The 288,358-nt window shown below is 41.8% G+C and overlaps 2 protein-coding genes across 2 annotated transcripts; one reads left to right on the forward strand and one right to left on the reverse strand.

Moving 5' to 3' along the window:
- Nucleotides 1-89,867: 89,867 nt before the first annotated feature.
- Nucleotides 89,868-236,104, forward strand: LOC139750367 (uncharacterized). The gene is made up of 7 exons (XM_071665086.1): nt 89,868-90,001; nt 141,887-141,994; nt 144,277-144,423; nt 170,855-170,963; nt 195,664-195,770; nt 208,532-208,657; nt 232,990-236,104. Exons 2-7 carry the CDS (start codon nt 141,896-141,898, stop codon nt 235,543-235,545), a joined length of 3,144 nt encoding a protein of 1,047 aa, XP_071521187.1. The 5' UTR covers nt 89,868-90,001; nt 141,887-141,895; the 3' UTR covers nt 235,546-236,104.
- A 17,379-nt stretch (nt 236,105-253,483) lies between these two features.
- Nucleotides 253,484-272,646, reverse strand: LOC139750368 (cystinosin homolog). Its single transcript, XM_071665087.1, has 2 exons — nt 271,503-272,646; nt 253,484-258,490 (listed from the first exon to the last, which is right to left on the reverse strand). The coding sequence occupies exons 1-2, from the start codon at nt 272,517-272,519 to the stop codon at nt 258,158-258,160; spliced, it is 1,350 nt and encodes a 449-aa protein (XP_071521188.1). The 5' UTR covers nt 272,520-272,646; the 3' UTR covers nt 253,484-258,157.
- Nucleotides 272,647-288,358: the final 15,712 nt, after the last annotated feature.

Genomic DNA, 288,358 nt, shown 5'->3' on the forward strand with positions numbered 1-288,358 from the left:
ACGTTCTGGGACGATAACATCAACTTTCTGGGACAACATCAACGCTCTGGGACGACAACACTAACGTTCTGGGACGACAACATCAACGTTCTGGGACGACAACATCAACGTTCTGGGACGACAACATCAACGTTCTGGGACGACAACACTAACGTTCTGGGACGACAACACCAACGTTCTGGGACGACAACATCAACGTTCTGGGACGACAACATCAACGTTCTGGGACTACAACATCAACGTTCTGGGACGACCACACCAACGTTCTGGGACGACCACACCAACGTTTTGGGACGACCACACCAACATTCTGAGACAACACCAACATTCTGGGACAACAACGTTCTGGGACGACAACACCTACGTTCTGGGACTACAACATCAACGTTCTGGGACGACAACACTAACGTTCTGGGACGACAGCACAAACGTTCTGTGACGACAACATCAACGCTCTGGGACGACAACACCAACGTTCTGGGACGACAACATCAACGTTCTGGGACGACAACATCAACGTTCTGGGACGACAACACCAACGTTCTGGGACGACAACACCAACGTTCTGGGACGACAATACCAACATTCTGAAACAACACCAACGTTCTGGGACGACAAGATCAGCGTTCTGGGACGACAACACCAACATTCTGGGATGACAACATCAACGTTCTGGGACGACAACACAAAAGTTCTCGGACGAGAACATCAACGCTTTGGGGCGACAACACCAACTTTCTAGGACAACACCAACGTTCTCGGACGACAATATCAACGTTCTGGGACATCATCAACGTTCTTGGACGACAACACCAACAGTCTAGGACGACAACATCAACGTTCTGGGACGACAACACCATCGTTCTGGGACGACAACATCAACGTTCTGGAACGACAATACTAACGTTCTGGGACGACAACACCAACGTTCTGGGACGACAACATCAACGTTCTGGGACGACAACACCAACGTTCTGGGACGACAACATCAACGTTCTGAGACGACAACACAAACGTTCTGGGTCGTCAACATCAACGTTCTGGACAACAACAACAACGTTCTGGGACAACAAGATCAACGTTCCGGGACAACAACACCAACGTTCTTGGACGACAACATCAACGTTTTGGGACAACACCAGCGTTCAGGGACGACAAAACCAACGTTCTGGGAGGTCAACACAAACGTTCTCTGTCGACACAACCATCGTTCTGGGACGACGCAACGAACGTTCTGGGACGACACCACCAACGTTCTGGGACAAGATCAACGTTCCGGGACAACAACACCAATGTTCTTGGACGACAACTTCAACGTTTTGGGACAACACCAGCGTTCAAGGACGACAAAACCAACGTTCTGGGAGGTCAACACAAACGTTCTGGGACGACACAACCAAAGTTCTGGGACGACACCACCAACGTTCTGGGAGGTCAACACCAACGTTCTGGGACGACGAAACCGGCGTTCTGGGAGGTCAACACCAACGTTCTGGGACGACAATACCAACGTTCTGGGACGACAACACAAACGCTCTCGGACGGCAACATCAATGTTTTGGAACGACATCAACGTTCTGGGACGACAACAACGTTCTGGGGCGACAACACCAACGTTCTGGGAAGAAACACCAAGGTCCTGGGACGACAACACCAACGTTCTGGAACGACAACATAAATGTTCTGGGACGACATCACCAACGTTCTGGGACGACAACATCAGCGTTCTGGAACGACAACACCAACATCCTGGGACGACAACACCAACGTTCTGGGACGACAATACCAACGTTCTGGGACGACAACACAAACGTTCTCGGACGGCAACATCAATGTTTTGGAACGACAACATCAACGTTCTGGGACGACAACATCAACTTTCTGGGACGACATCACCAACGTTCTGGGAGGTCAACACAAACGTTCTGGGACGACAACATCTACGTTCTGGGACGACAATACCATCGTTCAGGAACGACAAAACCAAAGTTCCGGGAGGACAACACCAATGTTCAGGGACGACAACACCAACGTTCTGGGACGACAACAACATCGGTTCTGGGACGACAACGCAAACGTTCTGAGACGACAACACTAACGTTCTGGGAAGAGAATTTCAACGTTTTGGGACAACACTAACGTTCTGGGACAACACCAACGTTCTGGGACGACAACGTTAACGTTCTGGGACGACAACATCAACGCTCTGGAACGACAACACCAACGTTCTGGGACGACAACGTTAACGTTCTGGGACGACAACACAAACGTTCTGGGACGACAACATCAAAGTTCTGGGACGACAACATCAAAGTTCTGGGACGACAACATCAGCGTTTTGGGACATCAACATTCTGGGACGACAACACCAACGTTCTGGGACAGCAACTTCAACGTTCTGGGACAACAATCACAAACGTTCTGGGACACAACACCAACGTTCTGGGACAGCAACATCAACATTCTGGGACGACAACATCAACGTTCTGGGACAACAACACCAAGGTTTTGGGACGACATCAACGTTCTGGGACGAGAACACACACGATCTGGGACAACACCAACGTTCTGGGAGAACCCCAACGTTCTGGGACGACAACATCAACGTTCTGGGACAACATCAACGTTCTGGGACGACAATACCAACGTTCTAGGACGACAACATCAACGTTCTGGGACGACAACATCAACGTTCTGGGAAGACAACATCAACGTTCTGGGACGACAACGTCAACGTTCTAGGACGACAACATCAACGTTCTGGGACGACAACATCAACGTTCTAGGACGACAACATCAACGTTCTGGGACGACAACATCAACGTTCTGGGACGACAACACCAACGTTCTGGGACGACAACACCAACGTTCTGGGACGACAACACCAACGTTCTAGGACGACAACATCAACGTTCGGGGACAACACCAACGTTCTGGGACGACAACACCAACGTTCTGGGACGACAATACCAACGTTCTGGGACGACAATACCAACGTTCTGGGACGACAACACCAACGTTCTGGGACGACAACACCAACGTTCTGGGACGACAATACCAACGTTCTGGGACGACAACACCAACGTTCTAGGACGACAGCATCAACGTTCGGGGACAACACCAACTTTCTGGGACGACAACACCAACGTTCTGGGACAACAACACCAACGTTCTGGGACGACAACATCAACGTTCTGGGACGACAACACCAACGTTCTGGGACGACAGCATGAACGTTCCGAGAACTCAACACAAACGTTTCATGGGAAAGCTCATAAGAACGTTCCAGGAACGTCAACACGCATGGTTTGAGAAAGTCATTATGAACGTTTTGGGATTATCAGTAGAGTTTTGGGAGCGTCACTGGAGCGTCAACACGAACGTTTTGGCAATGTTCAATACGAACGTTCTGGGAACGTTAACGAGACGTTGTGAGTATTGACGTCATGTACGAGATATCCAGACAATATATATCATCTGTATTGATCATAGATGAAACATGAGACGACATCAGCTGATGATGACACACACACACACACACACATACACACATACACACACACACACACACACACACACATACACACACACACACACACACACACACATACACACACACACACACACACACACACACTCAGCCGATGAAGAGAGAGAGAGAGAGAGAGAGAGAGAGAGAGAGAGAGAGAGAGAGAGAGAGAGAGAGAGAGAGAGAGAGAGAGAGAGAGAGAGAGAGAGAGAGAGAGAGAGAAAGTGAGAGCCTGTGAAGATAACCTCAGTAATTACTGTTATCACACCCGGCAAGGAGACGGTGTGAGGAGATGATTAATGAGAGACTATATACTTAATGATATAGCTAATGGTATAGAGTTCTGTGTCTCTTTATATAGTTATTGACAACATCATAGTGTCTGTGATCTGCCTGCGCTGTGCCTCACACCCGCGGCACAGCGTCTGTAGCCTGGGTTGGCTGTGGCTCACACCCGCAGCACAGTGTCTGTAGCCTGGGTTGGCTGTGGCAGAGACCCGCAGCACAGTGTCTGTAGCCTGGGTTGGCTGTGCCTCACACCCGCAGCACAGCGTCTGTAGCCTGGGTTGGCTGTGCCTCACACCCGCAGCACAGCGTCTGTAGCCTGGGTTGGCTGTGCCTCACACCCGCAGTACAGTGTCTGTAGCCTGGGTTGTCTGTGCCTCACACCCGCAGCACAGCGTCTGTAGCCTGGGTTGGCTGTGCCTCACACCCGCAGCACAGCGTCTGTAGCCAGGGTTGGCTGTGCCTCACACCCGCAGCACAGCGTCTGTAGCCTGGGTTGTCTGTGCTTCAGGTGAGGTGGCACAGTAGAGACCAGTCATGGACGTTCCCTGCTGACCCAGCCACCGGCCCTCATGTTGCCCCTGAATTATGGTGTATCTTATCTCGCATCTCATCAGGAGACGTTTATCATGTGTCTCGTGAGGCGGGCGCTCAGGTGGGGCGAGGTGGGGCGGGATGGGTCATGGCAGTGGGGCGGCGTGGGGCGGGACGGGTCATGGCAGTGGGGCGGCGTGGGGCGGCGTGGGGCGGGACGGGTACATGGCAGGAGCGGGGCGGGGGAGTGTGTTGCTGCTACTGAGTCATCCTGCCAAATATTGCAACTATCCGGAACATACAGACAGTGATCATGATGAGGAAGAGCCAGGGTGACACAGCAAGCTGGGAAACTCACACTTCTCGGAGATACTTCAGTACTGATAACTGGGGAGGGAGGAGGGAGGGAATCTTGTTTATGATAGATAAACTGGAGGAGTCTGGATCCTCACGGTGGTCGGGAGTCATGGAGACACAAGACCTTAGAGTGTATACGAGGAAACTGGCCTTCCCCAACACCACAGTGAACACACGAGGATGAGAGCGAGTGATACACCATCATTGATGGATCTCATCTTCACACACGAATATTGAGAATATTATGTCACACGAATATTGAGAATATCAGACATGATGATCTATCTGGAAGAAGAGGTCTTGTGATGCTCAAGTGTGAGTATGTGCTGACGAGGACGTTGTAAGGGGGGCAGAGGTAAAGCATATCTTACAGAGCAGATATAATCGTAGGCACTTAACACAACCTTCAACAATATCTATGGTAATATAGGTTTGCAAGTGGTGTTCAGCAGCCAGGAAGCAGGGCTTTGTGGTGTACGGTGCCTGTGAAACTTACAAAAGAAGAGGGACGAAGTACCTACAGCCTTGAATTTACAAATAATGCTAAGAAAAAAGATAAAAATTATTTGATAGAAGATGTCAAAAATCAAAGGAACTTCACGCTATGCTGTCGAGAAGGTAGTGACAATGCTCCAGTCAGCCAGCATTTGTAGAGTATTAGACAACAAGGAATGGTTATAAGCAGAGTAAGAATGTACGAAGAAATAAACTTTGAAAAGCAGGAAAAATACTGAAACTTTCCCCTACGTTCATCAGGAGTTAGTTCTCAGTTGCAGAACAGCTCATCAGGCATAAATGGATCCAGAGGATCGAGTTGTAAAGGTGGATGTAATGTTACGTGAGGAACTGAATAACAAAATCAAGACTGTTTTTTTGCGCTGGAAATCACCATAGCCCCTAGACCAGTGAGATGGACTGAGGACGAGGAGGTTGAGGAAATGATCGAGATGTCTATAGATAGAAAGATAAAGTCAACGAAACCGAATCAACTTGACCCACACAAGGCTCACGCACCTGATGAAAGTTTCACTGTACGTGCCGAAGATGTGAGCAGATACGCTAAATTGACCACCTGAAATCCTGTTGAAGATGTCATTGGAAGAGTAGTCAGGAAATGAAAAGGCGAACGTCATATCTGTTTATGAGAGAGGCCACCGGGTGTGGTGCGTCAGGTTCTGGTAAAGATTAGTGGAATGTAAGTGGATGACGAGAATTCCACGAGAGAGTGAGCTCAGTATCAGACGACAGGGAAGGCTGGGTTGATTGTTCTTATCTGGAATGCCACAAAGCATTTGACACTGTACCACAAAGGAGGCTGACGAATAAGCTGGATCACCAGGCAGGAATAAGGAGACGCCTTCGGTGGATGGAGGAATGTCTCAGTGGGAGGGAACGAGGGACGCAGGCTAGATGGGTCCAGGTGACCAGCAGAGTGTCAGAGGTTCTTGTTCTGGGATCATTAGTCTACTTAATCTATATAAATAATTTGCCTGTAGGTATGGACTCCTGCCTGAATATGTTTGTAGATGATGCAGAGGTCATGAGGGGAGTGACGAGTGAGGAGGAGGACTGCATCAACGTACAAGGGGACCTAAACAGACTCCAAAGTTGGTCTGATACATGGCTGATGAGATTCCACCCGAGCTAACGTAAGGTAATGAAGATGTGACACAGTGAAAGAAGTTCTCAATATAATTACTATGTAGCAGGATATAAACTTCTGTATGTGAGGAGGACTTGTGAGTCAACATTGTCCCTAAACCTGTGGCCAGAGTCCCACATTAGGAGAATAGTGAAGGAGACCAAACTGTCTGACAGTAGAGGATGGTTGAGAGAGATGGTTCTTACCTACCACTGTAAGACTCAGTCCCCGTACACTACTAACTACAACTCCCTCCCTGTACACTACAACAAATAACTACAACTCCCTCCCCGTACACTAAAAACAAATAACTACAACTCCCTCCCCGTACACTACAAACAAATAACTACAACTTCCTCCCCGTACACTACAAACAAATAACTACAACTTCCTCCCCGTACACTACAACAAATAACTACAACTCCCTCCCCGTACACTACAAACAAATAACTACAACTTCCTCCCCGTACACTACAAACAAATAACTACAACTCCCTCCCCGTACACTACAAACAAATAACTACAACTTCCTCCCCGTACACTAAACAAATAACTACAACTCCCTCCCCGTACACTAAAAATGAATAACCACAAACAACTAAGACAGGATGATTATATTTACAACACAAAGCAGAAACAAACATGATGACGTATTGCCACGAAAACAAAACTACATTCAAAACTGACATAAAACTGACTTTAAAGATGCTAAAGTTAACGATTTCCAAACCATTTGTTATTGTATAGAACTTATTACACATGATTCATAGACCTTATTACATATAATTCATAGATCTTATTACACATAATTCATGGAACTTATTACACATAATTCATAGACCTTATTGCACATGATTCATAGACCTTATTACACATAATTCATAGAACATATTACACATAATTCATAGACCTTATTGCACATGATTCATAGACCTTATTACACATAATTCATGGAACTTATTACACATAATTCATAGAACTCATTACATATAATTCATAGACCTTATTACACATGATTCATAGACCTTATTACACATAATTCATTAAACTTATTATATATAATTCATAGAACTTATTACACATAATTCATAGACCTTATCACACATAATTCATAGAACTTATTACACATGATTCATACACCTTATTACACATAATTCATAGAACTTATTACATATAATTCAAAGATCTTATTACACATGATTCATAGACCTTATTACACATAATTCATAAAACTTACTATACATAATTCATAGAACTTATTACACATAATTTATAGACCTTATTACACATAATTCATAGAACTTATTACACATAATTCATAGACCTTATTACACATAATTCATAGACCTTATTACACATAATTCATAAAACTTATTACACAAAATTCATAGAACTTATTACACATAATTCATAGACCTTATTATACATGATTCATAGACCTTATTACACATGATTCATAAAACTTATTATACATAATTCATAGAACTTATTATACATAATTCATAGACCTTATTACACATAATTCATAAAACTTATTATAAATAATTCATAGAACTTATTACACATAATTCTTAGACCTTATTACACATAATTCATGGGACTTATTACACATAATTCATAGACCTTATTACACATAATTCATAAAACTTATCATACATAATTCATAGAACTTATTATACATAATTCTTAGACCTTATTACACATAATTCATAGACTTATTACACATAATTCATAGACCTTATTACACATAATTCATAAAACTTATTACATAATTCATAGAACTTATTACACATAATTCTTAGAACTTATTATATATAGTTCATAAAACTTATTATACAGATTTCAAAAAACTTATTACACATAATTCATAGAACTTATTAAACATAATTCATAGAACTTCTTTTCTTTCTTTTATACTTTGTCGCTGTCTCCCGCGTTTGCGAGGTAGCGCAAGGAAACAGACGAAAGAAATGGCCCAACCCCCCCCCATACACATGTACATACACACGTCCACACACGCAAATATACATACCTACACAGCTTTCCATGGTTTACCCCAGACGCTTCACATGCCTTGATTCACTCCACTGACAGCACGTCAACCCCTGTATACCACATCGCTCCAATTCACTCTATTCCTTGCCCTCCTTACACCCTCCTGCATGTTCAGGCCCCGATCACACAAAATCTTTTTCACTCCATCTTTCCACCTCCAATTTGGTCTCCCTCTTCTCCTCGTTCCCTCCACCTCCGACACATATATCCTCTTGGTCAATCTTTCCTCACTCATTCTCTCCATGTGACCAAACCATTTCAAAACTCCTTCTTCTGCTCTCTCAACCACGCTCTTTTTATTTCCACACATCTCTCTTACCCTTACGTTACTTACTCGATCAAACCACCTCACACCACACATTGTCCTCAAACATCTCATTTCCAGCACATCCATCCTCCTGCGCACAACTCTATCCATAGCCCACGCCTCGCAACCATACAACATTGTTGGAACCACTATTCCTTCAAACATACCCATTTTTGCTTTCCGAGATACTGTTCTCGACTTCCACACATTTTTCAAGGCTCCCAAAATTTTCGCCCCCTCCCCCACCCTATGATCCACTTCCGCTTCCATGGTTCCATCCGCTGACAGATCCACTCCCAGATATCTAAAACACTTCACTTCCTCCAGTTTTTCTCCATTCAAACTCACCTCCCAATTGACTTGACCCTCAACCCTACTGTACCTCATAACCTTGCTCTTATTCACATTTACTCTTAACTTTCTTCTTCCACACACTTTACCAAACTCAGTCACCAGCTTCTGCAGTTTCTCACATGAATCAGCCACCAGCGCTGTATCATCAGCGAACAACAACTGACTCACTTCCCAAGCTCTCTCATCCCCAACAGACTTCATACTTGCCCCTCTTTCCAGGACTCTTGCATTTACCTCCCTAACAACTCCATCCATAAACAAATTAAACAACCATGGAGACATCACACACCCCTGCCGCAAACCTACATTCACTGAGAACCAATCACTTTCCTCTCTTCCTACACGTACACATGCCTTACGCATAATTCATAGAACTTATTACATATAATTCTTTACACATACAACTCATTACACATAATTCATAGAACTTATTACACATAATTCATAAAACTTATCACGCATAATTCATAGAACATATTACGCATAATTCCTAGAACTCATTACACATAATTCATAGAACTTATTACATATAATTTACAAAACATACTACACATAATTCATAGAACTTATTACACATAATTCATAAAACTTATTACGCATAATTCATAGAACTTAATACGCATAATTCCTAGAACTCATTACACATAATTCATAGAACTTATTACATATAATTTACAAAACATACTACACATAATTCATAGAATTTATTACACATAATTCATAAAACTTATTAATCATAGTTCATAAACTTACACAGATTTCAAAGAAATTATTACACATAATTCTTAGAACTCATTACACAAAGTCATAGAATTTATTACACATAATTCATACAACATACTACACATAATTCATAGAACTTATTACACATAATCTATAAAACTTATTACACATAATTCATAGAATATACTACACATAATTCATAGTTTATTACACATAATTCATACAACTTATTACACATAATTCATAAAACGTATTACACATAATTCATACAACTTATTACACATATCTTATAGAACGTATTACACATAATTCACAAAACTTATTACACATAATTCATAAAACTTATTACACATAATTCATAGAACTTATTACATATAATTCTTAGAACCTATCACATAATTCATGGAACGTATTACACATAGAACTTCTTACATATAATTCATAGTATTCATATACATACTTTATGGAACTCATTACATATAATTCACAGAACTTATCACAATAATTCTTGGAAATTACTACATAATCCATAGCACTTATATACATAATTCACAGAACTTATTAAACGAAATTCATAGAACTTACATAATTCACAGAAGTTATTACAAATTATTCATAGAAATTATTACACATAATTCATAGCACTTACATACATAATTCACAGGACATATTACACATGATTCATAGCGCTTATATACATTCATAGAACGTATTACACATAATTGGCGCTTATATACATATTTTGTAGAACTTATTACACATGATTCATAGCACTTATATACATAATTAACAGAACATATTACACATAATTCATAGAACTTATTACACATAATTCATAGAACTTATTACACATAATTCATACAACTTATTACACATAATTCCATTGGTTTTCACGGTTCAAGTTGGGATGACATCTGTTGTCTAGATCTATGTCAAAAACACTGTTTTGAACAACTGACAATGAACGACCCTTGACCTGACCAGCGTGACCCCTCTCCCCTTGACCTGACCAGCGTGACCACACTTCACCTGAGGGTCAATTCCTCCTCTACAATGAAGTGTGTTCGGTGCAACAATCGTTACGATACTCCAAGAGCGCGTATGTGTTGCGACCGCTAATTACTCCATCCACTGTAACAAGGCAGTACCCCAGTTGATGGTTGAGTAATCACGAGGGGTCACGTGTCGTTTGTGTTGACCTTCTATCTCTCTGAGGGGTGGGCAGAATAATTTTTGGTGTAAGATATGTCGGCAAAATAACAGTGATGTTAACATAACGGCAGAATAACAGTAGTGTTAACATGTCGGCCGGATAACGATGGGCACTGTCTTAACATGTCAGCAGGATAACAGTGAGTACAGTCTTAACATGTTGGCAGGATAACAGTGGGTACTGTCTTAACATGTCGGCAGGATAACAGTGGGTACTGTTTTAACATGTCGGCAGGATGACAGTGGGTCCTGTCTTAACATGTTGGCAGGATAACAGTGGGTAGTGTTTTAACATGTCGGTAGGATAACAGTGGGTACTGTCTTAACTAGTTGGCAGGATAAGAGTGGGTAATGTCTTAACATGTCGGCAGGATTACAGTGCGTACTATGTTAACATGCCGATAGGATAACAGAGAGTACTATCTGAAGTTGTAGGCAGGATAACAGTGGGTAAAGTGTTAACAAGTACTGTCTTGACATGGCAGGATAAACAGTGGGTACTGTCTTCACATATTAGCAGGATAACAGTGGATACTGTTTTAACATATTGGCAGGATGAAACTTGGTACTGTCTTAACATGTCAGCAAGATAATAGTGGGTACTGTCTTAACAAGTCAGCAGAATAACGGTGGGTACTGTCTTAACATAGCAGGATAACAGTGGGTACTGTCTTAACATGTCGGCAGGACAACAATGGGTACTGTCTAAACATGGCAAGATAATAGTGGGTACTGTCTTAACATGTCGGCAAGATAACGGTGGGTACTGTCTTAGCATTTCGGCAGGATAACAGTGGTGTTAATATATTAGCAGGATAGCAGTGGGGACTGTCTTAACATGGCAGGATAACAGTGGGTACTGACTTAGCATGTCAGCAGGATAACGTTGGGTACTGTCTTAACATGGCAGGATAAGTGGGTATTGTCTTGACATGGCAGGATAACAGTGCTGTTAACATATCGGCAACACAGCAGTGGGTACTGTCTTAACATGTCGGCAGGGTAACAGTGGGTACTGTCTTAACATGTCGGCAGGGTAACAGCGGGTACTGTCTTAACATATCGGCAAGATAACAGTGGGTATTGTCTTACACGAAGGCAGGATAACGGTGGGTACTGTCTTAATATGTCGGCAGGATAACAGTGGGTACTGTCTTAACATGACGGCAGGATAACAGTGGTATCAACATATCAGCAGCATAACAGTGGGTACTGTCTTAACAAGTCGGCAGGATAACACTGGATAATGTATTAACGTCGACAGGATAACAGTGGTGTTAACATGTAGGCAGGATATTAGTGGGTGCTGTCTTAACATGTCGACAGGATAACAGGAAGTAGTCTTAACATGTCGGCAGGATAGCAGGGAGTAGTGTCTTAACATGTCGGCAGGACAACAGGCGTATTGAAATGTCGTCAGGATATCAGAGTACTTTCTTAACATGTCAACAGGATGACGGTGGGTACTGTCTTAACATGGCAGGATAACAGCGGTGCTAACATGTCGGCAGAGTAACTGTGGGTAGTTTCTTAATATGTCGACAGGATCACAGTGGGTACTGTCTTAACATATCGGCAGGATAACAGTGGATACTGTCTTAACATGTCGGCAGGAAAACAGTGGTGTTAACATGTCGGTAGGATAACAATCGGTACTGTCTTAACATGTTGGCAGGACAACAGTGGTGTTAACATATCGGCAGGATAACTGTGGGTACTTTCTTAACATGTCGACAGGATTACAGTGAGTACTGTCTTAACATATCAGCAGGAAAACAGTCGTTACTGTCTTAACATGTCGGCAGGATAACAGTGGGTACAGTCTTAACTTGTCGGCAGGATAACCGTGGTGTTAATATGTCAGCAGGATAACAGTCGATACTGTCTTAAAATGTTGGCAGGATAACAGTGGACACTGTCTTAACATATTGGCAGGATAACAGTATGTGGTCTGAACATGTCGGCAGGATAACGGTGGGTATGTCTTAACATGTCGGCAGGATGATGGTGGGTACTGTCTTAACATATCGGAAGGATAACGGTGGGTACTGTCTTAATATGTCTGCAGGATAACAGTGGGTACTGTCTCAACATGTCGACAGGATAACAGTGTGTACTGTCTTAATATGTCGACAGGATAACAGGGTGTACTGTCTTAACATATCGGTAGGATAACAGTGGGTACTCTTTTAACTTGTCAGCAGGACGACATTGGTGTTAACATGTCGGCAGGATAATGGTAGGCACTGACTTAACATGTCGATAGGGTAATGGTTGGTACTGTCTTAACATGTCGGCAGAATAACGGTGGGTACTGTCTTAACTCGGCATGATAACAGTGGTGTTAACATGTCTGCAGGATAACAGTGGGTACTGTCTTAACATTTTGGCAGGATAACAGTGGCTACTGTCTTACCATGCCGGCAGGATAATGGTGGGTACTGTTTTAACATGTCGGCAGGATAACAGTGGATATTGTCTTAACATGTCGGCAGGATAACAGTGGGTAGTGTCTTAACATGTCGGTAGGATAACAGAGGGTAGTGTCTTAACATGTCGGCAGGATAACAGTGGGTACTATCTTACCTTCCGGCAGGATAACAGTGGATACTGTCTTAACATGTCGACAGGATAACTTTGGGCACTGTCTTAACATGTCGGCAGGATAACAGTTGGTACTGTCTTAACATGTCGACAGTATAACAGCGGTGTAATATGTCAGCAGGATAACAGTCGATACCGTCTTAAAATGTTAGCAGAATAAAAGTGGATACTGTCTTAACATGTTGGCAGGATAACAGTGGGCACTGTCTTAATATGTCGATAGGATAACAGGGTGTACTGTCTTAACATATCGGTAGAATTACATTGGGTACTTTTTTAACTTGTAGGCAAGATGACAGTGGTGTTAACATGTCGGCAGGATAGCGATGAGAACTGACTTAACATGTCGATAGGATAATGGTTGGTACTGTCTTAACATGTCGACAGGATAACGGTGGGTACTATCTTACCTCAGAAGGATAACAGTGGTGTTAACATGTCGGCAGGATAACAGTGGGTACTGTCATAACATTTTGGCAGGATAACAGTGGGTACTGTCTTAACATGTCGGCAGGATAACAGTGGGTATTGCCTTACCTTTCGGCAGGATAACACTGAATATTTTCTTAACAAGTCGGAAGGATAACAGAGGTGTTAGCATGTCGGCAGGATATCAGTCGGTGCTGTCTTAACACCTCGGCAGGATAATTGTGAGTACTGTCTTAAGAGCCGGCAGGATAATAGAGGTGTTAACATGTCGGCAGGATATCAGTTGGTGCTGTCTTAACTTGTCGGCAGGATAACAGAGGGTACTGTCTTAACATGTCGACAGGATAACAGTGGGTACTGTCTTAACATGTCGGCAGGATAACAGTGGGTAGTGTCTTAACATGTAGGCAGGATAACAGTGGTGTTAGTATGTCGGCAGAATATCAGTGGGTACTGTCTTAACATGTCACCAGGATAACAGTGGGTATCGTCTTAACATGGCAGGATAACAGTTGGTACTGTGTTAACATGGCAGGATAACAGCGGTGTTAACATGTCGGCAGGATAACAGTGGGTACTGTCTTAACGTGTCGGCAGGGTAACATTGAGTCCTGTCTTAACATGTCGGCAAGATAACAGTGAGTGCTGTCTTAACATGTCGGCAGAATAACGGTTGGTACTGTTCTAACTTGTAGTCAGGATAACAATGGGTACTCTCTTCACTTGTCGGCAGGATAACTGTGGGTACTGTCTTAACATTTCGGCAGGATAACAGTGGTAACATGTCGGCAGAATAACAGTGGAGTTAAGTCGGCAGATAAGAGTGGTGTTAACATGTCGGCAGGATAACAGTGGTCTTAACATGTCGGCAGGATAACAGGGTTGTTAACATGTCGGCAGGATAACGGCGGGTAATGTCTTAACTTATCGGCTGGATAACAGTGGATACTGTCTTCAATTGTCGGCAGGATAACAGTGGGTACTGTCTTAACATTTCGGCAGGATAACAGTGGTGTTAACATGTCGGCAGGATAACAGTGGGTAATGTTTTAGTGTGTCGGCAGGATAACAGTGGGTACTGTCTTAGCATGTCGGCAGGATAACAGTGAGTACTGTCTTCACATGTTGGCAGGGTAACAGTGGGTAGTGTCTTAACATGTCGGCAGAATAACGGTGGGTACTCTCTTCACTTGTGGGCATGATAACAGTGGGTACTGTCTTAACATGTCGGCAGGATAACAGTGGGTACTGTCTTAACATGTCGGCAGGATAACAGTGGTTACTGTCTTAACTTGTCGGCAGAATAACAAAGGTGCTAACATGTCGGCAGGATAACAGTGGTGTTAACATGTCGGCAGGATAACAGTGGTGTTAGTATGTTGGCAGGATAAGAGTGGTGTTAACATGTCGGCAGGATAACAGCGGTATTAACATGTCGGCGGTATTAACATGTCGGCAGGGTAACGGTGGATACTGTCTTAACATGTCGGGAGGATAACAGTGGGTACTGTCTTCATTTGTCTGCAGGATAACAGTGGGTACTGTCGGCAGGATAACAGTGATATTAACATATCGGCAGGATAACAGTGGGGTTAACATGTCAGCAGGATAACAGTGGTGTTAACATGTCGGCAGGATAACAGTGGTGTTAACATATCGGCAGGATAACGGTGGGGTTAACATGTCGGCAGAATAACAGTGGTGCTAACATGTTGGCAGGATAACAGTGGTGTTAACATATCGGCAGGATAACGGTGGGGTTAACAAGTCGGCAGAATAACAGTGGTGCTAGCATGTCAGCAGGATAGCAGTGGTGTTAACATGACAGCAGGATAACAGTGGTGTTAACATATCGGCAGGATAACAGTGGTGTTGACATGTGGGCAGGATAACAGTGGGTACTGTCTTAACATGTCTGATAACGTTATTGGAATTTCTTATCATATTATAACTATGTTATCAACACTTCTGCAGCTCATTGTCTCATATTTGTTATCATCTACCAGTCTCTCTACAACCTCCTCCTCCCTAACCTCTACAACTTCATCCTCCCTAACCTCTCTAACCTCCTCCTCCCTAGCCTCTACAAGCTCCTCCTCCCTAACCTCTAAAACCTCTTCTTTAACCTCTTCAACTTCATCCTCCCTAACATCTACAACCTCCTCCTCCTCCCTAACCTCTACAACCTCTTCCCTAACCTGTACAACCTCCTCCTTCCTAACCTCTACAACCTCCTCCTCCTTCCTAACTTCTAAAACCTCCTCCTCCGTAACCTTTACAGCCTCCTCCCCAACCTCTACCACCTCCTCCTTAACCTTCCCAACCTCCTCCTCCTTAACCTTTACAACTTACTCCTCCCTAATCTTTAAACCTCCTCCCTAACCTTTACAACCTCCTCCTTATCCTCTACAACCTCCTCCCTAACCTCTACAACCTACTCCTCCCTAAACTTTTACATCTTCCTCTTCCTTAACCTTTACAACCTCCTCCCTAACCTTTACAACCTCCTCCTATGTAACCTTTACAATTTTCTCCCTAACCTCTACAACCTCTTCCCTAACCTCTACAACCACCTCCCTAACCTCTACAACCTCCTCCTACCTAACCTCCACATTTTCCTCCACAACCTTTACAACCTCTTCCCAAACCTCTATAACTTTCTCCTCCCTAACCTTTACAGCCTCCTCCCTAACCTATACAAAGATCTCCCTAACCTCAAAAACCTCTTCCTCCCTAACCTATACAACATCCTCCCTAACCTCTAAAACCTTCTCCTCCCTCACCTCTACAACCTCCTCCCTAACCCCGAACTTAACCTCTACAACCTCCTCCCTAACCTCTAACCTAACTTTTACAAACTCCTCCCTAACCTTGACAACCTCCTCCCTAACCTCTACAACCTCCTCCCTAACCTCTAACCTAACTTTTACAAACTCCTCCCTAACCTTGACAACCTCCTCCCTAACCTCTACAACCTCCTCCCTAACCTCTACAACTTCCTCCTCTGCCTAATTCACAGGTCGGTGTACACAACCTTGTGGTGCCGCACCATTCTAACCATAACATACAACATTACCTTACCTGTCGTCACAACCGTAATCCACTGGAAACTCCCTTGGCTTGTTGAACTTCTCTCACAACCTCACCACAGACAGCCCCTGTCCACATGAAACTTATCATCTTTCAAAGCTTTACAGGGAATTTCTACAACATGTCTATAACTCGTGCATGATATACAACCGGCCATACAACTGTGGACAGAAGATAACGGAGGCAGAGCTGAGGGTAAGGTCAGATAAGAGGTCAGATAACGGCTTGTAACTAAGTTATTACACGACCGCGTCACACACAGGCCACCAGCAACACTGAGGACCATGAGTTACCTGAACAACCAGAGGAGGGGCGGGCTGATGACCCCCCCACTCACACAGGTGCCCTTACAATCAAACGAGCAGACAGACGACCAGTTAAATAGATTGTTACTCTCCCGCCGCCGACAGCTAGACCTTACGTTTTCTTCATCTCACCTCCTACACTGCCTCAATAAGGTTAAGAATGGGGTACATATTCATACTTGTTTGCCTTCATCCAATTCCGACTCTACCCCGCCCCTCCGGGAAACAGCATCACAACCTCCTGCGTGTTGTAGAAGGCGACTAAAACTTGCTAGGGGGGGTGTGTCCTAGACCCTTCCTCTATTTCAGATAATGAGAAACAGGAGTCAAGTGTGTAGTGCTCCACCTCGAAGGCTCAGAATGAGGTTGTTTGGATGTGTGTGTGTGTGGTTGTAACCAAAATGAGAAAGAAAACGAGAGATAGGTATACCCTGTTCACTCAGATCTGATAGCTGAAGCCTAAGAACGTTTGAATTAAGAGTGCTGATTGGTCAATGCATCTCTCAGGATCGTGGGAAATCTAAGGTTCTTATTTTAACACATATATATTTGTAAATTGTTTACAATGTAAACAGCCAGTTTAAATATGGATTAATTTTCGTAGTTAAAGAGGTAAAAAAAAAAAAAATAGCGTAAAATGCTTTCCTTTATCAAGGAAAATCTAAATTGATTATAAAGTTTTATAAAACGATGAGTAATGTTTGAAGTAAATAAGGTCATGTAGGTGTTTTCAATCAACAAGGTGACGTGTTTTGTATCAAAAGGCAATTGTGCCAACTGTATGGACTCGTATGAAAGTATTGGTTAACTGCCAGTGTTCATTATTCTGTAGATAACTACTATTTGCTAGTTTACGTGATTTTTTGTACATCATTTGTGTCTGGCTTTATTTACAAGACTCAAAAAAAAGGCAAATTCGACATTAGGAGTTCAAAGGGCTTACATCTGGCACCAGCGCATTACATGCGCTTTCAGATCGTCAGTTTAATATTTTCATATTTATTCTCCACATTGCGTCCTGCACTAGTCACTATATTTCGGGAGATACAAGATCAATCAAATACTATTCCTGAATTGTTATATCACCTCATATTTCGGGTTATTTCTGGCTGAGGAAATAGTTGATAATGAAGAAATGGCGGGAAAGTAAAGTGACGCATACCAATGTCTGCCGACACAGCAACTTACTCCCCCGTTATCTACAGGTTTGTGATTGTTTATTTCACATCTTCTTACTCAAATGTAATGATTCTGAATACCTGGCTTAAATACCTAGTGATTCTGAATACCTGGCTTAAAAATAACTAGTGATTGTGAATACCTGGCTTAAAAATAACTAGTGATTGTGAATACCTGACTTAAAAATAACTAGTGATTGTGAATACCTGGCTTAAAAATAACTAGTGATTGTGAATACCTGGCTTGAAAATAACTAGTGATTGTGAAGACCTGGCTTAAAAATAACTAGTGATTGTGAATACCTGGCTTAAAAATAACTAGTGATTGTGAAGACCTGGCTTGAAAATAACTAGTGATTGTGAAGACCTGGCTTAAAAATAACTAGTGATTGTGAATACCTGGCTTAAAAATAACTAGTGATTGTGAATACCTGGCTTAAAAATAACTAGTGATTGTGAATACCTGGCTTAAAAATAACTAGTGATTGTGAATACCTGGCTTAAAAATAACTAGTGATTGTGAATACCTGGCTTAAAAATAACTAGTGATTGTGAATACCTGGCTTAAAAATAACTAGTGATTGTGAATACCTGGCTTAAAAATAACTAGTGATTGTGAAGACCTGGCTTGAAAATAACTAGTGATTGTGAAGACCTGGCTTAAAAATAACTAGTGATTGTGAATACCTGGCTTAAAAATAACTAGTGATTGTGAATACCTGGCTTAAAAATAACTAGTGATTGTGAATACCTGGCTTAAAAATAACTAGTGATTGTGAAGACCTGGCTTGAAAATAACTAGTGATTGTGAAGACCTGGCTTAAAAATAACTAGTGATTGTGAATACCTGGCTTAAAAATAACTAGTGATTGTGAAGACCTGGCTTAAAAATAACTAGTGATTGTGAATACCTGGCTTAAAAATAACTAGTGATTGTGAAGACCTGGCTTAAAAATAACTAGTGATTGTGAATACCTGGCTTAGAAATAACTAGTGATTGTGAATACCTGGCTTAAAAATAACTAGTGATTGTGAATACCTGGCTTAGAAATAACTAGTGATTGTGAATACCTGGCTTAAAAAAAAAAAAAAAGAGGGCCAAAGGACATACCTGAGTCTAGGTGAACAGGTAGGGAAGTTGATAAGGACGCATCATGGGATTACGTATTAGGTGATAGGCGTGTACGAAAAGAGACTTTGATGTGAACGTGTTGAGAGGGGCAGCTGGTGGGATGCCATGGTGGAGATGAGGATCATACCTGATCATGAGAGAGAGAGAGAGAGAGAGAGAGAGAGAGAGAGAGAGAGAGAGATGAGAATGTATATATGTGTAACATTATAAACGCTAAACCTGTGGTGAAGTGAAGTATGTCAAGTACGTGAGTTCTGTTCACGCTTTACGAAAGCACTCACGAGAATATGTGATTCCACGCACTCAACGCACTCACCATACGAGATGAAACGTACTCATCATACAAGAGACAAAACGCACTCATCATACAAGAGACGAAACGTACTCATACAAGATACGATACGCACTCATCACACAAGAGACGAAACGCACTCATCATACAAGAGACGAAACGTACTCATCATACAAGAGACGAAACGCACTCATCACACAAGAGACGAAACGTACTCATCATACAAGAGACGAAACGCACTCATCATACAAGAGACGCAACGCACTCATCATACAAAAGACGAAACGCACTCATCATACAAGAGACGAAACGCATTCATCATACAAGAGACGCAACGCACTCATCATACAAAAGACGAAACGCACTCATCATACAAGAGACGAAACGCACTCATCATACAAGAGACGCAACGCACTCATCATACAAAAGACGAAACGCACTCATCATACAAGAGACGAAACGCATTCATCATACAAGAGACGCAACGCAATCATACAAAAGACGAAACGCACTCATCATACAAGAGACGAAACGCACTCATCATACAAGAGACGAAACGCATTCATCATACAAGAGACGAAACGCACTCATCATACAAGAGACGAAACGCACTCACCATACAAGAGACGAAACGAAACGCATTCATCATACAAGAGACGAAACGCACTCATCATACAAGAGACGCAACGCACTCATCATACAAGAGACGAAACGCACTAATCAAACTCAGGATCCTGCAAGGCAAGTCGATGCATTTAAGAATTACGCGAAAATTAATTGGTCTTCGAGGACGATGTGAAGTTTAATGAACTCGTAAAACGTTAAAAAGGATTATATATAAATTCCAATCTGCATACAAAGGTGGTTTTCCCAACTACATTATACAACTCTTCGGCCGGGAAGATTGTCCATAATTTTCACTTTCTGGGCTGTTAATGTCCACTCCCTCTCTCTCCCCCGACGCCTATAACAATAAATTCCAGACTTTTCAAAGTGGCAGTGAAGACAAACGCGCGTCCGTCCTGGCGCAGCCAAATATCGGACCAGTTCGGTAAAGCCGTTGTACAGTGACACATGTGGTCATAGGTGAGCAACAGGTTCGAACCCTATTTGTATTTGCAGTTAAGACGACCATAGGAAGATCCAGCAGGCCTGCCTGTGTGTTGTGACCATAGGAAGATCCAGCAGGCCTGCCTGTGTGTTGTGACCATAGGAAGATCCAGCAGGCCTGCCTGTGTGTTGTGACCATAGGAAGATCCAGCAGGTCTGCCTGTGTGTTGTGACCATAGGAAGATCCAGCAGGTCTGCCTGTGTGTTGTGACCATAGGAAGATCCAGCAGGCCTGTCTGTATGTTGTGACCATAGGAAGATCCAGCAGGCCTGCCTGTGTGTTGTGACCATAGGAAGATCCAGCAGGTCTGCCTGTGTGTTGTGACCATAGGAAGATCCAGCAGGTCTGCCTGTATGTTGTGACCATAGGAAGATCCAGCAGGTCTGCCTGTGTGTTGTGACCATAGGAAGATCCAGCAGGTCTGCTTGTATGTTGTGACCATAGGAAGATCCAGCAGGTCTGCCTGTATGTTGTGACCATAGGAAGATCCAGCAGGTCTGCTTGTATGTTGTGACCATAGGAAGATCCAGCAGGTCTGCCTGTATGTTGTGACCATAGGAAGATCCAGCAGGCCTGCCTGTGTGTTATGACCATAGGAAGATCCAGCAGGTCTGCCTGTATGTTGTGACCATAGGAAGATCCAGCAGGTCTGCCTGTATGTTGTGACCATAGGAAGATCCAGCAGGTCTGCCTGTATGTTGTGACCATAGGAAGATCCAGCAGGTCTGCCTGTATGTTGTGACCATAGGAAGATCCAGCAGGTCTGCCTGTGTGTTGTGACCATAGGAAGATCCAGCAGGCCTGCCTGTGTGTTATGACCATAGGAAGATCCAGCAGGTCTGCCTGTATGTTGTGACCATAGGAAGATCCAGCAGGTCTGCCTGTATGTTGTGACCATAGGAAGATCCAGCAGGCCTGCCTGTGTGTTATGACCATAGGAAGATCCAGCAGGTCTGCCTGTATGTTGTGACCATAGGAAGATCCAGCAGGTCTGCCTGTATGTTGTGACCATAGGAAGATCCAGCAGGTCTGCTTGTGTGTTGTGACCATAGGAAGATCCAGCAGGTCTGCCTGTGTGTTGTGACCATAGGAAGATCCAGCAGGCCTGCCTGTGTGTTGTGACCATAGGAAGATCCAGCAGGTCTGCTTGTGTGTTGTGACCATAGGAAGATCCAGCAGGTCTGCCTGTGTGTTGTGACCATAGGAAGATCCAGCAGGTCTGCCTGTGTGTTGTGACCATAGGAAGATCCAGCAGGTCTGCCTGTATGTTGTGACCATAGGAAGATCCAGCAGGTCTGCCTGTATGTTGTGACCATAGGAAGATCCAGCAGGTCTGCCTGTATGTTGTGACCATAGGAAGATCCAGCAGGTCTGCCTGTATGTTGTGACCATAGGAAGATCCAGCAGGTCTGCCTGTATGTTGTGACCATAGGAAGATCCAGCAGGTCTGCCTGTATGTTGTGACCATAGGAAGATCCAGCAGGTCTGCCTGTATGTTGTGACCATAGGAAGATCCAGCAGGTCTGCCTGTATGTTGTGACGGTGCATCATGACAAAGCCACTGAGGGAGAGGCGTTCGGGAGGTGAGTGTGTGGGTGTTGAGGGATCGGACGGAGAGAGAGAGAGAGAGAGAGAGAGAGAGAGAGAGAGAGAGAGAGAGAGAGAGAGAGAGAGAGAGAGAGAGAGAGACAGACAGACAGACAGAGATGATCTATCAACTTGTTAGGGTCATTCAGGCCGTCGACGACCCTCAGGATCATCCTTGTGACCCTCAGGATCATCCTTGTGACCCTCAGGATCATCCTTGTGACCCTCAGGATCATCCTTGTGACCCACCAGTCCAATTATTTTAAACATGACCTTCAGGTGTGCAGAGTTATTCCTCAGGTGTTCAAGGTTATTCCTTGGGTGTTCAAGGTTATTCCTCAGGTGTTCAAGGTTATTCCTCAGGTGTTCAAGGTTATTCCTCAGGTGTTCAAGGTTATTCCTTGGGTGTTCAAGGTTATTCCTCAGGTGTTCAAGGTTATTCCTCAGGTGTTCAAGGTTATTCCTCAGGTGTTCAAGGTTATTCCTCAGGTGTTCAAGGTTATTCCTTGGGTGTTCAAGGTTATTCCTCAGGTGTTCAAGGTTATTCCTCAGGTGTTCAAGGTTATTCCTCAGGTGTTCAAGGTTATTCCTTGGGTGTTCAAGGTTATTCCTTGGGTGTTCAAGGTTATTCCTCAGGTGTTCAAGGTTATTCCTCAGGTGTTCAAGGTTATTCCTCAGGTGTTCAAGGTTATTCCTCAGGTGTTCAAGGTTATTCCTCAGGTGTTCAAGGTTATTCCTTGGGTGTTCAAGGTTATTCCTCAGGTGTTCAAGGTTATTCCTCAGGTGTTCAAGGTTATTCCTCAGGTGTTCAAGGTTATTCCTTGGGTGTTCAAGGTTATTCCTCAGGTGTTCAAGGTTATTCCTCAGGTGTTCAAGGTTATTCCTCAGGTGTTCAAGGTTATTCCTCAGGTGTTCAAGGTTATTCCTCAGGTGTTCAAGGTTATTCCTCAGGTGTTCAAGGTTATTCCTCAGATGTTCAAGGTTATTCCTCAGGTGTTCAAGGTTATTCCTCAGGTGTTCAAGGTTATTCCTCAGGTGTTCAAGGTTATTCCTTGGGTGTTCAAGGTTATTCCTCAGGTGTTCAAGGTTATTCCTTGGGTGTTCAAGGTTATTCCTCAGGTGTTCAAGGTTATTCCTCAGGTGTTCAAGGTTATTCCTTGGGTGTTCAAGGTTATTCCTTGGGTGTTCAAGGTTATTCCTCAGGTGTTCAAGGTTATTCCTCAGGTGTTCAAGGTTATTCCTCAGGTGTTCAAGGTTATTCTTCAGGTGTTCAAGGTTATTCCTCAGGTGTTCAAGGTTATTCTTCAGGTGTTCAAGGTTATTCCTTGGGTGTTCAAGGTTATTCCTCAGGTGTTCAAGGTTATTCCTCAGGTGTTCAAGGTTATTCCTTGGGTGTTCAAGGTTATTCCTTGGGTGTTCAAGGTTATTCCTCAGGTGTTCAAGGTTATTCCTCAGGTGTTCAAGGTTATTCCTCAGGTGTTCAAGGTTATTCCTCAGGTGTTCAAGGTTATTCCTCAGGTGTTCAAGGTTATTCCCCAGGTGTTCAAGGTTATTCTTCAGGTGTTCAAGGTTATTCCTCAGGTGTTCAAGGTTATTCTTCAGGTGTTCAAGGTTATTCCTTGGGTGTTCAAGGTTATTCCTCAGGTGTTCAAGGTTATTCTTCAGGTGTTCAAGGTTATTCCTTGGGTGTTCAAGGTTATTCCTCAGGTGTTCAAGGTTATTCCTCAGGTGTTCAAGGTTATTCCTCAGGTGTTCAAGGTTATTCCTCAGGTGTTCAAGGTTATTCCCCAGGTGTTCAAGGTTATTCTTCAGGTGTTCAAGGTTATTCCTCAGGTGTTCAAGGTTATTCTTCAGGTGTTCAAGGTTATTCCTTGGGTGTTCAAGGTTATTCCTCAGGTGTTCAAGGTTATTCTTCAGGTGTTCAAGGTTATTCCTTGGGTGTTCAAGGTTATTCCTCAGGTGTTCAAGGTTATTCTTCAGGTGTTCAAGGTTATTCCTTGGGTGTTCAAGGTTATTCCTCAGGTGTTCAAGGTTATTCTTCAGATGTTCAAGGTTATTCCTCAGGTGTTCAAGGTTATTCCTCAGGTGTTCAAGGTTATTCTTCAGGTGTTCAAGGTTATTCCTCAGGTGTTCAAGGTTATTCCTTGGGTGTTCAAGGTTATTCCTCAGGTGTTCAAGGTTATTCCTCAGGTGTTCAAGGTTATTCCTTGGGTGTTCAAGGTTATTCTTCAGGTGTTCAAGGTTATTCCTCAGATGTTCAAGGTTATTCCTTGGGTGTTCAAGGTTATTCCTCAGGTGTTCAAGGTTATTCTTCAGGTGTTCAAGGTTATTCCTCAGGTGTTCAAGGTTATTCCTTGGGTGTTCAAGGTTATTCCTCAGGTGTTCAAGGTTATTCCTTGGGTGTTCAAGGTTATTCCTCAGGTGTTCAAGGTTATTCCTCAGGTGTTCAAGGTTATTCCTTGGGTGTTCAAGGTTATTCTTCAGGTGTTCAAGGTTATTCCTCAGGTGTTCAAGGTTATTCCTTGGGTGTTCAAGGTTATTCTTCAGGTGTTCAAGGTTATTCCTCAGGTGTTCAAGGTTATTCCTTGGGTGTTCAAGGTTATTCTTCAGGTGTTCAAGGTTAATGCTCAGATGTTCAAGCTTATTCCAAAGATGTTCAAGGTTATTCGTCAGGTGTTTAAGGTCAGGTTTTCAAGGCTATTCCTCAGATGTTCAAGGTCATTCCTCAGATGTTCAAGGTTATTCATCAAGTGTTCAAAGTAATTGCTCAGATGCTCAAGATTATTCTTCAGGTGTTCAAGATCATTCCTCAGATGTTAAAGATTATTCCTCAGGTGTCCAAGGTCATTCCTCAAATTTTCAAGGTTATTCTTCAGGTGTTCAAGGTAATTTCTCGGATGTTCAAGGTTATTGATCAGGTGTTCAAGCTCATTCGTCACACGTTCAAGGTTATTCCTCAGATGTTAAAGGTTATTCCTCAAGTGTTCAAGGTCATTTCTCAGTTTAATGGTTATTCGTCAGGTGTTCAAAGTAATTCCTCAGGTGTTCAAGATTATTCCTCAGGTGTTCATGGTCATTCCTCACATATTCAAGGTTATTCATCAAATGTTCAAGGTCATTCCTCACATATTCAAGGTTATTCATCAAATGTTCAAGGTCATTCCTCATACGTTCAAGGTTATTTCTCAGGTGTTCAAGGTTATTCCTCAGATGTTCAAAGTTATTCATCAGGTGTTCAAGGTCATTCCTCAGATGTTCAAGGTTATTCCTCAGGTGTTCAAGGTCATCCTTTAGATGTTCAAGGTCATTGACAAAATGTTCAAGGTCATTCCACAGATCTTCAAGGTCATTCCTCATATGTTCAAGGTTATTCCTCAGACGTTCAAGGTTATTTCTCAGAAGTTCAGTGTTATTCCTCATGTGTTTAAGATCATTCCTCAGATGTTCAAGATCATTATTCAGATGCAAAGGTTATTCCTCAGGTGTTCCACGCCATTCTTCAGATGTTCAAGGTTATTCTTCAGGCGTTCAAGGTAATTCCTCAGATGTTCAGTGTTATTCCTCATGTGTTTAAGATCATTCCTCAGATGTTCAAGGTTATTGATCAGGTGTTCAAGCTTCATTACTCAGATGTTCAAGACAAGTCCTCAAATGTTCAAGGTCATTCCTCAGATGTTCAAGGTTATTCCTCAGATGTTCACGGTTATTCCTCAGGTGTTCAAGGTCATTATTCAGATGTTCAAGTTAATTCCTCAGTTGGTCAAGGTTTTTTCAGGTGTTCAAGGTAATTCCTTAGATTTTCAAGGTTATTCATCAAAAGTTCAAGATTATTCCTCAGATGTTCAAAGTTATTGATCAGGTATTCAAGGTCATTTCTCAGACGTTCAAGGTTATTTCTCAGATGTCTAAGGTTATTCCTCAGATGTTCAAGGTTCTTCTTCAGGTGTTCAAGATGATTCCTCAGATGTTAGAGGTTACTCCACAGGTACTGAAGGTCATTCCTCAGATGTTTAATGTTATTGATCAGGTGTTCAAGGTCATTACTCAAAGGTTCAAGATTATTCCTCAGGTGTTCAAGGTCATTCCTCAGATGTTCAAGGTTATTCCTCAGGTGTTCAGAGTTATTCCTCAGATGTTCAAGGCCATTATTCAGATGTTCAAGTAAATTCCTCATGTGGTCAAGGTCATTCCTCAGATGTTCAAGGTTTTTCTTCAGGTATTATAGGTAATTCCTCAGGTGTTCAAGGTTATCACTAAGGTGTTCAAGGTAACTCCTTAGCTGTTCAAAGTTATTGATCAGATGTATAAGGTCATTCCTGAGACGCTCAAGGTTATTCCCCAGATGTTCAAGGCTATTCATTAGATGTTCAAGGTTATTCCTCAGATGTTCAAGGTTATTTCTTAGGTTTTCAAGGCCATTCCTCAGATGTTCAAGGTTATTCCTCAGGTGTTCAAGGTCATTCCTCAGATGTTCAAGGTTATTGAGTAGGTGTTCAACGTCAATACTCAGATGTTCAATATTATTCCCAGATGTTCAAGGTTATTCCTCAGAAGTTCCAGGTCATTCCTCAGATGTTCATGGCTATTCCTCCGGTGTTCAAGGTCATTCCTCAGATGTTCAAGGTTATTCTTCAAGTGTTCAAGGTTATTCCTCAGGTTTTCAGTTATTACTTATGTGTTCAAGGTTGTTTCTCTGATGTTCAAATTTATTATGCAGGTGTTTAAGGTCATTCCTCAGATGTTCTGGTGTTCAAGGTCATTCCTCACATGTTCAAGGTTATTGATCAGGTGTTCAAAGTAATTCATTTGATGTTAAAGGTTATTGATCAGGTGTTCAAGTTCATTACTCAGATGTTGAAAATTATTCCTCAGGTGTTTAAGGTAATTCCTCAGATGTTGAAAATTATTCCTCAGGTGTTCAAGGTCATGCCACAGATGTTCAAGATTATTGCTCAGGTGCTGAAGGTAATTCCTTAGATGTTCAAGGTTATTCCTCAGGTGTTTAAGGTCATTCCTCATATGTTCAGAGTTATTGATCAGGTGTTCAAGGTTGTTCCCAGATGTTCAAGATTATTGCTCAGGTGTTCAAGGTTATTCCTCAAATGTTCAAGGTTATTCTTCAGGTGTTCCTGGATATTCCTCAGGTGTCAAGGTTTTTCCTCGGGTGTTCAAGGTTATTCTTCAGGTGCTCAAGATAATTCCTCAGATGTTCAAAGTTATTGATCAGGTGTTCAAGGTCATTCCTCAGACGTTGAAGGTTATTCCTGATGTTCAAGGTTATTCCTCAGATGTTCAAGGTTATTCCTCAGATGTTAAAGGTCATTTCTCAGATGTTAAAGGTCATTTCTCAGATGTTCAAGGTTATTCTTCATGTGTTCAAGATTATTCCTCAGATGTTAAAGGTTATTCCTCAGGTGTTCAAGGTCATTCCTCAGATGTTCAAGTTCATTATTCAGATGTTCATTGTTACTGATCAGGGGTTTAAGGTCATTACTCAGACGCTCAAGGTTATTCCTCAGATGTTCAAGGTTATCCCTCAGATGTTCAAGGTTATCCCTCAGATGTTCAAGGTTATTCTTCAGGTTTTCAAGGGTATTTTTTGGGTGTTCAAGGTTATTCTTCAGGTGTTCAAGGTAATTCCTCAGATGTTCAAGGTTATTCCTCAGGTGGTCAAGGTCTTTCCTCAGATATTCAAGGTTACTGATCAGATGTTCGAGGTCAGTACTTAGATGTTCAAGATTATTCCTCAGGTGTTCAAGGTTATTCCTCAGATGTTCAAGATTATTCCTCAGGTGTTCAAGGTTATTCCTCAGATGTTCAAGGCTATTTCTCAGGTGTTCAAGGTCATTCCTCAGACGTTCAAGGTTATTCCTCAGATGTTCAAGGTTATTCCTCAGGTGTTCAAGGTCATTCCTCAAATGTTCAAGGTTATTCCTCAGATGTTCAAGTTTATTTCTCAGGTGTTCAAGGTCATTCCTCAAACGTTCAAGGTTATTCCTCAAGTGTTCAAGGTCATTCCTCAGATGTTCATGATCATTCCCCAGGTGTTCAAGGTTATTTCTCAGATGTTCAAGGTTATTCCTCAGGTGTTCAAGGTTATTCCCAGATGTTCAAGTTTATTTCTCAGGTGTTCCAGGTCATTCCTCAGATGTTCAAGGTTATTCCTCAGATGTTCAAGTCTATTTCTCAGATGTTCAAGGTTATTCCCCAGATGTTCAAGATTATTCCTCAGGTGTTCAAGGTTATTTCCCAGATGTTCAAGTTTATATCTCAGGTGTTCAAGGTCATTCCTCAGATGTTCAAGGGTATTCCTCAGGTGTTTAAGGTCATTCCTCAGATGTTCAAGATTATTCCTCAGGTGTTCAAAGTTATTTCCCAGATGTTCAAGTTTATATCTCAGGTGTTCAAGGTCATTCCTCAGATGTTCAAGGTTATTCCTCAGGTGTTCAAGGTTATTCCTCAAATGTTCGAGGTTATTCCTCAGATGTTTAAGATTATTCCTCAAATGTTTAACGCTGTTCCTCAGATGTTCAAGGTTAATCCTCAGATGTTCAATTCTATTCCTCAGTTGTTCAAGGTTATTCCTCGGGTGTTTAAGGCTTTTCCTCAGATGTTCAAGATTATTCCTCAGATGTTCTAGGTTATTCAGCAAATGTTCAAGGTTATTCCTCAGATATTCAAGGTTATTACTCAAGTGTTCAAGGTTATTCCTTAAGTGTTCAAGGTTATTCCTCAGGTGTTCAAGGTTATTCCTCAGATGTTCAGGGTTATTCCCCAGGTGTTCAAGGCTATTCCTTGGGTGTTTAAAGCTTTTCCTCAGATGTTCAGGGTTATTCCTCAGGTGTTTAAGGCTTTTCCTCAGGTGTTCAAGGTTATTCTTCATGTGTTCAAGGTTACTCCTCAGGTGTTCAGTTATTCCTCAGGTGTTCAAGATTATTCCTCAGATGTTCAGTTATTCCTCAGGTGTTCAAGGTTATTCCTCAGATGTTCAAGGTTATTCCCCAGGTGTTCAAGGTTATCCCTCAGATGTTCAAGGATATTCCTCAGATGTTCAAGGTTATTCCTCAGGTGTTCAAAGTTATCCCTCAAATGTTCAAGATTACTCCTCAGATGTTCAAGATTATTCCTCGGCTGTTCAAAGCTGTTCCTCAGGTGTTTAAGAAAGTTTCATCATTATAAATGTTCGTTAGGAGATAATGGGTCAAAACATCGCAGGTTTCGTCACAACATTCCTCTGTTTCCTCCCTTTAACAGCCAAAATCTTCCTGACCACCGCCATAGATTTCAAGCTATTATTCCATTCTATTCTATTAAATTTTATTGATACAAATTCCTGACTCCTGTGGTTATTCCCGGCCCGCTAGCCTCTCTACCGATGTTCCTACACACACACACACACACACACACACACACACAAGCTACGTTCGCTGGTACAGTAGGGCAACTACCCAAGGGCAATCCCAGGACTGAAGCACAGCGGCAGTGTCCATCTACTAACTGCAGTCCTCTGCTTCCTTCGGGCGGCAGTACTGTGCGACCAAAGCCGGAGCGTCCACCCTTGTCACGGGTATTTCGCTTGGTGGTACCCGTCACGCATAACCCATTCCTCGGAATAGCGTGCCAGCCACTGTTGGTATGTCGGGTACCAGCTACAGTCATGAGGGAGCGGCCGACGACCGTTCACCCACTTGCCCACATTGTGGGAAGACCTTTGCTAGCTTTCGGGGCCGTAGGGTCCATGATAGGCAGGCACATGCCAACTCCTTCCACCAGGAGTTGGCAACACGACACGTTCTGTCCAAGGCTCGATGGTCTGACGAGGAGGTGGAGCTCCTCGCCAGGGCTGAGGCCAAGATGGCAGCTGGTCCCTCACTGGTTGCCGGACAAGGCTTGAACCAGCGGTTGCGGGAGATTGTTCCATCTAGGATGGTCGAAGTGATCAAAGGCCTCCGACGCAAAGGCGTCGTATAAGACTAGGGTTCAGGAACTGACCTCGGACATCAACCTCCTCCAGGAAACTGGTGAATGCGAGGTGATGGATGGTGTGTCGAGTGAGAGGCGTGTCCCATCCACATCAGGAAGCAACACGCGGAGTGGCACCTCGGAGGAAGCGTCACGTGCGGGAATGCACGTGCGTGCCGACTCCAGTGGAGAGGGTCCTGCAGGTGCTGATGGGGAGGATACTACCCTCGAAGGAGAGAGGCCCACCGCCTCTGGCCTGCTGGGGGCTGCTCCCACGGTTTTATCTGTCCCAGCTGCTCCGCGGGTCCCCCAATCCCAGTCAACTGCTTCCTTTGTGGCGGAGACTGTCACGTACCTCGACACATTAGGACCTGGCCCCACAACTCCATCGTGGGGTGAGGACATCCTAAATGTTGCCCTGAACCACTTGCGTCAGGGTGGCAGCCTCGCCGCGATCAGGGTAGCCGCAGAGCACGCCATACATATGACAAGCTCCTGTGGCTCACCCGAAGACCGACGGAATCGTGGTGGAGATGGACCTAGGCAGTCGACGAACTCTGGCCGCGCACGCCGCGCCGAGGAGGTTCCGTTGCGTGGAAATCGCCTTAGACGGGAACAATACCACAAAGTACAGAGGCTTTATCGACAGAATAAGCCTTTGGCCGCTGGACTGGTTCTTAAAGGCGACTGGGATGTATCGCCAACTTCGGTTGGGCCGGAACGCCTCAACCCCTTTTGGGGGAGCTCTCTTCTCTCGACCATCTGAGCCGGACGGACGTGCCATTACCGATTGTGACCAAGAAAATGGACAACTAGCAGAGGTTGTCACCGTAAGCGAGATAGCACATCACCTCAAAGCCACTCGAACATCTGCCCTGGTCCTGACGGGATGTCGACTCGATTGCTGAAGTCCATTCCTCCGAGAGTCCTAGCCAAAATGTTCAACCTGTGGCTAGCTACGTCTGCATTGCCAGAACCACTAAAGGCAAATCGTACGGTGGTGATACCAAAAGTACCTAACCCAACTGAACCCAAGGACTACAGGCCAATTACCGTCTCTGGTGCCGTAGTCCGTCTGCTCCACAAAGTCTTGAGCAGCCGCATCTCGAGCCTCGTCCAGATCGATGAAGCTCAAAAGGCATTCGTCCCTGTGGACGGATGCCTTGAGAACCTCACGATCTTGGATGCGATCGTCGGTCGTGCGCGGGCACACGCCCACGGTGTGCACCTGGCATTCCTCGACATGGCCAAAGCATTCGATAGTGTTAATCATAGCACTGTCGAGCGGGCCATGTCGCGGAAGGGCATTCCAGCCCTCGTCAGGGAAGATGTCAGGTCGACGTATGACCGAGCCTTCACACACATCGAAGGCAGCGACGAGATGTCGGGAAGGATAAACATGACTCGTGGGGTCAAGCAGGGTGACCCACTATCACCTATTCTCTTTAACCTTGTGATTGACGAGGGAATCGCAAGGGTAAAGGAGACTGGTGTAGGGGTTGGGTTAGGCATTTGCCGATGATTTGGTCCTGGTTGCGCAGACGCCCACTGGCTAGCAACAGGCAATTGACGTGATGGCCAGGACCCTCGAGGGGGTTGGGCTTCAAGTTAACCATGGGAAATGTCGTACCCTCAGCATGGAGGTCGACGGCAAACGCAAGACTTGGTACGTCAGTAAGAACAGGACGTTCCAAGTCTTGGGTAGCGACGTCAGATCCATGAATGCTGAGGACGATTATAAGTACCTCGGCATCCTTGTCGGAGCAGGAGGCCGGCGAAAGTCCTACGGTGCCCTGCTAGAAGAGGGGCTCCATAACATCACCAGAGCCCCTCTAAAACCTCAACAACGGATTGCGTTACTTGTGGGACATCTGGTGCCTAAGCTCATGCATCGCTTTGTGCTGGGGGAAGTTTATAAGACGCAATTAGCACGCATGGACAGACAGGTGCGAGTCGCGGTTCGCCGCTGGCTCTTCCTATCCCATGACGTGCCTTGTGCATACTTCCACTCGGCAGCAGGAGATGGTGGGCTTGGTATACCGGACTTTGTCTCGACCGTCCGACTCAATAAACAAGCCAGGTTCGAGAAGTTACTCACCTCGACCGACCCGGTGATTCATGCGGCTGTCCGGGAGCCTGCAGTGTTGAGGAAGCTGCAGCGCTGGACTGGACCCGCGTGCATTGCTGGTCGGCAGGCGGGGAACAAACTCGAACGCAAACACGTGTGGAGAGCCAATCTGGTCAGCACCGTTGACGGTGCGGGTCTCGCTCCATCTGCTGCCGTGCCTCAGGTTAGCAGATGGGTGAATAGAGGGAACCGTTTCCTGTCCGGTTCTGACTTCTGACTACGTGAAGGCCGTCCAAGTGAGGATAGGCGCCTTACCCACCCCTGCCAGGGCGTCCAAAGGCCGGCTCAAGATCAACGGCCTCTGTGACACCTGTCAAAAGCCCGGTACGCTCGGGCACATCGCACAGATGTGCCCGAGCGTATCCATGGTGGGAGAGTAAAGAGGCACGACAGCATCAGTGCATATTTGGCCGGACGACTGAGACAGAGGGGTTACGAGGTGTCCTGCGAGCCCCGCATTCCGATTGTGGGGTCCTTTAGGAAGCCGGACATCGTGGCTTCCAAAGGTACAGAGGCCTATATGATAGACACACAAGTCTCTGGGGTTCATTTCGCACTTTCAGCTGCACACGAATACAAGTGCAGCTATTACGGCACCCCGGAAGTCTTACAGGGCGTACGGGACTTTACCGGTAAAGGCACCGTGCATGTAACATCTGCCACATTGAATTGGCATGGCGCATGGTGCCAAGAAAGTGCGAGTGCTCTCAGAGGGTTAGGGCTAACGTACCAGGACCTTGAGGTGTGCACCGTCAAAGCCCTAACCTGGACCCACTCCCTTCACGGGATGTGGTCCAGGAGCACAGGTTAACAACCGGAGCCTGCCTTGTCCATCTGGTGTCGGCCATCGGGCAGGCGAAGGTCATCTCCCCCTTTGTGTGCTTGGGGTGTGCGGGATTAGGCTGTTCTCCCGTGGCTCCATGGGCAGGTACCAGTTCCTGAGGTCGGGTTGTCGGGCGGGGCGGTGGACGCCTTGGCGGGGTTGCCCATTGCTTCCGTGCGACAGGCCGCACTGGAAGGTGAGCGGTGCTGGGATGTCACTGTGCATTTAGTCGGTAGGTAAGGTATTAAACCATCATCTGACTCCCACCTCCCAACTTACTTCTGTCTGTGCTATCAGCAATCTGATCTTTAAATCTTCCCCTTACTGTGTCCATACACTCCTTCCCTAAATTAACAACTTCTTTCACTATCAACATGTAGCTAGGTCGCCTACCGACAACCACACTTGCTGTAGTTATAAAATTACAAAAAAAAGAATGCACAGTCGTAGTTGTAGTTAGACTTTCCTGCACGTCCCATCACTAATTGGGAATCTATGAAGAAAATACAGAACATAATATTGACAGAGTTCTGACAGTTTACACTTTGTCTCCTGAAATATGAAGGAAGGAAGAGCCAGGTTTTATTTACACTTTAATGACAACAATACACTTCTTATACCATAAACTTTATTCCGTTCCCAACGAAAATTGAGATTGTCGACATTGTTGCCAAACTCCTCAACTAAACCGTCAAGTTCTAAAGAAGACTTACAGAGGCGTTGTGAGTGCAGTGTGTCCATCGGTGTTTGAAGGACAGGTGACCCAGACAACAGGGTCCGGGTCATGGGAGATGGAGAGCTGTGGCGGGACATATTCACGTGCTGCACCCGTCACACACACACACACACACACACACACGTCAGTAACGGCGACGTAGAAATCGTTGCATTTTAACAAAAGAAATTAGTCCTCGGAAAGAAGTAGAATATGTGCTCTTCTTATAAATAAATATATAGTATATATAAATAAATAAATAAATAAATAAATAGTACTTCATAAGTACTTAGGAATATCTTTAACAGCAGAATGATACGTAAAAGATTGAAAATGGGCAAATTAAGACAGAATTGGCAACTTTATCATGAAACTGTAAAGCCAAGTGTTAATGACGTGTTGCCAGAACACTCGGGTTCCTGTAATGACCACAGTTATCTTGTGTGAACTTAGCCCTGAGTGAACATGGTCATTTTGCAGAGTAGCATTACGCTAGTTATTAATCAGAGCTTACGACAGTGGGCGAACCCTAAGGAACAACTTGGGAAGAACTAAAGGCAGTGGAAATGAGTTTGTGACGTCTTCTTAACATCAAAACAAAAATTCTGTTTTACCGAAAATAATGCTCGGGTAATACATATGAAAAACAGTCATCTTATTTCGTGGGAGTATAATGTTTTATTACTATACATGATCACCGCTTCCAGCGTCAGCGAGGTAGCGCCAGGAAACAGACGAAAAATGGCCCATCCACTCACATACACACATATATACATAAACGCCTATACACGCACATATACATACATATACATATGCATATTAACATATACACATATGCATACGCATACACAGACATACATATATACACATGTATACACATTCATACTTGTTTACCTTCATCCATTCTCAGCGCCACCGTGCCCCACAGGAAACAGCACCGCTATCCCCTGCTCCGGCGAGATAGCGCCAGGAAAACAGAAAAAAAAGGCCACATTCGTTCGCACTTAGTCTCTAACTGTCATGTGTAATGCATCGGAGCCACAGCTCCCAATTCACATCCAGGCCCCACAGACCTTTCCATGGTTAACCCCAGACGCTTCACATGCCCTGGTTCAGTCCATTGACAGCACGTCGACCCCGGTATACCACATCGTTCCAATTCACTCTATTCCTTGCACGCCTCTCGTCCTCCTGTATGTTCAGGGCCAATCGCTCAAAATCTTTTTCATTCCATTCTTCCACCTCCCATTTGGTCTCCCGTTTCTCCTTGTTCCCTCCACCTCTGACACATATATCCTCTTAGTCAATCTTTCCTCACTGATTCTCTCCATATATCCAAACTGTTTCAACATACCCTCTTCTGCTCTCTCAACCACACTCTTTTTATTACCACACATCTCTCTTACCCTTTCATTACTTACTCGATCAAACCACCTCACACCACATATTGTCCTCAAACATTTCATTTCCAACACATCCACCCTCCTCTGTACAACCCTATCGGTAGCCCATGGTTGCGAATATAGTATTGTTGGAACTATCATTCCTTCAAACATACTCATTTTTGCTCTCCGAGATAACGTTCTCTCCTTCCACACATTGTTCATCGCTCCCAGAACCTTTGCCCCCTCCCCCACCCCGTAACTCACTTCCACTTCCATGGTTATATTCGCTGCAATGTCCACTCCCAGATATCTGAAACACTTCACTTCTCCCAGTTTTTCTCCATTCAGACTTACATCCCAATTAATTTGTCCCTCTACCCTACTGCATCCTAATAACCTTGCTTTTATTCACATTTAATCTCAACTTTCTCCTTTCACAAACATTTCCAAACTTAGTCACCAACTTCTGCAGTTTCTCACTCGAATCTGCCACTGGAGCTGTATCATCGGCGAACAACAACAGACTCACTTCCCTGGTCCTTTCATTCCCAACAGACTGCATACTTGCCCCTCTCTCCAAAACTCTTGCATTCACCTCCCTAACCACCCCATCCATAAACAAATCAAACAGTGGGGACATCACACACCCCTGCCGCAGACCGACATTCACTGGGAAACAATCACTCTCCTCTCTTCCTACATGTACACATGCCTTACATCCTTTGTAAAATCTTTTCACTGCTTCTAGCAACTTACCTCCCACACCATATGTTCTTAAAACCTTATACAAAGAATCTCTATCATATGCCCTCTCCTGATCCATAAATGCTACATAAAAATTCATCTCTTTTTCTAAGTATTTCTAACACACATTATTCAAAGCAAACACCTGATCTACTCATCCTCTACCAATTCTGAAACCACACTGCTCTTCCCCAATCTGATGCTCTGTATGATTTCCCAGGAATACTCAACAAACGTATGGCTCTGTAGTTTGAACACTCACCTTTATCTCCTTTGCCTTTGTACAATGGCACGATGCATGCATTTCGCCAATCCTCAGACACTTCACCATGATCCATACATACAGTGAATATCCTTACGAACCCAACGCCTTGCCGGATTCATCTTCCGCAAAGCTTTCACTACCTCTTCTCTCTTAACTAAACCATTCTCCCTAACCCTCTCACTTCGCACACCACAATGTGTTTGATAAGTGTTTTGGTCGGGGTGGTGTGCGAAGAATAATATATATTGGAGTGCATGTTAATTGATAGGCGTGTAAAAGAGACCTTTTGGATGCTACTGTGCTGAGAGGGGCAGCTGGAGGGATGTCTAATCACTATCTTCTGGAGGCGAAGGTGAAGATTTGTAGAGGTTTTCAGAAAAAAAGAGAGAATGTTGGGAGAAGACAGTGGTGAGAGTAAGTGAGCTTGGAAAGGAGATGTGTGTGAGGAAGGGCCAGGAAAGACTGAGTGCAGAATGGCAAAAGGTGAGAGCAAATGACATAAGGGGAGTGGGGGAGGAATGGGAAGCAGTGATGGCTTAAGCAAAAGATGCATGGTTCATGAGAAAGGTGAGAGGTGGGCAGATTAGAAAGGGTAGTGAACGGTGGCATGAAGAAGTAAGATTGTTAGTTTGGACGATTTTTGCAGGGAAGTTGTGCAAATGACTGGAAGGTGTATAAAAGAAAGCGACAGGAGGTCAAGAGAAAGGTGCAAGAGACGAAGAAGAGGGCACATGAGAGTCGGGGTGAGAGAGTATTATTAGATTTTAGGGAGAATAAAAAGATGTTTTGGAAGGAGGTAAATAAAGTGCGTAAGACAAGAGAACATGGGGACATCGGTGAAGGGGACAAATGGGGGGTAATAGCAAGAATGATGAAGTGAGGAAATGGAGTGAACATTTTGAAGGTTTGTTGAATCTGTTTGATGATAGATGGCAGATACAGGGTGCTTTGGTGGGGTGGTGTGCGAAGTGAGAAGGTCAGGGAGAATGGTTTGGTGAACAGAGAAGAGGTAGTGAAAGCTTTGCGAAAGATGAAGGCCGGCAAGGCGGCGGGTGTGGATGGTATTGCAGTGGAATTTATATAAAAAGAGGGTGACTGTATTGTTCATCGGTTGGTAAGGATATTCAATGTAATTATGGATCAAGGTGAAGTGCCTAAGGATTAGAGGAATGTATGCATAGTGCGATTCCACAAAGGCAAAGGATATAAAGATGAGTGTTCAAATTACGGAGGCATAAGTTTGTTGAGTATTCCTGGGAAATTATATGGGAGGGTATTGATTGAGAGGGTAAAGGCAAGTACAGAGCATCAGATTGGGGAAGAGCGGTGTGGTTTCAGAAGTGGTAGAGGATGAGTGGATCAGCTGTTTGCTTTGAATAATATGTGTGAGAAATATTTAGGAAAACAGATGGATTTGTATGTGGCATTTATGAATCTGGAGAAGCCATATGATAGGATGGCTAGAGATGCTTTGTGGAAGGATTTAAGAGTATACGGTGTGGGAGGTAAGTTCCTAGAAGCAATAAAAAGATTTTACCAAGGTTATAAGGCATGTGTATGAATCGGAAAAGAGGAAAATGATTGCGTCTCAGTGAATGTCGGTTTGCGGCAGGGTTCGCGATGTCTCCATGGTTGTTGAATTTGTTTATGGATTGGGTGGTTAGGGAGGTGAATGCAAGAGTTTCGGAGAGAGGGACAAGTATGCAGTCTGTTATGGATGAGAGGGCTTGGGAAATGAGTCAGTTGTTGTTCGCTGATGATACAGCGCTGGTGGCTAATTCGGGTGAGAAACGGCGGAAGTTGGTGACTAAGTTTGGCAAAGTGAGTAAAAGAAGTAAGCTGAGAGTAAATGTGAATAAGAGCAATGTTACTAGGTACAGTAGGGTTGAAGGACAAGTCAATTGGGAGGTAAGTTTGAATGGAGAAAAACTGGAGAAAGTGAAGTGTTTTAGATATCTGGGAGTTGATTTGGCAGCGGATGGAACCATGGAAGCGGAAGTGAATCATAGGGTGGAGAGGGGGCGAAAGTTAAGGGAGCGTTGAAAAATGTGTAGAAGGCGAAAACATTATCTCGGAAAGCAAAAATGGGTATGTTTGAAGGAATAGTGGTTCCAACAATGTTATATGATTGCGAGGCGTGGGCTATAGATAGAGTTGTGCGGAGGAGGATGGATGTGCTGGAAATGAGATGTTTGAGGACAATATGTGGTGTGAGGTGGTTTCATGGAGTAAGTAGTGAAAGGGTAAGAGAGATAGGTGGTAATAAAAAGTGTGTGGTTGAGAGAGCAGAATAGGGTGTTTTGAAATGGTTTGGTCACATGGAAAGAATGAGTGAGGAAAGATTGAAAAAGAGGACATATGTGTCAGAGGTGGAGGGAACGAGGAGAAGTGGGAGACCAAATTGGAGGTGGAAAGATGGAGTGAAAAAGATTTTGGGTGGTCGTGGCCTGAACATGCAGGGGGGTGAAGGGCGTGCAAGGAATACAGTGAATTGGAACGATGTGGTATACCGGGGTAGTCGTGCTGTCAATCGACTGAACCAGGGCATGTGAACCGTCTGGCGTAAACCATGAAAAGTTTTGTAGGGCCAAGATGTGGAAAGGAAGCTGTGGTTTCAGTGCATTATACATTACAGCTAGAGGCTCAGTGTGAACGAATGTGGCCTTTGTTGTCTTCTCCTAGCGCTATATCGCGCACATGCGGGGTTGTCATTTCATGTGTAGCGGGGTGGCGACGAGAACGAATAAGGGCAGACAGTATGAAATATGTACATGTGTATATATGTATATGTCTGTGTGTGTATATATATATGTATACGTTGAGATGTATAGGTATGTATATGTGCGTGTGTGTACCTGTATGTATACACATGTGTATGTGGGTGGGTTGGGCCATTCTTTCGTCTGTTTCCTTGTGCTACCTCGATAACGCGGGAGACAGCGACAAAGTATAATAAATAATATATATATATATATTTTTTTTTTTTTTTATACCTCGTCGCTGTCTCCCGCGGTTGCGAGGTAGCGCAAGGAAACAGACGAAAGAAATGGCCCAACCCCCCCCATACACATGTACATACACACGTCCACACACGCAAATATACATACCTACACAGCTTTCCATGGTTTACCCCGGACGCTTCACATGCCTTGATTCAATCCACTGACAGCACGTCAACCCCTGTATACCACATCGCTCCAATTCACTCTATTCCTTGCCCTCCTTTCACCCTCCTGCATGTTCAGGCCCCGATCACACAAAATCCTTTTCACTCCATCTTTCCACCTCCAATTTGGTCTCCCTCTTCTCCTCGTTCCCTCCACCTCCGACACATATATCCTCTTGGTCAATCTTTCCTCACTCATTCTCTCCATGTGCCCAAACCATTTCAAAACACCCTCTTCTGCTCTCTCAACCACGCTCTTTTTTATTTCCACACATCTCTCTTACCCTTACGTTACTTACTCGATCAAACCACCTCACACCACACATTGTCCTCAAACATCTCATTTCCAGCACATCCATCCTCCTGCGCACAACTCTATCCAAAGCCCACGCCTCGCAACCATACAACATTGTTGGAACCACTATTCCTTCAAACATACCCATTTTTGCTTTCCGAGATAATGTTCTCGACTTCCACACATTTTTCAAGGCTCCCAAAATTTTCGCCCCCTCCCCCACCCTATGATCCACTTCCGCTTCCATGGTTCCATCCGCTGCCAGATCCACTCCCAGATATCTAAAACACTTCACTTCCTCCAGTTTTTCTCCATTCAAACTCACCTCCCAATTGACTTGACCCTCAACCCTACTGTACCTAATAACCTTGCTCTTATTCACATTTACTCTTAACTTTCTTCTTCCACACACTTTACCAAACTCCGTCACCAGCTTCTGCAGTTTCTCACATGAATCCGCCACCAGCGCTGTATCATCAGCGAACAACAACTGACTCACTTCCCAAGCTCTCTCATCCCCAACAGACTTCATACTTGCCCCTCTTTCCAAGACTCTTGCATTTACCTCCCTAACAACCCCATCCATAAACAAATTAAACAACCATGGAGACATCACACACCCCTGCCGCAAACCTACATTCACTGAGAACCAATCACTTTCCTCTCTTCCTACACGTACACATGCCTTACATCCTCGATAAAAACTTTTCACTGCTTCTAACAACTTGCCTCCCACACCATATATTCTTAATACCTTCCACAGAGCATCTCTATCAACTCTATCATATGCCTTCTCCAGATCCATAAATGCTACATACAAATCCATTTGCTTTTCTAAGTATTTCTCACATACATTCTTCAAAGCAAACACCTGATCCACACATCCTCTACCACTTCTGAAACCACACTGCTCTTCCCCAATCTGATGCTCTGTACCTGCCTTCACCCTCTCAATCAATACCCTCCCATATAATTTACCAGGAATACTCAACAAACTTATACCTCTGTAATTTGAGCACTCACTCTTATCCCCTTTGCCTTTGTACAATGTCTGATCATTATCTTGTGGAGGCTAAGGTGAAGATTAGTATGGGTTTTCAGAAAAGAAGAGTGAATGTTGGGGTGAAGAAGGTGGTGAGAGTAAGTGAGCTTGGGAAGGAGACCTGTGTGAGGAAGTATCAGGAGAGACTGTGTACAGAATGGAAAAAGGTGAGAACAATGGAAGTAAGGGGAGTGGGGGAGGAATGGGATGTATTTAGGGAATCAGTGATGGATTGCGCAAAAGATGCTTGTGGCATGAGAAGAGTGGGAGGTGGGCTGTTTAGAAAGGGTAGTGAGTGGTGGGATGAAGAAGTAAGAGTATTAGTGAAAGAGAAGAGAGAGGCATTTGGACGATTTTTGCAGGGAAAAAATGCAATTGAGTGGGAGAAGTATAAAAGAAAGAGACAGGAGGTCAAGAGAAAGGTGCAAGAGGTGAAAAAAAGGGCAAATGAGAGTTGGGGTGAGAGACTATCAGTAAATTTTAGGGAGAATAAAAAGATGTTCTGGAAGGAGGTAAATAGGGTGCGTAAGACAAGGGAGCAAATGGGAACTTCAGTGAAGAGCGTAAATGGGGAGGTGATAACAAGTAGTGGTGATGTGAGAAGGAGATGGAATGAGTATTTTGAAGGTTTGTTGAATGTGTCTGATGACAGAGTGGCAGATATAGGGTGTTTGGGTCGAGGTGGTGTGCAAAGTGAGAGGGTTAGGGAAAATGATTTGGTAAACAGAGAAGAGGTAGTAAAAGCTTTGCGGAAGATGAAAGCCGGCAAGGCAGCAGGTTTGGATGGTATTGCAGTGGAATTTATTAAAAAAGGGGGTGACTGTATTGTTGACTGGTTGGTAAGGTTATTTAATGTATGTATGACTCATGGTGAGGTGCCTGAGGATTGGCGGAATGCGTGCATATATATATATATATATATATATATATATATATATATATATATATATATATATATATATATATATATATATATATATATATATATATATATATATATATATATATATATCATTTATTCATTTATTTTGCTTTGTCGCTGTCTCCCGCGTTTGCGAGGTAGCGCAAGGAAACAGACGAAAGAAATGGCCCAACCCACCCCCATACACAATGTATATACATACACGTCCACACACGCAAATATACATACCTATACATCTCAATGTACACATATATATATACACACACAGACACATACATATATACCCATGCACACAATTCACACTGTCTGCCTTTATTCATTCCCATCCCCACCTCGCCACACATGGAATACCATCCCCCTCCCCCCTCATGTGTGCGAGGTAGCACTAGGAAAAGACAACAAAGGCCCCATTCGTTCACACTCAGTCTCTAGCTGTCATGCAATAATGCCCGAAACCACAGCTCCCTTTCCACATCCAGGCCCCACACAACTTTCCATGGTTTACCCCAGACGCTTCACATGCCCTGATTCAATCCACTGACAGCACGTTAACCCCTGTATACCACATCGATCCAATTCAATCTATTCCTTGCCCGCCTTTCACCCTCCTGCATGTTCAGGCCCCGATCACACAAAATCTTTTTCACTCCATCTTTCCACCTCCAATTTGGTCTCCCACTTCTCCTCGTTCCCTCCACCTCCGACACATATATCCTCTTGGTCAATCTTTCCTCACTCATTCTCTCCATGTGACCAAACCATTTCAAAACACCCTCTTCTGCTCTCTCAACCACGCTCTTTTTATTTCCACACATCACTCTTACCATTACATTATTTACTCGATCAAATCACTCACACCACACATTGTCCTCAAACATCTCATTTCCAGCACATCCACCCTCCTGCGCACAACTCTATCCATAGCCCACGCCTCGCAACCATACAACATTGTTGAAACCACTATTCCTTCAAACATACCTATTTTTGCTTTCCGAGATAATGTTCTCGACTTCCACACATTCTTCAAGGTTCCCAGGATTTTCGCCCCCTTCCCCACCCTATGATTCACTTCCGCTTCCATGGTTCCATCCGCTGCCAGATCCACTCCTAGATATCTAACACTTCACTTCCTCCAGTTTTTCTCCATTCAAACTTACCTCCCAATTGACTTGACCCTCAACCCTACTGTACCTAATAACCTTGCTCTTATTCACATTTACTCTTAACTTTCTTCTTTCACACACTTTACCAAACTCAGTCACCAGCTTCTGCAGTTTCTCACATGAATCAGCCACCAGCGCTGTATCATCAGCGAACAACAACTGACTCACTTCCCAAGCTCTCTCATCCACAACAGACTTCATACTTGCCCCTCTTTCCAAAACTCTTGCATTCACCTCCCTAACAACCCCATCCATTAACAAATTAAACAATCATGGAAACATCACTCACCTCTGCCACAAACCAACATTCACTGAGAACCAATCACTTTCCTCTCTTCCTACACGTACACATGCCTTACATCCTCGATGAAAACTTTTCACTGCTTCTAACAACTTACCTCCCACACCATATATTCTTAATACCTTCCACAGAGCATCTCTATCAACTCTATCATATGCCTTCTTCAGATCCATAAATGCTACATACAAATCCATTTCCTTTTCTAAGTATTTCTCACATACATTCTTCAAAGCAAACACCTGAACCACACATCCTCTACCACTTCTGAAACCACACTGCTCTTCCTCAATCTGATGCTCTGTACATACCTTCACCCTCTCAATCAATGCCCTCCCATATAATTTACCAGGAATACTAAAAAAACCTATACCTCTGTAATTTGAGCACTCACTTTTATCCCCTTTGCCTTTGTACAATGGTACTATGCAAGCATTCCGCCAGTCCTCAGGCATACATTAAATTACCTTACCAACCAGTCAACAATACAGTCACCCCCCTTTTTAATAAATTCCACTGCAATACCATCCAAACCCGGTGCCTTGCCGGCTTTCATCTTCCGCAAAGCTTTTACTACCTCTTCTCCGTTTACCATATCATTCTCCCTAACACTCTCACTTTGCACACCACCTAGACCAAAACACCCTATATCTGCCACTCTATCATCAAACACTTTCAACAAACCTTCAAAATACTCACTCCATCTCCTTCTCACATCACCACTACTTGTTATCACCTCCCCATTTGCCCCCTTCTCTGAAGTTCCCATTTGTTCCCTTGTCTTACGCACTTTATTTACCTCCCTCCAAAACATCTTTTTATTCTCCCTAAAATTTAATGATACTCTCTCACCCCAAGTCTCATTTGCCCGCTTTTTCGCCTCTTGCACCTTTCTCTTGACCTCCTGCCTCTTTCTTTTATACATCTCCCACTCATCTGCATTTTTTCCCTGCAAAAATCGTCCAAATGCCTCTCTCATCTCTTTCACTAACAATTTTACTTCTTCATAACACCACTCACAACCCTTTCTTATCTGCCCACCTCCCACTCTTCTCATGCCACAAGCATCTTTTGCGCAAGCCATCACTGCTTCCCTAAATACATCCCAATCCTCTCCTACTCCCCTTACATCCTTTGTTCTCACCTTTTTCCATTCTGTACTTTGTCTCTCCTGGTACTTCCTAACACAAGTCTCCTTCCCAAGCTCACTTACTCTCACCACTCTCTTCACCCCAACATTCTCTCTTCTTTTCTGAAAACCTCTACAATACAAACCTCGACTATAACCCTGTCTCGTGCATCAAAACTACTAACACACTCGCTCACCTGCTCCCAAAACACTTACCTCTAATGATCTTTCTTCTTATGCCCAGGTGCATAGGCACCAATAATCACCCATCTCTCTCCATCAACTTTCAGTTTTACCCATATCAATCTAGAGTTAACTTTCTTACACTCTATCACATACTCCCACCACCCCTGTTTCAGGAGTAGTGCTACTCCTACCCTTGCTCTTGTCCGCTCACCAACCCCTGACTTTACTCCCAAAACATTCCCAAACCACTCTTCCCCTTTACCCTTGATCTTCGTTTCACTCAGAGCCAAAACATCCAGGTTCCTTTCCTCAAACATACTACCTATCCACACACATTTAGACACCCCAATCTGAGCCTTCGAGGAGGATGAACACTCCCCGCGTGACTCCTTCTGTTTCCCTGTTTAGAAAGTTGAAATACATGGAAGGAAGGGTATCTAGCCCCCCGCTCCCGTCTCCTTTAGTCGCCTTCTACGACACGTAGAAGGCGACTCTCTCCATCAACTTTCAGTTTTACCCATATCAATCTAGAGTTTACTTTCTTACACTCTATCACATACTCCCACCACTCCTGTTTCAGGAGTAGTGCTACTCCTTCCCTTGCTCTTGTCCTCTCACTAACCCCTGAGGATGAGCACTCCCCGCGTGACTCCTTTTGTTTCCCTTTTTAGAAAGTTAAAATACAAAAGATGCTTGTGGCATGAGAAGAGTGGGAGGTGGGCAGATTAGAAAGGGTAGTGAGTGGTGGGATGAAGAACTAAGATTATTAGTGAAAGAGAAGAGAGGCATTTGGACGATTTTTGCAGGGAAATAATGCAAATGAGTGGGAGATGTATGAAAGAAAGAGGCAGGAGGTCAAGAGAAAGGTGCAAGAGGTGAAAAAGAGGGCAAATGAGAATTGGGGTGAGAGAGTATCATTAAATTTTAGGGAAAATAAAAAGATGTTTTGGAAGGAGGTAAATAAAGTGCGTAAGACAAGGGAACAAATGGGAACTTCAGTGAAGGGGGCTAATGGGGAGATGATAACAAGTACTGGTGATGTGAGAAGGAGGTGGAGTGAGTATTTTGAAGGTTTGTTGAATGTGTTTGATGATAGAGTGGCATATATAGGGTGTTTTGGTCGAGGTGGTGTGCAAAGTGAGAGGGTTAGGTAAAATGATTTGGTAAACAGAGAAGAGGTAGTAAAAGCTTTGCGGAAGATGAAAGCCGGCAACAACCCCATCCATAAACAAATTAAACAACCATGGAGACATCACACACCCCTGCCGCAAACCTGCATTCACTGAGAACCAATCACTTTCCTCTCTTCCTACACGTACACATGCCTTACATCCTCGATAAAAACTTTTCACTGCTTCTAACAACATGCCTCCCACACCATATATTCTTAATACCTTCCACAGAGCATCTCTATCAACTCTATCATATGCCTTCTCCAGATCCATAAATGCTACATACAAATCCATTTGCTTTTCTAAGTATTTCTCACATACATTCTTCAAAGCAAACACCTGATCCACACATCCTCTACCACTTCTGAAACCACACTGCTCTTCCCCAATCTGATGCTCTGTACATGCCTTCACCCTCTCAATCAATACCCTCCCATATAATTTACTAGGAATACTCAACAAACTTATACCTCTGTAATTTGAGCACTCACTCTTATCCCCTTTGCCTTTGTATAATGGCACTATGCACGCATTCCGCCAATCCTCAGGCACCTCACCATGAGTCATACATACATTAAATAAACTTACCAACCAGTCAATAATACAGTCACCCCCTTTTTTAATAAATTCCACTGCAATACCATCCAAACTTGCTGCCTTGCCGGCTTTCATCTTCCGCAAAGCTTTTACTACCTCTTCTCTGTTTACCAAATCATTCTCCCTAACACTCTCACTTTGCACACCACCTCGACCAAAACACCCTATATCTGCCACTCTATCATCAAACACATTCAACAAACCTTCAAAATACTCACTCCATCTCCTTCTCACATCACCACTACTTGTTATCACCTCCCCATTTGCGCCCTTCACTGAAGTTCCCATTTGCTCCCTTGTCTTACGCACTTTATTTACCTCCTTCCAGAACATCTTTTTATCCTCCCTAAAATTTAATGATACTCTCTCACCCCCACTCTCATTTGCCCTCTTTTTCACCTCTTGCACCTTTCTCTTGACCTCCTGTCTCTTTCTTTTATACATCTCCCACTCAATTGCATTTTTTCCCTGCAAAAATCGTCCAAATGCCTCTCTCTTCTCTTTCACTAATAATCTTACTTCTTCATCCCACCACTCACTACCCTTTCTAATCAACCTACCTCCCACTCTTCTCATGCCACAAGCATCTTTTGCGCAATCCATCACTGATTCCCTAAATACATCCCATTCCTCCCCCACTCCCCTTACTTCCATTGTTCTCACCTTTTTCCATTCTGTACTCAGTCTCTCCTGGTACTTCCTCACACAAGTCTCCTTCCCAAGCTCACTTATTCTCACCACCCTCTTCACCCCAACATTCACTCTTCTTTTCTGAAAACCCATACAAATCTTCACCTTAGCCTCCACAAGATAATGATCAGACATCCCTCCAGTTGCACCTCTCAGCACATTAACATCCAAAAGTCTCTTTTTCGCGCGCCTGTCAATTAACGCGTAATCCAATAACGCTCTCTGGCCATCTCTCCTACTTACAGACGTATACTTATGTATATCTCGCTTTTTAAACCAGGTATTCCCAATCACCAGTCCTTTTTCAGCACATACATCTACAAGCTCTTCACCATTTCCATTTACAACACTGAACACCCCATGTATACCAATTATTCCCTCAACTGCCACATTACTCACCTTTGCATTCAAATATACCTCGCTGACGCGGGAGACAGCGACAAAGCAAAATAAATAAATAAATAAATAAATAAATATATATATATATATATATATATATATATATATATATATATATATATATATATATATATATATATATATATATAACGGATGTTATGCTTGTCCTGGTCTCAAGGATTAGCCTACTCAAAACCGAGTCACATTGTAAGCAGGTTGACTGTACAGTGCAACAAAAACTTGCATGAGAAGTCATTCCTGTTTCAATTCCTCACACAATAATGATTTTAAAGTAAATAACCTATGACTGTAGCCTAACTCAAAAACTAAAACATAATAGTGCTTCTTAAACTTGAACGTTAGCGGGTATCAATAATATAATGCCGCTGGAAACAATAGGATTCCAATATGTTTGTAGTGTCAAATTTCTATTCAGTTCCTTCACGTCACATTATTTTCCCTCAAACTTTTGATTATTTATTAGATGTATTTTGTAATGTAATGCGATATCAGACACTGGATTTTCTGCTTGATGGCTGCTGCATAAGTTTACATCCATTACCATGAAAATGATTATCTACCATGAAAATGATTATCAAGATATAAAGAGAGGGAGGGACCGGGAGAGGGACTGGTTCGGGGACTGGGCTGTGGCCGTGGTCATGGCCGAGATAGGATGTGGCAAACGACCACGTTCATTTCAGAGTAGTTCATTTTGTTTTAGGGTAACTCTGATAACAGCACAGTCAAATCATTGTTCGGAAAAGGAACTAAAAATGTTTGCGTGTCCGCTTGCGTAAGTGAAATGTATTTTATTTTATATTCCACTGGCTGTTGTTCACGCTGATGTAGCCGGAGTTAAAGACAATAGAGTGAACTAAACTGTGACCAGCAGGGGGTGTTCTTGCTTCCTTTAAGGTGAACATTTACGTTATTCCTAACTCCTGAGCTTTCCCTTTTAGGACAATAAAAGGACACATTTTTCATATACGTTACTAATCCTCAGTTGGTCTCATTTATGCAAGATTTATCATGATTCTAACTTAACACCCGTATATTTCTTGTAATTCTGCGAGTTTCATTTTGTTTCGTTTACGGTATGACAGACAATCACGAAAAACGTATCCCAGTGCATAACGAAAACACTAATGGTCGAATGAAAAGTAGAACTCACTTAGGAAACACAAAACCGCCCACGTAATATGATAAGTGAAGCTGTGCAGGAAATTATGGAGGTAAAGAGCAACCAACATTCTGGGGTGGAGGGGAGGGGGAGGAAACCGCTGTTGGTGTTGGGGAGCAGCGGGCGGTTGGTCGCCTCCGCTGCCAGACACCGCCAGCCGGCGCCCAACGATTCTGGGAACTCAACCGCTCTCTGTGCGGGTACTTCGCGCTGACCAATCAGAATCTGTCATTCTTACCAGAGGAACGTGATGTCCAATGAATACCCTCCGAGCGGTTGCAAGCGGGTGACCACAGCCATTGATTTAGCTGCGGTCCCGCCGCGTTAACTTGCGAGAAGCATCAGTACCAAGCTAGGTGACGACTGGTGCTGAGGACAGCTGTGTCGAGCGGGTTTGTTTCGTCAAGTTCGCCATGGACAACAGATTCTCCACCCTTCGCATCGCTACGGTTCGAAGTGACAATAAAGTCTCGGGCGCGGAGTGTTGCCAGGACAACAGATTAACCGAATTACGGCGGTGTGTGAGGGAGAAGCTGCGTAGCGGTGTGTATAAATTAGCAACAGACAGACGCGGCAGGTCGAAAGTCTGGGAGCACTTTCGCATGGTGCTGGACGAGGATGGCTGCCCCGTAGGTTACGCGGGATGCATGTATTGCTTGGACGTCCTCAAGCACGACCCTCACCTGTCTGGCACGTCCTCCCTCTTCAGCCACTTGCGGTCCTGTCCTGCCGCGGGCAACCTGCCAAGTGAGGGAATCATAGTGCCCGAAGTCCACGTCAAGGAAGAGGAGCCACAGAGTCACGAAGAATGGGATATCTTCAGCCACACCACTGACGTGTGTGCCGAGTTCATCGTCATGGATATGCTCTCCTACCACACAGTACACGGCGAGGGATTCAAGAAATTGGCTCAGTTCTTGGTCGAATGTGGCGCCTTACACGGAAAGTTTGACGTGGAGTCGGTACTACCTCAGCCCTCCGCCGTAGCCGATTGGGTGAGCGAACGTGCAGCGGGGGCGCGGCAGGAGCTGCGGAAGGAGCTGCACGCGCACCTTATCCATGGGGCTGCTGTTGCCCTACACTCGCTCACACGCTGTGGCTCCTCTCCCTTCGTCGCATTGACGGTTCACTATATCAGAGACTGGAAAATTGAGACGGATTTCCTGGGCGTGTGTGAATTAGGTGGCGACATGGGCAAAAAGTCGAAAAACGAGGTCCTTCACTGCCTCAAAAAGTTTGGGTTTGAAATAACGCCGGAGAAATTAGCGGTGACAACGAGTGTTCACGCCGTGACGAAAGATTGGTGGAGTGAGGTTAGCAAGCTGAACTGCTTCACCTCCATGATGAACCTGTCCGTCCACCAGCTGCTCAGGCAATGTGAACCCACGAGGGAAATTTGTAAACACTTGGAGAAATTCAGAGAGATCATGAGGTTCACTGATGAGGCAGATGTGAAGTTAGTGAAGCAGCTGAAGACGACGGATCATTCCGGAAGGGAGGCCGACTGGAGGGACGTCGTGGAAATGGCCGAGAGACTGTACGATCTGCAGTCGGAGTTGCTGGTGGTGGTGCAGCAGCAGGAACTGCGAAATGTGCTTAGTAAGGACAACGAAAACAAGCTGCGGCAGCTGATCCAGTTACTTAGTGCTTGTAAGGCGGCTGTCGGTGACATGGAGAGCTGCCAGGCGCCGACGCTGCACAAAGTGGTACCCTGGCTCATACACCTCCGAGACGGGTGCTCGCCCGACAACACTGATTCTAAGGACTTGGTTGCCCTGAAGGAGGCCATGAAGGTGAGTTTAGATGCGAACGTAGAGGTCCACCTCTTGCACAAAGTGGCCGTGTTCTTCAACCCTCGCATGAACAGTTTAAGAATCTTGAGTAAAAAGGACAGAGAGGCAGTACGAAAAGAGGTGAAACGTTTAGCCCAAGGCTACATGGATACGGTTGAACCCCCAAAGAAAAGACATAAACAAGACGACAGTCCCCTGGCTTACCTGGAGGATGCTGAACACGAGCAGGGCGACTGCCCGGCGGAGCGAGAGATCCAGGTGTACACCATCATGAAGGACTATACCCACTCAGAAAACCTCCTGGTCTGGTGGCAGAGGAACTCCAGCATGTTACCTTTGCTGTCGGCCGTGGCTAAGAGGGTTCTGGCCATCCCAGCTTCCACCGCGCCCTCCAGCCATCTCATGCAGATCACCTCAAAAGTTCAAGACCTGAGGTTGTGGAGCAGACAACACAACACTGACGACTTGATATTCCTGCACTCACGTCTCTCTCCGTCGTCAACAGATCGTCTGGAAAGTGTGAGAAACACCTGAGGTTAGTTTAAGGTCATGAACATATTTGCAATTTCGCTTACTGGCGTACAAGATTTGTATGTAGTATATTACGTCACGCTGTTTCCAGTAACTTCCATCTTCTAACATCTTTGTTACACAAAATGGCCGACCCCCAAACTTAAATGCCCTCCTTTCCCAATTTAAATCATTCATTAATATTTAAAGCTGTTTGACACACCCATGGTGGGCTTAGTGGTAAGTTGCGTATTTTCATGAACAAGGTCTTTATTATTTATTATCATTGTCGTTTTCATAATGAGCTTGATCATTGCCAGCCAGAAAAACCTACGAGTATGAGTTACATGGGTTATGAATCGGAGAATGTAAAGTTCATTAAAAGTTAGGCAAATGGATTTCTTAAAGAATGTGGTGCACTACCGTGGGTATAACAGACAGATATGGACAGGTTTTGTGTTGGGGGAATGTTTGAAAATAAAGACCAACTGTGTAATATCTAATTTAGAAATCGGTTGATTGGTTTTCGTAGAGTTAAATGATCGTCAGTCTGTATAAGAAACAGGAACTGTTTCTAGAGGGGAAGAAACGACTATATTTAAGATCCATATATCTGTATTTATGACGGCCGTTCCTTTCGGTAACTCGCATCAACAGGTGACCACGGACACAAGTCTTCACTTATCCCTGACCTTACATGCCTCCCTCACATACACCATTCCATGCATTCTTCCACCATTTCTCTCCCTCCAGTATACTTCCACTCTATTTCCCCAAGTAACAAGTGGGTGATCTTCCTCTAACACCAACACATTTAATCTTACTATCATACACTCTCCTTGTAAACTCGCAGTCTTGCATCCTATCCTCGTGTCCAAACCATCTCAAAGTATTATGTTTCACACATTTTCCCACTCCACAGTTCATTGCATTCCTAGCCATACCACATCTCGCATACACCCCTTCATTTCTTTCTTCATTCCATCTAGTCACTCCACACACTCTTCTCAGATAGCTCATTCCACAGCCTGGATTCTTGACCTGTGCCTCATTCCATGTCCATGTTTCGGCTGCACAGGTCAGGATTGGGAGGACTATGCTGTCCCATAATCCTATCTTAAGGGACCCAATGACTCCTCTACCCTGAACTGTTATCTCCCTTATCTCTCCTTTCATATCACCAAAGTAACCCAAGACAGTTCCCAGATACTTCGAATTCTGTCAGCTATTGCAGTCTTTCTCTCCCCGTACCTTTAACACAGTTTAGCGCACTTTCTTCTAACTCTATATGGCTTCGCAAATTCTACATCTTCACTTTGTTTCCTAACTCATTTACCGTCAATCGATTGCACTTACAACACAATTATAAAACACACACACACAACCTTCTTCAACTACTCTTCATTCTCGGCAAGCAACACAGTATCATCTGCAAACAGACTTGTCATTAGCCACCGTACCTCATCACCAGTTTTGCTTTTATCTAATGACGTCATCCATATGTATGTTAAACCACGGTGACGTCACACAGCCCATGTATAGTGAAACTTCCGCTTATCTTCCTTTGTAGAAGCTTTACTGCAGAGGCAAATAATAAAACTACTTGATTAAATGATGACCTAAAAGAGATATATGTATATTTCTTAGACAAGACTTCTTTAGCTTTTCATTTTCATTATAATCATGAGAACTTCACTGAATTGTCAGTTATCGCTGCGTTCATTGTCGCACACACTTCTGTGATAAACCACTTCAGTCTCCCCAAGGTAGTTTATTGATAATCGTAAATATAAACACACATGTTAACATCTTGGGCAGACATTCCACATTTTAAGGCATGTTTATCGAAGAATCAAGCAGTAATCCTCACGTCGCGTAACTAATATGAACAAATACAATTTCACGATGTATGCGTTAAACAGAGAAACCAATTGATTAAGTATCTCTAATCCCTGTGTTCATACAGATGCCATCAAATGAGTTCCTCCAATTTTTTTAGGGGTATGGAGTAAACAACCTGTAACCGTCACCTTACAAAACAAAAGAGGTTCGTTTTGGCCAATAAGAAATCCAAACATACATTTACAAATACATCTTACCGTCATTTCATGGGGATGCGATTTAAGCTTAAATTTCTTAAAAGCAGATGATCTATTGTTACTCCAGTCGAATAAGTCGAGATGAAATAATGAACATTCCAGTAACTTCAGTTGAACGTGACATTGGAATATCAGATACGAATATTTCACTACGATGAAACAAAGCCTATAACCATTATGTCCAGTGGTAGTTTAAAGGCTAGAATTTGAATGACAATTTTCGTACAATGTCCACTTGCGTCATAAATCCATGATGACTAAAACGAAAGGTATATACTTTCAAAACTTCGTATATTTTTATTAAAAGAATGCAAATATAGTTTAGCCGCATCATTTGATCTATAATTCATTCGTTCATCGTCCAAGGACTGGAAAAACCACCCTTGAGTGACCTGATCTTTATCACAATGTCTTTCTGCTAATCTGCCAGTTTGTCTTGGATTAAGCTCACTCATCATATGCCTCCGAGGTGGCAATTCACATCAACCTTTCTCCCAGTAGTTGCAGAATTCTTGACAGTTTCATAAACCCATTGTACATGAGAGACTATAGATTTGTTGAAAAAACACTTCATCTACACTTGCCCAAAGGGTAATAATAGTCTCAGTGGAGCTGCTGGGATCTGTGCTGGAAGGTGGAGGGGAGGGCATATTCTATCCCCCATGGTTTTGGTCAGGAACAGCCAGTCCAGAGTTTATCTGTCGCAGGGAAAGTGGTGAATTTGGTAAGTTTAGGTGTCGGAAAGACTCGAACTCCATCTAAACTACCGACTCGTGTATTTGTGTAAAGATTTGTGTTATGTGGAAAGACATGCCATTCTCTTTTAGACAACTTTAAAAAGAAAACGTGTTTGGTTATGAGGGACTAAACTGACGTCAAATCCATCCCAACCTTTCATCACTGAAAATGTAAATAATTTATGGACAAGCCCATATATATATATATATATATATATATATATATATATATATATATATATATATATATATATATATATATATTTTTTTTTTTTTTTTTTTTCATACTATTCGCCATTTCCCGCGATAGCGAGGTAGCGTTAAGAACAGAGGACTGGGCCTTTGAGGGAATACCTTCACCTGGCCCCCTTCTCTGTTCCTTCTTTTGGAAAAAAAAAAAATACGTGGGAAGTATTCTTTCTCCCCTATCCCCAGGGATAATATATATATATATATATATATATATATATATATATATATATATATATATATATATATATATATATATATATATATATATATTATCCCTGGGTATACCGGAGAAAGAATACTCGTTCCATCTCCTCACATCACCACTACTTGTTATCACCTCCCCATTAGCCCCCTTCACTGAAGTTCCCATTTATTCCCTTGTCTTACGCACTTTATTTACCTCCTTCCAAAACACCTTTTTATTCTCCCTAAAATTTAATTATACTCTCTCACCCCAACTTTCATTTGCCCTCTTTTTCACCTCTTGGACCTTTCTCTTGACCTCCTCCCTCTTTCTTTTATACATCTCCCAGTCATTTGCATTATTTCCCTGCAAAAATCGACCAAATGCCTCTCTCTTCTCTTTCGCTTTTCATGCCACAAGCATCTTTTGCGCAAGCCATGACCGCTTCCCTAAATACATCCCATTCCTCCCCCACTCCCCTTACGTCCTTTGTTCTCACCTTTTCCCATTCTCTACTCAGTCTCTCCCGGTATTCCTCACACAAGACTCCTTCCCAAGCTCACTTACTCTCACCACTCTCTTCACCCCAACATTCTCTCTTCCTTTCTGACAATCTCTACAAATCTTCACCTTCGCCTCCAAAAGATAATGATCAGACATCCCTCCAGTTGCACCTCTCAGAACATTAACATCCAAAAGTCTCTCTTTCGCGCGCCTATCAATTAACACGTAATCCAATAACGCTCTCTCGCCATCTCTCCTACTTACATACGTATACTTATGTTTATCTCTCTTTTTAAACCAAATATTCCCAATCACCAGTCCTTTTTCAGCACATAGAACTACAACCTCTTCACCATTTCCATTTACAACACTGAACACCCCATGTACACCAATTATTCCCTCATCGGCCACATTACTCACCTTTGCATTCAACTCACCCATCACTATAACCCGGTCTTGTGCATCAAAACCACTAACATACTCACTCAGCAGCTCCAAAAACACTTTCCTCTCATGATCTTTCTCCTCATGCCCAGGTGCATATGCACCAATAATCACCCACCTCTCTCCATCCACTTTCAATTTTACCCATATCAATCTAGAGTTTACTTTCTTACACTCTATCACATAATCCCACCATTCCTGTTTCAGGAGTAGCGCTGGTCCTTCCATTGCTCTTGTTTGTTGAATGTGTTTGATGATAGAGTGGCAGATATAGGGTGTTTTGGTCGAGGTGGTGTGCAAAGTGAGAGAATTAGGGAGAATGATGTGGTAAACAGAAAAGAGGTAGTAAAAGCTTTCGGTAAGATGAAAGCCGGCAAGGCAGCGGGTTTGGATGGTATTGCAGTGGAATATATTAAAAAAGGGGGCGACTGTATTGTTAACTGGTTGGTAAGGTTATTTAATGTATGTACGACTCATGGTAAGGTGCCTGAGGATTGGCTGAATGCTTGCACAGTGCCATTGTACAAAGGCAAAGGGGATAAAAGTGAGTGCTCAAATTACAGAGGAATAAGTTTCTTTTCTATTCCTGGGAAATTATATGGGAGGGTATTGATGTAGAGGGTGAAAGCATGTAGAGCGTCAGATTGGAGAAGAACAGTGTGGTTTCAGAAGTGGTAGAGGATGGGTGGATCAGGTGTTTGCTTTGAAGAATGTATGTGAGAAATACTTAGAAAAGCAAATGGATTTGTATGTAGCATTTATGGATCTGGAGAAGGCATATGATGGAGTTGATAGAGATGCTCTGTGGAAGTTATTAAGAATATATGGTGTGGCAGGAGTTGATAGAGATGCTCTGTGGAAGGTTTTAAGACTATATGGTGTGGTAGGCAAGTTGTTAGAAGCAGTGAAAAGCTTTTATCGAGGATGTAAGGCATGTGTACGTGTAGGAAGAGAGGAAAGTGATTGGTTCTCAGTGAATGTAGGTTTGCGGCAGGGGTGTGATGTTTCCATGGTTGTTTCATTTGTTTATGGATGGGGTTGTTAGGGAGGTGAATGCATGAGTTTTGGAAAGAGGGGCAAGTATGCAGTTTGTTGTGGATGAGAGAGCTTGGGAAGTGAGTCAGTTGTTGTTCGCTGATGATACAGCGCTGATGGCTGATTCGTGTGAGAAACTGCCGAAGCTGGTGACTGAGTTTGGTTAAGTGTGTGAAAGAAGAAAGCTGAGAGTAAGTGTGAATAAGAGCAAGGTTATTATGTATAGTAGGGTTGAGGGATAAGTCAATTGGGATGTACATTTGATGGAGAAAAACTGGAGGAAGTGAAATGTTTTAGATCTGTGGGAGTGGATTTGGCAGCGGATGGAACCATGGAAGCGGAAGTGAATCATAGGATGGGGGAGGGGGCGAAAGTTCTGGGAGCGTTGAGGAATGTGTGGAGGTCGAGAACGTTATCTTGGAAAGCAAAAATGGGTATGTTTGAAGGAATAGTGGTTCCAACAATGTTATATGGTTGCGAGGCGTGGGCTGTAGATGGAGTTGTGCGGAGGAGGATGGATGTGCTGGAAATGAGATGTTTGAGGACAATATATGGTGTGAGGTGGTTTGATCGAGTAAGTAATGAAAGTGTAAGAGAGATGTGTGGTAATAAAAAGAGTGTGGTTGAGAGAGCAGAAGAGGGTGTTTTGAAATGGTTTGGTCACATGGAGAGAATGAGTGAGGAAAGATTGACCAAGAGGATATATGTGTCAGAGGTGGAAGGGACGAGAAGTGGGACACCAAATTGGATGTGGAAAGATGGAGTGAAAAAGATTTTGCGTGATTGGGGCCTGAACATGCAGGAGGATGAAACGCGTGCAAGGAATAGAGTGAATTGGAACGATGTGGTATACCGGGGTCGACGTGCTGTCAGTGGATTGAACTAGGGCATGTGAAGTGTCTGGGGTAAACCATGGAAACTTCTGTGGGGCCTGGATGTGGAAAGGGAGATGTGGTTTCGGTGCATTATACATGACAGCTAGAGACTTAGTGTGAACGAATGTGGCCTTTGTTGTCTTTTCCTAGCGCTACTTCGCGCACATGTGGGGGAGGGGGTTGTCATTTCATGTGTGGCGGGGTGGCGACGGTAATGAATAAGGGCAAACAGTATGAATTATGTACATGTGTATATATGTAAATGTCTGTGTGTGTATATATATGTATACGTTGAGATGTATAGGTATGTATATTTGCGTGTGTGGACGTGTATGTATATACATGTGTATGTGGGTGGGTTGGGCCATTATTTCATCTGTTTCCTTACGCTACCTCGCTAACGCGGGAGACAGCGACAAAGTAAAATAGAATGATATATATATCTATATATATATATATATATATATATATATATATATATATATATATATATATATATATATATATAATATATATATATTATATATATATATATATATATTATATATATATATATATATATATATATATATATATATATATATATATATATATATATATATATATATATTTCATACTATTTGCCATTTCCCTCGTTATCGAGGTAGCGCTAAGAACAGGACTGAGCCTTTGAGGGAATATCCTCACTTGGCCCCCTTCTCTGTTCCTCTTTTGGAAGATTAAAAAAAACGAGAGGGAAGGATTTCCAGCCCCCCGCTCCCTCCCCTTTCAGTCACCTTCTACGACTCGCAGGGTAAACTACAGAAGTATTCTTATTCCTCTATTCCCAGGGATAATGTATATATATATATATATATATATATATATATATATATATATATATATATATATATATATATATATATATATTTGTTCACAATCAGTCTCTAGCTGTCATGTAATAATGCACCGAAACCACAGCTCCCTTTCCACATCCAGGCCCCACAAAACTTTCAATGGTTTACCCCAGACGCTTCACATGCCCTGGTTCAATCCATTGACAGCACGTCGACCCCGGTATACCACATCGTTCCAATTCACTCTATTCCTTGCACGCCTTTCAATTTCCTGCATGTTCAGGCCCCGATCACTCAAAATCTTTTTCACTCCATCTTTCCACCTCCAATTTGGTCTCCCACTTCTCCTCGTTCCCTCCACCTCTGACACATATATCCTCTTGGTCAATCTTTCGTCACTCATTCTCTCCATGTGACCAACCCATTTCAAAACACCCTCTTCTGCTCTCTCAACCACACTCTTTTTATTTCCACACATCTCTCTTACCCTGACATTACTTACTCGATCAAACCACCTCACACCACATATTGTCCTCAAACATCTCATTTCCAGCACATCCACCCTCCAGCGCACAACTCTATCCATAGCCCACGCCTCGAAACCACACAACATTGTTGGAACCACTATTTCTTCAAACATACCCATTTTTGCTTTCCGAGATAATGTTCTCGACTTCCAAACTTTCTTCAAGGCTCCCAGAACTTTCGCCCCCTCCCCCACCCTATGATTTACTTCCGCTTCCATGGTTCCATCCGCTGCCAGATCCACTCCCAGATATCTAAAACACTTTACTTCCTCCAGTTTTTCTCCATTCAAACTTACCTCCCAATTGACTTGACCCTCAACCCTACTGTACCTAATAACCTTGCTCTTATTCACATTACTCTTAACTTTCTTCTTTCACACAATTACCAAACTCAGTCACCAGCTTCTGCAGTTTCTCACATGAATCAGCCACCAGCGCTGTATCATCAGCGAACAACAACTGACTCACTTCCCAAGCTCTCTCATTCACAACAGACTTCATACTTGCCCCTCTTTCCAAAACTCTTGCATTCACCTCCCTAACAACCCCATCCATAAACAAATGAAACAACCATGGAGACATCACACACCCCTGCCGCAAACCTACATTCACTGAGAACCAATCACTTTCCTCTCTTCCTACACGTACACATGCCTTACATCCTCGATAAAAACTTTTCGCTGCTTCTAACAACTTGCCCCCCACACCATATATTCTTAATACCTTCCACAGAGCACCTCTATCAACTCTATCATATGCCTTCTTCAGATCCATAAATGCTACATACAAATCCATTTGCTTTTCTAAGTATTTCTCACATACATTCTTCAAAGCAAACACCTGATCCACACATCCTCTACCACTTCTGAAACCACACTGCTCTTCCCCAATCTGATGCTCTGTACATGCCTTCAACCTCCCAATCAATACCTTCCCATATGATTTACTAGGAATACTCAACAAACCTATACCTCTGTAATTTGAGCACTCACTCTTATCCCCTTTGCCTTTGTACAATGGCACTATGCAAGCATTCCGCCAATCCTCAGGCACCTCACCATGAATCATACATACGATAAATAACCTTACCAACCAGTCAACCATACAGTCACCCCCTTTTTTGATAAATTCCACTGCAATACCATCCAAACCTGCTGCCTTGCCGGCTTTCATCTTCCGCAAAGCTTTTACTACCTCTTCTCTGTTTACCAAATCATTTTCCCTAACCCTCTCACTTTGCACACCACCTCGATCAAAACACCCTATATCTGCCACTCTATCATCAAACACATTCAACAAATCTTCAAAATACTCACTCCATCTCCTTCTCACATCGCCACTACTTGTTATCACCTCCCCATTAGCCCCCTTCACTGAAGTTCCCATTTGCTCCCTTGTCTTACGCACTTTATTTACCTCCTTCCAAAACATCTTTTTATTCTCCCTAAAATTTAATGATACTCTCTCACCTCTTGCACCTTTCTCGACCTCCTGCCTCTTTCTTTTATACATCTCCCACTCATTTGCATTTCTTCCCTGCAAAAATCATCCAAATGCCTCTCTCTTCTCTTTCACTAATACTCTTACTTCTTCATCCCACCACTCACTATCCTTTCTAATCAACCCACCTCCCACGCTTCTCATGCCACAAGCATCTTTTGCGCAATCCATCACTGCTTCCCTAAATACATCCCATTCCTCCCTCACCCCACTTACCTCCTTTGATCTCACCTTTTTCCATTCTGTACTCAGTCTCTCCTGGTACTTCCTCACACAAGTCTCCTTCCCAAGCTCACTTACTCTCACCACTCTCTTCACCCCAACATTCTCTCTTCTTTTCTGAAAACCCTACAAATCTTCACCTTCGCCTCCACAAGATAATGATCAGACATCCCTCCAGTTGCACCTCTCGGCACATTAACATCCAAAAGTCTCTCTTTCACTCGCCTATCAATTAACACGTAATCCAATAACGCTCTCTGGCCATCTCTCCTACTTACATACGTATACTTATGTATATCTCGCTTTTTAAACCAGGTATTCCCAATCACAAGTCCTTTTTCAGCACATAAATCTACAAGCTCTTCACCATTTCCATTTACAACACTGAACACCCCATGTATACCAATTATTCCCTCAACTGCCACATTACTCACCTTTGCATTCAAATCACCCATCACTATAACCCGGTCTCGTGCATCAAAACCACTAACACACTCATTCAGCTGCTCCCAAAACACTTGCCTCTCATGATGTTTCTTCTCATGCCCAGGTGCATATGCACCAATAATCACCCATCTCTCTCCATCAACTTTCAGTTTTACCCATATCAATCTAGAATTTACTTTCTTACACTCTATTACATACTCCCACAACTCCTGTTTCAGGAGTAGTGCTACTCCTTCCCTTGCTCTTGTTAGAAGCAGTGAAAAGCTTTTATCGAGGATGTAAGGCATGTGTACGTGTAGGAAGAGAGGAAAGTGATTGGTTCTCAGTGAATGTAGGTTTGCGGCAGGGGTGTGATGTTTCCATGGTTGTTTCATTTGTTTATGGATGGGGTTGTTAGGGAGGTGAATGCATGAGTTTTGGAAAGAGGGGCAAGTATGCAGTTTGTTGTGGATGAGAGAGCTTGGGAAGTGAGTCAGTTGTTGTTCGCTGATGATACAGCGCTGATGGCTGATTCGTGTGAGAAACTGCCGAAGCTGGTGACTGAGTTTGGTTAAGTGTGTGAAAGAAGAAAGCTGAGAGTAATTGAATAAGAGCAAGGTTATTATGTATAGTAGGTTGAGGGATAAGTCAATTGGGATGTACATTTGATGGAGAAAAACTGGAGGAAGTGAAATGTTTTAGATCTGTGGGAGTGGATTGGCAGCGGATGGAACCATGGAAGCGGAAGTGAATCATAGGATGGGGGAGGGGGCGAAAGTTCTGGGAGCGTTGAGGAATGTGTGGAGGTCGAGAACGTTATCTTGGAAAGCAAAAATGGGTATGTTTGAAGGAATAGTGGTTCCAACAATGTTATATGGTTGCGAGGCGTGGGCTGTAGATGGAGTTGTGCGGAGGAGGATGGATGTGCTGGAAATGAGATGTTTGAGGACAATATATGGTGTGAGGTGGTTTGATCGAGTAAGTAATGAAAGTGTAAGAGAGATGTGTGGTAATAAAAAGAGTGTGGTTGAGAGAGCAGAAGAGGGTGTTTTGAAATGGTTTGGTCACATGGAGAGAATGAGTGAGGAAAGATTGACCAAGAGGATATATGTGTCAGAGGTGGAAGGGACGAGAAGTGGGACACCAAATTGGATGTGGAAAGATGGAGTGAAAAAGATTTTGCGTGATTGGGGCCTGAACATGCAGGAGGATGAAACGCGTGCAAGGAATAGAGTGAATTGGAACGATGTGGTATACCGGGGTCGACGTGTTGTCAATGGATTGAACTAGGGCATGTGAAGTGTCTGGGGTAAACCCTGGAAACTTCTGTGGGGCCTGGATGTGGAAAGGGAGATGTGGTTTCGGTGCATTATACATGACAGCTAGAGACTTAGTGTGAACGAATGTGGCCTTTGTTGTCTTTTCCTAGCGCTACTTCGCGCACATGTGGGGGAGGGGGTTGTCATTTCATGTGTGGCGGGGTGGCGACGGTAATGAATAAGGGCAAACAGTATGAATTATGTACATGTGTATATATTAAATGTCTGTGTGTGTATATATATGTATACGTTGAGATGTAATAGGTATGTATATTTGCGTGTGTGGACGTGTATGTATATACATGTGTATGTGGGTGGGTTGGGCCATTATTTCATCTGTTTCCTTACGCTACCTCGCTAACGCGGGAGACAGCGACAAAGTAAAATAGAATATATATATATCTATATATATATATATATATATATATATATATATATATATATATATATATATATATAATAATATATATTATATATATATATATATAATATATATATATAATATATATTATATATAATATATATAATATATATATATATATATATATATATATATATATTTCATACTATTTGCCATTTCCCTCGTTATCGAGGTAGCGCTAAGAACAGGACTGAGCCTTTGAGGGAATATCCTCACTTGGCCCCCTTCTCTGTTTCCTCTTTTGGAAGATTAAAAAAAACGAGAGGGAAGGATTTCCAGCCCCCCGCTCCCTCCCCTTTCAGTCACCTTCTACGACTCGCAGGGTAAACTACAGAAGTATTCTTATTCCTCTATTCCCAGGGATAATGTATATATATATATATATATATATATATATATATATATATATATATATATATATATATATATATATATATATTTGTTCACAATCAGTCTCTAGCTGTCATGTAATAATGCACCGAAACCACAGCTCCCTTTCCACATCCAGGCCCCACAAAACTTTCAATGGTTTACCCCAGACGCTTCACATGCCCTGGTTCAATCCATTGACAGCACGTCGACCCCGGTATACCACATCGTTCCAATTCACTCTATTCCTTGCACGCCTTTCACCTTCCTGCATGTTCAGGCCCCGATCACTCAAAATCTTTTTCACTCCATCTTTCCACCTCCAATTTGGTCTCCCACTTCTCCTCATTCCCTCCACCTCTGACACATATATCCTCTTGGTCAATCTTTCCTCACTCATTCTCTCCATGTGACCAACACATTTCAAAACACCCTCTTCTGCTCTCTCAACCACACTCTTTTTATTTCCACACATCTCTCTTACCCTGACATTACTTACTCGATCAAACCACCTCACACCACATATTGTCCTCAAACATCTCATTTCCAGCACATCCACCCTCCAGCGCACAACTCTATCCATAGCCCACGCCTCGAAACCACACAACATTGTTGGAACCACTATTTCTTCAAACATACCCATTTTTGCTTTCCGAGATAATGTTCTCGACTTCCAAACTTTCTTCAAGGCTCCCAGAACTTTCGCCCCTCCCCCACCCTATGATTTACTTCCGCTTCCATGGTTCCATCCGCTGCCAGATCCACTCCCAGATATCTAAAACACTTTACTTCCTCCAGTTTTTCTCCATTCAAACTTACCTCCCAATTGACTTGACCCTCAACCCTACTGTACCTAATAACCTTGCTCTTATTCACATTACTCTTAACTTTCTTCTTTCACACAATTACCAAACTCAGTCACCAGCTTCTGCAGTTTCTCACATGAATCAGCCACCAGCGCTGTATCATCAGCGAACAACAACTGACTCACTTCCCAAGCTCTCTCATTCACAACAGACTTCATACTTGCCCCTCTTTCCAAAACTCTTGCATTCACCTCCCTAACAACCCCATCCATAAACAAATGAAACAACCATGGAGACATCACACACCCCTGCCGCAAACCTACATTCACTGAGAACCAATCACTTTCCTCTCTTCCTACACGTACACATGCCTTACATCCTCGATAAAAACTTTTCGCTGCTTCTAACAACTTGCCCCCCACACCATATATTCTTAATACCTTCCACAGAGCACCTCTATCAACTCTATCATATGCCTTCTTCAGATCCATAAATGCTACATACAAATCCATTTGCTTTTCTAAGTATTTCTCACATACATTCTTCAAAGCAAACACCTGATCCACACATCCTCTACCACTTCTGAAACCACACTGCTCTTCCCCAATCTGATGCTCTGTACATGCCTTCAACCTCCCAATCAATACCTTCCCATATGATTTACTAGGAATACTCAACAAACCTATACCTCTGTAATTTGAGCACTCACTCTTATCCCCTTTGCCTTTGTACAATGGCACTATGCAAGCATTCCGCCAATCCTCAGGCACCTCACCATGAATCATACATACGATAAATAACCTTACCAACCAGTCAACCATACAGTCACCCCCTTTTTTGATAAATTCCACTGCAATACCATCCAAACCTGCTGCCTTGCCGGCTTTCATCTTCCGCAAAGCTTTTACTACCTCTTCTCTGTTTACCAAATCATTTTCCCTAACCCTCTCACTTTGCACACCACCTCGATCAAAACACCCTATATCTGCCACTCTATCATCAAACACATTCAACAAATCTTCAAAATACTCACTCCATCTCCTTCTCACATCGCCACTACTTGTTATCACCTCCCCATTAGCCCCCTTCACTGAAGTTCCCATTTGCTCCCTTGTCTTACGCACTTTATTTACCTCCTTCCAAAACATCTTTTTATTCTCCCTAAAATTTAATGATACTCTCTCACCTCTTGCACCTTTCTCGACCTCCTGCCTCTTTCTTTTATACATCTCCCACTCATTTGCATTTCTTCCCTGCAAAAATCATCCAAATGCCTCTCTCTTCTCTTTCACTAATACTCTTACTTCTTCATCCCACCACTCACTATCCTTTCTAATCAACCCACCTCCCACGCTTCTCATGCCACAAGCATCTTTTGCGCAAGCCGTCACTGCTTCCCTAAATACATCCCATTCCTCCCCCACCCCCCTTACCTCCTTTGATCTCACCTTTTTCCATTCTGTACTCAGTCTCTCCTGGTACTTCCTCACACAAGTCTCCTTCCCAAGCTCACTTACTCTCACCACTCTCTTCACCCCAACATTCTCTCTTCTTTTCTGAAAACCCTACAAATCTTCACCTTCGCCTCCACAAGATAATGATCAGACATCCCTCCAGTTGCACCTCTCAGAACATTAACATCCAAAAGTCTCTCTTTCGCTCGCCTATCAATTAACACGTAATCCAATAACGCTCTCTGGCCATCTCTCCTACTTACATACGTATACTTATGTATATCTCGCTTTTTAAACCAGGTATTCCCAATCACCAGTCCTTTTGCAGCACATAAATGTACAAGCTCTTCACCATTTCCATTTACAACACTGAACACCCCATGTATACCAATTATTCCCTCAACTGCCACATTACTCACCTTTGCATTCAAATCACCCATCACTATAACCCGGTCTCGTGCATCAAAACCACTAACACACTCATTCAGCTGCTCCCAAAACACTTGCCTCTCATGATGTTTCTTCTCATGCCCAGGTGCATATGCACCAATAATCACCCATCTCTCTCCATCAACTTTCAGTTTTACCCATATCAATCTAGAATTTACTTTCTTACACTCTATTACATACTCCCACAACTCCTGTTTCAGGAGTAGTGCTACTCCTTCCCTTGCTCTTGTCCTCTCACTAACCCCTGACTTTACTCCCAAGACATTCCCAAACCACTCTTCCCCTTTACCCTTGAGCTTCGTTTCACCCAGAGCCAAAACATCAAGGTTCCTTTCCTCAAACATACTACCTGTCTCTCCTTTTTTCTCATCTTGGTTACATCCACACACATTTAGACTCCCCAATCTGAGCCTTCGAGGAGGATGAGCACTCCCCGCGTGACTCCTTCTTCTGTTCCCCCTTTAAGAAAGTCAAAGTACAAGGAGGGGAGGGTTTCCGGCCCCCCGCTCCCGTCCCCTTTAGTCGCCTTCTACGACACGTGAGGAATGCGTGGGAAGTATTCTTTCTCCCCTATCCCCAGGGATATATATATATATATATATATATATATATATATATATATATATATATATATATATATATATATATATATATATATATATATAAATATATATATATATATATATATATATATATATATATATATATATATATATATATATATATATATATATATAAAAAGATGTTCTGGAAGGAGGTAAATAAAGTGCGTAAGACAAGGGAGCAAATGGGAACTTCGGTGAAGGGCGCAAGTGGGGAGGTGATAACAAGTAGTGGTGATGTGAGAAGGAGATGGAGTGAGTATTTTGAAGGTTTGTTGAATGTGTTTGATGATAGAGTGGCAGATATAGGGTGCTTTGGTCGAGGTGGTGTGCAAAGTGAGAGGGTTAGGGAAAATGATTTGGTAAACAGAGAAGAGGTAGTGAAAGCTTTGCGGAAGATGAAAGCCGGCAAGGCAGCAGGTTTGGATGGTATTGCAGTGGAATTTATTAAAAAAGGGGGTGACTGTATTGTTGACTGGTTGGTAAGGTTATTTAATGTATGTATGACTCATGGTGAGGTGCCTGAGGATTGGCGGAATGCGTGCATAGTGCCATTGTACAAAGGCAAAGGGGATAAGAGTGAGTGCTCAAATTACAGAGGTATAAGTTTGTTGAGTATTCCTGGTAAATTATATGGGAGGGTATTGATTGAGAGGGTGAAGGCATGTACAGAGCATCAGATTGGGGAAGAGCAGTGTGGTTTCAGAAGTGGTAGAGGATGTGTGGATCAGGTGTTTGCTTTGAAGAATGTATGTGAGAAATACTTAGAAAAGCAAATGGATTTGTATGTAGCATTTATGGATCTGGAGAAGGCATATGATAGAGTTGATAGAGATGCTCTGTGGAAGGTATTAAGAATATATGGTGTGGGAGGAAAGTTGTTAGAAGCAGTGAAAAGTTTTTATCGAGGATGTAAGGCATGTGTACGTGTAGGAAGAGAGGAAAGTGATTGGTTCTCAGTGAATGTAGGTTTGCGGCAGGGGTGTGTGATGTCTCCATGGTTGTTTAATTTGTTTATGGATGGGGTTGTTAGGGAGGTAAATGCAAGAGTTTTGGAAAGAGGGGCAAGTATGAAGTCTGTTGGGGATGAGAGAGCTTGGGAAGTGAGTCAGTTGTTGTTCGCTGATGATACAGCGCTGGTGGCTGATTCATGTGAGAAACTGCAGAAGCTGGTGACTGAGTTTGGAAAAGTGTGTGGAAGAAGAAAGTTAAGAGTAAATGTGAATAAGAGCAAGGTTATTAGGTACAGTAGGGTTGAGGGTCAAGTCAATTGGGAGGTGAGTTTGAATGGAGAAAAACTGGAGGAAGTGAAGTGTTTTAGATATCTGGGAGTGGATCTGGCAGCGGATGGAACCATGGAAGCGGAAGTGGATCATAGGGTGGGGGAGGGGGCGAAAATTCTGGGGGCCTTGAAGAATGTGTGGAAGTCGAGAACATTATCTCGGAAAGCAAAAATGGGTATGTTTGAAGGAATAGTGGTTCCAACAATGTTGTATGGTTGCGAGGCGTGGGCTATGGATAGAGTTGTGCGCAGGAGGATGGATGTGCTGGAAATGAGATGTTTGAGGACAATGTGTGGTGTGAGGTGGTTTGATCGAGTGAGTAACGTAAGGGTAAGAGAGATGTGTGGAAATAAAAAGAGCGTGGTTGAGAGAGCAGAAGAGGGTGTTTTGAAGTGGTTTGGGCACATGGAGAGGATGAGTGAGGAAAGATTGACCAAGAGGATATATGTGTCGGAGGTGGAGGGAACAAGGAGAAGAGGGAGACCAAATTGGAGGTGGAAAGATGGAGTGAAAAAGATTTTGTGTGATCGGGGCCTGAACATGCAGGAGGGTGAAAGGAGGGCAAGGAATAGAGTGAGTTGGAGCGATGTGGTATACCGGGGTTGACGTGCTGTCAGTGGATTGAAGCAGGGCATGTGAAGCGTCTGGGGTAAACCGTGGAAGGCTGTGTAGGTATGTATATTTGCGTGTGTGGACGTATGTATATACATGTGTATGGGGGGGGTTGGGCCATTTCTTTCGTCTGTTTCCTTGCGCTACCTCGCAAACGCGGGAGACAGCGACAAAGTATAATAAATAATAATAAAATAATAAAATATATATATATATATATATATATATATATATATATATATATATATATATATATATATATATATTCCGATAGTACATAATTTGTAGCACAGAAATAGACTTTTTACCATATGTTTTCCATGAAACACCCTACCGTATGTAATTTGTACCAAAGAAAATGGGTCGTGGCTACAGTTAAGAAAATACCGATTTATCTTGAGATCTAACTTTTATGTAAGCAGCATTACTAAAAACAAGAACAATCCAGTGGAAGATTGTTTGCGATACTTGAAATGCACCGTGCGTGCGTTCTATCCTAAAATGGACATTTCTGTTGGAATACCGTTTACAGGACAAATAATTATGCCCAAATGTAAACGTTCAGTTTCAGCGTTAAAACCTATGAAAACCTGTTGTTACAATACTCAATATCACCTTGAGTTATGGGTTGTCGTTGTAGTGTAAGTGTGTTGATGTCAGTGATTGCCATACACCACTTAGGAATACACGAATAATGGATATGTATGGTGACAATTTAGTAGGGAAATCAGTGACTTCGTCTTCACAATACGAGGCTCCATTGTTTTGTAGCACCTCCTTCTGCAGGCCTTTGTTCACTTACTCCTCATGGCTCCTCGATTGTAGCAACCAAAACTGCATCCAGTACCTGACAGTATAGATGCCATGACAGAACTGAGATAGAGCGTTCCTCACGCTTATAGTTAGTTCATATACTTTGCAAGTCACAATAGATGATCAGAACCTGTAATACACCTACCCACGCAGAAATCGTGCCACTGGTCGAACATATTAACCCCATGGCCTGGTGATCGACTAACGCAATGCTGACTGAATACGATCGAGTCAAGGGAGACTTTGGATTAGCTTATGATCAGCATTAATCATGTGTGTCCCAACACCAGTTTATTTCATGTGATATATGACTTTGCATGAGAATAATGCAATGTGAATTTTTGATGACTTAATGGAAGTTGTTGATGATGATGGATCTTAAATTTCAAAAGTTTCATTTGCTGTCAGTCGTACAGATATGAAATATAAATCAGCGGGGGGCTGGAAATCCTCCCCTCTCGTTTTTTTTTTTTTTTTTCCAAAAGAAGGAACAGAGAAGGGGGCCAGGTGAGGATTTTCCCTCTAAGGCCCAGTCCTCTGTTCTTAACGCTACCTCGCAAATGCGGGAAATGGCGAATCGTATGAAAAAAAAAAAAAAAAAAATTAGTATTCCAAACATAAATGGAAAGATTGTTAGGTAACTAATTTATTTTTCGTCGGAGACAGATTCCAACCGTCACACTTAACACCAGACGCAGAGGCAGAGCCAGTCATACAGCAGCTCTGATGGACGTACGTGAGTTTCTTGCACGTTGAGACTTGAAAGCCGCCAGTGGTAATGAACATATTTCATCGTCTGTTAATAACGCAGTAGTGCCATATAAGACAGACTGTCACATTGCGCAAGAATGTTTAGGCCTGTGTGTGTGATGAAGACAAGTCAATATGTTTCCACGAGAGTCGTGCCTGCTAAACGAATGTGCCATGAAATGCATGGCAAGCATTCTATGTTGGAACGAACAATGTTTGCGTGGCATGCAGGTGTTGCAGATGGAGATAATGCAATACATGTAACGCACTTTGCTAGACGTGATCGTAATGTTTGCGAACAACGGGTTGAGTGGAGTGAGGGAGTTCCTCCTTCGTGTTGATAGTATTGCCCTGTAGGTCTATGTAAGCGTAATGAACGGTCGAGTAGGAGCAAATTAACTAAACCAGCAGCCGAAGGCCTTGTGTTTGGATTTTGTTTTTTATTTCTTCCACTAGAGCGGCTATTTATTTCAGCACTCCTACCCACCCTATGGGCGGTGGTGCAATAGATGATACAGCGTGCACAAAGGTCCAAGGGACTGGTGGGCCTCAGTGATTGACTTACATTACAGGTTATATAGAAAAAATGTCAACAGTTTACATGGAAAGTGAATTTTACAGCAGGTGAACAACACTGGTTAGATCAGTCACGTATCGAGATATACAAGAAATAAGCCATTTACAAGTTGATACTTTTCAACTAACCGAGTTACAACAATGTTATGGATTAAGTGGTTACTTATACATTATGTTGGGTATGTTGTCCACTGGTCATCAGTTTTCCATAATCCCGTTCTTGTATCCAGGTACGTTTCATCCAATGATTTAAAAAGATTGATATCTCTCTCTGGCGTCTCATGAAGACGTAAGATAAGATCGATTTTTTTTTAAATGGTTTTAGTTTATAGCAAAGACAATGCGTCTGCCAGCATGGACGCTGCCCGCCAGTTATCGTGCTTAACTAAAGCAAAACGTCGAAATCGAAGCGTAGATCCTAGGCTTAATGATTAACAGTAATTTATTAGTTTAATTACCCGTTTTTGATTACCTGTATGAATTGTACAGGGAGGGAGTTTTACACTCGTATGTATAGAGGTGTCAGTTGTTCGGTGGTTAATGTATATCATTAAGCAACTCTCTGCTTCATCATGTGTATGTTAGCTTACGGTATTAAGATACCAACCTACTCATAACTTACGTTGTTCTCCACAGATGGTCGAGATCCTGGACAACAGTTTCCTCCAAGACCTGTCTGATAGAGCCTTGCCACACGGTGCTCAACACTTGGTCACGACAGACCTACGCAGTACCTGGCAGGGTGTAGACCTCAGAGAACATGATGTCCCGTGGGCTCAGCAACAACAGTGGAGCAGCGGCGCGCGGGACGGAGCCCCTCCACTGTCCGCCTCAAGCCCGCTCGACTCTGTTTACCCTTCTTGTTCACATAGTTACGGCGCCATTAAAGTAGTGCTGCCAGCCATTTGAGGAACAAGGCAGTATGTTTCTCTGCACAGTTTCACTACATGATTCATCAGGTAGAGAATCGCAGTCATGAAGTGTTGATCCCAACAGTAGAGTCAGGTCTGATGACGCGACATATCCCTTTTTCAAGAGGATGGTGACGCTGAGGACTCCCAGGACATGGAAGACACATACGTTCATCAATGATTACTGGGTTTCTGGTAGTCAGCATGAGGTAGTGCTCGCCGGAACACAGCTTCTGACAGCCTCCCATGCTACACAAGAGTACAGCACAAATGAATTTAGCTATTCACAGACAATCGTCCGGGTCAGGGTGCCTCCCTGTACCAGATTTAACAGCCATTACATTTCAGTGTTCATAATGTACAAATAGCAACAGAGATTTATATATATACACATATCTATATGTTTTATAAATAAATCTGTCTTTTCCTTTCTGAGCGTGTTATTCTCTTCTGTGGGGCTAAGTTTCTTGGTAGTAATGCCCTCTACTTGAACAGGGTTGCGGTCTGGTCGAGAGGTTTAGCAATGATGACCTTCGAAGATTTAACTTAATAAGTGATGCATTTTTCAAATAATCACTTTCTTAAGTAATTGTACCATTAGTAGTGATGTCTGGGAAGAGTACTGACACCAGGAAGACACAAAAGACGTCATTTTAACAGCAAAATCTTCACTCCGAAAATTTTGGGAATATCAACATTTCTTTTTTCATATCCGATGCAGGACGATCAGTAACGGTAGGGAGGTTAAGGTCTTTGGCTGAGGGTGTAAGAGACGTCGCCTGTGACCTCGGACTCAATGCACAGGTGAGAACTTCCTCACAAGACTAAAATTCAGTCACCGAAACACTTGGATGAAAATCAATCCTGTGTAAAGTTGACAGTCAACTAAACATTCCTCTATCAAATCAGCTGTATCGTGTAACGCAAATATTTTGACGATATTTCAACACATATTTCTTTTATTTTATGTTAGCTGACGACACGGGCAGCTGAGGCCGTAATCAAGGGCATTCCAATTAACGTTGTCTGTGTGTGTGTGTATGTGGTAGAAGGCGACTAAAGGGGACGGGAGCTGGGGGCTGGAAACCCTCACCTCCTTGTATTTTAACTTTCTAAAAGGGGAAACAGAAGGAGTCACGCGGGAAGTGTTCATCCTCCTCGAAGGCTCGGATTGGGGTGTCTAAATGTGTGTGGATGTAACCAAGATGAGAAAAAAGGAGAGATAGGTAGTATGTTTGAGGAAAGGAACCTGGATGTTTTGCCTCTGTGTGAAACGAAGCTCAAGGGTAAAGGGGAAGAGTGGTTTGGGAATGCCTTGGTAGTAAAGTCAGGGGTTAGTGAAAGGACAAGAGCAAGGGAAGGAGTAGCAATACTGAAACAGAAGTGGTGGGAGTATGTGATAGAATGTAAGAAAGTAAACTCTAGATTCATATGGATAAAACTAAATGTGGATGGAGAGAGATGGGTGATTATTGGTGCATATGCACCTGGGCATGAGAAGAAAGATCATGAGAGGAAAGTGTTTTGGGAGCAGCTCAATGAGTGTGTTAGTGGTTTTGATGCACAAGACCGGGTTACAGTGATGGCTGATTTGAATGCAAAGGTGAATAATGTGGCAATTGAGGGAATAATTGGTATGCATGGGGTATTCAGTGTTGTAAATGGAAATGGTGAAGAGCTTGTAGATCTATGTGCTGAAAAAGGACTGATGATTAGGAATACCTGGTTTAAAAAGAAAGATATACATAAGTATACCCTCCCATAAGTATGGGAGGGTATTGGTTGAGAGGGTGAAGGCATGTACAGAGCATCAGATTGGGGAAGAGCAGTGTGGTTCCAGAAGTGGTAGAGGATGTGTGGATCAGGTGTTTGCTTTGAAGAATGTATGTGAGAAATACTTAGAAAAGCAAATGGATTTGTATGTAGCATTTATGGATCTGGAGAAGGCATTTGATAGAGTTGATAGAGATGCTCTGTGGAAGGTATCAAGAATATATGGTGTGGGAGGCAAGTTGTTAGAAGCAGTGAAAAGTTTTTATCGAGGATGTAAGGCATGTGTACGTGTAGGAAGAGAGGAAAGTGATTGGTTCTCAGTGAATGTAGGTTTGCGGCAGGGGTGTGTGATGTCTCCATGGTTGTTTAATTTGTTTATGGATGGGGTTGTTAGGGAGGTGAATGCAAGAGTTTTGGAAAGAGGGGCAAGTATGCAGTCTGTTGTGGATGAGAGAGCTTGGGAAGTGAGTCAGTTGTTGTTCGCTGATGATACAGCGCTGGTGGCTGATTCATGTGAGAAACTGCAGAAGCTGGTGACTGAGTTTGGTCAAGTGTGTGAAAAAAGAAAGTTAAGAGTAAATGTGAATAAGAGCAAGGTTATTAGGTACAGTAGGGTTGAGGGTCAAGTCAATTGGGAGGTAAGTTTGAATGGAGAAAAACTGGAGAAAGTAAAGTGTTTTAGATATCTGGGAGTGGATCTGGCAGCGGATGGAACCATGGAAGCGGAAGTGGATCATAGGGTGGAGGAGGGGGCGAAAATCCTGGGAGCCTTGAAGAATGTGTGGAAGTCGAGAACATTATCTCGGAAAGCAGAAATGGATATGTTTGAAGGAATAGTGGTTCCAACAATGTTGTATGGTTGCGAGGCGTGGGCTATGGATAGAGTTGTGCGCAGGAGGGTGGATGTGCTGGAAATGAGATGTTTGAGGACAATGTGCGGTGTGAGGTGGTTTGATCGAGTAAGTAACGTAAGGGTAAGAGAGATGTGTGGAAATAAAAAGAGCGTGGTTGAGAGAGCAGAAGAGGGTGTTTTGAAATGGTTTGGGCACATGGAGAGAATGAGTGAGGAAAGATTGACCAAGAGGATATATGTGTCAGAGGTGGAGGGAACGAGGAGAAGTGGGAGACCAAATTGGAGGTGGAAAGATGGAGTAAAAAAGATTTTGAGTGATCGGGGCCTGAACATGCAGGAGGGTGAAAGGAGGGCACGGAATAGAGTGAATTGGATCGATGTGGTATACCGGGGTTGACGTGCTGTCAGTGGATTGAATCAGGGCATGTGAAGGGTCTGGGGTAAACCATGGAAAGCTGTGTAGGTATGTATATTTGCGTGTGTGGACGTATGTATATACATGTGTATGGGGGTGGGTTGGGCCATTTCTCTCGTCTGTTTCCTTGCGCTACCTCGCAAGCGCGGGAGACAGCGACAAAGCAAAAAAAAAAAAAAAAAAATACGTACGTAAGTAGGAGAGATGGCCAGAGAGCATTATTGGATTACGTGTTAATTGATAGGCGCGCAAAAGAGAGACTTTTGGATATTAATGTGCTGAGAGGTGCAACTGGAGGGATGTTTGATCATTATAATATGGAGGCGAAGGTGAAGATTTATAGAGGTTTTCAGAAAAGAAGAGAGAATATTGGGGTGAAGAGGGTGGTGAGAGTAAGTGAGCTTGGGAAGGAGACTTGTGTGAGGAGGTACTAGGAGAAACTAAGTACAGAATGGAAAAAGGTGAGAACAAAAGACGTAAGGGGAGTAGGGGAGGAATGGGATGTATTCAGGGAAGCAGTGATGGCTTGCGCAAATGATGCTTGTGGCATGAAAAGCGTGGGATGTGGGCAGATTAGAAAGGATAGTGAGTGTTGGGATGAAAATGTAAGATTATTAGTGAAAGAGAAGAGAGAGGCATTTGGACGATTTTTGCAGGGAAATGATGCAAATGACTGGGAGATGTATAAAAGAAAGTTGCAGGAGGTCAAGAGAAAGTTGCAAGAGGCGAAAAAGAGGGCAAATGAGAGTTGGGGTGAGAGAGAATAAAAAAGATGTTTTGGAAGGAGTTAAATAAAGTGCGTAAGACAAGGGAACAAATGGGAACATCAGTGAAGGGGGCAAATGGGGAGGTGATAACAAGTAGTGGTGATGTGAGAAGGAGATGGAGTGAGTATTTTGAAGGATTATTGAATGTGTTTGATAATAGAGTGGCAGATATAGGGTGTTTTGGTCGAGGTGGTGTGCAAAGTAAGAGGGTTAGGGAGAACGATTTGGTAAACAGAGAAGAGGAAGTAAAAGCTTTGTGGAACATGACAGCCGGCAAGGCAGCAGGTTTGGATGGTATTGCAGTGGAATTTATTAAAAAGGGGGTGAGTGCATTGTTGACTGGTTGGTAAGGATATTTAATGTATGTATGACTCATGGTGAGGTGCCTGAGGATTGGTGGAATGCTTGCATAGTGCCACTGTACAAAGGCAAGGGGGATAAAAGTGAGTGCTCATATTACAGAGGTATAAGTTTGTTGAGTATTCCTGGTAAATTATATGGGAGGGTATTGGGTGAGAGGGTGAAGGCATGTACAGGGCGTCAGATTGGGGAAGAGCAGTGTGGTTTCAGAAGTGGTAGAGGATGTGTGGATCATGTGTTTGCTTTGAAAAATGTATGTGAGAAATACTTAGAAAAGCAAATGGATTTGTATGCAGCATTTATGGATCTTGAGAAGGCATATGATAGAGTTGATAGAGATGCTCTGTGGAGGGTGTTAAGAATCTATGGAGTGAAAAGTTTTTATCGAGGATGTAAGGCATGTATACGTGCAGGAAGAGAGGAAAGTGATTGGTTCTCAGTGAATGTTGGTTTGCGGCAGGGGTGCGTGATGTCTCCATGGTTGTTTAATTTGTTTAAGGATGGGGTTGTTAGGGAGGTGAATGCAAGTTTTGGAAAGAGGGGCAAGTATGCTGTCTGTTGTGGATGAGAGAGCTTGGGAAGTGAGTCAGTTGTTGTTCGCTGATGATACAGCGCTGGTAGCTGATTCGGGTGAGAAACTGCAGAAGCTGGTGACTAAGTTTGGTAAAGTGTGTGAAACAAGAAAGCTGAGAGTAAATGTGAATAAGAGCAAGGTTATTAGGTACAGTAGGGTTGAGGAACCAGTCAATTGGGAGGTAAGTTTGAATGGAGAAAAAATGGAGGAAGTGAAGTGTTTTTAGATATCAGGGAGTGGATTTGGCAGCGGATGGAACCATGGAAGCGGAAATGAATCATAAGGTGGGGGAGGAGGCGAAAGTTCTGGGAGCGTTGAAAAATGTGTGAAAGTCGAGAACGTTATCTTGGAAAGCAAAAATGGGTATGTTTGCAGGAATAGTGGTCCCAACAATTTTATATGGTTGCGAGGCGTGGTCTATAGATAGAATTGTGCAGAGGAGGGTAGATGTACTGGAAATGAGATGTTTGAGGACAATATGTGGTGTGAGATGGTTTAATGGAGTAAGTAATGAAAGGGTAAGAGAGACGTGTGGTAATAAAAAGAGTGTGGTTGAGAGAGCATAAGAGGGTGTTTTGAAATGGTTTGGTCACATGGAGAGAATGAATGAGGAAAGATTGACAAGGAAGATGTATGTGTCAGAGGTGGAGGGAACGAGGAGAAGTGGGAGACCAAATTGGAGGTGGAAAGATGGAGTGAAAAAGATCTTGAGTGATCGGGGCCTGAACATGTAGGAGGGTGAAAGGCGTGCAAGGAATAGAGTGAATTGGAACGATGTGGTATACTGGGGTCGACGTGCTGTCAATGGATTGAACCAGTACACGTGAAGTGTCTGGGGTAAACCATGGAAAGTTCTGTGGGGCCTGGATGTGGAAAGGGAGCTGTGGTTTCGGTGCATTATACATGCGAGCTAGAGACTTAGTGTGAACGAATGTGGCCTTTGTTGTCTTTCCTAGCACTAACTCGCGCACATGAGGGGGACGGTGTTTTCATTTCTTGTGTGGCGGGTGGCGACGAGAATGAATAAGGGCAAACAGTATGAATCATGTACATGTGTATATATGTATATGTCTGTGTGTGTATATACATATGTGTGTATACGTTGAGATGTATAGTTATGTGTATGTGCGTGTGTGTAAGTGTATGTACATATATGTGTATGTGGGTGGGTTGGGCCATTCTTTCGTCTGTTTCCTTGCGCTACCTCGCTAACGCGGGAGACAGCGACAAAGTATGATAAATAATAAATAAATAGATAAATATATATTCCGTTTCTCTGGTTCCATTCACTGCTAAGTCCACTCCCAGATATTAAAACACTTAACTTCCTCCAATTTTTCTCCATTCAAACTTACATCCCAATTAACTTGTTCCTTAACCCTACTGAACCTAATAACCTTGCTCTTATTCACATTTACTCTCAACTTTTTCCTTTCACACACTTTTCCAAACTCAGTCACCAACTTCTGCAGTTTCTCACGCGAATCAGCCACCCTTTCATTACTTACTCGATCAAACCAACTCACACCACACATTGTCCTCAGACATTTCATTTTTAACACATCTATCCTATCTATAGCCCATACCTTGCAACCATATAACATTGTTGGAACTACTGTTCCTTCAAACATACCTATTTTTTGCTCTCTGAGATAACGTTCTCTCCTTCCACACATTCTTCATCGCTCCAAGAACCTCCGCCCCCTCCCCCACCCTGTGACTCACTTCCGTTTCCCTGGTTCCGTTCACTGCTAAGTCCACTCCTAGATATCTAAAACACTTCACTTCCTCCAATTTTCTCCATTCAAACTTACATCCCAATCAACTTGTTCCTAACCCTACTGAACCTAATAACCTTGCTCTTATCCCTATTTATTCTCAACTTTTTACTTTCACACACTTTTCTAAACTCAGTCAGCAACTTCTGCAGTTACTCACACGAATCAGCCACTAGAGCTGTATCATCTGCGAACAACAGGCTCACTTCCCAGGCCCTTTCCTCTCCAACAGACTGCATACTCACCCCTCTCTCCAAAACTCGCATTTTCCTCTCTAACTGCCCCATCCATAAACAAATTAAACAACCATGGAGACATCACACACTCCTGCCGCAAACCGACATTCACTGGGAACCAATCACTCTCCTCTCTTCCTACTCGTACTCATACCTTACATCCTTGGTAAAACTTTTCACTGCTTCTAGCAACTTACCTCCCACACCACTCTTAAGACCTTCCAAAGAGCATCTCTATCAACTCTATCATATGCCTTCTCCAGATCCACAAATGCTAATACAAATCCATCTGTTTTTCTAAGTATTTCTCACATACATTCTTTCAAAGCAAACACCTGATCCACACATCCTCTACCACTTCTGAAATCACACTGCTCTTCCCCAGCCTGATGCTCTGTGTGTGCCTTCACCCTCTCAATCAATACCCTCCCATATAATTTCCCAGGAATACTCAACAAACTTATACCTCTGTAATTTGAGCACTCACTTTTATCCCCTTTGCCTTTGTGCAATGGCACTATGCATGCATTCCGCCAATCCTTAGGCACTTCACCATGAACCATACATGCATTGAATATTTTTACCAACCAATCAACAACACAGTCACCCTCTTTCTTAATAAATTCTCCTGCAATATCATCCAAACCCGCTGCCTTACCGGCTTTCCATCATTCGCAAAGCTTTCGCTACCTCTTCTCTGTTACCAAACCATTCTCCCTGACGCTTTCACTTCGCACACCATCCCGACCAAAACACCCTGTATATCGTAGCCTGAGTCAATATCAATTTTCATCGACAAATCCCTAGGAGTGGATGAACAGCTGGGTTGACTATGGACCGACTGCCGTTACCAGGATTCGAACGTACGCGCTCGACCTTGGGCGGCCCGTGAATGCATCATGGTCAGGAACGCTAATCGCTACACCACGGAAGTCCATTCATTCAGTATCATTGAACTTGCAACTGTGAAAATACAAATGTTGACAAATATCAATTTCAGGTGACGCCATCTATATCAACATAGTAGCCGCTACATTAGACAAAACAGAAGAACGTAATTCTACGTTATGCTGTTATGATTTGGGCTGTGGGTTCGTGTTGATGCGTTTATAATTAGCTGTCAACAGTGAAGGGTCATCATACTGTGCTGTAAATCTATCATAAGGACGAGAAGTGGAGATTAAAGCACTAGTTTTCTAGCTAACCTTTTTGTTACGCCACGCACCCCGCCTAACACGCTCACTCAGAACCCAGAGGAAGGCCTGATTAGCTGCTATGGCCTCTCATCCTTAATGTAACCTATTGTTGCAAATCAAGATGAATTTCCAAGCACTATACACCAACGAACTGCCACAGTGGCGCTCGTACTCCGCGAGCTGCCCCATCGACCTCTGTGGTGTAGTAGTTAGCATTGCTGACCATGACGTTGTTCAGGAACCGCCCGGGGTCGAGGGCAAATGTTCGAATCCTGGTTGTAGAAGTCAGTTCACTGTCAACCAAGTCGTTCATTCTCCCCTCGGGGGTGGTCGATGAAATGGATACTTGCCTGAGGCTCGGATATATTACTGAAAGATATTACTTACAATAACTTATCACCATGTCACTGTTTACAGTGACATGGTGATACGAAAAACACATTTTTCCTAAGTCAAAGTCTAGCAGTTGACTACCTTGGCTTCCGTCGTTAACAGCGAACTTATGTGTGTTTTCCACCGTGCGGGTCTGTGTCACAACAGATGTGCCCTCCCGCCACCTTACTGTAACCAGGTATGTTACATAAAAGGATCTGCTGCATTTTCTATTCCCGCTCAATACAAAAACAAACAACAACGGGAAGTGTCTATTGCTGCGATGGTCTGTGTTATAACTCAACTTTGCGTTTTCACGTATGAATATTGTTACAACCTCAGTCCTTTTTTCACTGAAATTGTAAATGTATTTACATAAGATACATGTGAGAATAAAGAGATAAAGAATATGAATTGTGAAAAAAAATAATAAAACAACACAATGAACAGTGTACATGAATCTGATTGTTCACAATGAATATAAGAAATCTGCTCCTAATCATTAATGACATAATCAGTGAATCTCTTCGGAGACTTGACACACCTCACTGACCTACTTTTACTTACAAACTCATTCATCATTGACGTCCTGGGGTTACTGGCAGGTTACTCCAGTTTCTCAACCTGGTCAAGAAAATCTTTATCTTCCACATTAGCATCAGCACCACCCTTATCCTCACCCGAGACGACCAGCCGAGGTACGTGTGTGTGTGAGGGTCGCCACTCATCACTCTTCCTGAAGGCTCGGCCGAGGTACGTGTGTGTGAGGGTCACCACTCATCACTCTTCCTGAAGACTTGGCCGAGGTACGTGTGTGTGTGAGGGTCACCACTCATCACTCTTCCTGAAGGCTCGCATGAATGTCTCATGTGACACCTATTCCTCAAGAGTATTCCACCATACTCCATCTGTACATGTGACCTGGTATCTGATTGCTTCAATGCCCTTCTTCCATCTCTTATCTCCAAACCTAAATGGTTTAAGCCTGACAGTGTCTCCACATAACTCAGGGAAGTCATGGGCTTCAACCGTGCAATAAGAGGCCTTTTTGTTCTGTATGTCTTTCAGTCCATCTACCTCATTCTCCCAGCTTTGTTGTCTTGGCTTTCTTAATCTCTCTACAGTGGGTAAATTGTTTTTCTTCTACATATCTTTCTTTGAAATGGGCTTGTGCCGGTGCCCTCTGTGGGCGTGTTCCTAATAGTAATCACCATTATAATCTTTCTTGATATATTCTTAGCAGTTGTAACACCAGTCTCAACCTTGCCAGTTGTCTTGCTGTTGTGAGGCGAGCTGGTCTCAAGATTGATTCCCCATTTACTGGTGAACTCACTGTGTCTGAGATCATTTCATCAGGAATACCATATCCAGCATAATGTGCCTTGATGTTTATGACAACAGTTTGAGCTGCAGTGTCATAAGTCAATCAGTCTCCCAAACGTTAGAAAATTGACATACAGTTATAAGATAGTATTTACCATGCAGGTCAAACAGGTCAATGTCAGTATTTTTTCCAAGTCTGTTGGGAAGCTCATGACTCAGTAGGGTTTCATTTGGAGGGAATATTTCATAAGACCTACAAACCTCACAACATTTGCGCCATCGACTTCGCTCACGTCAGGCCAGAACATACGCTCCCTTGCCTCTGCGCAAGCACCCTTCACAAACCTCCCTGGCCAACGTGTGTCTTGCTTTACTTCGTGTGGCAACTGCCTTGGTATTACAAGTCCCTCATCCCCTAAATACAAAACCATCTTCATGTAACAATTCATACCTCATGTCAAAATATGGTGTGTAAAGCCAGCCGGTTAGGACTTGTCAGGCCAGTGAATTACGCTTCTCAGACTCTGTGGTGTGTAGTCCTCCTTACCCAGTCAAGTCTATCCTATCAACAGACATCGTCAGAAAAATTACAGCATCAACTTATTCTTTCTCCAATGCCTCACCAGAGTCTACCCGACCGTGGACGGGTAGGTAGGCTCTGCTTTATGTGTCAGCAGTGAACATTTGGTTGTCCTTTACATACCTCATCACTTCATTATCATAGGCAACGCCTCATAACAACATCGCCTGAAGCCTTGTCCAAAAGTGTCTCAGCACAATGCTTTCAAGCGGCTTCGGTCTATCATGTGTAAGCTGGTGCCATTTTTGCAGTGCGTTCCCAAAGCCGAGCATCTCTTTATAATAGCATACCGACTGTCCGTATCAGTTGGTGCTCTTATTATAGCTATACAAAAGGATGGTCTTCCCTTAGCAATATTGTGCCATTGCCCTTGTTGCAGGAGTCAAAATATCTCAGAACTGATGGTTTTGTCAACGATCTTTCAATTTCATTAAATGTTTTAGCCTCAGCTGCTCCTCATTCCCCATTTCCATTCACTCCTCTACATCCGCACTCGGTAAGACAAACAATGGGACGTATCACAATAGCAAACTTGGACAGAGATGTATACAGATAACCAAACATGTCAACCAATGGTTTAACATTATCATTATCTTTCGGTGGTTCCATCTTCATTATGGCCTCCACCTTTCTATGATCAGGCCTAAGACATTAACCCCAGGTATACGAAACTGATATTTCTTCTGACTGAGTCTTACCCGTACCTCACCACACCTTGCAAACTCTCTCACGGTTCGTTTCATCACCGTGCACTAGTACATCATCAGCTACACAGTGTGCGCCCTGCAGGCCTTCTAGAGCTTAAATGCAATCTCCTCTGAAGGATTTAGCTGCTTTCCAAATGGAGTAGCAAATGGTGTCTACAAACTGGCCTCGTAATCTAACTCACAATGATGGTAGCCATCCTCTAGATCACAAAGGCGAAACAAAGTTACATCATCTAGATCTGATGAGATATCGTCTATAACTGGCAGTCGATAATATTCTCTCTTCAGGGACATATTCAAGCGTCTAGGATCAATACACACTGTCAGATCACCCGACGTCTTAGTAGAGACATATTTGAGTCACCCAGTCAGTTGGTTCATCCACAGGAACTATTTTGCTTTCATTCTGCAACATCACAAAACCTTCTTGATTCTGTTTCGTGGTCTTTGTGATCCTTCTAGCTGGCCGGACTCAGCATCACCAGATACTCTCAGCATCACAGGAACGGCCAGACCAGGATAACACATTGCCATCAACCACCAGAAGAAATGCTGTACAAAAACTTATGCGCTTTTACCAAAATATAGCTCTCGAAATTATCATAATTGATAATCATCAATCCCATCTTAACTGCTAACCTGGCACTAAGTAATGGCATAAAGCTGCTTGCATCATCAACAACATACTGAATATTAAACGCTGATCCCGTCCTGGGATTCATTGGCCTTACCAGCCCAGTGCCTCCTTTGTACAAGTCTCTCACATTTGTAGAGCAACCTGCCCAGGGGCGGCGGCAGCTTGTAAAAAGTGGGGGGGGGGGGGGGGGGCTGGAGCTAAAGCTTTCACAACATACTTCATACTCCCGCCGCCAGTTACCAATATGCATAACATGTAACACACTAAAAGTAACACCACAATCAGTTTGCATCTTTACCGGCTCACCCTTGATCAGCATATTGCAGTAAATACCCTCTTGATCTTGTGGCGAAGAATGAAGGGTTTGTACACCAAGTGACGAGTTCTTGTATCTCACCTCGAACACAGCATCAACCTTCGCTTCACATACGTGAGGCACTGAAATGAGTTCTCAAACCACACCAATTACAATCCCCCCGCCCCAGGCAGGTCATTTTACCTTAAATCATGAGTTTTACAAGAAAATCTGCCAACAGTAACTGTTCTAGTGGTAGATCTGTGGCTAAATGTCCCCCCCCCCAACTCTTTAACTTGAATAATTTTGTACTGTTGATCAGGCCATTGTTGTGCCTTCATAAGATCACTTCTATATACTCCTGCTGTACGTGGCACTACCAGAGTTCTTGCCTACATTCATAAGCACTACCTCCTTAGCCTATCTCAACAACAAGGCCTTGGTGTTATCACCGCCTCGGATAACCCGCGGAGGTTAGGCTTGGTAGAAATTACATATGCAATGGCTTCTGATGTCATCTCGAACCATTCTGACTTTCATTTCTATGACATATCACTACTGTTTGTGATTCCACCCATCCAAAACCCCGGTCCCCTCTAATAATTTTACGTAGGCTGTTTTGATACCGATATCGACCGAAGTAGGAGATCTGCCAACTCAAACCTCGATGTCCCGCTAGAACAGCTTACCACGTCTCTCGCGTTATTATCGGCGTGTGTGCGTCCCGCTGCCACCATGTCACAATAGCCGTGTCCTCCTGCTAGCTAGGCGTAACCAGGTAGGTTAAACAAAAGGGGAGACGGTCAGCTGCACTTTCCATTCCCGTTCAATCCAAAAACAACACAAAGCGCCTCTTGTGGCGATACTTTGTATTGCAACAAAACATAGTAATGCGTTTACACAAATAAATGAGCATTGTTACATATTCAAGGAATGTAGACGAGAGATTACGTTATACTGCATGCCAGTCCTAAGAACAGGTGTGTGTGTGTCTGTAAAACACTGGAATATATACTTAGAAGCGACTTCATCGACTGGGAGGCAACAAGGTTTCACGGAAAGGTCCTGTGTTATGAATATTTTAGATTTGTAAGACAAAGTTGGCTCTGAGACGCTGTACTCCATCTCAGGTGAAAATGGCTAGATCTACAGGCAGGGACAATGGGCAGATTCCCTCAGAAAAGAAGTTTACTTCTGTGGAAGGGAACGGAGGCAGCAGGTGAGAAAAGTGTTCACAAAATGAGCCTGATTTCACAGGTGGTGTGCTCCAGGGTTTGTTCTTGGACCCACTGCTGTTTGTGTATGCGCATGACTTTTTTTATGTTGGGGCTCCAGTCACGGACAGACGTCCACATTAAGGTTGGGCCTTAATTGAAATAAGCGAGAATGAAGTAGCGGAAAAAAAAGAAAAAAACACGGGAAAGCACTTAATGAATTTTGGAGTAAATGAATAACCTGTCTTTTGAAATGTGCCAGGTCATAGTTATTAGGAAAGACATGAAAAAGTAGAGAGTTCCAAAGCTTCGACGTGTAGGAGAAGCAGATGTCAAAACGGCCCACCTTTGAGTTGCCGACTCCCACATAGTAATCACGTGACGCAGATCTTGCCAACTATTGCCTGGTCTAGCCAGTAGTGTGGGCACAAAAGTATCCAGTTCTCGGGAGTAAAAACCAAAGTAATACCTATAGAAGATGGAAAATGTACCAACATTGCGGCGTAGAACAAGAGGATCAAGATTGGAAGTTAGCCTAGGACAGTTTATAAGTCGGACCGCTTTCAACTTAACTCTGTCAAGTAAGGATGCAGAGCTAGAACCATCCCAGATGTGAGAGCAGTACTCCATACACGAAAATATCAACCCTTTGTGTAAACGGGGCAACTGTTCAGAAGAAAAGAAGTTTCGACATCTAAACAGAACTCCCAGTTTTTTAGGGGCAGACTTGGTTATTCCTGTAATGTGGTGTTTCCAAGAAAGAGTGGATGTTACAGTAATACCAAGTATGTTCATTGAGCCAAGAGATGGAATTACGGAACCATCAAAAGAGAGACGAGAGTTGTGAGGAGTTTTCGATAGAGAGATTGGAAAAAAAACTGGGTCTTGGAGACATTAAACTTAACATGATTCTGTGTACCCCGCTGAGATATCCTGTCCAAGAATGAGTTTATTGAAGAAGCTGTGTTAAGACGAGATGATAATTGAGTGAGAGAAGAAGGAGCAGAAATGACGGATGTGGATGAATGCAGTGTTGAGTTGTCGGCGTATGAGTGCATTGGATTATATTCGTGGAGGATAGGCAGGGCCTCTGAGAGAAATTTCATCAGGAGTACAACGTTTCTTTCGAATCTCCTTCCCTTCTCCATTAGACATCCTGTTTTCATCCACTACGGCTTTATGCTATGAGCTGTAAGGCCGAAAAGGGTATGGAAGATGAGAGAATGGTGTAATGGAGAGCTCTATTGACTTTCTGCATTTTCTAAGATCACGAAATTCTCGGGCTCCCTTTGGACCCCCGGGCCCTGGTACAATGTACCTCCTACACCCCCCTCTCTGAGGCCCTGAATTGAGAGAAAATCGTTGGAATAAAGGGGAAGAAGTGTAGGGGACAGGACAGAATCTTGAGGGACACCGCTGTTGATGGAGAAAAAGGGGGGAGGGCAACCCATCAACAACTACAGAGGTAGATCGGCCAGAGAGGAAGCTAGATATGAAGGAGTAAAGTGAGAGGGAAGCCAAACGAGGGGAGTTTAGAGATGAGACCCCAATGCCGCAACCTGTCAAGAGCTTTGGATATGTCAAGGGTAACTACATATGACTCAGCAAAATCTTTCAGGGATGATGACCAAACATAAGTAAGAAAGGAAAAAATATCACCAGTGGATCTCGCTTTACGGAAGCCATACTGGTGATCAGAGAGAGAGAGAGAGAGAGAGAGAGAGAGAGAGAGGAGAGAGAGAGAGAGAGGCTGTATTTTCGAGGTGTTTAAGAAAATTGGAGTTTAGGAGGAATTCAAAGACTTTGGAATTGGTAGATGTCAAAACAATAGGACGATAGTTAGAGGAGTCAAAACGGTTACCCTTCTTAGAGATGGGATGTATCAGTGCAAGCTTCCAAGGAAAAGGAAAAGTTTTGATTTTCAAACAAGCGGAACAGACGAGCAAGTACAGGTGCAAGTTCAGAGGTACACTCTTTCAGTCCACGGGGAAGGATGTCATCAGGACCATAAGCCTTGCTTGTATCCAAAGAAATATGTGCTTTGCGGACAGCCCGAAAAGAGTTTACATGAGGCACATAAGATTGGGAAGAGGAGCAACAGGGGGTGAAGAAATGTTAGAGTCAACCAAGGTAGAGTCAGAGGAGAAACGGGCACCAAAAAGAGTTGCTTTGTCTATGGGAAAGAGAACTACAGTACCGTCAGAACGGAAAAGTGAAGGAAAAGTAGAGCGACAGAAGTTGTTAGAGATGCCCTAAGCTAAAGACCAGAATTACCTATCAATGGATGACGAGGAGAGGTTATCACACTCCCTTTCAATAATGGAACGCTTCGCCTCACGGATAACGTGCGTGCAGCGACTACGGGCAGTGATGAAAGCTGAATGGGAGCTAGAGGAAAGAAAGTTTTTCCAAGCCCGATATGCCTGATCCTTGCCTGAATGGCCTGAGAACAGGAACGGTTGAAGAAGTCGTCTTGGAGGAAGAAGGGATAAATGCTTCCATTCCCACAAGAATAAACTCTGCTATGCGTTTGGCGGAGACGGAAGTATCACCACATAAGAGACAGTAATTTACCCAAGGAAAGTCAGAAAAGAAGTTATTCCACTCAGTTTTCTTCAGGTACCAGTATTTACGCTTAGAAGGTCCTGCTGGAGGAAGAGGGGCTGTTAGAATTGATACATTCATGAAAGTGTGATCACATGAACCAACTGGGAGCGAGGTTGTGTATTTGCTGCGGGATGGACTAGAGGTGAAAAACAGATCAAGAATATTAGGAAAGTGGTCACAACGGTCAGGAATATGGGTAGGATGGGAGACAATTTGCTCTAAATCATTGAGAATGGAGAACGTGAGGGCTTCAATCACTCTACCATCCGTATGGGAGGAATTCAACCATTCCCTATGGTGAACGTTGAAGTCCCCGAGGCAGAGGGTCTCGGTTTGCGGGTGAGAGAATGTCACAGTCTCATGGCTGGAGTTTAGATACTCGAAGAAGGATATAAAATTTGTAGACTTAGGAGAGCAACAGGCGAAACAGAGGAAAAGCGTTGTACTTAGGAGACAGACCTTGAGCCACATAACATCAAAGTTTAGGGGCTCAAGGTCCTTGTGGTGTGCAACGAGTGTTGATGTTGGAATAAGCACAAACACCAACGCTTACGCGGAATCGTGAGTGGAGATTATAATTAGATATGAAAAAGGGATCAATGAGAACATCATCAAACAACTGGTCTCATACAGAAGTAAGATATTAGGAGAGGTAGTGAACAGATGATGTTCAACAGAGGAGAGGTTACTAGAGAGACCACGAATGTTGGTACAGTGAATAGAAAAAGAGGAAGATCTAACAGCGAGGGAAAGGTCGTGGGAGGAACCGGTACTACTACTGCCAGAGCCCTCCCTCACATTGGCAGTAGAGTCAGGCAGAAACCTGGAGATTCTTAACATCCAATAATGCCGGGGACGAGGGGCCATGGATTTGATGGACTGTCATTATCATACTTAAAAATGTTTGAGTGGACAGGAAATGGCAAGTGCTTTTGTGAAAAAGTAACAATGATAGTAAGCAAGGTTTGAGTGGGTGTGTATAGTAGTTGTAATAAGATAGTAGGACTAGCCCGGTTTAGTCCCATTTTGATGAGACAGAGGGTAAGACCAGCAGTCTTAACATGGAGTGTAAGATGGTTCTGGGCACCACTTTAACGATCCTCAACCAGGACGGTAGTACTACCCTGGACGGCTAGTGTCAACAACCTACTATTCTTTCTTTTTTTTTTTTAATCTATTTTCGATTGTTAGTATGACTAATGGGGAGCTAACTACTGAGAGGGGAAGGGGACTGAAATAAGTTGTTAATCGGAGATGTGTAGGTCATCAAGAGGAAGACAACATGTTTGTTTATGATAATGAGATCACCAGAGGAACAAGAAATGAAGAAGGTTGCATTAGTTTGCAGATGGACCTAAACACATTCCATTGTAGGTCTGATAAATGGATGATGAGAGACACCAAGATAATGAGAATAGGACATAGTATAGAAAGGCCTTCGCGCAATTTCTACCCAGCGGAAAATAAATGACAGGAAACTACGAGTGATTTTGACAGAAAGTCATTTTTATCCAGCGGGAAATAAACTATACGAAGCTATGAGTGAGAGCAGTCGGGACTCTCCCTGTGTATCTCATCCGACTGCATACCTCTACATTAGGAAATATTCTGCTTGTAAATATAAGAATTACATTCAAGTTCAGAGCTAAGGAAGTGTTTGGTAAGCTAGCTACTTACATCATATAGCCCAAAACTGAATCAGTGGTAGGAAGACCGGTCATAGCACCCAGGTTCAAATATCGGATTTTAAAGGTTTCCAGAAAAGAGCAACAGATTTGGTATCTGATTCATGGGAACGAAGAGAGAGAGAGAGAGAGAGAGAGAGAGAGAGAGAGAGAGAGAGAGAGAGAGAGAGAGAGAGAGAGAGAGAGAGAGAGAGAGAGAGAGAGAGAGAGAGAGAGACCTGATGATAGCTTTCAGGTTTCTTAATGATGATGATGATGATGACTTAAGAAGAGTTCTTCATGAGATGCGGTACCAGCGTCACCCAAGGCCACGAAAAGGTGATTATAGAAAGGATGTAACACAGTACTGGATAAAGGATGGTGGATGGTTGGAATAGACAGGTTAATGGATGGTGGATGGTTGGAATAGACTAAATAAAGGATGGTGGAAATAGACTAAAAAAGGAAATTATAAATACCGGCAGACACGAGGGCTTTTGAAAACTCTGAAGATGGGATGGTAAGCTTATCAGATGGGGCCCCACTAGTGTAAATCTCTCCACCAAGTATCCTTGCTGTACAAATAAATTAATGTGTAGGTAAATATAAAAATAACATTGGTCTACAGTAGCTGTCTTGACTTTTAAGATTATATGTGTTTGGTTAATCGTACCTGAGATGAAAAAAAAATAATACCGATTACTATTAGGAATTTGGTGTCAAAACTAAGTTCATATATAACACAAAAACATGTTAGAATACTTGACAGACATTATATTCATCATTTCTATCAAGAAATACTGACACCTCTCAGCTGAATATTCAGACTATATGTATTGCAGTCTATATAAAAAGATTTACAATTAGGAAATCCTGCCGATCAACTGTACAATAAAATACGACTTTTGATGGTTTCCCGTGGCAACAGCTCATGATTCCATCCAAAATAACTAGCTCCACAGGGTATAAGACCCAAAATCTTATGTCTTGCAAGATTATTACGCATTTAAAGTTTCTCTTTTGGATCACTTATGCGAATGTGTTGCAATGAGCTATGTATAGCATTAATGATTTTTCGATATCTTTTAGTATATTATTCATCATCTCTGTGACTTTGGTTAATTTTGGATAGCAATTAGTCAAACAAGAAGCATATCTATTGAGAATATTCGGCTAAGAACAGGAATTATGTGGAGCCTTATGAAAGTCGGTGAAGGTTTCGGACTCGTCCATCAGCCGTCTTGTGTATAAGCTCACATGGCCTGCATCTGATCAGTGCACCACATCTGCACACGCTTGTCAAACTATTCACTGCATGGTTAACTAAAGAGGAACGAGCACAGAAAGACTGTAAGTAATGTTTTTGTTCATATATTTTTTTTTTAGTAAGTAGGATTATAAGCTGAGAGATTATAGCTCAATGTGAACCATACCGGTATGTCATATGGAAGCCAACGGAGTAATGAGGCGAAGGTATATTTCGCCCAAATTTTCCTGAGTGTATCCAAATGAAAATCTCAACCTTAGTGAAGCATTGACACACAAAAAAAGTTACCTTTAAGGGCAAACGTGAAGTTCAACACGGAGAATGGTTAGTTTAGAAGTGTTTTGCCATAAGCTTTGGAGAGACTTGACTATAGTTCACAGTGCTAGTGGGGTGTTTAGTGAGAACTATTTTGTAAACAGAGCATTATGTGGAACATCATGTTTTATTGAATCATATATGTTGGTAGAAGTGAGGATTATGTATGTCAGGGAAAATGTGGGGTTAGTTGATTTAATAGTATGTAAGACATTATGAAACTTAACAGAACCCATTGCAACCTCGATGGTGTCCTAGACTACGGACGCCACTTTCATAGGCTTGTTAATTTAGCTTCTCTCTGACAGAATTTTTTTTTAAACTATTGCAAGGAATGATTTAAGAGAGTGAGATTTTGCTTTTCTGTCTTCTAAAACTATCAGTATAAATTAACATGTTAATGATAGGGTCATGAATGTTGGGGACAGTGTGGTGATAATAGCAGTACAATAATGGGGTCATGAATGTTGGGGACAGTGTGGTGATAATAGCAGTACAATAATGTCAGTTGTTAGAATTGATCAATTTGCACTCTTAATATTTAAAGAGCACAATTTATGTAGTTGTAGGTATTATCAAATGTTATGGAAAATGTATAGTACTCTACAGCTGTCACGTTCTTTCATTTGGTTGGCAATGTGAGCAAGTTTGGATATCTAAAGAGATTTAAGAATCTGACCCTCAGTGGGAAGGATCTCATAAGTGATAGTTTGAGTTTTAAATTGATGTATACATATGGACTTGCTTATCATATTTGCAAAAGTTGGATTAAAAAATCATCAGGTATGGCAGCATTTACTGGAATGCGTTATTGATAAAAGGATGATAGGCATTTCTACACTACAGACAAGTTTTCACATATTATTACAGCATCATTTGATATTTATATTGATATATGAACTGAATAATGCTCTATAGAATTTGGACATGCACTAGATGAATGTTTTTGGCTAGATGTCCGCAGGATGTTCATTTTTGTAGCAATGGGAAGCCATAGGCATCCCCCCCCTGTTCATTTACCATTCATAAAATTTCGGTGAAAGTGTTATGAATAAGTCTTTTAAACTTATCAGTGTTGATTGTGTCCTCACTTTACAATTTCCCTCTGTTTTAATGCCATGACTACTTTACAGAGAATTTGAATTGATGGAGTTACAGGTGCTACCCTAAAATCCCTCTGTCATCTTGACGTGTTACAACTGTGTGCTCTTGAAAATTTCTGTGATATCTATCTTAGAAAAGTGGTCTACATATACTAAAAAACTACAAAGACCCAACCATCACTCCCTGATATCTAAGATTTATCATAATTTCTTAACATTTCAATCAGCATATACTGGACACATGCATGATTGATCATTTTTTCCTAATGCTGATAAATGTCAGTAAACAGGACAGACTGTGCAGACACTTGTGCCACAAACTATCCTTCTCAAAGGCAGCCATTATGTGTAGTCCTTGGTAGTAGATCAGCATTCATATATTTTTGTAATTCTCAGCTGTTGCGAGAGGTTAATGGTATCTCTTAGATAGTGAAATCCTCTGAAATCTAAGAGGACTGCAGTAGGGATGGTGAAATACATCTGTAATACTGAATTGACCCAATCGACTAATGAAATTTATGTTTATTAACAGTTTTAGGTTAGGCCAGCTTCTATGATGCTTTGATGTATTCAGTGAGGAGTATGGCATTGCATCATCAGAATGGAAATTTTAAAATATATTCACTAAATCCACATGAGAAAGCACGAAACTGCCTATATAAACAAATTAGGTTGGAGCCTCTGTAAAGACTGTTAGAGTTACCTACTATCATTAGTCTGTTAAGGATGAGGCATAAAGGCTAAGAAGTGGCACTGGAGTTGATTAGTTATGGAGACAGATGTCAGACGTATAGATAAAAATATTAGGCCTTATACAGTATTATAGATGTGTTTTACTGACCATACTGCAGTCATTTTTTATTGTGATGGAAATTGTTGTGTAGGGAGACCCAAATGCTAATTGCAGTATCCCTAAAATACCAAAATCCAAGAGGATTGTGGCAGGGTTGGTTTAATACTCCAGTAATGTTGTAGGAAACCCAGTCAGCTTGAGAAATGTTTATAGTGACTTTATTATTTTCCATACACATTTTTATGAGTTTTTGCAATCTCCATTCCAGTGCAGTACTCAACTCCCTTGTCTTTCAGAAAAATGGGTATTTTCATGTAAAGTGAAAAATAATTTCTTAAATACAAAATGAACGAATATCATTTAATGTTATATGTTATATGGTTTCGAGGTGTGAGCTATAGATAGAGTTGTCCGGAGGAGGGTGGATGTGTTGGAAATGAGATGTTTGAGGACAATACGTAGTGTGAGGTGATTTGATCGAGTAAGTAATGAAAGGGTGAGAGAGATGTGTGGTAATAAAAAGAGTGTGGTTGAGAGAGCAGAAGAGGGTGTATTGAAATGGTTTGGTCACATTGAGAGAATGAGTGAGGAAAGATTGACTAAGAGGATATATGTGTTAGAGGTGGAGGGAACAAGGAGAAGTGGGATACCAAATTGGAAGTGGAAGGAAGGAGTGAAAAAGTTTTTTAGCGATCGGGGCCTGAACATGCAGGAGGGTGAAAGGCATGCAAGGAATAGAGTGAATTGGAGTGATGTGGTATACTGGGGTCGATGTGCTGTCAAAGGATTGAACCAGGGCATGTGAAGCGCTGGGGTAAACCATGGGAAGTTTTGTGGGGCCTGGATGTGGAAAGGGAGCTGTGGTTTCGGTGCATTGTACATAACAGCTAGAGACTGTGTGTGAACAAATGTGGCCATTGTTTTTTCTAGCGCTACCTCGCGCGCGTGCAAGGGGAGGTGGGTGTGTCATTTCATGTGTTGTTGCAGGGTGGTGATGGGAATGAATAAAGGCAGCAAGTATGAATTTTGTTCATGTGTATATATGTATATGTCTGTGTATGTATATTTATATGTTGAAATGTACAGGTATGTATATGTGCGTGTGTGGACGTGTATGTATATACATGTGTATGTGGGTGGGTTGGGCCGTTCTTTCATCTGTTTGCTTTTGCTACCTCGCTAACGCGGGAGACAACAACAAAGTATAATGAAAATGAAATACACATCATTTAAGAAAAATGAAACTGCAGTACTTTATTATTTTCCATATGCATTTTTATGAATTTTTGCAATCTCTATCCCAATGCAGTACTTGACTCTCTAGCCTTTCTGAAAAATGGGTATTTTCATGTATAGTGAAAAACAGTTTCTAACACTAAATGAACAAACATCATTCAAGAAAAATTAAACTGCAAGAGAAACAGATAGTATAAGCCTCAACTTACCTAGGAAGAAATGATAAACTGGTCAGAACTTATTTCTGATGCAGTGGTAAGCCCAGCACAGTTTGATGTTGACATGTGTCTCCAGGTGGTTCTGTTTGTATTAGCACAGACCCCACCGCTCATGGTCCCTTGCATGTAAACATCCTTGTTCTGCATGGCTCTGACAGTGTGAAGTTGTGTAGATAGTTTCATTATGACATTTATAATGGTATTTTTATGTGCCTTTATTAATTTATTCAGTGGTTGTGGTGGATTTCTCAAATTTCAGGGGATTGTATTGTTTAGGGAGAATCATTAGATTGAATTTTTATAGGTTCTGTCATTGTTTTTCAAGCATTTAACCCACTTTTAAGGAAGGTGAGTGGTTTCAGGTGAAGGTTGGTCTTGGCAGGGTTCTCTGATGTCACCATTGCTGTTAAATCTCTTTATGAATTGGGCGAAGGGAGGTGAGTGTTAGGGTTTTAGAAAGAGGAGCAAGTCTTCAGTCTGTCAGGGATTTGGGTGTTCATGGGAGTTTGTCAATTACTGCTTATTGATGACATGATATTGGTGACACTTCAAGTGAGAAACTGCAGAAGCTGGTTTACAAGTTTGGGAGAGCGTGTGAAAGAAGGAAGGTAAATGTGAATAAAAGCCAGTTTTAGGGTTAGCAGTAGGGAGACAGGTTATTTGGAGTGTAAGTGAATAAAGAAGTCCTGGAGAAAGTGTGGTGTTTTAGATATTTAGAGACTAGGATTGCACATGGCAATGAATGGAATCATTGGAGCTAAACTGAGCCATAAGGTGGGTGAGAGGGTGAAGTTCCTGGGCCTATTGAGGTGTTTGGAAAGGGAGGTAACTGTCAAGGAGAGTAAAGGTGGGTATTGTTTTGTATTTCCTTTTTTATAATTCTTCAAAGGAAATGTTTTTCGTTTTGTACAGTGTCCCTTAATATACCATTACGTTTTCATTTATAGATTTGAAGAATGTTATAAATCTTTTTCTTCTGTTATGTTACTGACTTTATTTTATGTAGATTATTATTAAAGGATTGTAAAAGTTATGATTATTACTTTTTTGTACATGGAAGTGCTTGTTTTGTCGAAACAATAATCTTGGGATCTGGAGCTATATTGATGAAACGCAGATTCGCTCTCTGCTGGTTGCTTGCTAGGTGACTAGACATGTGCACCATCTGTCCTTGATTTATTTTCATATCGAAGGATAAGGGTATAGGCATTATTTATGAAGGAAAAAGAGCAATACTTATGAGTTGATGTAAATTTCAGATTTGATTAGAATAAGTTTCGGTGGCTAGTTCGCCATGGCGTCCATCCTTTGTTCGGATTAAGATTTGTATTTTTGTTATAACTTGCAAAATGCAGTATTGTTTTGTTGTTTTTTCAAGCGTATTGGTGATCCTGACCTGTCTATTTATTGAAATGTGATAAGTACAAAGTTGGATTTGGTGTTTAGAGATGTTACTCTCGACTGTTTCCTAGAGGTAGCAGTGTCTACATACCCTAGTTTATCAACTGAAATGGTTATTATAGGACATAAACCTGGACTAATGTGTTAAGGGATAGATGCCCACTGTTGTTGAGGGCAGTTAGGATCTTGACACGTTGGGGTTTATCAGAGATAGATTGCCCCATTGTAAGTGTACCAGTGTGAACCAGATTGAATAATCTTGTACCTACAAATAAGTGGTAAAATTATGTATTAGGTGTAAATCATTGTACTTGTGGTATGGATGGGTCAGGTCATTTATTATTTTGTGTGCAATAAACCAACTCAGTGTCAATTATGGCTGAATGTAATGTAAAAAAAAAGTTTGTGGAGTCCCCACACTTGCATAATTGGTACCAGTGCACTGAAGATGAATTGTTCCAAATAGCAGGTATGTATGAAATTCCTTTAAGGTCAGGTGCTAAAAGTGAAATACAAACAGACTTGGTGGAAGAACAAAATTCTGTGGGTATATTAGGAGGTGAGGAAGAACGGATTACGGATGTTGACCCTGTTGCAGAGATGGGCATGAGTGAACTTGTAATGTTAGAGAGGATGAGATTAGCATTTGAATTTAAGAAAGTTCAAATGCAAATAGAGGCAGAAAATAAGAGAACACAGGTGCAAATGCAGATTAAGGCAGAAAATAAGAAAATGCAATGCAGATTGAGGCAGGAAATAAGAGAACACAAATATGGATTAAGGCAAAAAATAATAGAACACAAATGCAGATTGAGGCAGAAAACAAGAGAACACAAATGCAAATTGAGGCAGAAAATAAGAGAACACAGACGCAGATTGAGACAAAATATGAGAACACAAGTGCAGATTGTGGCAGAAAGTAAGAGAACACAAGTGCAGATTGAGGCAGATAAATAGTTTAGATTGAAAAAGTTACAGGCTCATGCATGGATGGGTACCAGGCAAACCAGTGATGATGTGGATGCCAGAGTGAGTAATTTTCCAAAGATTATAGAGAAGGAGACTGGGATTTCTTTGATCAGTTTGAGAAAATAGCCAATTTGAAAGGTTGGGATAAGAGTGAGTGGGCAATTTTTTGTTCAAACAAAATTCAGAGTTAAAGCAAGAGGGGCATATACATGTTTAGGTATAAAAGAATGTGTTATGAAGTAGTCAAAGAAGCTGTGTTAAAAACTATTCAGTTGAGTCCAGAAGTTTACAGGAGAAGGTTTAGAGTCAGAGGATATTAAAGGACCAGACTCATCTAGAGTTAGTGAGATTATGTCAAATGAAATTTGACAGGTGGTGTAAATCTGACATGTCAAAACTATGAAAGGCTTGAGGCAAATGATTTTGCTAGAGCTTTTTAAATTTATAGCTGAGATCCTTGCAACAATAAGTTCACATTTACGGAAAGTTGGAGTTAAAAAGGCTTTGCGGTATTAGGTCTTGAATACCCAGGAGGATATCTATGCGGAACAGATGGGATAGACTGTACTGGATCAATGTGATATCATTGGGCTGAACTGACATATGAAATGGACAAGCATCTCCACTTACTTCACGAGCCAAGATCCAGCAGGACTCAACGGGTGAAGTCAACATGGTAACCTCAGGAAGTCAAGCTAGCAAACAATGGCATCCCCTTCCTGAAATGACCAGCGACATGGAGCTCATCAGCCAAGGACTGAATATAATGAAGCTCTGTGATCCTCGCTTTGGTTACAAGAATATTCTTCCTCCCACCAGTGATGCTACTACGTTTGTGAATCAAGAACCATTGCAACACAAACCTTGCCAGGTGGTAGAGTGACCCGCAGTGTATCGAGACAGACTTCCCTAGAACTTTTTTAAAGGGAAAGTAAATGTTTATAGTTGTGTTACTGGAGTGATAGTTTTCATACATGGTGCTCTGACAAGAAAATAGTGAAATTGGAAAAAATGTAGCTTAGACATTGAAGCTTATTCTTTCATTGAAATGTGAACAAAGGGAGTTTTTTCAAAGTGATAGAGATGGAAAGCAAAGAGGTGTTTTTCAGAAATGTACTGGAAAAGTTGAGGTCCAGATAAATTTTTTTGGTATGTCAAGGCTTTATTATGGCGGATGACCAACTACCTACCCTCATGTATCCAAGATATGGTTGTACTTTGTGTAATGAAGACAATTGAGAAACATCATAAGCCAATATTCCTGTTTCATGATAAGAGAAGTGGACCAGGTAGTATGATACAGTGGTTAAATTGATGAAAACTACTATTGACATTTGTGTAAATAAATTATACATTTCCCTTTTCCATAGCCAGAGGTTGAACCATTATGTGACATTCATTTTTCAGTTTATTTCAAGCTAGGAGTTTCAGTTTTCTAAATTATTTCTTACATTTTTCATATGTATATATATATGTATGTGTGTATGTATGCGTATGTATGTGTGTATATATGTGTATGTGTGTAAGTATATATATATATATTATCCCTGGGAATAGGGGTGAAAGAATACTTCCCACGCATTCCTCGCGTGTCGTAGAAGGCGACTAGAGTGGACGGGAGCGGGGGGCCAGAAATCCTCCCCTCCTTGTATTTTTAACTTTCTAAAATGGGAAACAGAAGAAGGAGTCACGCAGGGAGTGCTCATCCTCCTCGAAGGCTCAGACTGGGGTGTCTAAATGTCTGTGGATGTAACCAAGATGTGAAAAAAGGAGAGATAGGTAGTATGTTTGAGGAAAGGAACCTGGATGTTTTGGCTCTGAGTGAAACGAAGCTCAAGGGTAAAGGGAAAGAGTGATTTGGGAATGTCTTGGGAGTAAAGTCAGGGGTTAGTGAGAGGACAAGAGCAAGGGAAGGAGTAACAGTACTCCTGAAACAGGAGTTGTGGTAGTATGTGATAGAATGTAAGAAAGTAAATTCTCGATTAATATGGGTAAAACTGAAAGTTGATGGAGAGATATGGGTGATTATTGGTGCATTTGCAACTGGGCATGAGAAGAAAGATCATGAGAGGCAAGTGATTTGGGAGCAGCTGAATGAGTGTGTTAGTGGTTTTGATGCATGAGACCGGGTTATAGTGATGGGTGATTTGAATGCAAAGGTGAGTAATGTGGCAGTTGAGGGAATAATTGGTATACATGGGGTGTTCAGTGTTGTAAATGGAAATGTTGAAGAGCTTGTAGATTTATGTGCTGAAAAAGGACTGGTGATTGGGAATACCTGGTTTAAAAAGCGAGATATACAAAAGTATACGTATGTAAGTAGGAGAGATGGCCAAAGAGCGTTATTGGATTACGTGTTAATTGACAGGCGCGCGAAAGAGAGACTCTTGGATGTTAATGTGCTGAGAGGTGCAACTGGAGGGATGTCTGATCATTATCTTGTGGAGGCTAAGGTGAAGATTTGTATGGGTTTTCAGAAAAGAAGAGTGAATGTTTGGGTGAAGTGGGTGGTGAGAGTAAGTGAGCTTGGGAAGGAGACTTGTGTGAGGAAGTACCAGGAGAGACTGAGTACAGAATGGAAAAAGGTGGGAACAATGGAAGTAACGGGAGTGGGGGAGGAATGGGATGTATATAGGGAATCAGTGATGGATTGCGCAAAAGATGCTTGTGGCATAAGAAGAGTGGGAGGTGGGTTGATTAGAAAGGGTAGTGAGTGGTGGGATGAAGAAGTAAGATTATTAGTGAAAGAGAAGAGAGAGGCATTTGGACGATTTTTGCAGGGAAAAAATGCAATTGAGTGGGAGATGTATAAAAGAAAGAGACAGGAGGTCAAGAGAAAGGTGCAAGAGGTGAAAAAGAGGGCAAATGAGAGTTGGGGTGAGAGAGTATCATTAAATTTTAGGGAGAATAAAAAGATGTTCTGGAAGGAGGTAAATAAAGTGCGTAAGACAAGGGAGCAAATGGGAACTTCAGTGAAGGGCGCAAATGGGGAGGTGATAACAAGTAGTGGTGATGTGAGAAGGAGATGGAGTGAGTATTTTGAAGGTTTGTTGAATGTGTTTGATGATAGAGTGGCAGATATAGGGTGTTTTGGTCGAGGTGGTGTGCAAAGTGAGAGGGTTAGGGAGAATGATTACGTAAACAGAGAAAAGGTAGTAAAAGCTTTGCGGAAGATGAAAGCCGGCAAGGCAGCAGGTTTGGATGGTATTGCAGTGGAATTTATTAAAAAAGAGGGTGACTGTATTGTTGACTGGTTGGTAAGGTTATTTAATGTATGTATGACTTATGGTGAGGTGCCTGAGGATTGGCGGAATGCGTGCATAGTGCCATTGTACAAAGGCAAAGGGGATAAGAGTGAGTGCTCAAATTACAGAGGTATAAGTTTGTTGAGTATTCCTGGTAAATTATATTGGAGGGTATTGATTGAGAGGGTGAAGGCATGTACAGGACATCAGATTGGGGAAGAGCAGTGTGGTTTCAGAAGTGGTAGAGGATGTGTGGATCAGGTGTTTGCTTTGAAGAATGTATGTGAGAAATACTTAGAAAAGCAAATGGATTTGTATGTAGCATTTATGGATCTGGAGAAGGCATATGATAGAGTTGATAGAGATGCTCTGTGGAAGGTATTAAGAATATATGGTGTGGGAGGCAAGTTGTTAGAAGCAGTGAAAAGTTTTTATCGAGGATGTAAGGCATTTGTACGTGTAGGAAGAGAGGAAAGTGATTGGTTCTCAATGAATGTAGGTTTACGGCAGGGGTGTGTGATGTCTCCATGGTTGTTTAATTTGTTTATGGATGGGGTTGTTAGGGAGGTGAATGCAAGAGTTTTGGAAAGAGGGGCAAGTGTGAAGTCTGTTGTGGATGAGAGAGCTTGGGAAGTGAGTCAGTTGTTGTTCGCTGATGATACATCGCTGGTGGCTGATTCATGTGAGAAACTGCAGAAGCTGGTGACTGAGTTTGGTAAAGAGTGTGAAAGAAGAAAGTTAAGAGTAAATGTGAATAAGAGCAATGTTATTAGGTACAGTAGGGTTGAGGGTCAAGTCAATTGGGAGGTTAGTTTGAATGGAGAAAAACAGGAGGAAGTAAAGTGTTTTAGATATCTGGGAGTGGATCTGGCAGCGGATGGAACCATGGAAGCGGAAGTGAATCATAGGGTGGGGGAGGGGACGAAAATCCTGGGAGCCTTGAAGAATGTGTGGAAGTCGAGAACATTATCTCGGAAAGCAAAAATGGGTATGTTTGAAGGAATAATGGTTCCAACAATGTTGTATGGTTGCGAGGCGTGGGCTGTGGATAGAGTTGTGCGCAGGAGGGTGGATGTGCTGGAAATGAGATGTTTGAGGACAGTGTGTGGTGTGAGGTGGTTTGATCGAGTAAGTAACTTAAGGGTAAGAGAGATGTGTGGAAATAAAAAGAGCGTGGTTGAGAGAGCAGAAGAGGGTGTTTTGAAATGGTTTGGGCACATGGAGAGAATGAGTGAGGAAAGATTGACCAAGAGGATATATGTGTCGGAGGTGGAGGGAACGAGGAGAAGTGGGAGACCAAATTGGAGGTGGAAAGATGGAGTGAAAAAGATTTTGAGTGATTGGGGCCTGAACATGCAGGAGGGTGAAAGGAGGGCAAGGAATAGAGTGAATTGGATCGATGTGGTATACCGGGGTTGACGTGCTGTCAGTGGATTGAATCAGGGCATGTGAACGTCTGTGGTAAACCATGGAAAGTTGTTTGGGGCCTGGATGTGGAAAGGGAGCTGTGGTTTCGGGCATTATTGCATGGCGGCTAGAGACTGAGTGTGAACGAATGGGGCCTTTGTTGTCTTTTCCTAGTGCTACCTCGCTCACATGAGGGGGGAGGGGGATGGTATTCCATGTGTGGCGAGGTGGCGATGGGAGTGAATGGGGGCAGACAGTGTGAATTGTGTGCATGGGTATATATGTATGTGTCTGTGTATGTATATATATGTGTACATTGAGATGTATAGGTATGTATATTTGCGTGTGTGGACGTGTGTGTGTATACATTATGTATGGGGGTGGGTTGGGCCATTTCTTTCGTCTGTTTCCTTGCGCTACCTCGCAAACGCAGGAGACAGCGACAAAGCAAAATAATAATAATATAATTTTTAAATTAGTACATCCTGATGTTAAATAGGAAGTCAATGCAGACAAAGTTAAGGATCTGAAAGAGGCTTCACGTTTAGCAGATCAACTAGCAATTGCATATAAAACGCACAGGAAGAGATGTCAAACAGAGTGGATACAAACAATTTAGATATTAGTCCAGTGACAGAGGTCAACCAAATGAAGCGAAGAGTTCAAAACAAGGTTCAGATTATTGTTATAAGCAAAATGTGGGTGATAAAGTGCAAGATGAACCATGAACAAATGTTACTAAGTCACAGTCAGGTTCTAACAGATCTGAGGGTTGGTAGGAGAGGCCACCAGTGAGATTTTGTGCTTGTGGGGAAATTAGTCATGTCAAATTTCAGTGTAAAAATACCTCAAAGTCAGTTGCATTAACTGTTGTTTGGGGAAGCCTCAGAATATCCATAGTGAGATAAGAGGTAACTGGGACAATGAGGTTAAAAGGTGTGTGGGTAGTTTTAAACCATTTATGACTGAGGGGGAGATGTCATTGGAAGGGTATCCTAAAAACCATATATGACTGAGGGGGAGATGTCATTGGAAGGGTATCCTAAGAGGAAAATTATGATTCTTAGGGACACTGGAACTAACCAGAGCCTAATTCTCAAATGGACCACAGAGTTGTACTCTGGCGAGGAGGCTAGCGTTAGAGGGGTAGGAGTAGGACTGACCATTCCACTTCATTATGTTAACCTTGAGACTGGATTTGTCAATGATAAAATTGTTTGAGTGATGAACTCCCCAGCCATGGAATGGCCATGTTGTCAGGAAATGATTTGGCTGGAGAGAGAGAGTTCTAGAACCAAAAATTATTGATAATCCCCATGACCATGTTGAACTTAATTCTGTTGATTTGTTTATTCCTAAAACAAATATTAATGTTTCTGTTCCTAAAACTGATGTAAAGGGAGTTCCTCATGGTGGTGCTGTTAGACTTACAATTTGTATGTGATGATTATTGCAATGTGAAGAACACTGATGTATATCCTGCTTGTGTTGTTACTAGAGTGATGGCTCAGGTTAGAGATGTAGATGATATAGGGTTAGGTGAACTGTTTGATGAAGAGTGTTATGTCACATTACGAGACAAAAGTGGATTATCTTCCAGATTTCAAAGTTGATAAAGGTTCAGTGGGAAGGTAGTAGTTTTAAGGAATGTTTGGAGTGAGGGAAAGAGAAATGGCCAGTTGGATGATGAGTCAGTAGGATACTGTGTTCATGGTGGGTGTTAAAGAGAAATTGAAGACCTCCAAGCATTCCTACATCAGATCTTTAGGAGATGAATGTATCCTTTGGTGTATAGGAATCATTTTGCTTTATCCCATGAGTCTAGTTATCTGGGCCTTTAGGAATAGGGAAAACTGTAATTTGGCTACTGATGCATTTTTATTTTCTTGGTATTAAGAAAGATGTTGCTGATTTTTGTAAAAGTCATCTAATTTGTTAGTAGGAAAACCACATCAGCTGATTCACCCAGCTCTACTAAAACCTATACCAGCTTTTGGCAAGCTGTTATAGTAAAATCATGTTTAATTGCATTGGACCTTTGCTGAAAACTCGAAGAGGAAATAATTATTTGTTGACTTGTGTATTTGTCAGCCTGCTTTCCTGAAACAATTCCGCTGAGGAATATCTAAGCTGAAGATATTGTAAGTGTTATTTAGATATTTTTTGTGGGTAGGATTGCCAGAAATAATTCAGTCAGATCAAGGGAGCAATTTCATTTCCACTATGTTTGGAAAAGTTTTGAAAGGACTTCACATTAAACAGTCTTTCAAGTCCTTGTCACCCTCAAAGTCAGTTTACCTTATAGTGGTTTCATCAAAAATTGAAGAATAATTTGAGAATGTATTGTGAAGAAATTGGAATTGATTGGGATGAGGGTGACCCATTATCTCTGTTAGCTTTGAGAGACTCTATGTGGAAGTCAGTTGGGTTTAACCCATTTGAGTTTGTTTATGGTCATGATGTGAGGGGGGGCCATTGAGTATGTTGAAGGAAAAGTGGTTAGGTAGTGATGACTCCCTGAATTTGCTGAGCTATGTGTGTGATTTCAATAAAAGACTGTTGACAGCTCGTGAGCTAGCTAGTGAAAATCTGAAGGAGTCCCAGGATGACGTGAAAATCTGGTACAGCCAGAAAGCCAGAGCCCTAGAGATTCAGCCAGGAAAGGTGTTAATGTAACCTCTGATGCAAGGTAGTCCCTTCAAAGCAAGTTATAGTGGTCTGTGGATAGTAGAAAAGAGAGTATGAGATTTGAATTGTAAACCCACCAGATATGCATAAAAAGAACCAGTTATGTCATGTTGATTTAATGAAGCCTCCTTTTTAGAGAAAATTGGAATTTGAAGAATAATACAGTTAGGGAAGAAGTGAGTTGTGGATGTGTAAAGGTTGATGATGAAAAATTTGATGGTCCAGATTATGTTAAGCTGAGTATGTGTGAAGGTAGAATTTTGAAAAATTATGAGGTACTTAGAAGTTAGAAAGTAAGCTTGAACATTTGGACACTGCACAAAGACTTGAAATTGTGGAAATCATAAATGAGTACGTCATTATTTCCTGATGCCATCAGAAGAACAAGTGCTGTAATTTATGATGTGTAGGCAGAAATTGTTTCTCCAATCAAACAACACCCTTAACAAGTGAGTCTGAAGAAAAGAGAGATAATGAAAAAGGAGATAGAATACCTGCTCAAGTGCGATTTGATTGAACCAAGTAACCAAGTATTGCTATTTGTTGTGAAAAACAGCGGAAGCTGTTTTCAGAGATTAGTACATGAAGTGTGGTGTTGAGAATTGTTCAGTATATATTGTTGATATTGTGTTGTATTCTAGGGAGTGGGATGAACATGTGTCCTTGATTAGGAAAGTGTTTAGGAGGTTAGATGAGCAAATCTTATTTGTAGACTTAAGTAAAAATGATATTGTGAAGGCTCATGTTGTGTATTTAGGTTATATTATTGGACAAGGGAAAGTAGGACTGGTTAATGCCAAAATTTAAAGTATAGTGGCATATCCTGTTCCTTCAAACAGAAGAGAGTTATTGAGGTTCCTTGGAATGAGTGGTCATTACAGGTTTTGTAAATTTTTTCCACGTTTGCATTACCAATGAGATTGTTGTCTAATAAAGTACGATATGTGTGGAATGACAACTGTAATGATGGTTTTGCTAAGGTTAGTGCTCCAATTTTATGTATTCCAGATTATGAAAAACCATTTAAGTTGTATGTGGACGCTAGTGATGCCAGTGTTGGTGTAGTGTTAATGCGAGAGAAGCAAGACAATGATCGTCCATTATGTTTATTTCTAAAAGGTCTGTCTTATTAGAGAAATTATAGTACTGTTGAGAAGGAAATGTTAGCTTTGATTTTGAGTTTACAGAATTTTTATGTTTTTTGAGAGGGTTAGGAAAACCCATTTTAGATTTTATGGATCATAATCCTTTAGTGTTTTTGTACAGGATGAAGAATGCTAATCAGCGGTTAATCTATTGGAGACTTATGTTACAAGATTAGGATTTATTTATTCAGCATGTAAGAGGGAAAGATGGTATTGTAGCCGATGCATTGTTCCACATGCCTGCTAATCATGAGTCATCCTGAGGGATGACTCGTGCCTTTTTGAGGAGGGGATGTTATGTATCTCTTTTTTCATATAACCTTCGAAGGAAATGTTTTTTTATTTGTACAGTGCCCCTTAATATACCATTATGGTATCTTATAGATTTGAAAAATGTTATACATCTATTCTTTTATTATGCCTGTCTTTATTTTGTTTGATTATTATTAATGTATTTCATAAGAAGGGCTTGTTTTGTTAAAACGAATAAGAAGCTGGAGCTATATCATTGAAATACAAGTTGTTCTCTCTGCTCATTGCGTGCTCGGTGACTAGACTGGTTCTCTGTATAATCTGGTTGTATTTACACTTGATCCTCTGCTTATGACTTAATTGACTTGTGACCATACGTACGTATGATCGGAAAAAATGTAAATTGAAAAAATATGAAATATGGACTAAAGAATCTTAAAGGTAGAAGAAACTACAGAATCATATGATAAAGCTGGTTAATATAAAATGAGATAATCATGAGATATCCCCGAGATATATTTTTTTTTTTTTTTTTTTTTTTCTCTCCTAAAGAAGGAACAGAGAAGGGGGCCAGGTGAGGATATTTCCCTCAAAGGCCAAGTCCTCTGTTCTTAGCGCTACCTCGCTAACGCGGGAAATGGCGAATAGTTTGGAAGAAAGAAAGAAAATATCCCTGGGGATAGGGGTGAAAGAATACTTCCCACGTATTCCCTGCGTGTCGTAGAAGGCGACTAAAAGGGAAGGGAGCAGGGGCTGGAAATCCTCCCCTCTCGTTTGATTTTCCAAAAGAAGGAACAGAGAAGGGGGCTAGGTGAGGATATTCCCTTAAAGGCCCAGTCCTCTGTTCTTAACGCTACCTCGCTAATGCAGGAAATGGCAAATAGTATTAAAGAAAGAATCGTGATATAAATTGAGTAGGATAAAAGAATGCTGTACAGGTATAGAAATTCTTCATGCCATGCTACATGCGTCTGACTTACATCCATTTCGAGATCCAACCAGTTGGTCAGAGCAGAACTTGGATGCATGTCGGGTAGGAGATGTACCCTTATTGTTGTTACTGTTCTTGATTAATTGTCATATCAAAGATAAGGGTATAGGCATTATTTGTAGAAGGAAAGAGAGAAGTATTTCTGAGTAGATGTGAACTTCAGATTTGATCAGAATGAATGTTCTAGTGGCTAGTCCACCAAGGCGTCCATCGTGTTTGGATATTAATTTGTAGTTTTGTTATTACTTAAAGTGCACAGTATTGTTTAGTTGGTTGTTTCAAATGTATTAGTGATCCTGACCTATCTTCTTTATTATTATTATTATTATTATTATTATTATTATTATTATTATACTTAATCGCCGTTTCCTGCGTTAGCGAGGTAGCACAGGGAAACGGACGAAAGAATGGCTTAACCCACCCCCATACACGTGTATTCATAGATGCCCACACACACACATACATACCTATGTATTTCAATGTTATTTTATTATTTATTATAATTTGTTGCTGTCTCCCACGTTAGCGAGGTAACACAAGGAAACAGATGAAAGAATGGCCCAACCCACCAACATACACATGTATATACATAAATGCCCACACATGCATACATATATACCTGTACATTTCAACATATACGTACATATACATACACAGACTTATATACACATGTACATATTTATACATGCTGCCTTCATCCATTCCCGCCGCCACCCCGCTACACATGAAATGGCACCCCCACCCTGCATGCTTACTAGATAGCGCTAGGAGAAGACAGAAAAGGCCATATTCGTTCACACTTAGTCTCTAGCAGTCATGTGTAATGCACCGAAACCACAGCTCCTTTTCCACATCTAGGCCCCACAAAACTTTCCATGTTTACCCCAGACGCTTCACATGCCCTGGTTCAATCCATTAACAGCACATTGACCCCAGTATACCATATTGTTCCAATTCACTCTATTCCTTGCACGCCTTTCACCCTCCTGTATGTTCAGGCCCTGATCACTCAAAATCTTTTTCACTCCATCCTTCCACCTCCAATTTGGTCTTCCACTTCTCGTTCCCTCCACCTCTGACATATCCTCTTTGTCAATCTTTCCTCACTCATTCTCTCCATGTGACCAAACTATTTCAATACTCCTGCTTTCTCAACTACACTCTTTTTTATTATGACACATCTCTCTTACCCTTTCATTACTTACTCGATCAAACCACCTCACACCACATGTTGTCCTCAAACATCTCATTTCCAACACATCCACCCTCCTCCGCGCAGCCCTATCTATAGCCCTTGCCTTACATCCATATAACATTCCTTCAAACACCCATTTTTGCTCCAAGATAACGTTCTTGCCTTCCACACATTCTTCAGTGCTCCCAGAACTTTCGCCATCCTCCTCCACCCTATGACTCACTTCTGCTTCCATGGTTCCATCCACTGCCAAATCCACTTCCAGATATCTAAAACACTTCACTTCCTCCAGCTTTTCTCCATTCAAACTTACCTCCCAATTTACTCGTCCCTCAACCCTACTAAACCTAATAACTGTGCTCTCATTCACATTTACTCTCAGCTTTCTTCTTTCACACACTTTACCAAACTCAGTCACCAGCTTCTGCAGTTTCTCATCCGAATCAGCCACCAGCACTGTATCATCAGCAAACAACAACTGACCCACTTCCCAAGCTCTCTCATCCACAACAGACTGCAGACTTTCCCCTCTTTCCAAAACTCTTTCATTCACCTCCCTAACAACCCCATCCATAAACAAATTAAACAGTCATGGAGACATCACGCACTTTTCACTGCTTCTAGCAACTTACCTCCCACACCATATATTCTTAATACCTTCCACAGAGCATCTCTGTTAACTCTTATCATATGCTTTCTCCAGATCCATAAATGCTACACACAAATCCATCTGTTTTTCTAAGTATTTCTCTTGTACATTCTGCAAAGCAAACACCTGACTCACACATCCTCTACCACTTCTGAAACCACACTGCTCTTTCCCAATCTGATGCTCTGTACATGCCTTTACCCTCCCATATGATTTCCCAGGAATACTCAACAAACTTATACCTCTGTAATTTGAACACTCACCTTTATCGCCTTTCCCTTTGTGCAGTGGCACTATGCACGCATTTCGCCAATCCTCAGGCACTTCACCATGAACCATACATACATTGAATATCCTCACCAACCATTCAGCAACACAGTCACCCCCTTTTTTAATAAATTCCACGGCAATACCATTCAAACACACTGCCTTATTGGCTTTCATCTTCTGCAAAGCTTTCACTACCTCTTGTTTGTTTACCAAATCATTCTCCCTGACCCTCTCACTTCGCACACCACCTCAACCAAAACACCCTATATCTGCCAATCTATCATCAAACACATTCAACAAACCTTCAAAATACTCATTCCATCTCCCTCTTACTTCACCACTACTTGTTATTACCTCCCCATTTGCCCCCTTCACCAATGTTCCCATTTGTTCTCTTGTCTTATGCACTTTATTTACCTCCTTCCAAAACATCTTTTTCTTCTCCCTAAATTTTAATGATACTCTCATTTGCCCCCTCTTTTTTGCGTCTTGCACCTTTCTCTTAACCTCTTGTCTCTTTCTTTTATACATCTCCCAGTCATTTGCACTATTTCAACATTTTTTTTTTTTTATACTCTGTCGCTGTCTCCCGCGTCTGCGAGGTAGCGCAAGGAAACAGACGAAAGAAATGGCCCCCCCCCCATACACATGTATATACATACGTCCACACACGCAAATATACATACCTACACAGCTTTCCATGGTTTACCCCAGACGCTTCACATGCCTTGATTCAATCCACTGACAGCACGTCAACCCCGGTATACCACATCGCTCCAATTCACTCTATTCCTTGCCCTCCTTTCACCCTCCTGCATGTTCAGGCCCCGATCACACAAAATCTTTTTCACTCCATCTTTCCACCTCCAATTTGGTCTCCCTCTTCTCCTCGTTCCCTCCACCTCCGACACATATATCCTCTCGGTCAATCTTTCCTCACTCATTCTCTCCATGTGCCCAAACCACTTCAAAACACCCTCTTCTGCTCTCTCAACCATGCTCTTTTTATTTCCACACATCTCTCTTACCCTTACGTTACTCACTCGATCAAACCACCTCACACCACACATTGTCCTCAAACATCTCATTTCCAGCACATCCATCCTCCTGCGCACAACTCTATCCATAGCCCACGCCTCGCAACCATACAACATTGTTGGAACCACTATTCCTTCAAACATACCCATTTTTGCTTTCCGAGATAATGTTCTCGACTTCCACACATTCTTCAAGGCCCCCAGAATTTTCGCCCCCTCCCCCACCCTATGATCCACTTCCGCTTCCATGGTTCCATCCGCTGCCAGATCCACTCCCAGATATCTAAAACACTTCACTTCCTCCAGTTTTTCTCCATTCAAACTCACCTCCCAGTTGACTTGACCCTCAACCCTACTGTACCTAATAACCTTGCTCTTATTCACATTTACTCTTAACTTTCTTCTTCCACACACTTTACCAAACTCAGTCACCAGCTTCTGCAGTTTCTCACATGAATCAGCCACCAGCGCTATTTCAACATATACATACATATACATACACAGACATACATATATACACACACGTACATATTCATACTTGCTGCTTTCATCCATATTTATTGAAATATAAGGTCAAAGTTGGATTTGGTGTTTAGAGATGTCACTCTTGACTTTTACTTTGAGAAGTGGCGTCTACATAGCCTAATGTATCAACCGAAAGTTATTTCAGGACATAAACCTTGGCTAATGTGTTAAGGGGTCGAGACCCACCGTAGTTGAGGTTGGTTGGGATAGTGACATTATGAAAGGAATGTTGTGTTGATGCAAGGGGTGGGCCTGAGATGACGGAGTATGGAAGAGGGTGAATTTATTAGAAATGAAATGGTTGAGGACAGTATGTTGTGTGAAATGCATTGATCAAGTACTTATATGGCAGGGTGAGAGAAAGATGTGTTAGCGAGAGTAGTATGTATACGAATATGAAAATGATAGGTAAGAGAGAGGTGTGTTAGTGAGAGGAGTATGTATATGAGAGCTGTAAAGGGGCTGAAACGGTTTGGACATATGGAGAAGATGAGTGAGGAGAGGGTATGGAAGTGAAGGGAAGAAGAAAAAGGGGAAGCCAAGGAGGTGGAAGATGCATTGAAAGATGCTTTGAGTATTTGGTTCCTGAACAGGACCTGAACACGCATGAAGGTGTGAAACATGCCAGGGATGGAGCAGATTGGAGTGATGGGGTGTACAAGAGGTGATATGCTATCAGTTGTCTAAGCCACTGCATGTGAAGCAGTCTTGGGGAAACCACAGAAACATCTAAGGACTCTGGTTGTGGACAGGGGGATATGTTTTGATGCATTATACATGACAGCTAGAGAGTGGATGTCAGCAGGTGAGCCAGTTTTTCATGGGATTCTGGCTTTAACTTGCTAATAAGGGAAACAGAACAAATATGAAAGAAAATCTACTTTTGCATTATGAGTGATGACCAGTACATTTGAATAATATTCATATTTCCTCACCATTATTGCTTTATATGATATTGTTGAATGAAATATAATAACCCCAGCTTTTATTTTCTCTAAACATTATACTACCTATTCAGAACGAAATGACTCAGTGCCTAAAGTTAGTTTCAGTGCTGGCTAAAGGAATGATATACCTTCTGTTCTTGATAATGAAGTCAGTAATCGTGAGGGTCATTAAGAATACGGGAAATATGAGGTTGATTAATGTAAGAATCATTGAAAAAGTTGTAAAGATCAACAGAATGAAGGAAATCTTTACTAAAGATCACCTAATAAAATGCATGAAAGGAGTGACTACAGAAACAGTGTAAAGAAAACTAGGCTTGGTTGAAGTCAGTTGTTGATATACTATGGATTTACAGTTATGCAAGGGGAGTGACAGGGTAAAGAAACTGTATATTTCAACAATTAAGAAATGTGATGAGTGCTAAGCAATAACCCTGCCATTCTGGTAAAACTTTCATCCTAGATACTCATATGCATTTGATATGATGGGCTGCGGGGGGTAGTTTGCGTGGAGTATCTGCAAGTAGGGAGGCAGAGGAATAACACTTGTTTACGTTTTCAACTGTTGGCTGACTGGTGGAATCATGTTTTGTCTGGTACATTTTGACAGTAACTTTGTAAATGTTGAAGATGAATCTTTGCTGCTAAGGATGGTTTTTAGGCTCTGTTGTCATGAAGTATAGTGATGTGTGTCTGTCTGTGCTGTAAGAGTGAGGGGCATCTGAACTGTAAGTGTTTGGTGTCTTTTTCCATTTATAGTATGTAGTACTTTTCCATGAACTCACTCATATTTTGTGCATCCATTGTGCTATCACATTTCTCCAGTCGTCAATATATCTGTTTTACCATTGACTTGGAGGTCATTTTGCATCATTAACTTAGTAATTGCTGGTTTATTTCAACCTTAGATGCTGTTTGCTGTAATGAAATTCCTCCCACCCCTATGCAGGATGTTAATGCCTCCCTTTATTTGATACCATCAGTTCTCCAAAGTTTCTCCCATCAATTTGATAACACAGTTGACATAGTCATCTGTATCTCTTACCTTTTCATATTTTACCATGCTTTCCCCTCCATTGCTTTTGCATTTCTTTCAAATACTTATTATTTATTTATTTATTTTGCTTTGTCGCTGTCTCCTGCGTTAGCGAGGGTGCTCAAGGAAACAAACGGAAGAATGGCCCAACCCACCCACATACACATGTATATACATACATGTCCACACACACAAATATACATACCTATACATCTCAATGTATACATATATATACACACAGACATATACATATATACACATGTACATAATTCATGCTGTCTGCCTTTATTCGTTCCCATCGCCACCCCGCCACACATGAAATAACAACCCCCTCCCCATTCATGTGCGTGAGGTAGCGCTAGGAAAAGACAACAAAGGCCACATTCGTTCACACTCAGTCTCCAGCTGTCATGTAATAATGCACTGAAACCACAGCTTCCTTTCCACATCCAGGCCCCACAGAACTTTCCATGGTTTGCCCCAGGCGCTTCACATGCCCTGGTTCAATCCATTGACAGCACGTCGACCCCGGTATATCACATCATTCCAATTCACCAATTTCTTGCACGCCTTTCACCCTCCTGCATGTTCAGGCTCCAATCACTCAGAATCTTTTTCACTCCATCTTTCCACCTCCAATTTGGTCTCCCGCTTCTCCTCGTTCCCTCCACCTCTGACACATATATCCTCTTGGTAAATCTTCCCTCACTTATTCTCTCCATGTGACCAAATCATTTCAAAACACCGTCTTCTGCTCTCTCATCCACACACTTTTTATTACCACATATCTCTCTTACCCTATTATCACTTACTCGATCAAACCACCTCACACACATGTTGCCCTCAAACATCTCATTTCCAGCACATCCACTCTCCTCTACACAACTCTATCTATAGCCCACGCCTCGCAACCATATAACGTTGTTGGAACCGCTATTCCTTCAGACATACCCATTTTTGTTTTCCAAGATAATATTCTAGACTTCCACACATTCTTCAACGCTCCCAGAACTTTCACCCCCTCCCCCACCCTATGATTCACTCCCGCTTCTATGGTTCCATCCGCTCCCAAATCCACTCCCAGATATCGAAATCACTTCACTTCCTCCAGTTTTTCTCCATTCAAACTTACCTCCCAATTGACTTGTCCCTCAACCTTACTGTACCTAATAACCTTGCTCTTATTTTACTTTCAGCTTTCTTCTTTCACACACTTTACCAAACTCAGTCACCAGCTTCTGCAGTTTCCCTCACAAATCAGCCACAAATACAGATACATACAAATGGATTTGTATGTATCTGGAGAAAGCATATGATAGAGTTGATAGAGATGCTCTGTGGAAGGTATTAAGAATATATGTTGTGGGAGGCAAGTTGGTGGAAGCAGTGAAAAGTTTTTATCGGGGATGTAAGGCATGTGTACATGTAGGAAAAGAGGAAAGTGATTGGTTCTCAGTGAATGTTAGTTTGCGGCAGGGGTGTGTGATGTCTCCATGGTTGTTTAATTTGTTTATGGATGGGGTTGTTAGGGAGGTAAATGCAAGAGTTTTGGAAAGAGGAGCAAGTATGCAGTCTGTTGTGGATGAGAGAGCTTGGGAAGTGAGTCAGTTGTTGTTCGCTGATGATACAGCACTGGTGGCTGATTCATGTGAGAAACTGCAAAAGCTAGTGACTGAGTTTGGTAAAGTGTGTGAAAGAAGAAAGCTGAGAGTAAATGTGAATAAGAGCAAGGTTATTAGGTACAGTAGGGTTGAGTCAGTTAGGAAGTAAGTTTGAATGGAGAAAAACTGGAGGAAGTGAAGTGTTTTAGATATCTGGGAGTGGATTTGGCAGCGGATGGAACCATAGAAGTGGAAGTGAATCATAGGGTGGGGGAGGGGGCGAAAATTCTGGGAGTGTTGAAGAATGTGTGGAAGTCGAGAACATTATCTCGGAAAGGAAAAATGGGTATGTTTGAAGGAATAGTGGTTCCAACAATGTTGTATGGTTGCTAGGCATGGGCTATAGATAGAGTTGTGCGGAGGAGAGTGGATATTCTGGAAATGAGATGTTTGAGGACAATATGTGGTGTGAGGTGGTTTGATGGAGTAAGTAATAATAGGGTAAGAGAGATGTGTGGTAATAAAAAGTGTGTGGTTGAGAGAGCAGAAGAGGGTGTTTTGAAATGGTTTGGTCACATGGAGAGAATGAGTGAGGAAAGATTGACCAAGAGGACATATGTGTCAGAGGTGGAGGGAACGAGGAGTGGTGGGAGACCAAATTGGAGGTGGAAAGATGGAGTGAAAAAGATTTTGTGTGATCGGGGCCTGAACATGCAGGAGGGTAAAAGGCGTGCAAGGAATAGAGTGAATTGGAACGATGTGGTATATCGTGGTCGACGTTCTGTCAGTGGATTGAACCAGGGCATTTGAAGCGTCTTGGGTAAACCATGGAAAGTTCTGTGGGGCCTGGATGTGGAAAGGGAGCTGTGGTTTCGGTGCATTATTACATGACAGCTAGAGACTATGTGTGAACGAATGTGGCCTTTGTTGTCTTTTCCTCGCGCTACCTCGCACACATGAGGGTGGAGGGGGTTGTTATTTCATGTGTGGCGAGGTGGCGATGGGAATGAATAAAGGCAGACAGTATAAGTTTTGTACATGTGTATGTGTATATATATATATATATATATATATATATATATATATATATATATATATATATATATATATACATACATACATTGAGATGTATAGGTGTGTATATTTGTGTGTGTGGACATGTATGTATATATATGTGTATGTGGGTGGGTTGAGCCATTCTTCCGTTTGTTTCCTTTGCTCTACCTCGCTAACGCGGGAGACAGCGACAAAGCAAAATTGATATAGATAAATGAATAGTGAAAAAAGGAGAGATAGGTAGTATGTTTGAGGAAAGGAACCTGGATGTTTTGGCTCTGAGGGAAACGAAGCTCAAGGGTAAAGTGGAAGAGTGGTTTGGGAATGTCTTGGGAGTAAAGTCAGGGATTAGTGAGAGGACAAGAGCAAGGGAAGGAGTAGCACTACTCCTGAAACAGGAGTTGTGGGAGTATGTGATAGAATGTAAGAAAGTAAATTCTTGATTAATATGGGTAAAACTGAAAGTTGATGGAGAGAGATGGGTGATTATTGGTGCATATGCACCTGGGCATGAGACGAAAGATCATGAGAGGCAAGTGTTTTGGGAGCAGCTAAATGAGTGTGTTAGTGGTTTTGATGCACGAGACCAGGTTATAGTGATGGGTGATTTGAATGCAAAGGTGAGTAATGTGGCAGTTGAGGGAATAATTGGTATACATGGGATGTTCAGTGTTGTAAATGGAAATGGTGAAGAGCTTGTAGATTTATGTGCTGATGAAAAAGGACTGGTGATTGGGAATACCTGGTTTAAAAATTGAGATATACATAAGTATACATATGTAAGTAGGAGAGATGGCCAGAGAGCGTTATTGGATTACGTGTTAATTGACAGGCGCGCGAAAGAGAGACTTTTGGATGTTAATGTGCTGAGGTGCAACTGGAGGGATGTCTGATCATTATCTTGTGGAGGCTAGGATGAAGATTTGTATGGGTTTTCAGAAAAGAAGAGTGAATGTTGGGGTGAAGAGCGTGGTGAGAGTAAGTGAGCTTAGGAAGGAGACTTGTGTGAGGAAGTATCTGGAGAGAGTAAGTACAGAATGGAAAAAGGTGAGAACAATGGAAGTAAGGGGAGTGGGGGAGTAATGGGATGTATTTAGGGAATCAGTGATGGATTGCGCAAAAGATGCTTGTGGCATGAGAAGAGTGGGATGTGGGTTGATTGGAAAGGGTAGTGAGTGGTGGGATGAAGAAGTAAGATTATTAGTGAAAGAGGAGAGAGAGGCATTTGGACGATTTTTGCAGGGAAAAAATGCAATTGAGTGGGAGATGTATAAAAGAAAGAGACAGGAGGTCAAGAGGGAGACGCATATATATATACCCATACACACAATTCACACTGTCTCCCTTTATTCATTCCCATCGCCACCTTGCCACACATGGAATACCATCCCCCTCCCCCGTCATGTGTGTGAGGTAGCACTAGGAAAAGACAACAAAGGCTCCATTCGTTCACACTCAGTCTCTAGCTGTCATGCAATAATGCCCGAAACCACAGCTCCCTTTCCACATCCAGGCCCCACGCAACTTTCCATGGTTTGCCCCAGATGCTTCACATGCCCTGATTCAATCCACTGACAGCACGTCAACCCCGGTATACCACATCGCTCCAATTCACTCTATTCCTTGCCCTCCTTTCACCCTCCTGCATGTTCAGGCCCCGATCACACAAAATCTTTTTCACTCCATCTTTCCACCTCCAATTTGGTCTCCCACTTCTCCTCGTTCCCTCCACCTCTGACACATATATCCTCTTGGTCAATCTTTCCTCACTCATTCTCTCCATGTGCCCAAACCATTTCAAAACACCCTCTTCTGCTCTCTCAACCACGCTCTTTTTATTTCCACACATCTCTCTTACCCTTACATTCCTTACTCGATCAAACCATCACACACCACACATTGTCCTCAAACATCTCATTTCCAGCACATCCACCCTCCTGCGCACAACTCTATCCATAGCCCACGCCTCGCAACCATACAACATTGTTGGAACCACTATTCCTTCAAACATACCCATTTTTGCTTTCCGAGATAATGTTCTCGACTTCCACACATTCTTCAAGGCTCCCTGGATTTTCGCCACCTCCCCCACCCTATGATTCACTTCTGCTTCCATGGTTCCATCTGCTGCCAGATCCACTCCCAGATATCTAAAACACTTTACTTCCTCCATATATATATATATATATATATATATATTTATTGCTGTCTCCCGTGTTTACGAGGTAGCGCAAGGAAACAGACGAAAGAAATGGCCCAATCCACCCCATACACATCTATATATACATACACGTCCACACACGCAAATATACATACCTACACAGCTTTCCATGGTTTACCCCAGACGCTTCACATGCCCTAATTCAATCCACTGACAGCACGTCAACCCCGGTATACCACATCAATCCAATTCACTCTATTCCTTGCCCTCCTTTCACCCTCCTGCATGTTCAGGCCCCGATCACACAAAATCTTTTTCACTCCATCTTTCCACCTCCAATTTGGTCTCCCACTTCTCGTTCCCTCCACCTCTGACACATATATCCTCTTGGTCAATCTTTCCTCACTCATTCTCTCCATGTGCCCAAACCATTTCAAAACACCCTCTTCTGCTCTCTCAACCACACTCTTTTTATTTCCACACATCTCTCTTACTCTTACGTTACTTGCTTGATCAAACCACCTCACACCGCACATTGTCCTCAAACATCTCATTTCCAGCACATCCACCCTCCTGCGCACAACTCTATCCATAGCCCACGCCTCGCAACCATACAACATTGTTGGAACCACTATTCCTTCAAACATAGCCATTTTTGCTTTCCGAGATATGGTTCTCGACTTCCCAAACATTCGTCATGGCTCCTTATGGATGGTCGCCACCTTCCCAACCCGAGGATCCACTTTTCCGAGTCCATGGGGGCCATCCGCTGCCTGTTCCTCTCCCATGTTGAGCGATATACTAGGGGAAGGAAAGAATGGGGGGGGGAGCATGCGATTTTAGGGTAAGAAATTGGTGGGCGTAAGCTTAAAGCTAGGATAATTTTTAAGGGGAGAGGTGGATATGCGGTAGAGGTTAGGGGCGGGGGGGGGGGATTTAGGGTAATTTAGATGGATAATGAGGAGGCATGGGGAGATATTGGTTGCGCTCCACACGAGCCCACTCGGGTGCATGATGAGTTCATTTATTTATGTCAGATAGGACACTGAGAGCGAATGTCACCTACTCCTCTCTGGTCGGGACTGTGTCGTGCCCCCTAGGGCCTATATTCACGAGTGGCATGGCTCCCTCCCTAATAACAAAATTCCCATCCTTAATCTTATTAATAACCTGGTGGTAAAGTCTGCTATACACCCCGGCGCGTAAACCGTCAGGCAAGGAGAAACCTTATCTCGTTCTCTGGCCTTACAGTAATCTCTTTAAAGGACGGTCAGTCCGCGGAGTATTTGTCCTGGTGAATTTGTTATAAAAACTTGGCAGCTTTTCTAACAACTGCTCCCACACCCAAATCCTGTTATTCTTATTAAATGTTCCACTCAGTGTCATGTGCATCGCTGTTTCTAAGCGAGCTTAGGACGGCGGCCTGTGCCTGTTTTGGCGTCTGTAGTAGCCTGGGGTGCGGCGCGGGGCGTTGGGTGGGGCGGAACTGCAGGCGGCATATGCTTTAATACACAGGTGCCCCTACAGCCGAGACAACGTCTGATTTCCTCACAGGCCTCGTCACCGCATGCGGGGTGGCGAGGGGGGGGGGGGGGGGGGGGGGGGTTGGGGGGGGATGGGCGGGGGCTGGGGGGAGGGGGGGGTGGGGGGGGGATGGTGGGGGTTCTGGCAGGCTACCGTGACTTTATAGCTGTACCACAGACCATGTGGTTGGTTGTGTTCGGGTACTGGTGTGTCGATTCTATTTGGTTGTCCGCGGGTTGGTGTGCTCGATCTCGGGTGCACCGGGGCCGGGGGTAACATGGGCTCGTGGCTGCTGGGGACGACCATGACGCTAGGCTATAGATACCCTGGTGGGCTTTTCTGACATGTTTGTTCCGGATCCAACCAGTCTATACCATAGGTAGGCTAACCCCGGGTGGTTGTTTTGTCACGGCTTGAACTTGCCATTTCACGGCGGGGTGCCGGCGGGATGAGGAGGATTTGAGGGGTTGTAAGAGGCGAGGGGGTGATTTGATGGGGAAAGTTAAAGCGATAGGGGATATCATAAGATTAAATTTGATAGAGTGTGTGAGGAATAGGTGATGATTTATATGGATTATTAAGGATTTTTGTAGATAAAGGGAGAAGGAGATATGATAATAGTAGGGGGTGATAAGAAAAAGGGGATAAAGGGCTAGGTTGGGAAATGGAGAGCAAGGGAGGTCGATAGGGTGGGTAAGCAGAATGATGAGGGGGGTGGCGCACCAGTTTTTGGGCGTTGGTGTCGAAGAGATAAAATTCGCGATGGGGAACGAGGGGGATCCGCCGGGATAAGGGAGAGGGGTAAGACGGGAGAGGGTGGAGGGGTGTCTGAGCATAGATGGGGATGGGGGGACCGGATGTTTTGAGGACAGACTTTGGCCGAGAGATGTGGAGCGGGATAGTTGGTTGAAGTCGGAGGAGATGAAATCATAAGATAGAAGGGGGGAGTTGCTTAAACTTAAGAAATACGGGCGATGGCATCTTGCTGCGGGGGGGCTAGCCTTCTCCCCATGAGACAGGAACCGTTTGTATTCTGGCAGGCCCCCTTCGACAGGGTACGGCTCCATTTGGGCGACTACGGGGGGGGCATGGCGTTTACCGCCGCTGGGGGTGCGTTCCGCCCGGGGACGTCTCACATGGGCGCCAGGCCATGCGCGATGTTCGAAGCATCCACCCTCTGTCACCCCAACAGTTCACATATGCGGTGGGATGTAATCCCATGCATACTAATGCGTCAACCTACTCTCCCCTTCTCTTAGCCTCCACCAAGAGATAATAATGATCAGGATCAGAAGTCATCCTCCAGTTGCACCTCTCTGCACATTTACTTCCTTGAGGGGCGCAGCGGGAGCGCGGCGGGCTTGGTAGCGGTGTTGGGGGTATTGCAATTCGTTCGCACGAGCGGGCCTTATGTGACTGCGAGAGCGGCGCGTTCGTCTGTCAGGGGGAGTCGAGGTTTGTGCGAGCGGGGGTTTCCTGGTATGGGTGTCCCTTGCTCACTGCTTTGTCAGCACTGAAAATATCGTCTAGCTCCGTCCTGGGCCATGATCTACTGAGGACAGAAATGAACCAGACAGCAAGATCCAGATCGAATCACCCCATCTTTGTTTTCCAATTAGAACACCCCATGGAGGTTCACCACTTGGTCTGTACTAGTTGGCCCGGAACGGCCACATGACGCTACGGGGCTTGTGATATACCTTCACTATACCCAGTTCTTCTCCTCAGAATCCCTAACAACTCATTCATGCTGCTCCAAAACACTGGCCTCTTCTTGATCTTTCTTCTCATGCCAGGTGCTTATGCACAATAATCACCCTCTCTCTCCATCAAACTTTCAGTTTTACCCATATTAATCGAGAAATTTACTTTCTTCCATTCTATCCACATACTCCCACAACTCCTGTATTCAGGAGTAGTGCTACTCTTCCCTTGCTCTTGTCCTCTCACTAATCCCTGACTTTATCCCAAGACATTCCCAACCACTCTTCCCCTTTACCCTTGAGCTTCGTTTCACTCAGAGCCAAAACATCCAGGTTCCTTTCCTCAAACATACTACTTTTTTTTTTTTGCTGTCTCCCGTGTTTGCGAGGTAGCGCAAGGAAACAGACGAAAGAAATGGCCCAACCCACCCCCATACACATGTATATACATACGTCCACACACGCAAATATACATACCTACACAGCTTTCCATGGTTTACCCCAGACTCTTCACATGCCCTGATTCAATCCACTGACAGCACGTCAACCCCGGTATACCACATCGCTCCAATTCACTCTATTCCTTGCCCTCCTTTCACCCTCCTGCATGTTCAGGCCCCGATCACACAAAATCTTTTTCACTCCATCTTTCCACCTCCAATTTGGTCTCCCTCTTCTCCTCGTTCCCTCCACCTCCGACACATATATCCTCTTGGTCAACCTTTCCTCACTCATTCTCTCCATGTGCCCAAACCATTTCAAAACACCCTCTTCTGCTCTCTCAACCACGCTCTTTTTATTTCCACACATCTCTCTTACCCTTACGTTACTTACTCGATCAAACCACCTCACACCACACATTGTCCTCAAACATCTCATTTCCAACACATCCATCCTCCTGCGCACCACTCTATCCATAGCCCACGCCTCGCAACCATACAACATTGTTGGAACCACTATTCCTTCAAACATACCCATTTTTGCTTTCCGAGATAATGTTCTCGACTTCCACACATTCTTCAAGGCTCCCAGAATTTTCGCCCCCTCCCCCACCCTTTGATCCACTTCCGCTTCCATGGTTCCATCCGCTGCCAGATCCACTCCCAGATATCTAAAACACTTTACTTCCTCCAGTTTTTCTCCATTCAAACTCACCTCCCAATTGACTTGACCCTCAACCCTACTGTACCTAATAACCTTGCTCTTATTCACATTTACTCTTAACTTTCTTCTTTCACACACTTTACCAAACTCAGTCACCAGCTTCTGCAGTTTCTCACATGAATCAGCCACCAGCGCTGTATCATCAGCGAACAACAACTGACTCACTTCCAAAACTCTTTCATCCCCAACAGACTTCATACTTGCCCCTCTTTCCAAAACTCTTGCATTCACCTCCCTAACAACCCCATCCATAAACAAATTAAACAACCATGGAGACATCACACACCCCTGCCGCAAACCTACATTCACTGAGAACCAATCACTTTCCTCTCTTCCTACACGTACACATGCCTTACATCCTCGATAAAAACTTTTCACTGCTTCTAACAACTTGCCTCCCACACCATATATTCTTAATAGCTTCCACAGAGCATCTCTATCAACTCTATCATATACCTTCTCCAGATCCATAAATGCTACATACAAATCCATTTGCTTTTCTAAGTATTTCTCACATACATTCTTCAAAGCAAACACCTGATCCACACATCCTCTACCACTTCTGAAACCACACTGCTCTTCCCCAATCTGATGCTCTGTACATGCCTTCACCCTCTCAATCAATACCCTCCCATATAATTTACCAGGAATACTCAACAAACTTATACCTCTGTAATTTGAGCACTCACTCTTATCCCCTTTGCCTTTGTACAATGGCACTATGCACGCATTCCGCCAATCCTCAGGCACCTCACCATGAATCATACATACGATAAATAACCTTACCAACCAGTCAACCATACAGTCACCCCCTTTTTTGATAAATTCCACTGCAATACCATCCAAACCTGCTGCCTTGCCGGCTTTCATCTTCCGCAAAGCTTTTACTACCTCTTCTCTGTTTACCGAATCATTTTCCCTAACCCTCTCACTTTGCACACCACCTCGACCAAAACACCCTATATCTGCCACTCTATCATCAAACACATTCAACAAACCCTCAAAATACTCACTCCATCTCCTTCTCACATCACCACTACTTGTTATCACCTCCCCATTTGCGCCCTTCACTAAAGTTCCCATTTGCTCCCTTGTCTTACGCACTTTATTTACCTCCTTCCAGAACATCTTTTTATTCTCCCTAAAATTTAATGATACTCTCTCACCCCAACTCTCATTTGCCCTTTTTTTCACCTCTTGCACCTTTCTTTTGACCTCCTGTCTCTTTCTTTTATACATCTCCCACTTATACTACCTGTCTCTCCTTTTTTCACATCTTGGTTACATCCACACACATTTGGTCGAGGTGGTGTGCAAAGTGAGAGGGTTAGGGAAAATGATTTGGTAAACATAGAAGCGGTAGTAAAAGCTTTGCGGAAGATGAAAGCCGGCAAGGCAGCAGGTATGGATGGTATTGCAGTGGAATTTATTAAAAAAGGGGGTGACTGTATTAATGACTGGTTGGTAAGGTTATTTAATGTATGTATGACTCATGGTGAGGTGCCTGAGGATTGGAGGAATGCATGCATAGTGCCATTGTACAAAGGCAAAGGGGATAAGAGTGAGTGCTCAAATTACAGAGCTATAAGTTTGTTGAGTATTCCTGGTAAATTATATGGGAGGGTATTGATTGAGAGGGTGAAGGCATGTACAGAGCATCAGATTGGGGAAGAGTAGTGTTGTTTCAGAAGTGGTAGAGGATGTGTGGATCAGGTGTTTGCTTTGAAGAATGTATGTGAGAAATACTTAGAAAAGCAAATGTATTTGTATGTAGCATTTATGGATCTGGAGAAGACATATGATAGAGTTGATAGAGATGCTCTGTGGAAGTTATTAAAGAATATATGGTGTTGGAGGCAAGTTGTTAGAAGCAGTGAAAAGTTTTTATCGAGGATGTAGGGCATGTGTATGTGTAGGAAGAGAGGAAAGTGATTGGTTCTCAGTGAATGTAGGTTTGCGGCAGGGGTGTGTGATGTCTCCATGGTTGTTTAATTTTCTTATGGATAGGGTTGTTAGGGAGGTGAATGCAAGAGTTTTGGAAAGAGGGGCAAGTATGAAGTCTGTTGTGGATGAGAGAGCTTGGGAAGTGAGTCAGTTGTTGTTCGCTGATGATACAATGCTGGTGGCTGATTCATGTGAGAGACTGCAGAAGCTGGTGACTGAGTTTGGTAAAGTGTGTGAAAAAAGAAAGTTAAGAGTAAATGTGAATAAGAGCAAGGTTATTAGGTACAGTAGGATTGAGGGTCAAGTCAATTGGGAGGTAAGTTTGAATGGAGAAAAACTGGAGGAAGTAAAGTGTTTTAGATATCTGGGAGTGGATCTGGCAGCGGATGGAACCATGGAAGCGGAAGTGGATCATAGGGTGTGGGAGGGGGTGAAAATCCTGGGAGCCTTGAAGAATGTGTGGAAGTCGAGAATATTATCTCAGAAAGCAAAAATGGGTATGTTTGAAGGAATAGTGGTTCCAACAATGTTGTATGGTTGCGAGGCATGGGCTATGGATAGAGTTATGCGCAGGAGGATGGATGTGCTGGAAATGAGATGTTTGAGGACAATGTGTGGTGTGAGGTAGTTTGATCGAGTAAGTAACGTAAGGGTAATAGAGATGTGTGGAAATAAAAAGAGCGTGCTTGAGAGAGCAGAAGAGGGTGTTTTGAAATGGTTTGGGCACGGAGAGAATGAGTGGGGAAAGATTGACCAAGAGGATATATGTGTCGGAGGTGAAGGGAACGAGGAGAAGTGGGAGACCAAATTGGAGGTGGAAAGATGGAGTGAAAAAGATTTTGTGTGATCGGGGCCTGAACATGCAGGAGGGTGAAAGGAGGGCAAGAAATAGAGTGAATTGGATCGATGTGGTATACCGGGGTTGACGTGCTGTCAGTGGATTGAATCAGGGCATGTGAAGCGTCTGGGGTAAACCATGGAAAGCTGTGAAGGTATGTATATTTGCTTTTGTGGACGTGTATGTATATACATGTGTATGGGGGTGGGTTGGGCCATTTCTTTTGTCTGTTTCCTTGCACTACCTCGCAAACGCGGGAGACAGCGACAAAGCAAAAAATATATAATTTTTTTTTTTTTTTTTTTTTTTTTTTTTTTTTTGCCGCTGTCTCCCGCGTTTGCGAGGTAGCGCAAGGAAACAGACGAAAGAAATGGCCCAACCCACCCCCATACACATGTATATACATACGTCCACACACGCAAATATACATCCCTACACAGCTTTCCATGGTTTACCCCAGACGCTTCACATGCCCCGATTCAATCCACTGACAGCACGTCAACCCCGGTATACCACATCGCTCCAATTCACTCTATTCCTTGCCCTCCGTTCACCCTCCTGCATGTTCAGGCCCCGATCACACAAAATCTTTTTCACTCCATCCTTCCACCTCCAATTTGGTCTCCCTCTTCTCCTCGTTCCCTCCACCTCCGACACATATATCCTCTTGGTCAATCTTTCCTCACTCATTCTCTCCATGTGCCCAAACCATTTCAAAACACCCTCTTCTGCTCTCTCAACCACGCTCTTTTTATTTCCACACATCTCTCTTACCCTTACGTTACTTACTCGAACAAACCACCTCACACCACACATTGTCCTCAAACATCTCATTTGCAGCACATCCATCCTCCTGCACACAACTCTATCCATAGCCAAAGCCTCGCAACCATACAACATTGTTGGAACCACTATTCCTTCAAACATACCCATTTTTGCTTTCCGAGATAATGTTCTTGACTTCCACACATTCTTCAAGGCTCCCAGAATTTTCGCCCCCTCCCCCACCCTATGATCCACTTCCGCTTCCATGGTTCCATCCGCTGCCAGATCCACTCCCAGATATCTAAAACACTTCACTTCCTCCAGTTTTTCTCCATTCTAACTCACCTCCCAATTGACTTGACCCTCAACCCTACTGTACCTAATAACCTTGCTCTTATTCACATTTACTCTTAACTTTCTTTTTTCACAAACTTTACCAAACTCAGTCACCAGCTTCTGCAGTTTCTCACATGAATCAGCCACCAGCGCTGTATCATCAGCGAACAACAACTGACTCACTTCCGAAGCTCTCTCATCATATATATGTATATATATATATATATATATATATATATATAAGGGGAGTTGGGGAGGAATGGGGTATATTTAGGGAATCAGTGATGGATTGTGCAAAAGATGCTTGTGGCATGAGAAGCGTGGAAGGTGGATTGATTAGAAAGAGTAGTGAGTGGTGGGATGAATAAGTAAGATTATTAGTGAAAGAGAAGAGAGAGGCATTTGGACGATTTTTGCAGGGAAAAAATGCAATTGAGTGGGAGATGTATAAAAGAAAGAGACAGGAGGTCAAGAGAAAGGTGCAAGAGATGAAAAAGAGGGTAAATGAAAGTTGGGGTGAGAGAGTATCATTAAATTTTAGGGAGAATAAAAAGATTTTCTGGAAGGAGGTAAATAAAGTGCGTAAGACAAGGGAGCAACTGGGAACCTCAGTGAAGGGTGCTAATGGGGAGGTGATAACAAGTAGTGGTGATGTGAGAAGGAGATGGAGTGAGTATTTTGAAGGTTTGTTGAATGTGTTTGATGATAGAATGGCAGATATAGAGTGTTTTGGTCGAAGTGGTGTGCAAAGTGAGAGGGTTGGGGAAAATGATTTGGTAAACAGAGAAGAGGTAGTAAAAGCTTTGCGGAAGATGAAAGCGGCAAGGCAGCAGGTTTGGATGGTATTGCAGTGGAATTTATTAAAAAAAAAGGGGTGACTGTATTGTTGACTGGTTGGTAAGGTTATTTAATGTATGTATGACTCATGGTGAGGTGCCTGAGGAGTGGCGGAATGTGTGCATAGTGCCATTGTACAAAGGCAAAGGGGATAAGAGTGAATGCTCAAATTACAGAGGTATAAGTTTGTTGAATATTCCTGGTAAATTACATGGGAGGGTATTGATTGAGAGGGTGAAGGCATGTACAGAGCATCAGATTGGGGAAGAGCAGTGTGGTTTCAGAAGTGGTAGAGGATGTGTGGATCAGGTGTTTGCTTTGAAGAATGTATGTGAGAAATACTTAGAAAAGCAAATGGATTTGTATGTAGCATATATGGATCTGGAGAAGGCGTATGATAGAGTTGATAGAGATGCTCTGTGGAAGGTATTAAGAATATATGGTGTGGGTGGCAAGTTGTTGGAAGCAGTGAAAAGTTTTTATCGAGGATGTAAGGCATGTGTACGTGTAGGAAGAGAGGAAAGTGATTGGTTCTCAGTGAATGTAGGTTTGCGGCAGGGGTGTGTGATGTCTCCATGATTGTTTGATTTGTTTATGGATGGGGTTGTTAGGGAGGTGAATGCAAGAGTTTTGGAAAGAGGGGCAAGAATGAAGTCTGTTGTGGATGAGAGAGCTTGGGAAGTGAGTCAGTTGTTTGTTGATGATACAGCCCTGGTGGCTGATTCATGTGAGAAACTGCAGAAGCTGGTGACTGAGTTTGTTAAAGTGTGTAAAAGAAGAAAGTTAAGAGTAAATGTGAATAAGAGCAAGGTTATTTGGTACAGTAGGGTTGAGGGTCAAGTCAATTGGGAGGTAAGTTTGAATGTAGAAAAACTGGAGGAAGTAAAGTGTTTTAGATATCTGGGAGTGGATCTGGCAGCGGATGGAACCATGGAAGCGGAAGTGGATCATAGGGTGGAGGAGGGGGTGAAAATCCTGGGAGCCTTGAAGAATGCGTGGAAGTCGAGAACATTATCTCGGAAAGCAAAAATGGGTATGTTTGAAGGAATAGTGGTTCCAACAATGTTGTACGGTTGTGAGGCATGGGCTATGGATAGAGTTATGCGCAGGAGGATTGATGTGCTGGAAATGAGATGTTTGAGGACAATGTGTGGTGTGAGGTGGTTTGATCGAGTAAGTAACGTAAGGGTAAGAGAGATGTGTGGAAATAAAAAGAGCATGGTTGAGAGAGCAGAAGAGGGTGTTTTGAAATGGTTTGGGCACATGGAGAGAATGAGTGAGGAAAGATTGACCAAGAGGATATATGTGTCGGAGGTGGAGGGAACGAGGAGAAGTGGTAGACCAAATTGGAGGTGGAAAGATGGAATGAAAAAGATTTTGTGTGATCGGGGCGTGAACATGCAGGAGGGTGAAAGGAGGGCAAGGAATAGAGTGAATTTGATTGATGTGGTATACCGGGGTTTACATGCTGTCAGTGGATTGAATCAGGGCATGTGAAGCGTCTGAGGTATACCATGGAAAGATGTGTAGGTATGTATATTTGCGTGTGTGGACGTATGTATATACATGTGTATGGGGGTGGGTTGGGCTATTTCTTTCGTCTGTTTCCTTGCGCTACCTCGCAAACGCGGGAGACAGCGACAAAGCAAAAAAAAAAAAATATATATATATATAAAGTGCGTAAGACAAGGGAGCACATGGGAACTTCAGTGAAGGGCGCTAATGGGGAGGTGATAACAAGTAGTGGTGATGTGAGAAGGAGATGGAGTGAGTATTTTGAAGGTTTGTTGAATGTGTTTGATGATAGAGTGGCCGATATAGGGTGTCTTGGTCGAGGTGGTGCGCAAAGTGAGAGGGTTGGGGAAAATGATTTGGTAAACAGAGAAGAGGTAGTAAAAGCTTTGCGGAAGATGAAAGCCGGCAAGGCAGCAGGTTTGGATGGTATTGCAGTGAAATTTATTAAAAAAGTGGTGACTGTACTGTTGACTGGTTGGTAAGGTTATTTAATGTATGTATGACTCATGGTGAGGTGCCTGAGGAGTGGTGGAATGCTTGCATAGTGCCATTGTACAAAGGCAAAGGGGATTAAGAGTGAGTGCTCAAATTACAGAGGTATAAGTTTGTTGAGTATTCCTGGTAAATTATATGGGAGGGTATTGATTGAGAGGGTGAAGGCATGTACAGAGCATCAGATTGGGGAAGAGCAGTGTGGTTTCAGAGGTGGTAGAGGATGTGTGGATCAGGTGTTTGCTTTGAAGAATGTATGTTAGAAATACTTAGAAAAGGAAATGGATTTGTATGTAGCATTTATGGATCTGGAGAAGGCATATGATAGAGTTGATAGAGATGCTCTGTGGAAGGTATTAAGAATGTATGGTGTGAGTGGCAAGTTGTTGGAAGCAGTGAAAAGTTTTTATCGAGGATGTAAGGCATGTGTACGTGTAGGAAGAGAGGAAAGTGATTGGTTCTCAGTGAATGTAGGTTTGCGCAAGGGGTGTGTGATGTCTCCATGGTTGTTTAATTTGTTTATGGATGGGGTTGTTAGGGAGGTGAATGCAAGAGTTTTGGAAAGAGGGGTAAGAATGAAGTCTGTTGTGGATGAGAGAGCTTGGGAAGTGAGTCAGTTGTTGTTCGATGATGATACAGCGCTGGTGGCTGATTCATGTGAGAAACTGCAGAAGCTGGTGACTGAGTTTGGTAAAGTGTGTGAAAGAAGAAAGTTAAGAGTAAATGTGAATAAGAGCAAGGTTATTAGGTACAGTAGGGTTGAGGGTGAAGTCAGTTGGGAGGTAAGTTTGAATGGAGAAAAACTGGAGGAAGTAAAGTGTTTTAGATATCTGGGAGTGCATCTGGCAGCGGATGGAACCATGGAAGCGGAAGTGGATCATAGGGTGGGGGAGGGGGGAAAATCCTGGGAGCCTTGAAAAATGTGTGGAAGTCGAGAACATTATCTCGGAAAGCAAAAATGGGTATGTTTGAAGGAATAGTGGTTCCAACAATGTTGTATGGTTGCGAGGTGTGGGCTATGGATAGAGTTGTGCGCAGGAGGGTGGATGTGCTGGAAATGAGATGTTTAAGGACAATGTGTGGTGTGAGGTGGTTTGATCGAGTAAGTAACGTAAGGGTAAGAGAGATGTGTGGAAATAAAAAGAGTGTGGTTGAGAGAGCAGAAGAGGGTGTTTTGAAATGGTTTTGGCACATGGAGAGAATGAGTGAGGAAAGATTGACCAAGAGGATATATGTGTCGGAGGTGGAGGGAACGAGTAGAAGTGGGAAACCAAATTGGAGGTGGAAAGATGGAGTGAAAAAGATTTTGAGTGATCGGGGCCTGAACATGCAGGAGGGTGAAAGGAGGGCAAGGAATAGAGTGAATTGAATCGATGTGGTATACCGGTGTTGACGTGCTGTAAGTGGATTGAATCAGGGTATATGAAGCGTCTGGGGTAAACCATGGAAAGATGTGGAGGTATGTATATTTGCGTGTGTGGACGTATGTATATACATGTGTATGGGGGTGGGTTGGGCCATTTCTTTCGTCTGTTTCCTTGCGCTACCTCGCAAACGCGGGAGACAGCGACAAAAAAAAAATATATATATATACATATATATATTTGAGCACTCACTCTTATCCCCTCTGCCTTTGTACAATGGCACTATGCAGCATTCTGCCAATCCTCAGGCACCTCACCATGAGTCATACATACATTAAATAACCTTACCAACCAGTCAACAATACAGTCACCCCCTTTTTTAATAAATTCCACTGCAATACCATCCAAACCTGCTGCCTTGCCGGCTTTCATCTTCATCTTACAGAGGTATAAGTTTGTTGAGTATTCCTGGCAAATTATATGGGAGGGTATTGATTGAGAGGGTGAAGGCATGTACAGAGCATCAGATTGGGGAAGAGCAGTGTGGTTTCAGAAGTGGTAGAGGATGTGTGGATCAGGTGTTTGCTTTGAAGAATGTATGTGAGAAATACTTAGAAAAGCAAATGGATTTGTATGTAGCATTTATGGATCTGGAGAAGGCATATGATAGACTTGATAGAGATGCTCTGTGGAAGGTATTAAGAATATATGGTGTGGGAGGCAAGTTGTTAGAAGCAGTGAAAAGTTTTTATCGAGGATGTAAGGCATGTGTACGTGTAGGAAGAGAGGAAAGTGATTGGTTCTCAGTGAATGTAGGTTTGCGGCAGTTGTGTGTGATGTCTCCATGGTTGTTTAATTTGTTTATGGATGGGGTTGTTAGGGAGGTGAATGCAAGAGTTTTCGAAAGAGGGGCAAGTATGAAGTCTGTTGGGGATGAGAGAGCTTGGGAAGTGAGTCAGTTGTTGTTCGCTGATGATACAGCGCTGGTGGCTGATTCATGTGAGAAACTGCAGAAGCTGGTGACTGAGTTTGGTAAAGTGTGTGAAAGAAGAAAGTTAAGAGTAAATGTGAATAAGAGCAAGGTTATTAGGTACAGTAGGGTTGAGGGTCAATTCAATTGGGAGGTGAGTTTGAATGGAGAAAAACTGGAGGAAGTGAAGTGTTTTAGATATCTGGGAGTGGATCTGGCAGCGGATGGAACCATGGAAGCGGAAGTGGATCATAGGGTGGGGGAGGGGGCGAATATTCTGGGAGCCTTGAAGAATATGTGGAAGTCGAGAACATTATCTCGGAAAGCATAAATGGGTATGTTTGAAGGAATAGTGGTTCCAACAATGTTGTATGGTTGCGAGGCGTGGACTATGGATAGAGTTGTGCGCAGGAGGATGGATGTGCTGGAAATGAGATGTTTGAGGACAATGTGTGGTGTGAGGTGGTTTGATCGATTAAGTAACGTAAGGGTAAGAGAGATGTGTGGAAATAAAAAGAGCATGGTTGAGAGAGCAGAATAGGGTGTTTTGAAATGGTTTGGTCACATGGAGAGAATGAGTGAGGAAAGATTGACCAAGAGGATATATGTGTCGGAGGTGGAGGGAACGAGGAGAAGAGGGAGACCAAATTGGAGGTGGAAGGATGGAGTGAAAAAGATTTTGAGTGATCGGGGCCTGAACATGCAGGAGGGTGAAAGGAGGGCAAAGAATAGAGTGAATTGGAGCGATGTGGTATACCGGGGTTGATGTGCTGTCAGTGGATTGAATCAAGGCATGTGTATGGGGGTGGGTTGGGCCATTTCTTTCGTCTGTTTTCTTGCGCTACCTCGCAAACGCGGGAGACAGCGTCAAGGCAAAAAAAAAAAAAAAAATGTATATATATATATATATATATATATATATATATTAGGGGAGTGGGGGAGGAATGGGATATATTCAAGGAATCAGTGATGGATTGCGCAAAAGATGCTTGTGGCATGAGAAGCTTGGGAGGTGGGTTGATTGGAAAGAGTAGTGAGTGTTGGGATGAAGAAGTAAGATTATTAGTGAAAGAGAAGAGAGAGGCATTTGGACGATTTTAGCAGGGAAAAAATGCAATTGAGTGGGAGATGTATAAAAGAAAGAGATAGGAGGTCAAGAGAAAGGTGCAAGAGGTGAAAAAGAGTGCAAATGGGAGTTGGGGTGAGAGAGTATCATTAAATTTTAGAGAGAATAAAAAGATGAACTGGAAGGAGGTAAATAAAGTGCGTAAGACAAGGGAGGAAATGGGAACTTCAGTGAAGGGTGCTAATGGGGAGGTGATAACAAGTAGTGGTGATGTGAGAAGGAGATGGAGTGAGTATTTTGAAGGTTTGTTGAATGTGTTTGATGATAGAGTGGCCGATATAGGGTATCTTGGTCGAGGTGGTGTGCAAAGTGAGAGGGTTGGGGAAAATGATTTGGTAAACAGAGAAGAGGTAGTAAAAGCTTTGCGGAAGATGAAAGCCGGCAAGGCAGCAGGTTTGGATGGTATTGCAGTGGAATTTATTAAAAAAGGGGGTGACTGCATTGTTGACTGGTTGGTAAGGTTATTTAATGTATATATGACTCATGGTGAGGTGCCTGAGGAGTGGCGGAATGCTTGCATAGTGCCATTGTACAAAGGCAAAGGGGATAAGAGTGAGTGCTCAAATTACAGAGGTATAAGTTTGTTGAGTATTCCTGGTAAATTATATGGGAGGGTATTGATTGAGAGGGTGAAGGCATGTATAGAGCATCAGATTGGGGAAGAGCAGTGTGGTTTCAGAAGTGGTAGAGGATGTGTGGATCAGGTGTTTGCTTTGAAGAATGTATGTGAGAAATACTTAGAAAAGCAAATGGAATTGTATGTAGCATTTATGGATCTTGAGAAGGCATATCATAGAGTTGATAGAGATGCTCTGTGGAAGGTATTATGAATATATGGTGTGGTTGGCAAGTTGTTGGAAGCAGTGAAAAGTTGTTATCGAGGATGTAAGGCATGTGTACGTTTAGGAAGAGAGGAAAGTGATTGGTTCTCAGTGAACATAGGTTTGTGGCAGGGGTGTGTGATGTCTCCATGGTTGTTTAATTTGTTTATGGATGGGGTTGTTAGGGAGGTGAATGCAAGAGTTTTGGAAAGAGGGGCAAGAATGAAGTCTGTTGTGGATGAGAGAGCTTGGGAAGTGAGTCAGTTGTTGTTCGATGATGATACAGCCCTGGTGGCTGATTCATGTGAGAAACTGCAGAAGCTGGTGACTGAGTTTGGTAAAGTGTGTGAAAGAAGAAAGTTAAGAGTAAATGTGAATAAGAGCAAGGTTATTAGGTACAGTAGGGTTGAGGGTCAAGTCAATTGGAAGGTAAGTTTGAATTGAGAAAAACTGGAGGAAGTAAAGTGTTTTAGATATCTGGGAGTGGATCTGGCAGCGGTTGGAACCATGGAAGCGGAAGTGAATCATAGGGTGGGGGAGGGGGCGAAAATCCTGGGAGCCTTGAAGAATGTGTGGAAGTCGTGAACATTATCTCGGAAAGGAAAAATGGGTATCTTTGAAGGAATAGTGGTTCCAACAATGTTGTATGGTTGCGAGGTGTGGGCTATGGATAGAGTTGTGTGGAGGAGGGTGGATGTGCTGGAAATGAGATGTTTGAGGACAATGAGTGGTGTGAGGTGGTTTGATCGAGTAAGTAATGTAAGGGTAAGAGAGATGTGTGGAAATAAAAAGAGCGTTGTTGAGAGAGCAGAAGAGGGTGTTTTGAAATGGTTTGGGCACATGGAGAGAATGAGTGAGGAAAGATTGACCAAGAGGATATATGTGTCGGAGGTGGAGGGAACGAGGAGAAGTGGGAGACCAAATTGGAGGTGGAAAGATGGAGTGAAAAAGATTTTGAGTGATTGGGGCGTGAACATGCAGGAGGGTGAAAGGCCGGCAAGGAATAGGGTGAATTGGATCGATGTGGTATACCGGGGTTGACGTGCTGTCAGTGGATTGAATCAGGGCATGTGAAGTGTCTGGTGTAAACCATGGAAAGCTGTGTAGGTATGTATATTTGCGTGTGTGGACGTTTATGTATATACATGTGTATGGGGGTGTGTTGGGCCATTTCTTTCGTCTGTTTCCTTGCACTACCTCGCAAACGTGGGAGACAGCGATAAAGCAAAAAAAAAAAAAGAAAGATAAAAAAGAAATGAAATCTGGCAAGGTAGCAGGTTTGGATGATATTGCAGTGAAATTTATTAAAAAAGGGGGTGACTGTATTGTTGACTGGTTGGTAAGGTTATTTAATGTATGTATGATTCATGGTGAGGTGCCTGAGGAGTGGCGGAATGCTTGCATAGTGCCATTGTACAAAGGCAAAGGGGATAAGAGTGAGTGCTCAAATTACAGAGGTATAAGTTTGTTGAGTATTCCTGGTAAATTATATGGGAGGGTATTGATTGAGAGGGTGAAGGCATGTACAGAGCATCAGATTGGGGAAGAGCAGTGTGGTTTCAGAAGTGGTAGAGGATATATGGATCAGGTGTTTGCTTTGAAGAATGTATGTGAGAAATACTTAGAAAAGCAAATGGATTTGTATGTAGCATTTATGGATCTGAAGAAGGCATAAGATAGAGTTGTTAGAGATGCTCTGTGGAAGGTACTAAGAATTTATGGTGTGGGAGGGCAAGTTGTTAGAAGCAGTGAAAAGTTTTTATCGAGGATATAAGGCATGTATACGTGTAGGAAGAGAGGAAAGCGATTGGTTCTCAGTGAATGTAGGTTTGCGGCAGGGGTGTGTGATGTCTCCATGGTTGTTTAATTTGTTTATGGATGGGGTTGTTAGGAAGGTGAATGCAAGAGTTTTGGAAAGAGGGGTAAGTATGCAGTCTGTTGGTAAATTATATGGAGGGTATTGATTGAGAGCGTGAAGGCATGTACAGAGCATCAGATTGGGGAAGAGCAGTGTGGTTTCAGAAGTGGTAGAGGATGTGTGGATCAGGTGTTTGCTTTGAAGAATGTATGTGAGAAATACTTAGAAAAGCAAATGGATTTGTATGTAGCATTTATGGATCTGAAGAAGGCATAAGATAGAGTTGATAGAGATGGAAGGTACTAAGAATGTATGGTGTGGGAGGCAAGTTGTTAGAAGCAGTGAAAAGTTTTTATCGAGGATATAAGGCATGTGTACGTGTAGGAAGAGAGGAAAGCGATTGGTTCTCAGTGAATGTAGGTTTGCGGCAGGGGTGTGTGATGTCTCCATGGTTGTTTAATTTGTTTATGGATGGGGTTGTTAGGGAGGTGAATGGAAGAGTTTTGGAAAGAGGGGTAAGTATGCAGTCTGTTGTGGATGAGAGAGCTTGGGAAGTGAGTCAGTTGTTGTTCGCTGATGATACAGCGCTGGTGGCTGATTCATGTGAGAAACTGCAGAAGCTGGTGACTGAGTTTGGTAAAGTGTGTGAAAGAAGAAAGTTAAGAGTAAATGTGAATTAGAGCAAGGTTATTAGGTACAGTAGGGTTGAGGGTCAAGTCAATTGGGAGGTAAGTTTGATTGGAGAAAAACTGGAGGAAGTGAAGTGTTTTAGATATCTGGGAGTGGATTTGGCAGCGGATGGAACCATGGAAGCGTAAGTGAATCATTGGGTGGGGGAGGGGGAAAAATTCTGGGAGCCTTGTAGAATGTTTGGAAGTCGAGAACATTATTTCCGAAAGCAAAAATGGGTATGTTTGAAGGAATAGTGGTTCCAACTATGTTGTATGGTTGCATGGCGTGGGCTATGGATAGAGTTGTGTGGAGGAGGGTGGATGTGCTGGAAATGAGATGTTTAAGGACAATGTGTGGTGTGAGGTGGTTTGATCGCGTAAGTAATGTAAGGGTAAGAGAGATGTGTGGAAATAAAAAGAGCGTTGTTGAGAGAGTAGAAGAGGTTGTTTTGAAATGGTTTGGGCACTTGGAGAGAATGAGTGAGGAAAGATTGACCAAGAGGATATATGTGTCGGAGGTGGAGGGAATGAGAAGTGGGAGACCAAATTGGAGGTGGAAAGATGGGGTGAAAAAGATTTTGTGTGATCGGGGCCTGAACATGCAGGAGGGTGAAAGGCCGGCAAGGAATAGAGTGAATTGGATCGATGTGGTATACCGGTGTTGACGTGCTGTCAATGGATTGAATCAGGGCATGTGATGCGTCTGGGGTAAACCATGGAAAGTTTTGTAGGGCCTGGATGTGGAAAGGAAGCTGTGGTTTCGGGCATTATTACATGACAGCTAGAGACTGAGTGTGAACGAATGTGGCCTTTGTTGTCTTTTCCTAGCGTTACCTTGCAGACATGAGGCTGGAGGGGGATGTTATTCCATGTGTGGGGAGGTGGCGATGGGAATGAATAAAGGTAGACAGTATGAAGTATGTACATGTGTATATATGTATATGTCTGTGTGTGTATATATATGTGTACATTGAGATATATAGGTATGTATATTTGCGTGTGTGGACGTGTATGTATATACATGTGTATGGGTGGGGCGGTTGGGACATTTCTTTCGTCCGTTTCCTTGCGTTACCTCGCAAACGCGGGAGACAGCGACAAAGCAAATAGAAAAAAAAAAATAAATAGTACTTACTAGTACAAAAATATGAAATACCATTAATACATTGAAAAAATAATGAGTTTAGGGTAACTAAGCAGCACGGTAGAATCAGCAGAATACCTGTATCAGCTGTTAAACGATAGCAACAGCACTTTTTCTGTTGCCTGCTATGATGCTAGTGTTTTGATTAAAAGGTTACAGTACACTGTATTTTATTTTCAGGTTTTGACATATATAAATAAATGCATGTAAGCATTTGATTTTTTCCGTAATTACAGGTAGCTGTAAATGTAATGAAAAGTGAGAAAAATTTCAACGCAATAATGTTGATGGTCATGTTACGCTAAAATGTGGCATTTTAGGTGGAGGTGAAATTCAGGTCTCACATGAGAATAATGTTTTTCACATAAAAAAGACTTGACCTCTGTTTACAAAAGAAGAAGAATGCAACAACAAATACAGGTACACCACCGAATTTCTAGCAACTGATGGTTTGGCACCTCCTTTAGTCCAGACAAAATAATGAGGGAACTTGAAATTACTGCGGCCGCCAGACTAGTTTACTGGGCGGCCACAGATGGCATTGTGTGTAAGGCACACTTATTTACTTTCTTTACACTGCACTTTGTGGTGATACCACAATTCTGTGAGAGTCTTAGCATATTTTGCTTAAATTTTAACCTAGTTATGGCTTCTAAGACATATGGGAGTGTCAGTTGTGGTGTCAAACTTAAACACCAGTCCATATCGATCCAAGATAAAGTAGAACTGTTGAAAAAATGGACTGTGGTGTTTTGGTGCATAAGCATTGTGACATCTACAGTATTGTTTCATCAACTGTTTATAATATAAAGAAGCATTATTATTATTATTATACTTTGTCGCTGTCTCCTGCGTTAGTGAGGTAGCGCAAGGATACAGACAAAAGAATGGCCCAACTCACCCACATACACGTGTATATACATACATGTCCACACATGCACATATACTACATACCTATACATCTCAATGGATACATATATATACACACACAGACATATACATATATGCACATTTATGTAATTCATACAGTCTGCCCTTATTCATTCCTGTCGCCACCCTGCCACACATGAAGTGAAAACCCCCTCCCTCCACATGTGTGCGAGGTACCGCTAGGAAAAGACAACAAAGGCCACATTTGTTCACACTCAGTCTCTTGCTGTCATGTATAATGCACTGAAACCACAGCTCCCTTTCCACATCCACAAAACTTTCCATGGTTTACCCCAGACGCTTCACATGCCCTGGTTCAATCCATTGACAGCATGTCGACACCGGTATACCACATCCAATTCACTCTTTTCCTTGCACGCCTTTCACCTTCCTGCATGTTCAGGCCCCGATCGCTCAAAATCTTTTTCACTTCATCTTTCCCCCTCCAATTTGGTCTCCCACTTTTCCTTGTTCCCTCCATCTCTGACACATATATCCTCTTTGTCAATCTTTACTCACTCATTCTCTCCATGTAACCAAACCATTTCAAAACACCCTCTTCTGCTCTCTCAACCACACTCTTTTTATTACCACACATCTCTCTTACCCTTTCATTACTTACTCGATCAAACCACCTCACACCAAATATTGTCCCCAAACATCTCATTTCCAGCACATCCACTCTCCTCCACACAACTCTATCCATAGCCCACACCTCACAACCATATAACATTGTTGGAACCACTATTCCTTCAAACGTACCCATTTTTGCTTTCCAAGATAACGTTCTCGACTTCCACACATTTTTCAATGCTCCCAGAACTCTTGCCCCCTCCCCCACCCTATGATTCACTTCCGCTTCCATGGTTCCATCTGTTGCCAAATCCACTCCCAGATATCTAAAATACTTCACTTCCTCCAGTTTTTCTCCAATCAAACTTACCTCCCAATTGATTTGTCCCTCAACCCTACTGTACCTAATAACCTTGCTCTTATTCACATTTACTCTCAGCTTTCTTCTTTCACGCACTTTACCAAACTCAGTCACCAGCTTCTGCAGTTTCTTACATGAATTGGCCACCAGTGCTGTATCATCGGCGAACAACAACTGACTCGCTTCCCAAACTCTCTCATCCACAACATATTGCATACTTTCCTCTCTTTCCAAAACTCTTGCGTTCACCTCCCTAACAACCCCATCCATAAACAAATTAAACAACCATGGAGACATCACGCACCCATGCCGCAAACCAACATTCACTGAGAACCAATCACTTTCCTCTCTTCCTACACGTACACATGCCTTACATCCTCGTTAAAAACTTTTCACTGCTTTTAACAACTTACCTCACACACCATATATTCTTAATACCTTCCACAGAGCATCCCTATCAACTCTATAATATGCCTTCTCCAGATCCACGAATGGTACATACAAAGCCATTTGCTTTTCTGAGTATTTCTCACATACATTTTTCAAGGGAAACACCTGATCCACACATCCTCTACCACTTCTGAAACCACACTGCTCTTCCCCAATCTGATGCTCTGTATATGCGTTCACCCTCTCAATCAATACCCTCCCATATAATTTCCCAGGAATACTCAACAAACTTATACCTCTGTAATTTGAGCACTCACTCTTATACCCTTTACCTATGTACAGTGGCACTATGCAAGCATTCCGCCAATCCTCAGGCACCTCACCATGAGTCAAACGTACATTAAATAACCTTACCAACCAGTCATCATTACAGTCACCCCCTTTTTCAATAAATTCCACTGCAATACCATCCAAACCCGCTGCCTTGCTGGCTTTCATCTTCTGCAAAGCTTTTACTACCTCTTCTCTGTTTACTAAATCATTTTCCCTAACCCTCTCACTTTGCACACCACCTCGACCAAAACACCCTATATCTGCCACTCTATAATTAAACATTCAACAAACCTTTAAAATACTCACTCCATCTTCTCACCTCACCACTACTTATTATCACCTCCCCATTTACCCTCTTTACTGCAGTTCCCATTTGCTCCCTTGTCTTACGCACTTTATTTACCTCCTTCCAGAACATCTTTTTATTCTCTCTAAATTTTAATGACACTCACCCCAGCTCTCATTTGCCCTCTTTTTCACCTCTTGCACCTTTGTCTTGACCTCCTGCCTCTTTCTTTTATACATCTCCCAGCGATTTGCATTATTTCCCTGCAAAAATCGTCGAAAAGCCTCTTTTCATTCACTAATAATCTTACTTCTTCATCCCACCACTCACTACCCTTTCTAATCTGCCTACCTCCCGTGCTTCCCATGCCACAAGCATCTTTTGCACAAGCCATCACTGCTTCCCTAAATACATCCCATTCCTCCCCCACTCCCCTTACGTCCTTTGTTCTCAACTTTTTCCATTCTGTACTCGTCTTCTCTCCTGATACTTCCTCACGCAAGTCTCCTTCCCAAGCTCACTTACTCTCACCACTCACTTCACCCCAACATTCTCTCTTCTTTTCTGAAAGCCTCTACAAATCTTCACCTTCGCCTCCACAAGATAATGATCAGACATCCCTCCAGTTGCACCTCCCAGCACATTAACATCCAAAACTCTCTCTTTCGGGCACCTATCAATTAACACGTAATCCAATAGCGCTCTCTGGCCATACCTCCTACTTACGTACGTATACTTATGTATATCTCTCTTTTTAAACCAGGTATTCCAAATCAATAGTCCTTTTTCAGCACATGAATCTACAAGCTCCACACCGTTTCCATTTACAACACTGAACGCCCCATATACTCCAATTATTCCCTCAACTGCCACATTATTCACCTTTGCATTTGAATCACCCATCACTATGACCCGGTCTTGTGCATCGAAACTACTAACACACTCACTCACCTGCTCCCAGAACACTTGCCTCTCATGATCTTTCTTCTCATGCCCAGGTGTATATGCACCAATAATCACTCATCTCTCTCCATCCACTTTCAGTTTTACCCATTTCAATGTAGAGTTTACTTTCGTACACTCAATCACATACTCCTACCACTCCTGTTTCAGGAGTAGTGCTACTCCTTCCCGTGCTCTTGTCCTCTCACTAACCCCTGACTTTACTCCCAAGACATTCCCAAACCACTTTTCCCCTTTACCCTTGAGCTTCGTTTCACGCAGAGCCAAAGCATCCAGGTTCCTTTCCTCAAACATACTACCTGTCTCTCCTTTTTTCTCATCTTGGTTACATCCACACACATTTAGACACCCCAATCTGAGCCTTCAAGGAGAATGAGCACTCCCTGCGTGATTCCTTCTTCTGTTTTCCCTTTTAGAAAGTTAAAATACAAGAAGGGGAGGGTTTCTAGCTCCTCGCTCCCATCCCCTTTAGTCGCCTTCTACAACACGTGAGGAATGTGTGGGAAGTATTCTTTCTCCTCTATCCCCAGGGATAAAGAAGCAAAGGGAGAAAATATTGAAAGTCTATGTAGATAGCGATTCCAAGAAGCAAATGACAATTAGAAAAACTATGAAAGATGGTAGGAGTACTGAGCACGAGTGAGTGATGATGGAATGGTTTCGACTTGTCAGGTAGCATGATAATGGACCAGGCTAAGTTGTTCCATAAACAACTTAAATTACGACATGAACGTGACTTTAGTGAAGTATGGCTTCAAAGGTTCAAGAAGCGCCATGGAATTTCCATGAATAGAGTATGTGGAAAAAAGCAGTCTGCAAACCACGAAGGAGCTGCTGAGTATGTGGACGAATTTGCGAAACGTAGATGATGAGCACCTTAGTCCTGAGCAGGTGTATAATGCTGACGAAACTGCATTATTCTGGTGATGCATGCCTAGGAGAACACTAACAACAGAAGACAAAGAAGACCCCAAAGGATTCAAACAATCTGAGGACAGGCTTACCATTTTAGGGTGCTCAAACATTTAATGAGTCAGTTGTTGTTCGCTGATGATACAGCGCTGGTGGCTGACTCATGTGAGAAACTGCAGAAGCTGGTGACTGAGTTTGGTAAAGTGTGTGAAAGAAGAAAGTTAAGAGTAAATGTGAATAAGAGCAAGGTTATTAGGTACAGTAGGGTTGAGGGTCAAGTCAATTGGAAGGTAAGTTTGAATGGAGAAAAACTGGAGGAAGTAAAGTGTTTTAGATATCTGGGAGTGGATCTGGCAGCGGATGGAACCATGGAAGCGGAAGTGGATCATAGGGTGAGGGAGGGGGCGAAAATCCTGGGAGCCTTGAAGAATGTTTGAAGTTGAGAACATTATCTCTGAAAGCAAATATGGCTAAGTTTGAAGGAATAGTGGTTCCAACAATGTTGTATGGTTGCGAGGCATGGGCTATGGATAGAGTTGTGCGGAGGAGGGTGGATGTGCTGGAAATGAGATGTTTGAGGACATATGTGGTGTGAGGTGGTTTGATCGAGTAAGTAATGTAAGGGTAAGAGAGATGTGTGGAAATAAAAAGAGCATGGTTGAGAGAGCAGAAGAGGGTGCTTTGAAATGGTTTGGTCACATGGAGAGAATGAGTGAGGAAAGATTGACCAAGAGGGTATGTGTGTCGGAGGTGGAGGGAACGAGGAGAAGTGGGAGACCAAATTGGAGGTGGAAAGATGGAGTGAAAAAGATTTTGAGTGATTGGGGCCTGAACATGCAGGAGGGTGAAAGGCGTGCAAGGAATAGAGTGAATTGGATCGATGTGGTATACTGGGGTCGACGTGCTGTCAGTGAATTGAATCAGGGCATGTGAAGCGTCTGGGGTAAACCATGGAAAGTTGCGTGGGGCCTGGATGTAGAAAGGGAGCTGTGGTTTCAGGCATTATTACATGACAGCTAGAGACTGAGTGTGAATGAATGTGGCCTTTGTTGTCTTTTCCTAGCACTACCTCGCACACATGAGGGGGGAGGGGGATGTTATTCCATGTGTGGCGAGGTGGCAATGGGAATGAATAAAGGCAGACAGTCTGAATTGTGTGCATGTGTATATATGTATGTGTCTGTGTGTGTATATATATGTGTACATTGAGATGTACGGGTATTTATATTTGCGTGTGTGGACGTGTATGTATATACATGTGTATGGGGGTGGGTTGGGCCATTTCTTTCGACTGTTTCCTTGCGCTACCTCGCAAGCGCAGGAGACAGCAACAAAGCAAAATAATAATAATTATAATATTAATTTAAATTTTTAGCAGTCCATGGTATACTTTAGACACACGGGAGTTGTATAATTATTGGATTAGAGAAACTGCATGCAAGCAGAATTGTTCATTATTGTCATATTAAAAGGGGAGTTATCACTGAAACTTTTTATCTTAGCTTTTTTATTTATTTTAGTTTGGCTTTACATTTCACCAAACAGGTATCTGTTGTAGTAGTTCTTGTTTACTTCTGATAAGGTTTATGTTAATGCTTAGCACAGCCTCTCTGGCTGAAAGAAGCCAAACTTAGCATTGTTATAGGCCACAAATAGGAAGATGCACATATGTGGAGTTAGTGGGTGTTTAGAATGGGTAGTCATATTAGTTTTATTGATTGACTGTGCGATGAACTTAAGTGAAAGACCATCATGAATAGTTATTGGACACTGTTCTTGTACATCCATGCACTATATTTTATGTATTAAGGATTTTTCACAAACATTATGGCACAAGTCAAAGAATTTATCTTCTAAGAGTGTAAACTAAGATCATGCAACTATTTGATGTGCATTTTGATTTTTCAGAATTCAGCCATGGTGGTCCCCAAAGCAAAGTCAAGAGCTTCCAGCTTGTTGGCCCTTAAAAAATCTGAGGATGCAGTATTTCGGAAGAAGGTTCAGAAGCATCGGCAGGTAAAGAACAATTCTAGAATCTGTATCTCTAACCGTTGCATGAATGTTAACATAGACAGGGTTGACGTTTTATGATGCTTAAGAGTAATGTTAAGTAGACATGTGAGATTAATTTTAAGGAATTATTTAACCCTCATTGCTGTTCATGTTTCTTGTAAAGTATACTTGAACATACTATTTTCAATAAAGAAGAAGCTCTTAATTAGAATTGAATAACACCATTGTCATTGTGTCTCATCAAATTCATCCAAATTTGAACTTTCATAAACATATACTCAGTATGTATCAATTTTAGTATCAACTGCTTTTAACTGTTGAATGTTGTATTCACATTTGTTAACCTTGTCAGTAAGATGGCTTCTTTCTATATCTCATCTGCACTTGATTGACAATCATTCCCCAGATATCCTGGTTGTAGATATCCTGTAGTGTTCAGAAATTCTGTTACTGTCCCTTTCAGTCTATTGCATTATCTATTCTTTCTCTTCAAGCTCTCATCCACACTTTTAAAGATCTTTACTTTACCATCGTATCGTTTGCTGTCGTCTTTCATGGTCATGCCTTCTCAGCTTTGTCGTTCAGAGAACAAAAGTAATCACTAAACACGTTATTTTATTAATATTATTATTGTACTTTGTCGCTGTCTCCTGTGTTAGCGAGGTAGCACAAGGAAACATGAAAAAATGGCCCAACCCACCCACATACATGTCCACACATGCACATAAACATACCTATACATTTCAACGTATACATATATATACATTTTTTTTTTTCTTACTATTCGCTATTTCCCGCGATAGCGAGGTAGCGTTAAGAACAGAGGACTGGGCCTTTGAGGGAATATCCTCACCTGGACCTCTTCTCTGTTCCTTCTTTTGGAAAATTAAAAAAAAAAAAAAAAAACGAGAGGGGAGGATTTCCAGCCCCCCGCTCCCTTCCCTTTTAGTCGCCTTCTACGACACGCAGGGAATACATGGGAAGTATTCTTTCTCCCCTATCCCCAGGGAATAAATAATAGATATATATACATACGTAGACATATACATATATACACATGTACATAATTCATACTTGCTGCCTTTATTCATTCCCGTCGCCACCCCACCACACATGAAATGACAACCCCCTCCCCTGCTATGCGCGCGAGGTAGCGCTAGAAAAAGACAACAAAGGCCACATTCATTCACGCTCAGTCTCTAGCTGTCATGTATAATGCACCGAAACCACAGCTCCCTTTCCACATCCAGGCCCCACAAAACTTTCCATGGTTTACCCCAGACGCTTCACATGCCCTTGTTCAATCCATTGACAGCACATCGATCCCGTTATACCAAATTGTTCCAATTCACTCTATTCCTTGCACACCTTTCACCCTCCTGCATGTTCAGGCCCCGATCGCTCAAAATCTTTTTCACTCCATCCTTCCACCTCCAATTTGGTCTCCCACTTCTCCTCATAAATAGTTGATTTAATTTAGACCACAGTAGATTATGGTAGCCCCACCTTGATCCTTACAATTTGCATTCATAACATCTGTAAGATTGTGAAAACCCAAAACAAAGCAGTTTGCAGAATGACAGACAGCACCTAATCAACCTCTTAACCCCCCCAAAAAGGAATTTTCCTCTACAAGCCTTCTTAGGCGTACCTTGTTCAGATCCACATTCTAACAGTATCCTGTGCACCACTGCCACTTAATGCTTAATCATGCTACACCACAGAGAAATGGTAAATTACTCTATGGCACAACCCTCCTATGTTCTTAACACTCCTCATATGCTTAATGTTGTCATCATACAGAGACGTGTACACAATCACTTTGTAACCCAGTCCATCCAACAGCAGCTTGAGTGAATACACTCACTGTATAGCCCAGTTCATCCAACAATAACAATATTTAAAGCAAGTACTCTCCCCATCCATCTTACACAACTCTTGAACTAAACTTTCCGAAGGAACTAGAGTCCATTTAGCCAGACTCCACTGTGGTAAATACCCACCCCTCAAGCAGTACCAGCCCAAGTTTCAGCCAGCTTATAACCCATTATATCTACAGTATTTTACCTCCATTTATCACATTACAATTTGAATTCATTTGCTTTTCCTTAACCCAACACTGACAACTCCAACATTTTCTCAATAGTAGGTTCGGGAATGAATGGTAAATGTTGCTTGATACCTGAGGTTTTTAGGCTTTGCATACATGGGCATTTAGTAACAGCACGATGTGTAAATATAATTTTCTTATGTGTATTCATAACTTTTATTCCTTTACTTTTCAGGAATACAAAGAGGAAAAACAACCGAGAGATCATCACGGGGTGATCTGTTTGTCTAATATTCCACATGGATTCTGTGAGAATGAAATGAAAAAGTACTTTAGTCAATATGGAGATGTCTTGAGGGTAAAGCTTGTACGTAGTGAGAGGGTAAGTATGTGGATCAGAGTTTTCTGTTGGAGAAATGAGTAAGAACTTTGAGCCTATGTCTTCCAGGATGGATTCCATTGGACAGTGTCAGGGGATGCCCCTTATTAATTAGCCATAGTAAATATGCATTACTGATTAGCAGGCCTTTCCTAATACAGTGGCATTGCAAATCACCATTTCAGATTTCCTTTTTGTTTTAGCTGAGATGGCATGGGCAACTGAACACCCTAATCAATGCAGTGTCAGTGCAGTGTTCTTTTTTTCTTTCTTTCATACTTGATTGCCATTTCCTATGCTGGAAAAGTTGTGCCAGGAACAAACGAAGAGAGGCGACATTTGTTCATGTCCATTCTCTAGTTTTCATGTGTAATGCACTGAAATCACTGCTCTCAATCCACAACCAGGCTGCACTGGACCATTCCATGGTTTCCCCAGCCATTTCACATGCCCTGTTTCAATCCATTGACAGCATGTCGACCCCATATACCACATCATTCCAGTTCGATCTTTCTGGTACACACTTTTCACCCTTCTGCATGCTCAGGCCCTGATCGCTCAAAATCTTTTTCACACCATCTTTCCATCTCTAATTTAGTCTTCCCATCTTGTTCCTTCCACTTCTGACACATTTATACTCTTTGTTAACCTTTCCTCATGTTTTCTCCATATATACTGACCTTTTCAGCATGCTCTCATCTGCTCTTTCAACCACATTCTTTTTATTACCACTCCTATCTCTCACCCTTTTATTACTTACTTGATGTAACCACCTCACACCGCATGTTGTATTTAAAAATTTTATTTCCAACACATCCACCCGCTTCCACACATCATCTATAGCCCATTCTTCGCATCCAAATGGTATCATTCGGACTACTATACCTTTATACATATTCAGTCTCCCCCCCCCATAACGATTTCTTTCAACACTTTTTCAGTGCTTCTAGAACACTTGCACCCTCACCCACCCTATTAATCACTTCTTTCATTTTTCCATTTGCAGCTATGTCCACTCCCAGTTGACTTCCTCCAATTTTTCTCCATCCAGATACCCCGGCTAACCTGTCCCTTAACCCTGCTAAACCAAACAATCTTGCTTGTACTCACATTTACTCTGAACTTCCTCATATCACACATACTTCTGAACTCACTCATGAACTTCTGCAGTTTCTAACTTGAATATGTCATCAGTGCTTTGTCATCAATATCAGTATAACAAACAACAACTGACTCACTTCCTAGGCTGTCTCATCCCCGACAGACTGCATACTTGCCCCTCTCTTCAAGATTCTTGCATTAACCTCACTCACCATCCCATCTATAAACAGATAAAACAGCAATGGTGACATCACACTCCTGGTGTAGACCGAACCTCACTTGGAACCGCTCCTTCTCCTCTCGTTCTACTCATAAAAATGTTGTATGCCCTAGTTAAGGACTTCTGGCTGCTTCTAGCTGCTTTCCTCCCATGCCATAGATTAAGGCATTCCACAAAGCATCTTTAAAAGCCCTATCATATGCTTCCTGTAGATCTGGAAGTGCCACATGCCAATCCATCTGTTTCTCTAAGTATCTCTCACACACATTCTTTGAATCAAATAGCTGATCAGCATGCTTTCTACCACTTCTGAAGCCTCACTGTTCCTCCCTAGTCTGATGCTTTATACATGCTTACACTCTCAGTCACTACTTTCCCATACAACTTTTCAGGGACTCTCAACAAACTTATACCTCTGTTTTTGTTTGAACACTCATTTTTATCCCTCTTGCCTTTATAAAGTGGCACTATATGTATTCTGCCAATCCTCAGTCACTTAACCATGATCCATTCATACACTGAAAATCCTAACTAAACAATCTCCAATACATGCACCCCCATTCTTAATAAATTCAAGTGCAGGACCATCCACTTCAGCCACGTTGCCACATTTCATCTTGCATATGGCTTTCACTGCTCTTCTCTCTTCACCAAACCACTCTCCATGATCTTCCCACTTTGCATACCATGCTGACCCAAACACCATTCATCTGCCTCCCAATACGTTCAACAGTCCTTCAAAATAATCACGTCATCACCACCTGTTATGACTTCCCCTTTTCCCCCTTCACCGATATTCTCATTTGTTCGCTTGTTTTTTGCAGTTTATTAACCTCCTTCAAAAAATCTTATTCTTCCTGAAGTTTACTGTTACTTGTTCACCCCAACTTTCATTTGCCCTCTTTTTCAACCCCTGCACCTTCTTGACTGCACTCCTTCCTATTAAGTGCTATACTTCTCTATCCCACCTCTCACTATCCTTTCTGATGTTCCCACCTCCCACCTTTTGCATATGACAGCACTGCTTTCCTAAATACCTCTCATTCCTCAGCTTTTCTCATAGCTTCATTTACTCTCACCTTTCTGCTATTCTACATGATTTTCTTGGGATTTCTTCACAAATATCTCTTTTCTAAGCTCACATATTCTCTCTAGTAATATTTCCTCTTCTGAAAACTTCGACAAATTTACCCCCTTATCTTAACAAGGTAGTGATTAAACATCTCACCAGCTGGCCCCTTCAACATATTCACTTCCAAATGTTTCTCATTTACACACCTATCAATTAATATGCAATTAGATAATGTCCGATGACCATCCTTCACTCTTTCTTACCCTTTCATTACTTGCTTCATCAAACCTCCTCATACCACATATTGTCTTCAGACATCTCATTTCCAACACTTCCACCCTCCACTCATCCTCATCTGTAACTCATGCCATGCATCTGAAAACATTATAGGGACTACTATACATTCAAACCCATTTTTGTCCTCCCATATAAGGAACTCTCTTCACACATTCCTCAGTTATCAAAGAACCTTCACCCCCTCATATTTCCTATGACTTATTTCTGTTTCCGTGGTCCCTTTCGCTGCCATGTCCACCTCCAGGTATCTGAAACAGTTTTCCTCCAAATTCTCTCCATTCAAACTAAATCCCAAACGACTTACAAATTTTCTCCATCCAAACTCAAACCTCAACTAACATGTCCTTCTGCCCTGCTAGCAGAAACATGATAACCTTGCTTTTTTCATATTTACTTTCAGCTTGCCCTTCTTTCACACCCTCTCCCAAACTCAATCACCAACCTTTGCAGTTTCTCTCATGAATCTGCCACCAGTGCTGTATCATCAGCAAACAAAAACTGACTCAATTCCCATCCCCCCAATGTACTGTATGATTCACCTCTCTCTGCAAGACCCTTGCACTTGTCTCTGTTACCACGCCATCCATAAACAAATTAAACAGTCACGGTGACATCACACACCCCTGCTGCAGACCAGTTGTCAATTAGAACCACTCTTTCTTCTTGCTTCCTACTAGTACACTCACCTTACACTCTTGATAGAAACATCTCACTGCTTCTTGCAGCTTTCCTCTCATACTATGTTGAAAGTCTTGCAGGTTGAGAAGGAAATACCAAAATCTTCTTTAGAAAAATATTTATTTTTCTTTATCGCTGTCTCCCACATTTGCGATGTAGTGCAAGGAAACAGATGAAAGAAATGGCCCAACCCACCCACTTATACATGTATATACATACACGTCCACACACGCAAATATACATACCTATACATCTCAACGTATATATATATACACACACAGACATATACATGTATACACATGTACATAATGCATAATGTCTGCCTTTATTCATTCCCATTGCCACCCCGCCACACATTAAATAACAACCCCCTCCCCCAAATGTGTGCGAGGTAGCACTAGGAAAAGACAACAAAGGCCACATTCGTTCACACTCACTCTCTAGCTGTCATGTAATAATGCACCGAAACCACAGCTCCCTTTCCACATCCAGGCCCCACAGAACTATCCATGGTATACCCCAGACGCTTCACATACCCAGGTTCAATCCATTGACAGCATGTCGACCCCGGTATACCACATCGTTCCAATTCACTTTATTCCTTGCCCTCCTTTCACCCTCCTGCATGTTCAGGCCCCAATCACTCAAAATCTTTTTCACGCCATCTTTCCTCCTCCAATTTGGTCTCCCACATCTCCTCGCTCCCTCCACCTCTGACACGTATATCATCTTGGTCAATCTTTCCTCAATCATTCTCTCCATGTGACCAAACCACTTCAAAACACTCTCTTCTGCTCTCTCAACCAACTCTTTTTATTACCACACATCTCTCTTACCCTATTATTACTTACTCGATCATACCATCTCATGCCACATGTTGTCCTCAGACATCTCATTTCCAGCACATCCACTCTCCTCCGCATAACTCTATCCATAGCCCAAGCCTCCCAACCATATAACATTGTTGGAACCACTAATCCTTCAAACATACCCTTTTTGCTTTCCAAGATAATGTTCTCGACTCCCACACATTCTTCAGTGCTCCCAGAATTTTCGCCCCCTCCCCCACCCTGTGATTCACTTCCACCTCCATGGTTCCATCCGCTGCCAAATCCACTCCCAGATATCTAAAACACTTCACTTCCTCCAGTTTTTCTCCATTCAAACTTACCTCCCAATTGACTATTCCCTCAACCCTACTTTACCTAATAACCTTGCTCTTATTCACATTTACTCTCAGCTTTCTTCTTTCACACACACTTTACCAAACTCAGTCACCAGCTTCTGCAGTTTCTCACATGAATCAGCCACCAGTGCTGTATCATCAGCGAACAATAACTGACTCACTTCCCAAGCTCTCTCATCCACAACAGACTGGATACTTCCCCCTCTTTCCAAAATTCTTGCATTTACCTCCCTAACAACCCCATCCATAAACAAAGTAAACAACCATGGAGACATCACACACCCCTGACGCAAACCTACATTCACTGAGAAACAATCACTTTCCTCTCTTCCTACACGTACACATGCCTTACATCCTCGATAAAAACTTTTCACTGCTTCCAACAACTTGCCTCCTACACCATATATTCTTAATACCTTCCACAGAGCATCTCTATCAACTCTTATCATAGGCCTTCTCCAGATCCATAAATGCTACATACAAATCCAATTGCTTTTCTTAGTATTTCTCACATACATTCTTTAAAGCAAACACCTGATCCACACATCCTCAACCACTTCTGAAACCACACTGCTCTTCTCCAATCTGATGCTCTGTACATGCCTTCACCCTCTCACTCAATACCCTCACATATAATTTTCCAGGAATACTCAACAAACTTATACCTCTGTAATTTGAGCCCCCACTTTTATCCCCTTTGCCTTTGTACAATGGCACTATGCAAGCATTCCGCCAATCTTCAGGCACCTCACCATGGGACATACATACATTAAATAACCTCACCAACCAGTCAGCAATACAGTTACCCCCTTTTTTAATAAATTCCTCTGCAATAGCATCCAAACCCGCTGCCTTGCCGGCTTTCATCTTCCGCAAAGCTTTTACTACCTCTTCTCTGTTTACCAAATCATTTTCCCTAACCCTCTCACTTTGCACACCACCTCGACCAAAACACCCTATATCTGCTACTCTATCATCAAACACGTTCAACAAACCTTCAAAATACTCACTCCATCTCCTCACATCACCACTACTTTTTATCACCTCCCCATTAGCCCCCTTCACTGAAGTTCCCATTTGCTCCCTTGTCTTATGCACTTTATTTACCTCCTTCCAAAACATCTTTTTATTCTCCCTAAAATTTAATGAAACTCTCCCACCCCAACTCTCATTTGCCCTCTTTTTTGCCTCTTGCACCTTTCTCTTGACCTCCTACCTCTTTCTTTTATACATCTCCCAGTCATTTGCATTATTTCCCTGCAAAAATCGTCCAAATGCCTCTCTCTTCTTTTTCACTAGTAATCTTACATTTTCATCTCACCACTCACTATCCTTTCTAATCTGCCCACCTCCCACGCTTCTCATGCCACAAGCATCTTTTTTGCAAGCCATCACTGCTTCCCTAAATACATCCATTCCTCCCCCACTCCCCTTACTTCCATTGTTCTCACCTTTTTCCATTCTGTACTCAGTCTCTCCTGGTACTTCATCGCACAAGTCTCCTTCCCAAGTTCACTTGCTCTCACCACTCACTTCACCCCAACATTCTCTCTTCTTTTCTGAAAACCTCTACAAATCTTCACCTTCGCCTCCACAAGATAATGATCAGACATCCCTCCAGTTACACATCTCAGCACATTAACATCCAAAAGTCTCTCTATCAATTAACATGTAATCCAATAATGCTCTCTGGCCATTTCTCATACTTGCATACGTATACTTATGTATATCTCTCTTTTTAAACCAGATATTCCCAATCACCAGTCCTTTTTCAGCACATAAATTTACAAGCTCTTCACCATTTCCATTTACAACACTGAACACCCCATGTACACCAATTATTCCCTCAACTGCCACATTACTTACCTTTGCATTCAAATCACCCATCACTATAACCCGGTCTCATGCATCAAAAGTACTAACTCACTCAGCTGTTCCCAAAACACTTGCCTCTCATGATCCTTCTTCTCATGCTCAGGTGCATATGCACCAATAATCACCCATCTCTCTCCATCCACTTTCAGTTTTACCCAAATCAATCTAGAGTTTACTTTCTTACACTCTATTACATACTCCCACCACTCCTGTTTCAGGAGTATTACTACTCCTTCCCTTGCTCTTGTCCTCTCACTAACCCCTGACTTTACTCCCAAAACATTCCCAAACCACTCTTCCCCTTTACCCTTGAGCTTTGTTTCACTCAGAGCCAAAACATCCAGGTTCCATTCCTCAAACATACTACCTATTTCTCCTTTTTTCTCATCTTGGTTACATCCACACACATTTAGACACCCCAATCTGAGCCTTCGAGGAGGATGAGCACTCCCCGCGTGACTCCTTCTGTTTCCCCTTTTAGAAAGTTAAGATACAAGGAGGGGGAGGGTTTCTAGCCCCCCGCTCCCGTCCCCTTTAGTCGCCTTCTACGACACCTGAGGAATGTGTGGGAAGTATTCTTTCTCCCCTATCCTCAGGGATAGAAAAATGTATTCTGCTAAAACAAGCTGGGTGGAGTACAGATGGGCATATTCCCTAAGAGCAAGAACATATTGTCAGCCTGTTATGATGGCTAGTTTTCATCTGAATTACCCAGAGCATTGGTGATGCTCCCTTGGGTTTCTTGAGGCTTTGAGCTGTAGACCATTTGGTGTGGTCTTGGGGCATTACTTGGTGACTGTTATGATTTATCAGCATTTCGAGGGGAAGTTGAGTTTGGAAGTGCTCGGCTTATACTTGAATAATGTGAAGAAAGTGTGAAAGTTGCATAAAAAAGGCTGTTTATTCACTGAAGTCAACATCATTAGGGGTTTTCATGGTTTCTGTTCTGCTTCAAGTGAAAAACATTAGGGGTTTTATGGTTTCTGTTCTGCTTCAAGTCTGAGCTGGACTGCTAGCACTAACAGTTTGATTCCAAGGCTCAATTTTTTTCTAATTTCTAACCTATATTATACAGTTTGGCCTCCAAGTGTTGCCTGTCCTCGTGCATCTCTTAAGTGGTCTAGTCTAAGAGCTAGTCTATACTGAATAACCTATTGTAATCATGTTATCAGACTGAGATCCTAAATAGATAAAAGAGCTCTTTTTTTAAATCAGGCAGGCTTTTGGCTGAAAACGTAGTTTAGGGATTTCATAACTGGGAGGGTCATAATAATAGTTAATCATAGTTAATTAATCACAAAAGAGCTTAAGAGTGAGGTGGGGCTGGATACTTTTATGCTTTGGGTAAGCACATGAGTGAAGTCTATCTACATAGTACAGAAAGTTCTACAGAGTAAATTTTATGGTGTATACACAATACATTTAGTGGTGATTTGTAGAACATTATGTGGTGGAAAATTAGATGTAGGTTGAATTGCAGTAGTACTACACTGACATAAATTATCTATTTAATGGTGAACAGAAGTGATGTACAGTTACATATTGGTTGAATTATGATAGTATTGTTTTGACATACATTTTGTATTTAATAGTGAACATTGAGTGATGTATAGTTACATATTTGTTGAACTGTGTTGACCTGTATTTAATGGTGAACATTATGTGATGAATATTTTGATGGTTGCATTATCATAATACAGAAGTTGAACCACAAAAAACAATGAGAAAACTAAGCTTTGCAGTGCACTTGTTCCTAGATAGTTTATAACATTCACAGTATGAGGTATAGAACAATCCTTTTATCACTATGAGCACTGGCTGATACAAGGTGGTTGTGGTGATGGACATCAGTCAGGCAATCACCCCATCTAATCCTTGAGGAAATTCTTATCAGGCCACTGTGGTCTGCTTGTTACAATTTTCACAGTCAGAGGACCGAATGATATGATAGCGTCATATTGTTTACACTAAGGCAACTGCAGCTCTGACATAGGCCTATCATGAGACTCACTGAGTTACTGGTTCACTGGTTAAGGTATTTGATATGTATATTTCTTTCACTATGAAATTCACTGAAGAGAGAAACTCTTATGTGAAGCTGGTAGGTCCAGTCAGGCTATCTATCTGTCTATAACTCTGATGCCTGTTCCCTTGGGGAACTCACATCAAGGGGGTGGCCATGGCAAGAGTCTCCACTTGTCCCCATCCTTACATGCCTCCCATGCATGTACCATTCTATGCGTTCTTCCACCATTTCTCTCCCTCCGATATTCTTCCACTTTAGTTGCCCAATTTGCAGGTTGCCTTCCTTTCACACCAACTCCTTTAATTGTACTATCATACACTATCACTGCAAACTTGCCATCTTGCATTCTTTCCACATGTCCAAACCATCTCAAAGTATTACTTTTCACCACAATTCATTCCCTCTACATACCTTGCCATACTACATCTCTCATACACCACTTCATTTCTTTCTTCATTCCATCTGCTCATGCCACATGACTCTCTCAAATAGCTCATTTCCACAGCCTGGATTCTTGACCTATGTTTATATTTTGGCTGCACAGGTCAAGGTTGGGAGGACTATGCTGTCTCTTAATCTTCTCCTCTCCATATTTCCACCTCTACTCTTCATTATTCTTTTAAGGGACCCAGTGACTTTTCTACCCCATACAACTCTTTCCATTATCTCTCCTTCCATATCACCAGACTTACCCAAAACAGCTCCTATATACTTAAATTGTCTTAACTCCTCCGGTCTTTTTCCCTTCATATCTAAAGTGCAGTTTAGTACACTTTCTGCTTTCACTCCATATTGTTTTACAGAATCTAAACTTTCACTCTGTTTCCTTTTGAACACCATTACTTTACTTTTACTTACATTTACCTTTGTAGCAAGTCAGTTGCACCACACTTACGACGCCTTGACTTGGTAACAGGTGACAGCCTGTTACCTCACCTTACATAATAAATCTCGAAAAAATGTTTTTGATGGTTCATCCTACAGCTTCATATGCAGTATTGATCTTTGACATCCACACTTGATGTTTGATGGTAGCAGATCAAAAGAAGCCACTGTAATCTCTCAATCTACCAGCGTGGAGGTTAGAGCCTGCGGCATTCGGCTTCAACGTTTCTAGTTTCCTTTGGGTATACCTACTTGTCCACGACCTGACCTTGCCACCTTTTGAATACCCGGGTATCACTGCAGCAGTTCTGTCAGGCAGTTGACTCATCACTAGAAAACACACATACCACTCTGGTACCTAAAGTCTTGGCGATGTGACCAAGCCACCCTTGGGGCATCTCTTCCATCAGTAGATGCCCCAGTGTGACTCCTGACATCACATCTTCCTGGCAGGTTTTATTGTGATGCCTCATCTCCAATGTCCACCTTTGGGAGGACTCTCGTGGCACATTACCTCTGCCACTCGTGAGAAGCAGTTGTAACAACTAGGGACTTAAGGGTATGCTCACAGCACTCCTCCAACCCAGTCACCCTCTGGCAACTGCTGTACACTCAAAGGAGATGCATTACGTGCCACACCTACCTCCTACAGGAGCTCCATGTCAACTCAGCAGTCACTCGCTTTTCCTGCATGCATATGCTTTATGTGATGCCTACCATCGCCAGCATCACAGGACCCCTGCCAAGCCTGTCTTGTTTTCCTTGACCTTCCTTACTTTACCTCTTCACTATTATCCTGCACCTCCAGTTACCCATTACCCTCATTTACCTCGCCTTGTATATCCTATCCAATTAAGCATTGCTGTTGATGTTTAGTGTGTCTTCTTATCCCTCTTTGTGTTGTACCTCTCCAATAAACCCTTCCAGAACACCTACTAAACTGGTGACTCCTGAAGTTTACTGAGAGAGATTTGCAGACACTTTCTTGCAGTTCTGTTGTCATCCTTCCTTGACTCCTACTGTCTTATTTATTTTCCCACCACCTGCCGACCGAGCATCATCCCACACCTACTCCTGTTGTCTCATTTTCAGATCCAGCTTACTTTACAGTAATTCTGCCTCTTACCAGCAAGATCCTGAGATGACACCGACTGCTTCCAATGTGACATTACAGGACATATTCCCTCTCTACAACCTGGAAGCATCAGACCCACCAGCACTGGATCCAACTATATTATCTGCCTGACCAACATCCAAGCCTTCATCTCAAAAAAGATTAGAAAATGAAGAAGAATAATATTGTGATTCTGTTGCTCCACACTGACGACTCCTTGAATGGGTGGCAGGTTACAATCTGTGACCTCATCTGACCTAATAATCTTTGAAGAGATATGTTTGATGGCCCAGCCTACAGCTGCACCTGCGGTATTAATCATTCAATGTTTAGTGGTAGTGGATCAAAAGATGCTTCTGAAATTATAAATGACCAAACCCTTTCCATGTGAAGAGCTGCTATCAGTCTAGCAGCATGTAGGTCATAACTTGTGACGTTGTGTTTCAATATCTCTAATTTCTTTTGGGAATAGCTACCTTTCCTACACCTGACCTCACTGCCTCTTAAATACCTGGGTATCAGCTGCAGAAAGTCAGTCAGGCAGGTGACTCACCACTAGACAACAAATGTACCACTCCAGTACCAGCAGTCTTTATGATTTGACTCTAAACTCAAGTTACCCATAGGGCATTTCCTCTGTCAGTAGATGTCCCAATGTGACCCCTGACATTTTTTCTTTCTGGCAGGTCTCATTGTGGTGCCTCATCTCTGATGTCCACCTTTAGGAGGACACTTGTTGGACACCACATCTGCCTGTCATGAAATTCAGCTATAATAACAAGGAACCTACAGCCATGCCCACAGCACTCTTGCAACCCTAGCACAACTCCAGGAGCCTCCTGCAAACTATGCACTAATTGATTGGCAGTCTTTGCACATTCCAGAGGATCCTGCAACCCAATCACTCACCAGCAGCTTCTACACACTCCAAGGAGCTGCAATACATGCCACACCCACCTCCTACCAGAGCTCCACGCTGACTTGGCAGCCATGCACTTCTCCCACATGCTTCTACTTCATGTGATGCCTACCATCACCAGCATCATGGGACCCCTGCCAAGCCTGTCTTGTATTACTTGACCTATCTTACTTTACCTCTTCTATCTCTGATGACTGTTCCAGTTGGAACTCCCTCATCGGGGTAGCCACAGCAACAGAGTCTCCGTAACTATAGAACTCCAATGCTGCTGCTTAGCCTTTATGCCTTACCTTTAAAAGGCCACAGGCAGAGGGCAAGTCTAGTGCAGTGCTTGTAGAGGCTCCTAGATGGTATTCCTAATGACTACTTATATCTTATGCTCCTACCTACTACTACTTAAATGTTACTACCTAATGCACCTGCTTAAATCTTCCTACCTACAATTCTGTCTACTGCTCCTACTGCTTTGCCAAAAGGCAGGGTCAGCGCATTGTGCTCACCAAAGGAAAATCTAGTTATGAAGAATGAGTTGCATGAGTTAAGTGTTGTCAGGTGTCACATATGATAAGGAGAGATTGCATATATGTGGACAGAATGCCAGTAGTACACATCTTATTGTGGCAGAAAGAAAAGACAGCTACCTGGGTCAGAGGAATGCAATTTGACAACCACTTAAGTGCTGGCTCACTAAGTAGATGTCACTAACCCAACTGATACGGGGGGGGGGGGGGGGGGGGGGGACCATAATCCTGCACCTCCAATAGCCCAGTGCCCTCGTTTACCTCACCTTGTATATCCTATCCAGTAAAGCGTTGTTGTTGTTGTTGTTGTTGTTTAGTGTGTTTCTGTGCCTCTTTGTCAGTTATACCACTCCAATAAACCCTACCAGAACTCCTGTTGAACTGGTGACCCATGGAGTTGACTGAGAGATATTTTCGGACACATTCTTGTAGTTTTATCGTCAACTTTCCTTGACCCCAATTGTCTTATTCCTTTTTCCATTACCCACCCAGCATCATCCCACACCTGCCCCTCTTGTCTCATTGTTAGGTCCAGCTTTCCGTATTGTAATTCTCCCTCCTGCCCCCATTAACCCTATGTGACTGACTGCTTCTGGTATGACACTACAGGACAAACCTTCTCTCTACAACCTGGAAGCGTCAGACCTGTGGTTTGCCTCCCAGCACTGGACGACCATCAAATTATACTATCTCCCTGATCAACATCCAAGCCTTAATCTCAAAAAAAAAAAAAAGGAAGGAGAGCAGTGTTGTGATTCTGTTGCTCCACACTGATGATGGCTTGACTTGTTGGTAGGTTACAGTGTGTGACCTCACCTGACCTAATAATACTTGGAAAAATATGTTTAATGGTCCATCCTACATCTGCACCTACAGCAGTAATTCCTGACACCCACACTCAATGTTCAGTGGTAGCGGATCAAAAGATGCTTCTGAAATTTTAGATGACCTGACCCTTTCCATGAGATGAGCTACTCTCACTCCAACAGCATGAAGGTCATAGTTGGTAATGTTGTGCTTCGATGGTTTTTATTCCCTTTGGTAAGAGCCACCTCTCCCACACCTGACATTGTCTTCTTGCAAATACCTGGGTATCACCACAGCAAATCTGTCATGCAGTTGATTCACTGCTCGACAACAAACTTACCATTAAGGTATCTGAAGTCATGGCGATGTGACTCTAACCTCAAGCCACCCTTAGGGTGTCTCCTCTGTCAGTAGCTGTCCCAATGTGACTCCTGACATTTCATCTTTGTGGCAGGTCTCATTGTGGTGCCTCATCTCCATTGGCCACCTTTGGGAGAACTCTTGTGGGACATCGCCTCTACCTGTCACGAGGAGCTGTAACAGCAAGGGACCTACAGCCATGTCTGTGGTACTCCTGTAACCCTTACACAACTCCAGGAGCCTTTTTTTGTGAACCAAGTTCTAATTCATAGTTGCTTCACACTCCAGGAGCCTTCTGCATCCCAATCACTCACTGGCAGCTGCTGCACACTCCAGGAGCCACGATACATACCTCCTACAGGAGCCCCACATTGACTTGGCAGCCATGCTCTTCTCCCATGTACTTTTGCTTCATGTGACGCCAACCATCACTGGCATCACAGGATCCCTGCCAAGCCTATCTTGTATTACTTTACCTACTTAGCTTTACCTCTTCTTCGCCATGATATTGCACCTGCAATATCCTTTTGCCCTTGTTTACTTTGCCTTGTATATCCTATCCACTAAATTGTTGTTATTTAGTGTGTTTCTGTGCCCATTTCAGTTATACCACTCCAGCAAACCCTACCAAAACACCTGCTAAACTGGTGACCCCTGAAGTTGAGAGATTTTTGGACATGTTCTTGCTGTTCTATTGTCAACCTCCCTTTACCCTTACTGTCTTATTCCTTTTTCCATCACCCATCCAGCATCATCCCATACCTGCCCCTCATGTCTTTTCAGGTCCAGCTTACCATACCATATTTCTGCCTCCTGCCAGCAAGCTGCGAAGGTGACACCAACTGCTTCCAATGTGGTGCTACAGGACAGACTCCCTCTCAGCAACCTGGAAGCATCACACCATTGTTTTGCCCACCAGCACTGGATGACCAGCTGACTATACTATCTGCCTTATCATCTAAAGCTTAATCTCAAAAAAGAAAAGAAAAAAGAACGAGGGTAGTGTTGTGATTCTGTCACTCCACTCCAACAACACCTTGACTGGGTGGCAGGTTACAATCTTTGACCTCACCTGACCCAATAATCCTTGGGAAAATAGATTTGATGGCCTATCCTTCAGCTGCACCTGCAGTAGTAATCCCTGACAACCTTACATGACGTTTCATGGTAGCAGATCAAATGATGCTACTGAAATTATAGATGACCTAACCCTTTCCATAAGAAGAGTTGCTATTAGTCCAATGGCATGGAGGTCACCGCCTTGTAAATACCTTGGTATCACCGTAGCAAGTCAGTCAAGCAGTTGACTCACCACTCGACAACAAATGTCCCTTTCCAGTACCTGAAGTCTTGGCGATGTGACTCAATACTCAAGCCACCCTTAGGGTGTCTCTTCTGTAAATAGATGTACCATTGTGACTCCTGATGTTTCATCTTCTTGGTAGGTCTCACTTAGGTACCTCATCTCCAACATCCACCTTTGGAAGGACTCTCATTGGACATTGCCTTTGCCTGTCATGAGAAGCATCTGTCTCAACTCCAGGAGCCTCTTGCAAACCATGCTCTTATCAGTAGTCAGTGCATATTCCAGGAGCCTTCTGCAACAGAATCACTCATTGGCAGCTGCTGCTCACCCCAGGAGTCGCAATATGTGCCACACATACCTCCTACAGGAGCTCCATGTCGACTTGGTAGCCATGTACTTCTCCCATGTACTTCTGCTTTATCTGACTCCTATCATCACAATCATCATAGGACTCCTGCCAAGCCTGTTTTGTATTACATGACCTGCCTTACTTTACCTATTCTTCACCATAATCCTGCATCTTCAATTGCCCATTGCCCTCTTTTACCTCTCCTTGTTTATCTTATCCAATGTAGCATTGTTGTTTTTTAAATGTGTCCGTGTCCCTCTCTCAGTTATACCACTCCAGTAGTCCAGCGAGTACACCCGTTAAACCTTCAATTGCCTATGCTTACATCATAAAACACACTTATAACGTTTTGCACCTCCTCTTCACTCTCAGCAAACAACATAGTATCAGCTGCAAACAGGCTGACTACTGGCCCCGATATCTCACTGCCACACTCCATCTCTGCACCCCCTTTCCCTAATTTTGCTTTTGTCTCATCACTCCATCCATGTATATTTATTAAAATGCCACAGTGGCTTCACTCAGCCCTGCCTCACGCACGTGTACGTACACCGAAACTTTCGCTCAACTCTATCCATTGTTACATGTGCATTTGCTCCTCTTTAGAAGACTTTCACAGCATCCAATTATCAAGCTAGTGGGGTGAAGGGGAGAGAGTGAGAGTTCAGGTCGACATGTTGACATGTAGGCAGCCTGAATGTCACTGACACACGTCTTACCGTATTGTGGCTTGGACGAAATGTGTCATTATATGTCTTAACATAAGATTACATGAAAGAAACATAGAGGTTATGATACAATTCATCCTAATCAGTAAGTATGTCAGCATACTAGGTGACAAATTACAGGCACTGGTTTAGAGAATAATTTTATAACCTGAAACACTAAGAGTAAGTTCAGCACAACACTAATCCTAACCTTGTCCACATGAATAGTTTTCTGACATTGCTGAGTTCTTCATAAAGTTGAAGTTGAGATTACCTATGAGTCCCAATGGTCAGTGGGTTTTCTATATCTTCAGGCAAGTGGGTATCTTCAGATATTGCCATTGGTACCAGTTTTTTGGTTTTTGGATCAAATTTCAACAAACAACTTCCTTTGCACATGAGATATCCAGCCTAAATGTTTCATGAGTTAGCAAGAAAGACCCCAACCTTGGACTACATCTGTATTTATATAACCATTCATACACTTGTAGGTAACTAACCCTTTCTGGAAAATACATATAGATATTAACGTCTAAAACTTCCACCTAAAGTCTTGATTACCTGTTGCAGTGGCAGTATCGTAACTATTGAGGTTACAAGGTAATGCTACTGAGTTACAGCCTCAAAAGTTAGGAAAAGTTTTGAATTCAGTGCCTGAAGGGGAAACTAGTTTTTTTGGTTATGCAAGTCTTACCCCACCTTCTCATGGTGACTTCGTTATTACACCCATAAGGTTAGAACAGAAAGGGGAGGCATCACCCAACTCCATTAGGGTCATAGGAGCTTTTTAAAACGAGACCTACACTTGAGTTGGCTAGGCTTTTAGTTTATTGAACATTTTGGGCACTCCACTGCTTCTGGGAAACACTGTGCTGAAGTTGCCCTCTGCTTGTAGACTGTCAAGGGTGTTGGTGGGAAATGAAAGGGATGAGCGATTTAAGGTGATGGCTCTGAATGTAATGAGGATGACTGGTGAGAGTGAGAGTAGAGAGCTTGTGGAAAAATTTGAAGTTATGATTTAGATGTCCTGGGGATTAAGAAAACCCATTTCCCTAGATAGGGTGTATGGAGTGAAAATGGAAATGATGAATGCAAGTTATGGGAAGGCATGAAAGGAGGAGTGGTATAGACAGGAATGAATGAAAATTACCAGGGCAGAGGGAAAGAAGGATGTGCAGTTGTGCTATCACCAAGAGTATGTTAAGGTGTTACAGAGCATGGGTGGAATGGATCAAGAATAGTTTGGGTGTAAGTAAAGATTGAAATTGTGAAGTAAGCATGGATATGTGTGTGTATATGCGTCAGTAAAGTTGAAGATTGTGTGAGTTAAGAATGCAATGAAGCTTTTGTGGAGAAATTTGAATGATTTTATAATTGGTTTTGAGAAGGAAAAAAAGGTGGTTGTAATTGGTGATATGGATGCTTAGGTGAGATGTGATGAAATTGGCAAGATAGTTGGTGAATGGGGAGTGCCTGGAGTAAATGAGAATGGAAGTTATCACTTAGATATCTGAGCAGAAGAGTTTATTACTTGAAAACCTTTTTTCAGCAAAGATAATCCACAGTATACAATGAGAAATGATGGAAGAGAAGAACAAAGGGGCTTGATTTATTATGTGGCATTGGGTGAAAAGTTAAAAAGGACATGCTAGATGCTAGAGTTGTTAGAGGATTCTTTGGAGACAGAGCATTTTGCAGTTCTTGTTGGGCTGAGGATCAGGGAGAAGTGGAGGTATGGTGTAAGGAAGAATGGAGAGGTAAAAGTGTTTGGAAGTGGAATGATGATGAATCAGAAGGAATGCAACTAGGAGTATGAGAGGAGGGTGAACAAAATTTTAGATGGAAGTGCAATAAATGTAGGGATGCAGTCATGTGTACATGAGGTGTTTAAGATGTCCAGAGAAAGACTCTTCAAGGTTGTAGAATTAGTAGTTGGTTACAAGGTGAGATATAAGAATAAAAAGAGAAATGCTTTGTGGACAAATGAGATTATAAATGCTGTCGAAGTTAAGAAAAGGGCATGTGGTAGATTTATTGAAAGCAGTGTACCAGTGGAGGTTCAGCAAATGAGGGAAGGAGAATGTATGTTGAGTAAGTGGAATGTAAAGGTGATAGAGGAAAGCAAAGAAAGAAATGAAAATTCAGAAAGAATGTTGAGTTGAAATAAGAAATTCTGCTTCGAGGAGGTGAAAAAAGGGGGCTAATGGGGAGGTGATAACAAGTAGTGGTGATGTGAGAAGGAGATGATGTGATTATTTTGAAGGTTTGTTGAATGTGTTTGATGATAGAGTGGCAGATGTAGGGTGTTTTGGTCGAGGTGGTGTGCAAAGTGAGAGGTGTTAGGGAAAATGATTTGGTAAACAGAGAAGAGGTAGTAAAAGCTTTGCGGAAGATGAAAGCCGGCAAGGCAGCGGGTTTGGATGGTATTGCAGTGGAATTTATTAAAAAAGGGGGTGACTGTATTGTCGACTGGTTGGTAAGGTTATTTAATTTATGTATGACTCATGGTGAGGTGCCTGAGGATTGGCAGAATGCTTGCTTAGTGCCATTGTACAAAGGCAAAGGGGATAAAAGTGAGGGCTCAAATTACAGAGGTATAAGTTTGTTGAGTATTCCCAGGAAATTATATGGGAGAGTATTGATTGAGAGGTTGAAGGCATGTACAGAGCATCAGATTGGGAAAAAGCAGTGTGGTTTCAGAAGTGGTTAAGGATGTTTGGATCAGGTGTTTGCTTTGAAGAATGTATGTGAGAAATACTTAGAAAAGCAAATGGATTTGTTTGTAGCATTTATGGATCTTGAGAAGGCATATGATAGAGTTGATAGAGATGCTCTGTGGAAGGTATTAAGAGTATATGGTGTGGGTGGCAAGTTGTTGGAAGCAGTGAAAAGTTTTTATCGAGGATGTAAGGCATGTGTACGTGTAGGAAGAGAGAAAAGTGATTGTTTCTCAGTGAATGTAGGTTTGCGGCAGGGGTGTGTGATGTCTCCATGGTTGTTTAATTTGTTTATGGATGGGGTTGTTAGGGAGGTGAATGCAAGAGTTTTGGAAAGAGGGGCAAGTATGAAGTCTGTTGTGGATGAGAGAGCTTGGGAAGTGAGTCAGTTATTGTTTGCTGATGATACAGCGCTGGTGGCTGATTCGTGTGAGAAACTGCAGAAGCTGGTGACTGAGTTTGGTAAAGTGTGTGTGAAAGAAGAAAGCTGAGAGTAAATGTGAATAAGAGCAAGGTTATTAGGTACAGTAGGGTTGAGGGATAAGTCAGTTGGGAGTTAAGAGTGAATGGAGAAAAACTGGAGGAAGTGAAGTGTTTTAGATATCTGGGAATGTATTTGGCAGCGGATGGAACCATGGAAGCGGAAGTGAATCATAGGATGGGGGAGGGGGCGAAAGTTTTGGGAGCATTGAAGAATGTGTGGAAGTTGAGAACATTATCTTGGAAAGCAAAAATGGGTATGTTTGAAGGAATAGTGGTTCCAACAATGTTATATGGTTGTGAGGCGTGGGCTATAGATAGAGTTGTGCGAAGGTGGCTGGATGTGCTGGAAATGAGATGTTTGAGGACAATATGTGGTGTGAGGTGGTTTGATCGAGTAAGTAATAATAGGATAAGAGAGATGTGTGGTAATAAGAAGAGTGTGGTTAAGAGAGCAGAAGAGGGTTTTTTGAAATGGTTTGGTCACATGGAGAGAATGAGTGAGGAATGATTGACCAAGAGGATATATATGTCAAAGGTGGAGGGAACGAGGAGTGGTGGGAGACCAAATTGGAGGTGGAAAGATGGAGTGAAAAAGATTTTGAGTGATTGGGGCATGCAGGAGGGTGAAAGGCGTGCAAGGAATAGAGTGAATTGGAACGATGTAGTATACCGGGGTCGATGTGCTGTCAGTGGATTGAACCAGGGTATGTGAAGCGTCTGGGGTAAACCATTGAAAGTTCTGTGGGGCCTGGATGTGGAAAGGGAATTGTGGTTTCGGTGCATTATTACATGACAGCTAGAGACTGAGTGTGAACGAATGTGGCCTTTGTTGTCTTTTCCGAGTGCTACTTTGCACACATGAGGGAGGAGGGGGTTGTTATTTCATGTGTGGCAGGGTGGTGATGAAATAAGGCAGACAGTGTGAATTATGTACATGTGTATATTTGTATATTTCTGTGTGTGTATGTATATGTATATGTTGAGATATATAGGTATGTTGAGATTTATAGGTATGTATATTTGCGTGTGTGGACATGTATGTATATACATGTGTATGTGGGTGGGTTGGGCCATTCTTTCATCTGTTTCCTTGTGCTACCTCGCTAACGCGGGAGATAGCGACAAAGCAAAATAAATAAATAAGAAGTAAGTGTTGAAATGGTGATGTGAGGTGAAAAAGGAGAGGTGAATGTAAGAGTGGAAATGGTAATGTGCAAAATAAGGGAAGTTACTGAATGAGGAGGAGGAAGTGAACGGAAGATGGTGACACTGAATGTTGGATTCATCCAATATGTAGTGCTCATAGTATCTAGATATATCTGTGGCATCTTTGTAGGTGTAAAAATTAGCTGCATCTAAGTAAGTTTCATTGTAGTATCTTACATATTTATTTACATGTATTTTTCTGCATATTACAAACTTTCTTTGTACATAAGTTCATGGTAAGTAAATAAGTATGATGAAAGAAGAGACCCACAAGGGAAGTAACCAAGATGAAAAGAAAGAAGCGATAGGTAGTATATGTTAGGAAAAGTTCTTTAATGTTTAGGCTTGATTTTGAATTAAACAAAGTTCAAGGGTAAAGGGAAGAAATATCTTAGGAGTAAAGACGAGGGTTGGTATGAGGGCAAGAGCTAAGGATATGGTAGCACTACTGCTGAAGCAGGAGTTGTGGGAGTATAAGAAAGAGTGTAAGGAATTGAGCTCGCGACTGATGTGGTAAAACTGAAAGGGGATTGTGAAAAATTGGTGATCATGAGTATGAATGCACCTGACCATGTGAGGAAAGATCATGAGAGACAAGAGTTTTGGGAGCAGCTGAGTGAGTGTTTGTTTTAGCAGTTTTGATGCAAAAAGACTGAGTAATAGTGATGGGTGATTTAAGTGAAAGGGTAAGTAATGTGGCATTTGAGGATATAATTGGAAGGCATGGAATACACCCCCTCACCGACATGCATATGATTTCCGTTTTGACTGTCCGGTGGGGTCTTGAAATGGGTGTAAGTAGGATACATGTCAGCATGGCGTGTAGAATTCATATACCTGTACAGCATTCTTTTATCCTACTCAGTTTCTATCATTTCATCTTGTTTTTTATTAACCAGTTTTATGATTTTGTAGTTTCTTTTTTTAAGATTCTTATTTCATGTTTCATCCTTTATATTTGAATTCCACTCGTATGTACGATGGTCATAAGTCGCATAGGTTGTAAGTAGGGGATCAGGTGTTCTCTGTAATGTGAATTGCAATGGTGAACAACTTGTGGAGCTGTGTGCTGAAAAGGGGGTAGTGATTGGGAATACCTGGTTTAAACAGAGGGACCTATGCAGGTATATATATGAAAGATGGTCAGCGGGCTTTATTGGATTATATACTAATTGATAGGCATAGGCATGAAAAAGAGAGACTTTTGGATGTGAATGTGCTGGGGGGTGCAGGTGGGATGCCTGATCATTATCTTGTGGAGATGAAGTTGTGGATTTTAAGAGATGTATCAGATGTCTGAACTCAAGAGATCTGTGGATGCAGATGTGTATATGGACATCTTGCTTACATATTTTGTGGATGAGGATGTCAGTTTCTAAAAACAGTGGATGCAGGTGTCAGACTATGACATCCTCGTGGATATGGATGTTTTCAGGATATTTACCTATTTTAATAGATTAAGGAATATTCATTTGTTATAGAACATCAATCATTTCCAAATGGCAGCTACTTTCATTACAGATTACTGTGTGATTGTAGTTTCTTATTGTTATGACAAGTTTCAGCCACACAAGTTGTGTTTTACCATGATGCGGGACAAGGTCCCTACTCGTTGTGCATTCCACCAACCACTTTCCCCAACCTCCACCCTTTTGAAAGTGGTAAACTCAACTTTTAATCTTTTAACAGCTGTTCTTCATCACTTAGTCATTCAGTATTTAAAGTTCAAGATAGCCAAGTTTTTCTTCAAAAACAAAAGTTTCTCTGTCTTTTCTGCTAAAAGTCATTTATGTTTTGCATCATAGTTCAAGCTAGCACCACTGAATAGCTGCTCACTAGGGATGCAAACTGCCTTCACTTGTTCCATTGACTCTTTTACTTGTGATACCTCTCAATGTCTTCCATTGCGCTCTTCCTTGCTGCATGTGTCTCATCCGCTTCTTCATCACTGCTGGATGCAAGTGTAGAGATCATTGCTTCATGCAATGTTCCATAAGTGTTAGTTGTGTTAATTGTTTGTGGTTTGTCATCTTTTCTTTGTTTTCCGTTTGGTTTGTCATCTTCATTTGCGTTGGTGCTCAGCTGAATCAGCTCTTCACATAGTCTGGCAACTGATGATTTCACTTGATCATTGATGTGAGAAGAGGAAAAGAATGTACTTTTATATCGTGGATCAAGATATGTTGCTACTCTGTACATATCTTCACTTTCAAGATCAGAAAATTTTTTCAGCATCAGCTCCTGTTGTTTGTTTCATGATGTTTACTACTTCTTGGGGTGACTCAGTCATTGATTCGATGTCTGGTTTAGAGGCTGAAACTGAGGTATCAATTACTTCAAAAACATATGATGTGGTTGGCTGAAGAGTGATTTTCAAGGAAACCACAAGAGGTGTCACATCACCTGCTGTAGGTGTTGAATCACTCGGTCTTTTGTGATATCTTCATATGTTCAAGAGCTTTTGCACATTTGGACATTATTAACCATTCAGTGGTGCTGAGTTGTTTTATTTTAGAGTTGGTAGCAGCATACAAACATAGTGATTCCTTTATTTCTAGTGTTCTTATCAGCATGTGCAAGGTGCTGTTCCAGCCTATCCTGAATCTTTTTACTTCATCTTGTGCCATTATTGAGTGATGAAAATGAGTAGCAATGCTGTGATATTTTTTTGATTATCTTTTTTATTTCATCCTGTGATGATATTCCAGTTTTAACAGCTTGTATTTTATTGACAGCACAATCCATATTGTTTACACCTGACAGGAATAGAGCTCTTTTCGTAATTGCTCTAGTATCACACAAAACACAGTGTATGTTTATACTAGAAATGGCCCACTTCATCAACAAATCATCAAAGTTTCTAGAAATATACTCTCCTGTGTGCCATTCTTGTAGTGGTTCAGCATCTAACACAAAGTTCATTCTTTCAAAGTCCTTATTGATAGCATGTGTAGTTAGACTCAGTAGTGAAACACCTGCTGAGTTATCTAACCACATATCATTGGTAAAGGAAATCTTGCTGTCCTGCTTCACTACAGCAGTCTTTCCTTTTATTTCATTGAAAACAGACTCATAAATGTCATTGCATATTGCATATCAATTAGGAATAAAAGTTTCACTACTTCAGCCTGTATTTTGGAACAGCTTCAGCCATCAGTCTCATGAATCCTATGTCCTCAACCTGAAAGATTGGTAAATTATCCATTTCTAACATTTCTGCTGCACACTTATCCAGTTTCTTTGATGTAAAGTTAGAAGCATTTACACTGAAAATATTTTTCAACATTTCTTTGCTTAATATCTGACTTCACTTTTTACAAAGGCGTTTTTTCTGTCTTTAGTTTCTCCTGTAACTTCTTTCTTTCTTCTACTTCTAACTCTTCAAACTGTTCTTTGTTCATTGATTTCAAATGATTTTTCAAAGATGTAGTTCCATGTCCCTTTCGTGAATAATCTTTTTTGCAAAAAAGACACTGCACTAAGTTATTTGGTTGCTCCTTGAAGTACTTCCACGGTTGAATGTTTCTTGATGCCATTGTACATAAAAGAGTCAGTAAGACTTTGTAAAATTGATTATTTCACTTCAGGCAGTGTGATCGACTGACACACTGCAAAACCCTGAGGCAAGCTCCTCTTCATTGTGGCCGGTGTGTTGTGACTCATGTGACTCACGCTAGTTCCCCCCCACATCACTTTATCATGGAGTGATAAGAAGTGCTCAGCACTGTTAGTTCATTTTTTTAGTTTTCTTTGTATTTCCACTACATCCTCTTTGTGTGTGGTAAGGATGCGGATGTTTATTAAATTACAAGTGTGGATGTTTATCAGAAACGTGGATGCAGATGCGGATTTTGAAATGATTTGGATGTTCCACATATGCAGATGTGGATATCCAATACATCTCTAGTAGATTTATAGAGTTTTTCAGAAAAGCAAAACATAATGGGTGAGAAAAAAGTGGTGAAAGTATAGAATTGCAAAAGATGAGAGAAAATGAAACTAGAAAAGTGGATAAGGATGAGATATTTACGGAAGCAGTGCTGAGAGATGAGTGTGGCATGCATAAGGTGGGAGGTGTGGAGTTGAGAAGGGTTGTGAGTGGTGGGATGAAGAAATAGAGCTACAAGTGAGAGAGAAAAGAGAGGTATGTGGGAGGTATTTACTGGGAAGTAGTGCAAATGATTGGGAAAGGTGTAGAGAAAGTGGGAGGAGGTCAAGAGGAAGAAGATGGGGTTCAAAAGGGGCATTAAAAAAAAAGGGGCAAATGTGAATTAGGATGGACAATTCTTTATAATCTTCAGAGGGAGGTTAATAGTTTGTCAGAAATGAGAGAACATTGGTGAAGGGGGAAATGGGGAGTGGTAATAAGTAGTAATGAAGTGAGGAGGAAATAGAGTGAGTATTTTGAAAGCCTGCTCAAAGTCTTTGATATTAGGGTTGCACAATGGGTAGGTATGCATAGGGAGAGAGTCATGAAAATTGGCTTGGTGAAGGGAGAAGAGGTGGTGAAAGCCTTGCATGTGGCAAGGTTCCTGGAGTGAATGGTGGTGTGGTTAGATTTATTAAGAGAGGGGGGGTGTCTGTGTTGTTGATTGGTTACTTAGGATTTTCAGTAAATGTATGGAGCATGGTGAGGTGCCTGAGGATTGTTAGAATGCATGTATAGTACCATTGTATAAATTATTCAAGCTACAGAGACAAGATTTTTAAGTGTACCTGTTCTGTTATATGGGAGGATAGTGATTTGGTTGAAGGCATGTACAGAGCATCAGACTGGGAAGGAGCAATGTTGTTTCAGAAATGGCAACCAGTGCATGGATCATTTTTTTTTAAGTATATGTGAAAGAAATACTTAGAGAAACAGAAAGATTTGTTTTTGGCACTTATGGATCCTGAGAAAGCACTTGAGAGGGTTTATAGAGATAGAGATGCCTTGTGGAAGGCCCTGTGAATACATTGGGTGGGAGGAAGGCCACCAGAAGCAGTGAAAAGTTTTTTCAAAGGTGTAAGGCATGTGTAGTAGGAAAAGAGAAGAGTGATGGTTCCCAGTGAAGGTTGGTCTTTGGCAGAGATGTATGATGTCATCATGGCTGTTTGATTTCTTTGTGGATGGGGTGGTAGGGAGAGAGGGGTGATTATGCAGTTGTAGGGGATGAGAAGGCCTGGGAAGTTAGCTTGTTGTTGTTTGCTGATGACACAACACTAGTGGCAGATTCAAATGAGAAACTTTAGAAGTTGGTGACTGAGCTTTAAAGAGTGTATAGATGAAGTTGAGGATAAATGTGAATGAAAGTAAGGCTGTTAGGTTTAGCTGTTAAGAGGAACCAGATAGTTGGGATGTGAGCTTAAATGGATAAAACTTGGAGGAAGTGAAGTGCTTTAGAAACCTGGTTGTGGATATGGTAGCAAATGGAACATGGAAGTGGAATTGATTCATTAGATGGGTGAGGGGGCAAATGTTTGGGAGCACTGAAGAATGTGTAGAAAGAGAGGTTGTTATTGGGGATGGCAAAAATGGGTGTTTGATGGTATAGTAGTCCCAACAATGTCATGTGGATGTGAGGCATGGGCTGTAGATGAGGTTGTGTGTAGGAGGATGAATCTGTCGGAAGAAAAATGTTTGAGGACAACCTGTGGTTTGAGAGTGGGTTTGATTAGGTAAGTAATAAAAGGTAAGAGAGAAGTATGGTGATAAAAAGTGTGGTTGAGAGAGCTGAAGAGGGTGGGCTGAAATAGTTTAGACATATAAAGAGAATGAATGACAAAAGGCTGTCAACGAGGATATATGTGCCAGCAGTGAATGGGATGAGGAGAATGGTGAGACCAAATTGGAGATGGAAGAATGGCATGAAAAAGATTTTAAGTGATCATGGCCAAAACATGCAAGAGGGTGAAAGTTGTACATGGGATAGAGTGAACTGGAATGATCTGGTATACAAGTGTCGATGTGCTGTGAATGGACTGAGTCATGGTATGGAAAGCTCTGTGGGGTCTGGTAGTGGACAGGATGTTGTGGCTTTGTTGCATTGCACATGACAGCTAGAAAATAGATATGAACAAATGTGGCCTTTCTCTGTCTGTTCCTGGCACTACCTTGTTAACATGTGAAAGTTATTTAGTATAAAAAAGTACATCAAAGGTTTTCATCTCACCAAAGGGTTGATGAGATCATCCAGGTCCATCTTTATTTCCTAAAGCCATATTTTTATTTAAAAATTTTTAAGTATATACTGTACCGATCATCACTGAGCTCTGTTAGTAAAAATCTAGAAGAGATATCATTAGATATCATTAAATTAGAAAATTTAGGTGATTCATCCTAGTTCCAATATGTCATTATTTATCTTAAATTTAGTGTAGGGGTCAATATCTTTAGGGCTGATAGTAACCTTATCTCGTACATTTTAAACTTTTCAAATGTATTTCGTTTTGTGACTATCTGGATCATTATTAATCTTCCTGTTATTCAAAATAACTTAGTCTTCTATTTTTTTAAAGTTTTACTGTTATTTTTTTAAGTTATACTGAAGTTTAATCTTTGTAAACATAATTTTTGAGATATTCATTACCCTTTAGAAGTTAATGTTGTGCATTGTGTTTTTCAGACAGGCGAGAGCTGTGGTTATGGTTTTGTCAAGTTTGAACATTGGGAAGTTGCAAGTATAGTTGCAAAGACCATAAATGGATACCTTACTTTTGGCAAGATTATGAAGTGTAAGTGAAGTACATTATTTTTTGTGTGGTGTTCTTGATTGTAGATGTGTGATGGAATTGTTTATCTAACTGAAAAAATTATAATCCATGAGTATCTTTTTTTTTCTCTGTCTTATCCTCCTCGCCATATGTTTCCTTGTTTCACCTTATCTCTGTCTCTTTTAGATAACAGTCTTATAGAATGTTTTTTAAATGACTACAACCTACAGTGTGGAACTAAATGAATGTGAATATGACGTGGCGACCTAAGATTGAGTGACATGAATTTTCTCTGCAAAATAGATGGGTAGGATGTTTTATTTTTTATCTAAGATGCCACAAGCAACTGAGGCCCTAATCAAGGCCGTACAGTTAATTTGTTTAATTTTTTTTATGGATGGGGTGGTTAGGGAGGTAAATGCGAGTTTTGGAGAGAGAGGCGAGGATGCAGTCTTTTGGGGATAAGAGAGCCTGGGGAGTGAGTCAGTTATTGTTCGCCACTGATACAGCACTGGTGACTGATTCGAGTGAGAAAACACAGAAGTTGATGTCTGAGTTTGAAGAAGCATGTGAAAGAAAGTTAGAAGTAAATGTGAATGAGAGCAAGTTATTTGGTTTAACAGGGTTAAGGACAAGTTAGTTTGGAGGTGAGTTTTGATGGAGAAAAATTGGAGGAAGTGAAGTGTTTTAGATATCTGGGAGTGGACTTAGCAACAAGTGGAACCATGGAAATGGAAGTGAGTCACATGGAGGGGGAGGGGGATGAAGGTTCTGGGAGCAATGAAGAATGTGTAGAAGGAGAGAATGTTATCTGGGAGTGCAAAAATGGGTATATTTGAAGGAATATTAGTTCCAACAATATTATATGGTTGCATAAGAGAGATGTGTGGTAATAAAAGGAGTGTGGTTGAGAGCAGAAGAGGGTGTGTTGAAATGGTTTGCACATATAGAGAGAATAAATGAAGAAAGATTAACAAAGAGGATATATGTGTGAGAGGTGGAGGGAACAAGGATATATAGAGAGAATAAATGAAGAAAGATTAACAAAGAGGATATATGTGTGAGAGGTGGAGGGAACAAGGAGAAGCAGGAGACCAAATTAGAGATGGAAGGATGGAGTGAAAAAGACTTTGAGCAGTCAGGGCCTGAAGATGCAGGAGAGTGAGAAGCATTCAAGAAATAGGGTGAATTGGAATGATGTGTTATACTAGGGTTGTTGTGGTGTCAGTGGACTGAACAAGGGTGTGTGAAATGTCTTGGGCCCTGGATGTGGATAGGGAGTTGTGGTTTCAGTGCATTACACATAAGAGCTAGAGACTGTCAGTTGACTGAACAAGGGCGTGTGAAATGTCTGAGGTAAACCATGGAAAGGAGAGGATATATGTGTCAGAGGTGGATGGAATGAGGAGAATTGGGAGACCAAATTGGAGGGGGAAAGATGGCGTGAAAAAGATTTTGAGTGATCGGGGCCTGAACATGCAGGAGGGTGAAAGGCGTGCAAGAAATAGAGTGAATTGGAATGATGTGGTATACTGGGGTTGACGTGCTGTCAGTGGATTGAACCAGGACATGTGAAGTGTCTGGGGGTAAACCATGGAAAGTTTTTTTGGGCTTGGATGTGGAAAGGGAGCTGTGGTTTTGGTGCATTATACATGACAGCTAGAGACTGAGTGTGAATGAGTGTGGCCTTTGTTGTCTTTTCCTAGTGCTACCTCATGCACATTTGGGGGGGGGGGGTTGTCATTTCAAGTGTAGTGGGGTGGTGATGGGAATTAATAAGGGCAGACTATGAATTATGTACAATTGTATATATGTATATGTCTGTGTATGTATATATATGTATACATTGAGATGAATAGATTTGTATATATACGTGTGTGGACGTGTATGTACATACATGTGTATGTGGGTGGGTTAGAGCGTTCTTTCATCTGTTTCCTTGTGCTACCTCGCTAATGCAGGAGACGGCAACAAAGTATAATAAATATATAAATGAAATATCCCTGCGGATAGGGGAGAAAGAATACTTCCCACGCATTTCCCGCGTGTCGTCGAAGGTGACTAAAGAGGACGGAATGGGGGGTTAGAAACCCTCCCCTCCTTGTATTTTAATGTTCTAAAAGGGGAAAGAGAAGGAGGAGTCACATGGGGAGTGCTCATCCTCCTCGAAGGCTCAGATTGGGGTGTCTAAATGTGAGAAAAAAAAGAGAGATAGTAAGTCTGAGGGAAGGACCCTGGATGTTTTGGCTCTGAGTGAAACGAAGCTCAAGAGTAAAGTGGAAGAGTGGTTTGGGAATGTTTTGGGAGTAAAGTCAGGGGTTGGTGAGAGGACAAGAGCAAAGGAGGGAGTAGCACTACTGCTGAAATAAGAGTTGTGGGAGCATGTGGTAGAAAGTAAGAAAGTAAACTCTAGATTGATAAGGGTAAAACTGAAGGTGGTTGGAGAGAGATGGGTGATTATTGGTGCCTTTGCACCTGGGCATGAGAAGAAAGATCATGAGAGGCAAGTGTTTTGAAAGCAGCTGAGTGAGCATGTTGGCAGTTTTGATGCACGAGACCGGGTTATAATGATGGGTGATTTGAATGCAAAGGTGAGTAATGTGGCAGTTGAGGGAATAATTGGTGTACAAAGGGTGTTCAGTGTTGTAAATGGAAATGGTGAAGAGCTTGTAGAAAGAAAGACTTTTGGATGTTAATGTGCTGAGAGGTGCAACTGGAGGTATATGAGATCATTATCTTTTGGAGGTGAAGGTGAAAATTTGTATAGGTTTTCAGAAAAGAAGAGAGAATGTTGGGGTGAAGAGAGTGATGAGAGTAATTGAGCTTGGGAAGGAGACTTGTGTGAGGAAGTACCAGGAGAGACTGAGTGCAGAATGGAAAAAGGTGAGAGGAAAAGACGTAAGGGGAGCGGGGGAGGAATGGAATGTATTTAGGGAAGCAGTGACAGCATGTGCAAAAGATGCTTGTGGCATGAGAAGTGTGGGAGGTGGGCAAATTAGAAAGGGTAGTGAATGGTGGGATGAAGAAGTAAGATTATTAGTGATAGAGAAGAGAGAGGCATTTGGACGAATTTTGCAGGGCAATAGTGCAAATGAGTGGGAGATGTATAAAAGAAAGAGACAGGAGGTCAAGAGAAAGGTGCAACAGATGAAAAAGAGGGCAAATGAGAGTTGGGGAGAGAATCACTGAATTCTAGGGAGAATAAAAAGATGGTTTGGAAGGAGGTAAATAAAGTGCATAAGACAAGAGAACTAATGGGAATATCAGTGAAGGGGGCAAATGGGGAGGTAATAACAATTAGTGGTAATGTGAGAAGGAGATGGAGTGAGTATTTTGAAGGTTTGTTGAATGTGTTAGATGATAGATTGGCAGATATAGGGCGTTTTGGTTGAGTTGGTGTGCAAAGTGAGAGGGTTGGGGAGGATGATTTGGTAAATAGAGAAGAAGAGCCAGTGAAAGCTTTGTGGAAGTTGAAAGCTGGCAAGGCAGCGGGTTTGGATGGTATTGCATTGGAATTTATTAAAAAAGGCGGTGACTGTGTTGTTGACTGGTTGGTGAGGATATTCAATGTATGTATGGCTCATGGTGAAGTGCCTGGGGACTGGCGGAATGCATGCATAGTGCCATTGTACAAAGGCAAAGGGGATAAAGGTGAGTGCTCAGATTCAGAGGTAGAAGTTTGTTGAGTATTCCTGGAAAATTATGTGGGAAGGTATTGATTGAGAGGGTGAAGGCATGTACAGAGCATCATATTGGGGAAGAGTAGTGTGGTTTCAGAAATCGTAGAGGATGTGTGGATTAGATGTTTGCTTTGAAGAATGTATGTGAGAAGTACTTAGAGAAATAAGTGGATTTGTATGTAGCATTTATGGATCTGGAAAAGGAATATGATAAGAGTTGAAAGAGATGCTCTGTGGAAGATATTAAGAATATATGGTGTGGGAGAAAAGTTGCTAGAAGCAGTGAAAAGTTTATCTAGGTTGTAAGGCATGTGTACAAGTAGGAAGAGAGGAACGTTATTGGTTCTCAGTGAATGTTGGTTTGCGGCAGGGGTGCATGATGTTTCAATGGTGGTTTAATTTGCTTATGGATGGGGTTGTTAGGGAGGTGAATGCAAGAGTTTTTGGAGAGAGGGCAAGTATGCAGTCTGTTGTGGATAAGAGAGCTTGGGAAGTGAGTCAGTTGTTTTTCGCTGATAATACAGCGCTAGTGGTTGATTTGGGTGAAAAACTACATAGGCTGGTGACTGAGTTTGGTAAAGTGTGTGAAAGAAGAAAGCTGAGAGTGAATGTGAATAAGAGCAAGGTTATTAGGTACAGTAGGGTTGAGGGACGAGTCAATTGGGAGGTACGTTTGAATGGAGAAAAACTGGAGGAAGTGATGTGTTTTAGATATCTGCCGCAAACCAACATTCACTGAGAACCAATCAGCCTCCTCTCCTCTGACACATACACATGCCTTACATCGTTGATAAAAACTTTTCACTGCTTCTAACAACTTACCTTCCACAGAGCATCCCTACCAACTCTATCAAATGCCTTCTCCAGATCCATAAATGCTACATACAAATCCATTTGCTTTTCTAAGTATTTCTCACATACATTCTTCAAAGGAAACACCTGATCCGCACATCCTCTACCACTTCTGAAAGCACGCTGCTCTTCCCCAATCTGATGCTTTGTACATTCCTTCATCCTCTCAATCAATACCCTCCCATATACTTTACCAGGAATACTCAACAAACTTTTTTTTTTTTTTTTTTTTTTTTTTTTTTTTTGTCGCTGTCTCCCGCGTTTGCAAGGTAGTGCAAGGAAACAGACGAAAGAAATGGCCCAACCCACCCCCATACACATGTATATACATACGTCCACACACGCAAATATACATACCTACACAGCTTTCCATGGTTTACCCCAGAAGCTTCACATGCCTTGATTCAATCCACTGACAGCACGTCAACCCTGGTATACCACATCGCTCCAATTCACTCTATTCCTTGCCCTCCTTTCACCCTCCTGCATGTTCAGGCCCCGATCACACAAAATCTTTTTCACTCCATCTTTCCACCTCCAATTTGGTCTCCCTCTTCTCCTCGTTCCCTCCACCTCCGACACATATATCCTCTTGGTCGATCTTTCCTCACTCATTCTCTCCATGTGCCCAAACCATTTCAAAACACCCTCTTCTGCTCTCTCAACCACGCCTTTTTTTTTTTTTTTTTTTTTTTTTTTTTTTTTTTTTTTTTTTTGCCAGTCTCCCGCGTTTGCGAGGTAGCGCAAGGAAACAGACGAAAGAAATGGCCCAACCCACCCCCATACACATGTATATACATACGTCCACACGCGCAAATATACATACCTACATAGCTTTCCATGGTTTACCCCAGACGCTTCACATGCCCTGATTCAATCCACTGACAGCACGTCAACCCCGGTATACCACATCGCTCCAATTCACTCTATTCCTTGCCCTCCTTTCACCCTCCTGCATGTTCAGGCCCCGATCACACAAAATCTTTTTCACTCCATCTTTCCACCTCCAATTTGGTCTCCCTCTTCTCCTCGTTCCCTCCACCTCCGACACATATATCCTCTTGGTCAATCTTTCCTCACTCATTCTCTCCATGTGCCCAAACCATTTCAAAACACCCTCCTCTGCTCTCTCAACCACGCTCTTTTTATTTCCACATATCTCTCTTACCCTTACGTTACTTACTCGATCAAACCACCTCACACCACACATTGTCCTCAAACATCTCATTTCCAGCACATCCATCCTCCTGCGCACCACTCTATCCATAGCCCACGCCTCGCAACCATACAACATTGTTGGAACCACTATTCCTTCAAACATACCCATTTTTGCTTTCCGAGATAATGTTCTCAACTTCCACACATTCTTCAAGGCTCCCAGAATTTTCGCCCCCTCCCCCATCCTATGATCCACTTCCGCTTCCATGGTTCCATCCGCTGCCAGATCCACTCCCAGATATCTAAAACACTTTACTTCCTCCAGTTTTTCTCCATTCAAACTCACCTCCCAATTGACTTGACCCTCAACCCTACTGTACCTAATAACCTTGCTCTTATTCACATTTACTCTTAACTTTCTTCTTTCACACACTTTACCAAACTCAGTCACCAGCTTCTGCAGTTTCTCACATGAATCAGCCACCAGCGCTGTATCATCAGCGAACAACAACTGACTCACTTCCCAAGCTCTCTCATCCCCAACAGACTTCATACTTGCCCCTCTTTCCAAAACTCTTGCATTCACCTCCCTAACAACCCCATCCATAAACAAATTAAACAACCATGGAGACATCACACACCCCTGCCGCAAACCTACATTCACTGAGAACCAATCACTTTCCTCTCTTCCTACACGTACACATGCCTTACATCCTCGATAAAAACTTTTCACTGCTTCTAACAACTTTCCTCCCACACCATATATTCTTAATAGCTTCCACAGAGCATCTCTATCAACTCTATCATATGCCTTCTCCAGATCCATAAATGCTACATACAAATCCATTTGCTTTTCTAAGTATTTCTCACATACATTCTTCAAAGCAAACACCTGATCCACACATCCTCTACCACTTCTGAAACCACACTGCTCTTCCCCAATCTGATGCTCTGTACATGCCTTCACCCTCTCAATCAACACCCTCTTCTGCTCTCTCAACCACGCTCTTTTTATTTCCACATATCTCTCTTACCCTTACGTTACTTACTCGATCAAACCACCTCACACCACACATTGTCCTCAAACATCTCATATCCAGCACATCCATCCTCCTGCGCACAACTCTATCCATAGCCCACGCCTCGCAATCATACAACATTGTTGGAACCACTATTCCTTCAAACATACCCATTTTTGCTTTCCGAGATAATGTTCTTGACTTCCACACATTCTTCAAGGCTCCCAGAATTTTCGCCCCCTTCCCCACCCTATGATCCACTTCCGCTTCCATGGTTCCATCCGCTGCCAGCTCCACTCCCAGATATCTAAAACACTTCACTTCCTCCAGTTTTTCTCCATTCAAACTCACCTCCCAATTGACTTGACCCTCAACCCTACTGTACCTAATAACCTTGCTCTTATTCACATTTACTCTTAACTTTCTTCTTCCACACACTTTACCAAACTCAGTCACCAGCTTCTGCAGTTTCTCACATGAATCAGCCACCAGCGCTGTATCATCAGCGAACAAGAACTGACTCACTTCCCAAGCTCTCTCATCCCCAACAGACTTCATACTTGCCCCTCTTTCCAAAACTCTTGCATTCACCTCCCTAACAACTCCATCCATAAACAAATTAAACAACCATGGAGACATCACACACCCCTTCCGCAAACCTACATTCAATGAGAACCAATCACTTTCCTCTCTTCCTACACGTACACATGCCTTACATCCTCGATAAAAACTTTTCACTGCTTCTAACAACTTGCCTCCCACACCATATATTCTTAATAGCTTCCACAGAGCATCTCTATCAACTCTATCATATGCCTTCTCCAGATCCATAAATGCTACATACAAATCCATTTGCTTTTCTAAGTATTTCTCACATACATTCTTCAAAGCAAACACCTGATCCACACATCCTCTACCACTTCTGAAACCACACTGCTCTTCCCCAATCTGATGCTCTGTACATGCCTTCACCCTCTCAATCAATACCCTCCCATATAATTTACCAGGAATACTCAACAAACTTATACCTCTGTAATTTGAGCACTCACTCAAATTACCTTTGCCTTTGTACAATGGCACTATGCAAGCATTCCACCAGTCCTCAGGCACCTCACCATGAGTCATACATACATTAGATAACCTTACCAACCAGTCAACAATACAGTCACTCCCTTTTTTAATAAATTCCACTGCAATACCACCCAAACCCACTGCCTTGCCGGCTTTCATCTTCCGCAAAGCTTTTACTACCTCTTCTCTGTTTACCAAATCATTCTCCCTAACCTGCTCACTTTGCACACCACCTCAACCAAAACAACCTATATCTGCCACTCAATCATCAAATACATTCAACAAACCTTCAAAATACTCACTCCATCTCCTTCTCACATCACCACTACTTGTTATCATCTCCCCATTAGCCCCCTTCACTGATGTTCCCATTTGTCCCCCTTGTCTTACGCACTGTATTTACCTCCTACTTAGATACATATACTTATGTATATCTCTCTTTTTAAACCAGGCATTCCCAATCTCCAGTCCTTTTTCTGCACATAAATCTACAAGCTCTTCACCATTTCCAACACTGAACACCCCATGTACTCCAATTATTCCCTCAACTGCCACATTACTTACCTTTGCATTCAAATCACCCATCGCTATAACCCGGTCTCGTGCATCAAAACTACTAACACACTCACTCAGCTGCTCCCAAAACACTTGCCTCTCATGGTCTTTCTTCTCATGCCCAGGTGCATATGCACCAATAATCACCCATGTCTCTCCATCCACTTTCAGTTTTACCCATACCAATCTAGAGTTTGCTTTCTTACCCTCAATCACATGCTCCCACCACTCCTGTTTCAGGAGTAGTGCTACTCCTTCCCTTGCTCTTGTCCTCACACTAACCCCTAGCTTTACTTATAAGACATTCCCAAACCACACTTCCCCTTTACCCTTTATATATATATCTTTCTTTCTTTCATACTATTTGCCATTTCCCGCATTAGCGAGGTAGCGTTAAGAACAGAGGACTGGGCCTTTGAGGGAATGTCCTCACCTAGCCCCCTTCTCTGTTTCTTCTTTTGGAAAAAAAAAAAAAAAAAAAAAAACATGGGAGGATTTCCAGTCCTCCCGCTCCTTTCCCTTTTAGTTGCCTTCTATGACACGCAGGGAATACGTGGGAAGTGTTCTTACTTCCATATCCCCAGGGGTTTGGATGGTATTGCATTGGAATTTATTAAAAAAGGGGGTGACTGTATTGTTGACTGGTTGGTAAGGGTATTTAATGTATGTATGATTCATGGTGAGGTGCCTGAGGATTTGCGGAGTGCTTGCATAGTGCCATTGTACAAAGGCAAAGGGGATAAGAGTGAGTGCTAAAATTACAGAGGTATAAGTTTGTTGAGTATTCCTGGTGAATTATATAGGAGGGTATTGATTGAGAGGGGTGAAGGCATGTACAGAGCATCAGATTTGGAAAGAGCAGTGTGGTTTCAGAAGTGGTAGAGGATGTGTGGATCAGGTGTTTGCTTTGAAGAATGTATGTGAGAAATACTTAGAAAAGCAAATGGATTTGTATGTAGCATTTATGGATCTGGAGAAGGCATATGATAGAGTTGATAGAGATGCTCTGTGGAAGGTATTAAGGATATATGGTGTGGAAGGCAAGTTGTTAGAAGCAGTGAAAGGTTTTTATCGAGGATGTAAGGCATGTGTACGTGTAGGAAGAGAGGAAAGTGATTGGTTCTTAGTGAATGTAGGTTTGCGGCAGGGTTGTGTGATGTCTCCATGGTTGTTTAATTTGTTTATGGATGGGGTTGTTAGGGAGGTGAATGCAAGAGTTTTGGAAAGAGGGGCAAGTATGCAGTCTGTTGTGGATGAGAGAGCTTGGGAAGTGAGTCAGTTGTTGTTCGTTGATGATAAAGCGCTGGTGGCTGATTCATGTGAGAAACTGCAGAAGCTGGTGACTGAGTTTGGTAAAGTGTGTGAAAGAAGAAAGTTAAGAGTAAATGTGAATAAGAGCAAGGTTATTAGGTACAGTAGGGTTAAGGGTCAAGTCAATTGGGAGGTAAGTTTGAATGGAGAAAAACTGGAGCAAGTGAAGTGTTTTAGATATCTGGGAGTGGATTTGACAGTGGATGGAACCATGGAAGTGAAAGTGAATCATAGTGTGGGGGAGGGGGCGAAATTTCTGGGAGCCTTGAAGAATGTTTGGAAGTCGAGAACATTATCTCGGAAAGCAAAAATGGGTATGTTTGAAGGAATAGTGGTTCCAACAATGTTGTATGGTTGTGAGGTGTGGGCTATGGATAGAGTTGTGCCGAGTAGGGTGGATGTGCTTGAAATGTGATGTTTGAGGACAATATGTGGTGTGAGGTGGTTTGATCGAGTAAGTAATGTAAGGGTAAGAGAGATGTGTGGTAATAAAAAGAGTGTGGTTGAGAGAGCAGAACAGGGTGTTTTGAAATGATTTGGTCACATGGAGAGAATGAGTTAGGAAAGATTGACCAAGAGGATATATGTGTCAGAGGTGGAGGGAACGAGAAGTGGGAGACCAAATTGGAGGTGGAAGGATGGAGTGAAAAAGATTTTGAGTGATCGGGGCCTGAACATGCAGGAGGGTGAAAGGCGTGCAAGGAATAGAGTGAATTGGAACGATGTGGTATACTGGGGTCGACGTGCTGTCAGTGGATTGAACCTGGATATGTGAAGCGTCTGGGGTAAACCATGGAAAGTTCTGTGGGGTCTGGATGTGGAAAGGGAGCTGTGGTATCAGTGCATTATTACATGACAGCTAGAGACTGAGTGTGAACGAATGTGGCCTTTGTTGTCTTTTCCTAGCGCTACCCAGCACACATGAGGGGGGAGGGTGTTGTTATACCATGAGTGGCTGGGTGGTGATGGGAATGAATAAAGGCAGAAAAATACGTATGAATTATGCACATGGGTATATATGTATATGTCTGTGTGTGTATATGTATATGTATACATTGAGATGTATAGGTATGTATACCTGCGGGTGTGGATGTGTATGTATATACATGTGTATATGGGTGGGTTGGGCCATTCTTTCGTCTTTTTCCTTGCGCTACCTCGCTAACGCGGGAGATAGCAACAAAGCAAAATAAATAAATAGAAAATAGAATATATATATATATATATATATATATATATGTGGATCAGGTGTTTGCTTTCAAGAATGTATGTGAGAAATACTTAGAAAAGCAAATGGATTTGTATGTAGCATTTATGGATCTGGAGAAGGCATATGATAGAGTTGATAGAGATGCTCCGTGGAATGTACTAAGAATATATGGTGTGGAAGGCAAGTTGTTAGAAGCAGTGAAAAGTTTTTATCGAGGATGTAAGGCATGTGTATGTGTAGGAAGAGAGGAAAGTCATTGGTTCTCAGTGAATGTAGGTTTGCGGCAGGATTGTGTGATGTCTCCATGGTTGTTTAATTTGTTTATGGATGGGGTTGTTAGGGAGGTGAATGCAAGAGTTTTGGAAAGAGGGGCAAGTATGCAGTCTGTTGGGGATGAGAGAGCTTGGGAAGTGAGTCAGTTGTTGTTCGCTGATGATACAGCACTGGTGGCTGATTCATATGAGAAACTGCAGAAGCTGGTGACTGAGTTTGGTAAAGTGTGTGAAAGAAGAAAGTTAAGAGTAAATGTGAATAAGAGCAAGGTTATTAGGTACAGTAGGGGTGAGGGTCAAGTCAATTGGGAGGTAAGTTTGAATGGAGAAAAACTGGAGGAAGTAAAGTGTTTTAGATATCTGGGAGTGGATCTGGCAGTGGATGGAACCATGGAAGCAGAAGTGAATCATAGGGTGTGGGAGGGGGCGAAAATCCTGGGAGCCTTGAAGAATGTGTGGAAGTCGAGAACATTATCTCGGAAAGCAAAAATAGGTATGTTTGAAGGAATAGTGGTTCCAACAATGTTTTATGGTTGTGAGGCGTGGGCTGTGGATAGAGTTATGCGCAGGAAGGTGGATGTGCTGGAAATGAGATGTTTGAGGACAATATGTGGTGTGAGGTGGTTTGATCGAGTAAGTAATGTAAGGGTAAGAGAGATGTGTGGAAATAAAAAGAGCTGTGGTTGAGAGAGCAGAACAGGGTGTTTTGAAATGATTTGGTCACATGGAGAGAATGAGTTAGGAAAGATTGACCAAGAGGATATATGTGTCAGAGGTGGAGGGAACGAGAAGTGGGAGACCAAATTGGAGGTGGAAGGATGGAGTGAAAAAGATTTTGAGTGATCGGGGCCTGAACATGCAGGAGGGTGAAAGGCGTGCAAGGAATAGAGTGAATTGGAACGATGTGGTATACTGGGGTCGACGTGCTGTCAGTGGATTGAACCTGGATATGTGAAGCGTCTGGGGTAAACCATGGAAAGTTCTGTGGGGTCTGGATGTGGAAAGGGAGCTGTGGTATCAGTGCATTATTACATGACAGCTAGAGACTGAGTGTGAACGAATGTGGCCTTTGTTGTCCTTTTCCTAGCGCTACCCAGCACACATGAGGGGGGAGGGTGATGTTATACCATGAGTGGCTGGGTGGTGATGGGAATGAATAAAGGCAGAAAAATACGTATGAATTATGCACATGGGTATATATGTATATGTCTGTGTGTGTATATGTATATGTATACATTGAGATGTATAGGTATGTATACCTGCGGGTGTGGATGTGTATGTATATACATGTGTATATGGGTGGGTTGGGCCATTCTTTCGTCTTTTTCCTTGCGCTACCTCGCTAACGCGGGAGATAGCAACAAAGCAAAATAAATAAATAGAAAATAGAATATATATATATATATATATATATATATATATGTGGATCAGGTGTTTGCTTTCAAGAATGTATGTGAGAAATACTTAGAAAAGCAAATGGATTTGTATGTAGCATTTATGGATCTGGAGAAGGCATATGATAGAGTTGATAGAGATGCTCCGTGGAATGTACTAAGAATATATGGTGTGGAAGGCAAGTTGTTAGAAGCAGTGAAAAGTTTTTATCGAGGATGTAAGGCATGTGTATGTGTAGGAAGAGAGGAAAGTCATTGGTTCTCAGTGAATGTAGGTTTGCGGCAGGATTGTGTGATGTCTCCATGGTTGTTTAATTTGTTTATGGATGGGGTTGTTAGGGAGGTGAATGCAAGAGTTTTGGAAAGAGGGGCAAGTATGCAGTCTGTTGGGGATGAGAGAGCTTGGGAAGTGAGTCAGTTGTTGTTCGCTGATGATACAGCACTGGTGGCTGATTCATGTGAGAAACTGCAGAAGCTGGTGACTGAGTTTGGTAAAGTGTGTGAAAGAAGAAAGTTAAGAGTAAATGTGAATAAGAGCAAGGTTATTAGGTACAGTAGGGTTGAGGGTCAAGTCAATTGGGAGGTAAGTTTGAATGGAGAAAAACTGGAGGAAGTAAAGTGTTTTAGATATCTGGGAGTGGATCTGGCAGTGGATGGAACCATGGAAGCAGAAGTGAATCATAGGGTGTGGGAGGGGGCGAAAATCCTGGGAGCCTTGAAGAATGTGTGGAAGTCGAGAACATTATCTCGGAAAGCAAAAATAGGTATGTTTGAAGGAATAGTGGTTCCAACAATGTTTTATGGTTGTGAGGCGTGGGCTGTGGATAGAGTTATGCGCAGGAAGGTGGATGTGCTGGAAATGAGATGTTTGAGGACAATATGTGGTGTGAGGTGGTTTGATCGAGTAAGTAATGTAAGGGTAAGAGAGATGTGTGGAAATAAAAAGAGCATGGTTGAGAGAGCAGAAGAGGGTGTTTTGAAATGGTTTGGGCACATGGAGAGAATGAGTGAGGAAAGATTGACCAAGAGGATATATGTGTCGGAGGTGGAGGGAACGAGGAGAAGTGGGACACCAAATTGGAGGTGGAAAGATGGAGTGAAAAAGATTTTGAGTGATTGGGGCCTGAACATGCAGGAGGGTGAAAGGCATGCAAGGAATAGAGTGAATTGGATCGATGTGGTATACCGGGGTCGATGTGCTGTCAATGGATTGAATCAGGGCATGTGAAGCGTCTGGGGTAAACTATGGAAAGCTCTATGGGGCCTGGATGTGGAAAGGGAGCTGTGGTTTCAGGCATTATTGCATGACAGCTAGAGACTGAGTGTGAACGAATGGGGCCTTTGTTGTCCTTTCCTAGCGCTACCTCGCACATATGAGGGGGAAGGGGGATGTTATTCCATGTATGGCGAGGTGGCGATGGGAATGAGTAAAGGCAGAAAGTGTGAATTGTGTGCATGTGTATATATGTATGTGTCTGTGTGTGTATATATATGTGTACATTGAGATGTATGGGTATGTATATTTGCGTGTGTGGATGTGTATGTATATACATGTGTATGGGGGTGGGTTGGGCCATTTCTTTCGTCTGTTTCCTTGCGCTACCTCGCAAATGCGGGAGACAGCAACAAAGCAAAATAATAATAATAAGATTTTTTTTTTTTTTTTTTTTTTTATACCTCGTCGCTGTCTCCCGCGGTTGCGAGGTAGCGCAAGGAAACAGGCGAAAGAAATGGCCCAACCCCCCCCATACACATGTACATACACACGCCCACACACGCAAATATACATACCTACACAGCTTTCCATGGTTTACCCCGGGCGCTTCACATGCCTTGATTCAATCCACTGACAGCACGTCAACCCCTGTATACCACATCGCTCCAATTCACTCTATTCCTTGCCCTCCTTTCACCCTCCTGCATGTTCAGGCCCCGATCACACAAAATCCTTTTCACTCCATCTTTCCACCTCCAATTTGGTCTCCCTCTTCTCCTCGTTCCCTCCACCTCCGACACATATATCCTCTTGGTCAATCTTTCCTCACTCATTCTCTCCATGTGCCCAAACCATTTCAAAACACCCTCTTCTGCTCTCTCAACCACGCTCTTTTTATTTCCACACATCTCTCTTACCCTTACGTTACTTACTCGATCAAACCACCTCACACCACACATTGTCCTCAAACATCTCATTTCCAGCACATCCATCCTCCTGCGCACAACTCTATCCATAGCCCACGCCTCGCAACCATACAACATTGTTGGAACCACTATTCCTTCAAACATACCCATTTTTGCTTTCCGAGATAATGTTCTCGACTTCCACACATTTTTCAAGTCTCCCAAAATTTTCGCCCCCTCCCCCACCCTATGATCCACTTCCGCTTCCATGGTTCCATCCGCTGACAGATCCACTCCCAGATATCTAAAACACTTCACTTCCTCCAGTTTTTCTCCATTCAAACTCACCTCCCAATTGACTTGACCCTCAACCCTACTGTACCTAATAACCTTGCTCTTATTCACATTTACTCTTAACTTTCTTCTTCCACACACTTTACCAAACTCCGTCACCAGCTTCTGCAGTTTCTCACATGAATCCGCCACCAGCGCTGTATCATCAGCGAACAACAACTGACTCACTTCCCAAGCTCTCTCATCCCCAACAGACTTCATACTTGCCCCTCTTTCCAAGACTCTTGCATTTACCTCCCTAACAACCCCATCCATAAACAAATTAAACAACCATGGAGACATCACACACCCCTGCCGCAAACCGTACATTCACTGAGAACCAATCACTTTCCTCTCTTCCTACACGTACACATGCCTTACATCCTCGATAAAAACTTTTCACTGCTTCTAACAACTTGCCTCCCACACCATATATTCTTAATAGCTTCCACAGAGCATCTCTATCAACTCTATCATATGCCTTCTCCAGATCCATAAATGCTACATACAAATCCATTTGCTTTTCTAAGTATTTCTCACATACATTCTTCAAAGCAAACACCTGATCCACACATCCTCTACCACTTCTGAAACCACACTGCTCTTCCCCAATCTGATGCTCTGTACCTGCCTTCACCCTCTCAATCAATACCCTCCCATATAATTTACCAGGAATACTCAACAAACTTATACCTCTGTAATTTGAGCACTCACTCTTATCCCCTTTGCCTTTGTACAATGGCACTATGCACGCATTCCGCCAGTCCTCAGGCACCTCACCATGAGTCATACATACATTAAATAACCTTACCAACCAGTCAACAATACAGTCACCCCCTTTTTTAATAAATTCCACTGCAATACCATCCAAACCTGCTGCCTTGCCGGCTTTCATCTTCCGCAAAGCTTTTACTACCTCTTCTCTGTTTACCAAATCATTTTCCCTAACCCTCTCACTTTGCACACCACCTCGACCCAAACACCCTATATCTGCCACTCTGTCATCAGACACATTCAACAAACCTTCAAAATACTCATTCCATCTCCTTCCCACATCACCACTACTTGTTATCACCTCCCCATTTACGCTCTTCACTGAAGTTCCCATTTGCTCCCTTGTCTTACGCACCCTATTGACCTCCTTCCAGAACATCTTTTTATTCTCCCTAAAATTTACTGATAGTCTCTCACCCCAACTCTCATTTGCCCTTTTTTTCACCTCTTGCACCTTTCTCTTGACCTCCTGTCTCTTTCTTTTATACTTCTCCCACTCAATTGCATTTTTTCCCTGCAAAAATCGTCCAAATGCCTCTCTCTTCTCTTTCACTAATACTCTTACTTCTTCATCCCACCTCTCACTACCCTTTCTAAACAGCCCACCTCCCACTCTTCTCATGCCACAAGCATCTTTTGCGCAATCCATCACTGATTCCCTAAATACATCCCATTCCTCCCCCACTCCCCTTACTTCCATTGTTCTCACCTTTTTCCATTCTGTACACAGTCTCTCCTGATAATTCCTCACACAGGTCTCCTTCCCAAGCTCACTTACTCTCACCACCTTCTTCACCCCAACATTCACTCTTCTTTTCTGAAAACCCATACTAATCTTCACCTTAGCCTCCACAAGATAATGATCAGACATCCCTCCAGTTGCACCTCTCAGCACACTGACATCCAAAAGTCTCTCTTTCGCACGCCTGTCAATTAACACGTAATCCAATAACGCTCTCTGGCCATCTCTCCTACTTACATAAGTATACTTATGTATATCTCGCTTTTTAAACCAGGTATTCCCAATCATCAGTCCCTTTTCAGCACATAAATCTACAAGCTCCTCACCATTTCCATTTACAACACTGAACACCCCATGGACACCAATTATTCCCTCAACTGCCACATTACTCACCTTTGCATTCAAATCACCCATCACTATAACCCGGTCTCGTGCATCAAAACCGCTAACACACTCATTTAGCTGCTCCCAAAACACTTGCCTCTCATGATCTTTCTTCTCATGCCCAGGTGCATATGCACCAATAATCACCCACCTCTCTCCCTGGGGATAGGGGTGAAAGAATACTTCCCACGTATTCCTCGCGTGTCGTAGAAAGCGACTAGAGGGGACGGGAGCGGGGGGCCGGAAATCCTCCCCTCCTTGTATTAACTTTCTAAAATGGGAAACAGAAGAAGGAGTCACGCGGGGAGTGCTCATCCTCCTCGAAGGCTCAGAGTGGGGTGCCTAAATGTGTGTGGATGTAACCAAGATGTGAAAAAAGGAGAGATAGGTAGTATGTTTGAGGAAAGGAACCTGGATGTTTTGGCTCTGAGTGAAACGAAGCTCAAGGGTAAAGGGGAAGAGTGGTTTGGAAATGTCTTGGGAGTGAAGTCAGGGGTTAGTGAGAGGACAAGAGCAAGGGAAGGAGTAGCAATACTCCTGAAACAGGAGTTGTGGGAGTATGTGATAGAATGTAAGAAAGTAAATTCTCGATTAATATGGGTAAAATTGAATAAGAAATATATATATATATATAATGTGCTGAGAGGTGCAACTGGAGGGATGTCTGATCATTATCTTGTGGAGGCTAAGGTGAAGATTTGTATGGGTTTTCAGAAAAGAAGAGTGAATGTTGGGGTGAAGAGGGTGGTGAGAGTAAGTGAGCTTGGGAGGGAGACTTGTGTGAGGAAGTACCAGGAGAGACTGAGTACAGAATGGATAAAGGTGAGAACAATGGAAGTAAGGGGAGTGGGGGAGGAATGGGATGTATTTAGGGAATCAGTGATGGATTGCGCAAAAGATGCTTGTGGCATGAGAAGAGTGGGAGGTGGGTTGATTAGAAAGGGTAGTGAGTGGTGGGATGAAGAAGTAAGATTATTAGTGAAAGAGAAGAGAGAGGCATTTGGACAATTTTTGCAGGGAAAAAATGCAATTGAGTGGGAGATGTATAAAAGAAAGAGACAGGAGGTCAAGAGAAAGGTGCAAGAGGTGAAAAAGAGGGCAAATGAGAGTTGGGGTGAGAGAGTATCATTAAATTTTAGGGAGAATAAAAAGCTGTTCTGGAAGGAGGTAAATAAAGTGCGTAAGACAAGGGAGCAAATGGGAACTTCAGTGAAGGGTGCAAATGGGGAGGTGATAACAAGTAGTGGTGATGTGAGAAGGAGATGGAGTGAGTATTTTGAAGGTTTGTTGAATGTGTTTGATGATAGAGTGGCAGATATAGGGTGTTTTGGTCGAGGTGTGTGCAAAGTGAGAGGGTTAGGGAAAATGATTTGGTAAACAGAGAAGAGGTAGTAAAAGCTTTGCGGAAGATGAAAGCCGGCAAGGCAGCAGGTTTGGATGGTATTGCAGTGGAATTTATTAAAAAAGGGGGTAACTGTATTATTGACTGGTTGGTAAGGTTATTTAATGTTTGTATGACTCATGGTGAGGTGCCTGAGGATTGGCGGAATGCGTACATAGTGCCATTGTACAAAGGCAAAGGGGATAAGAGTGAGTGCTCAAATTACAGAGGTATAAGTTTGTTGAGTATTCCTGGTAAATTATATGGGAGGGTATTGATCCTCCCCTCCTTGTATTAACTTTCTAAAATGGGAAACAGAAGAAGGAGTCACGCGGGGAGTGCTCATCCTCCTCGAAGGCTCAGAGTGGGGTGCCTAAATGTGTGTGGATGTAACCAAGATGTGAAAAAAGGAGAGATAGGTAGTATGTTTGAGGAAAGGAACCTGGATGTTTTGGCTCTGAGTGAAACGAAGCTCAAGGGTAAAGGGGAAGAGTGGTTTGGGAATGTCTGGGGAGTAAAGTCAGGGGTTAGTGAGAGGACAAGAGCAAGGGAAGGAGTAGCAATACTCCTGAAACAGGAGTTGTGGGAGTATGTGATAGAATGTAAGAAAGTAAATTCTCGATTAATATGGGTAAAACTGAAAGTTGATGGAGAGAGGTGGGTGATTATTGGTGCATATGCACCCGGGCATGAGAAGAAAGATCATGAGAGGCAAGTGTTTTGGGAGCAGCTGAATGAGTGTGTTAGTGGTTTTGATGCACGAGACCGGGTTATAGTGATGGGTGATTTGAATGCAAAGGTGAGTAATGTGGCAGTTGAGGGAATAATTGGTATACATGGGGTGTTCAGTGTTGTAAATGGAAATGGTGAAGAGCTTGTAGATTTATGTGCTGAAAAAGGACTGATGATTGGGAATACCTGGTTTAAAAAGCGAGATATACATAAGTATACTTATGTAAGTAGGAGAGATGGCCAGAGAGCATTATTGGATTACGTGTTAATTGACAGGCGTGCGAGAGAGAGACTTTTGGATGTTAATGTGCTGAGAGGTGCAACTGGAGGGATGTCTGATCATTATCTTGTGGAGGCTAAGGTGAAGATTTGTATGGGTTTTCAGAAAAGAAGAGTGAATGTTGGGGTGAAGAGGGTGGTGAGAGTAAGTGAGCTTGGGAAGGAGACCTGTGTGAGGAAGTACCAGGAGAGACTGAGTACAGAATGGTAAAAGGTGAGAACAATGGAAGTAAGGGGAGTGGGGGAGGAATGGGATGTATTTAGGGAATCAGTGATGGATTGCGCAAAAGATGCTTGTGGCATGAGAAGAGTGGGAGGTGGGTTGATTAGAAAGGGTAGTGAGTGGTGGGATGAAGAAGTAAGAGTATTAGTGAAAGAGAAGAGAGAGGCATTTGGACGATTTTTGCAGGGAAAAAATGCAATTGAGTGGGAGATGTATAAAAGAAAGAGACAGGAGGTCAAGAGAAAGGTGCAAGAGGTGAAAAAAGGGGCAAATGAGAGTTGGGGTGAGAGAGTATCATTAAATTTTAGGGAGAATAAAAAGATGTTCTGGAAGGAGGTAAATAAAGTGTGTAAGACAAGGGAGCAAATGGGAACTTCAGTGAAGGGCGCAAATGGGGAGGTGATAACAAGTAGTGGTGATGTGAGAAGGAGATGGAGTGAGTATTTTGAAGGTTTGTTGAATGTGTTTGATGATAGAGTGGCCGATATAGGGTGTTTTGGTCGAGGTGGTGTGCAAAGTGAGAGGGTTGGGGAGGATGATTTGGTAAACAGAGAAGAGGTAGTGAAAGCTTTGCGGAAGATGAAAGCCGGCAAGGCAGCAGGTTTGGATGGTATTGCAGTGGAATTTATTAAAAAAGGGGGTGACTGTATTGTTGACTGGTTGGTAAGGTTATTTAATGTATGTATGACTCATGGTGAGGTGCCTGAGGATTGGCGGAATGCGTGCATAGTGCCATTGTACAAAGGCAAAGGGGATAAGAGTGAGTGCTCAAATTACAGAGGTATAAGTTTGTTGAGTATTCCTGGTAAATTATATGGGAGGGTATTGATTGAGAGGGTGAAGGCATGTACAGAGCATCAGATTGGGGAAGAGCAGTGTGGTTTCAGAAGTGGTAGAGGATGTGTGGATCAGGTGTTTGCTTTGAAGAATGTATGTGAGAAATACTTAGAAAAGCAAATGGATTTGTATGTAGCATTTATGGATCTGGAGAAGGCATATGATAGAGTTGATAGAGATGCTCTGTGGAAGGTATTAAGAATATATGGTGTGGGAGGAAAGTTGTTAGAAGCAGTGAAAAGTTTTTATCGAGGATGTAAGGCATGTGTACGTGTAGGAAGAGAGGAAAGTGATTGGTTCTCAGTGAATGTAGGTTTGCGGCAGGGGTGTGTGATGTCTCCATGGTTGTTTAATTTGTTTATGGATGGGGTTGTTAGGGAGGTGAATGCAAGAGTTTTGGAAAGAGGGGCAAGTATGAAGTCTGTTGGGGATGAGAGAGCTTGGGAAGTGAGTCAGTTCTTGTTCGCTGATGATACAGCGCTGGTGGCTGATTCATGTGAGAAACTGCAGAAGCTGGTGACTGAGTTTGGTAAAGTGTGTGGAAGAAGAAAGTTAAGAGTAAATGTGAATAAGAGCAAGGTTATTAGGTACAGTAGGGTTGAGGGTCAAGTCAATTGGGAGGTGAGTTTGAATGGAAAAAAACTGGAGGAAGTGAAGTGTTTTAGATATCTGGGAGTGGATCTGGCAGCGGATGGAACCATGGAATCGGAAGTGAATCATAGGGTGGGGGAGGGGGCTAAAATTCTGGGGGCCTTGAGGAATGTGTGGAAGTCGAGAACATTATCTCGGAAAGCAAAAATGTGTATGTTTGAAGGAATAGTGGTTCCAACAATGTTGTATGCTTGCGAGGCGTGGGCTATGGATAGAGTTGTGCGCAGGAGGATGGATGTGCTGGAAATGAGATGTTTGAGGACAATGTGTGGTGTGAGGTGGTTTGATCGAGTGAGTAACGTAAGGGTAAGAGAGATGTGTGGAAATAAAAAGAGCGTGGTTGAGAGAGCAGAAGAGGGTGTTTTGAAGTGCTTTGGGCACATGGAGAGAATGAGTGAGGAAAGATTGACCAAGAGGATATATATGTCGGAAGTGGAGGGAACGAGGAGAAGAGGGAGACCAAATTGGAGGTGGAAAGATGGAGTGAAAAAGATTTTGTGTGATCGGGGCCTGAACATGCAGGAGGGTGTAAGGAGGGCAAGAAATAGAGTGAATTGGAGCGATGTGGTATACCGGGGTTGACGTGCTGTCAGTGGATTGAATCAAGGCATGTGAAGCGTCTGGGGTAAGCCATGGAAAGTTGTGTAGGTATGTATATTTGCGTGTGTGGACGTATGTATATACATGTGTATGGGGGGGGGTTGGGCCATTTCTTTTCGTCTGTTTCCTTGCACTACCTCGCAAACGCGGGAGACAGCGACAAAGTATAATAAAAAAAATAATAATTGATTGAGAGGGTGAAGGCATGTACAGAGTATCAGATTGGGGAAGAGCAGTGTGGTTTCAGAAGTGGTAGAGGATGTGTGGATCAGGTGTTTGCTTTGAAGAATGTATGTGAGAAATACTTAGAAAAGCAAATGGATTTGTATGTAGCATTTATGGATCTGGAGAAGGCATATGATAGAGTTGATAGAGATGCTCTGTGGAAGGTGTTAAGAATATATGGTGTGGGAGGCAAGTTGTTAGAAACAGTGAAAAGTTTTTATCGAGGATGTAAGGCATGTGTATGTGTAGGAAGAGAGGAAAGTGATTGGTTCTCAGTGAATGTAGGTTTGCGGCAGGGGTGTGTGATGTCTCCATGGTTGTTTAATTTGTTTATGGATGGGGTTGTTAGGGAGGTAAATGCAAGAGTTTTGGAAAGAGGGGCAAGTATGAAGTCTGTTGGGGATGAGAGAGCTTGGGAAGTGAGTCAGTTGTTGTTTGCTGATGATACAGCGCTGGTGGCTGATTCATGTGAGAAACTGCAGAAGCTGGTGACTGAGTTTGGTAAAGTGTGTGAAAGAAGAAAGTTAAGAGTAAATGTGAATAAGAGCAAGGTTATTAGGTACATTAGGGTTGAGGGTCAAGTCAATTGGGAGGTAAGTTTGAATGTAGAAAAACTGGAGGAAGTAAAGTGTTTTAGATATCTGGGAGTGGATCTGGCAGCGGATGGAACCATGGAAGCGGAAGTGGATCATAGGGTGGGGGAGGGGGCGAAAATTCTGGGAGCTTTGAGGAATGTGTGGAAGTCGAGAGCATTATCTCGGAAAGCAAAAATGGGTATGTTTGAAGGAATAGTGGTTCCAACAATGTTGCATGGTTGCGAGGCGTGGGCTATGGATAGAGTTGTGTGCTGGAGGATGGATGTGCTGGAAATGAGATGTTTGAGGACAATGTGTGGTGTGAGATGGTTTGATCGAGTAAGTAACGTAAGGGTAAGAGAGATGTGTGGAAATAAAAAGAGCGTGGTTGAGAGAGCATAAGAGGGTGTTTTGAAATGGCTTGGGCACATGGAGAGAATGAGTGAGGAAAGATTGACCAAGAGGATATATGTGTCGGAGGTGGAGGGAACGAGGAGAAGTGGGAGACCAAATTGGAGGTGGAAAGATGGAGTGAAAAAGATTTTGTGTGATCGGGGCCTGAACATGCAGGAGGGTGAAAGGAGGGCAAGGAATAGAGTGAATTGGATCGATGTGGTATACTGGGGTTGACGTGCTGTCAGTGGATTGAATCAGGGCATGTGAAGCGTCTGGGGTAAACCATGGAAAGCTGTGTAGGTATGTATATTTGCGTGTGTGGACGTATGTATATACATGTGTATGGGGGTGGGTTGGGCCATTTCTTTCGTCTGTTTCCTTGCGCTACCTTGCAAACGCGGGAGACAGCGACAAAGCAAAAAAAAAATAAAATATATATATATATATATATATATATATATTTATTTATTTATCTATTAATAATATATTTATTTATTTATTTATTTATTTTGCTTTGTCGCTGTCTCCCGCGTTTGCGAGGTAGTGCAAGGAAACAGACGAAAGAAATGGCCCAACCCACCCCCATACACATATATATACATACACGTCCACACACTCAAATATACATATCTATACATCTCAATGTACACATATATATACACACATAGACATATACATATATACACATGTGCATAATTCATACTATCTGCCTTTATTTATTCCCATTGCCACCTCGCCACACATGGAATAACAACCCCCTCCTCCCTCATGTGTGCGAGGTAGCGCTAGGAAAAGACAACAAAGGCTCCATTCGTTCACACTCAGTCTCTAGCTGTCATGTAATAATGCACTGAAACCACAGCTCCCTTTCCACATCCAGGCCCCACAGAACTTTCCATGATTTACCCCAGACGCTTCACATGCCCTGGTTCAATCCATTGACAGCACGTCAACCCCGGTATACCACATCATTCCTATTCACTCTATTCCTTGCACGCCTTTCACCCTCCTGCATGTTCAGGCCCTGATCACTCAATATTTTTTTCACTCCATCTTTCCACCTCCAATTTGGTCTCCCACTTCCCCTTGTTCCCTCCACCTCTTACCCATATATCCTCTTGGTCAATCTTTCCTCACTCATTCTCTCCATGTGACCAAACCATTTCAAAACACCCTCTTCTGCTCTCTCAACCACACTCTTTTTATTTCCACACATCTCTCTTACCCTTACATTACTTACTCGATCAAACCATCTCACACCACATATTGTCCTCAAACATCTCATTTCCAGCACATCCACCCTCCTCCGCACAATTCTAGCCATAGCCGACGCCTCGCAACCATACAACATTGTTGGAACCACTATTCCTTCAAAGATACCCATTTTTGCTTTCCGAGATAATGTTCTCGACTTCCACACATTCTTCAAGGCTCCCAGAACTTTCGCCCCCTCCCCCACCCTATGATTCACTTCCGCCTCCATGGTTCCATTCGCTGCCAGATCCACTCCCAGATATCTAAAACACTTTACTTCCTCCAGTTTTTCTCCATTCAAACTTACTTCCCAATTGACTTGACCCTCAACCCTACTGTACCTAGTAACCTTGCTCTTATTAACATTTACTCTTAACTTTCTTCTTTCACACACTTTACCAAACTCAGTTACCAGCTTCTATTTTGTTTTTTGATTATGTAGCTTTTCGAATCAATTCCTACGATTTGTGTACGTACAGTTGTGTGGAATGAACATGACAAAATATATGTCCGTTCATCAATGCTGGCAACTCCACAAGATTGCAATGCTACCAACATGTTATGCACTGATACTTTCTTTAGCTAGTTTACAGTATTTTATATATCCCACATTACAAAGCAAGTACAGTAGTACATATCCCATGATATTAACCATGTACCATATAATATACTATTAAATTTCCTTTGGACAGGTCGATTATTGGATAATAGCCGTATACCTGAGACCCTTTTCCATATGAGACATTTTAGGCAAAAGAATTGTCCTAAGATGTTGATCAGGAAGGATGCCATTAAGAAGGTAAGTTAATCACAGTTTTCTTGCTGTTATAGTTTTCAGCTGTTGTAAATGTGGATTGAAAACTTAAGTTTAGTTGTGTCTTTTCATTCTATGCAGAATGTAAATCAAGCATAAGACATTGCTTTGATTGTTACAGCTGCATTATACATGTACCACTGAAATTTTTAGTATTTATTTTTGAGTTTAATTATTGTAGCTCGTGAAGAAATTTATTTAGAATCCAGTGTTATATTGTAGCATACATCTTTTCAGTGCAGTATCTGCATTTCATAACCATCAGTCTTGGTATTCCTTGATTCCTTTTTTTTTTATTATTAAACTTACCTTTGATTACCTTCCACCATTGTTATTCACTTTTTATACAATCTTCTGTTTCCTCTCTTAAAGAGGTAGTGTTAGGAACGGATGAAGAAATGGCCTTATTTGCTCAAATCCACTCTTGAGCTGTCATGCATATTGTGCCAAAACCATAGTATTCTATCACAGCCAGACTCCACAGACCTCTCCATGGTGTCCCCTGACTACTTCATGTACCCTGGTTCATCCCATTGATATCACGTTGTACCCTTTACACCATAACTCTCCTATTCACTTTATCCCTTGTATGCCTTGTACCCTTCTTTACGTTCAGGCCGCAAACCCTCAAAGCATCTTTCACTCCATCCTTCCACCTTCTCCCTGTTTTTCCTCTTATTCCCATCAATTCAGACACATATACCCTCTAGGTCATCCTTTCCTCATTGATCGTCTCCATTTTCCAAACTGTTTCAGTACGCCCTTTTCATCTCTCATACATACTCCTCATACTACCAGATCTCACTCTTTCCCTGTCATTTCTCATTTGATCAATCTTCCTTACCCATATAATTCACAAATATTTAATTTCTAGCACATCCACCATCTTTACTTTTATGTCTGTGGCCCATGCCTCATGGTCATACAACACTGATAGGACTACTATGCCATTAAAGACAGTGATTTCCCTTTCCACACATTCCCCAGTGCACCAAGGACCTCTTTCCCCCTCACCCACATTATAGGTCACTTCAGCTCACAGAGCTCCATTCAGTACTATCTGCTCCCAGTATCAAAAACACTCCACTGCCTCCAAGTTCTCTCTGTTCAAAGTCATGCTCCATATAACATGTCCCTTGTCACTATTAAGCCTAATAGCCTTGCTTCTATTTATTTTATTCTCAGATTTTTCTTTTTGCACATTCAACATTAGTTTCTGCAGTTTCTTACTCAAATCAACCACCAGTGCTGTGTCATCAGTAAACAACTGCTCTCATCCCAAGCCCAGCCCAACCCAACAGACTACATACCTGCATCCTCTTGACTCATGCATCCACCTCTCTCACCCCACTGTCCATGATCAAATTTAACAGCCATGATGACATTACTCAACCCTGCTGCAAACCCACCTTCACCTTTAACCACTCAACCACCTTTTTTGTTACTCTTACACATACCAAACTGTCTTAATATAATTTTCACTACTTCTGATAGCTATTCTCCTACACTCAATATTTATAACATCCTTTACTGAGCGTCATTATAAATGAATAGATAAATGATGGTTTATTAGATGTAGGCTGCCATTTGGCTGAAAATACATAGTTCAGGTATTACAAATATTACAGAACTGGGAGGCCATGATAGTTATTTGTTAAATAATCATACAAGATCTTAAGGTTAGGGTGAGCTGGATATTTCCATACTTAGCATAAGTACACAGGTGAGATACACTTAGATAGTCAGGGTGGCAGATATACAAGGATTTTTACATGGTCATTGGTGTGTTTTATAATATTTATAACATCCTCTACAGAGCAGCATTATAAAAGAATAGATAAATGATGGTTTATCAGATGTGGGCTGCCATTTGGCTGAAAATACATAGTTGTGGTATTACAAATATTACAGAACTGGGAGACCATGATAGTTTTGAACTAAATAATCATACAAGATCTTGAGGTTAGGGTGAGCTGGATATTTCCATACTTAGGATAAGTACACAGGTGAGGTACATTTCGATAGCCAGGGTGGCAGATATACAAGGATTTTCACATGGTCATTGGTGTGTTTTACATACATCATATGCTTTCTCCAGATCCATAAACTCAATATACAAGGCCATTTGATTTTTTTCAAGTATTTCTTGCACAGATTCTTTGAAACAAACCCTTGAACCACAACTTTTCTAAAACTCTTGAAACCACATTTGTTGTCCCTAATCATGACCACTGTGGACACCACCACCCTCTCAGGCACGACTTTCTCATACAACTTAGTAGGTACACTCAACAAACTTGTACCTCTATAATTTGACATTCAATTCTGTTCCCCTGCCTCCTAACAGTGGCACAAAACTGGCATTCTTCCAATCCTCAGGCACCTCATCATGCTCCTTTGAAAGTCCAAACTAATTAATCAATAACAATCATCCCCTCTCAAGAAATTCAACTTCAGTCCCATCCATTTCAGCTGCTTTGCCACTCTTTATCTTACTCAAAGCTTTTGTTCCCTCTTTTCTTTTCACTATACAGTCTCTTTGCAGACTACCTTTTCAAAAAAAAAACAAAAAAAGAAAATCTGCCATCCTGTCATTTAAGTCTTCATAATACCTCTCCATCTCCTCTTTGCCTTAATTCTGCCTAATACCACTTCCCAATATGTCTCCTTCACTTATGTTCTCGTGTTTTTCTTGTTTTTCTCACTGTTAACCTCCTACCAAAACAATTTCCATTTCTTGAAGTTTGCTGATACTTGTTCACCCCAACTTAGTTTGCCTTCTCTTCCAGCCCCAACTCTTTCCTGTCAGCCTCTTGCTGCTATCTCTTGTGCATCTTTCAGTCACTTGCACTCCATTCAGGTAAATAATGCTCATACACCTCCCTTTTCTCTTTCACTGGCACATGTAGACCTTGCTTCCCTAAATACCTTCCATTCCTCACCCAGTTTCCTTGCTCTAATTTCATTCACCGTTTTCCATTCAGCACACAAGCTCTCCAACTATTTCTTTCCTTCTCACAAGCCTCTTTTTGAGCTCACACACTTTTACAGCCTCTTCCTACCCATATAATTTCCTCTTTCACCAAAGTCTTTACAAATATTCTCCCATATAATTTCCTCTTTCACCAAAGTCTTTACAAATGATCACCCTCGCCTCCACAAAGTAATGATCAGACATCCTACCAGCTGCACCTCTCAGCATATTTACCTCCAAGAGTCTCTGTTGTGTGACTGTTGATTAGTAAATAATCCAATAATGCCCCATTGCCATCTTTCAGACTCATCCATGATCTCTTGTATATGTCATTTTTCAGTGCACAGTTTCACAAGGTGTTTGCCATTTTTGTTCACCACAACAGGTAGCCCATTCCCCCTTACTAGCGACACTACCTACTTCTCAAAGATGCCAGTTTTCCGGCAATTGCCGGAATTCTGGCTTTTGATCAATTGGAGTCAAATTTCCGGTTTCCCATTTTTCTCTCTGTCTGTCACTTGTCTTTCTAATGATGACAGCCGGAAAATGAACAAGTAGACTCTTGACGGATGTTTTCATATATCGATCGTGGATTTTGTATATATTCTGTATGTAATTGAAAATACGAATATCGCAAAACAACTGGATCGCTAACCTAGCGAGATTAAGCTTCTCTCCCGCTCTTGCTTTTTGCATGCTTTGCTAATGGTTTGTACATGTGCGTGATGCGACAGCATATGTCCTAAGGCAGGGCCCTGGACCCCGGCCGCATGGGACTTCGCACTTTGTGCTCGTGATGTGCGCTTCGCGCACATGTTGCCCCTTTTTCCACCTACTAATATTTTTCTGGCCCTAGAGTCATTTGCCACTGGCATTCCTGACTCCTACATTCAACTCATCTATTATTAATACTTGATCCTTTTCATCAAAACTGCTGACACTTTCACTTTAGTACAGGTAAACCACTGAATTTCCTGCAACTGATGGTTCGGCACCTCCTTTAGTCCGGACACAATTACGTAAGGGAACTTGAAATTACCACAGCCACCAAACTAGTTTACTGCACGGCTACAGATGGTGTTGTGTGTAGGGCAAGTTTATTTGATTCTTTACACTGCATTAGTTAGTGGTGATACTGCAATTCATTGAGATTCTTAACTTATTTTGCTTAAATTTAACCCTAGCTATGGCTTCTTAGACATATGAGAGTGTCATTTGTAGTGTCAAACATTAACACTAGTCCATATTTATCCAAGATAAAGTAGATCTGTTGAAAAAATGGACCGTGGTGTTTCTAAGTGTAAGCTCTGTGACATCTACTGTATTGGTTCATTAACTGTTTATGATATAAAGAAGCAAAGAGAGAAAATATTGAAATTCTGTGCAGACTGATTCCAAGAAGCAAATGATGATTAGAAAAACCATGAAAGATGGTAAGAGTACTGAGCACGATTGAGTGATGATGGAATAGTTTCAACAGTGTCGGAGTGATGGAGTGGACTTCTCAGGTAGCATGATAATGGACCTGGCTAAGTTGTTTCATAAAGAACTTAAATTACAACATGAGCGTGACTATAGTGAAGGATGGCTTCAAAGATTCAAGAAGTGTCATAGAATTTCCATGAATAAAGTGTGCAGAGAAAAGCGGTCTGCAAACCATGAAGGAGCTGCCAAGTGTGTGGATGAATTTGCGAAACTCAAAGCTGACGAGCACCTCAGTCCTGAGCAGGTGTCAAATGCAGACGAAACTGCTTATTCTGGTGATGCACACCTATGAAAACACTAACAACAGATGACGAAGAAGACTCCATAGGATTCAAACAATCTAAGGACAGACTTACCATCTTAGGGTGCTCAAACATTTAATATTTGTTTAATTTAAATTTCTAGCAGTCCATGGTATACTTTAGACTTATGGGAGGTATATAATTAATGGGATAGAGGTGTGTTGATGAATTATTATAATCTGACCATAGTTGGTCCAGCAAGATGGTTAATTCAGCAAGGCTTTGGAACCAAGATTGCCGGAAAATTGGTGGTGTACTTTTACTCCCAAAACATTTGGCTCTCTTCCTTAATCTTCTCATTTCCAGATGCATGAGCATTAGACTAATAATCACCCATCTCTTGTAATCCAATTTTATTTTTACCCACGAGTCTTAGGTCCACTTCCTTACACTTTCACACATTTTTGGAACTCTAGCTTCAGCAGCAGTGCTACCCCTTCCTTCTTCCTTTCTCACTCTAACCCCTGACTTTACCCTAGAAACATTCCCAGACCATTCTTTCCTCCTCCCTTTTAACTTTATTAGACTCTTAGCTAGAACATCCAGTTTCCTCTCCCCAAACATTCTAGCTATCTCTCTTTTCTTCCTTTCCTTTCAGACACCCTAGTCTTAGCCTTCAAGGGGGATGAGCACTCCTCACTTGGCTCCTCCTTCTGTTGAAACTTTTGAAATTAGAATATGAGGAAGGGAACACATGGGAAGTATTCTTTCTCTTCTATCCCTGCGGATAACATTTTGTCTTTTTTCTTGTACATTATTCCTTTCTCAGATATGTTGTACTGTCCTTGCATTGGACATATATATTTCACATATCATCCCTGGGGATAGGGATTAAGAGTACTTCCCACGTATTCCCTGCGTGTCGTAGAAGGCGACTAAAAGGGGAGGGAGCGGGGGGCTGGAAATCCTCCCCTCTCGGTTTTTTTTTTAATTTTCCAAAAGAAGGAACAGAGAATTGGGCCAGGTGAGGGTATTCCCTCAAAGGCCCAGTCCTCTGTTCTTAACGCTACCTCGCTAATGCGGGAAATGGCTAATAGTTTGAAAGAAAGAAAGAATTCTCCATGTAATTCCATATCCCATTACACATAATCCACCACTAGTTCCATGTCTATCTTGGAATTCCCCTCAATCTTTTACACATCCATTCATCATGGCCATTATTTCACTTACATCCATCTAAATATGCTGTGCCTTTCCTTTCTGTAATATGAATTGCCTTTTGTATATTCTGAGCATGCTTCAGTATTTTACGATTTTGCTTGTACTAATACAACATGCTACAGTTTATCACTTCAATTTATCTCCAGTTTTATTGTTTTCAGCTTTCTCCTACTTCATGTTTCAGTCTAAATTGTTTTAATGTAGAAATAGAAATAGTATTAGTATTAGTAGTTTCATGATAAGAGAAGTAGACCAGGCAGTATGATACAGTGGTTAAATTGATGAAAACTACTATTGACGTTTGTGTAAATAAATTATACATTTCCCTTTTCCATAGCCAGAGGTTGAACCATTATGTGACATTCATTTTTTTTCATTTCATTTCAAGCTAGAAGTTTCAGTTTTCTAAATTATTTCGTACATTTTTTCATATGTATATATATGTATATGTGTGTATGTGTGCGTATGTATGTGTATATATATATATATATATATATATATATATATATATATATATATATATATATATATGTGAATAAGAGCAAGGTTATTAGGTACAGTAGGGGTGAGGGTCAAGTCAATTGGGAGGTGAGTTTGAATGGAGAAAAACTGGAGGAAGTGAAGTGTTTTAGATATCTGGGAGTGGATCTGTCAGCGGATGGAACCATGGAAGCGGAAGTGGATCATAGGGTGGGGGAGGGGGCGAAAATTTTGGGAGCCTTGAAAAATGTGTGGAAGTCGAGAACATTATCTCGGAAAGCAAAAATGGGTATGTTTGAAGGAATAGTGGTTCCAACAATGTTGTATGGTTGCGAGGCGTGGGCTATGGATAGAGATGTGCGCAGGAGGATGGATGTGCTGGAAATGAGATGTTTGAGGACAATGTGTGGTGTGAGGTGGTTTGAGCGAGTGAGTAACGTAAGGGTAAGAGAGATGTGTGGAAATAAAAAGAGCGTGGTTGAGAGAGCAGAAGAGGGTGTTTTGAAATGGTTTGGGCACATGGAGAGAATGAGTGAGGAAAGATTGACCAAGAGGATATATGTGTCGGAGGTGGAGGGAACGAGGAGAAGAGGGAGACCAAATTGGAGGTGGAAAGATGGAGTGAAAAAGATTTTGTGTGATCGGGGCCTGAACATGCAGGAGGGTGAAAGGAGGGCAAGGAATAGAGTGAATTGGAGCGATGTGGTATACAGGGGTTGACGTGCTGTCAGTGGATTGAATCAAGGCATGTGAAGCGTCTGGGGTAAACCATGGAAAGCTGTGTAGGTATGTATATTTGCGTGTGTGGACGTATGTACATGTGTATGGGGGGGGTTGGGCCATTTCTTTCGTCTGTTTCCTTGCGCTACCTCGCAAACGCGGGAGACAGCGACAAAGTATAAAAAAAAAAAAAAAAAAAAAAAAAAAAAAAATATATATATATATTTTCTTTTTTTTTTTTTTTTTCAAACTATTCGGCATTTCCCGCATTAGCGAGGTAGCGTTAAGAACAGAGGACTGGGCCTTTGAGGGAATACCCTCACCTGGCCCAATTCTCTGTTCCTTCTTTTGGAAACTTGAAAAAAAAAACCGAGAGGGGAGGATTTCCAGCCCCCCGCTCCCTCCCCTTTTAGTCGCCTTCTACGACACGCAGGGAATACGTGGGAAGTATTCTTAATCCCCTATCCCCAGGGATCATATATATATATATATATATATATATATATATATATATATATATATATATATATATATATATATATATATATATGCATATATATGTGTATTATCCCTGGGGATAGGGGTGAAAGAATACTTCCCACGCATTCCTCGCGTGTTGTAGAAGGCGACTAGAGGGGACGGGAGCGGGGGGCCAGAAATCCTCCCCTCCTTGTATTTTTTTAACTTTCTAAAATGGGAAACAGAAGAAGGAGTCACGCGGGGAGTGCTCATCCTCCTTGAAGGCTCAGACTGGGGTGTCTAAATTTGTGTGGATGTAACCAAGATGTGAAAAAAGGAGAGATAGGTAGTATGTTTGAGGAAAGAAACCTGGATGTTTTGGCTCTGAGTGAAACGAAGCTCAAGGGTAAAGGGGAAGAGTGGTTTGGGAATGTCTTGGGAGTAAAGTCAGGGGTTAGTGAGAGAACAAGAGCAAGGGAAGGAGTAGCAGTACTCCTGAAACAGGAGTTGGGGGAGTATGTGATAGAATGTAAGAAAGTAAGTTCTCGATTAATATGGGTAAAACTGAAAGTTGATGGAGAGAGATGGGTGATTATTGGTGCATATGCACCTGGGCATGAGAAGAAAGATCATGAGAGGCAAGTGTTTTGGGAGCAGCTTAGTGGTTTTGATGCACGAGACCGGGTTATAGTGATGGGTGATTTGAATGCAAAGGTGAGTAATGTGGCAGTTGAGGGAATAATTGGTATACATGGGGTGTTCAGTGTTGTAAATGGAAATGGTGAAGAGCTTGTAGATTTATGTGCTGAAAAAAGGACTGGTGATTGGGAATGCCTGGTTTAAAAAGAGAGATATACATAAGTATACGTATGTAAGTAGGAGAGATGGCCAGAGAGCGTTATTGGATTACGTGTTAATTGACAGGCGCGCGAAAGAGAGACTTTTGGATGTTAATGTGCTGAGAGGTGCAACTGGAGGGATGTCTGATCATTATCTTGTGCAGGCAAAGGTGAAGATTTGTATGGGTTTTCAGAAAAGAAGAGTGAATGTTGGGGTGAAGAGGGTGGTGAGAGTAAGTGAGCTTGGGAAGGAGACTTGTGTGAGGAAGTACGAGGAGAGACTGAGTACAGAATGGAAAAAGGTGAGAACAATGGAAGTAAGGGGAGTGGGGGAGGAATGGGATGTATTTAGGGAATCAGTGATGGATTGCGCAAAAGATGCTTGTGGCATGAGAAGAGTGGGAGGTGGGTTGATTAGAAAGGGTAGTGAGTGGTGGGATGAAGAAGTAAGATTATTAGTGAAAGAGAAGAGAGAGGCATTTGGACGATTTTTGCAGGGAAAAAATGCAATTGAGTGGGAGATGTATAAAAGAAAGAGACAGGAGGTCAAGAGAAAGGTGCAAGAGGTGAAAAAGAGGGCAAATGAGAGTTGGAGTGAGAGAGTATCATTAAATTTTAGGGAGAATAAAAAGATGTTCTGGAAGGAGGTAAATAAAGTGCGTAAGACAAGGGAGCAAATGGGAACTTCAGTGAAGGGCGCAAATGGGGAGGTGATAACAAGTAGTGGTGATGTGAGAAGGAGATGGAGTGAGTATTTTGAAGGTTTGTTGAATGTGTTTGATGATAGAGTGGCAGATATAGGGTGTTTTGGTCGAGGTGTGTGCAAAGTGAGAGGGTTAGGGAAAATGATTTGGTAAACAGAGAAGAGGTAGTAAAAGCTTTGCGGAAGATGAAAGCTGGCAAGGCAGCAGGTTTGGATGGTATTGCAGTGGAATTTATTAAAAAAGGGGGTGACTGTATTATTGACTGGTTGGTAAGGTCATTTAATGTATGTATGACTCATGGTGAGGTGCCTGAGGATTGGCGGAATGCGTGCATAGTGCCATTGTACAAAGGCAAAGGGGATAAGAGTGAATGCTCAAATTTCAGAGGTATAAGTTTGTTGAGTATTCCTGGTAAATTATATGGGAGGGTATTGATTGAGAGGGTGAAGGCATGTACAGAGCATCAGATTGGGGAAGAGCAGTGTGGTTTCAGAAGTGGTAGAGGATGTGTGGATCAGGTGTTTGCTTTGAAGAATATTATTATTTTTTTATTATACTTTGTCGCTGTCTCCCGCGTTTGTGAGGTAGCGCAAGGAAACAGACGAAAGAAATGGCCCAACCCCCCCCCATACACATGTATATACATACGTCCACACACGCAAATATACATACCTACACAGCTTTCCATGGTTTACCCCAGACGCTTCACATGCCTTGATTCAATCCACTGACAGCACGTCAACCCCGGTATACCACATCGCTCCAATTCACTCTATTCCTTGCCCTCCTTGCTTTGAAGAATGTATGTGAGAAATACTTAGAAAAGCAAATGGATTTGTATGTAGCATTTATGGATCTGGAGAAGGCATATGATAGAGTTGATAGAGATGCTCTGTGGAAGGTATTAAGAATATATGGTGTGGGAGGCAAGTTGTTAGAAGCAGTGAAAAGTTTTTATCGAGGATGTAAGGCATGTGTACGTGTAGGAAGAGAGGAAAGTGATTGGTTCTCAGTGAATGTAGGTTTGTGGCAGGGGTGTGTGATGTCTCCATGGTTGTTTAATTTGTTTATGGATGGGGTTGTTAGGGAGGTGAATGCAAGAGTTTTGGAAAGAGGGGCAAGTATGAAGTCTGTTGTGGATGAGAGAGCTTGGGAAGTGAGTCAGTTGTTGTTCGCTGATGATACAGCGCTGGTGGCTGATTCATGTGAGAAACTGCAGAAGCTGGTGACTGAGTTTGGTAAAGTGTGTGAAAGAAGAAAGTTAAGAGTAAATGTGAATAAGAGCAAGGTTATTAGGTACAGTAGGGTTGAGGGTCAAGTCAATTGGGAGGTAAGTTTGAATGGAGAAAAACTGGAGGAAGTAAAGTGTTTTAGATATCTGGGAGTGGATCTGGCAGCGGATAGAACCGTGGAAGCGGAAGTGGATCATAGGGTGGGGGAAGGGGCGAAAATCCTGGGAGCCTTGAAGAATGTGTGGAAGTCGAGAACATTATCTCGGAAAGCAAAAATGGGTATGTTTGAAGGAATAGTGGTTCCAACAATGTTATATGGTTGCGAGGCGTGGGCTATGGATAGAGTTGTGTGGAGGAGGGTGGATGTGCTGGAAATGAGATGTTTGAGGACAATATGTGGTGTGAGGTGGTTTGATCGAGTAAGTAATGTAAGGGTAAGAGAGATGTGTGGAAATAAAAAGAGCATGGTTGAGAGAGCAGAAGAGGGTGTTTTGAAATGGTTTGGGCACATGGAGAGAATGAGTGAGGAAAGAGTGACCAAGAGGATATATGTGTCGGAGATGGAGGGAACGAGGAGAAGTGGGAGACCAAATTGGAGGTGGAAAGATGGAGTGAAAAAGATTTTGTGTGATCGGGGCCTGAACATGCAGGAGGGTGACAGGAGGGCAAGGAATAGAGTGAATTGGATCGATGTGGTATACCGGGGTTGACGTGCTGTCAGTGGATTGAATCAGGGCATGTGAAGTGTCTGGGGTAAACCATGGAAAGCTGTGTAGGTATGTATATTTGCGTGTGTGGACGTGTATGTATATACATGTGTATGGGGGTGGGTTGGGCCATTTCTTTCGTCTGTTTCCTTGCGCTACCTCACAAACGCGGGAGACAGCGACAAAGCAAAAAAAAAAAAAATTAGTAGTAGAAGTAGTAGAAGGTAAGGACATTAGACAGGAACATTAGGTAGATGTAGTTGGTATAAGTATTAGAACATTAGGTAGTAGTTGTCATTTGGAGCCTGTGGAAACACTGCGTTGGAATTGCCCTCTGCCAATGGTCTGTTAAAGGTGAAACACTAAAAGTCTAACAAGTGGCACAAAAGTTCATCAGTTATGGAGACACTTTTTTCATTGCAACCCCCTTGAGGGAGTTCCTGATGGGGACAGGCATCAGAAATATAGATAGATAGACAGATGCCATTTTATGTATACTTGTTGTGCTTGATTGGTCTATGGTTTGTCTCAGAAGCATTGTATGAGGATTGATTATTGTTTCTTTCATATCTTTCTTTGAATATTGCTGGACTTCCGCCTGGCCATGGTGTTGAGTTTTCTCTTAAGCTGATCTGTTTTTTCAGTTATTTTTCTTTGATATACATTTATATCTGTATTTGCATGTTTATCATTTTGTCATATTCATTGAATATTTCATCATTCTTGTACTAAATACTGACATACTTTGGTTATTTAACATTTTGCAGATTTTTTTTTGAGGTGGAGGTTTCATGTACATACTTGGCACCTTCCTTGAAGGGTCCAGTCACAGACTTTTTGTTCTTTCTTTGTTTATGTAAGCAAATAGGGCTTTTGGATTTAGATCCATGCTTTTGATTACTTTCTCTTCTCTTAAGCTCTGTTCTCTTCTATGTGACTCCATTATTTCCATTATCTTTTATCCTTTCTTCCAATTGTTCCTTTCTCTGCTTGTTGGAAAATTTGGTTTTTCTTCATTCCCTTCTTCTGTTTATCTAGATTTCTTGTCTGTGGTATCTGTCCCTTAACCATATTTTATGTGTGGCACTAATGTTGCAGTCATGTGACCGTTGCTGTGTTTGTTTTTGCATTATTGCTGTATATACTAAGGGGGAGCCTTAGAAGATAGAAGGATGGAGTTGGAGAGGCTCTGAATTACTGGAGTCTGAATGTGCAGGGAGATGAAAGGCATGCCTAGGATTGCATGAATTGGAGCATTGTGGTATACTGAGGGCAACGTGCTTGTAGAGGGCTGTGGTTGGGGAAAGTACAGAAGGATCTGTGAGTCTTATCTGTGGATAAGGTTTTGTAATATTATACATGATAGCTAGAGATTAGGCAGTCCTTCATCCATTCTAGATGTCTAATTGCCTTGCTAAGTGGAAAATGATGCATCAGTATGGGAAAAGAGCAATAAACAGGATTATGTGTGAAATCTTAAGTTTTGTTGGAGCCATTATAATGAAGCCTTTGGATTTTGCCTCAATTTTTCTTGGCACAATATATGAGTTGGCCATGTTTGTATTGATCAATAAAGTCATCCATGCTCATGTTGAATGTTCTTTATGGATTTTTATGACAATGCTCCATTATGTTCCCTCTTGATTGCTTGTAATTCTTTAATACATGTCTACTTTTTGACAGCTCAACAGGGTTCGCTCTAAGAAGGAAGATAGCATTAGAATAAAGAAACTTAAGACAGCTTACAGGAGGAAACTGGAAACACTTAAGCGTCTTGGCATTAGCATAAACCTTGAGCTGCCTCAGGTGGTAAGTAGAAATTTATTTTTTTGATTTCATAGAATACAGGTAATTTGAGGAAAAGTAACTGTGTTAGGTGAGGTCACATATGATGATGTGTTTAAGTCAGCATTTCAAGATAGTAGGCAAGGGCAGGTGACCCCTCTTAATCCATGTAAACACGGTCATGAATGGGAAGGATTGTCTTGTTCCTCCATGGATGTTTATATAAATCAATTGCATGTTTGTTTGTTTTTCTTTTTTTGTACCATGTAGTGGTCAGCCACTCATTTTATCCTGTTTTTCTTTTTTTTTTTCATCCTGAATGTTCTTGTGATTTGCCATATAATCCCCATACACTTCTGGTATCCACTTCACTTTAGGGATGTTTTTCTAGAAGTCACAACGTAATGGAAGCACTCTACTGTGAATTTCATTTTCTGTTGGGATTATCTTGAGATTATGTTCCTTGGGGATTTTTTTCAATCTAATTTGCTCATGAAAAGACAAATAAAAAGCCTCAGAACGTACAGTATGATGTAGGCACATTACTAATCTAAGTATTTAGTTACAGAGCATATACCTTGAAATACTGTATTAGAATGAAACTTAAGAGATAACACTAAATATGAAGTTTTTTTGGTAGGTGAAGGCTCTGATACCAACACTACATTGACCAGCATGAAAGTGTCTCAAAATTTTTAGCTTTACTTCCAGTATGTTTCTCTTCCTATTCTTCTTCTCAGAAGCATGAGACTCAATGGGCACTTTCCTCTCTTGTGCAACATTTTAGGTACAGGTGTTTTTAATGCAGTATTATAAGGTAAACTGCACATTTGTATTCACTGTAACACCTGTGCTGGTTGTCATGGGGATGCTCCTGCTTGCTAGCAAATGATCGCTTATCAGAGGAAATACTTATTGCTGTGAACTGTACAGTTTTGAAACTTAATATTTGTGTGTGTTTATGTATATCATTTTACTTGTTTCATTGTAGGCAGTATCCATAATACAGTATCAATAATACTGTATTTTTAAATTTGTCAATTTTTTCAGTTTTTTCCATTAATCAATTTTTTTAATAACACTATAAACAGATCACCAGATAGTGGGTCGCTGGAGTATAGAGACCTAACACATGTGCTTAACCTCTGAAATTGGTTTTCCATGTTTTTTGTTTTTCATGTGCACTTTAACCATTTTCTTAAGTACATTTACATTCCCTCTACAAAGTTGAGAAGTTAATCCTGTCCTTTTTTGTCATATATATTTCCCCTTCCCCTTCTATGTGCTGGGATGCATTCCTGGAAAAAAAGTGCATGCAGCCAACTCTTGCATAAGGAAAATAGGGTTGCAATCCCAACACCTCCCAGAGTCCCAATTTTTTCACTTCTTTCATGGAAAAAGTGGACTTACTAATTTTTAGGGACGGGAGCGGGGGGCTGGAAACCCTCCTCTCCTTGTATTTTAACTTTCTAAAAGAGGAAACAGAAGAAGGAGTCACATGGGGAGTGCTCATCCTCCTCGAAGGCTCAGATTAGGGTGTCTAAATGTGTGTGGATGTAACCAAGATGAGAAAAAAGGAGAGATAGGTAGTATGTTTGAGGAAAGGAACCTGGATGTTTTGGCTCTGAGTGAAACGAAGCCCAAGGGTAAAGGAGAAGAGTGTTTTTGGAATGTCTTGGGAGTAAAGTCAGGGGTTAGTGAGAGGACAAGAGCAAGGGAAGGAGTAGCACTACTCCTGAAACAGGAGTGTTGGGAGTATGTGATGGAGTGTTAGAAAGTAAACTCTAGACTGATATGGGTAAAACTAAAAGTTGATGGAAAGAGATGGGTGATTATTGGTGCATATGCACCTGGGCATGAGAAGAAAGATCTTGAGAGGCAAGTGTTTTGGGAGCAGCTGAGTGAGTGTGTTAGTAGTTTTGATGCATGAGACCAGGTTATAGTGATGGGTGATTTGAATGCAAAGGTAAGTAATGTGGCAGTTGAGGGAATAATTGGTGTACATGGGGTGTTCAGTGTTGTAAATGGAAATGGTGAAGAGTTTGTAATTTTTTTTTTTTTTTTTTTTTTTTTTTTTTGCTTTGTCGCTGTCTCCCGCGTTTGCGAGGTAGCGCAAGGAAACAGACGAAAGAAATGGCCCAACCCACCCCCATACACATGTATATACATACGTCCACACACGCAAATATACATACCTACACAGCTTTCCATGGTTTACCCCAGACGCTTCACATGCCTTGATTCAATCCACTGACAGCACGTCAACCCCGGTATACCACATCGCTCCAATTCACTCTATTCCTTGCCCTCCTTTCACCCTCCTGCATGTTCAGGCCCCGATCACACAAAATCTTTTTCACTCCATCTTTCCACCTCCAATTTGGTCTCCCTCTTCTCCTCGTTCCCTCCACCTCCGACACATATATCCTCTTGGTCAATCTTTCCTCATTCATTCTCTCCATGTGACCAAACCATTTCAAAACACCCTCTTCTGCTCTCTCAACCACGCTCTTTTTATTTCCACACATCTCTCTTACCCTTACGTTACTTACTCGATCAAACCACCTCACACCACACATTGTCCTCAAACATCTCATTTCCAGCACATCCATCCTCCTGCGCACAACTCTATCCATAGTCTACGCCTCGCAAGCATACAACATTGTTGGAACCACTATTCCTTCAAACATACCCATTTTTGCTTTCCGAGATAATGTTCTAGACTTCCACACATTCTTCAAGGCTCCCAGAATTTTCGCCCCCTCCCCCACCGTATGATCCACTTCCGCTTCCATGGTTCCATCCGCTGCCAGATCCACTCCCAGATATCTAAAACACTTCACTTCCTCCAGTTTTTCTCCATTCAAACTCACCTCCCAATTGACTTGACCCTCAACCCTACTGTACCTAATAACCTTGCTCTTATTCACATTTACTCTTAACTTTCTTCTGAAAAAGGACTGGTGATTGGGAATACCTGGTTTAAAAAGAGAAATGTAAATAAGGATACGTATGTAAGTAGGAGAGATGGCCAGAGAGCGTTATTGGATTACATATTAATTGATAGGCACACAAAAGAGAGACTTTTGGATGTTAATGTGCTGAGAGGTGCAACTGGAGGGATGTCTGATCATTATCTCGTGGAGGTGAAGGTGAAGATTTGTAGAGGTTTTCAGAAAAGAATAGAGAATGTTGGGGTGAAGAGAGTGGTGAGAGTAAGTGAGCTTGGGAAGGAGACTTGTGTGAGGAAGTACCAGGAGAGACTGAGAACAGAATGGAAAAAGGTGAGAACAAAGGAGGTAAGGGGAGTGGAGGAGGAATGGGATGTATTTAGGGAAGCAGTGGTGGCTTGCGCAAAAGATGCTTGTGGCATGAGAAGCTTAGGAGGTGGACAGATTAGAAAGGGTAGTGAGTGGTGGGATGAAGAAGTAAGATTATTAGTGAAAGAGAAGAGAGAGGCATTTGGATGATTTTGGCAGGGAAATAATGCAAATGAGTGGGAGACGTATAAAAGAAAGAGGCAGGAAGTCAAGAGAAGGGTGCAAGAGATGAAAAAGAGGGCAAATGAGAGTTGGGGTGAGAGAGTATTATCAAATTTTAGGGATAATAAAAAGATGTTTTGGAAGGAGATAAATAAAGTGTGTAAGACAATTGAAGAAATGGGGACTTCAGTGAAGGGGGCAAGTGGGGAGGTGATAACAAGTAGTGGTGATGTGAGAAGGAGATGGAGTGAGTATTTTGAAGGATTGTTGAATGTGTTTGATGATAGAGTGGCAGATATAGGGTGTTTTGGTCGAGGTGGTGTGCAAAGTGAGAGGGTTAGGGAAAATGATTCGGTAAACAGAGAAGAGGTAGTAGAGAAGAGGTAGTAAAAGCTTTGCGGAAGATGAAAGCCGGCAAGGCAGCGGGTTTGGATGGTATTGCAGTGGAATTTATTAATAAAGGGGATGACTGAATTGTTGACTGGTTGGTAAGGCTATTTAATGTATGTATGACTCATAGTGAGGTGCCTGAGGATTGGCAGAATGCTTGCATAGTGCCATTGTACAAAGGCAATGGGGATAAAAGTGAGTGCTCAAATTAAAGGTATAAGTTTGTTGAGTATTCCTGGGAAATTATATGGGAGGGTATTGATTGAGAGGGTGAAGGCATGTACAGAGTATCAGATTGGGGAAGAGCAGTGTGGTTTCAGAAGTGGTAGAGGATGTGCAGATCAGGTGTTTGCTTTGAAGAATGTATGTGAGATATACTTAGAAAAGCAAATGGATTTGTATGTAGCATTTATGGATCTTGAGAAGGCATATGATAGAGTTGATAGAGATGCTCTGTGGAAGGTATTAAGAATATATGGTGTGGGAGGCAAGTTGTTAGAAGCAGTGAAAAGTTTTTATTAAGGATGTAAGGCACGTGTATGTGTGGGAAGAGAGGAAAGTGATTGGTTCTCAGTGAATGTAGGTTTGCGGCAGGTGTGTGTGATGTCTCCATGGTTGTTTAATTTGTTAATGGATGGGGTTGTTAGGGAGGTGAATGTAAGAATATTGGAAAGAGGGGTAAGTATGCAGTCTGTTGTGGATGAGAGAGCTTGGGAAGTGAGTCAGTTGTTGTTCGCTGATGATACAGCGCTGGTGGCTGATTCATGTGAGAAACTGCAGAAGCTGGTGACTGAGTTTGGTAAAGTGTGTGAAAGAAGAAAGCTGAGAGTAAATGTGAATAAGAGCAAGGTTATTAGGTACAGTAGGGTTGAGGGTCAAGGCAATTGGGAGGTAAGTTTGAATGGAGAAAAACTGGAGGAAGTGAAGTGTTTTAGATATCTGGGAGTTTATTTGGCAGCGGATGGAACCATGGAAGCGGAAGTGAATCATAGGGTGGGGGAGGGGGCGAGAGTTCTGGGAGCGTTGAAGAATGTGTGGAAGTCGAGAACATTATCTCGGAAAGCAAAAATGGGTATGTTTGAAGGAATAGTGATTCCAACATGTTATATGGTTGCGAGGCGTGGGCTATGGATAGAGTTGTGCGGAGGAGGGTGGATGTGCTGGAAATGAGATGTTTGAGGACAGTATATGGTGTGAGGTGGTTTGATCGAGTAAATGATAATAGGGTAAGAGAGATGTGTGGTAGTAAAAAGTGTGGTTGAGAGAGCAGAAGAGGGTGTGTTGAAATGGTTTGGTCATATGGAGAGAATGAGTGAGGAAAGATTGACAAAGAGGGTATATGTGTCGGAGGTGGAGGGAACGAGGAGAAGTGGGAGACCAAATTGGAGGTGGAAGGATGGAGTTAAAAAGATTTTGAGTGATCTGGGCCTGAACATGCAGGAGGGTGAAAAAGGAATAGAGAGAATTGGAATGATGTGGTATACCGGGGTCGACGTGCTGTCAATGGATTGAAGCAGGGCATGTGAAGTGTCTGGGGTAAACCATGGAAAGTTGTGTGGGGCCTGGATGTGGAAAGGAAGCTGTGGTTTCTGTGCATTATTACATGACAGCTAGAGACTGAATGTGAACGAAAGTGGCCTTTGTTGTCTTTTCCTAGCGCTACCTCGCACACATTTGGGGGGAGGGGGTGGTTATTTTCATGTGTGGCGAGGTGGCGATGGGAATGAGTAAAGGCAGACAGTATGAATTATGTGCATGTGTATATATGTATATGTCTGTGTGTGTATATATATGTATACATTGAGATGTATAGGTATGTATATTTGAGTGTGTGGATGTGTATGTATATACATGTGTATGTGGGTGGGTTAGGCCATTCTTTCATCTGTTTCCTTGCGCTACCCCGCTAACACAGGAGACAGCGACAAAGCAAAATAGATAAATAAATACTAATTTTTTAGACGTGCTTTACAAAAAGAAACTTTGTAGGGATTATTTTTTTCGTACTTGATTGCTATTTCCATGTTTGTGAGGTAGCACAAGGAAACATCCACTCATGTACATACTGTATATACTTGTGTATAGTAAAAGTTTTTAAGACTGAATTTTTAGACAAAAAATTGGGGTCATTGTATACATGAGTAATGATTTAGGTTGAAATCTGTTCATGATAGGAAGGGTTAGGAGCAACTTTTAACTTGACATAAAAAATGTTTACCAGTTACTACCAGTAAACAATGGAAATGTAAAATATGTACCAATTTGCAATGAAAAGCTGTGTAGTACTACGCCTTCAGCAGATGAAGCTCACCAACTTACAGTAGGCTAACTTACATTACAACATGCTTTCAGTAGTCTGTGTTGAAGTTCTTAGCTCAAGGCTAACTTATCATTTCATATATGGTATAGATCTACAAAAAATACTGGTAATGAAAATATTTTCGATATTTCACACGGTATAATAATCCAACTCAGTCTCATATTATTTGGCATAGTTGCCAGGGCAGATCTCCTGCATTATCATAGCAAGCACAAAGTAGCCAAATGCATGTTAAGTTACAGCATGGTAGCGCAGGACAATATTAAACATAAAGTATTCATTTCTAAAAGTTTATGGATACATTAATTTTTTTCATTGAATTTGAAACCTCAATTTTGTTAATTTAATTTGAAACAAAAGAAAACTACGATGCCATATTTCGGAATATTCTCATTAAAATCCAACAAAATAATTTTCCTTGTCATCGTCTTCAGCACCAAACAGCTCCTACCAGTCCTCTCCTTGAACAGCTTTGTCATATGGATCAACACCATCTTCAGCCAGAGGATTATCAATACCTTCATCCTCAATCATGCTGTCATTAGCATCATAATCCCTCAAGTAGTCATCTGTTCCATCAAGAGCTTTCAAATTACAGTTACACCACTGATTTTCTGGCACTCTTGGTTCCAAGAGTTGAAAAATGTGTGGAAGTCGAGAATGCTATCTTAGAAAGCAAAAATGGGTATGTTTGAAGGAATAGTGGTTCCAACAATGTTATATGGTTGTGAGGCGTGAGCTATAATTAGAGTTGTGCGGAGGAGGGTGGATGTGCTGGAAATGAGATGTTTGAGGACAATATGTGGTTTGATATGGTTTGATCGAGTAAGTAATGAAAGGGTAAGAGAGATTTGTGATAATAAAAAGAGTGTGGTTGAGAGAGCAGAAGAGGGTGTTTTGAAATGGTTTGGTCACATGGAGAGAATAAGTGAGGAAAGATTGACCAAGAGGATATATGTGTCAGAGGTGGAGGGAATGAGGAGAAGTGGGAGACCTGATTGGAGGTGGAAAGATGGAGTGAAAAAGATTTTGAGTGATTGGGGCCTGAACATGCAGGAGGGTGAAATGCGTGCAAGGAATAGAGTGAATTGGAGCGATGTGGTATACCAGTGTCGAAGTGCTGTCAATGGATTGCACCAGGGTATGTGAAGTGTCTGGGGTAAACCATGGAAAGTTTTATGGGGCCTGGATGTGGAAAAGGAGCTGTGGTTTCAGTGCATTACACATGACAGCTAGAGACTGAGTGTGAATGAATGTGGCCTTTGTTGTCTTTTCCTAGCGCTACCTCGCGCACATGCTGGGGGAGGGGGTTGTCATTTCATGTGTGGCGGGGTGGCGACGGGAATGAATAAGGGCAGACAGTATGAATTATGTACATGTGTATATATGTATATGTCTGTGTGTGTATATATATATGTATACATTGAGATGTATATATATGTATATTTGCGTGTGTGGACGTGTATGTATATACATGAGTATGTGGGTGGGATGGGCCATTCTTTCGTCTGTTTCCTTATGCTACCTCGCTAATGCGGGAGACAGCGACAAAGCATAATAAATAAATAAATACACAGACTTATACATATATACACATGCATATAATTCATACGTGCTGCCTTTATTCATTCCCGTCACCACCCCGCGTTAGCGAGGTAGCGCAAGGAAACAGATGAAAGGATGGCCCAACCCACCCACATACACATGTATATACATGTCCACACACACACATATACATACCTATACATTTCAACATATACATATATATACATACTAACACGCATACATATATACACATGTACATAATTTGTACTTGCTGCCTTTATTAATGCCTGTTGCCACCCTGCCACACATGAAACAGTGCCCCCCTCCTCCCAGACGTGCGCTAGGAAAAGACAACAAAGGACACATTCATTCACACTCAGTCTCTAGCTGTCATGTTTGATGCACTGAAATCACAGCTCCTTTTCCACATCCAGGCCCCACAAAACTTTCCATGGTTTACCCTAGACACTTCACATGCCCTGGTTCAATCCACTGACAGCACGTCTACTCTAGTATACCACATCATTCCAATTCACTCTATTCCTTGCACCCCTTTTACCCTCCTGCATGTTCAGGCCCTGATCGTTCAAAATCTTTTTCACTCCATCCTTCCACCCCCAATTTGACTCCCATTTCTCCTCATTCCTTCCACTTCTGACACATATATCCTTTGTCAATCTTTCCTCACTCATTCGCTCCGTGCGACCAAACCATTTCAATACACTCTCTTCTGCTCTCTCAACCACACTCTTTTTATTACCACTTATCTCTTACCCTTTCATTACTTACTTGATCAAAACATCACACCACATATTGTACTCAAACATTTCATTTCCAACACATCCACCCTCCTTCACACAACCTTATCTATAGCCCATGTCTCACAACCATATGACATTGTTGGAACCACTATTCCTTCAAACATACCCAATTTTGCATTCCAAGATAACTTTCTCACCTTCCACACATTGTTCACTGCTCCCAGAACCTTCGCCCCCTCCTCCACCCTGTGACTCACTTCCTCTTCCATGGTTCCATCCTCTGCCAAATCCACTCCCAGATATCTAAGACACTTCACTTCCTCCAGTTTTTCTCCCTTCAAACTTATCTCCCAGTTGACTTGTCCCTTAACCCTACTGAACTTAATAAACATACTCTTATTCACATTTACTCTCAGCTTTCTTCTTTCACACACTTTAGTTAATACAGTCTCCAACTTCTGCAGTTTCTCACTCGAATCAGCCACCAGTGCTGCATCATCAGCTAACAACAACTGACTCATTTCTCAAGCCCTCTCATCCACAACAGACTACATACTTGCCCCTCTCTCCAAAACTCTTGCATTCACCTCCCTAACAACCCTACCCATAAACAAATTAAACAACCATGGAGACATCACACACCCCTTCCGCAAACCGACATTCACTGGGAACCATTCACTTTCCTCTCCCCCCACTCGTACACCTGCCTTACATCCTCGATAAAAACTTTTCACTGCTTCTAGCAACTCCCACAGAACATCTTTATCAACTCTATCATATTCCTTCTCCAGAACCATAAATGCTACATACAAATCCATCTATTTTTCTAATTATTTCTCACATACATTCTTCAAACCAAACACTTGATCCGCACATCCTCTACCACTTCTGAAACCACACTGCTCTTCCCCAATCTGATGTTCTGTAGATGCCTTCACCCTCTCGATGAATACCCTCCCATATAATTTCCCAGGAATACTCAACAAACTTGTTCCTCTGTAATTTGACACGCATCCTTATCCACCTTTGCCTTTGTACAATGGCACTATTGATGCGTTCTGCCAATCTTCATGCACTTCACAGTGAACCATCCATACATACATTGAATATCCTTACCAACCAGTCAACAACACAGTTACCCCATTTTTAATAAATTCCACTGCAATACCATCCAAACCCGCCGCCTTGCCGGCTTTCATCTTCTACAAAGCTTTCATTACCTCTTATCTGTTTGCCAAACCATTCTCCCTGACTCTCTCACTTCGCTCACCACTGGCCAAAACACCCTATATCTGCCACTCTGTCATCAAGCACATTCAGCAAACCTTCAAAATACTCACTTGATCTCTTTCTCACATCACCACTATTTGTTATTACCTCCTCATTAGCCCCCTTTGCCAAGTTCACTTACTCTCACCTCTCGTCACCCCAACATTCTCTCTTCTTTTCTGAAAACCTTTACATATCTTCAACTTTGTCTCCACTATATAATGATCAGACATCCCTCCAGTTGCCCCTCTCAGCACATTAACATCCAAAAGTCTCTCTTTCATGTGCCAATCAATCAACGTGTAATCCAATAATGCTCTCTGGCCATCTTTCCTACTTACATATGTATTCTTATGTATATCTCTCTTCTTAAACCATATATTCCCAATCACCAGTCCTTTTTCAGCACACAAATTTACAAGCTCTTCACCATTTACTTTTACAGCAATGAACACCCCATGTACACCAATTATACCCTCAACTGCCACATGACTCACCTTTGCATTCAAATCGCCCATCACTATATCCCAGTCTTGTGCATCAAAGCTGCTAACACACTCAGCTGCTCCCAATACACTTGCCTTTCATAATCTTTCTTCTCATGAGCAGATGCAGAGGCACCAATAATCACCCATCTCTCTCCATCCACTTTCAGTTTTACCCATGTCAATCTAGAGTTTACTTTCTTACACTATGTCATGTACTCCCACAACTCCTGCTTCAGGAGTAGTGGTACTCCTTCGTTTCCTCATGTCCTCTCACCAACCCCTGACAGTACTCTCAAAACATTTCCAAACCACTTTTTCCCTTTACCCTTGAGCTTCGTTTCATTCAGAGCCAAAACATCCAGGTTCCTTGTTAGCAAGCTAGCGCAAGGAAACAGACGAAAGAATGCCCCGGCCCATCCACATACACATGTATATACATACACATCCACACACAGCACATATACATACCTATACATCTCAATGTATACATATATATACACACACAGACATATACATACATACACATATACATAATTCATACTGTCTGCTCTTATTCATTCCCATCACCACCCTGCCACACATGAAATGACAATCCCCTCCCCCCGCATGTGCGCAAGGTAGCGCTAGGAAAAGACAACAAAGGCCACATTTGTTCACACTCAGTCTCTAGCTGTTGTGTATAATGCACCAAAACCACAGCTCCCTTTCCACGTCCAGGCCCCACAAAACTTTCCATGGTTTACCCCAGATGCTTCACATGCCTTGGTTCAATCCATTGACAGCACGTCGACCCTGGTATACCACATCGTTCCAATTCACTCTATTCCTTGCACGCCTTTCACCCTCCTGCATGGTCAGGCCCCGATCACTCAAAATCTTTTTCACTCCATCTTTCCACCTCCAATTTGGTCTCCCACTTCTCCTTGTTCCCTGCACCTCTGACACATATATCCTCTTGGTCAATCTTTCCTCACTCATTCTCTCCATGTGCCCAAACCATTTCAAAACACCCTCTTCTGCTCTCTCAACCATGCTCTTTTTTTTCCACACATCTCTCTTACCCTTACGTTACTTACTCGATCAAACCACCTCACACCACACATTGTCCTCAAACATCTCATTTCCAGCACATCCATCCTCCTGCGCACAACTCTATCCATAGCCCATGCCTCGCAACCATACAACATTGTTGGAACCACTATTCCTTCAAGCATACCCATTTTTGCTTTCCGAGATAATGTTCTCGACTTCCACACATTCTTCAAGGCTCCCAGAATTTTCGCCCCCTCCCCCACCCTATGATCCACCTCCGCTTCCATGGTTCCATCCGCTGCCAGATCCACTCCCAGATATCTAAAACACTTTACTTCCTCCAGTTTTTCTCCATTCAAACTTACCTCCCAGTTGACTTGACCCTCAACCCTACTGTACTTAATAACCTTGCTCTTATTCACATTTACTCTTAACTTTCTTCTTTCACACACTTTACCAAACTCAGTCACCAGCTTCTGCAGTTTCTCACATGAATCAGCCACCAGCGCTGTATCATCAGCGAACAACAACTGATTCACTTCCCAAGCTCTCTCATCCCCAACAGACTTCATACTTGCCCCTCTTTCCAAAACTCTTGCATTTACCTCCCTAAGAACCCCATCCATAAACAAATTAAACAACCATGGAGACATCACACACCCCTGCCGCAAACCTACATTCACTGAGAACCAATCACTTTCCTCTCTTCCTACATGTACACATGCCTTACATCCTCGATAAAAACTTTTCACTGCTTCTAACAACTTGCCTCCCACACCATATATTCTTAATACCTTCCACAGAGCATCTCTATCAACTCTGTCATATGCCTTCTCCAGATCCATAAATGCTACATACAAATCAATTTGCTTTTCTAAGTATTTCTCACATACATTCTTCAAAGCAAACACCTGATCCACACATCCTCTACCACTTCTGAAATCACACTGCTCTTCCCCAATCTGATGCTCTGTACATGCATTCACCCTCTCAATCAATACCCTCCCATATAATTTACCAGGAATACTCAACAAACTTATACCTCTGTAATTTGAGCACTCACTCTTATCCCCTTTGCCTTTGTACAATGGCACTATGCACGCATTCTGCCAATCCTCAGGCACCTAACCATGAGTCATACATACATTAAATAACCTTACCAACCAGTCAATAATACAGTCACCCCCTTTTTTAATTAATTCCACTGCAATACCATCCAAACCTGCTGCCTTGCTGGCTTTCATCTTCCGCAAAGCTTTTACTACCTCTTCTCTGTTTACCAAATCATTTTCCCTTACCCTGTCACTTTGCACACCACCTCGACCAAGACACCCTATATCTGCCACTCTATCATCAAACACATTCAACAAACCTTCAAAATACTCACTCCATCTCCTTCTCACATCCCCACTACTTGTTATCACCTCCCATTTGCGCCCTTCACTGAAGTTCCCATTTGCTCCCTTGTCTTACGCACTTTATTTACCTCCTTCCAGAACATCTTTTTATTCTCCCTAAAATTTAATGATACTCTCTCACCCCAACTCTCATTTGCCCTCTTTTTCACCTCTTGCACCTTTCTCTTGACCTCCTGTCTCTTTCTTTTATACATCTCCCACTCAATTGCATTTTTTCCCTGCAAAAATTGTCCAAATGCCTCTCTCTTCTCTTTCACTAATAATCTTACTTCTTCATCCCACCACTCACTACCCTTTCTAATCAACCCACCTCCCACTCTTCTCATGCCACAAGCATCTTTTGTGCAATCTATGACTGATTCCCTAAATACATCCCATTCCTCCCCCACTCCCCTTACTTCCATTGTTCTCACCTTTTTCCATTCTGTACTCAGTCTCTCCTGGTACTTCCTCACACAAGTCTCCTTCCCAAGCTCACTTACTCTCACCACCCTCTTCACACCAACATTCACTCTTCTCCTGTTCTGAAAACCCATACAAATCTTCACCTTAGCCTCCACAAGATAATGATCAGACATCCCTCCAGTTGCACCTCTCAGCACATTAACATCCAAAAGTCTCTCTTTCGCGCGCCTGTCAATTAACACGTAATCCAATAACGCTCTCTGGCCATCTCTCCTACTTACATATGTATACTTATGTATATCTCGCTTTTTAAACCAGGTATTCCCAATCACCAGTCCTTTTTCAGCACATAAATCTACAAGCTCTTCACCATTTCCATTTACAACACTGAACACCCCATGTATACCAATTATTCCCTCAACTGCCACATTACTCACCTTTGCATTCAAATCACCCATGACTATAACCCGGTCTCGTGCATCAAAACCACTAACACACTCATTCAGCTGCTCCCAAAACACTTGCCTCTCATGATCTTTCTTCTCATGCCTAGGTGCATATGCACCAATAAATACCCATCTCTCTCCATCAACTTTCAGTTTTACCCATATTAATCGAGAATTTACTTTCTTACATTCTATCACATACTCCCAGAACTATATACATATATATATATATATATATATATATATATATATATATATATATATATATATATATATATATATATATATATATATTCCCTGGGGATAGGGGAGAAAGAATACTTCCCACGTATTCCCTGCGTGTCGTAGAAGGCGACTAAAAGGGAAGGGAGCGGGGGGCTGGAAATCCTCCCCTCTCAGTTTTTTTTAATTTTCCAAAAGAAGGAACAGAGAAGGGGGCCAGGTGAGGGTATTCCCTCAAAGGCCCAGTCCTCTGTTCTTAACGCTACCTCGCTATCGCGGGAAATGGCGAATAGTATGAAAAAAATATATATATTATATATATATATATATATATATATATATATATATATATAAAGGATACTTCCCACGTATTCCCTGTGTGTCGTAGAAGGCGACTAAAAGGGGAGGGAGTGGGGGGCTGGAAATCCTCCCCTCTCGTTTTTTTTTTTTTTTTTTTTTTTTTTTTTTTTTTTTTTTTTTAATCTTCCAAAAGAAGGAACAGAGGCGGCCAGGTGAGGATATTCCAAGAAAGTCCCAGTCCTCTGTTCTTAACGCTACCTCGCTAACGCGGGAAATGGCGAATAGTTTAAAAGAAAAGAAAAAAAAAATATATATATATATATATATATATATATATATATATATATATATATATATATATATATATATATATATATATTTTTTTATATATAGAGGATGTGTGGATCAGGTGTTTGCTTTGAAGAATGTATGTGAGAAATACTTAGAAAAGCAAATGGATTTGTATGTAGCATTTATGGATCTGGAGAAGGCATATGATAGAGTTGATAGAGATGCTCTGTGGAAGGTATTAAGAATATATGGTGTGGGAGGCAAGTTGTTAGAAGCAGTGAAAAGTTTTTATCGAGGATGTAAGGCATGTGTACGTGTAGGAAGAGAGGAAAGTCATTGGTTCTCAGTGAATGTAGGTTTGCGGCAGGGGTGTGTGATGTCTCCATGGTTGTTTAATTTGTTTATGGATGGGGTTGTTAGGGAGGTGAATGCAAGAGTTTTTGGAAAGAGGGGCAAGGATGAAGCCTGTTGGGGATGAAAGAGCTTGGGAAGTGAGTCAGTTGTTGTTCGCTGATGATACAGCGCTGGTGGCTGATTCATGTGAGAAACTGCAGAAGCTGGTATGTTTGAAATAATAGTTGTTCCAACAATGTTGTATGGTTGCGAGGTGTGGGCTATGGATAGAGTTGTGCGCAGGAGGATGGATGTGCTGGAAATGAGATGTTTGAGGACAATGTGTGGTGTGAGGTGGTTTGATCGAGTAAGTAACGTAAGGGTAAGAGAGAGGTGTGGAAATAAAAAGAGTGTGGTTGAGAGATATATATATATCTATCCCTGGGGATGGGGAGAAAGGATACTTCCCACGTATTCCCTGTGTGTCGTAGAAGGCGACTAAAAGGGGAGGGAGTGGGGGGCTGGAAATCCTCCCCTCTCGTTTTTTTTTTTTTTTTTTTTTTTTTTTTTTTTTTTTTTTTAATCTTCCAAAAGAAGGAACAGAGGCGGCCAGGTGAGGATATTCCAAGAAAGTCCCAGTCCTCTGTTCTTAACGCTACCTCGCTAACGCGGGAAATGGCGAATAGTTTAAAAGAAAAGAAAAAAAAAATATATATATATATATATATATATATATATATATATATATATATATATATATATATATATATATATATATATTTTTTTATATATAGAGGATGTGTGGATCAGGTGTTTGCTTTGAAGAATGTATGTGAGAAATACTTAGAAAAGCAAATGGATTTGTATGTAGCATTTATGGATCTGGAGAAGGCATATGATAGAGTTGATAGAGATGCTCTGTGGAAGGTATTAAGAATATATGGTGTGGGAGGCAAGTTGTTTGAAGCAGTGAAAAGTTTTTATCGAGGATGTAAGGCATGTGTACGTGTAGGAAGAGAGGAAAGTCATTGGTTCTCAGTGAATGTAGGTTTGCGGCAGGGGTGTGTGATGTCTCCATGGTTGTTTAATTTGTTTATGGATGGGGTTGTTAGGGAGGTGAATGCAAGAGTTTTTGGAAAGAGGGGCAAGGATGAAGCCTGTTGGGGATGAAAGAGCTTGGGAAGTGAGTCAGTTGTTGTTCGCTGATGATACAGCGCTGGTGGCTGATTCATGTGAGAAACTGCAGAAGCTGGTATGTTTGAAATAATAGTTGTTCCAACAATGTTGTATGGTTGCGAGGTGTGGGCTATGGATAGAGTTGTGCGCAGGAGGATGGATGTGCTGGAAATGAGATGTTTGAGGACAATGTGTGGTGTGAGGTGGTTTGATCGAGTAAGTAACGTAAGGGTAAGAGAGAGGTGTGGAAATAAAAAGAGTGTGGTTGAGAGATATATATATATCTATCCCTGGGGATAGGGGATTAAAAATACTTCCCATGTATTCCCTGTGTGTCGTAGAAGGCGACTAAAAGGGGAGGGAGCGGGGTGCTGGAAATCCTCCCCTCTCGTTTTTTTTTTTTTAATTTTCCAAAAGAAGGAACAGAGGGGGCCAGGTGAGGATATTCCAAAAAAGGCCCAGTACTCTGTTCTTAACGCTACCTCGCTAACGTGGGAAATGGCGAATAGTTTAAAAGAAAAAGATATATATATATATATATATATATATATATATATATATATATATATATATATATATATATATATATATATATATATATATATATAAATTATATGGGAGGGTATTGATTGAGAGGGTGAAGGCATGTACAGAGCATCAGATTGGGGAAGAGCAGTGTGGTTTCAGAAGTGGTAGAGGATGTGTGGATCAGGTGTTTGCTTTGAAGAATGTATGTGAGAAATACTTAGAAAAGCAAATGGATTTGTATGTAGCATTTATGGATCTGGAGAAGGCATATGATAGAGTTGATAGAGATGCTCTATGGAAGGTATTAAGAATATATGGTGTGGGAGGAAAGTTGTTAGAAGCAGTGAAAAGTTTTTATCGAGGATGTAAGGCATGTGTACGTGTAGGAAGAGAGGAAAGTGATTGGTTCTCAGGGAATGTAGGTATGCGGCAGGGGTGTGTGATGTCTCCATGGTTGTTTAATTTGTTTATGGATGGGGTTGTTAGGGAGGTAAATGCAAGAGTTTTGGAAAGAGGGGCAAGTATGAAGTCTGTTGGGGATGAGAGAGCTTGGGAGGTGAGTCAGTTGTTGTTCGCTGATGATACAGCGCTGGTGGCTGATTCATGTGAGAAACTGCAGAAGCTGGTGACTGAGTTTGGAAAAGTGTGTGGAAGAAGAAAGTTAAGAGTAAATGTGAATAAGAGCAAGGTTATTAGGTACAGTAGGGTTGAGGGTCAAGTCAATTGGGAGGTGAGTTTGAATGGAGAAAAACTGGAGGAAGTGAAGTGTTTTAGATATCTGGGAGTGGATCTGGCAGCGGATGGAACCATGGAAGCGGAAGTGGATCATAGGGTGGGGGAGGGGGCGAAAATCCTGGGGGCCTTGAAGAATGTGTGGAAGTCGAGAACATTATCTCGGAAAGCAAAAATGGGTATGTTTGAAGGAATAGTGGTTCCAACAATGTTGTATGGTTGCGAGGCGTGGGCTATGGATAGAGTTGTGCGCAGGAGGATGGATGTGCTGGAAATGAGATGTTTGAGGACAATGTGTGGTGTGAGGTGGTTTGATCGAGTGAGTAACAAGGAGAAGAGGGAGACCAAATTGGAGGTGGAAAGATGGAGTAAAAAAGATTTTGTGTGATCGGGGCCTGAACATGCAGGAGGGTGAAAGGAGGGCAAGGAATAGAGTGAATTGGAGCGATGTGGTATACCAGGGTTGACGTGCTGTCAGTGGATACAAGCAGGGCATGTGAAGCGTCTGGGGTAAACCATGGAAAGCTGTGTAGGTATGTATATTTGCGTGTGTGGACGTATGTATATACATGTGTATGGGGGGGGGGCCATTTCTTTCGTCTGTTTCCTTGCGCTACCTCGCAAACGCGGGAGACAGCGACAAAGTATAATAAAAATAATATATATATATATATATATATATATATATATATATATATATATATATATATATATATATATATATATATATATATTGGTTTGATCAAGTAAGTAATGTAAGGGTAAGATAGATGTGTGGAAATAAAAAGAGCGTGGTTGAGAGAGCAGAAGAGGGTGTTTTTAAATGTTTTGGGCACATGGAGAGAATGAGTGAGGAAAGATTGACCAAGAGGATATATGTGCCGGAGGTGGAGGGAACGAGGAGAAGTGGGAGACCAAATTCGAGGTGGAAAGATGGAGTGAAAAAGATTTTGAGTGATCGGGCCTGAACATGCAGGAGGGTGAAAGGCAGGCAAGGAATAGAGTGAATTGGATCGATGTGGTATACTGGGGTTGACGTGCTGTCAGTGGATTGAATCAGGGCATGTGAAGCGTCTGGGGTAAACCATTGAAAGCTGTGTGGGGCCTGGATGTGGAAAGGGAGCTGTGGTTTCGGGCATTATTGCATGACAGCTAGAGACTGAGTGTGAACAATTGAGGCCTTTGTTGTCTTTTCCTAGCGCTACCCCGCACACATGAGGGGGGAGGGGGATGGTATTCCATGTGTGGCGGGGTGGCGATGGGAATGAATAAAGGCAGACAGTGTGAATTGTGTGCATGGGTATATATGTATGTGTCTTTGTGTGTATATATATGTGTACATTGAGATGTATAGGTATGTATATTTGCGTGTGTGGATGTGTGTGTATATACATGTGTATAGGGGTGGGTTGGGCCATTTCTTTCGTCTGTTTCCTTGCGCTACCTCGCAAACGTGGGAGACAGCGGCAAAAAAAAAAAAATATATATATATATATATATATATATATATATATATATATATATATATATATATATATATTTCTTTTTTTTTCAAACTATTCGCCATTTCCCGCGTTAGCGAGGTAGCGTTAAGAACAGAGGACTGGGCCTTTTTTGGAATATCCTCACCTGGCCCCACTCTGTTCCTTCTTTTGGAAAATTAAAAAAAAGACGAGAGGGGAGGATTCCAGCCCCCCGCTCCCTCCCCTTTTAGTCGCCTTCTACAACACGCAGGGAATACGTGGGAAGTATTCTTAATCCCCTATCCCCAGGGATAATATATATATATATTATTTATTTATTTATTATACTTTGTCGCTGTCTCCCGCGTTTGCGAGGTAGCGCAAGGAAACAGACGAAAGAAATGGCCCAACCCCCCCCCATACACATGTATATACATACGTCCACACACGCAAATATACATACCTACACAGCTTTCCATGGTTTACCCCAGACGCTTCACATGCCCTGCTTCAATCCACTGACAGCACGTCAACCCTGGTATACCACATCGCTCCAATTCACTCTATTCCTTGCCCTCCTTTCACCCTCCTGCATGTTCAGGCCCCGATCACACAAAATCTTTTTCACTCCATCTTTCCACCTCCAATTTGGTCTCCCTCTTCTCCTTGTTCCCTCCACCTCCGACACATATATCCTCTTGGTCAATCTTTCCTCACTCATCCTCTCCATGTGCCCAAACCACTTCAAAACACCTTCTTCTGCTCTCTCAACCACGCTCTTTTTATTTCCACACATCTCTCTTACCCTTACGTTACTCACTCGATCAAACCACCTCACACCACACATTGTCCTCAAACATCTCATTTCCAGCACATCCATCCTCCTGCAGACAACTCTATCCATAGCCCACGCCTCGCAACCATACAACATTGTTGGAACCACTATTCCTTCAAACATACCCATTTTTGCTTTCCGAGATAATGTTCTCGACTTCCACACATTCTTCAAGGCCCCCAGGATTTTCGCCCCCTCCCCCACCCTATGATCCACTTCCGCTTCCATGGTTCCATCCGCTGCCAGATCCACTCCCAGATATCTAAAACACTTCACTTCCTCCAGTTTTTCTCCATTCAAACTCACCTCCCAATTGACTTGACCCTCAACCCTACTGTACCTAATAACCTTGCTCTTATTCACATTTACTCTTAACTTTCTTCCACACACTTTTCCAAACTCAGTCACCAGCTTCTGCAGTTTCTCACATGAATCAGCCACCAGCGCTGTATCATCAGCGAACAACAACTGACTCACTTCCCAAGCTCTCTCATCCCCAACAGACTTCATACTTGCCCCTCTTTCCAAAACTCTTGCATTTACCTCCCTAACAACCCCATCCATAAACAAATTAAACAACCATGGAGACATCACACACCCCTGCCGCAAACCTACATTCACTGAGAACCAATCACTTTCCTCTCTTCCTACACGTACACATGCCTTACATCCTCGATAAAAACTATATATATATATATATATATATATATATATATATATATATATATATATATATATATATATATATATATATATATATTCCCTGGGGATAGGGGAAAAAGAATACTTCCCACGTATTCCCTGCGTGTCGTAGAAGGCGACTAAAAGGGAAGGGAGTGGGGTCTGGAAATCCTCCCCTCTCCTTTTTTTTTTTTTTTTTATTTTCCAAAAGGAAGGAATAGAGAAGGGGGCTGGATGAGGATGTTTCCTCAGAGGTCCAGTCCTCTGTTCTTAACGCTACCTTACTGACGTGGGAAATGGCGAATAGTATGAAAGAAAGAATATATATATATATATATATATATATATATATCTTTTTCTTTTCTTTCATACTATTCGCCATTTCCCGCATTAGCGAGGTAGCGTTGAGAACAGAGGACTGGGCCCTTGAGGGAATATCCTCACCTGGGCCCCTTCTCTGTTCCCTCTTTTGGAAAAAAAAAAAAAAAAAAAAAAAAAAAAAAAAAAAAAAAAAGTGAGAGGGGAGGATTTCCAGCCCCCCGCTCCCTCCCCTTTTAGTCGCCTTCTACGACACGCAGGGAATACGAGGGAAGTATTCTTTCTCCCCTATATATATATATATATATATATATATATATATATATTTTTTTTCATACTATTCGCCATTTCCCGCGATAGCGAGGTAGCGTTAAGAACAGAGGACTGGGCCTTTTTTGGAATATCCTCACCTGGCCCCCTCTGTTCCTTCTTTTAGAAAATTAAAAAAAAAAAAAAAAAAAAGAGGGGAAGATTTCCAGCACCCCGCTCCCTCCCCTTTTAGTCGCCTTCTACGACACGCAGGGATACATGGGAAGTATTCTTAATCCCCTATCCCCAGGGTTAATATATATGGGAGGTGGGTTGATTAGAAAGGGTAGTGAGTGGTGGGATGAAGAAGTAAGATTATTAGTGAAAGAGAAGAGAGAGGCATTTGGACGATTTTTGCAGGGAAAAAATGCAATTGAGTGGGAGATGTATAAAAGAAAGAGACAGGAGGTCAAGAGAAAGGTGCAAGAGGTGAAAAAGAGGGCAAATGAGAGTTGGGGTGAGAGAGTATCATTAAATTTTAGGGAGAATAAAAAGCTGTTCTGGAAGGAGGTAAATAAAGTGCATAAGACAAGGGAGCAAATGGGAACTTCAGTGAAGGGCGCAAATGGGGAGGTGATAACAAGTAGTGGTGATGTGAGAAGGAGATGGAGTGAGTATTTTGAAGGTTTGTTGAATGTGTTTGATGGTAAGAGTGGCAGATATAGGGTGTTTTGGTCGAGGTGGTGTGCAAAGTGAGAGGGTTAGGGAAAATGATTTGGTAAACAGAGAAGAGGTAGTACAAGCTTTGCGGAAGATGAAAGCCAGCAAGGCAGCAGGTTTGGATGGTATTGCAGTGGAATTTATTAAAAAAGGGGGTGACTGTATTATTGACTGGTTGGTAAGGTTATTTAATGTTTGTATGACTCATGGTGAGGTGCCTGAGGATTGGCGGAATGCGTGCATAGTGCCATTGTACAAAGGCAAAGGGGATAAGAGTGAGTGCTCAAATTACAGAGGTATAAGTTTGTTGAGTATTCCTGGTAAATTATATGGGAGGGTATTGATTGAGAGGGTGAAGGCATGTACAGAGCATCAGATTGGGGAAGAGCAGTGTGGTTTCAGAAGTGGTAGAGGATGTGTGGATCAGGTGTTTGCTTTGAAGAATGTATGTGAGAAATACTTAGAAAAGCAAATGGATTTGTATGTAGCATTTATGGATCTGGAGAAGGCATATGATAGAGTTGATAGAGATGCTCTGTGGAAGGTATTAAGAATATATGGTGTGGGAGGCAAGTTGTTAGAAACGGTGAAAAGTTTTTATCGAGGATGTAAGGCATGTGTACGTGTAGGAAGAGAGGGAAGTGATTGGTTCTCAGTGAATGTAGGTTTGCGGCAGGGGTGTGTGATGTCTCCATGGTTGTTTAATTTGTTTATGGATGGGGTTGTTAGGGAGGTGAATGCAAGAGTTTTGGAAAGAGGGGCAAGTATGAAGTTTGTTGGGGATGAGAGAGCTTGGGAAGTGAGTCAGTTGTTGTTCGCTGATGATACAGCGCTGGTGGCTGATTCATGTGAGAAACTGCAGAAGCTGGTGACTGAGTTTGGTAAAGTGTGTGAAAGAAGAAAGTTAAGAGTAAATGTGAATAAGAGCAAGGTAATTAGGTACAGTAGGGTTGAGGGTCAAGTCAATTGGGAGGTAAGTTTGAATGGAGAAAAACTGGAAGTAAAGTGTTTTAGATATCTGGGAGTGGATCTGGCAGCGGATGGAACCATGGAAGCGGAAGTGGATCATAGGGTGGGGGAGGGGGCGAAAATTCTGGGAGCCTTGAAGAATGTGTGGAAGTCGAGAACATTATCTCGGAAAGCAAAAATGGGTATGTTTGAAGGAATAGTGGTTCCAACAATGTTGTATGGTTGCGAGGCGTGGGCTATGGATAGAGTTGTGCGCAGGAGGATGGATGTGCTGGAAATGAGATGTTTGAGGACAATGTGTGGTGTGAGGTGGTTTGATCGAGTAAGTAACGTAAGGGTAAGAGAGATGTGTGGAAATAAAAAGAGCGTGGTTGAGAGAGCAGAAGAGGGTGTTTTGAAATGGTTTGGGCATATGGAGAGAATGAGTGAGGAAAGATTGACTAAGAGGATATATGTGTCGGAGGTGGAGGGAACGAGGAGAAGTGGGAGACCAAATTGGAGGTGGAAAGATGGAGTGAAAAAGATTTTGTGTGATCGGGGCCTGAACATGCAGGAGGGTGAAAGGAGGGCAAGGAATAGAGTGAATTGGATCGATGTGGTATACCGGGGTTGACGAGCTGTCAGTGGATTGAATCAGGGCATGTGAAGCATGGGTAAACCCTGGAAAGCTGTGTAGGTATGTATATTTGCGTGTGTGGACGTATGTATATACATGTGTATGGGGGTGGGTTGGGCCATTTCTTTCGTCTGTTTCCTTGCGCTACCTCGCAAACGCGGGAGACAGCGACAAAGCAAAAAATATATATATATATATATATATATATATATATATATATATATATATATTTCTTTCATTCATACTATTCGCCATTTCCCATGTTAGCGAGGTAGCATTAAGAGCAGAGGACTGGACCTTTGAGGGAATATCCTCACCTGGCCCTTTTCTCTGTTCCCTCTCTTGGTTAGAAATATGGGCAACAAAGATTTAATGATTGTGTTATATAGCTTGAATTAGGAGGATGGATAGAATGATGTGAGAGGTTATGTGGGATGAAGAGGGTATTTTTAGAAAGGCACATGGATGTGATCATGTAGAACTCATGACATATGATAAGCAGGTCAAGAAAGGTATATTATAGTATAATAGAAGTTACAAGGTGAGGTAGACCATGGAGGAGATGGATAGATGTAGCAAGAAGTTTGATTAGAGCTGGGGATATTTCAGATGAAGAGAGAGGAATGATTAGAAAATGAATGCATTGATAGTATTTTGGATATGAGTGCTTTCAGTTGGTAAATCGACTTAGTTCGTAGATTGGAAATGTAAGAGGCGCTAATGTAAGTGTGGTAGGTCATGTTACACTTTAACATACTGGACATAGGTTGAGGATGTAAGTTAAAGGGAGAGAGGTCAAGTTATGTTTTTGAGGCTGTTTACCTAATTTACTCTGTTGAACAGGAAATGTAGTGATGACTTATTTGTTTTTGTTTATGTATTCGAGGACCATTGAAAGAGTCCTGGTGTTACCTAGGAAATGTAGATCGCTTTGGGGTGAGAAGGTATTTGACAAGACTGTACTCCCAATGACACAGCCTTGCCAAATTTGACTTGTCACTTGTAGTGTCACCTTGAGTAGGAAGAGTCCAGTAACATCTGGAGTGTTAGATTGGTAGATAGATGTGACAGTTTGCCAAATATGAAATTAAACAGTGTTTCCTTCATGGACTGTCAGGACTGTCATCATGTTGAACTAGAGCTCCTCTTTCCATTGTGTAAGTGGACTAGTCCTTTTGAACTGTAGATTTTAACAAAAATCTAGTTGTTGATGACCGTATTACTACACTTACTTAATTTTACATACACTGTGTTCTTGTATTGTTGCTGTTCTTCCCCAAATCATACATTTTTTTTTTTTTTTTTTTTTTAGTTTTCATGTATCCAGGAAACTCGTATATAATAAAATTTATTTTTTTACTTCTCAGATTAAGGGAAGCGTTTCCTCAAAGCCAAAGAAATTGAAAAAGATTAAAAGAACTGATAAAAAGGCATCTGGTGAGGACATTGCCCAAGATGGTCATCACTCAGGCAAGATGGTCATTGAAGTTGATCAGAGTGATGTAGAAATACAGTTTAAAACTCCTCCAAATGCTGTCAAAAAATTTGTGCACATGGCTCCATTTAAAGTAACAGAAAATACTGTGGCAGTAAAGCCCATTTCAACTGTTCCCAAGATGAACCCCAAGAAGGAAGGTGCTACAGCAAGCCTGACAGAAAACACACTTCTTGACGAAGAGAAGAATGCAGCAGCAGGATTGGCAAATCAAGATGGAAATGGTGCTCTTGAGAGCATAATGTCTTCCAGTCCATTAGTAACAAGAAATAAGAAAATGGCAATAAAGAAGAAAAAGAAAACTGTTAAGAATATTTCCAAGTGCTTGGAAAATACTCCTTTATCTACTGCAAGTGACATTTCACTTCCAACGACTACACCAGTGAAGAGGAAACAGGCAAATAACCAGACACCTGCAAAAAACCTGTCAAAGAAGATGAAAGCCATTCCATCTCCAGCATCTTTAGATGCTCAGGTTGTTTCTGTTGGTAAGGACTCATCTACCATAAGAACTCCAATAAGTAGTAAATCAATATCAAATGGAATAGATATGTCTAACTTTGCACAAGTGACAGAAGACATTTCTCAGTCGTCGCATGTACAGACATCAGAAGAAACACAGTTCTCCATAGCTTCCAAGGACATCTCAACCAAGAGGAGCAAAGTTACCAAGAAAAGTGTCTCTCCATTAACAGCAGTTACTAAGACACCCAAAAAAATGCAAAAATTGAAAAAAGTACTTACGCCAAAAACTTTACAGTCTAATAGCTTGACTCCTAAGTTAGCAGATTTGGAAAATGCTACAGTTTTCCCAGAAAGTGAGATAACATCACCAGGAACAAATACAGTTGAAGACAAGGACGTGATGGAAAACACAGAAGAGATGTCACATGGTGTGGGAAACCCCACACAGACATTAGAAGAAGTGCAGATACCTCCAGTTTCCGAGTCATCACAGGGAACAGATACAGCAAAAAGTGTAGAAGTGGTGACAAACACTTCTCAGTTGTCACCAACTGTAGAAGATAATGTAAATACTTCAGAGGAAAAACAACTAGCCTTAAGTACCAAGAAAACCAAAACCCCAGGGAATAAAACTAAGAAAACTCCAAAGAGAGAAAGAGACTCTTCAAATTATACTGAAACGCCCAAAAAGGTGGAACATGGAAAAAAATTAGTTACTCCTAAGAAAGCTGAATTAGAAAGTGTGTTAGTTTTTTCAGAGAGTGAGATAGAGACATCAAAAGGAGCAAATACACCCAAAAGTGTAGAAACAGTGCCAGAGATTTCTCATTCTACACCAGCAGGAGAAACATCACAGCAGGTGCCCCAGAGTTCCAAAAAAAACAAAACTCTAAAGAAGAGAGAGACTGAGTCATCACAGGGAACAGATACAGCAAAAAGTGTAGAAGTGGTGACAAACACTTCTCAGTTGTCACCAACTGTAGAAGATAATGTAAATACTTCAGAGGAAAAACAACTAGCCTTAAGTACCAAGAAAACCAAAACCCCAGGGAATAAAACTAAGAAAACTCCAAAGAGAGAAAGAGACTCTTCAAATTATACTGAAACGCCCAAAAAGGTGGAACATGGAAAAAAATTAGTTACTCCTAAGAAAGCTGAATTAGAAAGTGTGTTAGTTTTTTCAGAGAGTGAGATAGAGACATCAAAAGGAGCAAATACACCCAAAAGTGTAGAAACAGTGCCAGAGATTTCTCATTCTACACCAGCAGGAGAAACATCACAGCAGGTGCCCCAGAGTTCCAAAAAAAACAAAACTCTAAAGAAGAGAGAGAGTTCAAATTACATTGAAACACCTATAAAGGTGAAAAAAGTTGAAAAAGTAGCTGCTCCAAAAACTCCAGATTGTAATGGATTGCCACCAAAGAAAGCAGATTCTGAGAATGTTATTGTTTTATCAGGGAGTGAGATAGAGACATCATGTAAAACAGATACATCCAGAAGTGGAGAAATGGTGACTAATGCCCCTCAGTTGCCACTAACAGTAGAAACTCCCATAAAGGCTTCAGAGGAAATGAAGCTGCCCCTGAGTACCAAGAAAAACAAAACCCCAAAGACTAAAACTCCTAAGAAGACTCCAAAGAGACAAGATAGTTTGGAGGACACTGAAATACCCGAAAAAGTGAAAAAAGTACAGACTCCTAAAACTCCAGCTTGTAAAAGCTTGCCACCCAAGAGGGCAATATCAAACATTATGGTTTTCTCAGAGAGTGAGATGACTCCACTTGGTGCAAATAATACACCCAGAATTGTAGAAGCAGTGACAAACTCTTCTCAGTTGTCACCACCTGTAGAAACTCCCATTAAGACCTCAGAGCAAGTGCAGCAATCCCAGAGTTCTAAAAAAAATAAAACTCCAAAGAGGATAAAGAATATGGGTTTCATTGAGACACCCAAAATGGTGTAGTATCTCGTCACCCAAGAAAGTAGTAGAAAATGTTATAGTTTTATCAAGGAGTGAGACTGACTCATTTTGTCACTAACTATAGAAGATCTTTTAAAGACTTCAAAGGAAAAACAACTGGCCTTGAGTACCAAGAAAACCAAAACCCCAGAGAATAAAACTAAGAAAACAATGTCTCCAGAACGAGCAGGTAGTTCACTTGTCACCCTGACTCTCAGAGAGGTGAAGAATTGTGAAGTGGTTAGGTAATCACTAATACCCCAAATGCATATACATCTTCATCCAAAAAATCTGAGTTGAGAAGTAAAGGTGTACAGAAAGACAAATTCTTATCAAGTAAAATAATGAAGTCATTTACACCTGTTCACCTTAAAACTACACCTAAGCTGAAGATTAAACCAATAGTACCTAAGACTGCATAGGTAAGATTTATATTATGAGTGTGTTGTGTCTTTGGCTGAAACTGAATAGCCTTAGAAGCTCCAGTACTGTGGCTGAAAGAGTGTATAATTACCTCTGTAAATTAAGGGAATTACTAAAAGTTATTTTATCTTAAATCAGAGATGAGCTTTTTTTTTCCCTCCAAGGTTCAAAAGCCTGTCAAAATTAAATTTAGGATTTGCACAACTGTGTAACACTGATTAGCTAAGCAGTTTGGTTTTCATAGATGATGTCCTTGGCAGATAATGAGTGTAGGAGCCATATTTTGTGATGATGCTAAAGAAGGTTGCAGGTGATAAAAGTGAGACAAGTAAGTGTATAGGGAAAGGTATGATTCAGTGAGAAAGGCATTTATCAAACAAGAAATGGAGATATGCTTGAAAGGCAGTGGATGTAAGCATATTTCAGTAAACTAAGGTACGTGGTTAAAAATGAATGTGTGAAAGATACGATGATAGTGTGTGTGGAGCCAGCACAAGTAACTTTTATAGAAACCTGAATTGAACCTAGTGTATAGAGAAGTTTAATATGCCTCCCAGCTTTACAGCAAAAACTATTCTTAAAATTACAATGAGTTCTTTTGTAGAATGTATAAGAAAAAAAATTGTTCCATCTTCAATAAATTTTTTTTTCTTTTTTGCTTTGTCGCTGTCTCCCGCGTTTGCGAGGTAGCGCAAGGAAACAGACGAAAGAAATGGCCCAACCCACCCCCATACACATGTATATACATACGTCCACACACGCAAATACACATACCTACACAGCTTTCCATGGTTTACCCCAGACGCTTCACATGCCCTGATTCAATCCACTGACAGCACGTCAACCCCGGTATACCACATCGCTCCAATTCACTCTATTCCTTGCCCTCCTTTCACCCTCCTGCATGTTCAGGCCCCGATCACACAAAATCTTTTCACTCCATCTTTCCACCTCCAATTTGGTCTCCCTCTTCTCCTCGTTCCCTCCACCTCCGACACATATATCCTCTTGGTCAATCTTTCCTCACTCATTCTCTCCATGTGCCCAAACCATTTCAAAACACCCTCTTCTGCTCTCTCAACCACGCTCTTTTTATTTCCACACATCTCTCTTACCCTTACGTTACTTACTCGATCAAACCACCTCACACCACACATTGTCCTCAAACATCTCATTTCCAGCACATCCATCCTCCTGCGCACCACTCTATCCATAGCCCACGCCTCGCAACCATACAATATTGTTGGAACCACTATTCCTTCAAACATACCCATTTTTGCTTTCCAAGATAATGTTCTTGACTTCCACACATTCTTCAAGGCTCCCAGAATTTTTGCCCCCTCCCCCACCCTATGATCCACTTCCGCTTCCATGGTTCCATCCGCTGCCAGATCCACTCCCAGATATCTAAAACACTTTACTTCCTCCAGTTTTCCTCCATTCAAACTCACCTCCCATTTGACTTGACCCTCAACCCTACTGTACCTAATAACCTTGCTCTTATTCACATTTACTCTTAACTTTCTTCTTTCACACACTACCAAACTCAGTCACCAGCTTCTGCAGTTTCTCACATGAATCAGCCACCAGCGCTGTATCATCAGCGAACAACAACTGACTCACTTCCCAAGCTCTCTTATCCCCAACAGACTTCATACTTGCCCCTCTTTCCAAAACTCTTGCATTCACCTCCCTAACAACCCCATCCATAAACAAATTAAACAACCATGGAGACATCACACACCCCTGCCGCAAACCTACATTCACTGAGAACCAATCACTTTCCTCTCTTCCTACATGTACACATGCCTTACATCCTCGATAAAAACTTTTCACTGCTTCTAACAACTTGCCTCCCACACCATATATTCTTAATACCTTCCACAGAGCATCTCTGTCAACTCTATCATATGCCTTCTCCAGATCCATAAATGCTACATACAAATCCATTTGCTTTTCTAAGTATTTCTCACATACATTCTTCAAAGCAAACACCTGATCCACACATCCTCTACCACTTCTGAAACCACACTGCTCTTCCCCAATCTGATGCTCTGTACATGCCTTCACCCTCTCAATCAATACCCTCCCATATAATTTACCAGGAATACTCAACAAACTTATACCTCTGTAATTTGAGCACTCACTCTTATCCCCTTTGCCTTTGTACAATGGCACTATGCACGCATTCCGCCAATCCTCAGGCACCTCACCATGAGTCATACATACATTAAATAACCTTACCAACCAGTCAACAATACAGTCACCCCCTTTTTTAATAAATTCCACTGCAATACCATCCAAACCTGCTGCCTTGCCGGCTTTCATCTTCCGCAAAGCCTTTACTACCTCCTCTGTTTACCAAATCATTTTCCCTAACCCTCTCACTTTGCACACCACCTCGACCAAAACTCCCTATATCTGCCACTCTATCATCAAACACATTCAACAAACCTTCAAAATACTCACTCCATCTCCTCACATCACCACTACTTGTTATCACCTCCCCATTTGCGCCTTTCACTGAAGCTCCCATTTGCTCCCTTGTCTTATGCACTTTATTTACCTCCTTCCAATAAAAAGTATAATAATACAAAAGCAGCTGTGGCTAGGACTACATATAACATAATTTCAAGTTATTCTTTTTATTTCTTTAGCATATACTAAGAAGCTAGCAGTTTGTACAAGCTCTTCAACACAAACTTATATTGAAAATAAAACTTTACTGCATAGTCCAATTATTGTTTCCCTTTACAAAATCTTTCAGTTATTGAATGCATATCAGTGTGACACAACTGAAGTGCTACATTTATTAATGTGACTATAAAATGTTTTGAGACAAACATGCATAGATCAAGTTCAGCCTTAAGATTTATTTAATTTTTAGATAGTAATTTGCCATTAATGCTATAAGTATGTGCTACAATATCGTACATACTTTCCAGAATGTAATACCAAACAAGGGTTAATCCTCATTTACATTACCACTTAAAAACAGACGGTTTTAAAACATTTGCAAGCAGTGTACTTGTGTTTGATTCAGTAGTTAAAATATATGTACAATATCATGAATCTTAAAAAATTGAGGTACAAGATATATAATTTGTCAAGGTAAAATTATGCAAATGATTCTTGAAAACATATAGCAGCAAAATTAAATCAATAAAACTCTTATATATATATACATCAGTGTAGAGAATGATTTGATAATGATACAAGAACTTAAAATTCATATCCTATGGATCACATATTAAATGGAATAACTAAAGTTCACAATAATATAGATTGTACTGTATATCCCATCCACAACTGATACGATTATAGTTTTGCATGACTTAATAAAATGAATGGTTAAATACTTAAACATGGGTTATGCTGAAAATATTTAATATAAAGTCCATATTGTTCAAATTACTGACCATAATATAAACTGTTTGTGCCCTTTTGATGAATGTGATTTATAAAAATATGCAACATATCTGTTACCCAGTAAAGGCTGGTTTTGCATCAGAAAGTTCAAATGAAACATGCAGAACCATCTTGTCTTATGGATGCAAATATAGGAAGCTCAGACCACTCTCAACACAGTATCCATCTCTTCCACTAACCTGTCCTCTGTAGGCCACCTGAAAAATTACTATTCAGCTTTTATGCTTCCCTCTTGGAGGGAATCCTGTACACAAATGAGTGGCTATAGAGCAAAACTTGAAAATCAAGTAAAAACCATAAACCATGATAAAAAAAAATTAGTGTCCCACATCAGTTACTGCATTGGGATCAAGATCTGTGAATCTTTGATTCTTGGCAAAGTGTGTAGCATGCAGATGGGAGGATGTTATAAAAAGAGGTTACTGAATGATGGAATGACTGGAACAGGAAAAGGATGTGATTGGACAGTGTACCTGCAGATAAGGAGAATAAGAGACTGGGAAGGTTATAAGAGAAAGCCACATGAAAGCAAGGGAATGGTATAAAAAATGAAAAAGAGAGCAGAGAGGATAGAGTATCAAGGAACTTAATAGATAATAAAAAAAAAAAAAGGAACAACAGGATAAATAGGGGTTACAAGGGGATGGATGGAATAGTGGTCAAAGATCTGAAACGGAGTATTTTGAACTACCAATCGTGTCATGAAAGGGAGGCATATGTGGTAAGTCTAGGATGTGGAATGAGTATGTTTCTTCTAATAGGATTCAGGAGAAAGGTGTAGTGAAAATATAACACAAAATTGAATGTGACAAAGCAGGAATTTTTTTTTTCATGAAATATGGTGACATTGTCACTAACTGCTTTGTTAGGCTGTTTAATGTATGTAAGATGCCTGAGGACTGAAGGCAAGGGGAACAAAAATGACTTTAAAGTATACATATTTTAAGTAAACCTGGTAAGGATTATAGGAGTAGTGATTGAAAGCTTATTGTCAAACAAAGAGCAGGTAAGTGGGACAGCAATGTGATTTCCAGAAATGAAGAGAGTATGTGGACCAGCTGTTTCTTTGAAGAATGTAGCAGTTATGAATCAGGGGAAAACATGATAGGGCTCACAGAGATGTTTAATTGGAAGGTGCTATAGCTATATGTGGTACATGGAAAGTTGCATGCTGTGAGGAGTTTCTATCATGTGAGTACAGTGATCAGTTCAAAGGGAAGATCGCCTTACAACAAGGATGTGTAATGTCACCATAGCTATTTAACTTGTTTATGGACACTGGTGGTAAAGGTTAATGCTGTTGGCTGAAAAGCAGATCATTTGCTATATGCAGATGACACAGCTCTAATGGTAAATTCCAGGAACTCCAGAGGCAGGTGAGAGATCAGAAATGTGTTAAAGAAAACATGACATTGATATAAACAAATCTAAGGTGCAGTAGGTGGGGAGGGATGAGATCGGAGAATTTGAGTACAAATTTAAATGAAATGGAATGTTTTAGGCCCTTAGAGGTGTACTTGGCAGGTGTGACCATGGGGGCTGAAGTGAGTTGCAGACTGTAAAAGATTAAATTCTACAGTCAAATGAATTTCCAGTAATATTAAGTACAGTGTTCAACTTTTCTCCAAGCCACACTGAATGTACTGCTATTTATATTTATGTAGGGAACTTGACACTGGTGCCTCACATCCAGGCTGCCAGACTGATGAGTGCAAGAGACTGCTTATACTTTGTTTTTTAATATTTTTTCATGGAAACTTTCAAGTAGTATGTTTTCTTAAGTAGCACAGTACAGTACCAGTTTATTGATACTGTACAGTGTGAGGATTGTGGAGCACTCTTGAAAGGTTATATTAACGTAATTTATATGAAATAACCACTTGCGCAAATTATCTGCCAAACATAACAGAGAATCAAATCATCTAACTTCATTAAACTGTGAAACCTTCAGGATCTGATGCTTTCAAATAGCCAGAAGTTATTTTAGTAACTAGCAGGCTCCCCTACTAAAGGATTAAATGCTGAGATGAGTACTGTTATGTTGTGGCTTGGACTTGCTATATTTAAGTTTAGATATAGTTAGAGAAAAATATAACATGGCACGTGTCCTCTGAATGCTATCCTAAATGCTTGAAAATGCCAAAATTTGAATACCGATCAATAAGTGTAAAGGAATGGCTAATGGACTCCTGAGGTGGGAAAGAATATTTCCTTGAATAAAACACTTCAAGAATATCATTTACACACAATCAGCCATCTTGATACAATCTGCTGAATCAGAGATGGTTAAAACAATGCTTTAATTTACCATATAAGGAGTTCAAGTTAAAGACACTGAAGACATTCCAATAACTGGTAAACTATTAGAAAAATCATACTTTACAGCTGTAATGGTTTGCTTGATACAATAACAGTTTTTAAGTGTCAAAATGAGAAACTTAGGGCAACAAAAAATGTCATGCATATTGAATTTGACTATTTCAAATAAGATCATTTTCAGTCAATCAATTCACCCTAACATCTGAAATCTGGCAGTCCTGAGGCTGAGTAGCTGCTGGATTTTGGTATTTTTCTGGATTATGGGTGCCTATTGTGCTGATGGGGATCTGACAACAAACAGAATAAATTTTAACCAGTGGAGTTTCCTTTTCCTAACTTGTAACCTTTAAACATGAAAAGTGTAACTATGAAGTGCATTTACCTAAATCTAAACTATTTTTAGTCCTATAATGAACAAGCAAGCTACAATAATGAGAAGCAATCATTCAGTTTTAACTGCTGGGGTGACATCTGAAGTTGAGGTAGGTAAAAAAAATGTCATCTTGCTTCAGAGATTAATACCTCAAGTGGTGGCAAGAGACAGGTCTTGTATATAAGCACTGGAGATGGCTCAGAAGCATGTGGTGAAGAGATTGGTGTTTGTGTAACTGAGGATGTACGACTTTAATGCCTTCTTAAGCAGTTTTTGCAGTCACTTCCTTTGTGTAAATTGTTTTTATTTGATAAGCTTTTATACACTGGAGACTAGATTAGCATTAAGTAATTACATAGAAGTTGTAAGGCTGTGGGTGTCATTGAACACCAATGCTCTTGCAAAAATACATTTTGGAAGCCAAAGGACTTTAGAGCACCACATTCAAAATGTTAGAGTGTACTGTTCAATCATTATAAAGTAAACCTATGACTTGCACCTCTTACAAATGTGTTTTTCTTCATTATACATTCTAATCTAATCTTTGGTTTCTGTTTATGCATATCTGTAGATACCTTGTTTGTGCACATCTACTTAATCAATCTTTTCATATCCATTCTCTCAGTCCTTATCAGTTAAAAATCATAACATCAATCTGTTGTACATATAATGGAGAAAAATTTGAAATCATTTTTTTTTATCAAAATCATAATATCAATCTGTTGTACATATAATGGAGAAAAATTTGAAATCGTGTAACAAAATAACAGCTGATAAAATCTCAAGACATTAAACAATTCAACACTAGCTCAAGCTCATTACATAATTTACCTGTCAATAAATAGCTCTTTGGAATGATAACCTATAAAATGAGAGCACTACTTAATTTTCCCCTAACATTTTACCGTCTGCAACTTGAGAAACAGTTTTAAAATTCAAGGAAAAGTCTAAAACAATATAACTTTATAAACTGAGATGTTAACCTCGTCTCCAGATAATGGACATGGATAGAATTATTATGAGGATACAATATATATGAAAGAGACGACTGCAAACTAATGTGTAGCTAAACATGAGCTTTTGTTGAGAGGCAAAGTGAGGGAATAACTGTGAAAAGGATGTTTTATTAGAGGTATCAGGAAATATACAGACACTGAGATGGAGAATGTTAAGCTTATGCTCCAACACTGGATAAGGCATAAAAGATAGGTAACACTAAATGCTCCTTGTCTTGAATTATCCAATATCCTGATGTACCTAACAAAAGAATCAGCCATCAATGTGTTAAATTGACAGACACGTTTAGAAACAACTATTCGTATATGTGGAAATGTGTACGTACCTACATCATACAAGATATATACATTCTATATACCATCTCTTGCTACAATGCAAGATAGCTCCAAGAAAACCTTCCTCAAGCCATGATGAATCTATTTCCACTTCACAAATATGAAATCCTGTAATATTCTTTATCAACCAACCTCTTTTTAGAACAATATCTTCTCATTTTATCAATTCCTTTGACGTCACATGTACAACCCTGAAAATTTGTCATGATTAATATTTTATCCCTCTTAGCCTAATTCTTACTCTGCAGTTTTATTTATCTTTTTTTTACTCTCCTTAGAATTCTACCAAAGTGATTGCCTTTCAACGATAAAATCCAGCTTTCCTACAATCATCATTACTCAAACATTCCACTTAAATATTTAAACTTTCAATAATTTTAAATTTCTCCCCATCCAGACAACATTTTGTATTCCCATTATCAAACAACACCTATTTCTTACCACCATCAAATTTATTTTATTCTTATAAATGTACTTCCAAATTCCTCCATCAATAGTTGTAAATCAGCCAAATACCCAACTACAATTGTATCATCCATATACTCTAACATTCCAAACTTTCAATGCCTTCAAAGTTTTCCTGTGAAGGTTAGAAGTGAAGACTAGCAAAGTAGCAGCTAGAATTAATACAAGAGAATTTAGGTACCAAAGATAACCCCATCATTTGATGGTAATGAAATTAAGTTGCAGGCATAACTGAAACTATATACTATTAACAAGCCATGCCTATTAAGCACTGCTAGATTACATTAGACAATCTTTCTATTCTACACTTCAAAAGCTCATGAATATAATATAAGGTAGTCCAGGAACATTTTTAGATTACATATGGAGCACAGGCCTCCTGGGAAATCTGTCGCAGAATAAAAGAGTACCATGCAAAGTTCCTCCTACGTTCAATCACAACTTTTCTTAAAAAATCCTACATATAAGTTCATGACAAAGTATCTCTTATTTGGAGCATCTAAAATTGACTTATTGTAATAGAAATTAAAAACTCATACCTGGATATTTGATATGGTATAAATTTTTTCTTTTATACCTGTCTGCCATTTTTTGTGTTAGTAAGGTAACACCAGGAACAAAGAAAGGCCACATTTGCTCACATCCATTCTCTAGCTGTCATGTGCAATGCACTAAAACCACAACCACTCTTCCAAAACCAGGCCTCACAGACCTTTCCATGCTTTTCATGGGGCAGATATATATATTGTAATGCATATTTTCATTTTACTACACTGTTCAAACAATTTATTTTGATTCTGAGACTATTTCAAGCCTAAACTCATATACCATGCTGAAAGATTGGTATACATATGGTGTAAGCAGAGATAATATGGTAAGTGAAGATATGTCTAAAAAGAAAAAACAGTTTTCATGAGGTGAAATCCAAGAAAGGGATACAGTAATGGTATGTGGGTAATTCTTTTATTTCTGATGTTTTAGCATTAGAAACATGAATAACAAAGTAAGAGGATAAAAGATGTGAAACCAAAGAATGAAGAGTTCAAAACCTAATTTTTGAGAAAAGTTAAATGAATGGTTGAGCGCTATTGATGAAGCAATACAAAGGGATTTTTCAGATGCTGATGTCCTGTGCAAGCAATGGAATATTGCAACAACAGAGACTTACGTCAAGTGGTGTGGAACAAAAAAGTTGGTATAGAAAGAGAGGAATAGCTTAGAAGAACAGAGAATTTAAGAAGCTGGGTCATGAGAAATAAGGCATGAGATAATCTAAATCTCTGTAAACAGAGATGAACTGAGGGCCAACAGCAAATGAAAAGCTCTTAAAAAAAAGTGTGTATGAATAAAAGGAAAGCATATGAAGATATCAAAAGATTAATGAATGGAAAAAGAATCACAGAATATGAATAACAATACCAATGATATAAAAAAAAAGCATGAATCAAAGTATAAGGCAAAACAACAAAAAACACAGTATTTTTGAAAGAGGTAAAGATAACCTGTGTGATAAGGAAGGTATATCAGAGACATCATGGGGTCTGTAAGATGTGAGCAGAGGGCAAGTACCTAAAGAGACTGACTGGAGATGATGGTAAAAGAAAAAAAAATGGGTGTGATGAATGGGAGAGCAGGATTAGAGGTCAACAGAATGCAAAATTGGTATGAGGGGGAGAAAACAAATTACAAAGAACAAGGTAACACCTACAAAAGGAAAAGCTTAGAGGTGCAGACAGAGCAATGTCATGTGTTAAAGAGTGAAGATGAAGCTGTGATACAATGGATTTGGAAGGATTTATGGCAGCATGGGATAGTGGCTTTGTGCCTGGTAATTGACATAGGCAGTGATTGTCCCTCTGCATATAAGGTAAAAGAAGTGGAAATAGTCATAAGTGTATTATCCAAGAAAGCATTCATCTTTTTTTTTTATATGATCATTTCCAACTCAGACCGCATTTTATTTTCTGTCTACATAATTCAGTTTGGCCTACAGAGCCTTTATCTTTTGTCTATTTTAGTTTACTCCAGAAAACAACATACCTTCACATTCAGTAACATAACACAAAGTCAAATAGAAATAAATAAAATTAACTGTGTTACAAAACAGCATATCCAGGTCTACTGCAAATGCAATAACTTATAAATTAGCAAACTAGGTCAGGGCAGTTGATAAATTAGCAAACTAGGTCAAGGCAGTTGACACTACCAGAATGCTATCGTTAGGTATACTTAGTCCAGCAAATGCATATTCATATGGTATGACTGTGGTATGTAAGTGCTTAGTAATGCACCAATATGCAATGCAGTCCTGTGTTGTATATCAAAATACTCTTATAACTTAATGGTGCATATTAAAAAACAGATACATGTAACATAGTCACTCTGCTTTAGACCAAGAAAAGCCTATAAATAGAGCAAGATGGGAAAACTTTAAGTAACGCTTTCATAATTAGGTGTGAATAATTGCAGGTCTTCAAAATAGTCTCACAGAGCAAATTACAAAAGCAATGTCCTCATAACATGAATCTGATTATTTCAACATCAGGAAAATTCTCTTGCATCTTGCAACTTATCCCAGTCTCAAGTCATGAATATTACATTCAATATGTAACATGGGAAACATTACTGTTCTCTTGAAAGACCATAAGGTCTGAGAACATCATATCAGAGTAATTTTGACGTAGATATTTGTGATGGTGATACTACATATGTAAGGCTTCTGTGATGAGTGAGAGTAGCAAAAGCTGTGAAGGTAAGCAACAGTTAGCCAGCAAAATCCCTGTTATGTTACCAGGGGATAGTAATTGGATATCATACATGATCACTAGGTATTCAGATGCACAGTACATAATTACTATATTCATACTGTAATTAGATTCTTTTTTTTTTTGAAAAATTCACTATACAGGGAATCCTTCCACAGGGAACTCCATAAAAAATTTTCTGAGTTCTTCTTGCAATGTACCATCCTTTCATGCGTATGCATGTACATCAAGCAGCTTGAGCAGGAAACTTAGTAATTAATCTCACATTGCCAAGACCTGTGCACAACCAAGACACCACCTTGACTGGTGATGGAGGATGCTACTGTCAATCATAAGTGATCTACAACACCATAAAATCTGCACAAAAAGTGGGGAATGGAGGATTGGGGGGGGGGGGGTTGAAATCCATAACTAACATAAGAAAGCATGCCCTACAATGGAATATATTTTCAGATCTTGCTAGAACGTGAGTTCCTGAACATCTCATCTACTCTCCTAACAAACTTGACCCTTTTTTTTTTTTTTTTAAACCTCTGAACCCCCCTCCCCCCGTATGCATACTCCATTTCTACCCCATTAGGGGTCCTCTGACCACAATCTTATTTCTGTAACTTCTATTAGGCACTCTCATTCTCTATCCTCCCCTTGGAATGCCAACATTGGCACTTTCGGAGAGCTCAGTAGTTATTCCTGCACAGCTTCTTTACTGACTTTTCCTAGGATGGCTATTGCTTCTCCAGTCGGAATGTATCATGTTGTACCGAACACACAGCAAAGGTTATCTATCTGTCTATCTTTATCTCTGATGTCCGTTCCCTCTGGGAACTCCCATTAAGGAGTGGACACAGCAAAAGTCTCCAATTATCCCTGTCCTTAAATGCCTCCCTCACATACACCATTCCAAGCATTCTACCTCTGTTTCTCTCCCTCCAGTTTGAGTTTGAGGAATACTGGAGGGAGAAAAACAGGAAGAATGTGTGGAGAGGTGTATGAGAGGGAGGCATGACACACGTGGTCTTCCACTCACACCAACTCCTTTAATTATACTATCATACACTCTCCTTGTAAACTCCTAGTCATGCTCTCTTTCCACATGCCAAAACCACCTCAAAGTATTATATTTCACCCATTCTACCACTCCACAATTCACTTCCTCTGGATTCTTTGCCACACCACATCTCTCATTTACCCTTTCATTTCTTTTTTTCGCTCCATCTAGTAACACCACATGCTCTTCTCAAATAGCTCATTTCCACAGCCTGATTTCTTGACCTTTGTGCTTCATTCCACGTCCATGTCTCAGCTGCATAGGCCAGGGTCGGGAGAATGTGCTGTCCCTTAATCCTCTCTTCACTTCCATACTTACACCTTTACCCTTCATTATTCTATTAAGGCACCTAATGAATATTCCACCCTGTACTAGCCAACATATCTCACACTTATTCAAGACAGCTCCCAGATACTTAAATCCCCACACTTCTTCCGGTCTTTTTTCCCCCCATATCCACATGACAATTTAGTACACTTTCTTCTTTCACTCTATGGTTTTACAAAATCGATACTTTCACTTTGTTTCCTTTCAAACACCATTACATTACTTTTAATTGCATTTACCTTCAATCTCCTATGCTTACACACATCATAAAACACACTTACAACCTTCAGCAACTCCTCTCTCCACAAACACAGAGGCATCCGCAAACAGGCCAACATATCTCACAGCCACACTCCATCTCTGCATCACTTTTCCATAGTTTTACTTTCATCTCTATTATCACTCCATCCATATATATATATATATATATATATATTATTTATTTTATTATTCTTTGTCGCTGTCTCCCGCATTAGCGAGGTAGCACAAGGAAACAGACAAAAGAATGGCCCAACCCACCCACATACACATGTATATACAAACACGTCCACACACGCACCTATACATCTCAAAGTATACATACATACACATGTACATAGTTCATACTGTCTGCCCTTATTCATTCCCGTCACCACCCCCTCCCCACACACACATGAAATGAAAACCCCCTCTCCCCGCATGTGCACAAGGTAGCGCTAGGAAAAGACAACAAAGGCCACATTCGTTCACACTCAGTCTCTAGCTGTCATGTTTAATGCACCGAAACCACAGCTCCCTTTCCACATCCAGGCCCCACAAAACTTTCCATGGTTTACCCCAGACGCTTCACATGCCCTGGTTCAATCCATTGACAGCACGTCGACCCTGGTATACCACATAGTTCTAATTCACTCTATTCCTTGCATGCCTTTCATCCTCCTGCATGTTCAGGCCCCGATCACTCAAAATCTTTTTCACTCCATCTTTCCACCTCCAATATGGTCTCCCACTTCTCCTCATTCCCTCCACCTCTGACACATATATCCTCTTTGTCAATCTTTCCTTACTCATTCTCTCCATGTGACCAAACCATTTCAAATAACCCTCTTCTGCTCTCTCAACCACACTCTTTTTACTACCACACATCTCTCTTACCCTTTCATTACTTATTCAATCAAACCACCTCACACCACACACTGTCCTCAAACATCTCATTTCCAGCACTTCCACCCTCCTCCGCACAACTCTATCTATAGCCCACGCCTTGCAACCATATAAAATTGTTGGAACCACTATTCCTTCAAACGTACCCATTTTTGCTTTCCAAGATAATGTTCTCGACTTCCACACATTTTTCAACGCTCCCAGGACTTTTGCCCCCAACCCCACCCTATGATTCACTTCCGCTTCCATGGTTCCATCCGCTGCCAAATCCACTCCCAGATATCTAAAACAGTTTTTCCTCCAGTTTTTCTCCATTCAAACTTACCTCCTAATTGACTTGTCCCTCAACCCTACTATACCTAATAACCATGCTCTTATTCACATTTACTCTCAGCTTTCTTCTTTCACACACTTTACCAAACTCAGTCACCAGCTTCTGCAGTTTCTTACATGAATCAGCCACCAGCGCTGTATCATCAGCGAACAACAACTGACTCACTTCCCAAGCTCTCTCGTCCACAACAGACTGCATACTTTCCCCTCTTTCCAATACTCTTGCATTCACCTCCCTAACAACCCCATCCATAAACAAATTAAACAACCATGGAGACATCACACACCCCTGCCGCAAACCAACATTCACTGAGAACCAATTACTTTCCTCTCTTCCTACTCATACACATGCCTTACATCCTCGATAAAAACCTTTCACTACTTCTAACAACTTACCTCCCACACCATGTATTCTTAATACCTTCCACAGAGCATCTCTATCAACTCTATCATATGCCTTCTCCAGATCCATAAATGCTACATACAAATCCATTTGCTTTTCTAAGTATTTCTCACACACATTCTTCAAAGCAAACACCTGATCCACACATCCTCTACCACTTCTGCTCTTCCCCAATCTGATGCTCTGTACGTGCCTTCACCCTCTCAATCAATACCCTCCCATACAATTTCCCAGGAATACTCAACAAACTTATACCTCTGTAATTTGAGCACTCACTCTTATCCCCTTTGCCTTTGTACAATGGCACTATGCAAACATTCTGCTAATCCTCAGGCACCTCACCATGAGTCATACATACATTGAATAACCTTACCAACCAGTCAACAATACAGTCACCCCCTTTTTTAATAAATTCCACTGCAATACTATCCAAACCCACTGCCTTGCCGGCTTTCATCTTCCGCAAAGGTTTTACTACCTCTTCTATGTTTACCAAATCATTCTCCTTAACCCTCTCACTTTGCACACCACCTCAACCAATACACCCTATATCTGCCATTCTCTCATCAAACACATTCAACAAACTTTCGAAATACTCACTCCATCTCCTCATATCACCACTACTTGTTATCACCTCCCCATTAGCCCCCTTCACTGATGTTCCCATTTGTTCCCTTGTTTTATGCACTTTATTTACCTCCTTCCAAAACATCTTTTTATTCTCCCTGAAATTTAACAATACTCTCACCCCAACTCTCATTTGCCCTCTTTTTTGCCTTTTTCACCTTTCTCTTGACCTCCTGCCTCTTTCTTTTATACATCTCCCACTCATTTGCATTATTTCCCTGCAAAAATCGTCCAAATGCCTCTCTCTTCTCTTTCACTAATAATCTTACTTCTTCATCCCACCACTCACTACCCTTTTTAATCTGCCCACCTCCCATGCTTCTCATGCCACAAGCATCTTTTGCACAAGCCATCACTGCTTCCCTAAATACATCCCATTCCTCCCCCACTCCCCTTACGTCCTTTGTTCTCACCTTTCTCCATTCTGTACTCAGTCTCTCCTGGTACTTCCTCGCACAGGTCTCCTTGTGACATCACACAGCCCTGCCGTACACCTACGTGTATCCTAAAACTTTCACTCAGCTCTCCATCCACTCTTTCACACACATTTGCTCCTCTATAGAAGGCTTTTACACCATTCAACAGTCTTCCCCCTAGACCATACATTCTTAATACATCCCACAAAGCATTCCACTCGACTTTTGTCATACTCTTTCTCCAGATCCATAAAAGCTGCATACAAATTCTTACCTTTTGCTAAATACTTTTCTACTGTCATCTTTATTGCAAAATCTGATCCAGACATCCCCTACCTTTCCTAGAACAAGGGTGCTCTTCATTTATTCTGCATTCAGTCATTCAGTCAATTAATATTCCTGCATATACTTTTCCTGGTATACTTAACAGGCTTATTCCCCTATAATTGCTACACACATCCTTTACACATTTTCCTTTGAGTAAAGGAACAATGATACTTTCACCCACTCCTACATTCCATCTTCTAATCTTTTTCTCCTCAACAGTGGTTTGATTAATCTTGCTCTGATGCATGTTGCATCAATCAAGGATGGCATATACCAGACCATGAAACACTTTCCCCCAGAAATCCATTTCGCTTTTGTTTCTGCTCTGTTCTTCAAAGAACCAAGTGCACTTTCATGAAAAGAAAGTCTGTTGACCTGACTTCTTCATCTTACGACCAGTCTGTTTGGCCCTTAACCAAAAACATCTACAACAACTTCTGTAATTCAACCTTTCCTCCTCTTTTCTAATTTGATCAACCCATTACTAACTCTCCAACTATTAAAGCTGCTCTTTTTGGCACCTTCTTTTCCTTTTACTCAACTCTGGACAATTCAGATTCTAATCCTTTGACTCCATCTCCTTCCTCTAAATCTATGCCATCTCCAATATTCTCCTTGTGCAAGGTCTTCCAGCTCCTCTCCCAGATTCAGGAGGACAAGGCTTAGTTGGCTGAACTCCTTGAGTTTTAAGGGAGTGTGCCTCTGAGCTAGCACAAATCTTTGCTTCCCTATTTGCCTCTATCAAAAAACCCAAACTTTGCCTTTCACTTGGAAGCAAACCTTGGTGCAGCCCATCCCTAAGACAGGAAACCTCGCTAATCCCTCCAACTATTGCCCCATTGCTCCACTTTTACCATCTCCAAAGTCTGAAATTCTCCCAAAATCTCACTTTCTTGAACACTTAGAAATCAAATTTCTTTCTTTCAAATCATCAGTATGGATTTTGCAATAATAGGTCTACTGGTGATCTTCACTCCTATGTGACTCACCTCTGGGACTTTGATAAGAATTTTGTCATAGCCCTTGATACCTGCAAAGCATTTGACATGGCTTAGCATAAGTCTTTGCTTCCTTAACTCCCTTCCTATGGATTCATTGTTTCTGTTTTCTAATGCACAATTTTCTCTAGCTGCTCCATCAAAGTAGTCATCATTGGAGCAACTTTCCCTCCTATCCTATCAATCATGGTATTGTCAGGGTTCTGTCATACTACCTACACTTTCATCTCTCAATAGATAATCTTCTCTCTTCTACTTGTAACTTCTATTCAGTCTTATGCTGATGATTCCACTTTACATACTTCAACTCACTTTTCCCCCCTTTTATACTTGCTCTCTTTCTCATACTGATCGTTTTCCCTCTCTCACTTCAGACCAATACAGCATTTTGATTGAGGAAGAAGTAATCTTGTTAAACAACAGTGCTGAAATACAATCTTTCCTTATGCCTCTTTCTATGAATCATTTTCCTCCTTTTAATTTCAAAGCACCACTATTCAACCTAGTCAGAATATATACATGTTAGGAATGAACATATCCTCCACTCTGTCCTGGAAACACCAAATAATCATCACAAAGTCTGCTTCCCAAAAGCTAGGAGTGTTGTATAGGTGCCACAGTTATCTTTCCCATGAGTAGGTGTTTCACATCTACAGGGGTTTTAATCGCCCACGTACACAATATTGCCCACACATCTAAGAAGGCTCATCCTCCACCTCTCTATCAACTAGAGTGGAATCCAAAGCCTTCTCTCACATTAATTCTCCTGGCATCATTTCTTTTCAAACTGCACTCGTTAATTGTTGGCATGTGTCCCCATCCTCAAGGTTTGGACCCATGGCATACATTTGGCTGCTGTTTCCCAAAGCTTCTGTGTATCTTCATTAAAATCTAAGATACTTCCTACCTGTCATTTCATCTGCAACAACGTTTTACCCCAGACATTTGTAAGTAGTTCACTCATCATATTGTTTATGATTAAAACACCGCAGCCTAGACCTCGTGGATACCTTGTGGAGTCTTCAAATGTTTCATCCCCTAGACTTTTGTGGAATTTGCATCCTCTTTTGCACTAGTTCCCACAGAATGGGAATGGGCACAATAAATCTGCCATTTTTGTGGCGAATATCAAAATGAAGAATATCAGTAAACTATGTTTTTGCTGAAGTTTTCATAAAAGTATTGATGCACACTTTCTGAAATCATTAAAGCTTTATTCATTTCAAGGTAGATGATCCCCACTTATCACTGTCCTGCCTAATATAAATTCATTTTACATTGCATGAAATATTTGAGCATCAATTCAATTTAGATATTAACTAATCTAGTTTAACATACCTGCTTAACATAAGCAAATTAAGTCTACCTATTAAACAGAAAATGTTTTCTTTTTCAATGGTAGACAATCATTTACAATGTACAGGGGTAAAATTAAGAATAATAAAATTAATTGAATAGTAAAATATGTACAAGACATATATTACAAAAACAAAGGCCAACAGCAAGGGCACTACACTGGAAACAAAAGTGATTTTATTATGATGCTCCCACCAACACCCAAACTCCATCGGAGTTTACCACAAATCATTAATATGAAGCCTTCCCAACCATCTTTATGTGAGCGTTCCTACAGTACTGTTTCATGTACATATGTATCAATCCATTCTACCATTTCTGATCACACCCCTGTAAAATATGAATAAAGTCTACCAGTGCAATGGAGAACAATATCAACTTTGATGGGAGACTATCTTTGATGCTGTACTAGGGTGTAATGAAAAATAACACAAATTATTTAAAAAAATATGTACATGTGTATCACATAAAAAAAATTCTATAAATAACTAAATAAGGTTAAAAAGGATGCAGAGAAACTGGACTGGCTGTAACATATTGCTGCTACCTTTCTTCGCCAATAATACTTTTCAGGAGTTCAGCATATTCACAGAACTGAAAAGTTTGTATTATAATTCCAAGAAAGCTTACTACATAATCCTTTCATCACGGTTAATTATTTACCCTTATTTGTCAATAATTCTTTTCAATGGTGCTGCAACGTACTTATGACTGACAATATTGGTGTCGCTCTTCACTGGCAATATTGGTACCTGAATGGCACATAAATTGTGGTATTATTTTTTTCATATGAAAATCTATAACTAACAGGGTGTATTGTGAGGAGACTGTACAGTCCTCCAAATTCACGATCACTTCTCAAATAAAGCTAAAACGAGGGGCACATTTTCATGTTATCATGATAAAGTGATAATAAAATGAAGCACATTAAACATATGAAAATGTGTTTAGTACTGAATATGGCTATCTAATTAACCCCTAACTCCTAAGTCAGAATTCCTTGCAAACCAATAAATATCAGTTTTCCATGTCTTACAGATGTACAGCATTTAACTAAACAGTTGCAAACATATTCATATAACCATAAGAACAATAATTTCATAAGTATATTTCATCCATTACCATCACAATAATGATGAGTAAAATTTCTGCAAATGTTTCAGCACAACGCATTAAAAAGTGCCTAAGTAAGGCCTAAGCATCACGTGAGTTGCCGCTAAGCATATTTTATAATTTATTTTAACCACCAAAAATCCATATTCATAACAGTATAACCTCGTTTTGAATGGACGGATAGGGGAGAGGGGTATCCAGTAATGCTGACTGTCTGTTAAATCAAGATGGTCATTATGATGTATTTTATACAGTATACATTAATGACTATATCTTATGATAAAAAAATACACTAACATAAAAGTAATATTGTAAATTAATGTAAATAGTAACTCTAACTTCTCAGTTAACTTTAGGTTTTCAGAACTACTCAAAATCCCTAGCTTTCTTTTCACAATACTACATAAAGGGGCTTTGGTACATTAATGCTGTTCACTTTAGATTTTAATAATGCACAAACAAGCACTGACATGAAAGCCAAATGTGCTCAATATCGACAATGTTTTTGTCAATTGGGTTTGAAAGGATGCTGCCAATCAGCTCATGGGCAAGATGTCGGACTGAGTCCATTTCAATATGGACTACTTTCTTGGGATTGACAAATAGTATCTAGTTTCCAAAGTCTATTGAATTGAGGTCCTTTGAACTGAGGTTTTACTGTATCATCATTATGTTTTATCTCTAATAACAATTCATTTCTTGTTACAATTGATGTGGTTTACTAATAATTTTTTCACCAGTAAAATTATGTCTGTAAAATTATCAGATGCACAAGTCAGATGCAGTGTTTTCAAAGTTAAGTATGCACTAGCAAAACTGCCTCCATATGTGCTAGGAACACCTCCCACCTCATCTTGGTCAACTTCCAATGCTGGAAGAGTTAGTGTCCATAAAATCACTCTCTACACACTCTGAAGACTTATTATCAGTCATATAATTAAGAATCATCTGCCTGGTCCAGTAAATCTAGCAACATGCCACTCAATTTCCTGCTTAGAAATCTCTTGAGAATGTGCTGTCATCTAGGCTCAACAGGCAGCCTTGAAATGGATGTGGAAAATTGCATCTAGAGGAGTTGCTCAACACATAAATATCTGTCTAGAGGAGTTAGGGGCTAAATTATCTAGCTGCATGTTGACTTATGTGGCAAAATTATATAGTATAGCTAAACACCCCTATATCATTCCTATCCCATTCATTGAGATATTCTCTTGTAACAAAAATTCATGCCTCTTATGTAACATATACAAAAAGTTACTTAAACATAAGTAACAATGTCCATGCAAAATCTTTAGTTGCCAAAAAAATTTTTGGTCTAATTTTCAAATCATATTTCATATATCAGCTCAGTCATGGGCTACTTTGCAGTGCATGTAAAAACACTGCATGCACTGTTAATAAAAGTTCACAAAAGCCTTTCACAATCTACACCTACTACATGCTTCTAAAAGTGTATATACAATGTAATCTAATGCAAATTATTGCAATTTAATACAATGTAATATAATGTAATCTGTGATTCCTCAAAGAGCAAAATCTTGCAACATATCAACTGGCTTATAACAGGGATTTTTAGATTTGTTTAATTTATCTGAATACTATTCATCACAAAAATGAAGTAGATTAGCATGGTGGCAACCAAAGTTATCTACATGTCGAGGCACTTACAAAAACAATGATATGAGTTGCATATATCAGGACAAGGTCAATAAGGAAAATAAGTCACTAGAACCTAGTACTAGTAACTGCATTGAGATTAACTTCACAAAGTTCAATTATCCCTTTATAAGACCTGAGTGAGGTGTAACCTGTATGAGGTTGCACAGCTAGTGAAAAGTCATGTCTGAAGAGGCTGTATAATCACCAACTGAAAAAACAGAATACAATCTTCTCAAAGAATTTCTTGCTTCAAAGAAGTTAACTGTATTTCTGCTACTAAGTGTAAACAGCATTAAGCTACAGGATCCCCAAGAAAAGTGATCCTGAGTAACACCAGGACCCATTCAAAAAGGAATCCTAAGGCAATTATATATAAATAAACATATGTATATTCATTCATTTACTAATAAATATCTCTGGACCAATTTCTATGAATGAGTTCCTCTCCTAGGACCTTCATAAAGGCCCCTGCAGCCCAAGGCGGTGCTACTTCCTAAAGCAGGAAATGCAGACTTTTCTGGAGTGATAGGCTTTCTGACGAGCCTGTACTCCCAGCAATGTGTGTGTGTGTGTGTGTGTGTATTTTTTTTATTATACCAGCAAACAGAGAAGAAAGACCCATCCACTCACATACACTTATACTATACACACACACACACACACACATACACATATATAAGTGTGTGTGTGTAACTAGATTCTACCTTCATGTGGTTTGCTGCAAGTGAAAAGTTACCTTTAGAGAAGTTGAACCCTTATCAGTGGATGAAAAGGAGTACAATCTCATTGAAATACTGGTCATTCCAAAGGAGTCTTTCATATCCCTGCTACTAATTGTAGCACAGCCTTGAAACTGCAGGAGCCCCATAAAAATGTTCTGGGGTTGCATAAAACTAATGTATAATAATGATACTCATAATACAGTCCTAATAATAATAATAATAATAATAATAATGATAATTAAGATAATAACAGCTATTATCATCAACTACATCATTACTGTTATCATCAGTAGTAATATCATTTTCATTGTTATGCTACAGAAAAATAATAATAATAATAATAATAATAATAATAATAATAATAATGATAATAATAATAATGATAATAATAATAATAATAATAATAATAATAATAATAATAATAATAATAATAATAGTAATATAATAAATACCTCAGAACCCTTCCTATGAAGGATTCCTTTGGAACAATAAGCTCCTTAACAAGATAGTGCTTTGCTAAAAGTGACTGCTCACTTGCTGAATAATCTAATGCAGGTGAAGTCTGGTAACACCTTATAATGATATAGAAATATATGTAACAAAATAGCAAAATGAGATCTGTTTTGGCCCTCTTTCTTTTTTCATGAATAAATTCTGTACAGTAATTACAAATATACTGATCATCTTAAAAAAGAAATGTGATAAAAAATGTGAAAAATACTTACCAAGAAAGCCAACACAAAAAATGGAAAGGTGTCTTATGAAGGAAAATATTGACTACAATGACCTTACTGGATGAACAATTAGTTGATGTAGAAGTCATCTACAAAAATGTTCAGACATCCCCAAAGATAATGTATTTCAAAGGACCTGATTTCTTGTGTTAATACTGCAAATAAAATTCGATGAAAATCTTAAAATCTTAAAATCATTTATATCACTATCTTTGGTTTAAAAATTCAATGTCATTTTTCCCAGCATAATTCTTTTGTGAATATGTTTAATGAAAAGGAAAACTTAATGAAGACTACCAACTGCACCATAGTCAACAGAAGCTATTGAGTCCGTGAGAGAGCTACTGTGGGTAGGTTGTGGTGAATTTAGATTACGCTGGTAACCTTCATTTCCACGATAGAGTATATAATGCTGAATCATGAAGAAAATGTCAAATATTATTGAGAAAAGGCCAAGACCAAATTTAGTGGGATCCCCAAAGATGGATCCCCAGTCATTATAGTTGACTGCCAAGACAAACATTTGAACAATAGACAATGTTCCTCCCGTGAAGTCCAAGAAAATGTTACCAATGCTCCAGCCAGATGTGCTCTTCCTTCTGTAGTTGTAATAGGCCTGTTAAAGATAAAAATGTACAGATTAGGAAAAGCAAAACTGAGACTGAAAATATACAGTAGTAATACTACTGGCACATCATTTTATAAGAGATTAAATTAATGATCATAATGATGATCTGCTATGATCATCCTTTGAGTATATTACCTGCTATTTCTTAAATGTGCAATGGTGAAATTCAACAGATTCATCCCATATGCACTAGTCATCATATACCAAATATTCTTCAACTGAAAGCCCACATAAATACAAGGCCTACTTGCAAATAAATTTGCATGTCTGCAAGGCTTACTAACCATAGCAACAGATATGCTTCATTAGATCTCTAAGTTAGAAACTTCTGGACTTATATATCTGTACTATTCTGGGAGAGTTTTGCATTCATGGAGCCCCATCTATTAATGCCATCAAGCAGCCTTCTAAATCTCTGCAAACTGCCACAATTTACTATCTCACTGGTTAGTTCGTTCAAACTCTACATAACCCTTTAACTAAACCAGCACTTAGCATCTTTTCCAACGAACCTTTTTTTGATGACCTCTGGTTATTTTGAAGCTGCATCTCTTAAAGAACTGCTAACCATCAGTGAAATCCAGCTGATTTGTAAACTTGAAAGCTGGTATAGGGTTTTCTCTCCCCTTCAATGTGGTCAACTAAGTAGTCCTCAGCCTCTCCTTATAGCTCAGTCCTCATAATTCAGGTCCCATTTTAGTTACTCTTCTTTGTGCCCTCTCAATCAGATCTTTGTGCATCTTTAGGTGAGATGACCTGATTTACAATACATAATTCAGTTCTGGTCTGATATTAAAATAATTTTCCAAACACTTCCTTGTTCATATATTTGAATGCAAATCTAATATTTGCCTGCAGACAGTTTGCCTCTTCCAAAATTCCCTAATGTGATATGTAGCTCTGGCAACAGATTTGGCATGATGTTGACCAATTTGTCTCTTTCACATGCAGATTCCTGTTTTTCATTTCCTGTTTTGTAGTAATTGCAATGAGGCCTTCATTCACTCTAAACCACCCTTATTACCTTGCAATTAACTTAGGTTAAATGTCATCACCTATTCATCTGACCAACTTTGGAATTCGCCCAGGTTCCCCTGTAGGCTGATGCAATCATCATTCTTTATTTCACATGACTTTGCACCATCCACAAATTTCTATTTTTCATAGATTCCACTCCATCAGGCAAGTCATTTACATATACTGAGAACAGAAAGGGCCTCCAGCTAAGCAATCCAGAATGCCACTTGTAACACCAGCCCACTTTGAGGATGCACCTCTTACCTATTCTTTGCTCCCTTCCAATAAGGGTGTCTTCTGTTGATGGAAGGAACCTACCCATTATTTCTACCAGTAGATCTAGCTTCAGTATCAATCTCAGGGGGAAGGGTGTCAAAGGATTTCTGGTAGTCTAAGAATACTAAGTCTACCCATCCCTCTCTTTGATCTAAGATGGACCTCATCCTATCACATAAGTCTATAAGAATGGTTATGCAAGATTTCCTTTCCCTGAAACCCTTTTACTGTCTCAGAGTTAGAAAGTTTATCCTTCGCAAATTGTCATTCATTTATTTTCTGATTATCTTTTCCAATATTATACTAGTCAGGCTGACTAGCAATTTAACATATTTTCTCAATTGCCTTTCTTATATATTGGCACACTTGCTCTCCTCCATATCTTTGTTACTTTGTAAATTCCTCTAGTGACTTACTGAACAATATTTGTAATGGTCTAATGATTGCTTCCAAACATTTTTTCAGCATGTAGTGGGTCAAGTTGAATCAATACCATGAGTATGCAATTCCTATCAATTACCTCATTAATGTACCCCACTGTAAAAACACTTTTTGAATTTATCATTCAACTCCACACATATTTCATTATCATCCTCAAGAATTTTTCCTTCTATGTCCCTTAACCTGACTAACTGATTTCAATGATATTTTGCTACTGATGAACTTATGGAGGTTTTGAATTGTCCTTTGCTTTTTTCACAATGCTTTGCTTTTTTTTTTTTTTTAAATATATGCTCCTCTCTCCATACTTTGAAATACTGATGCATGGTTTTCTTGTACACTTTCAGGAAATTTGTGCCTCCATGTCTCAGCATCTCCATGGGAGTCTACATTCTTCCAGTCTATTTCCCTGTCACTGAAATTCCCATTATCAGTATTTTACTAACTCAGAAGAGGGAGCCTTATTGTTTCATTCACATTTTGATTTTTCTCCTCTACGGGCCACTACAAGTACTCACATTCTGATCCCTTCATTGCTGATTTCACAGAACCTTCTACAGCACTGGTCTATGCTCTTACGTTCTTTGGAGAATTGTAAACTACCTTTATTACAATACACATCCCACCCACAGTAATCTCAACCTTTAGGTACTGTCCGCAGACATCATCTACAGCACTGCTATTTCTTGAAATTCAATGGAATCATCAAGATGGAGATCATGAATGAATTCAAAGAAGACAAAAAAAAGAGCATTAGACTGCTAATATAAACATAAATATCACTATTTGACAAACTGTCATCTGAAAAATATGAGAACTGCATCTGGATATACAACTAAGAAAATGTTTGCAAACGATTCACAGAGAACTTCATTGCTCCTCATGTTTAGTCCCCACACTTAAGCTTAATCAATTAATAGAGAATGGCCTAAGATAATATCAAAATTAAGATAGATGTGTTACAGTGAGAGGAAAGAAGCCATAAACTGCACACTACCTTCAAATTTGTAAACTAGTTAGATGACCCACTTTCTCTTTTCTGTTGTTATCACTTCGGATTTTCTACCTGAGAGCTAGCTGCTTGTTTGTTCCCACCACTAGAGAGACCACCCAATACTTGGTAAGATGCTACATCAAATGATTACTCTGTGGCTATTGTCAACTCAAGGATGGGACATTTTGATATTATTACCCTACATCTCAAAGCTTTAGAACTCTCTACCCCCTAATTCTTTCCCATTAAGTATGATCTGGCACATTTCAAAAGACAGATTTTTTTCACCTCCTCCAAAATTCATATATACTTTCTCTTTTTCATCCTTTTCCCTTTTAGTAACCTCTGTACGTTACCTAAGGCCCAGCCTTAATGTGAACTTTTGTCTAAGATTGGAGCCTTGAAACAAAAAGCAAATGGCTCTTCAAAGATACGAAGACTGTTACCAGAGGACATAATAAGAAAATGAGCAGGAGACTTTTTAGAAACAATATGAAAAAATTCTTTCAAAAAAGAAGAGAGAATGTTGGGGTGAAAAGAGTGGTGAGGGTAAGTGAGCTTGGAAAAGATATTGAGTGAAGAATAGCAAAAGGTGAGAGCAAACAATGTAAGGGGAGTGGGGGAGGAATGGGATGTATTTAGGGAAGCAGTGATGGCTTGTGCAAAAGATGCCTGTGGCATGAGAAAGGTGGAGGTGGGCAGATTAGAAAGGGCAGCGAGTGGTGGGATGAAGAAGTAAGGTTGTTAGTGAAAGACAAGAGGGAGGTGTTTGCACACTGAACAGTCTGGTGTACCAGGGTCGACGTGCTGTCAATGGACTGAACCAGGCCATGTGAAACGTCTGGGGTAAACCATGAAAAGGTCTGTGGGGCCTGGATGTGGATAGGGAGCTGTGCATTATACATGACAGCTAGAGAGTGAGTGTGAACGAATGTGGCCTTTTTTTCTTGTTTTCCTGGCCCTATCATTATGAAGCAGGGGATAGTGATGCTGTTTCCTGTGGGGCGGGATGGCGCCAGGAATGGATGAAGGCATGCAAGTATGAATATGTACATGTGCATATGTGTATGAGTGTGTATATGCATGTATATGTGTATATATATTGATATGTATATGTATGTATATGTGCATGTATGAGTGTTTATGTCTATATACATGTACATGAGTGGATGAGCCATTCTTTGTCTGTTTCATGGTGCTACCTCACTAGCGCAAGGCGGTGGGTTTGGATGGTATTGCAGTAGAATTTATTAAAAAAGGGGGTGACTGTATTGTTGACTAGTTGGTGAGGATATTCAATGTATGTAAGGTGCATGGTGAAGTGCCTGAGGATTGGCAGAATGCATACATAGTGCCACTGTACAAAAGAAAAAGGGATAAAGGTGAGTGTTCAAATTACAGAGGTATAAGTTTGCTAAGTATTCCTGGGAAATTACATGGGAGGGTATTGATTGAGAGGGTGAAGGCATGTACAGAGCATCAGACTGGGGAAGGGCAGTGTGGTTTCAGGAGTGGTAGAGGATGTGTGGATCAGGTGTTTGCTTTGAAGAATGTATTTGAGAAATACTTAGAAAAACAAATGGATTTGTATGTGGCATTTATGGATCTGGAGAAGGTATATGTACATAGAGTTGATAGAAATCCTCTGTGAAAGGTATTAAGAGTATATGGTGTGGGAGATAAGTTGCTAGAAGCAGTGAAAAGTTTTTATCAAGGATGTAAAGCATGTGTACAAGTAGGAAGAAAGTGATTGGTTCCCAGTGAATGTCGGTTTGTGGCAGGAGTATGTGATGTCTCCATGGTTGTTTAATTTGTTTATGGATGTAGTATGCAGTCTGTTGTCGAAGAGAGGGTCAGTTGTTGTTTGCTGATGATAGTGCTGGTGGCTGATTTGGGTGAGAACCTGCAGAAGCTGATGACTGAGTTTGGTTAAGTGAGTGAAAGAATAAAGCTGAGAGTAAATGTGAATAAGAGCAAGGTTATTAGGTTCAGTAGGGTTGAGGGACAAGTCAACTGGGAGGTAGATTTGAACGGAGAAAAACCGGAGGAAGTGAAGTATTTTAGATATCTGGGAATGGATTTGGCAGCAGATGGAACCATAGAAGCGAAAGTGAGTCACAGAGTGGGGGAGGGGGGCAAAGGTTCTGGGAGTGTTGAAGAATGTGTGGAAGGCAAGATCATTATCTCGGAGAGCAAAAATGGGTATGTTTGAAAGAGTAGTAGTTCCAACAAGGTTACATGGTTGCGAAGTGTAGGCTATACATATGGCTGTGCAGAGGAGGGTGGATGTATTGGAAATGAGACATTTGAGGATATGTTGTGTGAGGTGGTTTGATCGAGTAAGTAATGAAAGGGTAAGAGAGACGTGTGATAATAAAAAGTGTGGTTGAGAGAGCAGAATAGGGTGTATTGAAATGGTTTGGTCACATGGAGAGAATAAGTGAGGAAAGACTGACGAAGAGGATATATGTGTCAGATGTGGAGGGAACAAGGAGAAGTGGGAGACCAAATTGGAGGTGGAAGGATGGAGTGAAAAAGATTTTGAGCAATCGGGGCCTGAACATACAGGAGATTGAAAGGCATGCAAGGATTAGAGTGAATTGTCCCTTTTGTCTTTTCCTAGCACTACCTCATGGAGGGAGGGGGGATGCTCTTTCATGTGTGGTGGGGTGGTGACAGGGACGAATAAAGGCAGCATGTATGAATATGTACATGTATATATGTATATGTCTGTGTATGTATATGTATGTATACACTGAAATGTATAGGTGTGTGTGTGTGTGTGTGTGTGTGTGTGTGTGTGTGTGTGTGTGTGTGTGTGTGTGTGTGTGTGTATGTGGGTGGGTTGGGCCATTCGTTCGTCTGTTTCCTTGGGCTACCTCACTAATGCAAGAGATAGTGACAAAGTATAATATAATGAAAAAAATAAATATAAGGGTGATTATTGGTGCATATGCACCTGGGCATGAGAAGAAAGATCATGAGAGGCAAGTGTTTTGAGAGCAGCTGAGTGAGTGTGTTAGTAGTTTTGATGCACGAGACCCTGTTATAGTGATGGATGATTTGAATGCAAAGGTGAGTAATGTGACGGCTGAGGGAATAATTGATGTACATGGGGTGTTCAGTGTTGTAAATGGAAATGGTGAAGAGCTTGTAGATTTATGTGCTGAAAAAGCACTGGTAATTGGGAATACCTGGTTTAAAAAGAGAGATATACATAAGTATACGCATGTAAGTAGGAGAGATGGCCAGAGAGCGTTATTGGATTACGTGTTAATTGTTAGGCGTGTGAAAGAGAGACTTTTGGATGTTAATGTGCTAAGAGGTGCAACTGGAGGGATGTCTGATCATTATCTTGTGGGCAAAGGTGAAGATTTGTAGAGGTTTTCAGAAAAGAAGAGAGAATGTTGGGGTGAAGAGAGTGGTGAGAGTAAGTGAGCTTGGGAAGGAGACTTGTGTGTGGGAGTACCAAGAGAGACTGAATACAGAATGGAAAAAGGTGAGAACAAAGGACATAAGGGGAGTGGGGGAGGAATGGGATGTATTTAGGGAAGCAGTGATGGCTTGCACAAAAGATACTTGTGGCATGAGAAGTGTGGGAGGTGGGCAGATTAGAAAGGGTAGTGAGTGGTGGGATGAAGAAGTAAGATTATTAGTGAAAGAGAAGAGAGAGGCATTTGGACGATTTTTGCAGGGAAAAAATGCAAATGACTGGGGGATGTATAAAAGAAAGAGACAGGAGGTCAAGAGAAAGGTGCAAGAGGTGAAAAAGAGGACAAATGAGAGTTGGGGTGAGAGAGTATCATTAAATTTTAGGGAGAATAAAAAGATGTTTTGGAAGGAGGTAAATAAAGTGCATAAGACAAGGGAACAAATGGGAACTTCAGTGAAGGGGGCTAATGGGGAGGTGATAACAAGTAGTGGTGATGTGAGTGATGTGGAGATGGAGATGGTAAGGTTATTTAATGTATGTATGACTCATGGTGAGGTGCCTGAAGATTGGAGGAATGCTTGCATTATGCCATTGTACAAAGGCAAAGGGGATAAAAGTGAGTGCTCAAATTACAGAGGTATAAGTTTGTTGAGTATTCCTGGTAACTTATATGGGAGGGTATTGATTGAGAGGGTGAAGGCATGTACAGAGCATCAGATTGGAGAAGAGCAGTGTGGTTTCAGAAGTGGTAGAGGATGTGTGGACCAGGTGCTTGCTTAGGTGTATGTGAGAAATACTTAGAAAAGCAAATGGATTTGTATGTAGCATTTATGGATCTGGAGAAGGCATATGATAGAGTTAATACAGATGCTCTGTGGAAGGTAATAAGAATATATGGTGTGGGGGGTAAGTTGTTAGAAGCAGTGAAAAGTTTTTATCGATGATGTAAAGCATGTGTACGTGTAGGAAGAGAGGAAAGTGATTGGTTCTCAGTGAATGTTGGTTTGCGGCAGGGGTGTGTGATGTCTCCACGGTTGTTTAATTTGTTTATGGATGGGGTTGTTAGGGAGGTGAATGCAAGAGTTTTGGAAAGAGGGGCAAGTATGCAGTCTGTTGTGGATGAGAGAGGTTGGGGACAGAGTCAGTTGTTGTTCACTGATGATGCAGTGCTGGTGGCTGATTCGTGTGAGAAACTGCAGAAGCTGGTGACTGACTTTGGTAAAGTGTGTGAAAGAAGAAAGCTGAGAGTAAATGTGAATAAGAGCAAGGTTATTAGGTACAGTAGGGTTGAGGGACGAGCAAGGTTATTAGGTACAGTAGGGTTGAGGGACAAGTCATTTGGGAAGTAAGTTTGAATGGAGGAAAACTGGAGGAAGTGAAGTTTTTTAGCTATCTGGGAGTGGATTTGGCAGCGGATGGAACTATGGAAGTGGAAGTGAATCATAGGGTGGGGGAGGGGGCAAAAGTTCTGGGAGCGTTGAAGAATGTGTGGAAGTCGAGAACATTATCTCGGAAAGCAAAAATGGGTGTGTTTAAAGGAATAGTGGTTGCAACAATGTTATATGGTTGCGAGGCTGTCTCCTGAGTTTGTGAGGTAGCGCAAGGAAACAGACGAAAGAAATGGCCCAACCCACCCCCATACACATGTATATACATACACGTCCACACACGCAAATATACTTACCCATACATCTCAATGTACAAATATATATACACACACAGACACATACATATGTATACATGCACACAATTCACACTGTCTGCCTTTATTCATTCCCATCGCCACCTCGCCACACATGGAATAACATCCCCCTCCCCCCTCATGCGCGCGAGGTAGTGCTAGGAAAAGACAACAAAGGCCCCATTCGTTCAAACTCAGTCTCTAGCTGTCATGCAATAATGCCTGAAACCACAGCTCCCTTTCCACATCCAGACCCCACACAACTTTCCATGGTTTACCCCAGACGCTTCACATGCCCTGATTCAATCCATTGACAGCACGTTGACCCTGGTATACCACATCGATCCAATTCACTCTATTCCTTGCCCGTCTTTCACCCTCCTGCATGTTCAGGCCCCGATCAATCAAAATCTTTTTCACTCCATCTTTCCACCTCCAATTTGGTCTCCCACTTCTCCTCGTTCCCTCCACCTCCGACACATACATCCTCTTGGTCAATCTTTCCTCACTCATTCTCTCCATGTGCCCAAACCATTTCAAAACACCCTCTTCTGCTCTCTCAACCACACTCTTTTTATTTCCACACATCTCTCTTGCCCTTACATTACTTACTCGATCAAACCACCTCACACCACATGTTGTCCTCAAACATCTCATTTCCAGCACATCCACCCTCCTGCACACAACTCTATCCATAGCCCACACCTCGCAACCATATAACATTGTTGGAACCACTATTCCTTCAAACATAGCCATTTTTGCTTTCGGAGATAATGTTCTCGACTTCCACACATTCTTCAAGGTTCCCAGGATATTGGCCCCCTCCCCCACCCTATGATTCACTTCTGCTTCCATGGTTCCATCCGCTGCCAGATCCACTTCCAGATATCTAAAACACTTTACTTCCTCCAGTTTTTCTCCATTCAAACTTACCTCCCAATTGAATTGACCCTCAACCCTACTGTACCTAATAACTTTGCTCTTATTCACATTTACTCTTAACTTTCTTCTTTCACACACTTTACCAAACTCAGTCACCAGCTTCTGCAGTTTCTCACATGAATCAGCCACCAGCACTGTATCATCAGCGAACAACAACTGACTCACTTCCCAAGCTCTCTCATCCCCAACAGACTTCATACTTGCCCCTCTTTCCAAAACTCCTGCATTTACCTCCCTAACAACCCCATCCATGAACAAATTAAACAACCATGGAGACATCACACACCCCTGCCGCAAACCTACATTCAATGAGAACCAATCACTTTCCTCTCTTCCTACATGTACACATGCCTTACATCCTCGATAAAAACTTTTCACTGCTTCTAACAACTTGCCTCCCACACCATATATTCTTAGTACCTTCCACAGAGCATCTCTATCAACTCTATCATATGCCTTCTCCAGATCCATAAATGCTACATACAAATCCATTTGCTTTTCTAAGTATTTTTCACATACATTCTTCAAACACCTGATCCACACATCCTCTACCACTTCTGAAACCACATTGCTCTTCCCCAATCTGATGCTCTGTACATGTCTTCACCCTCTCAATCAATACCCTCCTATATAATTTACCAGGAATACTCAACAAACTTATACCTCTGTAATTTGAGCACTCACTCTTATCCCCTTTGCCTTTGTACAATGGCACTATGCACGCATTTCGCCAGTCCTCAGGCACCTCATTATGAATCATACATACATTAAATAACCTTACCAACCAGTCAACAATACAATACAATATATATATATGTATATATATATATATATATATATTATATCATCCTTGGGGATAGGGGAGAAAGAACACTTCCCACGTATTTCCTTCATGTCGTAGAAGGCGACTAAAAGGGAAGGGAGCGGAGGGCTGGAAATATATATATATATATATATATATATATATATATATATATATATATATATATATATATATATATATATATTATTATTTTTTATTATACTCTGTCGCTGTCTCCCGCGTTTGCGAGGTAGCGCAAGGAAACAGACGAAAGAAATGGCCCAACCCCCCCATACACATGTATATACATACGTCCACACACGCAAATATACATACCTACACAGCTTTCCATGGTTTACCCCATACACTTCACATGCCCTGCTTCAATCCACTGACAGCATGTCAACCCCGGTATACCACATCGCTCCAATTCACTCTATTCCTTGCCCTCCTTTCACCCTCCTGCATGCTCAGGCCCCGTTCACACAAAATCATTTTCACTCCATCTTTCCACCTCCAATTTGGTCTCCCTCTTCTCCTTGCTCCCTCCACCTCCGACACATATATCCTCTTGGTCAATCTTTCCTCACTCATCCTCTCCATGTGCCCAAACCACTTCAAAACACCCTCTTCTGCTCTCTCAACCACGCTCTTTTTATTTCCACATATCTCTCTTACCCTTACGTTACTCACTCGATCAAACCACCTTACACCACACATTGTCCTCAAACATCTCATTTCCAGCACATCCATCCTCCTACGCACAACTCTATCCATAGCCCACGCCTCGCAACCATACAACATTGTTGGAACCACTATTCCTTCAAACATACCCATTTTTGCTTTCCGAGATAATGTTCTCGACTTCCACACATTCTTCAAGGCCCCCAGGATTTTCGCCCCCTCCCCCACCCTATGATCCACTTCCGCTTCCATGGTTCCATCCGCTGCCAGATCCACTCCCAGATATCTAAAACACTTCACTTCCTCCAGTTTTTCTCCATTCAAACTCACCTCCTAATTGACTTGACCCTCAACCCTACTGTACCTAATAACCTTGCTCTTATTCACATTTACTCTTAACTTTCTTCTTCCACACACTTTTCCAAACTCAGTCACCAGCTTCTGCAGTTTCTCACATGAATCAGCCACCAGCGCTGTATCATCAGCAAACAACAACTGATTCACTTCCCAAGCTCTCTCATCCCCAACAGACTTCATACTTGCCCCTCTTTCCAAAACTCTTGCATTTACCTCCCTAACAACCCCATCCATAAACAAATTAAACAACCATGGAGACATCACACATCCCTGCCGCAAACCTACATTCACTGAGAACCAATCACTTTCCTCTCTTCCTACACGTACACATGCCTTACATCCTCGATAAAAACTTTTCACTGCTTCTAACAACTTTCCTCCCACACCATATATTCTTAATACCTTCCACAGAGCATCTCTATCAACTCTATCATATGCCTTCTCCAGATCCATAAATGCTACATACAAATCCATTTGCTTTTCTAAGTATTTCTCACATACATTCTTCAAAGCAAACACCTGATCCACACATCCTGGGGATAGGGGAGAAAGAACACTTCCCACGTATTTCCTTCATGTCGTAGAAGGCGACTAAAAGGGAAGGGAGCGGAGGGCTGGAAATCCTCCCCTCTCTTTTTTAGTTTTCCAAAAGAAGGAACAGAGAAGGGGGCCAAGTGAGGATATTCCCTCAAAGGCTCAGTCCTGTCTTCTTAACGCTACCTTGCTGACATGGGAAATGGCAATAGTATGAAAAAAAAAAAAAAAAAAAAAAATATATATATATATATATATATATATATATATATATATATATATATATATATATATATATATACATAGAGAGAGAGAGAGAGAGAGAGAGAGAGAGAGAGAGAGAGAGAGAGAGAGAGAGAGAGAGAGAGAGAGTTTTTAGCAATTGGGGCCTGAACATAGAGGGTGAAAGGCATGCAAGGAATAGAGTGAATTGGAATGAGTTGTTATACCAGGGTCGACCTGCTGTCAACAGATTGAACCAGGGCATGTGAAGCGTCTGGGGTGAACCATGGAAAGGCCTGTGGCCTGGATGTGGAAAGGAAGCTGTGGTTTCGGTGCATCACACATGACAGCTAGAGACTGAGTGTGAATGAATGTGGCCTTTTTGTCTTTTCCTGGTGGGGTGGTAATGGGAATGGATGAAGGCAGCAAGTATGGATATGTACATGTGTATATAAGTATATGTTTGTATACAATGAAATGTTATGTATGTATATGTGCACATAAGGGCATTTATATATATATATATATATATATATATATATATATATATATATATATATATATATATATATATATATATATATATATATATATTTTTCTTTCTTTCTTTCAAACTATTCGCCATTTCCCGCATTAGCGAGGTAGCGTTAAGAACAGAGGACTGGGCCTTGAGGGAATACCCTCACCTGGCCCAATTCTCTGTTCCTTCTTTTGGAAAATAAAAAAAAAAAACGAGAGGGGAGGATTTCCAGCCCCCCGCTCCCTCCCCTTTTAGTCGCCTTCTACGACACGCAGGGAATACGTGGGAAGTATTCTTTCTCCCCTATCCCCAGGGATAATATATATATATATATATATATATATATATATATATATATATATATATATATATATGCGTATATGAATGGTTGGGACATTCTTTGTCTGTTTTCTTGCGCTTCCTTGCTGGCACTGGAAAAAGTGATTAAGTATAATAAAGTATAATAAATTTAAATTTCTAAAAGGGGAAACAGAGGAAGGAGTCATGCAGGGAGAGCTCATCCTCCTCAAAGGCATGAGTTAAGCATATACAACTTTTTGCTTCAGTTCCTGACTTGTGTCCCAAAACAAACAAGGGATAACTCAATCTCAATGGGAAAATGAGATGGGGTGGTTAGCGTTACTGTCCATGAGTTATAATGACAAGTGGGGTCGAATCCTAGGCACAGTAGGTAGTTGATAAACTGGTACTAGACTTAGGCTATAGTGTCTGTTTTTATGTGCGTACACATATAGGAGTAAAGACAAGCTACATGTACACAAAGTTTTGAGATGGCAACATGACTATAAAACTCTCTCCCTGTAATCAAATCACAGAAGGTACAGAAACTACAGATAAAGATGTCCCAGAATATAGCTCCTCTCTAGACACATTTAAAAAGATTAGAAGTAAAAAAGACTTAGAAGTGATGCATCCATAAAGCAACATAAGAACTCAAGTAGCCAAAGCCTCCCAAACAGAGATAGAATTTCATAACCAAAGCCGCAACATAAAACTTAAGAATGCTGTACTTACTTTGAAGAAATCTTAGTCATGATTAACTTAGCTTATCTAGCAACATTTATTCCTAGACATACCTGTGGAATATATTTGATAAGGGTGATGAACAGTTTAACGTACGAAACGTAGTAAAGGAAATCCAGCCACTGTACCACTGCAGCAGAACTGAGGATGATCATCAACACTGTTACTAGTACAATGGTGAATAGGATTGCCTTGGCAGTTTTTGATACCTGCTGGTCACCCCTTTCATATATACAGCACTGGATTAATTGAATGAAACAGGCAAAAAATGCATGTACTGAAAAGATGACATCATTCATTTGCACTGGGTTAACTCCGAGGGGGTGTCGATGGAAGTACTGCTGTTGTATGGCTGGGCTCCAGTATAAACATACATTGAAGAGACTGTACAGTAAGAATCCTATAATGTTTAGTGACAGGAAGTCAAAGTGCAGTCCAATAACACTTTTCCTTCTCCAGTTGATATAAGTCTGGGGGTAAAATGATACCGACCAGGCCACAAAGTATATCCACCCAACAATGTCACTGAGGTAGTCCAGGTTATCTGAGTGGAAGACATCCACCCGTACAAAGGCACGCGACACATCCACCATACTTTCTGGAGTTGCATTGACTTTCAAAACTGTGTGTCCTGCCTTCATGCCCATCAAATCCACAGTATGAGTCTCGTTTAGCTCATCAGGAGTTACTGAAATATTTCCCAACTGATTCAGTATCTTACGTCCATGAAAGACGAAGGAAAGTGTCACTACTTGTTCAACACTACCACTGATATTAAATGTCAGGTTCTTACTATGATGGAGTGCTACCTTCAGGTCATTCGTCTCGAATATACAAGTAGCTGTGAAATTGTTCGCCTGAGGTGATGTTATGACGTACAAACTTGACACAGGTGTTTCAAGTGCTTGTGCACCAGCTGATCCACTTGACGGTAAAGCAACCGCGACATTTAGGAGGAAGTAAGCCATGCCTGGGTGGAGGAAAGACCCGAGAGTTGACGTCGTGGCTGCCATGGCGCTCGGGGGTGTGTTACGCTCCTGGTTATCCTTACTGAAACGAGCGAGAGGCATAAACCGCACCTACATACAGACATACTGATAGTAGCCTCATGTCACCCACACCCTCCTCCACCACACCGAATCAGCTGACCTGTTATTATCTCTCCAGCTCACGGCTGGAGCCAACGTTCAGCTTACCCGACACCTACAGCCAACAGCGAACAAACTTACAAGCGGACACGTCCGTACGAGAGCTAGCTATGATTAATCACTTGAGTAGTAGATTGGGAAAGTGATTACTTATTTGGACAATCCGAGGAGTGTTATCACCAATTTGTACAGTACAGGATGATAGTCATTTATTTTCACTTTACGGAGAGGGTAATTACCTACTTTTACGGTGCGGGGAGAGAATTCTGTACTCATGGGGTCTGTGTATGGAATTTTGTCATATATTTAACTTCTGTGTGCTGTCCGCATTCGGAATTTTACTGTGCTTCAGTAATGAGACCAGACTGAGGATATGAATTAGGGTAGGGGGTGCACATTGTAAACAGAGATGGTGAACAGCTTGCCGAGTTGAGTGCATACATAAGTACATTTTTTGGTGGCGGCAAATGTAAACTTCTGCAGTGGTATAGTAGAGAAAATGACATGGGCGGGAAAGTGACAAAAGCGAGTGAGTTAGGAAAGAAAAAGGTCTGTGTTCAGAGATTCCAAGAAAGATCGACTAGATTAGCATAAGGTGAGAGCAGATGAAACAAGGGGGGTGTGCGAGGACTGAAAGGTATTTAGGGAAGCAGTGCTAATGTGTGTGTGGGTGAAATGTGTAACATGCAGAAGGTGGGATCTAGACGTATAAGAAAGGATAGCGAGTGGTGGAATGAGGAAGTCAATTTGACGGTGAAGGAGAATAGAGAGGTGTATTGGCGGTCTTTACAAGGAAGGAGTGCGAGTGAATGGGATGCTTACAAGAGAAGGCGGCAGGAGGTCAAGAGGAAAGTGCAGAGACTGAAAAAGAGGATAAATGAGAAATTGGGTTAGAAGGTTTTTACAAACTTCAGGAAGAATGGGAATTGTTTTGGAAAGTGGTGAATGGCGTGAGAAAGACAGGAGAACAAATAGGAAACGTCAGTGAGGGGACTTGTTGGGCAGGTAGTAAGAGGTAAAGAAGAGGTGAAATGTTTTGATGGACCGTTAGATGTTTAAAGGATGAAGGGTGTTTGAAATGAGGTGGCATAGAGAGTGAGAGTCAAAGCGACCAGTTGATAAAAAAAGAAAAAAGAGGAAGTGGTGAAAGCCTTGCACGAGACGAAGTGTAGTAAAGCATCTGGAGTGTGTAGGAATGCAGTCAAATTTCTCAAGAAGGAAGGAATGGTGACGATGTTGGCCGACCCAAGGTGAGGTTCCTGGGTACTGGCAGAATAACTGTATAATGGCATTATATGAAGGCAGAGGGGAAAAGTGAATGCTCGAATTACAGGTTGTTGAATACGCGTGGTAAGTAGTCTTGGAAAATGGTGACTGGGAGGATGGTGGCATGCACAGAGCATCAGACTGGGGCAGGAGTCATGTGGCTTTAAAAACGGTAAAGGATGTGTTTGCTTCGAAGGATTTGTTTGCGCAAAACTTGGAGAGAGAGAGAGAGAGAGAGAGAGAGAGAGAGAGAGAGAGAGAGAGAGAGAGAGAGAGAGAGAGAGAGAGAGAGAGAGAGAGAGAGAGAGAGAGAGAGAGAGATTTGTATGTGGCATTCATGGATCTGGAGAGGTCTGGAGAAACATATCATTAAGTTGATATAGGGTGGATGGGGGGGGGGGGGCTTGTGCAAAGTGCTGCAAATATATGATGTGGAAAGTTACCAGATGCATCGGGAGAGTAAGATGTGTGTGCGAATAGGAAGGGAGGAGGGTGAGTGGTTCCAAGCAAAGGGCATGCATCAAGGATGAGTAAAATCACTATGGTTGCTTAATCTGTTCATGAGGAGGGTGGTGAGGCAAGTAAATGAAACGGTCATGAAGAAAGAGGCAGGTCTAATGTATGCGAGAGGCGGGGGGGGGGGGGGAGGTTTCAGCTGCTCTTTACACATAACACGGTTCTGGTGGTAGCCTCTGGAGGAAAACTGCAGAAACTGGCGTCCGAGAACGGGAGAGAGTGTGCAAGGGGGATAGCAAGAGCTGATTAGTTTACCAGTCAGTTAATGAGGTTGGGCAAGTAGATAAGACAGGTTGGGTTGAGTCTGAGTTTGAATATGAGAGAACATGGGGAAAGCAGAGTGTTTGAGATACCTGAAAGTGGACGAGGCAACGAATATTACCATGGGAGCTGAAGTGAGTCATATGGTGGGTGAGGGGGCGAAGGTCCTGGGTGCACTTGGGTGTGAGGGAAAAGATGGGCATGATTGATGGTACAATCTTCCTACTGATAATGCATGGGTGTGAGTCTTGGGTCCTGGATGGAAAAGAATAGAAGAGGTCGGATGTGCTGGGAATGAAATGCTTGAGGACAACATGTGTTGGGAGAAAGGATGCTCGTACAAAGAGTGACAGTGCAAGAGAGAGAAGTGTGACGGTGAACATAGTATGACACACAGATCACCAGGGTGCGCTGAAACGGTGAGGACATGTGGAGAGGATGAGTGAAGAGAAGCTGACGAAGAGGACAAACGTGGGAGAAGTGGAGGGGAGAGAGTGGGAGAGGAGGGTCGAGAGAATAAAAGGATAAAGAAGCTCTGAGTTATGGGTGGGGCCTGCGCATCCAGCGGGGGTAGAGCCGTGTGTTGTGGGTAAACGTACAGATAACTAGAATCATACGGTGATGTGCTGAACTCAAGCATATGAAGTCGTCAGCGGAAACCACAGAATGGCCTGAGAGACTTGGCTGTAGATGAAGCATTCTGGTTTCAGAGCATTATATGCATGATCCCTGGTGGGTAGCGGTGAGCAAATGAGGTTGTTCTTTGTATCTGGCGCTACTTTGCCAACAAGGGAAATCGTTGGACATGATTATCCAGGAAAAGAAACAACAGTCATGACAAAAGATCTTTGCTGGCTTTCAAATGGCCAACTGTTGTGGTCACTCCTGAGTTACATATGTAGAAGGAAGCTGTGGTCACTCCTGAGTTACATATGCAGCGGGAAGCTGTGGTAACTCCTGAGTTACATGTGCAGTAGGAAGCTTTGGTCACTCCTGAGTTACATGGGCAGCAGGAGGCTGTGGTAACTCTGTGGTCGCTCCTGAGTTACATGAGCAGCAGGAAGCTGTGGTAACTCTGTTGTCACTCCTGAGTTACATGTGCAGCAGGAAGCTGTGGTAACTCTGTGGTCACTCCTGAGTTACATGAGCAGCAGGAAGCTTTGGTAACTCTGTGGTCGCTCCTGAGTTACATGAGCAGCAGGTAGCTGTTGTCACTCCTGAGTTACATGTGCAGCAGGAAGCTGTGGTAACTCTGTGGTCACTCCTGAGTTACATGAGCAGCAGGAAGCTGTGGTAACTCCTGAGTTACATGTGCAGCAGGAAGCTGTGGTAACTCCTGAGTTACATGTGCAGCAGGAAGCTGTGGTCACTCCTGAGTTACATGAGCAGCAGGAAGCTGTGGTCACTCCTGAGTTACATGTGCAGCAGGAAGCTGTGGTCACTTCTGAGTTACATGGGCAGCAGGAAGCTGTGATAACTCTGTGGTCACTCCTGAGTTACATGTGCAGCAGGAAGCTGTGGTAACTCTGTGGTCACTCCTGAGTTACATGAGCAGCAGGAAGCTGTGGTAACTCTGTGGTCACTCCTGAGTTACATGAGCAGCAGGAAGCTGTGGTAACTCTGTGGTCACTCCTGAGTTACATGAGCAGCAGGAAGCTGTGGTAACTCTGTGGTCACTCCTGAGTTACATGAGCAGCAGGAAGCTGTGGTAACTCTGTGGTCACTCCTGAGTTACATGAGCAGCAGGAAGCTGTGGTAACTCTGTAGTCACTCCTGAGTTACATGAGCAGCAGGAAGCTGTGGTAACTCTGTGGTCACTCCTGAGTTACATGAGCAGCAGGAAGCTGTGGTAACTCTGTGGTCACTCCTGAGTTACATGAGCAGCAGGAAGCTGAGGTAACTCTGTGGTCACTCCTGAGTTACATGAGCAGCAGGAAGCTGTGGTAACTCTGTGGTCACTCCTGAGTTACATGGGCAGCAGGAAGCTGTGGTAACTCTGTAGTCACTCCTGAGTTACATGAGCAGGAGGAAGCTGTGGTAACTCCTGAGTTACATGAGCAGCAGGAAGCTGTGGTCACTCCTGAGTTACATGAGCAGCAGGAAGCTGTGGTCACTCCTGAGTTACATGAGCAGCAGGAAGCTGTGGTCACTCCTGAGTTACATGAGCAGCAGGAAGCTGTGGTAACTCTGTGGTCACTCCTGAGTTACATGAGCAGCAGGAAGCTGTGGTCACTCCTGAGTTACATGAGCAGCAGGAAGCTGTGGTAACTGTGGTCACTCCTGAGTTACATGGGCAGCAGGAAGCTGTGGTAACTCTGTGGTCACTCCTGAGTTACATGGGCAGCAGGAAGCTGTGGTAACTCTGTAGTCACTCCTGAGTTACATGGGCAGCAGGAAGCTGTGGTAACTCTGTGGTCACTCCTGAATTACATGAGCAGCAGGAAGCTGTGGTAACTCTGTGGTCACTCCTGAGTTACATGGGCAGCAGGAAGCTGTGGTAACTCTGTGGTCACTCCTGAGTTACATGGGCAGCAGGAAGCTGAGGTAACTCTGTGGTCACTCCTGAGTTACATGAGCAGCAGGAAGCTGTGGTAACTCTGTGGTCACTCCTGAGTTACATGGGCAGCAGGAAGCTGTGGTAACTGTGGTCACTCCTGAGTTACATGAGCAGCAGGAAGCTGTGGTAACTCTGTGGTCACTCCTGAGTTACATGAGCAGCAGGAAGCTGTGGTAACTCTGTGGTCACTCCTGAGTTACATGAGCAGCAGGAAGCTGTGGTAACGCTGAACCATTAAAGGTGGCCTTTGTTTGCCCGAACGTCCAGGTTCTGGTGCCGCCTGGATCCTGGCTGGAAACGCCAGGTACAGCTCTTCCAGTAACTCCAGACGAACCCATAACTGGCTGGAAACGCGAGGTACAGCTCTCCCAGTAACTCCAGACGAACCCATAACTGGCTGGAAACGCGAGGTACAGCTCTTCCAGTAACTCCAGACGAACCCATAACTGGCTGGAAACGCGAGGTACAGCTCTTCCAGTAACTCCAGACGAACCCATAACTGGCTGGAAACGCGAGGTACAGCTCTTCCAGTAACTCCAGACGAACCCATAACTGGCTGGAAACGCGAGGTACAGCTCTTCCAGTAACTCCAGACGAACCCATAGCTGGCTGGAAACGCCAGGTACAGCTCTTCCAGTAACTCCAGACAAACCCATAGCTGACTGGAAACGCCAGGTACAGCTCTTCCAGTAACTCCAGACGAACCCATAGCTGGCTGGAAACGCCAGGTACAGCTCTTCCAGTAACTCCAGACACTGTCGAGAACTCTGCAACATCCACAGACCTTCTTGTCTTTAAGAACAAATGAAGCCAAACTCTCTCGCTCAAGCTGGAGTTGCCGAGTGGACGAAAAATTCCACCTTGATGTTGTTGGCCTGCCATAATAGCAGATGTGCGAGGGAAAATGTATCCAATTCATCATGTGGTCCAGCCACCGCCACAGCTGGTGTGTCTGACTGCTGACGGAGAGAGCGTCGTCCGTGGGCACTAAATCTTCATAACCTGCCAGCGTCGGCGGTAGAGGAAGGAGGTACACTCTGCCACGACTCTGAGGGTGTGATCAGGAGGCAGGTGTTCATTATGATTACTCTGACGCTAATGTTTATTACCCGCCGTCACGAAACACGAAATGAATACACGGATCAAAGATGTGTATTCGTAAATGCATATGATATACACCATTTGTGTGTGTGTGTGTGTATATATATATATATCCCTGGGGATAGGGGAGAAAGAATACTTCCCACGTATTCCCTGCGTGTCGTAGAAGGCGACTAAAAGGGGAGGGAGCGGGGGGGCCGGAAATCCTCCCCTCTTGTTTTTTTTTAATTTTCCAAAAAGAAGGAACAGAGAAAGGGGCCAGGTGAGGTTATTCCCTCAGAGGCCCAGTGCTCTGTTCTTAACGCTACCTTGCTAATGCGGGGAATGGCGAATAGTTTGAAAAAGATATATATATATATATATATATTTTTTTTTTTTTTTATACTTTGTCGCTGTCTCCCGCGTTTGCGAGGTAGCGCAAGGAAACAGACGAAAGAAATGGCCCAACCCCCCCATATACATGTATATACATACGTCCACACACGCAAATATATATACCTACACAGCTTTCCATGGTTTACCCCAGACGCTTCACATGCCTTGATTCAATCCACTGACAGCACGTCAACCCCGGTATACAACATCGCTCCAATTCACTCTATTCCTTGCCCTCCTTTCACCCTCCTGCATGTTCAGGCCCCGATCACACAAAATCTTTTTCACTCCATCTTTCCACCTCCAATTTGGTCTCCCTCTTCTCCTTGCTCCCTCCACCTCCGACATATATATCCTCTTGGTCAATCTTTCCTCACTCATCCTCTCCATGTGCCCAAACCACTTCAAAACACCCTCTTCTGCTCTCTCAACCACGCTCTTTTTATTTCCACACATCTCTCTTACCCTTACGTTACTCACTCGATCAAACCACCTCACACCACACATTGTCCTCAAACATCTCATTTCCAGCACATCCATCCTCCTGCGCACAACTCTATCCATAGCCCACGCCTCGCAACCATACAACATTGTTAGAACCACTATTCCTTCAAACGTACCCATTTTTGCTTTCCGAGATAATGTTCTCGACTTCCACACATTCTTCAAGGCCCCCAGAATTTTCGCCCCCTCCCCCACCCTATGGTCCACTTCCGCTTCCATGGTTCCATCCGCTGCCAGATCCACTCCCAGATATCTAAAACACTTCACTTCCTCCAGTTTTTCTCCATTCAAACTCACCTCCCAATTGACTTGACCCTCAACCCTACTGTACCTAATAACCTTGCTCTTATTCACATTTACTCTTAACTTTCTTCTTCCACACACTTTACCAAACTCAGTCACCAGCTTCTGCAGTTTCTCACATGAATCAGCCACCAGCGCTGTATCATCAGCGAACAACAACTGACTCACTTCCCAAGCTCTCTCATCCCCAACAGACTTCATACTTGCCCCTCTTTCCAAAACTCTTGCATTTACCTCCCTAACAACCCCATCCATAAACAAATTAAACAACCATGGAGACATCACACACCCCTGCCGCAAACCTACATTCACTGAGAACCAATCACTTTCCTCTCTTCCTACACGTACACATGCCTTACATCCTCGATAAAAACTTTTCACTGCTTCTAACAACTTTCCTCCCACACCATATATTCTTAATACCTTCCACAGAGCATCTCTATCAACTCTATCATATGCCTTCTCCAGATCCATAAATGCTACATACAAATCCATTTGCTTTTCTAAGTATTTCTCACATACATTCTTCAAAGCAAACACCCGATCCACACATCCTCTACCACTTCTGAAACCACACTGCTCTTCCCCAATCTGATGCTCTGTACATGCCTTCACCCTCTCAATCAATACCCTCCCATATAATTTACCAGGAATACTCAACAAACTTATATATATATATATATATATATATATATATATATATATATATATATATATATATATATATATATATATATATATATATTCCTATGAGTCCACGGGGAAAATGAAACACGATAAGTTCCCTTATTAAACAGGTTTACCAGAAAAGATGGGTTAGTGTTCTTGGTCCAGTCGCTGTTTTCAATAAGATGGTCCAACTTACAATTTAGTGACAATTGTAGCCTATTGCGTTCTATCCTTAATTTATCATTGCAATAGTCCAACATCCGGTTCTTCCAGTGTGTCGGTACTGCCATTTGAAAGGCACGTTTCTTCTCTCTTGAAATGCGAAAAGCCTCCTCTACTTCAAGTTTCTTTAACTCAATGTTTTTCTTTAAGATAATATTTTGGAATTGGTCAAATGGTCGACCAGACAGCAGCAACAATCGTTGAGGTAGGACAGATCTTGGCATCACTTGTTCATCAAGGCATTTCCTAAGGAATCCAAATCATAACTTCAGTTGGTGGGCCTTGATTTGCGATTTGGAGAAAGCAGTAACGAAAGGAGAAAGTCCAGGACAGCTTGTAGAGAAGTAATAGAAGAGCCGTGTGGAATCCATGTTGGAAAGGATCAAAATTTTGCGCGTGATAAAGATATTCCTATGAGTCCACGGGGAAAATGAAACACGATAACTTCCCAACTGCTCTTTCGTGTAATTATCACATCATCAGGGAGATACAAGAAAGAAATATAAGTCAGTTCGTTGTATATCAACTGACTTATATTTCTTTCTTGTGTCTCCCCTGATGATGTGATTATTAAACGAAAGTGCACTTGGGAACTTAACGTGTTTTATTTTCCCCGTGGACTCAAGGAATATATATATATATATATATATATATATATATATATATATATATATATATATATATATATATATATATATATATATATATATATATATATATATATATATATATATATATATATATATATATATATATATATATATATCTTTTTCTTTCATACTATTCGCCATTTCAGGCATTAGCGAGGTAGCGTTAAGAACAGAGGACTGGACCTTTGAGGGTATATCCTCACATGGCTCCCTTCTCTGTTCCTTCTTTTGGAAAATTAAAAAAAAAAAAAAAATGAGAGGGGAGGATTTCCAGCCCCCCGCTCCGTTCCCTTTTTGTCGCCTTCTACGACACGCAGGGAATACGTGGGAAGTATTCTTTCTCCCCTAGCCCCAGATATATATATATATATATATATATATATATATATATATATATATATATATATATATATATATATATATATATATATATGTATACATATATATATATATATATATATATATATATATATATATATATATATATATATATATATATATATATATATATATATATATGTATACATATATATATATATATATATATATATATATATATATATATATATATATATATATATATTTTTTTTTTTTTCACATCTTGGTTACATCCACACACATTTAGGCACCCCACTCTGAGCCTTCGAGGAGGATGATCACTCCCCGCGTGACTCCTTCTTCTGTTTCCCATTTTAGAAAGTTAATACAAGGAGGGGAGGATTTCCGGCCCCCCGCTCCCGTCCCCTCTAGTCGCTTTCTACGACACGCGAGGAATACGTGGGAAGTATTCTTTCACCCCTATCCCCAGGGATAATATACATATATATATACATATACACACACACACACACACACACACACACATACGCACATACACACACACACACACACATACATATATATACATATGAAAAATGTAAGAAACAATTTAGAAAACATATGAAGGCATATGATAGAGTTGATAGAGATGCTCTGTGGAAGGTATTAAGAATATATGGTGTGGGAGGCAAGTTGTTAGAAGCAGTGAAAAGTTTTTATCGAGGATGTAAGGCATGTGTACGTGTAGGAAGAGAGGAAAGTGATTGGTTCTCAGTGAATGTAGGTTTGCGGCAGGGGTGTGTGATGTCTCCATGGTTGTTTAATTTGTTTATGGATGGGGTTGTTAGGGAGGTAAATGCAAGAGTCCTGGAAAGAGGGGCAAGTATGAAGTCTGTTGGGGATGAGAGAGCTTGGGAAGTGAGTCAGTTGTTGTTCGCTGATGATACAGCGCTGGTGGCTGATTCATGTGAGAAACTGCAGAAGCTGGTGACTGAGTTTGGGAAAGTGTGTGGAAGAAGAAAGTTAAGAGTAAATGTGAATAAGAGCAAGGTTATTAGGTACAGTAGGGTTGAGGGTCAAGTCAATTGGGAGGTGAGTTTGAATGGAGAAAAACTGGAGGAAGTGAAGTGTTTTAGATATCTGGGAGTGGATCTGTCAGCGGATGGAACCATGGAAGCGGAAGTGGATCATAGGGTGGGGGAGGGGGCGAAAATTTTGGGAGCCTTGAAAAATGTGTGGAAGTCGAGAACATTATCTCGGAAAGCAAAAATGGGTATGTTTGAAGGAATAGTGGTTCCAACAATGTTGTATGGTTGCGAGGCGTGGGCTATGGATAGAGTTGTGCGCAGGAGGATGGATGTGCTGGAAATGAGATGTTTGAGGACAATGTGTGGTGTGAGGTGGTTTGATCGAGTAAGTAACGTAAGGGTAAGAGAGATGTGTGGAAATAAAAAGAGCGTGGTTGAGAGAGCAGAAGAGGGTGTTTTGAAATGGTTTGGGCACATGGAGAGAATGAGTGAGGAAAGATTGACCAAGAGGATATATGTGTCGGAGGTGGAGGGAACGAGGAGAAGAGGGAGACCAAATTGGAGGTGGAAAGATGGAGTGAAAAAGATTTTGTGTGATCGGGGCCTGAACATGCAGGAGGGTGAAAGGAGGGCAAGGAATAGAGTGAATTGGAGCGATGTGGTATACAGGGGTTGACTTGCTGTCAGTGGAGTGAATCAAGGCATGTGAAGCGTCTGGGGTAAACCATGGAAAGCTGTGTAGGTATGTATATTTGCGTGTGTGGACGTGTGTATGTACATGTGTATGGGGGGGGGGGTTGGGCCATTTCTTTCGTCTGTTTCCTTGCGCTACCTCGCAAGCGCGGGAGACAGCGACAAAGTATAAAAAAAAAAAAAAAAATATATATATATATATATATATATATATATATATATATATATATATATATATATATATATATACATATATATATATACATATATATATATATATATATATATATATATATATATATATATATATATATATATATATATATATATATATATATATATATATATATATCCATTTGCTTTTCTAAGTATTTCTCACATACATTCTTCAAAGCAAACACCTGGTCCACACATCCTCTACCACTTCTGAAACCACACTGCTCTTCCCCAATCTGATGCTCTGTACATGCCTTCACCCTCTCAATCAATACCCTCCCATATAATTTACCAGGAATACTCAACAAACTTATACCTCTGTAATTTGAGCACTCACTCTTATCCCCTTTGCCTTTGTACAATGGCACTATGCACGCATTCCGCCAATCCTCAGGCACCTCACCATGAGTCATACATACATTAAATAACCTTACCAACCAGTCAACAATACAGTCACCCCCTTTTTTAATAAATTCCACTGCAATACCATCCAAACCTGCTGCCTTGCCGGCTTTCATCTTCCGCAAAGCTTTTACTACCTCTTCTCTGTTTACCAAATCATCTTCCCTAACCCTCTCACTTTGCACACCACCTCGACCAAAGCACCCTATATCTGCCACTCTATCATCAAACACATTCAACATACCTTCAAAATACTCACTCCATCTCCTTCTCACATCACCACTACTTGTTATCACCTCCCCATTTGCGCCCTTCACTGAAGTTCCCATTTGCTCCCTTGTCTTACGCACTTTATTTACCTCCTTCCAGAACATCTTTTTATTCTCCCTAAAATTTAATGATACTCTCTCACCCCAACTCTCATTTGCCCTTTTTTCACCTCTTGCACCTTTCTCTTGACCTCCTGTCTCTTTCTTTTATACATCTCCCACTCAATTGCATTTTTTCCCTGCAAAAATCGTCCAAATGCCTCTCTCTTCTCTTTCACTAATACTCTTACTTCTTCATCCCACCACTCACTACCCTTTCTAATCAACCCACCTTCCACTCTTCTCATGCCACAAGCATCTTTTGCGCAATCCATCACTGATTCCCTAAATACATCCCATTCCTCCCCCACTCCCCTTACTTCCATTGTTCTCACCTTTTTCCATTCTGTATATATATATTTATGGATCTGGAGAAGGCATATGATAGAGTTGATAGAGATGCTCTGTGGAAGGTATTAAGAATATATGGTGTGGGAGGCAAGTTGTTAGAAGCAGTGATTATTACCACACATCGCTCTTACCCTATTATTACTTACTCGATCAAACCACCTCACGCCACATATTGTCCTCAAACATCTCATTTCCAGCACATCCACCCTCCTCCGCACAACTCTATCCATAACCCACGCCTCGCAACCATATAACATTGTTGGAACCACTACTCCTTCAAACATACCCATTTTTGCTTTCCGAGATAATGTTCTCGACTTCCACACATTCTTCAACGCTCCCAGAACTTTCGCCCCCTCCCCCACCCTATGATTCACTTCCGGTTCCATGGTTCCATCCACTGCCAAATCCACTCCCAGATATCTAAAACACTTCACTTCCTCCAGTTTTTCTCCATTCAAACTTACCTCCCAGTTGACTTGTCCCTCAACCCTACTGTACCTAATACATGTTTACCTAATGGCGTCCTAGCTTCGTCTCTTCGATGTTTATCAACTGACTTTTATTTCTCTCTTGTGTCTCCCCTGATGATGTGATTATTACCCGAAAGTGCACTTGGGAACTTATCGTGTTTCATTTTACCCGTGGACTCATAGGAATATCTTGATCACGCGCAAATTTGTGATCCTTTCCAACACACACACACACACACACACACACACACACACATATGCATATATATATATATATATATATATATATATATATATATATATATATATATATATATATATATATATATATATATATTCTTTCTTTTAAACTATTCGCCATTTCCCGCGTTAGCGAGGTAGCGTTAAGAACAGAGGACTGGGCCTTTTTTGGAATATCCTCACCTGGCCCCACTCTGTTCCTTCTTTTGGAAAATTAAAAAAAAAATAAAAAAAAACGAGAGGGGAGGATTTCCAGCCCCCCGCTCCCTCCCCTTTTAGTCGCCTTCTACGACACGCAGGGAATACGTGGGAAGTATTCTTAATCCCCTATCCCTATTCATTTATTTTATTTTGCTTTGTCGCCGTCTCCCGCGTCAGCGAGGTAGCGCATGGAAACAAACGAAAGAATGACCCAACCCACCCATATACACATGTATATAGATAAATGCACACACACGCACATATACATACCTATACATTTCAACGTATACATACATATACATACACAGAGATATACATATATACACATGTACATATTCATATATGCTGCCTTCATCCATTCGCGCTGCCACCCTTCCACACATGAAAAGGCACCCCACTTCCCCCGCGTGCGCGCGAGGTAGCGCTAGGAAAAGACAATAAACGCCATATTCGTTCACACCCAGTCTCTAGCTGTCATGTATAATGCACCGAAACCACAGCACCCTTTCAGCATCCAGGCCCCACAAAACTTTCCAAGGTTTACCCCAGACGCTTCACATGCCCTGGTTCAATCCATTGACAAAACGTCGACCCCGGTATACCATATTGTTCCAATTCACTCTATTCCTTGCACGCCTTTCACCCTCCTGTATGTTCAGGCCCCGATCGCTGAAAATCTTTTTCACTCCATCCTTCCACCTCTAATTTGGTCTCCCACTTCACGTTCCTTCCACCTCTGACGCATATATCGTCCTTGTCAATATTTCCTCACTCATTCTCTCCATGTGACCAAATCATTCCAATACACCTTCTGCTCTCTCAGCCACACTCTTTTTATTACCACTTATCTTTCTTACCCTTTCGTTACTTACTCCATCAAACCACCTCACACCACATATTGTCCTCAAACATTTAATTTCCAACACGCACCCTCCTCCGCACAACCCTGTCTATAGCCTATGCCTTGCAACCATGTAACATTGTTGGAACCACTATTCCTTCAAAGAAACATTTTTGCTCTCCAAGATAATGTTCTCGCCTTCCATACTTTCTTCAACGCTCCCAGAACCTTCGCCCCCTTCCCCACCCTGTGACTCACTTCCGGTTCCATATATATATATATATATATATATATATATATATATATATATATATATATATATATATATATATATATATATATATATATATATATATATATAAAGTTTTTATCGAGGATGTAAGGCATGTGTACGTGTAGGAAGAGAGGAAAGTGATTGGTTCTCAGTGAATGTAGGTTTGCGGCAGGGGTGTGTGATGTCTCCATGGTTGTTTAATTTGTTTATGGATGGGGTTGTTAGGGAGGTAAATGCAAGAGTTTTGGAAAGAGGGGCAAGTATGAAGTCTGTTGGGGATGAAAGAGCTTGGGAAGTGAGTCAGTTGTTGTTCGCTGATGATACAGCGCTGGTGGCTGATTCATGTGAGAAACTGCAGAAGCTGGTGACTGAGTTTGGTAAAGTGTGTGGAAGAAGAAAGTTAAGAGTAAATGTGAATAAGAGCAAGGTTATTAGGTACAGTAGGGTTGAGGGTCAAGTCAATTGGGAGGTGAGTTTGAATGGAGAAAAACTGGAGGAAGTGAAGTGTTTTAGATATCTGGGAGTGGATCTGGCAGCGGATGGAACCATGGAAGCAGAAGTGGATCATAGGGTGGGGGAGGGGGCGAAAATTCTGGGGGCCTTGAAGAATGTGTGGAAGTCGAGAACATTATCTCGGAAAGCTAAAATGGGTATGTTTGAAGGAATAGTGGTTCCAACAATGTTGTATGGTTGCGAGGCGTGGGCTATGGATAGAGTTGTGCGCAGGAGGATGGATGTGCTGGAAATGAGATGTTTGAGGACAATGTGTGGTGTGAGGTGGTTTGATCGAGTGAGTAACGTAAGGGTAAGAGAGATGTGTGGAACTAAAAAGAGCGTGGTTGAGAGAGCAGAAGAGGGTGTTTTGAAGTGGTTTGGGCACATGGAGAGGATGAGTGAGGAAAGATTGACCAAGAGGATATATGTGTCGGAGGTGGAGGGAACGAGGAGAAGAGGGAGACCAAATTGGAGGTGGAAAGATGGAGTGAAAAAGATTTTGTGTGATCGGGGGCCTGAACATGCAGGAGGGTGAAAGGAGGGCAAGGTATAGAGTGAATTGGAGCGATGTGGTATACCGGGGTTGACGTGCTGTCAGTGGATTGAATCAAGGCATGTGAAGCGTCTGGGGTAAACCATGGAAAGCTGTGTAGGTATGTATATTTGCGTGTGTGGACGTATGTATATACATGTGTATGGGGGGGGGGGGTTGGGCCATTTCTTTCGTCTGTTTCCTTGCGCTACCTCGCAAACGCGGGAGACAGCGACAAAGTATAATAATAATAATAATAATATATATATATATATATATATATATATATATATATATATATATATATATATATATATATATATATATATATATATTCATACTATTCGCCATTTCCCACGTTAGTGAGGTAGCGTTAAGAACAGAGGACTGAGCCTTTGAAGGAAATCCTCACTTGGCTCCCTTCTCTGTTTCTTCTTTCGGAAAATTAAAAAATGAGAGGGGAGGATTTTCAGCCGCCCGCTCCCTTGTATATATATATATATATATATATATATATATATATATATATATATATATATATATATATATATATATATATATATATATATATATATATATATATATATATATATACCCGTGGACTCATAGGAATATCTTGATCACGCGCAAAATTGTAATCCTTTCCAATATATATATATATATATATATATATATATATATATATATATATATATATATATATATATATACCCGTGGACTCATAGGAATATCTTGATCACGCGCAAAATTGTAATCCTTTCCAGTATATATATATATATATATATATATATATATATATATATATATATATATATATATATATATATATATATATATATACTGGAAAGGATTACAATTTTGCGCGTGATCAAGATATTCCTATGAGTCCACGGGGAAAATGAATC

This window comes from Panulirus ornatus, chromosome 9, assembly GCF_036320965.1.
Source record: "Panulirus ornatus isolate Po-2019 chromosome 9, ASM3632096v1, whole genome shotgun sequence".
Classification (NCBI taxonomy): domain Eukaryota; kingdom Metazoa; phylum Arthropoda; class Malacostraca; order Decapoda; family Palinuridae; genus Panulirus; species Panulirus ornatus.

Excerpts from the sequence above, each read along its gene's own strand:
- LOC139750367 (XM_071665086.1), top strand. The coding sequence starts at position 141,896 with ATGGTGGTCCCCAAAGCAAAGTCAAGAGCTTCCAGCTTGTTGGCCCTT. Across the intron at positions 170,964-195,663 it reads TTTTGGCAAGATTATGAAGT|GTCGATTATTGGATAATAGC; the intron begins GTAAGTGAAGTA and ends TCCTTTGGACAG. Across the intron at positions 208,658-232,989 it reads ACCTTGAGCTGCCTCAGGTG|ATTAAGGGAAGCGTTTCCTC; the intron begins GTAAGTAGAAAT and ends TTTACTTCTCAG.
- LOC139750368 (XM_071665087.1), bottom strand. The coding sequence starts at position 272,519 with ATGCCTCTCGCTCGTTTCAGTAAGGATAACCAGGAGCGTAACACACCC. Across the intron at positions 258,491-271,502 it reads TTATCAAATATATTCCACAG|GCCTATTACAACTACAGAAG; the intron begins GTATGTCTAGGA and ends TATCTTTAACAG.